The sequence below is a fragment of the Mustelus asterias genome, unplaced genomic scaffold (assembly GCF_964213995.1).
Source record: "Mustelus asterias unplaced genomic scaffold, sMusAst1.hap1.1 HAP1_SCAFFOLD_42, whole genome shotgun sequence".
Classification (NCBI taxonomy): domain Eukaryota; kingdom Metazoa; phylum Chordata; class Chondrichthyes; order Carcharhiniformes; family Triakidae; genus Mustelus; species Mustelus asterias.
The window spans coordinates 85,269-373,626 of NW_027590119.1; the positions used below are offsets into that span (position 1 = coordinate 85,269).

The 288,358-nt window shown below is 46.0% G+C and overlaps 12 protein-coding genes, 3 non-coding genes and 1 pseudogene across 18 annotated transcripts; 10 read left to right on the top strand and 6 right to left on the bottom strand.

Annotated features, from left to right (window-relative positions):
* Positions 1–9,705: 9,705 nt before the first annotated feature.
* Positions 9,706–153,486, bottom strand: LOC144482758 (uncharacterized). Its single transcript, XM_078201596.1, has 3 exons — positions 153,407–153,486; positions 13,632–13,735; positions 9,706–11,233 (listed from the first exon to the last, which is right to left on the bottom strand). The coding sequence occupies exon 3, from the start codon at positions 10,881–10,883 to the stop codon at positions 10,377–10,379; it is 507 nt and encodes a 168-aa protein (XP_078057722.1). The 5' UTR covers positions 10,884–11,233; positions 13,632–13,735; positions 153,407–153,486; the 3' UTR covers positions 9,706–10,376.
* Positions 21,283–36,613, top strand: LOC144482750 (uncharacterized). Its single transcript, XM_078201587.1, has 2 exons — positions 21,283–21,643; positions 34,320–36,613. Exon 2 carries the CDS (start codon positions 34,665–34,667, stop codon positions 36,189–36,191), a length of 1,527 nt encoding a protein of 508 aa, XP_078057713.1. The 5' UTR covers positions 21,283–21,643; positions 34,320–34,664; the 3' UTR covers positions 36,192–36,613.
* On the top strand, positions 33,539–33,611 carry trnar-acg (transfer RNA arginine (anticodon ACG)). The gene has a single exon. It is a non-coding gene; the product is annotated as a tRNA-Arg (tRNA).
* Positions 33,791–96,419, top strand: LOC144482693 (uncharacterized; annotated as a pseudogene). The gene is made up of 2 exons (XR_013495951.1): positions 33,791–33,814; positions 95,240–96,419. The product of XR_013495951.1 is annotated as an uncharacterized LOC144482693 (transcript).
* LOC144482752 (uncharacterized) lies at positions 48,877–50,071 on the top strand. Its single transcript, XM_078201590.1, has one exon. It carries the CDS (start codon positions 48,977–48,979, stop codon positions 50,069–50,071), a length of 1,095 nt encoding a protein of 364 aa, XP_078057716.1. The 5' UTR covers positions 48,877–48,976.
* On the bottom strand, positions 58,534–64,423 carry LOC144482815 (uncharacterized). The gene is made up of 4 exons (XM_078201688.1): positions 64,347–64,423; positions 61,299–62,136; positions 59,564–59,655; positions 58,534–58,597 (listed from the first exon to the last, which is right to left on the bottom strand). Exons 1-4 carry the CDS (start codon positions 64,421–64,423, stop codon positions 58,534–58,536), a joined length of 1,071 nt encoding a protein of 356 aa, XP_078057814.1.
* On the top strand, positions 79,623–80,962 carry LOC144482754 (uncharacterized). The gene has a single exon (XM_078201593.1). The coding sequence runs from the start codon at positions 79,626–79,628 to the stop codon at positions 80,520–80,522; it is 897 nt and encodes a 298-aa protein (XP_078057719.1). The 5' UTR covers positions 79,623–79,625; the 3' UTR covers positions 80,523–80,962.
* Positions 114,616–149,365, top strand: LOC144482704 (uncharacterized). Its single transcript, XM_078201545.1, has 7 exons — positions 114,616–115,211; positions 115,380–115,642; positions 116,467–116,470; positions 126,247–126,830; positions 129,573–129,607; positions 129,705–129,769; positions 147,069–149,365. Exons 1-7 carry the CDS (start codon positions 114,804–114,806, stop codon positions 149,124–149,126), a joined length of 3,417 nt encoding a protein of 1,138 aa, XP_078057671.1. The 5' UTR covers positions 114,616–114,803; the 3' UTR covers positions 149,127–149,365.
* On the bottom strand, positions 119,856–121,032 carry LOC144482694 (uncharacterized; the record flags this gene model as incomplete). Its single annotated transcript, XM_078201535.1, has 1 exon — positions 119,856–121,032. A coding segment is annotated over one exon (1,110 nt), but the record flags the coding sequence as incomplete, so codon positions are not given.
* On the bottom strand, positions 143,022–145,576 carry LOC144482756 (uncharacterized). Its single transcript, XM_078201594.1, has 2 exons — positions 145,094–145,576; positions 143,022–144,657 (listed from the first exon to the last, which is right to left on the bottom strand). The coding sequence occupies exon 2, from the start codon at positions 143,974–143,976 to the stop codon at positions 143,083–143,085; it is 894 nt and encodes a 297-aa protein (XP_078057720.1). The 5' UTR covers positions 143,977–144,657; positions 145,094–145,576; the 3' UTR covers positions 143,022–143,082.
* Positions 153,487–159,274: 5,788 nt separating the features above from the next.
* On the bottom strand, positions 159,275–194,011 carry LOC144482705 (uncharacterized). Its single transcript, XM_078201547.1, has 6 exons — positions 193,940–194,011; positions 192,388–192,562; positions 184,130–184,383; positions 174,634–175,325; positions 159,369–159,983; positions 159,275–159,281 (listed from the first exon to the last, which is right to left on the bottom strand). Exons 1-6 carry the CDS (start codon positions 194,009–194,011, stop codon positions 159,275–159,277), a joined length of 1,815 nt encoding a protein of 604 aa, XP_078057673.1.
* On the top strand, positions 161,679–161,751 carry trnar-acg (transfer RNA arginine (anticodon ACG)). Its single transcript has one exon. It is a non-coding gene; the product is annotated as a tRNA-Arg (tRNA).
* LOC144482695 (uncharacterized) lies at positions 162,817–165,911 on the top strand. The gene is made up of 2 exons (XM_078201536.1): positions 162,817–164,104; positions 165,871–165,911. Exons 1-2 carry the CDS (start codon positions 162,817–162,819, stop codon positions 165,909–165,911), a joined length of 1,329 nt encoding a protein of 442 aa, XP_078057662.1.
* Positions 190,659–190,731, top strand: trnav-aac (transfer RNA valine (anticodon AAC)). The gene has a single exon. It is a non-coding gene; the product is annotated as a tRNA-Val (tRNA).
* Positions 193,136–229,887, top strand: LOC144482753 (uncharacterized). 3 transcript variants are annotated; one of them, XM_078201591.1, is made up of 4 exons: positions 193,136–193,321; positions 193,962–194,073; positions 194,255–194,409; positions 206,172–208,270. In XM_078201591.1, exon 4 carries the CDS (start codon positions 206,494–206,496, stop codon positions 207,442–207,444), a length of 951 nt encoding a protein of 316 aa, XP_078057717.1. In that variant the 5' UTR covers positions 193,136–193,321; positions 193,962–194,073; positions 194,255–194,409; positions 206,172–206,493; the 3' UTR covers positions 207,445–208,270. The 3 variants fall into 3 exon arrangements, 2 of the variants coding, with proteins under 2 accessions (XP_078057717.1, XP_078057718.1); XM_078201592.1 differs by lacking the exon at positions 206,172–208,270 and adding an exon at positions 199,499–200,914; XR_013495953.1 differs by lacking the exons at positions 194,255–194,409; positions 206,172–208,270 and adding an exon at positions 229,798–229,887 and having other exon boundaries at positions 193,142–193,321.
* LOC144482706 (uncharacterized) lies at positions 225,857–226,531 on the bottom strand. The gene has a single exon (XM_078201548.1). It carries the CDS (start codon positions 226,529–226,531, stop codon positions 225,857–225,859), a length of 675 nt encoding a protein of 224 aa, XP_078057674.1.
* Positions 229,888–288,358: the final 58,471 nt, after the last annotated feature.

A 288,358-nucleotide genomic window follows, 5' to 3' on the forward strand; every position in this document is an offset into this window, starting at 1 on the left:
CAGACCACAATCCCACCCAGGCCCTATCCCCATAACCCCATGCATTTACCTTAGCTGGTCCCCCTAACACTAAGGGGCAATTTATCATGGCCAATCCACCTAACCTGCACATCTTTGGACTGTGGGAGGAAACCAGAGCACCCGGAGGAAACACATGCAGACACGATGAGAATGTGCAAACTCCACACACAAGTGACCCAAGCCGGGAATCGAGCCCAGGCTGGAAGTTAAGAGATATTTAGTCAGCATTTCTGTTTGAAAGCCCCCCAAATGCTCATCCAATTTCCTTTGTAATTGTTTATTGTCTCCACTTCCTCCACCCTCGTAGGCAGCGAGTTCCAGGTCATTACCATTCGCTGCATCAAAATATTCTTCCTCACATCCCCCCCTGCATCTCTGAACCAAAATCTGCACCCCCCTCATCCTTGTCCCATCAGCTAATGGGAACAGCTTTTCTTTGTCCACCTTATCTAAACCTGTCAGAAACTTGTCCACCTCTATCAAATCTCCCCTCAACCTCCTTTGCTCCAAGGGGAACAACCCCAGCCTGACATTGACAATAAAGAACAAACTAACAGAATATGTTAGTACCTGAAACCAAATGAGAATGTTTAATTTCTGTTTTAAAGATATTGTGAATATATTGTCTTGGACAATAAAGAAATTTGAATAACTCACCTTGGGTGTGGTTGAATGGAATATATCAATCTGGTATCCACCGACAGTCCAGTGAATGTCTGGAATGTGTAGCGAGAAATCCCTCCCTAACAGCACTGTGGATGTACTTATACCTCAGGCATTATAACAGTTCAAGAAGGCAGTGTTGGGGTTGACCATGTCCGAGGCAGCTACATACAGCCACATATTCTGTTAGAATTGAAGGACAGCAGATTGAATGTGAGGCATTGTGGGACTGGACTATCTTGACCACATTCCTGTGACTGCTCAGTTTCTGCAATCACGGACTATTAAAGCTGCTTAGCAGGGCCTCGCCAGAGGACCTGGTGAGAATATTTACTCAGAATGAGTTAGAATTAAACTTATTCCAGGATCGGCTAGTGTTCAGCGGCTGAGATTCCCGAATCTGTAAAAAGTGGGTCTGACCAATCAACACACGGTGATAGGTAGTTGGTGAAGAAGCATTCTCAGGCATTATTTAAATTATTTTATCATAAATTTGTGACCCGATAATCGGTGAAGTGACGGTATACTCCAAGTAGCACTGGATTGAAAAGTGGACCTCTGAGCATAGCTTCTAATAGTTATAATCCTACCCGAGCATGGCCAGTGAAAAACCAGAGCTTACCTGCCATTTGGAAACTAAGAACAAGAAACGTATCGATACAATGAGAAGAGAATAGAGCCAACATTGAGTCTGGATTACACTTCAGAAGATCTCTTATGAAGGGTCATCCAGACTTGAAACATTGGCTCTATTCTCTCTCCACAGATGCTGTCAGACCTGTTGAGACTTTCCATCATTTTCTGTTTTTATTCAGATTCCAGTATCCGCAGTATTTTACTTTTATGATAAAATGATTCAGTCTGATTGGAATCCCCACGACCCTCTCGCAAAACAGAGGGAGTGGTGGCAGAAGGAGAAAAAGGATAAGGATGATAAAGTCTGGGTTCTGATTCCCGAGCCCATGTAGAATAAACAAAATGAGTGAATCAGTTTATAAAGAACAGAAGTTACCCATCCCTAACAAAAACTGATCAAATTAAAATAATTAGGTTGAGGAATATAATTAAAAAAAGATGCAGTTTAAAAAAGTTTGTTGTCACTGAACTGTATTGTTGTCATTTTGTTGTTACCACACTGTATTCACCTCAATGTTTGTGGAATCTGTGTAGCGAGCAGGAATTGTTTAAACTAAGAATTTCTTCTTTCATTTTGATCAGCGAGAGGACATTATATTCTGTGAAATCTGCCTCAAGAATAAGGCTGATTGTTCAGTCTGAGTGTGAAAGAAAGATACAGGGGGCGATCTTACCGGCTTGACTCGCCGCTCGATTAGACCGGTGAGCCAGGAGGATAGCGTGCGAGACTAAAGGATTGCTATCTTCCCGGCCCGTGTTTTGCCGGCTTCATTCCCAGAAAGTGAGTGAAGGTTATTTGCACAGAGTTGCCTACATTACAATGTGATTGGTGGGTTCAGCATGGCTGCTTCCCCCCCTCGCTGGCGAGACGTCACATCGGCGAGAATCACTACTGGTCTTCACCAGCGGGGACCAGGTGCTTGAGCCACACTGGGGGTGGGGGGGGGGGGGTGGGATCGGAGGCCATTGAAGCCACCATGGTGGTCAGGGGCAGTGCCCATGGGGCAGTGCCACATTCAGTACCCTCCTGGCACCCTGGCAGTGCCCAGTTGAGTACCATAAATGTACCATGGGCAGTGCCAAGGGGATGGGTGGGGGTGGGGCTTAGTGGAGGGGTATTTATAATGACTGGGGGCTTATGCAAGGAGGGTGGACGCCAAGGGGGGAGCTTTGTATGGGGGGGGAGGGTGATCGGGGGGGACGGCGGGGGGTGAATCTCTGCCAAGGAGGGTGGATGTGCACGGGGGGGCGTTCAGGAATTGGCCACGGAGGGGGCATCATGGTGATTGAATAAGCAGTGACCCTGAATTGAGTTACAATTAATGAATCAGTCGTTATAGTAAAAGACTGAGTTTTTATTTGCTTTTAAAATGTAAAATCTTAATTGTTGTGTATGTAACGAATGTGCAATGAAGATACATTTTAAAAGTTTATTTATTTGTGTCACAAGTAGGCTCACATTAACACTGCAATGAAGTGACTGTGAAAATCCCCTAGTCACCACACTCTGGCGCCTGTTCGGGTTACTCTGAGGGAGAATGTAGCATGGCCAATGCACTGAACCAGCCCGTCTTTCAGACTGGGGAAGGAAACAGGAGCAGCTGGAGGAAACCCAGGCAGACACGGGGAGAACATGCAGACACCACATGGACAGTGACCCAAGCCGAGAATCGATCCCTGGCGCTGTGAGGCAGCAATGCTAACCACTGTGCCGCAGCTGGCGTAGTGTACTGGCGAGAGAGATCTTCAAGCTCTGATTAGCCTCAACATTTGAAACTGTGTGAATAAGGGTATTGTATAGAATCAGATAAAGGGACAGCATGAACCAGTTCTCTTGTATTCCTGTCTAAGATAATAAGAGAAAGTGGTGTCAGTAATTGCGGATCCAATTCAATTAATCTGGAGACCAAATTGACCAATTGTCATGTTACAACAGGCCCAACTCTGACGTGTGGTAATCATAGAAACCCGACAGTGCAGAAGGAGGCCATTCGGCCCATCGAGTCTGCACCGACCACAATCCCACCCCACATATTTTACCCACTAATCCCTCTAACCTACGCATCCCAGGACTCTAAGGGGCAATTTTTAACCTGGCCAATCAACCTAACCCGCACATCTTTGGACTGTGGGAGGAAACCGGAGCACCCGGAGGAAACCCACGCAGACATGAGGAGAATGTGCAAACTCCACACAGACAGTGACCCGAGCCGGGAATCGAACCCGGGACCCTGGAGCTGTGAAGCAGCAGTGCTAACCACTGTGCTACCGTGCCACCAGTAATGGTCACTTTGGTGATAAAAGTAGAGGTTCTGAAGGTCTTCCTTGTGAACCAAATTCTGAAGCCTCCCAAGGCTGAATTCCAAGGAAATTACTGTCAAAGAAGGAGCCAGACTCCCAAAGCTGAATTACACAAGAATTCCTGTCAAAGAAGGAGCCAGAGAGGGTTACTCTTCTACAGACTGATCACCCGCATGAAGCTGTAAAAGTCAATGTCTTAAAGTTTATTTATTAGTCACAAGTCGGCTTACATTCACGCTGCAATGAAGCTACTGTGAAATTCCCCTAGTTGCCACACTCTGGCGCCTGTTCAGGTACACTGAATGAGAATTTAGCATGGCCAATCCACCTAACCTTCACATCATTGGGCTGTGGGAGGAAACCGGAGGACGGGGAGGAAACCCATGCAGACATGGGGAGAATGTGCAGACTCCGCACAGACAGTGACCCAAGCCGGGAATTGAACCCGGGTCCCTGGCGCTGTGAGGCAGCAGTAACCACTGTACCACCGTATTCAGTAAACCTTTTTCATTCAATAAACTTCTTTTTAAATTTACTATCCAGAGAATTCTGCCTTTACCACAAAGAGGGCAGGGAACAGGCTACATATGAATTAAAGATAAACCATTTGGGTCCAGAACATTGTGAACATCCTTTTACTCTGGTTGTCTTTGATCCTCAAGTCATTTTCTGTTTGTTTTAACCATGTTCTGTTTCATTAATAAACTTTTATCAGTAAAAATATTTGATTTTGCTGGACTTTTCCTGATGAGATTGATGCACTTTAGGGAAAGTGGGTGAGAGGGGTTGGCAGGCTCTTTAACAGAAAGTGAGTCCCTCTAAGGTAATTGGCAAAGGAGCCAGAGGGGGAGATGGGATTTTATTTTTTGACACAGCGAGTTGTTCGGATCTGCTTGAAAGATTCAATAGTATATTCCCAAAGGGTAAAGACTTGAAAGGGAAGAATTTGCAGGGCTGTGGGGAAAGAACAGAGCAGTTGGATGAATCAGAGAGTTCTTGCAAAGAGATAGCAGGGACATGACGGGCTGAATGGACTCCTCCTGCAGCCCGTCAATCTCAGCCTCCTGCTTTTGTGCAGGTTAAAAGGAACAGATTTCAGTGCAGCCTCTTCCCTGTATCTGTATTTAAAGAGACGGGTCTCTCTTTAGTTCTGAATGACTGATATAACAATTGGTTGGAGGCCCATTTCCCACTCAGTCCTCCAGCAGCTTCCTGTCTCTCTATTAGTGCGATCCCCATGGCAGTGTCCTGACTGGGGCGCAGGCCCCATTATTCTCAGCTAAATTCAGCCCTCAGCTCCGTCGCCTGGCTGTCATTAACACGAGCAATAGAGAGACAGAAAGGTGCCCCAGGCTCAAATGGGAAGTCGAAACGTGTGGCTTTAAATGAACTGTTCGGTAAACAAATTAAAGAATCACATGACAAAACTTCAAGTTTTCTGATGTTTACTCCAACAAACTGGAGGCAACAATGACTAAACACTTTTTTATAGGGAACATCGCCCTTAAACTGTACAATTAAACTTTGCCCTTTTACTCTTAACACCATTAAATATCCAACTCAATGGATATATTTTACTCTGCCTTGGAATGTTGACATACTTTCTCCAAAAACCAGCCCAAAGTTATTCTTTACTCCTCCTTTTCCAGTCTGGCAACCTTTAATCCCAGAACTGTCCTTCACAGAGACGGTTCTCCTGGACATTTTCCCACTAACACAAGCAAGGCGAATCTTCCAGTCTTGTTTCACAATTCTCAGGAATTTGTGACCAACATTCGACATCGGAGCAGAAGTCGGCCATTTGGCCCTTTGAGTCGGCTCCACCGTTTATTTAGATCATGGCTGATCTGTTTGTGTTGCGTTCTCGTGTTATACCCGATACTTTTGATGTCCTTATCCAACAAGAATTAGTATAAAGGCAAAATTCTGCCCTTCAGCCCTCCAAGTCTGCACCGACCATGCTGCCCAACTTAACTAAAACCTCCTACCCTTCCGGGGACCATATATATTCCCATCCTATTCATGTATTTGTCAAGACGCTCCTTAAAAGTCACTACTGTATCCGCTTCCATTACCTCCCCTGCCAACGAGTTCCAAACACCCGCTATTCTGTAAAAAATCTGCCTCGAACATCTCCTTTAAACCTTCCACCCTGGGAAAAAGCTTCTGACTATCCACTCCGTCCATGCCTCTCAATCTTGTAGACTTCTATCAGGTCCCCCCTCAACCTCTGTCACTCCAGTGAGAACAAACCAAGCTTCTCCAACCTCTCCTCATAGCTAATGCGCTCCATACCAGACAACATCCTGGTAAAACTTTTCTGCACCGTCTCCAAAGCCTCCACATCCTTCTGGTAGTGTGGCGACCAGCATTGAACACTATATTCTAAGTGCGGCCTAACTAAGCTTCTATAAAGCTGCAACCTGACTTGCCAATTTTTAAACTCAATACCCCGGCCGATGAAGGCAAGCATGCCATGGAAAAAATTATAAGGGATAGGATTTATAGTTATTTGGAGAGTAATGAATTGATAGGTGATAGTCAGCATGGTTTTGTGGCAGGTAGGTCGTGCCTTACTAACCTTATTGAGTTTTTTGAGAAAGTGACCAAGGAGGTGGATGGGGGCAAGGCAGTGGACGTGGTATATATGGATTTTAGTAAGGCGTTTGATAAGGTTCACCATGGTAGGCTTCTGCAGAAAATGCAGATGTATGGGATTGGGGGTGATCTAGGAAATTGGATCAGGAATTGGCTAGCGGATAGGAAACAGAGGGTGGTGGTTGATAGTAAATATTCATCATGGAGTGCGGTTACAAGTGGTGTACCTCAGGGATCTGTTTTGGGGCCACTGCTGTTTGTAATATTTATTAATGATCTGGATGAGGGTATAGTTGGGTGGATTAGCAAATTTGCTGATGACACCAAAGTCGGTGGTGTGGTAGACAGTGAGGAAGGGTGTCGTAGTTTGCAGGAAGACTTAGACAGGTTGCAAAGTTGGGCCGAGAGGTGGCGGATGGAGTTTAATGCGGAGAAGTGTGAGGTAATTCACTTTGGTAGGAATAACAGATGTGTTGAGTATAGGGCTAACGGGAGGACTTTGAATAGTGTGGAGGAGCAGAGGGATCTAGGTGTATGTGTGCATAGATCCCTGAAAGTTGGGAATCAAGTAGATAAGGTTGTTAAGAAGGCATATGGTGTCTTGGCGTTTATTGGTAGGGGGATTGAATTTAGGAGTCGTAGCGTTATGTTGCAACTGTACACAACTCTGGTGCGGCCGCACTTGGAGTACTGTGTGCAGTTCTGGTCCCCACATTACAGGAAGGATGTGGAGGCTTTGGAGAGGGTGCAGAGGAGGTTTACCAGGATGTTGCCTGGTATGGAGGGGAGATCCTATGAGGAGAGGCTGAGGGATTTGGGATTGTTTTCGCTGGAAAGGCGGCGGCTAAGAGGGGATCTTATTGAAACATATAAGATGATTAGAGGTTTAGATAGGGTGGATAGTGATAGCCTTTTTCCTCTGATGGAGAAATCCAGCACGAGGGGGCATGGCTTTAAATTGAGGGGGGGTAGTTATAGAACCGATGTCAGGGGTAGGTTCTTTACCCAGAGGGTGGTGAGGGATTGGAATGCCCTGCCAGCATCAGTAGTAAATGCGCCTAGTTTGGGGGCGTTTAAGAGATCCGTAGATAGGTTCATGGACGAAAAGAAATTGGTTTAGGTTGGAGGGTCACAGTTTTTTTTTTTTAACTGGTCGGTGCAACATCGTGGGCCGAAGGGCCTGTTCTGCGCTGTAATGTTCTATGTTCTATGTTCTATGTTCTATATGCCTTCTTGACTACCTTCTCCACCTGCATTGCCACTTTCAGTGACCTGTGTACCTGTACACCCAGATCCCTTTGCCTATCAATACCCTTAAGGGTTCTGTCATTTACTGTATATTTCCTGTCTGTATTAGACCTTCCAAAATGCATTACCTCACATTTGTCCGGAATAATAAAGGATAACATTCCATTTGTCAGAACTTTGATTTATTTGAACTAAGATTTATGAGGTTCTCTTGTTTACAAAAACCTCCCTAATCGTAAATCACACCAGGTTCCAGTGACTTAACCATATGGCAAGAAAGAACACTTTAAATGGTGAATTCAGAAAGTTTATTAATCATTAAAAATGTAACAAGTCAGAAAGATAAAAAACAGAGTGTTGATTAACAGTTAATAGAGAAAGTTTAACTTTAACAATTGAACAGACTTCTCTCCATCCCTCTCAGACCAGGACATGAAGTGATGGCTCCAAAAACATGGATAACTTGTAAAACCAACAGCTCTCAACACCTCTCTGTAAACATATCTCCCTCCACCTCTCTCTACCAAATTGCCTTCTCAAGACCACTTTTTTATACTTAAAACATGTAAAAAGCCCATCTTAGCCAATTCCCATAAATCTTCAATTATGAACTAAAATAGACACGAGTTTTCAAGTGATTTAAAAACAAATGAACTGTCTGCTGAAAGGGTTAACTTTTCTACAGAACCTAAAGGGATGGGGAGTGAGCAGCAAAAACTTGGCACACAATTACATCACTTTACACAAGATTAAAACAAAACAAATGGTTTTAAACTTCATCTATTAATTTTTTTGTTATATTCCTCAACCTATTTAATTTGATCAGTTTTTGTTAGGGATGGGAATTTCTGTTCTTTATAAACTGATTCACTCATTTTGTTCATTCGACATGGGCTCGGAGAATCAGAACCCAGACTTTATCATCCTGATCCTTTTTCTCCCTTTGCCACCACTCCCTCTGTTTTGCGGTAGAGTTGTGGGGATTCCAATCAGACCGAATCATTTTATCAAAAAAGTAAAATACTGCGGATGCTGGAATCTGAAACAAAAACAGAAAATGCTGGAAAATCTCAGCAGGTCTGACAGTATCTGTGGAGAGAGAATAGAGCCAATGTTTCGAGTCTGGATGACCCTTTATAAGAGCTCTTATGAAGTGTCATCCAGACTCGAAAGATTGGCTCTATTCTCTAATCATTTTAATCGATAAGTTTCTTGTTCTTAGTTTCCAAATGGCAGGTAAGAGACCTGTCCGGTCCCCACTCTGATTTTTCACTGGCCATGCTTGGGTAGGATTATAACCATTAGAATCTACTCTCAGAGATCTGCTTTTCAGTCCAGTGCTACTTGGAGTATACCGTCACTTCACCAACTATCAGGTCACAAGTCCCTCACAGTTCTTATCACAAATTTATGATAAAATAATTTAAACATGCCTGAGAACACTTCTTAACTTCTTAGTCAGCGACCTACCCCCGTTTGTTGATTAGTCAGACCCCTTTTTTACAGATTCCAGGTTCCTCAGCCGCTGAACACCAGCCGGTCCTGCAATAATCTCATAGAATCTCGACAGTGCAGAAGGAGGCCATTCGGCCCATCAAGTCTGCACCAACCACAATCCCACCGACACTGTCCTCATAACCCCATTCATTTACGCTAGCTAGTCCCCCTGACACAAAGGGGCAATTTAGCATGGCCAATCCACCTAACCCACACATCTTTGTACTGTGCGAGGAAACCGGAGCACCCGGAGGAAACCTACACAGACACTGGAGAATGTGCAAACTCTACACAGACAGTGATCCAAGCTGGGAATCAAACCCGGGTCCCTGGCGCTTTGAGGCAGCAGTGCTAACCACTGTACCACCGTGCCGCCCCAGTTTAATTCGAGCTCATTCTGAGTAAATATTCTCACCAGGTCCTCTGTCAGGGCCCTGCTGAGCAGCTTTAATGGTCCGTGATTGCAGAAACTGAGCAGTCACAGGAATGTGGTCAAGATAGTCCAGTCCCACAATGCCTCACATTCAATCTGCAGTCCTTCAATTATAACAGAATATGTGGCTGTCTGTAGCTGCCTCGGCCACGATCAGCGCCAACACTGCCTTCCTGAACTGCTACAATGCCTGAGGTGTAGGTACACCCACAGTGCTGTTAGGGAGGGATTTCCAGCTACACATTCCAGACTTTCACTAACTGTTGGTGGGTTCCAGATTGATATATTCCATTCAACACACCCAAGGTGAGTTTTTCCAATTCCTTTATTGTCCAGGACAATATATTTACAATATCTTTAAAACAGAAATTAAACATTCCCATTTGATTTCAGGTATTAACATATTCTGTTAGTTTGTTCTTTATTGTCGCTGTCAGGCTGGGGTTGTTCCCCTTGGAGCAAAGGAGGTTGAGGGGAGATTTGATAGAGGTGGACAAGATTCTGACAGGTTTAGATAAGATGGACAAAGAAAAGCTGTTCCCATTCGCTGATGGGACAAGGATGAGGAGGTCACAGATTTAAGGTTTTGGGTCAGAGATGCAGGGGGGATGTGAGGAAGAATATTTTGATGCAGCGAATGGTAATGACCTGGAACTCGCTGCCTACGAGGGTGGAGGAAGTGGAGACAATAAACAATTACAAAGGAAATGGGATGGGCGTTTGAGGGGGTTTCAAACAAATATAGTGACTCTTAACTTCCTCACACCCTGTCACTCTGTGATCCGTGTGAAATTTAAAACCGGGTATTCGCAACAGGACTCAAAGAGCATCAGCTCACTGGAGGCAGTTGTGAGACCGGCCAGTCCAGCAGAAAGAAACCCCCCGACCCTCCCCATTGACCAACTGTGAGAATGAACAAAATGCAGTCCTGGATGTAATTGAGAGCAGAAACAATAACAGCAGAATCCAACCCCTGGAATCACTCGTGAACTCGCTGGTGTCTCAACAGGTGGGATGTCCGAGTGAATCCCTCCCCACACTCAGAGCAGGTGAATGGCTTCTCCCCAGTGTGAACTCGCTGGTGTCTCCGCAGGGCAGATGACTGAGTGAATCTCTCCCCACACTGAGAACAGGTGAACGGCCTCTCTCCAGTGTGAACTCGCTGGTGTGTCTGCAGGTGGGATGTCCGAGTGAATCCCTCCCCACATTGAGAGCAGGTGAATGGCCTCTCCCCAGTGTGAACTCGCTGGTGTGTCTGCAGGTGGGATGACCGAGTGAATCCCTTCTCACACTGAGAGCAGGTGAACGGTCTCTCCCCAGTGTGAACTCGCTGGTGTTTGCGCAGGCTGGATAAATGAGTGAATCCCTCCCCACACTGAGAACACGTGAATGGTCTCTCCCCAGTGTGGCTGCGCCGATGAGCTTCCAGCTCTGATGGGACTCTGTATCTCTTCCCACAGTCCGCACATTTCCATGGTTTCTCCATGGTGCAGGTGTCCTTGCCTCTGTCTTGGGTGGACAATCAGTTGAAGCCTCATCCACACACAGAACAAGGGTACAGTCACTCCCTGCTGTGAATGGTGTGATATTTATTCAGGCTGTGTAACTGGTTAAAGCTCTTTAGTTCGTGCGCTGGAACACACTCACTCGAGTGTGGCAGTGTGTTGGTGCTTTTCCAGTCACACTGATGTTTGAAATCTTTTCAAATCAACAGACTGGACAATCATTTCTCCTTCTAGATTCAAAGTCCGATGATATTCAGCTCCCAAGGGATATGACTCTGTCAGATCTGATGTGACATTTGAGATTTCGGCCTGTGATTCCTCTTTCAATATCCTGTGAAATGAGTTTACACATATCATCAGTGTCAGTGCAGGATAGAAATTCAGAACAGGATTCTATTTAAAAATGAAAGTAGATGGGCACTTCAAGGAAATAAACTTTCAGGAGAATGGGGATATAGAGTGGGAATGGGACTGGAATGTTATACAGAGAGTCAGCATGGACTCGAGTTACCAAATGGATTCCTTCTGTGCTGTAATGACGTTATGGCTCGAAATGTATAACATCGCTGCAGCATTATATTACAATGCAAGAAATAATAATAAATGTATTTTATTACAGAAACATAAATAATATATCTAATCTGGGTACCATATAATAACACTAGACATATCTCTGTCCTATATTAATTTACTGTCCCCTTAAATATCAGCCATCTGCTGCCCTTTAATTGTGAACATTTGGAAAGAGACCATCCTTTTAGACAGAAAGAAGATTAACGTTTCAGGGTGGGCAGAATGAATTACAGCGAATAAAAATGTATCAGATTTTGTTGGTCAATATAAGCTCAGAAGTGGAAGGGAAATGATCTCCAGTGGAAGAGAAACAATTCCTGAACGTTGTAAGACTAAGCTGGTAAATCAGCAGTGAATAGAGTTGTGAAGTGGTAAAAACATCAAGACATAGCTTGCCAAAATAATAGTTAAAATACACCCATTATTAGAGGTAGAGGAAGGTAGACAATGTCAGAGAGCTGATCAGGGAGGGCAGAGGTGAAACAGAGAAATGGATGGCCGTTAAAATATTCATTCATGGATGTACAAGGCATGGTTAGCAAGTTTGCAGATGATACTAAATTAGGAGGTATCGCTGATAGCGAAGAAGGTTATCAAAAATTATAGGGGGATCTTGATCAGTTGATCGGTTAGGGAAGTGGGTCGATGATTGGCAAATGGATTTTAGTACAGATAATAGAGTACAGAGGCACAACCTCAGGCTAAAGGGACGATCCTTTAAAACAGAGATAAGGAGGAATTTCTTCGGCCAGAGAGTGGTGAATTTGTGGAACTTTTTGCCGCAGAAGGCTGTGGAGGCCAGGTCATTGAGTGTCTTTAAAACAGAGATATATAGGTTCTTGATTAATAAGAGGATCAGGGGTGATGGGAAAAAGGCAGAAGAATGGTGATGAGAAAAATATCAGCCATGATTGAATGGTGGAGCAGACTCGATGGGCCAAGTGGCCTAATTCTGCTCCTATGTCTTATGGTCTTGAGTGTGAGTGTTGCATTTTGGAAAGTCAAACCAGGGTAGGACTTATACAGTAAATGGTAAGGCCCTGGGGAGTGTTGAGGAACAGAGGAACCCAGGAGTACAGAGGGACCCAGGAGCACAAGTACATAGTTCGTTGAAAGTGATGTCACAGGTAGACAGAGTGGTGAAGAAGGCATTTAGCACACTGGCCTTCATCAGTCAGGGCACTGAGTATAGGAGTTGGGACATTCTGTTATAGCTGTATTATTCGTTGGTGAGGCTGCACTTGGAGTATTGTGTACAGTTTTTGTAACCCTGTTATAGGAAAGACATTGATAAACTGGAAAAAGTGCAAAGAAGATTTATGAGGATGTTGCTGGGACTAATGGGCCTGAGTGATCACGAGAGGTGGACAGGCTAGGGCTTTATTCCTTCGAATGTAGGAGAATGTGGGGTGACTATATTGAGGTGTATTAAATCATGGGGGGCATTGGTAGGATGAACCCACATAGTCTTTTTGCCAGGGTAGGGGAATTGAAAACTGGAGGGCATAGGTTTAAGATGAGAGGGGAAAGATTAAAAGAGACCTGAGGGGCAACTTCTTCATGCAGAGGGTGGTGTGTCCATGGAATGAGCTGCCAGAGAAAGTGGTTGAGGCAGGTTTAAACAGCAGGTTTAAACATTTAAAAAGCATTTGGATAAGTACATGAATTGGAAAGGATTAGAGGGATATGAGCCAAACATGGGCAATTGGGACTAGCTGGGAGGGCACCATGGTTGGCATGGATCAGTTGGGCCGAAGGGCCTGTTTCCGTGCTGTATTGCTCTATGACTCTATGTGTTGGCTGCATCAGCATCTATTGCCTACAACTCATTGCCCTTGAACTGAGTGGCTTGCATTGCTGGGGGAAGTGGTAATTTCCTTCTTTAAAAGGACATTATTAAATCGGATGGATTTTTACGACAATTGTCATCAATGGACTTCTAATTCTAGATTTGTACTGAATTCAAATTTCAACATCTGCCGTTGTGGGATTCGAACCCAGGGTTCACAGTGTGTTGCCTGGATCCCTGTGTTACTAATCCAATAACACTATCACTGCACCATTGCCTCCCCATCCATGGTAAAGGAGTCATAATAGCCCGAATCCATGGAATCAGAGCATGCTCTAAATTTGAATTAATGCTCACTAACACTCACCTCAAGACAATTTCACTGTTTTCAATTTTAAAATCTGCTGCAGCTGAAAAGATCTCAGAGAGATTGGTGTCCGGGAAAAATGTTGCAATCTTCAAATCGTGTCCCTGTAAATGAGGAAAGTTATCGGTGTAATTCAAGGTTAGAAATTCAAGACAGTCAAACATTTCTTTTGGTCTGAGTTTGCTGTGAGTAAATCCTCCCCTTCTAACCCCCTGTAAAAGGAGTTTCCAAAATCCATCAGCATCTGTCCAGAACAGAAATTCAAAACATTCTCTCCTCCTTTAACCTGGCACAGAATTACTTTAGCTGGGACAAAATTGCAGTGGAGGCAGTTCAGGGAAGGTCCAGTTGGTTGATTCCTGAAATGAGGAGTTTTATCTTTCAGGTTGAGCAGCTGGGGCCTGTACTCATTGGAGTTTAAAAGACTGAGAAGTTATTGAAACATCTGGGAATTTAAGGGCGGCATGGTGGTTAGTACTGCTGCCTCACAGTGCCAGGGTCCCAGGTTCAATTCCAGCCTTGGGTCACTGTCTGTGTGGAGTTTGCACATTTTCTGTCCATGTCTGTGTGGGTTTCGTCCAGGTGCTCCGGTTTCATCCCACAGTCCAAAGATGTGTGGGTCAAGTGGATTGGCCATGCTAAATTGACCCTAGTGTCAAATGCATGGGGTTGTGGGGATGGGGCCTGGGTGGGATTGTGATCGGTACAGACTCGATGGGCCGAATGGCCTGCTTCTGCACTGTAGGGATTCTATGATTCATATGATATAAGGTGCTTGACAAGGTAGATGCTGAGAGGATGTTTCCTCTGGTGTGGGAATCAAGTAAAAATAAAGGATCTCAAATTTAAGATGAAGAGAGATCTTTTCTCTCAGCGGGTTGTTGATCTTTGGAACTCTGTCTTCACCAGTGAGGATTGGAGGCAGGTCATTGAATATATTTAAAGGTGAGGTTTTGATCCACAAGAAAGTCAAGGGTATGGACGGGCTGGGGGTAGCAAAGTAGACATGATCTTATTGAATGATGCAGCAGGCTCGATGGGCCGAATGACTGGCTCCTGTTCTTGGATAGCTGCGCATGCGCCCTGCTACCTATTGTCCATCTGAAGATCGAGGTTCTGAACCAGCCCCTGAAACCACGCCCATTGTGACCCACAACCGACAGCAGCGCATGCGCTCTCCTTCCCCGCTGAAACAAGATGGCGGCCGATAACCGGGGCCTGTTCCCGGGATAAACGCCTGGGAGCTGTAAATCCGAGACCTGCAGGATCTTATTCGGGCCGTGCGGCCTAGAGCGGATGTTTGTAAAGCCATAGCTCACTCCCTCCCCCGACTCCCGGTTCCATTTCTCCCGCAGCCCCACCGACTCACTTGGGGATAAAAGCGTCTCCCGCACTCGCAGGACTCCGGGCAAAGTGACACTGCGCACGCGCGAGACATAGCACTGCGCCTGCGCAATAGGCTCCTGTGGAATGAAGAGGACACTTTCACACCCGCAAGGGCACCTGGGAATTAACGGCGTCATTGTCAAAGACGATAGTACGAAATTATCTTGTTCAATGAAGATCAATTAATTTTTTAAAATGCATTCCTCGGAATTTGTGCGCTGCCATTCTCTACTTCTAAAATTGATTTAAACCAGTGCTCTCCTGTGGGAATACCCCGAGTTTTAAAAACTTTTCCCACTGGTTTCCCTCTCTCTCTGCTCCCCTGAAGGTGCTCACACAGGTTGGGTAAATCCCACAGAGATTGGTTTCTTTCATTTTCTTTCTCCTGATGCTGAATGTTTTATGGAATGATACATCACAGATGGAAACCATTTGGCTCATCCTGCCCAGTCGGGCTGTCTTTAAGATCTATCCAATTAATCCCACAGCCCTGCTGGCAGAGTGAGAACAATATCTATATACTGTAGCAATATAGGAGATGAATGGAAAATGTTTTCCAGTTGCATACCTCTCAGACACACTCACCCCTGGAAAGATAAACTGGCCTGTGTACTAAGCAGATATTAAGGTTCCACTTAAAATTAAAACAGAAGGTGCTGGAAAAATGCAGCAGTCACCAGGGCCGAGTTATGGTCAAAATGATGGTGTTGAGCTGCCGTTAGAAAATAACCAGCAATCCAACAAGCCACTCAAAATATTGAATCAAACAAAATTGATCAAAGATTGAGCCAAAGTATTCTGTTTTCCAACATGGTGCTATGATTTTTTGTGATGGTTTTAATGTTCTCACAATTACCTGGTGTAGTCCGGGTTTATTTTATACTCATTCCAACCCATCGCTGTTCATGAGCACATTACCCCCACTCTGATTCCCCATCCCATCAGAGACAACTGAGTCACTGACTGGAAATTAGGGCTTTTAATGAGAGCTCTGACAACCGAGAATGCACCGTCAGCAGAATCAACCCGAGCGAACAAACCCCAGACAGTGAACATTATCCCCCCCAGACCCAAATATAAAACAGTGAACATTATCCCCCAGACCTGAATATAAAACAGTGAACATTATCTCCCAGACCCAAATATAAAACAGTGAACATTATCCCCCCCAGACCCGAATATAAAACAGTGAACATTATCCCCCAGACCCGAATATAAAACAGTGAACATTATCTCCCAGACCCGAATATAAAACAGTGAACATTATCCCCCAGACCCGAATATAAAACAGTGAACATTATCCCCCAGACCCGAATATAAAACAATGAACATTATCCCCCCCAGACCCGAATATAAAACAGTGAACATTATCCCCCAGACCCGAATATAAAACAGTGAACATTATCTCCCAGACCCGAATATAAAACAGCGAACATTATCCCCCAGACCCGAATATAAAACAGTGAACATTATCCCCCCCAGACCCGAATATAAAAGTGAACATTATCCCCCCCAGACCCGAATATAAAACAGTGAACATTAACCCCCCCAGACCCGAATATAAAGCAGTGAACATTATCTCCCAGACCCGAATATAAAACAGTGAACATTCTCCCCCCAGACCTGAATATAAAACAGTGAACATTATCCCCCAAACCGAATATAAAACAGTGAACATTATCCCCCAGACCCAAATATAAAACAATGAACATTACCCCCCCCCCCCCAAGACCCGAATATAAAACAGTGAACATTATCCCCCAGATCCGAATATAAAGCAGTGAACATTATCCCCCAGAACCAAATAAAGAACAGTGAACATTATCCACCCCCCCACTTGAATACAAAATTGTCCTGATGGATTCAGACAGCATTATCACAATATTCCAAATGTGTTTTTTCCAGGAATAGATTCAGCGGCTGCATCACTGGAGGCCAGAGATACTCTCCTCAAACTCGGCTCATGTGAGGAATCCCTCCAATGAGGCTCAGGAATGCTACAACCAGAGTCACGTGACCACCAAGTGTGTAACTGAACAAACTACCGCAACGTTGAAGATGTGTTTCAGTGTGAAATGATTTGCTTCACCTGTTGCTTCAGATTTGAGAGAGGGTAATTTGACCTTGACCCAGGCACTTTTCAGATCTGAAAGTGATGGCCTTTAGCACAATCACAAGGCTGCACAATACAGAGGGAACACTAATCTGTTTCGTTCTGCGACTATGTCGTGGTTACACGAGTGATACTTTCCACTAATTAGCTGCCAGCACCAAAAAGGCATTCAGCCTCCCACACAAATGAGCAAGGCTGGGTATGAATATCTTTGCCAGTGCAGTGCCGGGTACCAGGCTGTACATCCCAGTGAGTGGCTGATAAATCAAGGAACATGCTGTTTGATTCTGTCAGAATAGGTAGTGATTTTTTCAGTAGGAAACACTCACCAAACCAAAAATACAATGTTTACTGTGAATACAGATTGGGCAGCACTTGCTGAACAATCCTGAGTGTGTCAATAGCTACACTCATAATCAACTGAAGATAATCAGTCGAGTTCATAATACGGCTCAGTTGTAGTTGTGAAAAGCAACTTACATTTATACGCAGCGATCCTTTCCCTGCAAACAAAAGGAGAATTTTCAAGTCTTGCACCTTTTTTGAATTTCCCAGAAGCTTGAGAAACCTACAGTCTTCTATTGATTTCTCCATGGTGATGCTTCAAGTCAATGAGAGTCCACCAATTGTGATCATTTGAAATTTGGCATTCTTCTGTTTGTCCTGATGAGTGCATGATGAAGAGATTCAGCAACAGGTCTCTCTTTTCACCAATATTCAAGTTCAGTTCTAACAAGTATCTGTGCATTGTTTTATGTTCCTTGATAATTAAATGTGATCGGGGAAGTGTCACTGTGAATAATGTGCAAGTCAGTAAGAATTGTCAGCATTTTCTAATTGGAAATCTTAAGCAGTGGAACCTTTCAGACACTGAATTGTACAGTTTGCACCAAACATCAATTTAAGATTGCAGGAAAAGTTCATAAACTTATGAGAAACAAGTTCCTGTTGAGAGTTCCTGAATTTAAAAAAAATCCCAGATGGTGCTTTTAAAAAGGGACACAGCAGCCCTGAAAATCAGTGACATTTCAGAATATTAAACTTCAGCCAGTTGTAGGGATCGTTAATGTCAGCAGAAACAAACCAAATATTGTCAGACTATCAATCCTGGATGTGATTAACAGCTGCAGTAACTGCAAAATCCAACTCCTGGAGGCAATTGTGAACTTGCAGATGTGTCAGCAAGTGGGATGACCGAGTGTATCCCTTCCCACACACAGAGCAGGTGAATGGCCTCTCCCCAGTGTGGGTGAGCTCATGTAAATGCAGGCTGCCAGACTGAGTGAATCCCTTCCCACACATGGAGCAAGTGAATGGTCTCCCCCCAGTGTGAGTGCGTTGATGAGCAGTGAGGATTGATAACTGCCTGAAACTCTTTCCACAGTATGTGCAAATAAATGGCTTCTCCTCCGTGTGAATTCGCTGATGTGACAGGAGGCCGGATGAATTGGTGAATTCCCTCCCACACATGGAACAGGTGAACGGCCTTTCCCCAGTGTGAACTCGCCTGTGTGCACTGAGGTTGGATGAAGACCTGAACCTCTTTCCACAGGAAGTGCAGCTGAACGGTCTCTCCTCTGTGTGAACTCGCTGGTGTGACAGCAGGTTAGATGACAGAGTGAATCTCTTACCACACACAGAACAGGTGAATGGCTTCTCTCCTGTGTGAATTCGCTGGTGTGACCAAAGACCAGATGGCCCAGCAAAATCCTTCCCACACAAGGAGCAGGTGAACGATCTCTCCCCAGTGTGAACTCGCTGATGTGCACTGAGGTTGGATGAACATGAGAACCGCTTTCCACAGGTGGAGCAGCTGAATGGCCTCTCCTCAGTGTGAGTTCGCTGGTGTAACAGCAGGTGGGATGAGGTAGTGAATCCTTTCCCACACACAGAACAGATGAATGGCCACTCTCCAGTGTGACTGTGTCTATGGTTTTCCAGCAAGTATGGATAATTGAATCCTTTACCACAATCATCACATTTCCATGGTTTCTTCATTTTCCCAGCCCCAATGTGACTGTGTCGATGGGTTTCCAACCGGGATGGATAATTGAATCCTTTACCACAATCCTCACATTTCCACGGTTTGTCCACGGTGCTGTTGTCCTTCTGTCTCTCCAGGTTGGATGATTAGTTGAAGCCTCATCCACATACACACCATGTGTATGGTTTCTCCCCACTGTGAATGGTGTGATGTTTTTCAGGCTGTGTAACTGGTTAAAACTCTATCCACAGTCAGTTCACTGGAGCACTCTCACTTGGGTGTGTGTGTGTGTGTGTCTCAGTTCTTTATCTGTCACATTGAATTTTGAAATTTTCTTCCACTGACAAAACAGGGAATGATTTTTCCCTCCACTGTCAAAAGCAATCATATTCAGGTCATGATGAATCGAATGGCTCTGTCAGAACTTGACCTGAAATTTAGTTTGAGTTTCCTGTCTGTGAATCCTCCTCATCAAGTTTCCTGCAAAAAGAGTTTTAAAAAACTGCTTCAGAACTGACAATTTCAGTTTCCACGAAACATTTCTCCATCTCATTTATCTTGAGCTGTAATCCCCATCCCACACACTCTCTCTTGTCCCTGAGCTGAAATCAAACTCATTGCCTCATCTCCACTGAGCCCAGCTCCCTCTCCCTCCAGCTGGATTCAGTCCTCCAGACCATGTACAGATTGAGAGTACAATCAAGGAGTCAATTATTTTCCTTCCAAGTCAGGGGACGTGCAGCCCCACTGACTCTGTTGTTACCACAATGGGCACATGTGCTCTGCTCACCAATGAAACACCACGGTGACCATTAACATGGGCCTGTTCCGAGGAAAGGCTCCATTTTATTTGTGCCACAACAGCAGGGGAATTACCTCCTGCACAGGAACAAAGGTATCATCAGTCACAGAAAATAATTGCAGCTGGTGTCTCAAACCTCAATTTACCATTTGCTCCCCGGCATTCTCAATTCAATTTTGAAATGCAAACTGAATTCTGGCATTATGGGGTAAATTAAAACACATTTTAATGGTCATTTTCAGAATGACTATTCCCAAGAATTAATTCCCAAGTCAGTAAATTAAAATTCTCATCAGCAATGACGGCAGCACAGTGGTTAGCACTGCTGCCTCACAGCTCCAGGGACCTGGGTTCAATTCCCAACTTGGGTCACTGTCTGTGTGGAGTCTGCCCGTTCTTCCCATGTCGGCGTGCGTTTTCTCCTGATGCTCCGGTTTCCTCCCATCATCCAAAGATATGCCAGTTAGGTGCATTGGCCATGCTAAATTGCCCCTTAGTGTCCTGGGATGAGTAGGTTCGAGGGATTAGCAGGTTACATATGTGGGGTTATGGGAAGACGGCTTAGGTGGGATTGTTGTTGGTGCAGACTCGATGGGCCGAATAATCTCCTTCAGCACTGTAGGGATTCTATGAAATACTTTGGGAGAATTGCTATTTCAATGGGCATTTTCACATGCTATAAAATGATTTTTCAAAACAAATTAATACTTTAATGATTAATAAATAAAAAGTATTTCATAAAACAACCACCCAGTGTGGGGTTCAGGATTCTAACCCAGGGTTTCTGAGCTCCAGGAACCACTAACTGAACCAGCCGGGAATTGTCTCCACAAAACTTTCCCAACTCCCTCCCGGGAAAAAGCTGCAAACTCGGGAGCTGCAGCTTTTTACTGGGGGTGTTGGGGCCTCCAGCGGGTGTTTGTGAATCCTCCCCGCCCACCTCCCAGGGTTTCCTTCCTTCCCAGAGATCAGAGTCCTCATTGATTTGAGGTCAAAGTGTAACCTCTTATTTATTGTCCCCCTCCCCCATCCTCTGATGTGAACCATCCTCCAGTGGCTGAGCCAGGATGGGGCCGTTAACCTGGGCCTGTTCCCGGGAGGGAGGGAGAAGCCCCGCAGCTGCAAACCAGGGAGCTGACAATGATTCTGAAGGGTTTGCGGATCCACAAAGTGTTTCCAAATCCTCCCAGCCACCGCCTAACGCTGACTCCGCTTCTCCGGGACAAACAAGCGCCAAGGATAGCAATGACACTGCGCATGCTCCACATCACAATGCCCGGGCACTGATTGACGGCAACTCCGGACCAATAGAAAGAGGGGGCGGGGCTGGAGGACCGAGCCGGAGCGGCTGGTCCTCCAACCAATCGGAGTGAATGAGGGGCGGGACCTGAAGCATGCGCAGTGCGGGTAATGGCGACGGACGGTTTAGAAAATTGAACAACATCAACTATCTCCCTCTGTTCAGACCCGAGAATGAAGCCCAGCAGGACCCGAGAATGAAGCCCAGCAGGACCCGGGAATGAAGCCCAGCAGGACCCGAGAATGAAGCCCAGCCGGACCCGAGAATGAAGCCCAGCAGGACCCGAGAATGAAGCCCAGCAGGACCCGAGAATGAAGCCCAGCAGGACCCGAGAATGGAGCCCAGCAGGACCCGAGAATGAAGCCCAGCAGGACCCGAGGACCCATCAGCCCACAGCTCCAACAGTTTGCTGAGGACCACTTCCCTGGTAATTGTGCTTTTTCAGAGTTCATCCCACACTTCTGTTTTCTGATTTCCAGCTGTTTCTGAGTTTTAACTGTATCCTCTATTGTGAAGACCGAGGCAAAATACTTGTTCAATTCATCTCCCAGCTCCTTATTTTTCATCATCAATTCCTGGACTCACTTTCTATTAGACAGTTAAGAAATGAGGTCGAGCAAGTGACTGAAGTGGCAGTCAGGGAGCACTATTGGGAGCACCAATAGTTTCAAAATAGTTCTGGAAAAAGATAGGACAGGTCCACCGGTCAAGGCCCTAAACTGGAGCAGGGCCACTTTTGTGGGCATTCGGCAGGATCTAGCAGATGTCGATTAGGTGAGTTTGTTTGAAGGGAAAGGAATGACTGGCAAATGGGAGGTTTTAAAAGTGTGATATCAAGAGTCCAGGGGCAGTATATTCCTGTTAAGATGAAGGGAAAGAATGGTAAATTTAGGGTTCTCTGGCAGACAAGGGACATTGAGGCTCTGGTCAGGTAAAAGAAGGAAGCATACATTGGGTTTAGGCAATCGGGGACAATTGAATCACTCTGACTATAAAAAAGTGTAAGAAAATACTGAAGAGGGAAATCAGGAGGACAAAAAAGGTTATAATATGGATCTGGCAGGTAAGATTAAAGAAAATTCCAAGAGGTTCTATCGCTATATTAAGAGTAAAAGGGTGGCTAGAGAGAGAATAGATCCCCTTAAAAATCAGTATGGCCATCTGTGTGTGGAGCCACAGGAGATGGGTGAGATTTTTAATGAATACTTCTCCTCTGTGTTTACTGCGGAGAGCACCATGGGTGCGAAAGAAATAAGGGAAACAAGTGGTGATGTCTTGGGCATACGCATGTTACTTGGGAGGAGGTATCTGCAGCCTTATAAAAGCAAATTACTGCGGATGCTGGAATCTGAAACCAAGAGAGAAAATGCTGGAAAATCTCAGCCGGTCTGGTAGCATCTGTAAGGAGAGAAAAGAGCTGATGTTTCTTGTCTCGATGACCCTTTGTCAAAGCTCTGAAACATCAGTTCTTTTCTCTCCATACAGATGCTGCCAGACCTGCTGAGAATGGGGAGAGAGTGTGTGGGATGGAGATTTCCAGCTTTTGGGGAATGAGAGAGGAAAGAATGTTCCGTAGAAATTGTCTGTTCTGAATTTCTATCCTGTACTGACACTGCTGACTTTTGGAAACTTATTTTCCAAGATATTGAAAGAGGAATCACAGGCCGAAATCTCAAACGTCACGTCTCGATCTGACAGAGTGATATTCCTTGGGACCTCAATATCATCGGACTTTGAATCCAGAAGGAGAAATGATTGTCCAGTCTGTCGATTTGAAAAGATTTGAAATGTCAGTGTGAGTGAAAAAGAAGGGATTCACTCGAATGAAAGTGTTCCAATGCACTGACTAAACAGCTTTAACCAGTTATACAGCCTGAATAAATATCACACCATTCACAGCGGGTGGAGACTGTAATCTTGTTCTGTGTGTGGACGAAGTTTCAACTAATTGTCCACCCAAGAGAGAGGCAAGGACACCTGCACCATGGAGAAACCATGGAAATGTGTGGACTGTGGGAAAAGATACAGAGCCCCATCTCTGCTGGCAGCTCATCGGCGCAGCCACACTGGGGAGAGGCCATTCACCTGCTCTCAGTGTGAGAAGGGATTCACTTCTTTATCCAGCCTGCAGACACACGAGCGAGTTCACACTGGGGAGAGGCCATTCACCTGCTCTCAATGTGGGAAGGGATTCACACAGTCATCCCACCTGCAGACACACCAGCGAGTTCACACTGGGGAGAGATCATTCACCTGCTCTCAGTATGGGAAGGGATTCACTCAGTTATCCAGCCTGCAGACACGCCAGCGAGTTCACACTGGGGAGAGGCCATTCACCTGCTCTCAGTGTGGGAAGGGATTCACTTGTTCATCTAACCTGCGGACACACCAGCGAGTTCACACTGGGGAGAAACCATTCACCTGCTCTCAGTGTGGGAAGGGATTCACTCAGTTATCCGCCCTGCGGAGACACCAGCAAGTTCACACTGGGGAGAGACCATTCACCTGCTCTCAGTGTGAGAAGGGATTCACTCAGTTATCCAGCCTGCAGAGACACCAGCGAGTTCACACTGGGGAGAGGCCGTTCACCTGCTCTCAGTGTGGGAAGGGATTCATTCAGTTATCCAGCCTGCAGACACACCAGCGAGTTCACACTGGGGAGAGACCATTCACCTGCTCTCAGTGTGAGAAGGGTTTCAGAGTTTCATCCCAGCTGCTGAGACACCAACAAGTTCACGAGTGATTCCAGGGGTTGGATTCTGCTGTTATTGTTTCTGCTCTCAGTTACATCCAGGACTGCATTTTGTTCATTCTCACAGTTGGTCAATGGGAAGGGTCAGAGGGTTTCTTTGTGCTGGACTGGCCGGTCTCAGCCTCCAGTGGGCTGATGCTCTTTGAGTCTTTTTGTGAATACCTGGTTTCAAATGTCACAAGGATCACAGAGTGACAGGGTGTTAGGAAGTTTCGAGATATTTAGTCAGAAGAAAACAGAGGTTGGCAGTGCAAAGGTACATTTCTGAATGGAGGGCTGTGACAAGTGACATTCCTCAGGGATCAGTGCTGGGACTTTTGCTGTTTGTGATATATATAAATGATTTGGAGGAAAATGTAACTGGTTTGATTGGTAAGTTTGTGGACGACACAAAGGTTGGTGGAATTGCGGATAGCGATGGGGACCGGCAGAGGATACAGCAGGATATAGATCAGTTGGAGACTTGGGTGGAGAGATGGCAGATGAAGTTTAATCCGGAAAAATGTGAGGTAATGCATTTTGGAAGGTCTAATACAAAGAACAATACAGCCCAGGAACAAGCCCTTCGGCCCTCCAAGCCTGCGCCACTCATGTGCCCAACTAGACCAACTAATACAGATGGGAAATATACAGTAAATGGCAGAACCCTTCGGAGTATTCCTAGGCAGAAGGATCTGGGTGTACAGGTACACAGGTCATTGAAAGTGGCAATGCAGGTGGAGAAGATAATCAAGAAGGCATACGGCATGCTTGCCTTCATTGGCTGGGGCATTGAGTTTAAAAATTGGCAAGTCATGTTGCAGCTTTATAGAATCTTAGTTAGACCGCACTTGGAATCTAGTGTTCAATTCTGGTCACCACACTACCAGAAGGATGTGGAGGCTTTGGAGAGGGTACGGAAAATATTAATCAGGATGTTGCCTGGTGTGGAGGGCATTAGCTATGAGGAGAGGTTGGAGAAACTTGGTTTGTTCTCACTGGAACGACGGAGGTTAAGGGGCGACCTGATAGAAGTCTACAATATTATGAGGGGCATGGACAGAGTGGATAATCAGAAGCTTTTTCCCAGGGTGGAAGAGTCAATTACGAGGGTCATAGGTTTAAGGTGCGAGGGGCGAGGTTTAAAGGAGATGTACAAGGCACGTTTTTTACACGGAGAGTGGTGGGTGCCTGGAACTCGTTGCCGGGGAAGGTAGTGGAAGCAGATACGATAGTGACTTTTAAGATGTGTCTTGACAAATATATGAATAGCATAGGAATAGAGGGATATGGTCCCCGGAAAGGTAGGGGGTTTTAGTTCAGACAGGCAGCATGGGTGCCACAGGCTTGGAGGGCCAAAGAGCTTGTTTCTGTGCTGTAATTTTCTTTGTTCTTCATTCTGTTTGGAACATCCCAAATGCCCATCCAATTTCCTTTGTAATTGTTTATTGTCTCCACTTCCTCCACCCTCGTAGGCAGCGAGTTTCAGGTCATTACCATTCGCTGCATCAGAATATTCTTCCTCACATCTCCCCCCCACTCCCCCCCTCCCACTCCCCCCCTTGCATCTCTGACCCAAAACAAGCAATCTTTGTGTCATCCGCAAACTTACTAATCAGACCAGCTACATCTTCTTCCAAATCATTTATATATATCACAAACAGCAGAGATCCCAGTACAGAGCCCTGCGGAACACCACTAGTCACAGAGCTCCAATCAGAAAAAGACCCCTCCACTGCTACCCTCTGTCTTCTATGGCCAAGCCAGTTCTGTACCCATCTAGCTAGTTCCCGTGAGATTTAACCTTTTGCACCAGCCTGCCATGAGGGACCTTGTCAAATGCTTTACTAAAATCCACGTGGACGACATCCACGGCCCTTCCCTCGTCAGTCATTTTTGTCACCTCCTCAAAAAACTCAACCAAATTTGTGAGGCATGACCTCCCTCGCACAAAACCATGTTGTCTATCGCTAATGAGATTATTCAGTTCTAAATGTGTATAGATCCTATCTCTAAGAATCTTCTCCAACAATTTCCCTACCACGTCAAGCTCACTGGCCTATAATTACCAGAGTTATCCTTGCTACCCTTCTTAAATAACGGGACCACATTTGCTATTCTCCAATCCTCTGGGACCTCACCTGTGTCCAATGAAGAAACAAAGATTTCTGTTAGAGGCCCAGCAATTTCATCTCTTGTCTCTCTCAGTAACTGGAAGTCCCTTCCTAACAGCATTGTGGGTGTACGTACACCTCACGCATTGCAACAGTTCAAGAAGGCACCCTTGGGGGGGTTGGGTTGACCATGGCAGCTATATACAGCCACATATTCTGTTATAATTGAAGGACTGCAGATTGAATGTGAGGCATTGTGGGACTGGACTATCTTGACCATATTCCTGTGACTGCCCGGAAACACGTGTCTATTTTAGTTTATAATTGAGGATTTCTGGGAATAAGTTAAATGCGGAAATATTAAGCATCGCCTGGAGGAATTTGGAATAACTGAGAATTTTATCCCCAGATAAAGAACAAAGATTTTGCCGGTGTTTGGCTATAACGTGTTTGGGATTTTAAATCAACAAAGATGTTGCCTCTAAAATCAGTCCTTGTCGGTTGGCTTTAAAAAGGTTCAGTTATAATGAAGGATCTTGTATCTTATTTTAATCAAGGAGTTGTGAGCTTGTAGTGCTCTGTCGCTTTAAGAAGCTACAGCTGCGAGAGAGAATGCTGAAGATTCATTGTTTGAAATTTACGAGCTGTGAGAATCTGTGTGTTTTGTTTGTTTTCTGTGGATGTTTGTAGATATGTTTTATCATTGTTTTGGGCTACATTTGTTAAGGTTTATCTTTCTGGGGAATTAATCTCACCTTGAGTCTTTAATTAAAGGCATTTTTGGAAGTTTAAAAACAGAATCACAAGAACACTTCAGTAATTAATTTTGGTTATTGTTGTTGTAAAGCACATGCTAAGTTTCTCTGTTTGTGTGTGGATGATATTTGTGGGATGAATGCTTCAAGCTTTGAGGTTTTCTGTCTGTGATTTAAATCAAACAGATTTTTAAAAAAGGAAGTGTGATCAATAAAACTTTTTTTGTTCAGAAGTTATGAACCTGGAGCCATATTTACTGGCCAGAGACAGGATTCCAGGATATTTTACTAAACATGTGGGAATTTTAATCCGGATACAATTCACCCATGTGAGAATGAGAGTTTTAATTTGTAATGGTTATTTAAAATTTGACACATGTGAAATGATTCTGACCAATCCTGTGTTGGATTGATCTTGGGTTAAACTTCCTGTCAGGTCCAAAGATTTATTCCTGACGCAAGTAACACAAAGAAAAGGAAAATTCTGGAATTGGATACTGAAGAAAAGAGTTTAAAAAGAGAGAGCATTAAATAGAAATGATTCCCAGATCATGTGGTCATTCGATTAAAACAAAGGAAGAGTGCTGACGTCCATTTGAGAACTTTTAATCCACCCCATTTCTAACTAAGGGAGTCTATGTACAAAGAAAACCCAAGAAAGACCCCCCCCGAAGGGGGGGTCTGGAAAGCATCATGATGAGGGCACCTGTCCATGAGATGATCACAAAGCCCCATGATGCCCAGATACTAATTTTATTGAACCTATAATGTATGTAATCTATCACCATTCTGATTGGATTGTGTCCAGCTGGGATGGGCTGAGTAACTGGATAAGAATTGATGATATTCTTTGTTGGGTGGAGTTGCACATGGTCAGCCCCTGTGGCTTCTCCCCACTGGCCTAGCTCAATAAACTGTTTGTCGATTGAATCAGGCACAACACACTGGGTACATTACCACTTCATCCTTGGGAGTGGCCTGATAGGCCGTGGTCCAGACTAAATGTGGCCTTTGGGGGGCCTTTCATGAATCACATGTGTTTGGTCGTTGTAAATGTGCATTCAAAATGGTTGGAAGCACAGATCATGAGTAATATTCCAGCTCCTGTGACAACAGAGAAGCTCTGTCAAATTTTCACTTGCCCTGGGATACCAGATTGGCTTGTTTCAGATAACAACACTCTGTTTACAAGTGAGGTGTTTCAGGAATTCCTGTAAAGGAATGGTCTACGTCATGTGCGTACTGCACCATTTCATCTGGCTACAAATGGTCTTCATGATGTGGAGATGCTGGCGTTGGACTGGGGTAAACACAGTCAGAAGTTTAACAACAACAGGTTAAAGTCCAATAGGTTTATTTGTTAGCAAATGCATTTGTTAGCTCGTGGCATTTGCTAACAAATGAACCTGTTGGACTTTAACCTGGTGTTGTTAAACTTCTTACTGTACAAATGGTCTCGCAGAAAGAGCTGTTCAAAGTCTGAAGGAGGGATTGAAAAGAATGGCAGGTGATACTTTAGGAACAAGCTCTCAAGATTTTTGTTCCAGTTTCGCATCACACCACAATCCACAACCGGACTCTCCTGTGGAATTTTTTGGTCGAAGGTTGAAGTCTCATCTGGATCTGCTTCATCCAGATCTCAGAGCAAAAGTGAGCAGGAGACAAGAGAAGCAGAAGGAGGGACATGACTGCCACGCCAAAGAGAGGCAGTTCAAACCGGGTGATCAGGTTTACATCAGAAACTTTGGGAGTAACCAAAGGTGGTTACCAGGAATAATTTTAAACCAAAGTGGTCCAGTATCTTGGGTGGTGAGACTGTAAAACGGAAGAGTTGTTCGCAGACACCAAGACCATATTCGCTTGCGGTGTGACCCCGAGTCAGGAACAGTTTCAGAGTCAGCAACCATTACTGAGAACATGGCAGAGGGTCATGCTGCTGTGGATGTTCACCAGGAAATGGTTCCAGCTTTGCCAGTTGACTCTGCTGTGGGAGTGGAAGAGGAATGTTCATGTACAGATTCTCAAACTCCCTCTTCACCTCCCATTCCAGAAACACCATTACAAGATTTACCAGTGGTATTGTACAGGTCGCAATGAAACCACAAAGCTCCTGACAGACTTCCGTATTGTTAAAGACATTACTTTGTTGTATTTCTGTCCTGATGGGGGATTGAAATTTAAGGGGAGGAGAAGTGTTACAGAGTGTTCTTCACAACCTCTCTCCCTTCTGAGCACGTGCAGGCTTTGGGCGGGGTTTCAGTCTGCAAGTCCAGGCTGGTTCCAATGCTCCTGTTTCCTTTTGTTTGCCAATGATTTTTAAACGTTGTTATTTATTTATATAAAGAACATCCTGCTTTTAACAATGCATTTGACTACCTTATTTGTGACTGAAGTTCCCACAATTGTAAAGCAGGAGATTAGTTAAATGGACAGCCTGAATTGAGAGACAATTAAAGAATAAATGATTCATTAATACAGATGTTAGGCTGGAAATGTAAATTTGAACACAAAAGTTTATAACGTTTAGAATTATAAAGATATAAAGAATGGTTAAAATGCTGTGAGAATTATAAAATGTTCCCTTCTGAAGCCAACAGAATAGAAAAAACAGATAACAAGACTTGTTAGGATGGCCTGGTGGCACACTGGTTAGCTCTGCTGCCTCACAGCGCCAGGGACCTGGGTTTGATTCCCGGCTTGGGTGACTCTGTGGAGTTTGCACGTTGTTCCCGTGTCTGCCTGGTTTTCTTCCGGGAGCTCTGGTTTCCTCCCACAGTCCGAAAGATGTGCTGGTTAGGTGCATTGACCATGCTAAATTCTCCCTCAGTGTACCCGAACAGATGCCAGAGTGCGGTGACTGGGGGATTTTCCCAGGAACTTCATTTATTAGTGTCACAAGTCGGCTTACGTTAACACTGCATTGAAGTTACTCTGAAAACCAGCATGTCTTTCGGACTGTGGGAGGAAACCGGAGCACCCGAAGGAAACCCACGCAGACACGGGGAGAATGTGCATACTGTGACCCAAGCCGGGAGTCGAACCCAGGTCCCTGGCGCTGTGAGGCAGCAGTGCAAACCACTGTGCCCTACAGAGAGGTGTTGGGAGCTGTTGATTTTACAAGTTATCCATGTTTTCGGAGCCATCACTTCATGTCCTGGTCTGAAAAGGATAGAGAGAAATCTGTTCATAAGATTTTGGAGCAGAATTAGGCCATTCGGCCCATCGAATCATTCGATCATGGTTGATATGCTCCTCATCCCTAGTTCCTGCTTCTCCCCATAACATTTCATAAGTTCATACATTCAATTGTTAAAGCTGAGCTTTCTCCTTTTACTGTTAATCGATACTTTCCTTTTTTATCTTTCTGACTTGTTACATTTTTAATGGTTAATAAACTTCCTGAATTCACCATTTAAAGTATTCTTTCGAGCCACATGGTTAAGTCACTGGAACCTGGTGTGATTTACAGTTATGGAGTTATTGTAAACAAGAGAACCTCATAAGTCTTAGTTCAAATAAATCAACATTCTCACAAATGGAATGCTATCCTTTATTATGAGAGAAATTGAACACAGAAGTAGATATTCTGCTTCAGTTATACAGGGCGTTACTGAGACTGCATCTTGAACACCGGGTGCAGCTTTGTCTCCAATTAAACAAAGGATCGTAGAATCCCTACAGTACAGACAGAGGCCGTTCTGTCCATCGAGTCTGTACCAAACACCATCCCACCCAGGCCCTATTCCCATACCCCACACATTTACCCTGCTAATCCCCCCGACACAAGGGTCAATTTAGCATGGCCAATCCACCTAACCCGCACATCTTTGGACTGTGGGAGGAAACCGGAGCACCCGGATGAAACCCACGCAGACATGGGGAGAACGTGCAAACTCCACACAGACAGTGACCCAGGCTGGAATTGAACCTGGGTCCCTGGTGTTATGATGCAGCAGTGCTAACCACTGTGCTGCCGTGCTGCCCCATTTTATAAATACCATGGAAGCAGTTTAGAGGAGATTTACTAGATTGATTCCCAATCCAGTAGTGTGAAATGTTAACTCTGTTTCTCTCTCCAGAGATGCTGCCAGACCTGCTGTGTTTTTCCAGTCCTTTCTGTATTTATTTCAGATCTACCTGTAGTGGGGGGAAAAACACTATTTACTATCCAGGATAAAATAAATGTCCTTCATCAGCTTTTGTGGATCATTTCAGTGGCACTGTGCTCTCCCAGGCTCAAAGAGCATTAGCCCACTGGAAGCAAAGTCGTGCGATCGGCCAGTCCAGCAGAAAGAATCTCTCCTACCCTTCCACTTCACCAACTATAAGAATAAACATGGTTCAGTCCTGGATGTGATTAATGGCAGGAATAACAGCAGAATCCAACCTGTCATCACTTGTGAACTTGCTGGTGTGCCCGCAGGCTGGATGACTGAGTGAATCCCTTCCCACACACACAGCAAGTGAATGGTCTCTCCCCAGTGTGAACTCGCTGGTGTATCCGCAGGTGGGATGATGTTCTAAATCTCTTTGAGCAGTGAGAGCAGCTGAACGGTCTCTCCCCAGTGTGAGTGCGCTGGTGAAGCATCAGTTCCCGAGAGCTTTTGAAATCACGCCCACAGTCAGAGCATTTAAACGGTCTCTCATTGGTGTGAGTGAGATTGTGGTTCTGCAGGCTGGATGACTGAGTGAATCCCTTCCCACACACAGAGCAGGTGAACAGTCTCTCCCCAGTGTGAACTCGCTGGTGTATCCGCAGGTGGGATGATGCTCTAAATTTCTTTGCGCAGTGAGAGCAGCTGAATGGTCTCTCCCCAGTGTGAATGCGCTGGTGGATAATCAGTTCCCGAGAGCTTTTGAAACCACTCCCACAGTCAGAGCATTTAAAGGGTCTCTCCTGGCTGTGAGTGACTTTGTGTTTTGACAGGTTAGATAACTGCGTAAATCCTTTCCCACACACAGAGCAGGTGAATGGTCTCTCCCCAGTATGAACGCGCTGGTGAATTTCCAGTTTACAGGGGGCTCTGTATCTCTTCCCACAGTCCCCACATTTCCATGGTTTCTCCATGGTGCGGGTGTCCTTGTGACTCTCCAGGTTAAACAATCAGTTAAATCTCACACAGAACGTGGGTACAGTCTCTCCCCGCTGTGAATGCTGCGATGTATTTTCAGGCTGTGTAACTGGTTAAAGCTCTTTCCACACTCAGTTCACTGGAACACTCTCACTCAGGTGTATCTGTGCCTTGGTGCTTTTCCAGTCACATTGATATTAAAGGCCTGTTGGTGCAGACAGAACAGAGAAACATTTCTCCTTCCAGATTCAAAGGCCGATAATATTCAGGTCCGATGAATTGAGTGAGGGTGTCAGATGCTGATGTGACGTTTGTTTCAATCCTCTGTCTGTCAATCCTCACCTTCTCATATCCTGTAAACGAGTTTGGAAAATTCATCAATGTCAGTGCAGGATAGAAATTCAGAACAGACTATTCTAGTTTCTATGGAACATTCTTTCCTCTCTCATTCCCGAAAAGCTGTAAATCTCCATTCCACACACTCTCCCTCCATTCTCACTCTGCTGTATCTAATATTCACCCTCCCAATTCTCCTGAAGGTGCTGATTGAGGCTGATTGACAGATCCATGCTCACTGCTTCCTCTCCTGGACACAGGGAGCTGAAAATCTCCCTGCAGGCTGCCAGACAGATATTTGTCTAAATTACTGGGCTAACAATGTGTGGAACATACCGACTGGATTCACTTCCTTTCCCTTCAGTTGCTGCAAGTTCCCAATTTCCCCCAGAATGAGAAAAGAAATGGAAAGGGGAGGAAAAGAAAGTGTTTCACTCACAGATGTTGGCCTCTTTTAAGGCTTTGCATTGGCCAGGAATACGAACCCAGGCCTCCCGCGGGGCAGGCGAGAATTCTACCACTGAACCACCAATACTCAAGGGAGAGAAAACTGCTCAGTTCTTTCAACCAGTGCTTTCACATGCAAAGAAATGTTGATGATTTGCAGCAGCAAATTCAGTGCTGCTAACACACACACACAACAACACTGTTGGAGAGAGGAGGAAGATTGAATCTGTCCACTCCCCCATGCCCCGGGGCTGCGCATGTCCAAGGGAGAGAGGAAGCTGCGCATGTGCGGTGGAGTGCCCACCCCTGAGATGTTGACCAATGGGAACTCTGGAGGACCGGAAGGACTCTGGTCCTCCAGCCAATCAGAGCTCCCCCATATGGGCGGCACGGTAGCACAGTGGTTAGCATTGCTGCTTCACAGCTCCAGGGTCCTGGGTTCGATTCCCGGCTCGGGTTACTGTCTGTGTGGAGTTTGCACATTCTCCTCGTGTCTGCGTGGGTTTCCTCCGGGTGCTCCGGTTTCCTCCCACAGTCCAAAGATGTGCGGGTTAGGTTGATTGGCCAGGTTAAAAATTGCCCCTTAGAGTCCTGAGATGTGTAGGTTTGAGGGATTAGTGGGTAAAATGTGTGGGGGTAGGGCCTGGGTGGGATTGTGGTCGGTGCAGACTCGATGGGCCAAATGGCCTCCTTCTGCACTGTAGGGTTTCTATGATTCTATGATTGTCTGAATGCGGAAGTGGACAATGAGCTTGTTCAGCTGCTCATTCCTGCCCAGCAAAGCTGCTGCTGCTCTCTCTCTGAATGAAGATTGAGCTTCAGACAGACTCAAACTTCCTCCTGGCTCTCCAACATCTGTGAGAGTGTGGGCCAGTGGCGCAATGGATAACGCGTCTGACTACGGATCAGAAGATTCCAGGTTCAACTCCTGGCTGGCTCGATGTCAATTTGAAAAATAGTTTGTGAGCTCCTTTTGACCTAAAAGAGGCCAACATCTGTGAGTAAAACACTTGCTTTGCTCCGCTTTTGCGTTTCTTTTGCATTCTGGGGGAAATTGGGGACTTGTTGAATTTTTAACTTCCAGGTCACCACTCGCTGCCTAAACAGAAATCCTCCTCACATTCTTCATGTATCTGTAACCAGGTAATACAGTGCATTACACACATCATTTATGGCCAAATGTAAAACTTTAACGTGGCTGTCAGCTTGAAGATTAATCATGGATCATTTGCACTTCCACAACCCTCTGAGGCAGCGGCTTCCAGGTAATGACCTTTCTGCACCAAAATAAAATTCTTCCCCACATCCTTCCCTTTCTCCCAATCCAGTTATCCGGTCCCGCATATGGCACAGATTTTAATTTCTAGCGTGTAGGCCGGTCGTTACATGTAGATTTTCAGATCTCTGTGTCCAATATAGAAAGTGGTCAGCATGGATCTGTTAATCAGCCTGAATCAGCACCTTCAATAGACTTGGGAGGTTGTATACTCAGGAGAGCAGAGTGAGAATTGAGGGAGAGTGTGTGGGATGGAGATTGACAGCTTTTGGGGAATGAGAGAGGAAAGAATGTTCCATAGAAACTAGAATTGTCTGTTCTGAATTTCTATCCTGTACTGACAATGATGTCTGTTGTAAATTCCTTTCGTAGATATCAGGAGGTGAGGATTTATAGACAGAAATTTCAAACTAAACATCACATCAAGATTTGACAGAGCCATTCGATTTATTGGGACCTGAATATCATCGACCTTTGAATCTAGAAAAGCAATGTTTGTCTGATCTGTTTGCTTCAGGAGATTTTAAACATCAGTGTGACTGGAACACACCCGAGTGAGAATGCTCCAGTCCACTGATAGTGGAAAGAGCTTTAACCAGTTACACAGGCTGAAACAACATTGCACCGTTTACAGTGAAGAGAGATCGTACACGTGTTCTGTGTGGACAAGGATTCAACTGATCATCAAACCTGGAGAGTCACAAGGACACCCGCATCATGGAGAAACTGTGGAAATGTGACGATTGTGGACAAGGATTCATGTTGCCCTGTGATTTGGAAATCCATCAACGCAGTCACACTCGGGAGAGACCCTTCACTTGCTCAGTGTGTGGGAAGGGATACATTAAGTTCTCCCACCTGCAGAGTCACAATCTCACTCACACCAATGAGAGACCCTTTAAATGCTCTGACTGTGGGAGCGGATTCAAAAGCTCTGGAGAACTGGTGTCCCACCAGCGCATTCACAGTGAGGAGAGACCGTTCAGCTGCTCTCACTGCTCAATGAAATTTAAATGGTCGTCCACACTGCGGAGACATCAGCGAGTTCACACCGGGGAGAGACCTTTCAGCTGCTCCATGTGTGGGAAGGGATTCTCTCGGTCCTCCGAACTGCGGGCACACCAACGAATTCACACTGGGGAGAGACCATTCACCTGCAATGTGTGTGGGAAGGGATTCTTTCGGTCATCCGCCCTGCTGACGCACAAAGTCACTCACACCAATGAGAGACCCTTTAAATGCTCTGACTGTGAGAGTTGCTTCAAAAGTTCTCGGGATCTGATGTCCCACCAGCGCATTCACACTGAGGACAGACCGTTCAGCTGCTCTCACTGCACAAAGAGATTTAGATCATCATCAAACCTGCGGAACCACCAGCGAGTTCACTCCGGGGAGAGACCATTCACTTGCTCTGACTGTGGGAAGGGATTCACGCAGTTATCCGCCCTGCTGACACACCAGCGAGTTCACACCGGAGAGAGGCCATTCACCTGCTCTGTGTGTGGGAAGGGATTCACTAATTTACCCAACCTGCTGAGTCACAAAGTCACTCACACCAGTGAGAGGCCCTTTAAATGCTCGGACTGTGGGAGTGAATTCAAAATTTCTGGGGAACTGGTGTCCCACCAGCGCATTCACACTGAGGACAGACCGTTCAGCTGCTCTCTCTGCACAAAGAGGTTTAAGAGGTCATCCACACTGCAGAGACACCAGCGAGTTCACACCAGGGAGAGACCGTTCATCTGCTCTGTGTGTGGGAAGGGATTCAGTCAGTCATTCACCCTGCTGACACACCAGCGTCTTCACACCGAGGAGAGACCATTTACCTGCACCGAGTGTGGGAAGGGATTCACTCAGTCATCCACCCTGCTGACTCACCAGCAAGTTCACAGCGGGGAGAGACCATTCACCTGCACCGAGTGTGGGGACAGATTCACTCGGTTATCCACCCTGCAGAGACACAAAGTCACTCACTCCCAGGAAAGACCCTTTAAATGCTCTGACTGTGGGAGTGGCTTCAAAATTGCTCAGCATCTGATGGACCACCAGCGCATTCACACTGGGGAGAGACCGTTCAGCTGCTCTCACTGCACAAAGAGGTTTGGAAGGGCATGCACACTGAGGAGACACCAGCGAGTTCACACTGGGAGAGACCATTCACCTGCTCTGTGTGTGCGAAAGGATTCACTCGATACCCCAGCTGCTGATGCACAATGTCCCTCACACCCAGGAGAGACCCTTTAAATGCTCTGACTGTGGGAATGGTTTCAAAAGTTCTCAGGAACTGATGATCCACCAGTCCATTCACAGCTGCTGTGTGTGGGAAGAAATTCACCAGTTCATCCCTCCTGCTGAGACACCAGCGAGTTCACAAGTGATGACAGGGGTTGGATTCTGCTGTTATTGCTGCTGTTAATCACATCCAGGACTGAACCATGTTCATTCTGACAGTAGGTGAAGTGGAGGGTCGGAGGGTTTCTTTCTGCTGGACTGGCCGGTCTCACAATTCTGCTTCCAGTGGGTTGATGCTCTCTGAGCCTGGGAGAGCACATTTCCACTGAAATGACCCACACAAACCGACGAAGAACATTTATTTTATCCTGGAGAGTAAATAATGTTTTTCCTAACGCTACAGGTAGATCTGAAATAAATACATTTGTCTCTGTTCCATTGAGTCTACAGCACAGGGCCAGGCCAGTCGGCCCAATTGGTCTGTGTCAGTATTTATGCCCCACATGAGCCTCCACCCACCCCTCTTCATCTCCCCCCATCAGCATATCCTTCTATTCCTCTCTCCCTCATGTATGTATCTAGCTTCTCCTTCAATGTATTCATGATGTTCACCTCAACCACTTGCTGTGGTAGTGAGTTCCACATTCTCACCACTCGCTGGGTAAAGAGGTTTCTCACTGAACTCCCTGTTGGATTATTGAACCCCTTCATAACCTTAAAGACTTCCATCAGGTCACCCTTCAGTCTTCTCTTTTCTAGAGAAAAGCCGCCCCAGCCTTTCCTGAGGGTTAAATGCTCTCAGTTCTGGGATTATTCTTGTGAATCTTTGTTGCCGCTTCTCCAGTGCCTCTATTTCCTTTTTCTAAATGGAGATCACAAATGTTGACAGTGCTCCCAGTGTAGCCGAACCCTGATTCTAAACAAGTTGAACAGAACCTGTTCAATTCTATTCCTCGAGAATGGAACCCTGTAGATGGGCCCTACACTTTAGGAAAGATGTGAAGTCCTTAGAGAGGGTGCAGAGGAGATTTACGAGAATGACTCCAGGGATGAGGGACTTCAGTGAGTTCGAGAGACTGGAACAGCTGAAATTTCTCTCTTTAGATCAGACAGGCATTAGGATTGGGAATGGGGCCAATCAGCCCATTGAGTCCATGCTGGCTCTCTTTAGATCAAACTGTTGCCCTGTTCTCTCTCCGTGTCCCTGCGGATTTATTTCCCTGAAGTTCCCATCCAATTTCCTTTTGGAAACATTCCATTATCTCTGCTTCAGCCGCTCGTGGGAAGTGAGTCCCAGATATTTACCACTTCAAATGCAAACGAGGAGCAGAGAGCACAAAAGGAGGCGGTGTGACCCATTGTGCCCCTGCTGCCTCTTCAAACATTCTCAGCAACAAGGTCAAGGAGGCCATGTTAAATTCGAACATGTGACTGGAGCTTTATTTTTAAAATTAATGTTGGATTCACCTGCATGCTTGTGGAAGCTGCATAGCCAGCAGGAATTGTCTGAACTAAGAATTTCTTCTATGAATTTGATCAGTTGGAGGGCATTATATTCTGTCACATCTGGCTCAAGAATAAGGTTGGTTGCTCAGTTCGTGTAAGAAGGAAAGTTATTGGCTTGCAGCAAGTGTCTTTTCGAACCAGTATATCTTGTATTAACCTTATTCAGTTGTGGGACATGGGCGTCGCTGGCTGGCCAACATTTATTGCCCATCCCTAGATGCCCTTGTTCAGAGGGCAGTTGAGAGTCAACCACATTGTACGAACCAAATGTGTTCATTAAATATTACTTTATTTAGAACAAAGAAAGTTACAGCACAGGGACAGGCCCTTTGGCCCTCCAAGCCTGCACCGACCGCACTGCCGGATGAAATTAAAACCCCCTACCCTTCCAGGGACCATATGCCTCTATTCCCATCCTCTTCATGTATTTGTCAAGACGCCCCTTAAAAGTCACTACTGTATCCGCTTCCACTACCTCTCCCGGCAACGAGTCCCAGGCACCCACTACTCTCTGTAAAAAATCTGCCTCATACATCTCCTTTAAACGTTGCCCTTCGCACCTTAAACCTGTTCCCCCAAGTAATTGACTCTTCCACCCTGGGAAAAGGCTTCTGACTATCCACTCTGTCCATGTCCCTCATAATCTTGTAGACTTCTATCAGGTCGCCGCTCAACCTCCGTTGTTCCAGTGAGAACAAACAAAGTTTCTCCAACCTCTCCTCATAGCTAATGCCCTCCATACCAGGCAACATCCTGGTAAATCTTTTCTGTACCCTCTCCAAAGCCTCCACATCCTTCTGATAGTGTGGCGACCAGAATTGAACACTCAATTCCAAGTGTGGCCTAACTAAGCTTCTATAACGCTGCAACATGACTTGCCAATTATTAAACTCAATGCCCCGGCCGATGAAGGCAAGCATGCCGTATGCCTTCTTGACTCCTTCTCCACCTGCATTGCAACTTTCAGTGACCTGTGTACTTGTACACCCAGATCCCTTTGTCTATCAATACTCTTAAGCATTCTGCCATTTACTGTATATTTCCTATCTGTATTCGACCTTCCAAAATGCATTACCTCACATTTGTCCGGATTAAACTCCATCTGCCATTTCTCCACCCAAGTCTCCAACTGATCTATATCCTGCTGTATCCTCTGATGGTCCTCATCGCTATCCCCAAATCCACCAACCTTTGTGTCGTCTGCAAACTTACTAATCAAACCAGTTACATTTTCCTCCAAATCATTTATATGTATTACAAACAGCAAAGGTCCCAGCACTGATCCCTGAGGAATGCCACTTGTCACAGCCCTCCATTCAGAAACGCACCACCCTCTGTCTTCTTTGACCGAGTCAGTTTTGTATCCACCTTGCCAGCTCAACTCTGATCCCATGCGACTTCTTCTGCACCAGTCTACCATGAGGGACCTTGTCAAAGGCCTGACTGAAGTCCATGTAGACAACATCCACTGCCCTACCCTCATCAATCATCTTCGTCACTTCCCCAAAAACTCGACCAAGTTCGTGAGACACGACCTCCCCTTCACAAAACCATGTTGCCTTTCACGAATACATCCACTTATTTCCAAGTGGGAATAAATCCTGTCTCGAAGAATCCTCTCCAATAATTTCCCTATCACTGATGTAAGGCTCACCGGCCTGTAATTACCTGGATTATTCTTGCTACCCTTCTTAAACAAAGAAACAACATTGGCTATTCTCCACTCCTCTGGGACCTCCCCTGTCGCCAGTAAGGATAGAAAGATTTCTCTCAAGGCCCCAGCAATTTCCTCCCTTGCCTCTCTCAGTATTCTGGGGTATATCCCATCAGGCCCTGGGGACTTGTCTACCTTAATGTTTCTCAAGAACCCCAATACCTCCTCCTTTTTGATCTCAACATGACTCAAACTATCTACACATCCTTTCCCAGACTCATCATCCACCAAGTCCTTCTCTTTGGTGAATACTGACGCAAAGTACTCATTTATTACCTCACTCATTTCCTCTGGCTCCGCGCATAGATTCCCTCCCTTGTCCTTGAGTGGGCCAACCCTCACCCTGGCTACCCTCTTGCTCTTTATATATGTATAAAAAGCCTTGGGATTTTCCTTAATCCTGCTGGCCAATGCTTTTTCGTGACCCCTTTTAGCCCTCCTTACTCCTTGCTGAAGTTTCTTTCTACTTTCCTTGTATTCCACACTTGCTTTGTGTGTTCCCAGCCTCCTAGCTTTGACAAATGTTTCGTTTTTCTCTTTGACGAGGCTCACAATATCTCTCGTTATCCAAGGTTCCCAAAACTTGCCATACTTATCCTTCATCCTTACAGGAATGTGCCAGTCCTGAATCCCTATCAGCTTACACTTGAAAGCCTCCCACATGCCAGATGTTGATTTGCCCTCAAACATCTGCCCCATCTGGTAGCTATTTATTAGCTACCAGTCATTAACAGATGAGAAAGTCATGAGCCTTAATTGAGTTATAGTTAATCAATGAATAATGAATCAGTAGTTCTAATAAAAGATTGAGTTTTATTTGCTGTAAGAGTTTAATTGCTGTGTATGTAAAGAATGTGCAATGAGGATAAATGTACTGGCGAGAGAGAACTTCAAGCTCTGATTAGCCTCAACATTTGAAACTGTGTGAATAAGGGATTGTACAGAATCAGATAAAGGGATAGTATGAACCAGTTCTCTTGTATTCCTGTCTAAGATAATGAGAGAAGGTGGTGTCAGTAATTGAGGATCCAGTTAAATTAATCTTGTGATCAAATTGACCAATTGTCATGATTCAACAGGCCCAACTCTGAAGTGAGGTCATCGTCACTTTGTGGATAAAAGTAGAGGTTCTGAAGGTCTTCCTTGCGAGCCAAATACTGAAAACTCCCGAGGCTGAGTTCTAAGGAAATTACTGTCAGAGAAGGAGCCAGACTCCCGAGTTCCACAATAATTCCTGTGAAAGGAGCCAGAGAGGGTTACGCTTCTATGGACCAATCACCCACACAAAGTTGTAAAAGTCAATATCTTAAAGTTGTTCAGTAAAACTTTTTCATTCAATAAACTTCTTTTAAAATTTACTATCCAGAGAATTCTGCCTTTACCACAAAGAGGGCAGGGAACAGGCTACAGATGAATTAAAGAGAAACCATTTGTGTCCAGAACGTTGTGAACATCCTTTGACTCTGGTTGTCTTTGATGCTCAAGTCATTTTCTGTTTGTTTTTAACCAAGTTCTGTTTCATTAATAAACTTTCATCAGTAAAGGTGTTTGATTGTTCTGGGCTTTTCCTGATGAGATTGATGCACTTTCGGGAAAGTGGGTGAGAGGGGTTGGCAGGCTCTTTAACAGAAAGTGAGTCCCTCTAAGGTAATTGGCAAAGGGGCCAGAGGGGGAGATGAGATTTTATTTTATTTTTTGACACAGCGAGTTGTTCTGATCTGCCTGAAAACAGATTAAATAGAATCTTTCCAAAGGGTAAAGACTTGAAAGGGAAGAATTTGCAGGGCTGTGGGGACAGATCAGAGTGGTAGGATGAATCAGACAGTCCTTTCAAAGAGATAGCAGGGGCACGATGGGCTGAATGGACTCCTCCTGCATCCTGTCAATCTCAGCCTCCTGCTTTTGTGCAGGTTAAAAGGGACAGATTTCAGTGCAGCCTCTTCCCTGTATCTGTATTTAAAGAGACAGGTTTCTCTTTAGCTCTGAGTGACTGATATAACAATTGGTTGGAGGCCCATTTCCCAGTCAGTCCTCCAGCACCTTCCTGTCTCTCTATTAGTGCGACGCCCATGGCAGTTTCCCAACTGGGGCGCAGGCCCCGTTATTCTCAGCTAAATTCAGCCCTCAGCTCCGTCACCTGGCTGTCATTGACACGCGCAACAGAGAGACAGAAAGGTGTCCCAGGCTCAAATGGGAAATCAAAACTCGGGGCTTTAAATGAACTGTTAGGATCTCTGTAACGATCAACAATTTAAAAAAAAGAATTCTAAGCCCAGTGAGTAAATTAAAGAATCACACGACAAAACTTCAAGTTTCTGGCGTTTATTCCAACAAACTGGAAGCAACAATGATTAAACACTTTTTTATAGGGAACATTGCTCTTAAACTTAAAATTAAACTTTGCCCTTTTACTCTTAACACCATTAAATATCCCACTCAACCGTTATATTTTATTCTGCCTTGGAATGTTGACACTCTTTCTCCAAAAACCAGTCCAAAGTGATTCTTCACTCCCCAAGGGTTTATTTCCATTGTTTTCCTTTTCCAGTCGGGCAACCTTTAATCCCAGAACTGTCCTTCACAGTGATGGTTCTCCTGGACATTTTCCCACTAACACAAGCAAGGCGAATCTTCCAGCCTTGTTTCACAATCCTCAGGAATCTGTGACCAACATTCGACATCGGAGCAGATGTAGGTCATTTGGCCCTTTGAGTCTGCTCCCCCATTTATTTAGGTCATGGCTGATCTGTTTGTGTGGAGTTCCACATTCTCGTTCTACACCCGATATTTTTGATGCCCTTATCCAACAAGAATTGGGATAAAGGCAAAATTCTGCTGTTGTTGGAATGTGAAACAGAAACAGAAAATGCTGGACAATCTCAGCAAGTCTGACAGCATCTGCAGAGAGAGAATACAGACAACATTTTGAGTCAGGATGACCCTTTGTCAGAGCTGAAGACAAGGAAAATCGGACATAATTTATACTGTGAGGGTCAAGAATTGGGAAGCAATCTATTAAACCTCCTCTGAACCACTTTCAATGCATTTGTATCATTTCTTAAATAGGAGACAAAGCTGCACCCAGTATTCAAGATGCAGTCTCCGTAATGCCCTGTATAACTGAAGCATAGTAAGAAGTTAAATGGGATTATATTCATTGGAGTTTAGGAGGTTGAGGGGAGATCTGATAGAAACTTACAAAATAATGAACGGCTTAGATAGGATGGACGTAGGGAAGTTGTTTCCATTAGCAGGGGAGACTAGGACGCGGGGGCACAGCCTTAGAATAAAAGGGAGTCACTTTAGAACAGAGATGAGGAGAAATTTCTTCAGCCAGAGAGTGGTAGGTCTGTGGAATTCATTGCCACAGAGGGCTGTCGAGGCCGAGACGTTGAGCGTCTTCAAGACAGAAATTGATAAATTCTTGATTTCTCGAGGAATTAAGGGCTATGGGGAGAGAGCGGGTAAATGGAGTTGAAATCAACCATGATTGAATGGTGGAGTGGACTCGATGGGCCGAATGGCCTTACTTCCGCTCCTATGTCTTATGGTCTTAAACAACACAGGTTAAAGTCCAACAGGTTTATCTGGTAGCAAATAAACCTGTTGGACTTTAACCTGGTGTTGTTAAACTTCTTACTGTGTTTACCCCAGTCCAACGTCGGCATCTCCACATCATAACTAAAGCAGAACATCTTTACTCCTGTGTTCAATTTCTCTCATAATAAAGGATAACATTCCATTTGTAAGAACTTTGATTTATTTGAACTAAGATTTATGGGGGTTCTCTTGTTTACAATAACCTCCCTCATCATAAATCACACCAGGTTCCAGTGACTTAACCAAATGGCAAGAAAGAACACTTTAAATCGTGAATTCAGAAAGTTTATTAATCATTAAAAATGTAACAAGTCAGAAAGATAAAACAGAGTGTCGATTAACAGTTAATAGAGAAAGAATAGAAAAATGTTGAAAGCCCATCTTAGCCAATTCCCATAAATCTTCAATTATAAACTAAAATAGACACGAGTTTTCAGATGATTTGAAAAGAAATGAATTGTCTGCTGAAAGGGTTAACTTTTCTACAGAACCTAAAGGGATGGGGAGTGAGCAGAAAAAAATTGGCCCACAATAATACCACTTTACACAAGTAAAAAAATCAAAACAAACTAGATTGTAAACTTCAGCTCTTCATTTTTTTGTTATATTCCATTACCTAATTATTTTAATTTGATCAGTTTTTTTAGGGATGGATAACTTCTGTTCTTTATAAACTGCTTCACTCATTTTGTTGATTCTACATGGGCTTGGAGAATCAGAACCCAGACTTTATCATCATTATCCTTTTTCCCCTTTTGCCACCACTCCCTCTGTTTTGCAGGAAGGTCGTAGGGATTCCAATCAGAACTAATCATTTTATCATAAAAGTTAAATACTGCGGATGCTGGAATCTGAAACAAAAACAGAAAATGCTGGAAAATCTCAGCAGGTCTGACAGTATCTGAGGAGACAGAATAGAGTCAATGTTTAAAGTATGGATGACACTTCATAAGAGCGGTTATGAAGTGTCTTCCAGACTCGAAACGTTGGCTGTATTCTCTAATAATTTTATCGATACGTTTCTTGTTCTTAGTTTCCAATTAGCAGGTAAGAGACCTGTCCAGTCCTCACTCGAGCTCTGATTTTTTCACTGGCCATGCTTGAGTCAGTTTATAACCATTAGAATCTACTCAGAGGTCTGCTTTTCAGTCCAGTGCTATTTGGAGTATACCGTTACTTCACCGACTAACGGGTCACAAGTCCCTCAAAGTTCTTATCACAAATTTGGGATAAAATAATTTAAACAATGCCTGAGAACGCTTTTTAACTTCTTAACCAACTACCTACCAGTTTGTTGATTGGTCAGACCCCCTTTTTACAGATTCGGGTATCTCAGCCACTGAACACCAGCCGGTCCTGGAATAAGTTTAATTCTAACTCATTCTGAGTAAATATTCTCACCAGGTCCTCTGTTGGGCACTAAGCAGCTTTAATGGTCCGTGATTGCAGAAACTGAGCAGTCACAGGAATGTGGTCAAGATAGTCCAGTCCCATAATGCCTCACATTCAATCTGCAGTCCTTCAATTATAACAGAATATGTGGCTGTATGTAGCTGCCTCGGCCACAATCAGCGCCAACACTGCCTTCCTGAACTGCTACAATGCCTGAGGTGTAAGTAAGCCCACAGTGCTGTTAGGGAGGGATTTCCAGCTACATATTCCAGACATTCACTGGACTGTAGGTGGATACCAGATTGACATATTCCATTCAACCACTCCCAAGGTGAGTTATTCCAATTCCTTTATTGTCCAGGACAATATATTCACAATATCATTAAAACAGGAATTAAACATTCCCATTTGGTTTCAGGTTCTAACATATTCTGTTAGTTTGTTCTTTATTGTCAATGTCAGGCTGGGGTTGTTTCCCTTGGAGCAAAGGAGATTGAGGGGAGATTTGATAGAGGTGGACAAGATTCTGACAGGTTTAGATAAGGTGGACAAAGAAAAGCTGTTCCCATTAACTGATGGGACAAGGACAAGGGGGACACAGATTTAAAGTTTCAGGTCAGAGATGTAGGGAGGGATGTGAGGAAGAAAATGTTGATGCAGCGAATGGTAATGACCTGGAACTCGCTGCCTACAAGGGTGGAGGAAGTGGAGACAATAAACAATTACAAAGGGAATTGGATGGGCATTGGGGGAGTTTCAAACAGAAATGCTGACTAAATATCTCTGAACTTCCTCACACCCGGTCACTCTGTGATCCTTGTGAAATTTGAAACCAGGTATTCACAACAAGACTCAAAGAGCATCAGCCCACTGGAGGGAAAGTTGTGAGACCGGCCAGTCCAGCAGAAAGAAACCCTCTGACCCTCCCCATTGACCAACTGTGAGAATGAACAAAATGCAGTCCTGGATGTAATTGAGAGCAGAAACAATAACAGCAGAATCCAACCCCTGTGAACTTGTTGGTGCCTCAGCAGCTGTGATGAAATTCTGAACACTTTTTATACACTGAGCAGGTGGACAGTTTCTCCCCAGTGTAACTTCACTGATGTCTCAACAGGTGGGATAACTGAGTGAATTCCGTCCCACACTGAGAGCAGGTGAATGGTCTCTCTCCATGTGAATTCGCTGGTGTCTCTGCAGGTTGGATAACTGACTGAAACCCTTCCCACACTGAGAGCAAGTAAATGGCCTCTCCTCAGTGTGAACTCGCTGGTGTCTCTGCAGGTGGGATGACTGAGTGAATCTCTTCCCACACTGAGAGCAAGTAAATGGCCTCTCCTCAGTGTGAACTCGCTGGTGTCTCCGCAGGTGGGGTGACTGAGTGAATCTCTTCCCACACTGAGAGCAGGTGAACGGCCTCTCTCTAGTGTGAATGTGCTGGTGTTTCTGCTGGGTGGATAACTGACTGAAACTCTTCCCACACTGAGAGCAGGTAAATGGTCTCTCCCCAGTGTGAACTCGCTGGTGTCTCCGCAGGACGGATGACCGAGTGAATGTCTTCCCACACTGAGAGCAGGTGAATGGCCTCTCCCCGGTGTGAACGTGTTGGTGTGTCCGCAGGTCGGATGACCGAGTGAATCCCTTCCCACACTGAGAGCAGGTGAATGGCCTCTCCCCGGTGTGAATGTGCTGATGTGTCCACTGGTCGGATGACCGAGTGAATCTCTTCCCACAACGAGAGCAGATGAATGGCCTCTCCCCGGTGTGAACTCGCTGGTGTGTCTGCAGGTTGGAAAACTGACTGAACCCCTTCCCACACCGAGAGCAGATAAACAGCCTCTCCCCAGTGTGAATTCGCTGGTGTCTCTGCAAAGTGGATAACACAGTGAATCCCTTTCCACACTGAGAGCAGGTGAACGGTCTCTCTCCGGTGTGAACTCGCTTGTGTGACTGCAGCCTGCGAATCCCTCCCCACACTGAAAGCAGATGAATGGCCTCTCCCCAGTGTGGCTGCGCCGATGAGCATCCAGCAGAGAGGGATATCTGTATCTCTTCCCACAGTCTGCACATTTCCATGGTTTCTCCATGGTGCAGGTGTCCTTGCCTCTCCCTTGGGTGGCCAATCAGTTGAAGCCTTGTCCACACACAGAACACGGGTACAGTCTCTCCCTGCTGTGAATGGTGTGATATTTATTCAGGCTGTGTAACTGGTTAAAGCTCTTTAGTCAGTGCACTGGAACACTCTCACTGGGGTGTGGCAGTGTGTTGCTGCTTTTCCACTCACTGATGGCCGAAGTCTTTTCAAATCTTTTCTTATGTTCTTATGTTCTTAAATCGAAGTGGAAGCTTTAATCTGAAGCTCAGTGGCCAACTTCCGCATTGAGACGTCACAATGGAGCGCTGCCGGAATCAGCCAATAGGAATTAATCGGCTCCGCAGTGACGTGTCGGGGTTCCATGGCGCAGGCCCGGCTCGCGGACCCGGGAGCCCCGCCCCCACCCATTGTTCCCCTCCCCCTGCACCTCCTCCAGCCACGGTTTCCAGGCAACCGGCTGGCGGCTCCGGCCAGAGCGAGAAGCCACTCGGTGATCTCCCCCTCCCCCCGTCTCTCTACGGCGGCTGCTGCTCCAAAAAGAGATCGAGAGCGACCGCTGGCGGCAGCCGCACTGCGCCTGCTCCGGACAGCTCGGCTCAGCAGCGCTCTCTGCGCCTGCTCCGGACAGCTCGGCTCAGCAGCGCTCTCTGCGCCTGCTCCGGACAGCTCGGCTCAGCAGCGCTCTCTGCGCCTGCTCCGGACAGCTCGGCTCAGCAGTGCTCTCTGCGCCTGCGCGCTGGGCTGCCATCTGAGGGAGTGGGGGAGGGAACTTTGCAAAATCTCTTCCCATCAAATTCTTCAAAGTCCCGCAGTTTGATTTGAAACAGAACAGCTTCTGTTTGTAGCTTCACCACAGACTCAAACTTCACCACAGACTCAAACTTCACACACAGACTCAAACTTCACCACAGACTCAAACTTCACACACAGACTCAAACTTCACACACAGACTCCAACTTCACCACAGACTCAAACTTCACCACAGACTCAAACTTCACCACAGACTCAAACTTCACCACAGACTCAAACTTCACACACAGACTCAAACTTCACACACAGACTCCAACTTCACCACAGACTCAAACTTCACCACAGACTCAAACTTCACCACAGACTCAAACTTCACACACAGACTCCAACTTCACACACAGACTCAAACTTCACCACAGACTCAAACTTCACACACAGACTCAAACTTCACCACAGACTCCAACCTCATCCTCTGGACAACATCTGTGAGGAAAACACTTTCTTTCTCCCCCTGGGAAATACAGAGACAGAGAAATTCTCTGGACCTGGAATTAGAGACAAATATGGTGAGGGGGAAATGTTTGTGATTTTGTGGAACCTGTTTTATTGTCTGAGATATTTAAAGACAAATTTATCCTGTCTATTTAAATACTGTTTGTCTGTTAATGCATGATTCATTGATGTTGATTTTAATTTGATTATTGCAAGATTTATTAGAAGGTGAAATCTTTCCCTTTGTTTATTCCATTGGGTTTGTCTGGGAATTTGTTAATTTTAAGGTTATTGTACTCATAAGGATCATAACAACATTGATACATCTAGAGTTATTATAAGAACATAAGAACTAGGAGCAGGAGTAGGCCATCTGGCCCCTTGAGCCTGCTCCGCCATTCAATAAGATCATGGCTGATTTTTTTGTGGACTCAGCTCCACTTACCTGCCCGCTCCCCATAACCCTTATTCCTTTACTGTTCAAAAATGTATCTATCCTTGCCTTAAACACATTCAATGAGGTAGCCTCAACTGCTTCACTGGGCAGGGACTTACACAGATTCACAACCTTTGTGTGAAGAAGTTCCTCCTCAACTCAGTTGAGTTATAGAAGATCAGCCCTCATTCTTCGAAACTTTGAGAGAATAGAGGCCCAGTCTCGTCCGAGGAAACTTCCACCCTTCCAGGGATTTGTCGAATGAACCCTTGCTCCACTCCCTCTATTGCAAGTGTATCCTTCCTTTAGTAAGGAGACAAAAGCTCCACACAATACTCCAGGTAATGCAGCAAGAGTGTGGGACAGTTATTTACAGCTTTCGGGGAACAAGATAGAAAATAATGCTTCATAGAAATTAACAACTGCCAATTGTAGATTCTATCCTTAACTGACGGTGATGAAATTTGTAAACCTCTTTTACAGGATCTTCAAAGGGGGAGGATTTGCAGACACAAAATTCAAATCAAGCATCAAGTGAAGAATTGACAGAGTCACTCAATTATCAGGCTCTGAATATCATTCGCCTTTGAATCTCGAAGGAGAAATGTCTTTCCGTTCTGTTTGCTTCAGAAAGTTTTAAACATCAGTGTGACTGGAAAAGCAGCAAGACACAAACATCTGGGTGAGAGTGTTCCAGTGACAGTTACATAGTTTGAAAGACCATCACCATTTACACCAGGAAGAGATTGTACAGACGCTTTGTGTGGCCACCTCAGCTGAACAACAAACCTGGAGACAAGGACACCCACACCATGGAGAAACCGTGGAAATGTGGGGATTGTGGGAAGGGATTCAAATCCCCGTCTCAGCTGGAAATTCATCGACGCAGTCACACTGGGGAGAGGCCGTTCACCTGCTGTGATTGTGGTAAGGGATTCACTCATTCATCCCACCTGCTGAGACACCAGCGGGTTCACACCAAGGAGAGGCCGTTCACCTGCTCCGAGTGTGGGAAGACCTTCACTACTTCATCTGATCTGCTGACACACCAGCGAATTCACACTGGGGAAAGGCCATTCACTTGCTCTGAGTGTGAGATGGGATTCAGTCGGTTATCTCACTTGCAGGTACACCAGCGAGTTCACACCGGGGAGAGGCCGTTCACCTGCTCTGATTGTGGAAAGGGATTCTCTCACTCCTCCAACCTGCGGATACACCAACGCGTTCACACTGGGGAGAGACCGTTCACCTGTACTGAGTGTGGGAAGGCATTCATTGACTCATCAAGCCTGCGGATACACCAACGAGTTCACACCAAAGAGAGGCTGTTTACCTGCTCCGAGTGTGGAAAGGGATTCAGTCGGTCATCCTTCCTGAAGGCACACCAGCGGATTCACACTGGGGAAAGGCCATTCACCTGCTCTGAGTGTGAGATGGGATTCAGTCGGTTATCTCACTTGCAGGCACACCAGCGAGTTCACACCGGGGAGAGGCCGTTCACCTGCTCTGATTGTGGAAAGGGATTCTCTCACTCCTCCAACCTGCGGATACACCAACGTGTTCACACTGGGGAGAGACCGTTCACCTGTACTGAGTGTGGGAAGGCATTCATTGACTCATCAAGCCTGCGGATACACCAACGAGTTCACACCAAAGAGAGGCCGTTTACCTGCTCCGAGTGTGGAAAGGGATTCAGTCGGTCATCCTTCCTGAAGGCACACCAGCGGATTCACACTGGGGAGTGGCCACCCACCTGCTCCGAGTGTGGGAAAGCATTCATTGATTCATCCAGCCTGCAGATACACCAGCGTCTTCACACTGCGGAGAGGACATTCACCTGCTCTGAGTGTGGGAAGAGATTCAGTCGGTCAATCTACCTGCGCAACCACCAGCGAGTTCACAAGTGAACACAGGGATTGGATTCTGCTGTTATTGTTGCTGTTAATCACACCCAGGACTGAACCATGTTCATTCTGACAGTTGGTGAATTGGGAGGATCAGAAGATCCTGGATCAGAAGGTCCAGCTCTGCTGGATTGGTCTTTCTCACAACTTTGCTTCCAGTGGGCTGGGAGAGCACATTTCCACAAATGAACCACACAAGCTGATGAAGGACATTTATTTGATCCTGGATAGTAAATCCTACTTCTCCTTCAAGTAGATCTAAAATAAATACGTTTGTCTCTGTTCCATTGAGTCTACAGCACAGGGCCAGGCCAGTCGGCTCAATTGGTCTATGTCAGTATTTATGCTCCACATGAGCCTCCACCCACCCCTCTTCATCTCCCCCCATCAGCATATCCTTCTATTCCTCTCTCCCTCATGTATGTATCTAGCTTCCCCTTCAATGTATTCATGCTGTTCACCTCAACCACTCGCTGTGGTAGTGAGTTCCACATTCTCACCACTCGCTGGTAAAGGTGTTTCTCATTAAATCCGTACTGGATTATTGAACCCCTTCATAATCTTGAAGACTTCCGTCAGTCTTCAGTTTTCCAGAGAAAAGTAACACCGGCGTTTTCAGAGGGTTAAATGCTCTCAGTTCCGGGATTATTCTCATGGGGTAAACCGGTCAGTCCCATTGCCCGGTTCTATCCCTTTATCCTTTCAGTTCTATTTCCCGCAAGTGTCCGTCCATTTTCCTTGTTAAATCGTTCATTGTCTCTGCTTCCACCACCCTCACAGGCAGTGAGTTCCAGCTCATTCCCACTCATTGCATAAAACAGCCCTTTCTCACATCCCCCTGGATCTCTCGCATCCTTATCCTTGCACCATCAGCTAATGGGAACAGCTTTATCATAGAATCATAGAAACCCTACAGTGCAGAAAGAGGCCATTTGGTCCATCGAGTCTGCACCGACCACAATCCCACCCAGGCCGTACCCCCATATCCCTACATATTTACCTGCTAATCTTCTAACCTACACATCTCAGGACACTAAGGGACAATTTTAGCATCTTTGGACTGTGGGAGGAAACTGGAGCACCCGGAGGAAACCCATGCAGACACGAGGAGAATGTGCAAACTCCACACAGACAGTCACCCAAGCCGGGAATCGAACCCAGGTCCCTGGAGCTGTGAAGCAGCAGTGCTAACCACTGTGCCATCGTGCCGCCCCACCTTCTCACATTACCTTACTCACATCACTTTACCTTCTCACATTATTTAATCCTATTTTAATTTTTTACACCTCGAGCAAATCTCCCCTCCATCTCCTTTTCTCGAAAGAGAACAACCCCAGCTTCTTCAGCCTAGCCTTGTGGATAAAATTCCTCATTCCTGGAACCATCCCGGTAAATCTCCTCTGCACTCTCTCAAGGACCCTCACGTCCTTCCAAATGTGTGGTGACCAGAACTGGGCTCAGTGTTCTGTTGTGGCCTCACCCAGAGCTTTAGAAACTATCAGCATAACCTCCCTGCTTTTGTTCTCAATTCCTCAGTTTCTGAAGCCCGAGATCACATAGTCTCCAGATGGGAATGGTCAACATTTTTGCTTGAACATAAAATGCATTTTAACAACAGTTTGGCTGAAGAAGATTTTGTCCAATGAAGGAAAGAGTTGTTGACACAAAAAGAAGCCATTTTGACCTTGCTCTCTCCAAAAGAGAATCCAGAATGTGAGATTCTGGGAAATGAAATTAAAAATGAAGCTGCAGCTACAACTGAGCAAGAAGAAGACATTTCAATGTGGAATTGACTGGAATATTCTCTCTGGATTTAAACAATGATGGAACTGCAAACATGGAAGAAAATCAAGTTCAAAACATGCACTCTGAACAGACTGTTTTCAAAATAGAACTTGAAAATTCACAGATGAACAGCAATGAGGACTCTCCTCTTGCAGGAGGAACTTTGCACTATAATTATTGGAAGAAGAAAATTTTCAGAAAACACTGCAAGCAGTAATATTTTCCATCTTCAGTGGACTGAGATTCCTGGACATGGAACCCAGCAGTGTGCAGTTACCAAGCTGGACTTGTGAATGTGAAGTGGACAATGGAGGGATTATTATGTCTATTGCAGGTTATAGGGTAATTAAACATTAGAATTTGGAACAGGAGTTGGCCATTTGGCTCTTTGAGCCTGCTTCACCATTTGATAAGATCACAACTATTTAAATATACAGCATGTTGTCGAAAGCAAAATACTGCGGATGCTGGAATCTGAAACAAAAACACAAAATGCTGGAAAATCTCAGCAGGTCTGACAGCATCTATCGGGAGAGAGAAGAGCCAATCTTTCGAGTCTACATTGTAATCTTTCAAATGGGATAATACGAGGATGATACATTTTCATTTCTTCATGGGGAAGGTGTTGCAAAGATCTAATTTCATAATTCCTAGGTTTTAGAAGTATGAATTAGTTCAACAATTGCTCTTTTAAAAATTTAAGGTAAATGGAAAACCCGCACTGAGAATCTGACAGAAACACCCGAAGGGGATTCACATTCACAAGACGTGGCCAATGTTGGTTTAAGATGTCAAAACTCGAAGGGTAAGAAGTGTAAAAGGGCAGCTGGGCTCTTTTAGCCGGAGACCTGGAGACTTTGGGTCTGACAATTATTGCCCTGTCTTTGTTACAGATTGGAATTCTTCATGCAGACCTCAGGAAAAAAAGGTTTAGCTTTGAAGCTAAATATCTAACAGACGTCCCAACAGATGTGTTAGCACGGGGATAAGTGAGCCCTGCTTGGAATTCTGGGTGTTTCTCACAGAAAGCAAGCAGTCTGCAGTTAGCTTGGAGGCCGTCAGCTATGGGACCAGGAGCTGTGAACCAGCTGTGGGACCAGAAGCCACTGGGTCATTAGGAACCAGGGGTGCTGCCAATGTTTAAATCACTCAGTAAAGAAGGCAGTGAAACCCACGGTTGGACTGAGGAGTCCACAGTTTTGAGGTCTCAAAGGAAAGTTGGAGAATTGTTTAGCCAAAAGCTAATGGAAAGAGCCTCCATAAAATCTTGGAGCCTGGAGAATAGCTGGAAAAGTGAGGAAAATTAAAGTGAATTCTGCAGAGCTTTGACATACCTTTGAGAGTCCCAGGAACAGAATTGAACTTTCAAGATATCATTAAGTATAAAGAAACTTTTGGGGTGAGGTTAAAAAACAGGTTTATACCATAAGTCTTTATTGACTACAGTATTCAGTTTGTAGTGCTGTATTCTTACATTTTATTTTGTTTTATACATACAGTAAAGTTTGTTTTTGTTTAAAAATGTTAAATCTTTTCATGTAATTCTTTTAGTTAATCACTGGGTGTTCACAATTTTCTTTAAACGTTAATTGTCCTGACCGGGATCACAAAACATTCACACAAACAATGTTTCAGAGCAAATCAAAGAAGAAAAAATGTGACTTTCCTCCTTTTGTACAAAGCATTACATATAAAGACACCCCTCTCCTCAGAACCACAATAAGTTGTTAATATTCTCTTCATGAAATAATCTGATAATTGAAAGACTTATGCTATGTTCATAGTGCTGGCTTTTAATATTTTGTTTTATAAATTTTGTTCTTGTGAACCCACTATCAGATCAGCCATGATCTTATTGAATGGCGGAGCAGGCTTGAGGGGCCAGATGGCCGACTCCTGCTCCTAGTTCTTATGTTTAAAAATGTGGAATCTTGTGGTGCAATTCTTTGTGAATCACTGGGTATTTGAGTTTCTCTTTAAACATTAACAATCCTGATTAGGATCATAACAATACACAGCAACATATTTCACAATGAATCAAAGAAACAAAATGTACAAAGTATTACATTATAAGACACCGCTGTTCTAGGATCCACAATAATTTCTGAGCTCGAGCACTTACTTTAGTGAAACAATCTGATAATATGAATAAAATTTATACTAATTGTCATCCCTTCTAAAGCAGGAGGGCGATCGCCCGGCACAGAGGATAATTTGGGATTTCTCCCATAGACCAATTGGCATGACCATCCAACCATCTGAAGTGAATTATTTACATGAATCGTACATGCAGTTATCAACTTGCAGTTTGGCTGATCAGCTAAGATTTTCTGCAGCATTTCATCGGTTACCGTGTGATTCCTTTCACAGAGTCCATCACTGAAAGGACTTTCAGCTGCCGTGTTCATGACCAGAATGTTCATGTTTTCACACACGTCTCCAAACTCATCATTAACAAATTCTCCTCCATTATCAGTCAGAAACTTAGCTGGTGCCCCAGGTCCAGTCCCTATCCACTTCTCAATGACTTGGTCTAGAATCATCCTTTTGTCCTTGTCATGTATTATTGAGAAAGGCTAAATTGGGTCACCCTGTCTATCATGTGTAGAATGAAAATATTTCTGTCTTTGTCTCATATCTTTAGATCCACGGAAATACCTTGTTAAAGTCATGTGCCAAGGGCAGCTTTACAATCGGATGTGACAGCATCCTTCAATACTTGTCACACATTCCACACTTTGCATTAGTCTGTTCTCTGAGCCTCAGATACTCTTCATCAACTCCCCTGCATCTTTTTGCGGGATTTTTAATCTTTAACAAGGATAAGAAAATTGTTTGCGTAGCTTTAAGACTGGTTGCGGTCTTTATCTCTGGGACGGAAGGGGAGCACACTGGTTAGCACTTTTGCCTCAGTGCCAGGGATCCGGGTTCGATTCCCGGCTTGGGTCACTGTCTCTGTGGAGTTTGCATGTTCTCCCCATGTCTGCGTGGGTTTCCTCCGGGTGCTCCAGTTTCCTCCCACGTTCTGATAGATGTGCTGGTTAGGTGCATTGACCCGAACAGGCGCCGGACTGTGACGACCAGAGGAATTTCACGGTAACTGTTTCCCTGTCATTCCTGCGATTCATTCACCTATTAGTGCTTTTCCAATCCTGTCTTTTTTGTGATATCCAGATCTGCTAAATATACTTACACCCTCATTCAAAACTTGACAAAGTCTGACTATGCTTCATAGGCACCCATCAGATCATCTTTCTTGTAAATCTCATCAATGAAACCGAGTAAAAGATCCAAACCTTGATCAGTGGATTTCCAGCTCAGAAAATGTTTTGCTGCCAATTTTCCTTTCGTTAGGAAGTGACAGTGCCAAGGCCAGACCTGGTTTTCTCATTGTTAGGGATGTAACCCATGTCCACATCGCCACTTCATTCTTCCACTGGTCGTATGGTTCAGGCTCCGAGAACATCGGCGGGTAATCAGACCCTGACAATTCCCACTGCCTTTCATCTCTCACAAAAGCTGCTGGGATTGTAAACTTCTGTCTGAAATATACTTTCCTCCAGTTTCCAAACTTCACCATTGGACAAACACTCTCTGTTACCATGTTATAATTCTGACAGCCTTATGGTGAAGGAAGAAACTGGAACCAATCTTTACTTGGAATACATTTAACTCCCAACTCTTTATACATACTTTCTTCATACACACTGATATAATTATTTGATCAAAGCCCTCCGTCTGTACATTCTTAAACTCAATTGATTCAATTAACACCCATAGTCAGGGCAGGAATCCGGGTTCAATTCCAGCCTCGGGTGACTGTGTGGAGTTTGCATGTTCTCCTCGTGTCTGTGTGGGTTTCCTCCAGGTGCTCCGATTTCCTCCCATCTTCTAAAGATGTGCGGGGTAGGTGGATTGGCCGTGGTAAATTGCCCCTTAGTGTCAGGGGGATTAGCAGGGTAAATGTGTAGGTTTACTGGAGTGGGGCCTGGTTGGGATTGTGGTCGGTGCAGACTCAATGGGCCGAGTCACCTCCTTCTGCACTGTAGGAATTCTGTGATTAAAAAGAAAAGGTCTCTAATCGGTGTGAACTTGTTGGTGTGTCAGCAAGTTGGATGACTGATGACGTTCCCTAAACTCAGAGCAGGGGAATGGCCTCTCCTCGATGTGGACTTGCTGGTGTCTCAGCAGGTTGGATGAATCAGTGAATCTCTTCTCAGAAACAAAACACATCAAAGGTCTTTCCCCAGTGCGACCACATTGGTGTTTTAGCAGACTGGATGACTCAATGAATCCTTCTCTTGGAGCAGGTGAATGGGTTCTTCCTGCTGTGAACTCGCTGGTGTGTCTGCAGGTTGGATGACTGAGTGAATCCCTTCCCACATACGGAGCAAGTGAATGGCCTCTCCCCAGTGTGAACCCGCTGGTGTGTCAGCAGATGCGGTGACCGAGTGAATCCCTTCCCACACTCAGCGCAGGTGAACAGCCTCTTCCTGGTGTGACTGCGTTGATGTGTCAGCAGACAGGATGACTCAGTGAACGCTTTCCCACACTCAGAGCAGATGAATGGTCTCTCTCCAGTGTGGATTCGCTGGTGTGTCAGCAAGTTGGATAACTGAGTGAATCCTTTCCCACACTCAGCACAGGTGAATGGTCTCTCCCTGGTGTGAACTCGCTGGTGTGTCCGCAGGGTAGATGAATCCTTGAATCCCTTCCCACACTCAGTGCAGGTGAATGGTCTCTCCACACTATGAACTCGCTTGTGTGTCTGCAGGTGCGATGACTGAGTGAATCTCTTCCCACACTCAAAGCAGATAAAAGGTCTTTTCCCAGTGTGGATGTGTCGGTGAATTTCCAGTTGAGATGGAGCTTTGAATCCTTTCCCACAGTCCCCAGATTTCCACGGTTTCTCCATGGTGCGGGTGTCCTTGTGTCTCTCCAGGTTTGATGATCAATTGAAGCCTTGTCCACACACACAAAGCGAGTATGGTTTCTCCTCACTCCGAATGGTGTGATATTTCTTTCAGGGTGTGTAATTGGTTAATGGTCTTTCCACAGTCAGTTCGCTGGTACACTCTCACTCATATGTGTGTCTCGATGCTTTTCCAGTCACATATTTAAACCTTTTGACGCAGACAGAACACCATTTCTTTATACACGCTTTTTTCATACACACTCATATAATGATCCAATCAATGCCCTCCATCTGTACATACTTCAACTCAATTCGAGACTGAGAGAGCGATGATATTCAGGTCCTTTTGAATCGAGTGAATGTGTCAGGTCTCGGTGTGACGTTTGGTTTCAGATTTCTATCGCAAATCTTCTCCTTCTCAAAACCTGTAAAAGGAATTTAGAAAAGTCAGCACTGTCAGTACAGCAGAGAAATTCAGAACACACGATTCTAGTTTCAGTTGAACATTCATTCCTATTTTGTTCACCAAAAGTTGTAAACCTCAATCTCACATATTCCCTCTGCTCTCACTCTGCTGTATCTAATATACACCCTCACAATTCTCCTGAAGGTGCTGATTGATGCTGAGTGGCCGACCCCTACTCACTGCTTCCTGACCTGGAGACCTGAAAACCTTGATGCAGACTGCCAGACTCAATACAAACACAACCCATAGGAACAGATTCTGGAGGAAAACATGTGTTGAATAAACACTGCTGTATTACTTGCTCAGAGCTTCATGACCATGTCAGTAAGAACTTCATTAAGGTGTTGAGTGTTCACAAACACAAACTCGCTGCTTATGAGAATGCTGGAATTAGAGATGATCCAAGATTTCAAGCTCAACTGGATGGACAACTGAAGGAAATAATCTTGCAGAGATACAAGGGTACAGCGGGAGAATGGGACTGGCTGGATTGCTCGACAGAGAGTCAGCACGGACTCGAATGAACATCTTCTGTGCTGTAATTAATCAATGTCTGGAAATGTATGTCACCACAGTGCTATATTACAAATTTGAAATAACAATAAATGAAATTTATCACAGAACCATAAATAATATATCTAATATGTACCTAACAACAAAACTAGACATAACACTGAGCTATATAAAATTACTGTCCCACAAAGAATCATAAATTTACACCAGATTACACCAAACATATCCAAAAATGCCAAACCTTACTATATTCCACTTAAATGTCAACTATCTCCTGAAGAAACCAGCCCTTTAATTGTGAACATTAGGAACGAGACCATCCTTTTAGCCAGACAAATCAATGTATCAAGCTGAGGGAGCAAAGGATGTCAATGTCTTTCAGAGAGAGCGAGAGACCTGGGCCAACCTTTCCAGAGTCTGCAGCCTCCCTGGATTCACTTCCTTACCCTTCAGTTGCTGCAAGTCCCCAATTTCCCCCAGAATGAGAAAAGAAATGGAAAGGGGGAGAAAAGAAAGTGTTTGACTCACAGATGTTGGCCTCTTTGGAGGGAGTTTGATTCCGTCTGAAGCTCAACCTGCATTGTCACAAAGACCGCGCTCTGATTGGCTGGAGGACCAGAGTCCTTCCGGTCTTCCAAGAATTTCCATTGGTCAACACCTCAAGCAGGGTTCAGAAACATTTCCGCACATGCGCAGATTCCCCTTTCCCTTGGACATGCGCAGATTCGAGCCCGGGCTACTGAGCGATTTCCCCAGCGCGAGGCATTGTGGGGCATCCGGCCGCCATTACTCCTCTGGAGCCCAGTCTCCAAACTCCTGGGACTGGGATGAAAGGTGGAGGCGGGAGTGACTGCACCCAGAAACAAAGCACATGTGGGTAGTCACTAGATTATATATTGATGCCCCATTAGCAAAGCAGTTCACCTTCAGGCATAAAGATTGAAATTTTGGGGTGAGACACTAGGGAGGGCAAGAGGTAGTCTGAAATTGAAACCGAGAGTTAGCACATAAAGTGGAGAAGAATTGATTTGATTTATTATTGTCACATGTATTGGGATACAATGAAAAGTATTGCTTCTTGCACACTATAAAGACAAAACATATCGTTCGTAGAGTACATGGGGAGAAGGAAAGGAGAAGGTGCAGAATGTAGTGCTACAGTCATAGCTAGGGTGTTGAGAAAGATTAATTTAATATATGTTAGGTCCATTCAAAAGTCTAATTGCAGCAGGGAATTGAAAAAGAAAGCAGGAGGAGAAAAGGATGAATTAGTGGAACAATCAATGGGGAGGAAGGTGGGTGTGAGAGGACAGAGATTTATAGTTTGAATGGGACAAACATGCCTAATGATAACCAGAATTTTCAGTTCTGATTTTGTATCCTGTACTTGATTACTTGATAACTTCAATCCTGCCATATACATTCATAATCTCTATCAGGTCAGCACTCAGCCTTGGCTTTTCCAGAGAATAGGGTGGCATGGTGGGACAGTGGCTAGCATTGCTGCCTCACAGCACCAGGAACCCCAGGCCTTGGGTGACGGTGGGATATGCACATTTGCCCCTTGTCTGTGTGGGTTTCCTCCAGGTCTCTAATTTCCTCCCACAGTCCAAAGATGTGTAGGTTAGTTGAATTGGTCATGGTGAATTGCCCCTTAGTGTCCAAAAATGTGTAGATTAGGGGTATTAGCAGGGTGAATACATGAAGCTATGGGGATAGGGCATGAGGTAGATGCATTGTCGGAGAGTCGGCGCAGACTCAATGGGCCTCCTTCTGCACTGTAGGGATTCTATGATTCTACGAAAACATTCCCAACCTGTTTAGTCTCTCCATTAACTTAAAAGCACTCTCAGTTCTGGTATCATTCTTGTGAATCTTTCTTGCATCATCTCGAGATTCTCTGTCAATCTTAAACGGGCAGACAATTAAAATTTAGATTCAGTTTAACTTGATTGCTTGAGCCTAATTACTCAGTTCCAGACTGACTCTGAAACACTTCAGTTCAAAAGAGAGTTTACCATCAGGCAAGACAGGACTCTGAAATGGCAAATAATAACAATGTTTATTTAAAAGAAAAAGATTTACCTGTGAAATACATGAGGAAGTTTTGCCACCTCAATTGGGGGATCACCCCAGGTAAAAGTGTGAATGTTCCTGAGGTTCCTGAACTAACAGTAACTTCCCAAAATCCTGCCCCAGGGGCACTCAGTATCTCCACGAATAGAGCTCAACTTGTAAACACAAGATGGTTCTTGAAACAGACCTTTAACTCTTTAAGCAGCATTACCTCATCTCCAATATATTCATAGAATCATAGAGTGCAGAAGAGGCCCTTCAGCCCATCGAGTCTGCACCAACACACGAGAAACACCTGAACTCCCATCTAATCACATCTACCAGCACTTGGCCCATAGCCAGCAATTTATATTCAGATCACTGATACTTAGAGATGCTTTCACTGTGAAGTCATCAATTAATCCAGTCTTGTTGTATAATACCAGTGCGAGTGAAGCCTGCTTTCAAACGTACTCTTCCCAGAAACTATCCCCAAAACATTCTATGAACTCATCTACATGACCTTCGTCCAGCTGACTTTCCCAGTTTATAAATAGATTAAAATCCCTCTTGATTATTGCCGTAGCTTTACCACAAACTGCCATTACCTTTTCCTTTGTACTCTGTCCTACCGTGTCGTTACAATTAGAAAGCCTGTCCATCACTCACTCCCACAAGTGAATTTTGCCTTTACCATTTCCTCATCTCAAACCAAACCACTCCAAACATCCTGGTTTCCTGAACTTAGGTCATCCCTCCCTAATGTGCTAATACTGCCAATAATCAACAGAGACATCCTTCCACCGTTTCCCAGACTCCTGTCCCTCCTGAATGTCACATACACATGTTTAGCTCACCACTGACTTCTCAGGGGCAATTACCGGTGGTCAATAAATGCTGGGTGAGCCAGTGACACCTACATCCCATGAATGAATAGGAACAAATTCAGGCCCCACTCTATGTCTCTCTAATGGCGATCAACTCATAATTCTTTCCTTATATTTGTGCTGCTGTCAGTTCATCAGTTGTGTTTCAAAAGCTACGTGTGTTTAGATGCAGAGCCTTTAGTTTTGTCCCTTTAATATTTTTGTAGCGTCTAACCACATCTACTGATGTAATCTATAATTTGCTCTTTCATTATCTTCCTGTCACAGTCTGTTTATCATTTCCCAAATTCTTACCTTTCTCTCATTCCTTACTCTTTCGTTTGCCACATCTTCCAAAACGTATCAGAAAAGACCCAACAATGGAACAGTCGGTAACAGGACATCAATCAGTCTCCTCTTACCCTCGAGAAATCAAGGACGCAAACATGTGTGATTGACACAAAGTTGATTTAATCTATACCCAGAATCTTAAACTCCAGTGTAGTTACAAGGATTATTAACTTCAACTTCAACCGAAACAACCTCTAACTGTCAGAATGAGCATGGTTCAGTCTTGTGATTAACAGCAGCAATAACAGCAGAAACCAACTCCTGTAATCATTTGTGAACTCGCTGGTGTTTCTGCAGGGTGTTCGCACGGGTGAATCCTTTCCCACACACTGAGCAGATGAATAACGTCTCCCTGGTGTGACTGTGCTGGTGTTTCAGCCGGAGGGAATGCTGAGTGAATCGCTTCCCACACACACAGCAGATAAACGGTCTCTCTCCAGTGTGAACTCGCTGGTGAATCAGCAGATCCATTTTGCCTTTGAAGCTCTTCTCACAGTCTGAACATTTAAAAGGTCTCGTGTCAGAGTGAACACGTTGGTGTGAAGTGAGTTGGGCAGACTGGGTGAATCCCTTCCCACACTCGGAGCAGGTGAATGGTCTCACACCAGTGTGAATGTGCTTGTGTCTCAGCAAGGTGGATGACTGAGTGAATCCCTTCCCACACACAGAGCAGGTGAATGGTCTCTCCCCAGTGTGAACTCGCTGGTGATCCAACATTTTGCATAACTGAGCGAATGCCGTCCCGCACTCAGGACAGGTGAATGGTTTCTCTCCAGTGTGAACTCGCCGGTGTGTCAGAAGGTGGGATAACTGAGTGAATCTCTTCCCACACTCAGTGCACATGAATGGTTTCTCTCCAGTGTGAATTCGCCGGTGTGCCTGCAGGCTGGATAACTGAGTGAATCCCTTCCCGCACTCAGCACAGGCGAACCATCTCTCCCCAGTGTGAACTCGATGGTGTGCCAAAAGATTGTATTTGGTTTTAAAACTCTTCTCACAGTCAGAACATTTAAAAGGTCTCATGTCAGTGTGAACAAGTTGGTGTGCAGTGAGGTGGGTTAGTCGAGTGAATCCCTTCCCACATTCAGAACAAGTGAACGGCCTCTCCCCAGTGTGACTGCGTTGATGAGTTTCCAGTTCAGAAGGGTAACTGAATCCCTTTCCACAGTCCCCACATTTCAACTGTTTCTCCATGATGCAGGTGTCCTTGTGTCTCTCCAGGTTGGATAATCAGTTGAAGCCTCGTCCACACACAGAACACGTGTATGGTTTCTCCTCGCTGTGAATGATGTGATGTTTTTTCAGGCTGTGTAAATGGTTAAAACTCTTTCCACAGTCAGTTCACTGGAACACTCTCACTCGGGTGTGTGTGTGTGTCTGGTACTTTTCCAGTCACACTGATGTTTGAAATCTTTTCCAACGAACAGAACAAACATCTCTCCTTCCACATTCAAATTCAAGTCCTGATGAATTAAGTGACTGTAAAATCAGCAGATAATTTCCTGTCTGCAAATCCTTTCCTTCTAATCCCCAGTAAAATATCTAGTCACCCGTGATCTAACTAGTGTCTCAGATTTCACAGTAACTCCATTGCAATGTTAATGTAAGCCTTACTTGTGACTAATAGATAAACTTTAAACATGAGATGACTGAGTACACCCTTTCCCATGTACAGGGCACGTGAATGGTCTCTCACCAATGAGAACTCACTGGTTAATGAATGAATCTCTTCCCACACATTGGGCAAGTGAATGGCTTCACTCCAGCATGAGTGCGCTGGTGTTCCTGCAGAATATTGTTGCTTTCAAAGCTATTCTCAGAGTTATAAAATTTAAAGATCTCACATCGGTGTGACGACGCTAGTGTCTACAGATTGGATAAATGAGAAAATCCCATCCCACACATGGTGCAGGTGAACAGTCTTTCCCCAGTGTGAGTGCGTCGATGAATTTCCACACAATGGGTAATTGAATTCTTTCCCACAGTCCCTGCACTGGAACACTCTGTGTGTGTGTGTGTGTGTGTGTGTGTGGCGGGGGCAGCTTGGTGCTTTTCCAGTTACACTGATGTTTGATTTTTTCCCCCACAGACAGAACACACAAACATTTCTCCTTCCACATTCAGAAGCCGATGGTATTCAGATCCTGATGAATTGAGTCATTGTCAGATCTTGAAGTGAAGCTTGATTTGAGTTTCCTGTCTGTCAATTCTCTACTTGTAACTCTGTAAATCCAGTTCATACAGGTCAGTCCAGGACACAAATTCAGAACAGATAATTCTAGTTCGCGGGGAATACTTATTTCTCTCTTATTTCCCAAAGCTGCAAATTCCAATTCCACGCACTTTCCCTCAACTCATCACAATGGCTTCACAATTACCAATACTGAGACTCGTATTGAATTCCAGATTATTAACTGAATTTAAATTCCACCAGCTATCCTGGTATGTTTTTAACCATTATCCCTGGAACATTATTCTGGTCCTCGGGATTACTGGTGTAGTGCACCCCAATGGAGAATAGGAATGACCCAGAGCTGAATGGTTCCACTCAAGGGTCCGTAATATCCAGGTTCTGATTGATCAAGTGACTCTCTCAGATCTTGATGTCTTGTTAGATTTCGGTTTTCTGAGTGTAAATCCTCCCCTTTGAACTCCCTGTCAAAGGAGGTTCCAAAATCCATCAGTGTGAGTGCAGGCTAGAAATCCCCCCCCCCCCCCCCCCCATTCTCTCCTCCTGCTCCAGGGTCAGTAAAGTGAGTGAAAGATGATTCTCATTCACAAACCCATTGCTGCATTTCCTTCCTGAAGCCACATTTGTCCACTGGGGCCTGGCCCCGGGAGAAAGCGCTGCAGCTGCCGTTGTGTTGGGTGTTGAGGCGGTGCCGCTAGTTCCTTATTGGGGGTGTTGAAGCCTCCACTGGGTGTGTGGAGCCTCCCCTCCCACCCACTGCCCCTAACGCTGCCTCCGCTTATCCGCCTCCTCCCCGCCTGACGATCAGACAAACAAGCGCCTGTCCCTGGACATGAGCCGCACTGCGCATGCCCAACGTCACAATGCCCGGGGACTGATTGACGGCAGCTCTGGGCCAATAGGAAAAGGGGGCGGGCCTGGAGGACCGAGCAGGAGCGGCTGGTCCTCCAACCAATCGGAGTGAATGAGGGGGTGGGATCTTAAGCATGCGCAGTAGCGCAGTAGCGCAGTAATGGCGACAGACAGACAGTTTTTATTCGAATCCACAAACGGTACCAGGAAAATTGCGGAACGCGGGGACGGTGGATCTGGCGGGTGGGTGAAGTGTGTTTGTAAACATGTTGTTCAGGCCCAACTTCCAAAAAAGGACTTTCTGTTTCGCGCCGAGCGGGGCCGCAAAGTCCAGTGTTCGGCTCAGGTTAACGACCGCCATCTTTATTGGGGGCTCATGCGTTCCGCCATCTTTGTAAGGGGCAAAGGTGTCAATGAGTGGGAGGAGCTTGTTCCCCATTGTTCAGAATGGAGACAACTTGTCCATCAACCCTCTGCCCCGGGTAATCTGACCCTGTTTTACACAGAGCCAGATGTTTAATTGATCAGGCAAAGTGGCAACATAACAAGGAAAGGAAGCAAATTCTGCTCTCCGGATCCCACTAACTATTTTAAATTTTAATGCTTATCCATTAGTCACAAGCAAGGCTTATATTAACACTGCAATGAAGTTACTGTGAAATTCCCCTAGTCGCCACACTCTGACACCTGTTCAGGTCAATGCACCCTAACCAGCACGTCTTTCAGAATGTGGGAGGAAACTGGAGCACCCAGGGGAAACCTACGGAGATGCGGGGAGAACAAAGAACAAAGAACAGTACAGCACAGGAAACAGGCCCTTCGGCCCTCCAAGCCTGCGCCGCTCCTTGGTCCAACTAGACCAATCGTTTGTGTCCCTCCATTCCCAGGCTGCTCATGTGACTATCCAGGTAAGTCTTAAACGATGTCAGCGTGCCTGCCTCCACCACCCTACTTGGCAGCGCATTCCAGGCCCCCACCACCCTCTGTGTAAAAAACGTCCCTCTGATATCTGAGTTATACTTCGCCCCTCTCACCTTGAGCCTGTGACCCCTCGTGATCGTCACCTCCGACCTGGGAAAAAGCTTCCCACTGTTCACCCTATCTATACCCTTCATAATTTTGTACACCTCGTGTAATCTCCACATAGACAATGACCCAAGCCAGGAATTGAACCCGGGTCCCTGGCACTGTGCTACCGTGCTATTCAGAGGTCTTGCCCCGTATGCCCAAAGATCTGTGGTTCATTTCAGTCTCATGAAGACCCGTGGCAGAAACTCTCAACGCTGAGTAGACATCATCCTCAAATCGAGGAACAGATAACAGCAACTGGCAATGCGCAACATGGCATGATTTTGATTTAATTGGATTTATTATTGTCACATGTACTGGGATACAGTGGAAACTATTTTTTCTTGTGCTATATGAGCAAAACATACCGTTCATAGAGTACATAGGGAGAAGGAAAGAAGAAGGTGCAGAATGTAGTGTTACAGTTGTAGCAACGGTGTAGAGAAAGATCAACTTAATATCCCATTCAATATCTGATGGCAGCAGGGAAAAAGCTGTTCTTGAGTCAGTTGGTACATGATCTGACTTTTTGTATCTTTTTCCTGACAGAAGAAGATGGAAGAGAGTATGTCCAGGTACGTGGGGGCCTTGATTATGCTGGCTGCTTTTCTGAGGCAGTGGGAAATGTAGATGGAGTCAGTAGAACAAAATCTGACAGAGTCACTATATTCATCAAAACCTAAATGAACGTATGTCTGTGGAAAAGATTCAAACGTGTGTGTGACTGGAAATTGGGAAAAGCAATGTCATGGAGGGATTTGAAAAGAAAGATGAGAATTTTGAACTGAGTTGCTGCTCAAACAGGAGCCTGTGTAAGTCAGTGAGTCATTGAGATATTGCAGAGATTTGGATAAACTCAAATTTATCACAGGTTGAATGGAGGCTGGTCAGGATGTGAAAAATTGTCAAGTCTAGAGGTTATAAATGAATGAACGAGAGTTTCAGGACATGTATTTGGACCAAGTCGAGTGATGGGAATTAGATTTAAGGTGGCACAGTGGTTAGCGCTGTTGCCTCACAGCTCTAGGGACCTGGGTTCAGTTCCCGACTTGGGTGACTGTCTGTGTGGAATTTGCAAGTTCTCCCTGTGTCTGCATGGGTTTCCCCCGGGTGCTCCGGTTTCCTCCCACAGTCCAGAGGTGTGGATTAGGTTGATTTTCCATGCTAAATTGCCCTTTAGTGTCCTGGGGTGCGTAGGTTAGAGGGATCAGTGGGGTAAATATGTGGGGTTACGGGGATGGGCTGAGGTGGGATTGTTGTCAGTGCAGACTTGATGGGTGGAATGGCCTCCTTCGGCACTGTAGGGTTTCTATGAGATAGAAACTCATTCTTGGAGGTGGCAGAGATAAATGGTCAGAAACTCAGCTGGCAGCTCTGAAGAAGAGTTATAGGGACTCAGAACATTAACTCTGTTTCTTTCTCCACAGATGCTGCCAGACCTGCTGAGTTTATGCAGCATTTTCTGTTTTTATTTCAGTTTTTGCTTTTATTTCAGTGAAATAATTTTCGATCGTTGCAAACAGTCTGGTTCAGCCTCAGACTGTTGTCAGGGAGAGGGATGGAGTCAGTGGGTATGGAGTAGAGTTTGTAGTCGGGTCTTAATCTTCTCACTATTTAAATAGAGGAATTTTTTGTTAATCCAGTGCTGGATGTCAGACAAGGGCGGCACGGTAACACAGTGGTTTGCACTGCTGCTTCACAGCTCCAGGGACCTGGGTTCGATTCCCGGCTCGGGTCACTGTCTGTGTGGAGTTTGCACATTCTCCTTGTGTCTCCGTGGGTTTCCTCCGGGTGCTCCGGTTTCCTCCCACAGTCCAAAGATGTGTGGGTTAGGTTGATTGGCCATGCTAAAATTGCCCCTTAGTGTCCTGGGATGCGTAGATTCGAGGGATTAGCAGGTAAATATGTAGGGATATGGGGGCAGGGCCTGGGTGGGATTGTGGTCGGTGCAGACTCGATGGGCTGAATGGCCTCTTTCTGCACTGTAGGGATTCTGTGATTTCTGTGAAGTCAGGATGGTGTGTGACCTGAATGGGAACTTGGAGTTGCTGCTGTTCACATACACTTGCTACCCTGACTCTTTGAGGTGCCAGAGGCTGAGATTGGGGAAATTCTCTCAAGGTTCTGGTAGAGTTTTAGATATATACAATCCATCACCTTCACTCATTCTGCTCCCAGTTCTCTGTCTCTCTTCTCGAGAGATCCAGACTATGTGAAAGGTTCACTTCCCTGAAGGATATTAGTGAATCAGTTGGTTTTTTATAACAATTTAGCAGCTTTCATGGTCACATTTTCCTCGTGCCGGCCCCACAAATTACCAGATTCATTCAACTCAATTTCACAATCTGCCTTTGTGTTTTTGTGGGTTCTCTCTCACTCCCTTTTTTCTGTTTTGAATCAATTTCACAGAGTATTGGAAAGGTTCACAGGCAGGAAAGTCAAACCAATTACCACATCACAATCTGCCAGAGTCACTCGATTCATCAGGACTTGAATATCATCGGCCTTTGAAAATGGAAGCAAAAAGCACCGTTCACGCCAGGGAGAAGCCATGGGAATGTGGGGAATGTGGGAAGGGATTCAGATCCCCGTCTGAGCTGGAAACTCATCGGCGCAGACACACCGGGGAGAGACCATTCATCTGCTCCAATTGTGGGAAGCGATTCATTCAATTAATTTGCCTTCAGAGACACCAGCGACTTCACACCGGGGAGAGGCCGTTCACCTGTTGTGTGTGTGGGAAAGGATTCACTCTCTCATCCCACCTGCTGAAACACCGGCAGGTTCACACTGACAAGAGAGAGTTTAAATGCTCCGACTGTGAGAAGAGCTTTAAAAACCCACACGCACTGAGGGAGCACCAGCGCATTCACACTGGGTACACACCGTTCAGCTGCTCACTGTGTGGGAAGAGGTTCAGGACATCTCCCCACCTTCAGACACACCAACGAGTTCACACTGACAAGAGACTTTCAAATGTCCAGAGTGTGAGAAGTATTTCAAAGGTTCTGGGAATCTGCAGTACCATCAACGTGTTCACACTGAGGAGAGACCGTTCAAGTGCTCTCACTGCAGTACTGGGTTCAGGCGATCATCTCACCTCACTGCACACCAGCGCACTCACACTGGGGAGAAGCCGTTCATCTGCTCCAAGTGTGGGAAGGGATTCAGTCAGTCCTCCAACCTGCTGACGCATCAACAAATTCACACTGAGGTGAGGCCATTCATCTGTTCTAAGTGTGGAAAGGGATTCGTACGATCATCCCATCTGCTGACTCACCAGCGCATTCACACTGGGGAGAGGCCGTTCACCTGCTCCGAGTGCGGGAAGAGATTTACCGAATCATCTGCGCTGCTGACACACCAGCGAGTTCACACTGGGGAGAAACCCTTCACTTGCTCCATGTGTAGGAAGAGATTTAATCGATCATCCAACTTGGTGAAACACCAGAGAGTTCACTATTGACGGCTCTGCTCTGATTCTGCTGTTGTTAATCAGATTCAGGACTGAACCTTGTTCATCACGACACTGGGGAAGTGTTGATGATGTTGCTGCTAACTACAGTAACTGGGCTGGAGCTGATAGAACTTGCATTCATATAGCACCTTTCACAACCTCAGGACATCTCTGTGTACAGTCAGCCTCCACAAACAGCAATGTGGCAATGAGCAGTGATCTGTTTGCAGTGAGATTGGGAGAGGGGTAATACTGGTCTCACCAGGGTGAGCTCCCTGCCCTCCTTCCAAATAGAAGCCATGTGATCTTTCATCTCCGCCTGACAGAGCAGATGGGGCCCTTGGTTTAACATCCTCATATTAGTGAAGTGAAGAGCCTTAATTCTGAGACAATTGAAGAATAAGCAATTAAACAATAGTTGTACTTGTCAGACTGGTAATATAACCTGTAACACAAAGGCTGTAATTGTTTATTATTATAAACAATATGATTTTAAGTACACTGGTCATAAATCATGAGAACTGTCAAATTATGTTTTCCAGTCAATCTAGAAAGATAAGGTAGAGCTCACAAAACATTTATGGCTTTGACAAGTTACGTTAAGTTGGGGAATGAATGGGACCTGACTCAAGTTGTCTCATTTATTGTACTCAGACATCAGGAGATGCCAGTAGGTGTCAGGGGCCAATCAGACAGTGAAGTTACTCAAATATAGTTCAACACTGAGGCTAATTTGAGCAAATGAGAGTTGAGGGGGTAAAAATAAAGGTTTTGAGTGGCCATTCTGTTAACATGTTATCCACCTTGTCTGATTATCATTTTACGTCTTTGGCCTGATCAACCGAGGAAAGTTTTGAGAAGTCTGTTTCATTGTGAAGGATAAGCTTTCTCCTTTCTGCCAATTACTGTTCATTCGAACTTTGTTTTTTATCTTTCTAACTTTTTAACCTTTTAATGGTTAATAAATCTTCTGATTTTACCAATTAAAATGTTCATTCTGGCGAGATAGATAAATCTTAATTGAAAATTGGAGATTTATTGCAAACAACCTCTACCCGATAAATCAACTTCAAAGTGCAAATGCTCCCCTGGATTTGGTGTCTCGGTGTAAGTGGTCCCTGGATTTTGTGTTTCTGTGTAAATGGTCCTTGGACTTGGTGTCTCAGTACAAGTGGGCCCCGCACTGCTTTCAGTCCAACTGTCTATATTCCATCTTTCATTGATTCAATGTAATGGAAACTGGGAGTTGGAACCTGTCAGCATTTGAAAGATATTCACAAATAATTGGAGGATTTCTTACATTTTGGGATCTTTCTCTGTTCTGTCCTCTCGAGGTGTTAGATAACAGACTTCACCCTGTGAATATCCAGCTGGAGTATTGGGCCCAATGTGTTTCCTTGTTTATATTGTTGACTCTAAATATTGAATCTTGTGGTTTCAGACGTCAGATAATCAAACTCCCAACAACAGATTGTCTTTTACTGACTTTATTAACAGCACTGCAATAATAGACAGAATATAGTTACTTGTTCTGGAGAACAGAGATAATATCATAGATTCAGAGCTCTCTATCCTGAGCAAGCCATTCAGTTGTGACAAATTGCTACAGAAAAGTCAATGAAAAAACTACACAGATCAGCCCACATTGACCGAGGTTCCAGAAATGACAACAGCACACTGTTCCCAAGACAATCCTGCAAAGATTTCCTGGCTAACAGCTGGGGGCTTGTGCCAAATTTAGCAGAGATTTTCTGTAAGACCTGGATTCACCTCAACTTAAATATAAGACTTAACGTCAATTACAATTGTTGGACTCAGTTGGGAGAGCTGATTTAAAAGGGACTTTCATTTTTAACTAGCTACAGGACCAAACTTAGTACAAATATTGTTCCAAGCTTTACAGAATTTACTAAGTTAATCACATAAGTACAAAATGCAAAACTTAACAAAGGCAGTGGAAGCAGTCAGTTCACTTTGTAACTCTGGCTCACAACTTCCAGCCGACTGAGGTGCTGTCTCTTGTCCTGTTGATTGTTGTCTACCTTCTTCCTGCTCAGCTTCTCTGAGCTGTGAACTGGGCAGCTGAAAGCTGATGGTTATTAACCCTTTCTAGACACAGCCCCTGTGCACGATCAATGGTGTTCCTGAACTCTGGTTCACCATGATCAGTCCCTGATTGATGTCGGTGGTGTGTAATCAGTTTCTGATTGGTTTCTTAATGGTGATGGTCATCTACTGACCATTTCCTGCAATCTCCCGACTGGCCCTCTAATGTATCAGTTACTTTCGGAGTCTGCCCCACGTTATAACCTTTCCTGTCATTTCATTAAATTTTATGGCTTTGTACTGAGATAATGGGGGGCGTGAAGATATCTTCTTTGTCACTTATTTGAAATAAGTAAATTTATGGTGTCAAATCCCAATGGTTAACATTTGGACCAAAATGTCTAATTGATGTGTAGAAATCCTGTAGAGTTCTCATTGGGGCAGGTGATTATCAGTATATTTTGGTTAAAGAAAGTGCTTGCTGGTTTTTGTAGTGGTTGCCAGAGCTCGGAACACAGTTAATTAAAAGGACACAAAGTAACACACAGCCTTAAACTAATACAGAAATTACAAAGTTACTTCAGATCTGAAATCCAAAGAAAGTGGGCATCAAATCAGTGTGTAAAAGGTGAGATAGCAGGAAACACATATAAATACAGTATGATACATTCAATTGATAAATGTTCAAAACTAATGAGTCAGAATTACTACTGCGCTATGAAAATTAAACTGAAACCTTTAATTTTTCAAACCAATGATGGTTATATAGTGTGAAGGAAAGTGATTGCTTCTTTTAAGATATTACAAGTTAAAAGGATACATTAATTTACGACAGTGCTGAAGGTTTGAAACTTCACAGCTGGTTTCTTCACACAATATGGCCTCTAACTCAAGTATAACCGTTAATTAATGGCTGAGGAGTTAACAGTTCCAGACCTCAGCTCATCCAGAGTTGATGGGATCCACAGGACTCTGTAATTAAAGTATAAAAGTGAAGCTTTACACCGGCCTCGGGTCATGTGATGTATTTCACTTGTCAAATAAGGATGCAGTTACTGACAAAGCCAGTTACATGATACTAATATATTACAATTAAGCAGAATTTCACATCAGGTTAATTGATTAATAAGCTTCAATTACTTGATCATTACACATAACTAAGCTACAAACTATTAAACATGACTATTCCTACAGTCAAACAGTCCAGTCAAGCAACAGGCTGAGTCATACTTTGAATCATATCTTACTGCCAATGTCTCACAGGAACAAGGAGCAGGATTCGGCTATTTGATCCCTTGAGTCTGCTCCACCATTTAATCAGATCGGGGCTGATCTGATAGTAACCTTAAATCTGCATCCTGCCTACCCCCAATAATCTATCACCCACTTGCTTGCCAAGAATCCACCTACATCTGCCTTAAAAATATTCAAAGACTCTGCTTCCACCGCCTTTTCAGAAGAGGTTCACGACCCTCTGAAAGAAAATATTTCACCTCATCTCTGTTTTAAATGTGCGAATCCTTATTTTTAAACAGGGACCCCGAGCTCTAGATTCTCACAGAAGAGGAAACATCCTTTCCACATCAACCTGTCAAGACCCTTCAGGATCTTCCATGTTTCGATCAAATTTATCTTGCTCTTCTAAACTCCAGCAGACACAAACCTAGCCTGTCCAAGCTTTACCCATAATCCAAACATTTCTGGCATTAGTCTGGTCAATCGACTGCTTCCAATGTATTTACATCCTTGCTTAAACAAGATGACCAATACTGTACACCGTACTCCAGATGTGGTCTCACTGGTGCTCTGGGTAACTGAAGCATAACCTCCATATTTATGTAATCAATTCCCCTCACAAATGATAGTTTTCCTAATTACTTGCTTTACCTGCTTACTCGCTTTTTGTGATTCATGCAAAGAACAAAGAACAGCACAGGAACAGGCCCTTCGGCCAACGCTGATCACATTGTCCTATCGAGACCAACCGCTTATATCCCTCTATTCCCCGTCTGTTCATGTGTTTATCAAGATAAATCTTAAATGTCGCTAAGGTATCTGCCTCAACCGCCTCACTTGGCAGTGCATTCCAGGCCCCACCACCCTCTGTGTAAAAAACCTTCCCCCGCACATCTCCACTGAACCTTTCTCCCTTGTCTTGAAATCTGTCCCCTTGTAATTGTCATTTCTGCCCTGGGAAAAAGCTCCCAACTGTTCACCCTGTCCACACCCCTCATAATTTTATAAATGTCTATCAGGTCGCGCCTCAGCCTCTGTCTTTCCAGGGAGAACAATCCCAGTTTATTCAATCTCTAGAACACTCAGATCCCTCTGCATCTCAGAGCTTGACAATCTCTCACCATTTAGATAATCTGCTTCCCTTTTATTCTTCCTGCCAGAATATCCTGTCCTACCAGCAGTTCAGACCTGAGTAGAGGGAGCAGCACAGAGGTGGACAGTGCAAGTGAGTCATCCTGGGAGTCCTCAACTTGAAATTCTTTTTTATTCATTCGTGGGAAATGGGCATTGCTGGATGGCCAGCATTTATGGCCCAGTCCTTGTTGCCCTTGAACTGAGTGACTTGCGGGGCCATTTCAAAGGGAGTCACATGTAGGCCAGACCGGGTAAGGACAGCAGATTTCCTTCCCTGAAGGGCATTAGTGAACCAGATGGTTTTTTTTTACGATAATCAACAATAGTTTTATGGTCATCAGTAAATTCTTAATTCCAGATTATTTTTATTGAATTCAAATTCCACCAACTGATGTGGCAGGATTCGAAACCCGGTCCCCAAATCATTAGCTGAGTTTCTGGATTAATAGTTCAGCAATAATACCACCAGTCATCACCTCCCCTAGATCAACATGGAGTGTAGGAGAACAAGTCAGGAGCAGCACTGGGCACCCTAAAACTGAGATTCCAATCTGGTGACTCTATAACACGGGACTATAAGCATGCTAAACAGCCGAAGCAGCATGTTCCAGGCAGGGCCAAGCGATTCCACAAACAACGGATCAGATCAGAGCTGCAGTCCCCCCACATCCAGTCATGAATGGTGGGGGACAATTAAACAAATCACAGAGAGAGAAAGCTCCACAAACATCACCATCCTGAATGACTGGGGAAAGAAGTGGATCAGTGCAAACAACTGTGATTTGTGTTTGGTGATCGCGGATGTGTTACTGATGCCTTCCATAGATTCCAAGGCCAGGAAAGACACTCTGGAAGGTGTGGGGAGCTGGGACTTGTCCATGAGAGTAACTGAAGGTGTGAAAACTGAAATAATCTAGAACTTGAAAGGAGAAAAGGCCACAAAAATGCAGCAATTAGTAACAAGACATTGATTAATCTTTTCTTATCCTGGAGAAATGAAGGTCCCAGCTTTGTGTCTTAAACAATACTGGTTCATTTGACATTTAACCGGAGTAGTAAACTCCAGCCCAGTTATAGCAATCTCAAACATCAGCGAAAACACATCCCAACTGTAGAATGACCACTGTTCAGTCCTGGATGTGATTAACAGCAGCAATAACAGCAGAATCCAACCCCTGCAGACACTTGTCAACTTTCTGGTGGGTAAGATGGTGGGTTGACTGAGTGAATCCCATCTCACACTCAGAGAAGGTGAACAGTCTCTCTCCATTGTGAGTGTGTTGGTGTTTCAGCAGGTGGGATGAGTGAGAAAATCCCGTCCCGCACTCAGAGCAAGTGAACGGTTTCTCCCCGGTGTGAATGTGCTGGTGTGTTCGCAGGTTGGATGAGCGAGTGAATCCCTTTCCACAGTCAGAGCGGGTGAACGGTTTCTCCCCAGTGTGAACTTGTTGGTGCCTCAGCAGAATACTTGAGGTCTTAAAGCTCTTCTCACATTCAGAACATTTGAAAGGTTTCTTATCTGAGTGAACAAGTTGGTGTGATCTGAGGCTGGTTAAATAAATGAATCCTTTTCCACACAAGGAGCAGGTGAATGACCTCTCCCCAGTGTGAACTCGCTGATGTTTCTGGAGGCTGGATAACAGAGTGAATCCCTTCCCACACACTGTACATCTGAATGGCCTCTCCTCATTGTGAACTCGCTGGTGTATCAGCAGATCACTTGTGGTTTTATAACTCTTCTCACATTCGGAACATTTGAAAGGTCTGTTAAATTGATAAATTCTTGATTTCTCGAGGAATTAAGGGCTATGGGGAGAGAGCGGGTAAATGGAGTTGAAATCAACCATGATTGAATGGTGGAGTGGACTCGATGGGCCGAATGGCCTTACTTCCGCTCCTATGTCTTATGGTCTTATCAGTGTGAACCAGTCGGTGTGTAGCGAGGTGGGATGATCGTGTGAATCCCTTCCCACACACAAAGCAGATGAATGGCCTCTCCCCAGTGTGAGTGCGTTCGTGTTCAATGAGGTTCTGTGATTGTTTAAACAGCTTCCCACAGTGAGAGCAACTGAACTGTCTTACAATGTGAACAATCTGGTGCTTGACCAGCTCCTCAGAGCTTTTAGAGTTGTTATCGCTGTCAGAGTGGTTAAAAAGTCTCTCTTCAATGTGAACTTGCTGGTGGGTCAGCAGGTGGGATGACTGAATGAATCCCTTCCCGCACACGGAGCAAGTGAATGGTCTCTCCCCAGTGTGACAGCGGCGATGTATTTCCAGCAGCGATGGGTAACTGAATCCCTTCCCACAGTCCCCACATTTCCATGGTTTCTCCATGGTGCGGGTGCCCTTGTGTCCCTCTCGGTTAAACAATCTGTTCAAGCCTTGTCCACACAAAGAACTTGTGTATTATTCCTCAGTAAGGGAATCAAGGGTCATGGGGATAAGGCAGGAAAGTGGAGTTCAGGATTATATCAGATCAGTGAATAGTGGAGCAGACTCAATGGGCCCAATGGCCGAATTCTGCTCCAAGATCTTCTCATCCTTTGGCTCTCTGCTGTGAATAGTGAGATTTTTAAAAAAAATCAGGCTGTGTAACTGGTTAAAGCTCTTTCCACAGTCAGTTTACTGGAACACTCTCACTCGGGTGTGTGTGTAAGTCTTGGTGCTTTTCCAGTCACACTGATGTTTGAAATCTTTCCTCACCACCAGAACAGAAAAACATTTCTCTTTCCACATTTAAAGGTCAATGATATTCAGGTTCTGATGAATTGAGTGACTCTGTCAGCTCTTGATGTGATGTTTGGTTTCAGTTTCCCATCAGCAATGCATCGCCCTCGTGGACCTTGTGAAAGACATTGACAGAGTCAGTATCGCTGTCAGCACAGAATAGAAAGTCAGAACAGACAATTCTAGTTATGGAATATTCTTTTATCTTTTGTTTCTCCAATCTTGGGGTCAAATCAAACTTCCATCTCAACTAAACCAGAATTCTGTTTCCAGTGTCTATGAGACACTCTGTACCCTGAGTTGTGGGAGGTATCGAGTGTTCCAGTCGACACTGCACGGTTCTTCTCCAGGACCACAAGAGCATGGACAAGACCATGGAAAAGAGGCCAACAGCCTAGTTACCCCATGCTGATCTACAAATCACTGTTTTAATCAGTCCCAAGAGCAGGTCCAGGAAAAGATCCTCTGACCTCCCAAGCCTCCTCCACATGGGCAGCCAATGATTAGGAGCGTGGGGCAGAATAGAAGTGAAACTAAAAGTGGAGAAGCAGCTCCTTCAGGGACTGCAACCTCTCACACTGAATATGTACATGGTTCATGGACTCCTGCAAACACCAGCTGCAGGCTGGGAGCAGGTGAAACTGTTTAGACACCTGTTGCCCAGTTTGCTGGGAGGCACGGTGACACAGTGGTTGGACCAGGCTTCAGTTCCCGGATTGGGTCACTGTCTGTGTGGAGTTTGCACATTATCCCTGTGTCTGTGTGGGTTTCCTTCAGGTGCTCAGGTTTCCTCCCACAGTCCGAAAGATGTGCTGGTTAGGTGCACTGGCCATGCTAAATTCTCTCTCAGTGGACCCGAACAGGCGCCGGAGTGTGGCGACTAGGGGATTTTCACAGTAACTTCATTGTCGTGTCAATGTAAACCTACTTCTGACACGAATACATAATTTGAATTCTGATGTACTAGAAACTAGGACCCAGTGGGAACTGTAAAATCTAAGCCCCGCCCTCACTGTTGCGTCACGAAGACCCCTGGCGCATGCGCCTCTCGTTGATCCAAGATGGCGGCCGTTAACCTGGACTTGGGCCTCGGGCGGAAAAAGATCCGGAGCTGCAAACACGGAAGCGCAGAGTCTCAATCGTGGTTTGAGGCACCCACCAGGTGTTTAGAAACTCTTCTTTTCCAGAACCGGCTCCATCGCTCCCTCAGAGTTTCCGTTTCCTTCCTCGTGGCAAAGAGACAAAAAGACTCACCCCATCGCCATGACTGACGGTGCGCATGCTTCAATACTGGTGATACTGCGCCTGCGCAGTGCCTTCCTCTGGTGTAAATAGGGGACATTCACCACCGCGGCGAATGCTGGGTAAACCCTCCGTCATTGAAAGTCGTTATTGTTGACTGGTGATCTTTTTGCTGTGATGTGGAGAGTGGGAGGAGGGTTGAAAAAGCTGTGCACAGATCCTTCGTTCATCAGAAAGAACAGAAGTGGGAACTGGTGGATAATTTTGATTTATTATTGTCACATGTTATGGTTTACAGTGAAAATTATTATTTCTTGCGCACTGTACAGACAAAGCATTCCATTCATAGAGCAGGTAGGAGAGAAGGAAAGAAAAGGGTGCAGAATGTAGTGTTACAGTCATATCCAGGGTGTAGCAAAAGATCAACTTAATATAAGGCAGCTCCATTCAAAGGTCTGATGGCAGCAGGGATTAAACAGTTTTTGAGTCAGTTGGTACCTGATCTCAGACTTTTGTATCATTTTTCCCAATGGAAGAAGGTGGAAGAGAGTGTGTCCGGAGTGTGTGGGGTTCTTTTTTGATTTGATTTATTATTGTCACATGTATTAGTGCACAGTGAAAAGCATTATTCCTTGTGCACTATACAGACAAAGCATACTGTACATAGGGAAGGAAAGGAGAGAGTGCAGAATGTAGTATTACAGTCACAGTTAGGCTGTAGAGAAAGATCAAATTAATGAGAAGTAGGTCTATTCAAAAGTCTGATGGCAACAGGGAAGAAGGTGTTCTTGAATCGGTTGGTACATGATCTCAGACTTTTGTACCTTTTTCTTGTCGGAAGAAGATTGAAGAGAGTATGTCCGGGGTGTGTGACATTCTCGATTATGTTGGCTGCTTTTCCGAGGCAGTGGGAAGTGTAGATGGAGTCACTGGATGGGAGGCTAGTTTGCGTAATGGACTGGGCAAATGCCCCAAAGTTTTCCACAAACAGCAGCAAAATCCAACCACTTCAGTCAAATATAAACTCAGAAGCTGGTGTGACTGAGTGAAGTATTTATTTGAGTAACTGTCAGGATTGTTTTCTGATGGATATTCCAAGTCATTTTTTAAATTGTTCAATTGATTCTAGTCATTGGCTGGACTAACATTTATTGCCCATTCTTAATTGCCCTTGAAAAGCTGGTGGTGAGCTGCCTACTTGAATCGCTGCAGTCTATGTGGCATAGGTACATCCATAGTGCTGTTAGGGAGGGAATTCCAGGATTTTGATCCAATGACCTTGAAGGAACAGTGACATATTTCCAAGTCAAGATGCTGAGTGGTTTGGAGGGGGACTTCCAGGTGGTGGTTTTCCCATCTGTCCACTGTCCTTGTCCTCCTAGATTGTAGCGGTCATTGGTTTTGTTTCTTTGTTTTCCTTTCATCTGTGGAATTTGCTACCCCAAAGTGCGGTGGATGCTGGGCAGTGAGTAATTTAAGGAGGAGTTGGACAGATTTTTAATTGGTTATGGGTTGAAAGGTTATGGGGAGAAGGCAGGAAAATGGGAATGAGAAGCATATCAGCCATGATTGAATGGCGGAGCGGACCCGAGGGGCCGAATGGCCTAATTCTGCTCCTATATCTTATGAACTTGCAGGTTTCATACAGATTTGCAAAAGATCAAAAAAGGCCCAGGTATTTGTCCTGAATTACTATCACAGACAGCGATACGTTACCAATCACCAATTGTCCTTTGTGATGGTGATAGTTGGCCTTCTTCTTGAACCTCTGCCGTCCATATAGTAAAGGTGCTCCCACAATGCAACAGTATTAGAATTTTAACCCAGTCACATTGAAGGGACAGTGATATTTGTCCAAGTCAGGAAGTTGTGTGGTTTTCCCATGTCCCAGCTGCTCTGGTACTTCCAGGTGGGGAAGATTGTGGGTTTAGGAGATTCTGCCAAAATCCTGGTTGAGTTGCTGATGTATAAAGTCTCTCTCCGTCATCCTCCTCCCGACCTCTCCCTCTTCACGCATAAAGGCTGGATTCTTGTTGTAGGCTCTGAAGAGGTGGAGGGTTCCTTTCCCTCAGTGCATTGGTGAACAGTTTGAGTCTTTGTCACAATCCAGCAGCTTTCATATCCACTATGTCCTAGTCCCAATTCCACAGTTTACCAGATTAGTTCAGCTGAATTTCGTATTTTGTGTTTTAATGGCTTGTCTCTCATGTTTCCCTCTTTCTGTTTTCACTTCATTTTTCAAGGGATTAGAAGGTGAGGAATTACAGACAATTGTAAATCAAGGATCACATCAAGACCTGACAGAGTGTCTCGATTCATCAGGATCTGAACATCATCGGCCTTTCAACATGGAAGAAAGAAGCACCATTCACAGAGGGGAGAAACCATACACGTGTTCTGTGTGTGGACAAGACTTCAACCAGTCATCTGGCCTGTCGAGACACAAGCGCAGTCACACCAGGGAGAGACCGTATAAATGTGGAGACTGTGGGAAAGGATTCAATTATCCAGTTGACCTGGAAAATCACCAACGCACTCACACTGGAGAGAGACCTTTTAGCTGCCCTGTGTGTGGGAAGGGATTCACTCAGACAGCTGGCCTGTTGACACACCAGTGCATTCACAGCAGGGAGAGGCAGTTCACCTGCTCTGAATGTGGAAAAGGATTTACTCAGTCATCGGCCCTGCTGATACAGCGACACATTCACACAGAGGAGAGGCCTTTCACCTGCTCCGTGTGAGTGAAGGGATTCACAGATTTCTCTGCCCTGCAGAGACACCAGCGAGTTCACACCGACAAGAGTTTAAATGCCCTGAGTGTGGAAAGAATTTTAAAACTCGATGCACACTGCGGGAGCACCAGTACATTCACACCGGTTCCACAGCGTTCAGCTGTTCCCACTGCCAGAAAGGGTTCAGGACATCATTCCATCTTGTGGCACATGAGCGCATTCCCGCTGGAGAGAGGCCATTCACCTGCTCTGAATGTGGGAAGGGATTTAACCGATCATCCAACCTGCAGAAACACCAACGAGTTCGCAGTGAAGAGAGACCGTTTAAATGTGCAGACTGCGGGAAGAGCTATAAAAGTTCTGAGGAACTACGTCACCATCAATGTGTTCACGTTGATGAGAGACCATTCACGTGTTCTCACTGCGGGACTGGCTTCAGGCGATCAGGCGACCTCACTGTACACCAGCGAACTCACACTGGGGCGAGGCCGTTCACCTGCACTGTGTGCGGGAAGGGATTCACTTGTTTATCCTCTCTCACTTCACACCAACTTGTTCACACAAATGAGAGACCGTTCAGATGTTCTGACTGTGAGAAGAGCTTTAAAAGCAGAAAACTTCTGCTCGCACACCAGCGAAATCACTCTGAGGAGAGATCGTTCACTTGCACTGAGTGTGGGAAAGGATTCACCCGGTCATCCATTCTGCTGAGGCACCAACAAGTTCACAGTGAGGAGAAGCCATTCACTTGTTCAATGTGTGGAAAGAGATTCACCCAGTCATACAACCTGGTGAGACACCAGCGAGTTCACCAGTGATCACAGGGGTGTGATTCTGCTGTCATTGCTGCTGTTAATTACATCCCAACTAAATAATGTTTATACTGATAGTTGGAGTTTATCTGATGTAAATCAGCCCTGTTAGACTTGTAGAATACCCCACAGCATCTCCCATTCATGTGTCAATAAATCTTCACACCTGCAGACCTTGTTTTAAATTTAAATCACTCAGAAACTGTATTGAACTAAAGATGAACAATAAACAGGTCACAGTCCAATCCACCCCTGTGTGAATGTGCCGATGTATCAGCAGGCCAATGACTAAAGTCTGTTTTGTAACTTCAGGATAAGGATTTGAAAGCTCTGAATGTTGGTCCTCTCATATGTAGGCTGGAGCTATTTGATAGGCAGGATGTTAATAGCTGTAAACTTGTCAGATGTCGAAAGAATTACTATTGGAGTAAACTCACCCATTTATAACCTCAGACTCTGGTCCCTATTGTAATGAACAAGTAACACAGTGGAACAGCGGGATAAATATGTGGGGCTACGGGGATAGGGCCTGGGTAAGATGCTCTGTTGCAGACTCGATGGGCCCTGTACCCTTGTGCATTCACCCTGCTAACCCCCCTAACCTACACATCTTTGGACGCTAACGGATAATTTAACATGGCCAATCCACCTAACCTGCACATCTTTGGAATGTAGGAGGAAACGGAAGCACCCAGAGGAAACTCAGACACAGGGAGAACATACACAGAAACCCACTGCTGTCAGGCAGCAGTGCTAACCACTGTTCCACCGTGCAGCCCTTCATCTGCTGCTGAATCCCACATCCACACATTACCACCAGACTTGACAATTTCAACACATTCCTGACTGGTCTCCCACATTCTGTAATTTTGAGATAATCCAAAATGTCCTCATGTCTTGCAGACGCTTCCTCCATCTTCACAACCCCCTCTTCTAATTCTGGGCCTCTGTGCAGCCCCTTTGCAATTCCTGCAGCATTGCTGGCCATGCGGACTAATAGAATCATAGAATCCTACAGTGCAGAAAGAGGCTATTCGGCCCATCGAGTCTGCACCAACCACAATCCCACCCTGGCCCTATCCACATATCCCTACATATTTACCCACTCACCCCTCTAACCTATGCATCCCGGGACACTAAGGGGCAATTTAGAATGGCCAATCAACCTCGCCTGCACATCTTTGGACTGTGGGAGGGAATTGGAGCACCCGGAGGAAACCCACGCAGACACGAGGAGAATGTGCAAACTCCACACAGACAGCGACCCGAGCCGGGATTTGAACCCAGGTACCTGGAGCTGTGAAGCAGCAGTGCTAACCACTGTGCTACCGTGCCGCCCCATAACTAATGTATGGTTCAATTCCCATTCCAGCTGAGGTCGGTGTCGGAGCTGTCTCCTCACCCTGCCCCAAGAGTGGGTGGTAACGGCAGCCTGCTACTGACACAAACTGCCAGGAAAACAGCTCTGGATGACACATCAGCAGACATTTGGGGTTCCAAATGCTTGAAAACTGTTAACCTGTGTGAAATTGAGGTGTATTACAGACTAATTTAAATATAGGATGAGTGTCATTGCTTATTTAGTCACTGCTATAAACAGTGGAATTTTCACTTTGTAAACCTCAGCTTGAAGGAATAAAGTGAATAAATTGGGATATTAACTTTTACCATTATCCATCTGAAGCCAATGGTCTCCTTTTTCCCTGTCCTGATGTGACACTGAATCTTCTTAGGTTTGCAGAAGAAACTTAACCTTCGAGCACTGGGTGGTACAGTGGCACAGTGGTTAGCTCTGCTGCCTCACAGCGCCAGGGATTTGGATTTGATTCCCGGCTTGGGTCACTGTGTGGAGTTTGCACATTTTCCCCGTGTCTGCGTGGGTTTCCTCCGGGTGCTCCGGTTTCCTCCCACAGTCTGAAAGATGTGCTGGTTAGGGTGCATTGGCCAAGCTGAATTCTCCCTCAGTGTAACCCGAACAGGTGCCGGAGTGTGGCGACTGGGGGATTTTCACAGTGACTTCATTGCAGTGTTAATGTAAACCTACTTGTGACTCATAAATAAACTTTACTGTTGGCCTCAGTACCCGAGACCTGGCAGGATGGCAAGAATGGCCCGGGGCTCCAGTGTGGTGTACTGGAGGGGCTGGAGTGGGCAAGTGGTGGCACTGGGAGGAGCAGCAACTGGGAGGCCTACAGCGACCCCTGGTGGACAGGAGTGGACACAGTAAGAAGTCTCACAACACCAGGTTAAAGTCCAACAGGTTTATTTGGTAGCAAATACCATAAGCTTTCGGAGCAGAGCTCCTTCATCAGATGGAGTAGATATCTGTTCTCAAACAGTGCACAGACACAGAAATCAAATTACAGAATACTGATTAGAACGCAATTCTAATGTCACATTATCATTATTGTGTTACATTATTATGTCACATTATCAGTAACCCCCACAGCTTGCCTCCTGGACTTGCAGAATTCCACAAGCTGTTCTGTCTGGAGACAATACACATCTCTTTAACCTGTGTTGAATGCTCCCTCCACCCACATTGTCTGTACATTTAAGACCTGGCTGGCTGTAGAGATTTGCATTCTAATCAGTATTCTGTAATTTGATTTCTGTGTCTGTGCCCTGTTTGAGAACAGAGACCACTCCATCTGACGAAGGAGCATTGCTCCGAAAGCTTATGGTATTTGCTACCAAATAAACCTGTTGGACTTTAACCTGGTGTTGTGAGACGTCTTACTGTGTTCACCCCAGTCCAACGCTGGCATCTCCACATCAGGACAGGAGTGGAAACAGCAGCAGCACAGTCTGCGCAAAAGCTTCCCCAGTTCAGCTGATCAGAGAGACTGGGAACCTCTTCAACTGTAAACTTCAGGTTCTCACATTCACCCCCATTCATCCCTCTCTCCCTCCATCCACCTCACTCTCCCTCCCTTCTCCATCCCTCCCTCTCATCATCCATCCCTTCCTCCCACCTCCCATCCCTCCCTACTATAAGAACCATTCACTGAGCACAGCAGTTTCACCCTCATTCCCACAGTCTGTATTCCAGCCTTTATCACATCCACTCTGCTCCCAGATACTTTACACCATTAGATATTACAATTCAAACTTTATAATCTCTACAATTTACTATTTGTTCAAGGAGATGAGGACAGCATGGTGGCACAGTGGTTAGCACTACTGCCTCACAGCGCCAGGGACCTGAGTTCAATTCCTGGCTTGGGTCACTGTCTGTGCAGAGTCTGCACATTCTCCCTGTGTCTGCATGGGTTTCCTCCGGGTGCTCCGGTTTCCTCCCACAGTCCAAAGATGTGCTGCTTAGGTTGGCTGGCCATGCAAAATTGACCCTAGTGTCAGGAGGATTAGCAGGTTAAATATGTGGAGTTACGGGGGTAGCGCCTGGGTGGGATTGTGGTTGGTGCAGACTCGATGGGCTGAATGGCCTTCTTCTGCACTGTAAGATTCTACGATTCTATGAGATCACAAAATTAAAGTTAAAAGTTAAATTTATTTATTAGTCGCATTAAGACTTCCATTAACACTGCAATTAAGTTACTGTGAAATTCCCCTAGTCACCACAGACCGGCACCTGTTCAGGTCAATGCACCTAAACAGCGCATCTTTCAGACTGTGGGAGGAAACCGGAGCACCCGGAGGGAACCCACACAGGCACGGGGAGAACGTGCAGACTCCACACAGACAGTGACCCAAGCCGAGAATTGAACCCGGGTCCATGGCGCTATGAGGCAACCGTGCAGACAGACAGTCAAGAAATCATCAATTCCACTCCCACCCGGAGCTATGGGGATGTATTTATACATTATCTCATTTCACAATAAAACACACACACTGAGTTTCAGATTGGCTTCTGTTATTATTTTGGTGCCCAGCTAGTGGATTAGACTGAGACTGACATCAACTGTGTGCGTGTGTGGGTGGGCGTGTTCACATAAACAGATAGAAACTAGAAGCAGGGGTAGGCCATGTGTCCCTTTGAGCCTGCCCCACCATCCACCTTGACCATGGCCGATCATCGAATTCAATATCCTGATCCCTTCCTTCCTCCCATATCCCTTTAGCCCCATATATGCGTGTCTGCGAATGTATGTGTGCATCTGTGAGTTTGTCTGCATCTAGAATAATGGGCGATTGACTTACCTGATGAGGGAGCAGCACCCTGAAAGCTCATGATACCAAATAAACCTGTTGGATTTTAACCCGGTGTTGTGAGACTTCTAACTAAAATCATAGAATCCAACAGTGCAGAAGGAGGCCATTCGGCCCATTGAGTCTGCACTGACCACAATCCTATCCAGGCCCTACCCCTTAACGCAATGCATTTACCCTAGCTAGTCCCCCTGACACTAAGGGGCAATTTAGCATAGCCAATCCACATAATCCGCCCATCTTTGGACTGTGGGAGGAAACTGGAGCATCCAGAGGGAACCCACACAGACACGGGGAGAACATGTAAACTTCACACAGACAGTGACCCGAAGCTTGAATCGAACCCTGGTCCTTGGCGCTGTGAGGCAACGGTGCTAACCACTATGCCACAGAACAGTAATCCAGGGGACCGGGATTAATTGTTGGATTACACAGTGATATGTTACAGAGTCTTAAAATCTGAAATAAAACAGTCAATGCCACAAATAGTCAACAGGCCCAGCAGCTTCTATGAAGGCAGAAACAGAGTGAAACATACAGCTAAACATCCATATGAATGAGGAGCAGCAGTGGACCATTGGGCCCCTCTGCTGCAGCATTTGACAAGATCCCGACTGATCTGATTGTGGCCAGAACTCCAGTTTTCTGTCCCCCGCCACCCACCAACCACCCCGCTCCCCCCCCCCCCCCCCCCCCACCCCCAGACCCTCTGACTCTCTTGTCAATCAGGAAGCCATTTATTCAGCCTTAACAATATTCAATGACTCTGTCTCCACTGCTCTCGAGGGAAGAGAATTCCACAGACCAAAGACCCTCTGAGAGAGAGAGAGAAAAATCTCGTTCTCTCTGTCCCTAATGTTTCAAGTCCAATGCGCTCTCCAGAGCCACACAGAGAAAATCAGGATAAAAGCAAATTACTGTGAATGCTGGAATCTGAAACCAAGAGAGAAAATGCTGGAAAATCTCAGCAGGTCTGGCAGCATCTGTCAGGAGAGAAAAGTGCTGACGTTTCGAGTCCAGATGACCCTTTGTCAAATACTGACCTCTGAAGAATTGAGAGAGGGAGGAGACTAAATGAAAGATCTGTAAACTGACAAATGTTTCACGGCCCAAGACCAAAGCGAGTGGAACTGGGACAAGTAAAGACACAAAACATGTTCTGGATGAGGTGTGAATAGCCGGTTAGCAATAGTCTGAACGCAAAGTAAACAAGAGGGAAATGAGGTGAAAAAAGCAGCAACGAAACACAACACAATGGGGGCAGAGATTGTGGTGTAAAATTGTTGAGCTCAGTTTTGTTCTGAAGGCTGTAAAGTGTCTCTTTCAGTTGCGAGAAATAATAATATATTTCCCAGTTCCGATGACAGGTCACATTCAGTCTGTTTCTCTCTCCACAGAGGCTGCCTGACTTGTTGAGTATTTCCAGCCAAAAGAGAAAACGCTGGCGTGGGGAGGGGCTGGGGGGGGGTGCGGGTTACGTTCACAATTTTGTGTTTGTGTCTGGTGCGAAGAATACTTTGGATTAAACGGAGAAGTTTTTTAAACTGAGGAGAGTAACTGCATTTGGGCGCTGACTTTAAACAACATTAACAAGCCCGGGCTGCTGGAGAAACATTTAGGGATTTGTGAGCAGTCAGTTCCGGCTGGTTTGAAGTGAAATCCTGTCGGTGCTGCGGCAAATCTGAACTCAAACCAGACAAACTGGAACCGCTGGGTTAGAGATTCCGGGTGTTGGGATGTGGAGGCTGGGGGAGGGGGAGATGGCGCTAAAACTCTGAGCTGACTTCAGACAGGGTGAGCGGGGTAAAGGGGAGGAATGACAGAGTTAATGTGGGAGTCAGGGACAATAGCAGAAGGTGGGAAGCTCTGGAAAGGAGCACGGAGGGTAAAGGCCATGAAAGAATGCTTTTAAATGAAGATAAAAGCAAAATACTGCAGATGCTGGAATCTGAAACAGAAACAGAAAATACTGGAAAATCTCAGCAGGTCTGACAGCATCTGTGGAGAGAGAATAGAGTTAATGCTTCCAGTCTGGATGATCACAGATGCTGTCAGACCTGCTGAGGTTTTCCAGCACTTTCTGCTTTTGATTAACTGAAGGTTCAGCAGGGAAAGAAGCAGCGAACTGAACACACTGGACCCAGGGGGAGGGGGTGACCCAGGATAAGCTCAGTGAGGCTCTGCAATGTCCATCAACACATCCACATTCAGACCTTAGAGCGCCAAGGGGGAGGGGAAGGAGAAACTATTTGGGACACAGCAGGAGGTCACCCCTCCCCCCACTCTGTGGTTCCACATCCCTCCCACCCCTGGGCAGGGTTGGCTCAAGGTGCAGGAAGCTGCAAGCTGAGAGGCTGAGCTGTGAACTGGGCCGGGTTGGGGGTTTGAGTGACAGTCCTGGGGCTATTTCAGGACAGGAACTGCCACAGATTCCCTCTTTTTCCTGGGACGTTTCACTGGAGCTGTGTTGGTGAGTGTTTGTAATCTCTGTCTCACTGTCTCGGTAATGGGGGTGGGTTGTAGATTGCTGTGAGTGTTAGACTAAATAACCTCTCCTCATGCTGCCAGTTCCAGTCTGCAGACTCCATTTCTCAGTCCAGTTTGCTGCTCTGTCTGTCTGTACTTTGCTGCAGTGCTCCACATTCTGAGCAACATCCAGCCCATTGTTATCACCCGAAATTTGCGGCAAACTACCATCACTGTGGCACAGTGGTTAGCACTGCTGCCTCACTGAGTCTGGGTTCGATTCCAGCGGTGGGTGACTGTCTGTGTGGAGTTTGCACAGTAAGAAGTCTCAGAACACCAGGTTAAAGTGCGATAAGTTTATTTGGAATCAAAGCAAATTACTGCGGATACTGGAATTTGAAACTATGTTCTGTGGAACATCGTTTCCTCACTTGTTCCTGTAAAGCAGTAAATCCTCATCCTGAACACTTTCCCTCCTCCCTGTCCTGCCACCAACTCCCACATTGACCAACCAGCTCATATTTCAATGGATTGTCCCGTGTTTGAGTCCAGTGTGCCAGGCTGCATGGCGTATGGGCGCTGTTTCACCCATAAGATGGATGTGTGCAGCACCCTCTTCCAACTGTTCTGGCTGCCAACCAGCCCCTGTCCACCCACACAGTTCCAGCAGCACCGCACACAATACTGCTCACCTGCTCCGACAGACTCATGAAGGATGTCCTTTCATTTTCTCGGAGAGTTGGTCAGCCTGGCAAACCCAGTGTGAAATATCTTCACAAATCTTTTCTCCCACTCTCTATTCTGGCTGGGTTCAGTTCTCTTTTGTACAGAGTGAAAATAAAATCAATTATTTTCTCTCCTGGTCACTGCAGGGAGCTGCAACTTCTTATTGGGGGTGTTGGGGCCTCCAGCGGGTGTTTGTGAATCCTCCCCGCCCACCTCCCAGGGTTTCCTTCCTTCCCAGAGATCAGAGTCCTCATTGATTTGAGGCCAAAGTGTAACCTCTTATTTATTGTCCCCCTCCCCCATCCTCTGATGTGAACCATCCTCCAGTGGCTGAGCCAGGATGGGGCCGTTAACCTGGGCCTGTTCCCGGGAGGGAGGGAGGGAGAAGCCCCGCAGCTGCAAACCAGGGAGCTGACAATGATTCTGAAGGGTTTGCGGATCCACAAAGTGTTTCCAAATCCTCCCAACCACCGCCTAACGCTGACTCCGCTTCTCCGGGACAAACAAGCGCCAAGGCCAGCAATGACACTGCGCATGCTCCACATCACAATGCCCCGGGACTGATTGACGGCAGCTCCGAGCGGGACCGGCTGGTCCTCCAACCAATCGGAGTGAATGAGAGGCGGGGCCGGGCTGCGACTGAAGCATGCGCAGTGCGCGTAATGGCAACGGACAGACGGTTTTAACTTGGAAACGAGATCAATGCGAGGGAGAGGGCGGCGTGCGGGGAATGATAAATGTGGCGGGTGGGTGGAGAGGCTTTGTAAACATGTTGTTCAAACCCAAACCCCGGAAATGAACTTCCGGGTCCCCCCCCCTTTGTACCAAATGGAGCGGCAGCTTGTAGTGTTAGACCCGGGCTGACTGCCGCCATTGAGGCTGCATGTGGGAGGCCGGCAGGGATTGTGATTGGAGAGTGAAGCCCTGATGTCACAATGGAATGGGTGAGTGTGACGTCACAATGGAATGGGTGAGGGTGTGACGTCACAATGGAATGGGTGGGAGTGTGAGGTCACAATGGAATGGGTGAGAGTGTGACGTCACAATGGAATGGGTGAGGGTTCCAGATGAGCTGAGACTGGGCTGGAGTCGGGCGATGGCACTGACATGTGGCCCGGTGGCACAGTGGTTAGTGCAGCTGCCTAACAGGGCCAGGGACCCGGGTTCAATTCCAGCTTCGGGTCGCTGTCTGTGCAGAGTTTCTACATTCTCCCCGTGTCTGTGTGGGTTTCCTCCGGGTGTTCCGGTTTCCTTCCACAGTCCAAAGATGTGCCGGTTAGACAGATTGGCCATGATAAATTGTCACTTGGTATCAGGGGGATTAACAGGTAAATATGTGGATAGGGCCTGGATGGGATTGTTGTTGGTGCAGGCTCGATGGGCTGAATGGCCTCCTTCTACACTGTATTTTATTATTCATTATTGTTAATTAATTACCATTAATGCTTCTATGAATGAAGATGGTCTTGATGATGATGTGGACATGTGGCTGGAAGCTCATCTTGGGATGAACTATTCCACCCTGGTTGTGAACAGACTGGTTCAGCCTCAAGACAGTTGCCAGGAGGAGAAATAAAGTTGTTGGCGAGGGAGTGGAGTTTCTAGTGGGGTCTGAACACAATGGGTTCAGTTTTCCCAGTATTTATATGAAATAAATTTCTGTTCTTTCAGTACTGGATGTCAGACAAGTCAGGATGGTGTGTGGGTTGGAGAGAAACTTGGACCTGATGGTGTTCACAGGGTTTGGAAATTCTGTCAAAGTTCCTGTTGAGTTGTAGATGTATAAAATCTCTCTCTTCACCTCCGGACTCTCCTACTTCTCTCTGTTTCGACTCAGAGTGTGGAGATGCCGGCGTTGGACTGGGATAAGCACAGTAAGAAGTCTCACAACACCAGGTTAAAATCCAACAGGTTTATTTAGTTGCATAAGCCACAGGCTTTCGGAGCGCTGCCCCTTCATCAGGTGAGTGGGAGTTCTGTTCACAAACAGGGCATATAAAGACACAAACTCAATTTACAAGATAATGGTTGGAATGCGAGTCTTGATAGGTAATCAAGTCTTAAAGGAACAGACAATGTGAGTGGAGAGAGGGTTAAGCACAGGTTAAAGAGATGTGTATTGTCTCCAGCCAGGACAGTTAGTGAGATTTTGCAAGCCCAGGCAAGTTGTGGGGGTTACAGATAGTGTGACATAAACCCAAGATCCCGGTTGAGGCCGTCTTCATGTGTGATTGACAGATCCATGCTCACTGCTTCTTGCCGTGGATGCAGAGAGCTGAAAATTTCCATGCAGGCGGCCAGACAGATAAATGTCTACATTACTGGAGTAAAAATGTGTGGAATATACAGACCGAATTCACTCTATTTCCTTCACTTGCTGCAAGTCCCCAACTTCCCCCAGAATGAGAAAAGAAATGGAAAGGGGGAAACATTGACTTCCTCCCAGATGTTGCCCAGAGGAGGAAGTTTCAATCTGAAGCTCATTGGACAACTTCCGCATTGTGACATCACGATAAAGCCCTGCCTGAATCAGCCAATAGGAATCAGTCTGCTCCGCGATGACGTCACCGGGTTCTAATCTCAGTCCCGGACGCGCGGACCCAGGAGCCGTGCCCCCACCCATTGTTCCCCTCCCCCTACACCTCCTTGTGCCAAGGTTTCCAGGCAACCGGCTGACGGCTCCGGCCAGAGCGAGAAGCCGCTCGGTGATCTCCCCCTGCTCCCGGCCCGTGACTGCACATGTGCGGGGGAGAGGAGAAGCTGCGCATGTGCAGGGGAGAACCCACCCTCTGATCTTCATGCTGAGGTGTTGACCAATGGGAAGAGTTGGAGGACCGGAAGGACTCTGGTCTTCCAGCCAATCAGAGCGCGGGCTTTGTGTGAATGATGATTGATTTTCAGACAGACTCAAACTTCCTCCTGTGTCCAACATCTGAGAGTAAAACACTTTCTTTTCTCCCCCTTTCCATTTCTTTTCTCATTCTGGGGGAAATTGGGGACTTGCAGCAACTGAAGGGAAAGGAAGTGAGTCCAGGGAGCGGCAGACTCTGGAAAGGTTGGCCCAGGTCTCTCTCTCTCTTAAACCAGAAAATGATCCATTTCTGCCCACTGTTTGCTGTGAGCCAATCTTCTATCCACGCCAATATGTTCCCCCCGCAGCATGAATTTTATTTGCTGCAATAACCTTTGATGTGGCACCTCATCAAATGTCTTCTGGAAATCTAAGTACAGCGCATGCACCAGTTTCCCTTTATCCAATTCCCAATGGGGAATTTTAGAAAATTGAACAACACACCAACTATCTCACTCTGTTAAGACCCGAGAATGAAGCCCAGCAGAACCCGAGGACTCAGCAGCCCACAGCTCCAACAGTTTGCTGAGGACCACTTCCCTGGGAATTGTGCTTTTTCAGAGTTCATCCCACACTTCTGTTTTCTGATTTCCAGCTGTCTCTGAGTTTTAACTGTATCCTCTATTGTGAACACCGAGGCAAAATACTTGTTCAATTCATCTCCCAGCTCCTTATTTTTCATTATCAATTCCTGGACTCACTTTCTGTTAGACAGTTAAGAAATGAGGTGGAGCAAGTGACTGAAGTGTCAGTCAGGGAGCACTATTGGGAGCACCAATAGTTTCAAAATAGTTCTGGAAAAAGATAGGACAGGTCCACAGGGCCACTTTTGTGGGCATTAGGCAGGATCTAGCAGATGTCGATTACGTGAGTTTGTTTGAAGGGAAAGGAATGACTGGCAAATGGAAGGTTTTAAAAGTGTGATATCAAGAGTCCAGGGGCAGTATATTCCTGTTAAGATGCAGGGAAAGAATGGTAAATTTAGGGATCTCTGGCAGACAAGGGACATTGAGGCTCTGGTCAGGTAAAAGAAGGAAGCATACATTGGGTTTAGGCAATCGGGGACAAGTGAATCACTCTGACTATAAAAAGTGTAAGAAAATACTGAAGAGGGAAATCAGGAGGACAAAAAGAGGGTCTGATATGGATCTGGCAGGTAAGATTAAAGAAAATTCCAAGAGGTTCTATAGCTATATTAAGAGTAAAAGGGTGGCTAGAGAGAGAATAGATCCCCTTAAAAATCAGTCTGGCCATCTGTGTGTGGAGCCACAGGAGATGGGTGAGATTTTTAATGAATACTTCTCCTCTGTGTTTACTGCGGAGAGCACCATGGGTGCTAAAGAAATAAGGGAAACAAGTGGTGATGTCTTGGGCACACGCATGTTACTTGGGAGGTGGTATCTGCAGCCTTATAAAAGCAAATTACTGCGGATGCTGGAATCTGAAACCAAGAGAGAAAATGCTGGAAAATCTCAGCAGGTCTGGCAGCATCTGTAAGGAGAGAAAAGAGCTGATGTTTCTTGTCTCGATGACCCTTTGTCAAAGCTCTGAAACATCAGTTCTTTTCTCTCCATACAGATGCTGCCAGACCTGCTGAGAATGGGGAGAGAGTGTGTGGGATGGAGATTTCCAGCTTTTGGGGAATGAGAGAGGAAAGAATGTTCCATAGAAATTGTCTGTTCTGAATTTCTATCCTGTACTGACACTGATGACTTTTGTAAACTCATTTTACAGGATATTGAAAGAGGAATCACAGGCCGAAATCTCAAACGTCACGTCTAGACGTGACAGAGTCATATTCCTTGGGACTTCAATATCATCGGACTTTGAATCCAGAAGGAGAAATGATTGTCCAGTCTGTCAATTTGAAAAGATTTGAAATGTCAGTGTGAGTGAAAAAGCATCAACACACTGCCACACTCGAGTGAGAGTGTTCCAATGCACTGACTAAAGAGCTTTAACCAGTTACACAGTCTGAATAAATATCACAACATTCACAGCGGGTAGAGACTGTAATCTTGTTCTGTGTGTGGACGAAGTTTCAACTAATTGTCCACCCAAGAGAGAGGCAAGGACACCTGCACCATGGCGAAACCATGGAAATGTGGGGACTGTGGGAAGGGATACAGAGCCCCATGTCTGCTGGAAGCTCATCGGCGCAGCCACACTGGGGAGAAGGTGTTCATCTGCTCTCGGTGTGAGAAGGGATTTAATCAGTTCTCCAGCTTACGGATTCACCAACGAGTTCACACTGGGGAGAGACCGTTCACCTGCTCTCAATGTGGGAAGGGATTCACTCAGTCATCCCACCTGCAGTCACACCAGCGAGTTCACACTGGAGAGAGGCCATACACCTGCTCTCAGTGTGGGAAGGGTTTCAGCGTTTCATCCCGGCTGCTAAGACACCAGCAAGTTCACAAGTGATTCCAGGGGTTGGATTCTGCTGTTATTGTTTCTGCTCTCAGTTGCATCCAGGATTGCATTTTGTTCATTCTCACAGTTGGTCAATGGGAAGGGTCAGAGGGTTTCTTTGTGCTGGACTGGCCGGTCTCAGCCTCCAGTGGGCTGATGCTCTTTGAGTCTTTTTGCGAATACCTGGTTTCAAATGTGACAAGGATCACAGAGTGACAGGGTGTGAGGAAGTTTAGAGATATTTAGAGGAAAACAGAGGTTGGCATTGCAAAGGTACATTTCTGAATGGAGGGCTGTGACAAGTGACATTCCTCAGGGATCAGTGCTGGGACTTTTGCTGTTTGTAACATATATATAAATGATTTGGAGGAAAATGTAACTGGTTTGATTGGTAAGTTTGTGGACGACACAAAGATTGGTGGAATTGTGGATAGCGATGGGGACCGGCAGAGGATACAGCAGGATATAGATCAGTTGGAGACTTGGGCGGAGAGATGGCAGATGGAGTTTAATTCAGACAAATGTGAGGTAATGCATTTTGGAAGGTCTAATACAGATGGGAAATATACAGTTATCGGCAGAACCCTTAAGAGTATTCATAGGCAGAGGGATCTGGGTGTACAGGTACACAGGTCCATTGAAAGTGGCAATGAAGATGGAGAAGATAATCAAGAAGGCATACGGCATGCTTGCCTTCATCGGCCGGGGCATTGAGTTTAAAAATTGGCAAGTCAGGTTGCAGCTTTATGGAACCTTAGTTAGGCCGCACTTGGAATCTCGTGTTCAATTCCGGTCACCACACTACCAGAAGGATGTGGAGGCTTTGGAGAGGGTACGGAAAATATTTATCAGGATGTTGCCTGGTGTGGAGGGCATTAGCTATGAGGAGAGGTTGGAGAAACTTGGTTTGTTCTCACTGGAGTGACGGAGGTTGAAGGGGGGTGACCTGATAGAAGTCTACAAGATTATGAGGGGCATGGACAGAGTGGATAATCAGAAGCTTTTTCCCAGGGTGGAAAAGTCAATTATGAGGGGCATAGGTTTAAGGTGCGAGGGGCAAGGTTTAAAGGAGATGTACAAGGCAGGTTTTTTTACACAGAGGGTGGTGGGTGCCTGGAACTCGTTGCCGGGGAAGGTAGTGGAAGCAGATACGATAGTGACTTTTAAGATGTGTCTTGACAAATATATGAATAGCATAGGAATAGAGGGATATGGTCCCCGGAAAGGTCGGGGTTTTAGTTCAGAAGGGCAGCATGGTTGCTACAGGCTTGGAGGGCCAAAGGGCTTGTTTCTGTGCTGTAATTCTCTTTGTTCTTCGTTCTGTTTGGAACATCCCAAATGCCCATCCAATTTCCTTTTTTAATTGTTTATTGTCTCCACTTCCTCCACCCTCATAGGCAGCGAGTTTCAGGTCATTACCATTCGCTGCATCAGAATATTCTTCCTCACATCTATCCCCCCCCCCCCACCCCCTCCCAACCCCACTCCTCCCCTTGCATCTCTGACCCAAAACAAGAAATCTGTGACCCCCCTCGTCCTTGTCCCATCAGCTAATGGGAACAGCTTTTCTTTGTCCACTTTATCTAAACCTGTCAGAATCTTGTCCACCTCTATCAAATCTTCCCTCAACTTCCTTTGCTCCAAGGAAAACAACCCCAGCCTGACATCGACAATAAAGAACAAACTAACAGAATATGTTCCCCCTTTCCATTTCTTTTCTCATTCTGGTGGAAATTGGGGACTTGCAGCAACTGAAGGGAAAGGAAGTGAATCCAGTCTGTATATTCCACACATTTTTAGTCCAGTCATATGGACATTTATCTGTCTGGCAGCCTGCATTGAGATTTTCAGCTGTGTGTGTCCAGGACAGGAAGCAGTGAGCATGGATCTGTCAATCAGCCTCAATCAGCACCTTCAGGAGAATTGGGAGGGTGAATATTAGATACAGCAGAGGGAGAATGGAGGGAGAGTGTGTGGGATGGAGATTTACAGCTTTTGGGGAATCAGAGAGGAAAGAATGTTCCATAGAAACTAGAATTGTCTGTTCTGAATTTCTATCCTGTATTGAAATGATGAATTTTGTTAACTCCTTTTACAGGATATCAGAAGGTGAGGATTTTACAGACAGAAATCTCGAATCAAACATCACGTCAACATCTGACAAACTCACTCAATTCATCGGGACCTGAATGCTATCGGCCTTTGAACCCAGAAGGAGAAATGTTTCTCTGTTCTGCCTGCTTTAGCAGTCTTTAAACATCAGTGTGACTGGAACAGGACTGACACACACACACACACACACAATCAACTGAGATTTTCCCGTGGATTGACTGTGGAAAGAGCTTCCCAGTTACACAGCCGTCAACAATATTGCACCATCACAGCAGGGCACTATAATCTTGTTCTGTGTGAGACTTCAACTGATGGTCAAACCTGGAGCAACACAAGGATACCTGCACCATGGAGAAACCGTGGAAATGTGGGGACTGTGGGAAGGGTTGTAAAACCCCCTCTGAGCTGCAAACCCATCGACGTATTCACACTGGAGAGAAGCCGCACACCTGTTCTGTGTGTGGGAAGGGATTCACTCGGTTATATCATCTGCAGCGACATCGGCTGGTTCACACTGGAGAAAGAGCGTTCATCTGCTTTGAGTGTGGGAACGGATTCGCTCATTTACCCGATCTGCAGAGACACCAGCGCGTTCACACTGGAGAGACCATTCATCTGCTTGGTGTGTGGGAAAGGATTTATGCAGTTATCCAATCTGTCAAAACACAAAGTCACTCACAGCAATGAGAAACCCTTTAAATGCTCTGACTGTGGAAGTGGTGATCCACCAGCACATTCACACTGGGGAGAGACCGTTCAGCTGCTCTCACTGCACAAAGAGATTTAGAACGTTATCTCATCTGCGGGAGCACCAGCGAGTTCACACCAGGGAGAGACCGTTCACCTGCTCTGTGTGTGGGAAGGCATTCACTCATTCATCCAGCCTGCTGAGTCACAATCTCACTCACACCCAGGAGAGACCCTTTAAATGCTCTGACTGTGGAAGTAGTTTCAAACGTTCTGGGGATCTGATGATCCACCAGCGCATTCACACTGAGGAGAGACCGTTCAGCTGCTCTCACTGCACAAAGAGATTTAGAACGTCATCCAGCCTGCGGGAGCACCAGCGAGTTCACACTGGGGAGAGACCATTCACCTGCTGTGTGTGTGGGAAGGGATTCACTCAGTCATCCAGCCTGCGGACACACCAGCGAGTTCACAAGTGATGACAGGAGTTGGATTCTGCTGTTATTGCTGCTGTTGATCACATCCAGGACTGAACCATGTTCATTCTGACAGTTGGTGAAGTGGGAGGGTCGGAGGGTTTCTTTCTGCTGGACTGGCCGGTCTCACAACTTTGCTTCCAGTGGGCTGATGCTCTTTGAGCCTGGGAGAGCACATTTCCACTGAAATGATCCACAAAAGCTGATGAAGGACATTTATTTATCCTGGATAGTAAATAGTGTTTTTCCTACCACTACAGGTAGATCTGAAATAAATACAGAAAGAACTGGAAAAACGCAGCAGCTCTGGCAGCATCTGTGGAGAGAGAAACAGAGTTAACATTTCACACTACTGGATGGGAGTCAATCTAGTAAACCTCCTCTGAACTGCTTCCATAGTATTTATAAAATGGGGCAGCACGGTGGCACAGTGGTTAGCACTGTTGCCTCACAGCGCCCGGGACCCAGGTTCAATTCCTGGGTCCCTCGTCCGATTCACTGTCTGTGTGGAGTTTGGACATTCTCCCCGTGTCTGTGTGGGTTTCCTGCGGGGGCTCCAATTTCCTCCCACAGTCCAAAGATGTGCGGGTTAGGTTGATTGGCTATGCTATTTTGACCCTTGTGTCAGGGGGGTTAGCAGTGTAAATGTGTGGGGTTATGGGAATAGGGCCTGGGTGGGATGGTGTTTGGTACAGACTCAGTGGACAGAACGGCCTCTGTCTGTACTGCAGGGATCCTACGATCCTTTGTTTAATTGGAGACAAAACTGCACCCAGTGTTCAAGATGCAGTTTCAGCAACGCCCTGTATAACTGAAGCATAATATCTACTTCTCTGTTCAATTTCTCTCAGAATAAAGGACAGCATTCCATTTGTGAGAACTTTGATTTATTTGAACTAAGATTTATGGGGTTCTCTTGTTTACAATAACTCCATAACTGTAAATCACACCAGGTTCCAGTGACTTAACCATGTGGCTAGAAAGAATACTTTAAACGGTGATTCAGTAAGTTTATTAACCATTAAAAATGTAACAAGTCAAAGATAAAAAAGGACAGTATCGATTAACAGTAAAGGGAGAAAGTTTAGCTTTAACAATTGAACATCTGAACTTATGAAAGGTTATGGGGAGAAGGCAAGAACATGGGGATGAGGAGCATATCAGCCTTGATCGAATGACGGAGCAGACTCGATGGGCCGAATGGCCTAATTCTGCTCCTATATCTTATGAACAGACTTCTCTCTATCCTTCTCAGACCAGGACATGAAGTGATGGCTCCGAAAACATGGATAACTTGTAAAATCAACAGCTCCCAACACCTCTCTGTAGGGCACAGTGGTTTGCACTGCTGCCTCACAGCGCCAGGGACCTGGGTTCGACTCCCGACTTGAATCACAGTATGCACATTCTCCCCGTGTCTGCGTGGGTTCCCTCCGGGTGCTCCGGTTTCCTCCCACAGCCCGAAAGACATGCTGGTTAGGTGCATTGGCCATGCTAAATTCTCCCTCCGTGTACCCGAACAGGCACCTTCGTGTGGTGACTCGGGGATTTTCACAGTAACTTCATTGCAATGTTAACGTAAGCCGACTTGTGACACGAATAAATGAAGTTCCTGGGAAAATCCCCGAGTCACCGCACTCTGGCATCTGTTCGGGTAACACTGACGGAGAATTTAGCATGGTCAATGCACCTAACCAGCACATCTTTTGGACTGTGGGAGGAAACCAGAGCACCCGGAAGAAAACCAGGCAGACACGGGAACAACGTGCAAAGTCCACAGAGTCACCCAAGCCGGGAATCAAACCCAGGTCCCTGGCGCTGAGGCAGCAGAGCTAACCAGTGTGCCACCGGGCCACCCTTTTGTGTTCAAATTTACATTCTCGCCTTTCTAACATCTGTATTAATGAATCGTTTATTCTTTAATTGTCTCTCAATTCAGGCTGTCCATTTAACTAATCTCCTGCTTTACAATTTGGGAACTTCAGTCCACAAATGAGGTAGTCAAATGTATTGTTAAAAGCAGAATGTTATTTATATAAATAAATAACAAAGTTTAAAAATCATTGGCAAACAAAAGGGAACAGGAGCATTGGAACCAGCCTGGACTTGCAGACTGAAACCCCGCCCAAAGCCCGCACGTGCTCAGAAGGGAGAAAGGTTGAGAAGAACACTCTGTAACACTTCTCCTCCCCTTAAATTTCAATCCCCCATCAGGACAGAAATACAACAAAGTAATGTCTTTAACAATCCGGAAGTCTGTCAGGAGCTTTGTGTTTGCATTGCGACCTGTACAATACCACTGGTAAATCTTGTAATGGTGTTTCTGGAATGGGAGGTGAAGAGGTAGTTTGAGAATCTGTACATGAACATTCCTCTTCCACTCCCACAGCAGAGTCAACTGGCAAAGCTGGAACCACTTCCTGGTGAACATCCACAGCAGCATGACCCTCTGCCATGTTCTCAGTAATGGTTGCTGACTCTGAAACTGTTCCTGACTCGGGGTCACACCGCAAGCGAATATGATCTTGGTGTCTGCGAACAACTCTTCCGTTTTACAGTCTCACCACCCAAGATACTGGACCACTTTGGTTTAAAATTATTCCCGGTAACCACCTTTGGTTACTCCCAAAGTTTCTGATGTAAACCTGATCACCCGGTTTGAACTGCCTCTCTATGGCGCGATAGTCGTGTCCCTCCTTCTGCTTCTCTTGTTTCCTGCTCACTTTTGCTCTGAGATCTGGGTGAAGCAGATCCAGATGAGACCATAAGACATAGGAGCGGAAGTAAGGCCATTCGGCCCATCGAGTCCACTCCACCATTCAATCATGGTTGATTTCAACTCCATTTACCCGCTCTCTCCCCATAGCCCTTAATTCCTCGAGAAATCAAGAATTTATCAATTTCTGTCTTGAAGACGCTCAACGTCTCGGCCTCCACAGCCCTCTGTGGCAATGAATTCCACAGACCCACCACTCTCTGGCTGAAGAAATTTCTCCTCATCTCTGTTCTAAAGTGACTCCCTTTTATTCTAAGGCTGTGCCCCCGCGTCCTAGTCTCCCCTGTTAATGGAAACAACTTCCCTACGTCCATCCTATCTAAGCCGTTCATTATCTTGTAAGTTTCTATCAGATCTCCCCTCAACCTCCTAAACTCCAATGAATATAATCCCATGATCCTCAGACGTTCATCGTATGTCAGGCCTCCCATTCCTGGGATCATCCGTGTGAATCTCCGCTGGACCCGCTCCAGTGCCAGTATGTCCTTCCTGAGGTGTGGGGCCCAAAATTGCTCACAGTACTCCAAATGGGGCCTAACCAGTGCTTTATAAAGCCTCAGAAGTACATCCCTGCTTTTGTATTCCAAGCCTCTTGAGATAAATGACAACATTACATTTGCTTTCTTAATTACGGACTCAACCTGCAAGTTTACCTTTAGAGAATCCTGGACGAGGACTCCCAAGTCCCTTTGCACTTTAGCATTATGAATTTTGTCACCGTTTCGAAAATAGTCCATGCCTATTCTTTTTTCCAAAGTGTACGACCTTGCACTTGCCCACGTTGAATTTCATCAGCCACTTCTTGGACCACTCTCCTAAACTGTCTAAATCTTTCTGCAGCCTCCCCACCTCCTCAATACTACCTGCCCCTCCACCTATCTTTGTATCATCGGCAAACTTCTACCTAGAAATTCCACAGGAGAGAGTCCGGTTGTGGATTGTGGTGTGATGCGAAACTGGAACAAAAATCTTGAGAGCTTGTTCTTTAAGTATCGCCTGCCATTCTCTTCAATCCCTCCTTCAGAGTTTGAACAGCTTTTTCTGTGAGACCATTTGTACAGGAAGAAGTTTAACAACACCAGGTTAAAGTCCAACAGGTTTATTTGTTAGCAAATGCCACGAGCTAACAAATGCATTTGCGAACAAATAAACCTGTTGGACTTTAACCTGATGTTGTTAAACTTCTTACTGTGTTTACGCCAGTCCAACGCCGGCATCTCCACATCATGAAGATCATTTGTAGCCAGATGAAACAATGAAATAGAAATAGAAACCCTACAGTACAGAAAGAGGCCATTCGGCCCATCGAGTCTGCACCGACCACAATCCCACCCAGGGCCTACTCCCATATCCCTACATATTTACCCAACTAATCCCTCTAACCTACGCATCTCAGGACACTAAGGGCAATTTTTAGCATGGCCAATCAACCTAACCCGCACATCTTTGGACTGTGGGAGGAAACCGGAACACCCGGAGGAAACCCACGCAGACATGAGGAGAATGTGCAAACTCCACACAGATAGTGACCCAAGCCAGGAAGCGAACCCAGGTCCCTGGAGCTGTGAAGCAGCAGTGCTAACCACTGTGCTACCGTGCAGTACGCACATGGCATAGACCATTCCTTTACAGGAATTCCTGAAACACCTCACTTGTTAACAGAGTGTCGTTATCTGAAACAAGCCAATCTGGTAACCCAGGGCTTGTGAAAATTTGACAGAGCTTCTCTATTGTCTCAGGAGCTGGAATATTACTCATGATCTGTGCTTCCAACCATTTTGAATGCACATTTACAACGACCAAACACATGTGCTTCATGAAAGGCTCCCCAAAGGCCACATTTAGTCTGGACCACGGCCTATCAGGCCACTCCCAAGGATGAAGTGGTAATGTACCCAGTGTGTTGTGCCTGATTCAATCGACAAACAGCTTATTGAGTTAGGCCAGCGGGGAGAAGCCACAGGGGCTGACCATGTGCAACTCCACCCAACAAAGAATATCATCAATTCTTATCCAGTTACTCAGCCCATCCCGGCTGGACACAATCCAATCAGAATGGTGATAGATTACATACATTATAGGTTCAATAAAATTAGTATCTGGGCATTATGGGGCTTTGTGATCATCTCATGGACAGGTGCCCTCATCATGATGCTTTCCAGACCCCCCTTGGGGGGGTCTTTCTTGGGCTTTCTTTGTACATAGACTCTCTTAGTTAGAAATGGGGCGGATTAAAAGTTCTCAAATGGACGTCAGCACTCTTCCTTTGTTTTAATCTAATGACCACATGGTCTGGGAACATTTCTATTTAATACTCGCTCTTTTTAAACTCTTTTCTTCAGTATCCAATTCCAGAATTTTCCTTTTCTTTGTGTTACTTGCATTAGGAATAAATCTTTGGACCTGACAGGAAGTTTAACCCAAGATCAATCCAACACAGGATTGGTCAGAATCATTTCACACGTGTCAAATTTTAAATAACCATTACAAATTAAAACTCTCATTCTCACATGGGTGAATTGTATCCGGATTAAAATTCCCACATCTTTAGTAAAATATCCTGGAATCCTGTCTCTGGCCAGTAAATATGGCTCCAAGTTCATAACTTCTGAGCAAAAAAAGTTTTATTGATCACACTTCCTTTTTTAAAAATCTGTTCGATTTAAATCACAGACAGAAAACCTCAAAGTTTGAAGCGTTCAACCCACAAATATCATCCACACACAAACAGAGAAACATAGCATGTGCTTTACAACAACAATAACCAAAATTAATTACTTAAGCGTTCTTGTGATCCTGTTTTTAAACTTCCAAAAATGCCTTTAATTAAAGACTCAAGGTAAGGTTAATTCTCCAGAAAGATAAAACTTAACAAATGTAGCCCAAAACAATGATAAAACACATCTACAAACATCCACATAAAACAAACAAAACACACAGATTCTCACAGCTCGTAAATTTCAGTCAATGAATCCTCAGCATTCTCTCTCGCAGCTATAGCTTCTTAAAGCGACAGAGCACTACAAGCTCACAACTCCTTGATTAAAATAAGATCCAAGATCCTTCATTATAACTTCACCTTTTTTAAGCCAACCTACAAGGACTGATTTTAGAGGCAACATCTTGTCTTTGGTGATTTAAAATCCCAAACACGTTACACCCAAACACCAGCAAAATCTTTGTTTTTTATCTGGGGATAAAACTCTCAGTTATTCCAAATTCCTCCAGGCTATGCTTAATATTTCCGCATTTAACTTATTCCCAGAAATCCTCCATTATAAACTAAAATAGACACATGAATTTCCGGGCAGTCACAGGAATATGGTCAAGATAGTCCAGTCCCACAATGCCTCACATTCAATCTGCAGTCCTTCAATTATAACAGAATATGTGGCTGTATATAGCTGCCATGGCCATGGTCAACCCAACCCCAAGGGTGCCTTCTTGAACTGCTGCAATGCCTAAGGTGTACGTACACCCACAGTGCTGTTAGGGAGGGACTTCCAGTTACTGAGAGAGACAAGAGATGAAATTGCTGGGCCTCTAACAGAAATCTTTGTTTCTTCATTGGACACAGGTGAGGTCCCAGAGGATTGGAGAATAGCAAATGTGGTCCCGTTATTTAAGAAGGGTAGCAAGGATAACCCTGGTAATTATAGGCCAGTGAGCTTGACGTCCGTGGTAGGGAAATTGTTGGAGAAGATTCTTAGAGATAGGATCTGTACACATTTAGAACTGAATAATCTCATTAGCGATAGACAACATCGTTTTGTGCGAGGGAGGTCATGCCTCACAAATTTGGTTGAGTTTTTTGAGGAGGTGACAAAAATGACTGACGAGGGAAGGGCCGTGGATGTCGTCCACGTGGATTTTAGTAAAGCATTTGACAAGGTCCCTCATGGCAGGCTGGTGCAAAAGGTTAAATCTCACGGGAACTAGCGAGATGGGTACAGAACTGGCTTGGCCATAGAAGACAGAGGGTAGCAGTGGAGGGGTCTTTTTCTGATTGGAGCTCTGTGACTAGTGGTGTTCCGCAGGGCTCTGTACTGGGATCTCTGCTGTTTGTGATATATATAAATGATTTGGAAGAATATGTAGCTGGTCTGATTAGTAAGTTTGCGGATGACACAAAGATTGCTTGTTTTGGGTCAGAGATGCAAGGGGGGGAGTGGGAGGTGGGATGGAGTGGGAGTGGGGGGGAGATGTGAGGAAGAATATTCTGATGCAGCGAATGGTAATGACCTGAAACTCGCTGTCTATGAGGGTGGAGGAAGTGGAGACAATAAACAATTAAAAAGGAAATTGGATGGGCATTTGGGATGTTCCAAACAAAATGAAGAACAAAGAAAATTACAGCACAGAAACAAGCTCTTTGGCCCTCCAAGCCTGTGGCAACCATTCTGCCCGTCTGAACTAAAACCCCCTCCCTTTCCGGGGACCATATCCCTCTATTCCTATACTATTCATATATTTGTCAAGACACATCTTAAAAGTCACTATTGTATCTGCTTCCACTTCCTTCCCCGGCAACGAGTTCCAGGCACTCACCACTCTCCGTGTAAAAAACGTGCCTTGTACATCTCCTTTAAACCTCGCCCCTCGCACCTTAAACCTATGACCCTCGTAATTGACTCTTCCACCCTGGGAAAAAGCCTCTGATTATCCACTCTGTCCATGCCCCTCATAATCTTGTAGACTTCTATCAGGTCGCCCCCCTCAATCTCCGTCGTTCCACTGAGAACAAACCAAGTTTCTCCAACCTCTCCTCATAGCTAATGCCCTCCACACCAGGCAACATCCTGATTAATATTTTCCGTACCCTCTCCAAAGCCTCCACATCCTTCTGGTAGTGTGGTGACCAGAATTGAACACTAGATTCCAAGTGCGGTCTAACTAAGATTCTATAAAGCTGCAACATGACTTGCCAATTTTTAAACTCAATGCCCCACCCAATGAAGGCGAGCGTGCCGTATGCCTTCTTGATTATCTTCTCCACCTGCATTGCCACTTTCAATGACCTGTGTACCTGTACACCCAGATCCTTCTGCCTATGAATACTCCGAAGGGTTCTGCGATTTACTGTATATTTCCCATCTGTATTAGTTGGTCTAGTTGGGCACATGAGTGGCGCAGGCTTGGAGGGCCGAAGGGCTTGTTCCTGGGCTGTATTGTTCTTTGTATTAGACCTTCCAAAATGCATTACCTCACATTTTTCCGGATTAAACTTCATCTGCCATCTCTCTGCCCAAGTCTCCAACTGATCTATATCCTGCTGTATCCTCTGCCGGTCCCCATCGCTATCCGCAATTCCACCAACCTTTGTGTCGTCCACAAACTTACCAATCAAACCAGTTACATTTTCCTCCAAATCATTTATATATATCACAAACAGCAAAAGTCCCAGCACTGATCCCTGAGGAATGTCACTTGTCACAGCCCTCCATTCAGAAATGTACCTTTGCACTGCCAACCTCTGTTTTCTTCTGACTAAATATCTCTGAACGTCCTAACACCCTGTCACTCTGTGATCCTTGTGACATTTGAAACCAGGTATTCGCAAAAAGACTCAAAGAGCATCAGCCCACTGGAGGCTGAGACCGGCCAGTCCAGCACAAAGAAACCCTCTGACCCTTCCCATTGACCAACTGTGAGAATGAACAAAATGCAGTCCTGGATGTAATTGAGAGCAGAAACAATAACAGCAGAATCCAATCCCTGGAATCACTCGTGAACTTGTTGGTGTCTCAGCAGCTGGGATGAAACTCTGAAACCCTTCCCACACTGAGAGCAGGTGAATGGCCTCTCCCCAGTGTGAACTCGCTGGTGTGTCTGCAGGCTGGATAACTGAATGAATCCCTTCCCACACTGAGAGCAGGTGAACGGCCTCTCCCCAGTGTGAACTCGCTGGTGTCTCTGCAGGTCGGATAACTGAGTGAATCCCTTCCCACACTGAGAGCAGGTGAATGGTTTCTCCCCAGTGTGAACTTGCTGGTGTCTCCGCAGGTTAGATGAACAAGTGAATCCCTTCCCACACTGAGAGCAGGTGAATGGCCTCTCCCCAGTGTGAACTCGCTGGCGTGTCTGCAGGCTGGATAACTGAGTGAATCCCTTCCCATACTGAGAGCAGGTGAATGGTCTCTCCCCAGTGTGAACTCGCTGGTGTGTCTGCAGGTGGGATGACTGCGTGAATCCCTTCCCACATTGAGAGCAGGTGAATGGCCTCTCCCCACTGTGAACTCGCTCGTGTGTCTGCAAGCTGGATAAAGAAGTGAATCCCTTCTCACACTGAGAGCAGGTGAATAGTCTCTCCCCAGTGTGGCTGCGCCGATGAGCTGCCAGCAGAGATGGGGCTCTGTATCCCTTCCCACAGTCCGCACATTTCCATGGTTTCTCCATGGTGCAGGTGTCCTTACCTCTCTCTTGGGTGGACAATTAGTTGAAGCTTCGTCCACACACAGAACAAGATTACAGTCTCTCCCCGCTGTGAATGGTGTGATATTTACTCAGACTGTGTAACTGGTTAAAGCTCTTTAGTCAGTGCATTGGAACACACTCACTCGAGTGTGGCAGAGTGTTGATGCTTTTTCACTCACACTGACATTTCAAATCTTTTCAAATCGACAGACTGGACAATCATTTCTCCTTCTGGATTCAAAGTCCGATGATATTGAGGTCCCAAGGAATATGATTCTGTCACGTCTAGACGTGACGTTTGAGATTTCAGCCTGTGATTCCTCTTTCAATATCCTGGAAAATAAGTTTCCAAAAGTCATCAGTGTCAGTACAGGATAGAAATTCAAAACAGACAATTTCTGTGAAACATTCTTTCCTCTCTCATTCCCCAAAAGCTGTAAATCTCCATCCCACACACTCTCTCCCCATTCTCAGCAGGTTTGGCAGCATCTGTATGGAGAGAAAAGAACTGATGTTTCAGAGCTTTGACAAAGGGTCTCTAGACAAGAAACATCAGCTCTTTTCTCTCCTTACAGATGCTGCCAGACCTGCTGAGATTTTCCAGCATTTTCTCTCTTGGTTTCAGATTCCAGCATCCGCAGTAATTTGCTTTTATAAGGCTGCAGATACCACCTCCCAAGTAACATGCGTGTGCCCAAGACATCACCACTTGTTTCCCTTATTTCCTTAGCACCCATGGTGCTCTCCGCAGTAAACACAGAGAAGTATTCATTACAAATCTTATCCATCTCCTGTGGCTCCACACACAGATGGCCACACTGATTTTTAAGGGGATCTATTCTCTCTCTGGCCACCCTTTTACTCTTAATATAGTGATAGAACCTCTTGGAATTTTCTTTAATCTTACCTGCCAGATCCATATCATACCCTCTTTTTGTCCTTCTCATTTCCCTCTTCAGTATTTTCTTACACTTTTTCTAGTCAGAGTGATTCACTTGTCCCCGATTGCCTAAACCCAATGTATGCTTCCTTCTTTTACCTGACCAGAGCCTCAATGTCCCTTGTCTGCCAGAGATCCCTAAATTTACCATTCTTTCCCTGCATCTTAACAGGAATATACTGCCCCTGGACTCTTGATATCACACTTTTAAAACCTCCCATTTGCCAGTCATTCCTTTCCCTTCAAACAAACTCACGTAATCGACATCTGCTAGATCCTGCCTAATGCCCACAAAAGTGGCCCTGCTCCAGTTTAGGCCCTTGACCTGTGGACCTGTCCTATTTTTTTCCAGAACTATTTTGAAACTATTGGTGCTCCCAATAGTGCTCCCTGACTGACACTTCAGTCACTTGCTCCACCTCATTTCTTAACTGTCTAATAGAAAGTGAGTCCAGGAATTGATGATGAAAAATAAGGAGCTGGGAGATGAATTGAACAAGTATTTTGCCTCGGTGTTCACAATAGAGGATACAGTTAAAACTCAGAAACAGCTGGAAATCAGAAAACAGAAGTGTGGGATGAACTCTGAAAAAGGACAATTCCCAGGGAAGTGGTCCTCAGCAAACTGTTGGAGCTGTGGGCTGATGAGTCCTCGGGTCCTGCTGGGCTTCATTCTCGGGTCTTGACAGAATGAGATAGCTGATGTGTTGTTCAATTTTCTATAATTCCTCATCGGGAATTGGATAAAGGGAAACCGGTGGATGCGTTGTACTTAGATTTCCAGAAGACATTTGATGAGGTGCCACATCAAAGGTTATTGCAGCAAATAAAATTCATGCTGCGGGGGGAACATATTGGCGTGGATAGAAGATTGGCTCACAGCAAACAGTGGGCAGAAATGGATCATTTTCTGGTTGAAGAGAGAGAGAAACCTGGGCCAACCTTTCCAGAGTCTGCAGCCTCCCTGGATTCACTTCCTTTGCCTTCAGTTGCTGCAAGTCCCCAATTTCCCCCAGAATGAGAAAAGAAATGGAAAGGGGGAGAAAAGAAAGTGTTTTACTCACAGATGTTGGAGAGGGGAGGAAGTTTGAGTCTGTCTGAAAATCAATCATCATTCACACAAAGCCCGCGCTCTGATTGGCTGGAAGACCAGAGTCCTCCCAGTCCTTCAACTCTTCCCATTGGTCAACACCTCAGCATGAAGATCAGAGGGTGGGTTCTCCCCCGCACATGTGCAGCTTCCCCTCTCCCCCGCACATTTGCAGTCCCAGGCCGGAGGCGATGGGGGGGGGGGGGGGCGGGGTGCGATCACCGAGCGGCTTCTCGCTCTGGCCGGAGCCGGCAGCCAGTTGTCTGGAAACCGTGGCTGGAAGAGGTGTAGGGGGAGGGGAACAATGGGTGGGGGGCGGGGCTCCTGGGTCCGCGCGCCGGGCCTGCGCAATGGAACCCGGAGACGTCACCCGGAGCAGAGAGATTTCTATTGGCTGATTCAGGCAGGGCTCTATCGTGACGTCACAATGCAGAAGTTGTCCAATGAGCTTCAGAGTGAAACTTCCTCCTCTGGGCAACATCTGGGGGGAAATCAATGTTTCCCCCTTTCCATTTCTTTCCTCATTCTGGGGGAAATTGGGGACTTGCAGCAACTGAAGGGAATGAAGTGAATTCGGTCTGTATATTCCACACATTTTTACTCCAGTAATGTAGACATTTATCTGTCTGGCAGCCTGCATGGAAATTTCCAGCTCTCTCTGTGTCCAGGACAGGAAGCAGTGAGCATGGATCTGTCAATCAGCCTCAATCAGCACCTTCAGGAGAACTGGGATGGTGAATATTAGATACAGCAGAGTGAGAATGGAGGGAGAGTGTGTGGGATGGAGATTTACAGCTTTGAGGAATGAGAGAGAAAAGAATGTTCCATAGAAATTAGAATTGTCTGTTCTGAATTTCTATCCTGTACTGACACTGATGACTTTTGTAAATTCCTTTTGCAGGATATCAGAAAATTTAAAGACGAATATGAAACCAAACTTCACATCAAAATCTAACATAGTCACTCAGTTCATTGGGACCTGAATATCATCGACCTTTGAATCTAGAATGGAAATGTTTCTCTGCTCTGTCTGCTTCAGGAGATTTTAAACATCAGTGTGACTGGAAAAGCACCGAGACACACGCACACACACTGAAACGTGCACACACCTGAGTGACTGTGGAAAGAACTTTAACCAGTTAAACAGCCTGAAAATACATTGCAGCAGAGAGACCGCACCCATGTTATGTTGTAACTGAACTGATTGTCAAGCCTGGAGAGTCGCAAGGACACCTGCACCATGGAGAAATTGTGTAAATGTGGGGACTGTGGGAAAGGATTCAGGTTCCCATCTGCACTGGAAACTCATCGGCGCAGTCACACTGGAGAGAGACCATTCACCTGCTGTGTGTGTGGGAAGGGATTCACTCAGTCATCCCATTTACAAACACACCAGGGAGTTCACACTGGGGAGAGACCGTTCACCTGCTCTGTGTGTGGGAAAGGATTCTCTTGGTGAAACAATCTGCTGACCCACCAGCGCATTCACACCGGGGAGAGGCCGTTCACCTGCTCTGTGTGTGGGAAAGAGTTCACTCGGTTGAACAATCTGTTGACACACCAATGGGTTCACACAGAGAGAGACCGTACACCTGCTCTGTGTGTGGGAAGGGATTCACTCAGTTGCCCAACCTGTTGAGCCACAAGGTCACTCACACCCAGGAGAGATCCTTTAAATGCTCTGACTGTGGGAGTGGCTTCAAAAGCTCTCGGGAACTGATGGTCCACCAACCCATTCACACTGACGAGAGACCGTTTAGCTGCTCTCACTGCTCAAAGAGGTTTAGGAGGTCATCCACATGGCGGAGACACCAGCGGGTTCACACCGGGGAGAGACGGTTCACCTGCTCTGTGTGTGGGAAGGGATTCAATCGGTCATCCAACCTGCAGAGACACCAACAAGTTCACAAGTGATTGCAGGGGTTGGATTCTTTCTCTCTCAATCTTTCTCTCTTTCTCTTCCCCCCCCCTGCTCTTTCCCACCCCCCCGCCCCCACTCTTCCCCCCCCTGCTCTTCCCCCCCCCCCCGCCCCCCTGCTCTTTCCCCCCACCTGCAGGGTGGATGAATCTCTGACTCCCTTCCCACACTGTGAGCAGGTGACTAGCCTCTCCTCAGTGTGAATTCGCTGGTGTCTCAGCAGATTCGATGAATGATTGGTTCCCTTCCCACAAGTGGAGCATATGAACGGTCTCTCCCCGGTGTGACTGCGTCGATGAGATTCCACCCCAGATGGGGCTCTGAACCCCTTCCCACAGTCTCCACATTTCCATGGTTTCTCCATGGTGTCGGAGTCCTTGTGTCTCTCCACAATCAGTGCACTGGAACACTCTGATACGGGTGTGAGAATCTCAGTGCTTTTCCAGTCAAAACCTCTCCTTCCAATATCCACTGAAAGCAGTTTACAAAAATCATCATTGTCAGCACATGATAGAAATTCAAAACAGACAATTGTAGTTTCGATGGAACATTCTTTAAATCTCCACCCACGCCCCTCACACATACACTCTCTCTCTCATTCCATTTAGCATTCTGCAGCATGGTGACACAGTGGTTAGCACTGCTGCCTCACAGTGCCAGGGACCCGGGTTCGATTTCCGGCTTGGGTCACTGTCTGTGTGGAGTTTGCACGTTCTCCCCGTGTCTGCATGAGTTTCCTCCCTCATTCTGAAAGACGTGCTGGTTCGGTGCATCGACCCGAACAGGTGCCGGAGTGTGACAACTAGGGGAATTTCACACTAACTTCATTGCAGTGTTAATATAAGCCTTACTTGTGACTATTAAATAAACCTTAAACTTTAATATACACTACCCAATTCTCCTGAAGGTGCTAATTAATGCTGATCGACACTCACCATTTCATGTTCCTGACAGATCGTAAGAAATAGTTAGAAATTCAGCCCACCAAGCTGTTCAATTGAATTCTTTTTATTCATTTATGGGACATGGGTTGCTGGCTGGCCAGCATTTATTACCCATCCCTCGTTGCCATTGGAGGGCAGTTGAGAGTCAACCACATTGTTGTGGCTTTGGAGTCACATGTTGGCCAGGCCAAGTGTGAGGTATTGCACTTTGGAAGGACAAACCAAGGTAGAACATACAAGGTAAATGGTCGGCACTGAAGAGTGCAGTAGAACAGAGGGATCTGGGAATACAGATACATAATTTCCTAAAAGTGGCGTCACAGGTAGATAGGGTCATAAAGAGTGCTTTTGGTACATTGGCCTTTATAAATCAAAGTATCGAGTATGAGAGTTGGAGTGTTATGGTGAGGTTGTATAAGACATTGGTGAGGCCGAATTTAGAGTATTGTGTGCAGTTTTGGTCACCTAATTACAGGAAGGATATTAATAAAGTTGAAAGAGTGCAGAGAAGGTTTACAAGGATGTTGCCGGGACTTGAGAAACTGAGTTACAGAGAAAAGTTGAATAGGTTAGGACTTTATTCCCTGGAGCGTAGAAGAATGAGAGGAGATTTGATAGAGGTGTATAAGATTTTGATGGGTATAGATAGAGTGAATGCAAGCAGGCTTTTTCCAGTGAGGCCAGGGGAGAAAAAAACCAGAGGGCATGGGTTAAGGGCGAAAGGAGAAAAGTTTAAAGGGAATATTAGGGGGGGGCTTCTTCACGCAGAGAGTGATGGGAGTCTGGAATGAGCTGCCGGATAAAGTGGTGAATGCTTTTAACATTTAAGAAAAACTTGGACGGGTTCATGGATGAGAGGGGTGTGGAGGGATATGGTCCAAGTGCAGGTCAGTGGGACGAGGCAAAAAAATGGTTCAGCACAGCCAAGAAGGGCCAAAAGGCCTGTTTCGGTGCTTTAATGTTCTATGGTTCTATGGTCTGAAAACATGTACCAAACGACTCAAGAACAACTTCTTCCGACTGTCATGTTTGAATGGTCCTATCATATATTAAGCTGATCCTTCTCTTCACCCTACCTGTACCCGCACCCTATCCTTTCCTTCTCCCCATGTACTCCATGAAAGGTATGCTTTGTCCTAACTGTATGCTAACTGTCCTGGCTGGAGACAATACACATCTCTTTAACCTGTGCTTAACCCTTTCTCCACTCACATTATCTGTACCTTTAAAGACTTGATTACCTGTAAAGACTCGCATTCCAACCATTATTTTGTAAATTGAGTTTGTGTCTTTATATGCCCTGTTTGTGAACAGAACTCCCACTTACGTGATGAAGGAGCAGTGCTCCAAAACCTAGTGGCTTGTGCTACCAAATAAACCTGTTGGACTTTAACCTGGTGTTGTGAGACTTCTTACTGTGTTTACCCCAGTCCAACACCGGCATCTCCACATTTTGGAAATATATCGCCGTTCCTTCGCAGTCGCTGGGTCAAAATGCTGGAATTTCCTCCCTACCAGCAGGGTGGATGTACCTGCACAACATGGACTGCAGGGGGTTCAGGTCCCATACATCACAAAGGTAGACACTCCTGCGCCCCCTACAAACATGGCGATCGCACCTGCACCCTGCTGCACATTGCCCCTCACAAAGATGCCGGCCGCACATGCGCACTGATAGACATTGCCACCGACAGATTGACGGCCGTCAGCCCAGGCCCAACACGACAAGTTGCGCCTCCAATTTGGTACCAACAGGGCGCCCGGAAAGTTTGAGTTTGGGTTTGAGTTTGAACAACATGTTTACGAAGCCTCTCCACCCACCCGCCACATTCACCTCTCTCTACGCGCCGCCCTTTACCTTGAACTGATCTCGGATTCGAGTTAAAACCGTCCGTCAGCCGCCATTAACCGCCCTGCGCATGCTTCAGACCCCTCCCCCTATTCACGCTGGTTGGAGGACCAACCGCTCCCGCTCGGTCCTCCAGCGCCGCCCCCTTTTTCTATTGGTCCGGAGCTGCCGTCAATCAGTCCTCGGGCATTGTGACGTTGAGCATGCGCAGTGCGGCTCATGTCCAGGGACAGGTCCTTGTTTGTCTGATCTTTAGGCGGGAAGGAGGCGGATAAGCGGAGGCAGCGTTAGGAGCAGTGGGTGGGAGGGGAGGCTCCACACACCCAGTGGAGGCTTCAACACCCCCAATAAGGAACTAGCGGCACCGCCTCAACACCCAACACAACGGCAGCTGCAGCGCTTTCTCCCGGGGCCAGGCCCCAGTGGACAAATGTGGCTTCAGGAAGGAAATGCAGCAATGGGTTTGATTTATTATTGTCACATGTATTGGGATACAGTGAAAAGTATTGTTTCTTGCGCGGTATACAAAGCATACTGTTCATAGAGTACATAGGGGAGTAGGAAAGGAGAGAGTGCAGAATATAGTGTTACAGTTACAGAAAGGGTGAAGAGAAAGATCAGCTTAATATGAGGTAGGTTCATTCAAAAGGAGGAAGCTTTGGAGAGGGTACAGAAAAGATTTACCAGGATGTTGCCTGGTATGGAGGGCATTAGCTATGAAGAGAGGTTGGAGAAACTTGGTTTGTTCTCACTGGAACAACGGAGGTTGAGGGGCGACCTGATAGAAGTCTACAAGATTATGAGGGGCATGGACAGAGTGGATCGTCAGAAGCTTTTTCCCAGGGTTGAAGAGTCAATTACTCGGGGCACAAGTTTAAGGTGTGAGGGGCAAGGTTTAAAGGAGATGTACGAGGCAAGTTTTTTATACAGAGAGTAGTGGGTGCCTGGAACTCGCTGCCAGGGAAGGTAGTGGAAGCAGATATGACAGTGACTTTTAAGAGGCATCTTGACAAATACACGAATAGGATGGGAATGGAGGGATATGGTTCCCGGAAGGGTAGGGGGTTTTAGTTCAGTCAGGCAGCATGGTCGGTGCAGGCTTGAAAGGTCGAAGGGCCTGTTCCTGTGCTGTAATTTTCTTTGTTCTTTGTTTGTAAAAGTCTGACAGCAGCAGGGAAGAAGCTGTTCTTGAGTCGGTTGGTTTGTGACCTCAGACTTTGTATCTTTTTCCCGACAGAAGAAGATAGAAAAGAGAATGTCCAGGATAAGTGGGGTCCTTGATTATGCTGGCTGCTTTTCTGAGGCAATAGGAAATGTAGACAGTGTCAATGGATAAGAGGCTGATTTGCGTGATGGACTGGGCTACATTCACACCCCTTGTCGTGTCCCTGTAAAAATTGGTGAGAGTCATAGTTGACATGTCGAATTTCCTTAGCCTCCTGAGAAAGTAGCGGCGTTGGTGGGCTTTCTTAACTAAAGCAGCAGTATAGAGGGACCAGGACAGGTTGTTGTGATCTGAGCACCTAGAAACTTGAGCTCTCAACCATTTCCACTTTGTCACCGTTGATGTAGACAGGGCATGTCTTCCACTACATTGCCTGAAATTTTGTATATATTCCAGTGATAGTTGGAAGAAGTCCATGCTGACTCTCTGTACATCAATCCACTCAGTCCCATTTCCCCTCCATAACTCTGTTCCTTTTTTAATTCCTTCACACCTATCTGATTTATTTTTCAAACCATTGATCATTTCTGATTCCATCATGCACAGAAGCAGTGAGGTCAGGTCGTGACCACTCGTGAATAAAATTGTTCCTCACATCTCCTTTCTAGTAATGTGGACATTGGCTAGCAGCCTGTATGAAGATTTTCAGGTCTCTTTGTACTGGACAGGAGCATGGGTCTGTCAATCAGCCTGAATCAGCACCTTCAGGAGAATTGGGAGGGTGTGTATTAGGTACAGCAGTATGACAATGGGGGGGGAGAGTGTGTGGGATGGAGATTCACAACTTTCGGGAATGAGAGAGCAAAGAATATTCCATGGAAACTAGAATTGTCTGTTTTGAATTTCAGTCCTATACTTACACTGATAACTTCTATAAACAGGATATTAGAAGGAGAGAATTTACAGACTGAAATCTCGCACCAAACGTCACAACAAGATGTTACAAAGTCACATTGTGGATTCATCAGGACCTGAATATAATTGCTGTTTGAATGTATGAGAAGAAATGTTTGTTCTGTCTGTGGGAAAAGATTTCAAACATCAGTGTGACTGGACAAGAATGGAGACCCCACACACCTGAGTGAGAGTGTTCCAGTGAACTGACTGTGGAAAGAGCTTCAACCAGTAACACAGCCTGAAAAACATCACCCCATTCACAGCGAGGAGAAACTGTACATGTGTTCTGTACTTGGATGTGGAATCAACTCATTATCAAAAGGACACTGGCACCATGGAGAGACCATGGAAGTGTGGGGACTGTGGGAAGGGATTCCAGTGCCCATCTGCACTGGACACACATCGACGAGTTCATACTGGGGAGAGGCCGTTCACCTGCTCCGTGTGTGGGAAGGGATTCAGTATATCAACCACCCTGCTGAGACACCAGCGAGTTCACTCTGGGGAGAGGCCGTTCACCTGCTCTGTGTGTGAGAAAGGATTCACTCAGTTATCCAGCCTGCTGACACACCAGCGAGTTCACACCGGGGAGAGGCCTTTCGCCTGCTCAGACTGTGGTAAAGGATTCAGTGATCGTTCCACCCTGTGGAGGCACCGGCGAGTTCACTCTGGAGAGAGGCCGTTCACCTGCTGTGTGTGTGGGAAGGGATTCAGCCATTCATCCACCCTGCAGACACACCGCGTCACCCACACGAATGAGAGACTGTTTAAATGCTCAGACTGTGGGCGCAGCTTCAAAAGCTCTCAGACCCTGATGGGCCACCAGCGCATTCACACTGAGGACAGACCGTTCAGCTGCTCTTACTGCGTGAAGAGATTTAGAACATCATCCCAACTGCTAATACACCAGCGAGTTCACACTGGGGAGACACCCTTCACCTGCTCTGTGTGCGGGAAGGGTTTCAGTCATTCATCCACCCTGTTGGCACACCAGCGAGTTCACACTGGGGAGAGGCCATTCACTTGCTCTGACTGTGGGAAGGGATTCACTCAGATCTCCAATCTGCTCACACACCAGCGAGTTCACACTGGGGAGAGGCCGTTCAGCTGCTCTGAGTGTGGGAATAGATTTAAACGGTCGTCTCACCTGCTAAGACACCAGCGAATTCACAAGTGATGACAGGGGTTGGATTCTGCTGTTCTTGCTGCTGTTAATCACATCCAGGACTGAACCATGTTCATTCTGACAGTTGGTGAAGTGGGAGGGTTGGAGGGTTTCTTTCTGCTGGACTGACCAACCTCACGGCTTTGCTGCAAGTGGGTCGATGCTGTTTGAATTTGAGAGTGCACATTTTACTGAGATGATCCACAAACACGAGGTTGATCTAAAATAAACACATTTGTCTCTGTTCCATTGAGTCTACAGCACAGGGCCAGGCCAGTCGGCTCAATTGGTCTGTGTCAGTATTTATGCTCCACATGAGCCTCCACCCACCCCTCTTCATCTCCCCCCATCAGCATATCCTTCTATTCCTCTCTCCCTCATGTACGTATCTAGCTTCCCCTTCAATGTATTCATGCTGTTCACCTCAACCACTCACTGGTCACGAGTTCCACATTCGCGTCATCTTCCTCATCTCTGGAACCATTCTGGTAAATCTCCTCTCGACTCTCTCAAGGACCCTCACATCCTTCCTAAAGTGTGGTGACCAGAACTGGGCTCAGTATTCTGTTGTGGCCTCACCAGAGCTTTAGAAACTATCAGAATAACTTCCCTGCTTTTGTTCTCAATTCCCCGATTTCTGAAACCCAAGATCCAAAATGCTCCAAACAAGAATATCAGACCTTTTTGCTTAACATAAAAAGCATTTTAACAACATTCTTAAAATGGCGAAATAAGATTTTGTCCAATGAAGGAACGAGTTGTTGGCACAGAAAGAAGCCATTTTGAACTTGCTCTCTCCAAAAGAGAATCCAGAATGTTTGATTCTGGGAAGTGGAGTTAAAAATGAAGCTGCAGCTACAACAGAGCAAGAAGAAGACATTTCAATGTGGAATTAACTGGAATTTTCTCTCTGGATTTAAACAATGGAGAAACTACAAATATGGAAGAAAATAAATTTCAAAAGGTGAACTCTGAACAGACTGTTTTCAGAATTGGAAATCCACAACTGAACAGCAATGAGGACTGTCCTCTTGCAGAAGAAACTATAATTAGTAAAAATTACTATAATTATTGTAAGAAGAAAACCGTCAGAAAAGACTGCAAGCAGTAATTTCCATCTTCAGTGGACTGAGATTCCTGGACATGGAACCCAGCAGTGTGCTGTTACCAAGCTGGACTTGTGACTGTGAAGTGGACAATGGGGGGATTATTATGTCTGTTGCAGGTTATAAGATAGATCAACATAGGAAAACAGTGGATTTAGGAACAGGAGGAGGCCATTTGGCCCTTCGAGCCTGCTCCACCATTCAATAAGATCATGGCTGTTGTTAAGATATACAGTATGTTTTACATTGTAATATTCTAATTGGGATATTATAGTGATACATTTTCATGTCTCCCAGGGAATATGTTGTGAAGATCTAGTTTAATAATTCATGTGTTTTAGAAATATTAATTTCAGATTTTTTTTTAAAATGAAACAACTGGAAAACCTGGATTGAGAATCTGATAAAAACACCCTGAGGGAATTTGCAGTCACAAGGTGTGGCCCATGTTGGTTTGAGAAGTCAAAGCTAGAAGGGTAAGAACAAGTGTAACACGGCAGCTGGGCTCTTTTAGCTGGAGACATTGGGTCTGACAATTTTTTTCCTGTCTTTGTTAGAGAGGGGAATTCTTCACGCAGACCTCAAGAAAAAAGGTTTGGTTCTGAAACTCAAAGTTAATTAATTTAAACATCTTTTGGACATCCCTACTGGTCTGTTACCATGGGGATAAGTGATTCAGGGTGGTCTTGGTTGGAATTCTGGGTGTTTTTCACAGAAAGCAGGCAGTCTGCAGTTAGCTTGGGAGCTGTGGGACCAGGAGCTGTGAACCAGCTGTGGGAGCGGGAGCTGTTAACCAGCTGTGGGACCAGGAGCTGTGAACCAGCTGTGGGAGCGGGAGCTGTGAGCCAGCTGTGGGAGCGGGAGATGTGAACCAGCTGTGGGACCGGGAGCTGTGAACCAGCTGTGGGAGCGGGAGCTGTGAACCAGCTGTGGGAGCGGGAGCTGTGAACCAGCTGTGGGAGCGGGAGCTGTGAACCAGCTGTGGGAGCGGGAGCTGTGAACCAGCTGTGGGAGCGGGAGCTGTGAACCAGCTGTGGGAGCGGGAGCTGTGAACCAGCTGTGGGAGCGGGAGCTGTGAACCAGCTGTGGGAGCGGGAGCTGTGAACCAGCTGTGGGACCGGGAGCTGTGAACCAGCTGTGGGACCGGGAGCTGCGAACCAGCTGTGGGACCGGGAGCTGCGAACCAGCTGTGGGACCGGGAGCTGCGAACCAGCTGTGGGACCAGGAGCTGTGAACCAGCTGTGGGACCGGGAGCCGAGGAGGTCATTAGGAATCATGGGTGTTCCCAATGTTTAAATCCCCCAGCAACAAGGCAGTGAAGCCCATGCTTGGATCGAGGAGTCCATGTTTTGAGTCAATTTTGAAATCACAAAGAAAAGTTGGAGAGTTGTTTAGCCGAAAGCTAATAGAAGGATCCTCATGAAATCTTGGAGCCTGGAGAATCGCTGGAATACTGAGGAGAATTAAAGTAAATTCTGGGAGCTTTGACATACCTTTGGGATTTGTCCCAGGAACAGAAGTGAATGCACATTCAAGATATTAAGTATAAGGGCACTCTTGTCAAGGAGTAAGGGTTTAAAAAGTACAAAAAAGGAAAAATGCTGCAAAACCTCAGCAGGTCTGGCAGCATCTGTAGAGAGTGAAAACGGAGTTCATGTTTTGAGTCAGAACTGAGTTTACAGAATAAATCTTTACAAAATATAATTCATCGAGCTGGTTTTTAATATTCTGTTTATATTCAGTGAAGTTTGATTTTGTTTAAAAACCTGGAATCTTGTGATGGGTGTTTGGATTTCTCACTGAACGTTAATGTTCTCGACCCGAATTATAACAACACACAATATTTCAAAACTATTTGAAAAATATAACCATGATGGTCTTTATTTTGTACATTATAAGACACCCCTCATCAAAGATCTACAATTTCTTAGCTCGAGCACTAGTGAAACAATAAATAAATAAAAATTGTACTAATTGTCATCCTTTCTGAATCAGGAGGACTATCCCCAGCACAGAGGGTCATTTGGAATTTTTCGCACAGACCAATTAACAGGGATTATACTCTCCAACCATCTCTGAAGTTAATTCTTTACATGAATCGTCCAGGCCAGTGCAGTTATCAACTTGCAGTTTGGCTGATCAGCTGAGATTTTCTGCAGCATTTCATCGATCACCGAGTGATTCCTTTCACAGAGTCCATCACTGAAAGGACTTTCAGCTGCCGTGTTCCTGACCAGAATGTTGATGTGTTCACACACGTCTCCAAACTCATCATTCAGAAACTGAGCTGGTGCCACAGCTCCAGCCCCAAGGGCCAAGGGAAGGTTCACTGTTGGGATGTGATGGCATCCTCCAATAATTTTTATACATTGTACACTTTGCACTGGTCTCTTGTATGAGTCTCAGATACTCTTCATCAACTGCTCCTGCATCTTGAAGCAGGACTTTTAATCTTTGGCAAGTAGTGTGAACAAATTGTCTGTGTAGTTTTAATATAATTTGCATCTTTCCCTCCTGATTTTTATCAAAGCTATCATTATTCCTTCTCAAACATTCAGATTGGAAACGTCAGGTATTTTTAAGCATTCTCTGTTACCACGTTCATAGAAATCATAGAAACCCTACAGTGCAGAAGGAGGCCATTCGGCCCATCGAGTCTGCACCGACTACAATCCCACCCAGGCCCTACCCCCACATATTTACCCACTAATCTACGCATCCCAGGATTCTAAGGGGCAATTTTTAACCTGGCCAATCAACCTAACCTGCACATCTTTGGATGTGGGAGGAAACCGGAGCACCCGGAGGAAACCCACGCAGTCACGAGGAGAATGTGCAAACTCCACACAGACAGTGACCCGAGCTGGGAATCGAACCCGGGACCTTGGAGCTGTGAAGCAGCAGTGCTAACCACTGTGCTACCGTGCCGCCCTGACCGCCTTATGGTGGAGGAGGAAACTGGTTACAATCTTTACTTGGTATAGATTTATTCACAGAGTGAAACATTACAGGTATATAACTCCTAATACCATTCCATGCTCTGTCAGTAAGTGTCTATATGTGCTCATGTAAACATCTCATCAATGTCCACTGCTTGTATATATTTAACCCCAAATTATACAATTAACACCCACAGTCAGAGTATTTAAAAGGTCTCTAATCGGTGTGACTGCCATAATGTCTCAGCAGGTTGGATGACTCAGTGAATCCTTTCCCACACTCAGAGCAGGTGAACAGCCTCTCTCCTCCGTGTGAACTTGCTTGTGTTTCCGCAGGCTGGAAGGATCAGCAAATCCCTTCCCACATTCAGAGCAGGTGAAAGGCTTCTCCCCAGTGTGAACTCGACGGTGTGCGCGCAGACTGGACGACTCAGTGAATCCCTTCCCACACACACAGCAGATGAATGGCCTCTCCCCGGTGTGAACTCGCCGGTGTTTCCAGAGGCTGGAGGAATCAGTGAATCCCTTCCCACACTCAGTGCAACTGAACGGTCTTTCTCCAGAGTGAATTCGCTGGTATGTCAGCAGACTAGTGGACCGAGTAAATCCCTTCCCACACACGGAGCAGGTGAATGACCTCTCCCCAGTGTGAACTGCCTGGTGGTTCTGCAGGGTAGATGATGCACTGAATCCCTTCCCACAAACAGTGCAGGTGAACGGCCTCTCCCCGGTGTGGACTCGTTGATGCATCAGCAGGTGGGATGACCGAGTGAATCCTTTCCCACAGATTGAGCAGGTGAATGGTCTCTCCCCAGTGTGAACTCGCTCGTGCTTCCGCAGGCTGGATGAATCACTGAATCTCTTCCCACACACAGAGCAGGAGAAAGGCCTCTCCCCGGTGTGAATTTGCTTGTGCTTCCGCAGGCTGGATAAATCGCTGAATCTCTTCTCACACACAGAGCAGGAGAATGGCCTCTCCCCAGTGTGAACCCGCTTGTGTGTCAGAAAGTTGGATGAATGAGTGAATCCCTTCCCACACTCGGAGCAGGTGAATGGCCTCTCTCCAGTGTGAATCCGCCAATGAATCTCTAGCACTGATAAGGATTTGAATCCCTTCCCACAGTCAGAACAGGAGAATGGCCTTTCCTCAGTGTGAACCCGTTTGTGTTTCAATAAGTTGGATGAATTACTGAATCCCCTCCCACATTTGAAACAGATGAATGGTTTCTCCCCTGTGTGACTGCGTTGATGAATCTCCAGCTCTGATGGGTATCTGAATTTCTTCCCACAGTCCCCACATTTCCACAGTTTCTCCATGACGCAGGTGTCCTTGTGTCTCTCCAGGTTCGATGATCAGTTGAAGCCTCGTTCACACACACGCAACACGTGTACTGTTTCTCCTCACTATGAATGGTGTGATATTCTTTCAGGCTGTGTAACTGGTTAAAGCTCTTTCCAGAGTCAGTTCACTGAAGCACTCACTCGGCTGTGTGTGTGTGTGTCTCGGTGCTTTTCCAGTTACGCCATTGCTTAATATCTTTTGGGATTTATGTCTGCAAATCGCCTCCTAATATTCTGTAAAAGAAGTTCATGAAAGTTGTCACTTGGTGCAGAATAGAAATTCAAAACCAAAAATTCTAGTTTCTATGGAATCTTCTTTCCTCTATAATTCCTCAAAAATCCACCCAGACACATTGGCTGAAATTTTACTGGCACGTCTGCCTCGGAATTGGGGCAGGTGAGATTTGCAGAATGGCATTCTCCGACGGGATCCTACGAGCCTCGGGTTGGCGTGCTGGTAAAATTCCAGCAATTCTCGCCATTTTCATTCTGTCCCAAATATCAGCCAAACAATGTGGATGTGGAAGTGTTGGAAAGGGTGCAGAGGAGATTTACCAGGATGTTGCCTGGTATGGTGGGAAAATCGTATGAGGAAAGGCTGAGGGGCTTGAGGTTGATTTCGTTAGAGAGAAGAAGGTTAAGAGGTGACTTAATAGAGGCATACAAGATGATCAGAGGATTAGATAGGGTGGATAGTGAGAGCCTTTTTCCTCGGATGGTGTTGGCTAGCACGAGGGGACATAGCTTTAAATTGAGGGGTGAGAGATATAGAACCATAGAAAATTACAGCTCAGAAACAGGCCTTTTGGCCCTTCTTGTCTGTGCCGAACCATTTTATGCCGAGTCCCACTGACCTGCACTTGGACCATATCCCTCCACACCCCTCTCATCCATGAACCCGTCCAAGTTTTTCTTAAATGTTAAAAGTGACCCCGCATTTACCACTTTATCCGGCAGCTCATTCCACACTCCCACCACTCTCTGCTTGAAGAAGCCCCCCCTAATATTCCCTTTAAACTTTTCTCCTTTCACCCTTAACCCATGCCCTCTGATAGGACAGATGTTAGAGGTAGGTTCTTTACTCAGAGAGTAGTAAGGGCGTGGAATGCCCTGCCTGCAGCAGTGGTGGACTCATCAACATTGAGAGCGTTCAAGTGGTTTTTGGATAAACATATGGATGATATTGGAATAGTGTAGATTAGAGGGGCTTTAGATTGGTACCGCTGGTCGGCGCAACATCGAGGGCCGAAGGGCCTGTACTGCGCTGTAATGTTCTATGTTCTAATTATAAGAACTTAAGAACTAGGAGCAGGAGTAGGCCACTGAACCTCTCGAGCTGCTCTGCCATTCAATAAGATCATGGCTGATCTTTTCATGGACTTAGCTCCACTTACCCACCCGCTCACCATAACCCTTAATTCATTTACTGTTTTTAAAAAATGATAGTGAAGGAATGATTCATTCTAATCGACAGCTTCAAATATACGTGAAAATCTTAACACGCAGTCTGCTGAAATATATATTATATCTCATGTGAATAAATATAACTGGGTTAAAGTCCAACAGCTTTGTTTGGTATCATGAACTTTCGGAGCACTGCTTCTTCATCAGGTGAGACACATGATGAAGGAGCAGCGCTCCGAAAACTGGTGATTCCAAATGAACCTGTTGGATTTTAATCTGGTGTGGTGAGACTTCTTACTGTGCACACCCCAGTCCAACACCAGCATCTCCACATCATGTATATAACTGGATGAAAAATGTGTGCTCTACCATACTCTATTTTTTAATTAGCAATACAGCAGCAGGGGACATTATTTAGAAAGTGAGTGGTCATAATCTGCCTCTCTGCCTAAGACGATCGTGGAAGCAGTGGTAACTTATTTCAAAATGAAACAGGTGGGTATTTGAAGCAAATAAACTTCCACAAGTACAGTTATTTAGGGAGGAATGGAGCTGACTAGATTGCTCGATGAAGCATTGAGAAGGACTGGAATTGCTGAATCTTTTCGCAAGGGCCCTAAAGATATCAGTACTATATTAAAATGTAGAAATAACAGTAAACATTTTTACAGAACCAGAAATAATATGTCTAATATGTACCACAACAACACCAGATATATCTGTGTGCTATATTAATTTACTGTCCCCTTAAATGTCAGCCATCCACTGGGGAAACCACCCCTTTAATTGTGAACATTAGGAAAGAGAACATCCCAGGAGCCAGACAAATAAATGTGTCAAGCTGAAAGAGCAAAGGATGTCAATGTCTTTAAGACGGAGAGAGACCTGGGCCAACCTTTCCAGAGTCTGCAGCCTCCCTGGATTCACTTCCTTTCCCTTCAGTTGCTGCAAGTCCCCAATTTCCCCCAGAATGAGAAAAGAAATGGAAAGTGTTTTACTCACAGATGTTGGCCAGGGGAGAAATTTGTAATGTGTGAAGCTCAATCTTCAGAAAGAGGGAAGCAGCCGCTTGACCAGCTCCACGTTCAGACAATCAGGATGACCCGCGCAGCCATTGGCACAAAACCCGCCACTGATTGGCTGGATGATCAGATTTCTTCCGGTCCTCCAGCTCTTCCCATTGGTCAATGAAGACAATAGGCAGCGAAACCCGAGCCCACGTGGGGCCGGAGACACTTTGACCTCCGAACGCGTGGAGCTGTTGTCCAATCCGCAATGTTGTCTTTTTCCTCCAATGGGAGACTGAGCGTTGGGAAAGTCTACGCTAGAATCAGCCAATAGGAATCAGTCTGCTCTGCCATGACGTCGTGGGGTTCCAGTGCGCAGGCCCAGGCGCGCGGACACGCCCCCTCCCATTGTTCCACCTCCCATTGTTTCCCCTCCCCCTGTGCCTCCTCGAGCCAAGGTTTCCAGGCAACCGGCTCCGGCCAGAGGGAGAAGCCGCTCGGTGATCTCCCCCTCCCCCCTCTCTCTCTCCGGCGGCTGCTGCTTCAAAAAGAGATCGAGAGCGACCGCTGGCGGCAGCCGCACTGCGCCTGCTCCGGACAGCTCGGCTCAGCAGCGCTCTCTGCGCCTGCTCCGGACAGCTCGGCTCAGCAGCGCTCTCTGCGCCTGCGCGCTGGGCTGCCAGCTGAGGGAGTGGGGGAGGGGACTTTGCAAAATCTCTTCCCATCATTTTCTTCCAAGTCCCGCAGTTTGATTTGAAACAGAACAGCTTCTGTTTGTAGCTTCACCACAGACTCAAACTTCACACACAGACTCAAACTTCACCACAGACTCAAACTTCACCACAGACTCCAACTTCACCACAGACTCAAACTTCACACACAGACTCAAACTTCACACACAGACTCAAACTTCACCACAGACTCCAACTTCACCACAGACTCAAACTTCATCCTCTGGACAACATCTGTGAGGAAAACACTTTCTTTCCCCCCCTGGGAAATACAGAGACAGAGAAATTCTCTGGAACTGGAATTAGAGACAAATATACTGAGGGGGAAATGTTTGTGATTTTGTGAAACCTGTTTTATTGTCTGAGATATTTAAAGACAAATTTACCCTGTCTATTCAAATACTGTTTGTCTGTTAATGCATGATTCATTGATGTTGATTTTAATTTGATTATTGCAAGATTTATTAGAAGGTGAAATCTTTCTCTTTGCTTTATTCCATTGGGTTTGTCTGGGAATGTTAATTTTAAGGTTATTGTACTCATAAGGATCGTAACAACATTGATACATCTGGAGTTATTATAAGAACATAAGAACTAGGAGCAGGAGTGGGCCATCTGGCCCCTCGAGCCTGCTCCGCCATTCAATAAGATCGTGGCTGATTTTTTTTGTGGACTTAGCTCCACTTACCCGCCCGCTCCCCATAACCCTTAATTCCTTGACCATTCAAAAATTTATCTATCCTTGCCTTAAAAGCATTCAATGAGGTAGCCTCAACTGCTTCACTGGGCAGGGAATTACACAGATTCACAACCCTTTGTGTGAAGAAGTTCCTCCTCAACTCAGTTGAGTGATAGAAGATCAGCCCTTATTCTTCGAAACTTTGAGAGAATAGAGGCCCAGTCTCCTCCTAGGAAACTCCCATCCTTCCAGGGATTTGTCGAATGAACCCTTGCTCCACTCCCTCTATTGCAAGTGTACTCGTTGGAATTTAGAAGGCTGAGGGGGGATCTTATAGAGACCTATAAGATAATGAAGGGGCTGGATAGGGTAGAGGTGGAGAGATTCTTTCCACTTAGAAAGGAAGCTAGAACTAGAGGGCACAGCCTCAAAATAAAGGGGGGGTCAGTTCAGGACAGAGTTGAGGAGGAACTTCTTCTCTCAAAGGGTGGTGAATCTCTGGAATTCTCTGCCCGCTGAAGTGGTGGAGGCTACCTCGTTGACTATGTTTAAATCACGGATAGATGGATTCCTGATCGGTAAGGGAATTAGGGGTTATGGGGATCAGGTGGGTAAGTGGAACTGATCCACTTCAGATCAGCCATGATCTTATTGAATGGTGGGGCAGGCTCGAGGGGCTAGATGGCCTACTCCTGCTCCTATTTCTTATGTTCTTATGTATCCTTCCTTTAGTAAGGAGACAAAAGCTCCACACAATACTCCAGGTAATGCAGCAAGAGTGTGGGACAGTTATTTACAGCTTTCGGGGAACAAGATAGAAAATAATGCTTCATGGAAATTAACGACTGCCAATTGTAGATTCTATCCTTAACTGACGGTGATGAAATTTGTAAACCTCTTTTACAGGATCTTCAAAGGGGGAGGATTTGCAGACACAAAATTCAAATCAAGCATCAAGTGAAGAATTGACAGAGTCACTCAATTATCAGGCTCTGAATATCATTAGCCTTTGAATCTAGAAGGAGAAATGTCTTCTGTTCTGTTTGCTTCAGAAAGTTTTAAACATCAGTGTCAACTGGAAAAGCAGCAAGACACAAACATCTGGTAAGACTGTTCCAGTGACAGTTACATAGCTTGAAAGACCATCACCATTTACACCAGGAAGAGATTGTACAGACGCTTTGTGTGGCCACCTCGGCTGAACAACAAACCTGGAGACAGGGACACCCGCACCATGGAGAAACCGTGGAAATGTGGGGATTGTGGGAAGGGATTCAAATCCCCGTCTCAGCTGGAAATTCATCGACGCAGTCACACTGGGGAGAGACCGTTCACCTGCTGTTATTGTGGTAAGGGATTCACTCATTCATCCCACCTGCTGAGACACCAGTGGGTTCACACCAAGGAGAGGCCGTTCACCTGCTCCGAGTGTGGGAAGACCTTCACTACTTCATCTGATCTGCTGACACACCAGCGAATTCACACTGGGGAAAGGCCATTCACCTGCTCTGAGTGTGAGATGGGATTCAGTCGGTTATCTCACTTGCAGGCACACCAGCGAGTTCACACCGGGGAGAGGCCGTTCACCTGCTCTGATTGTGGAAAGGGATTCTCTCACTCCTCCAACCTGCGGATACACCAACGCGTTCACACTGGGGAGAGACCGTTCACCTGTACTGAGTGTGGGAAGGCATTCATTGACTCATCAAGCCTGCGGATACACCAACGAGTTCACACCAAAGAGAGGCCATTTACCTGCTCCGAGTGTGGAAAGGGATTCAGTCGGTCATCCTTCCTGAAGGCACACCAGCGGATTCACACTGGGGAGTGGCCACCCACCTGCTCTGAGTGTGGGAAAGCATTCATTGATTCATCCAGCCTGCAGATACACCAACGTCTTCACACTGCGGAGAGGACATTCACCTGCTCTGAGTGTGGGAAGAGATTCAGTCGGTCAATCTACCTGCGCAACCACCAGCGAGTTCACAAGTGATGGCAGGGATTGGATTCTGCTGTTATTGCTGCTGTTAATCACATCCAGGACTGAACCATGTTCATTCTGACAGTTGGTGAAGTGGGAGGGTTCGAAGGTTTCTCTCTGCTGGATTGGTCTTTCTCACAACTTTGCTTCCAGTGGGCTGGGAGAGCACATTTCCACAAATGATCCACACAAGCTGATGAAGGACATTTATTTTATCCTGGAGAGTAAATCCTATTTCTCCTATCACTTCAAGTAGATCTAAATTAAATACATTTGTCTCTGTTCCATTGAGTCTACAGCACAGGGCCAGGCCAGTCGGCCCAATTGGTCTGTGTCAGTATTTATGCTCCACATGAGCCTCCACCCACCCCTCTTCATCTCCCCCCATCAGCATATCCTTCTATTCCTCTCTCCCTCATGTATGTATCTAGCTTCCCCTTCAATGTATTCATGCTGTTCACCTCAACCACTCGCTGTGGTGGTGAGTTCCACATTCTCACCACTCGCTGTGATAGTGAGTTCCACATTCTCACCACTCGCTGGGTAAAGGTGTTATTTATTAAATCCGTACTGGATTATTGAACCCCTTCATAATCTTGAAGACTTCCATCAGTCTTCAGTTTTCCAGAGAAAAGTAACACCGGTGTTTTCAGAGGGTTAAATACTCTCAGTTCTGGAATTATTCTCCTGGGGTAAACCGGTCAGTCCCATTGCCCCGTTCTATCCCTTTATCCTTTCAGTTCTATTTCCTGCAAGTGTCGGTCCATTTTCCTTGTTAAATCGTTCATTGTCTCTGCTTCCACCACCTTCACAGGCAGTGAGTTCCAGCTCATTCCCACTCATTGAATAAAACATCCCTTTCTCACATCCCCCTGCATCCCTCGCTAAGAATATATAAATCTGTGCAGCCTTATCCTTGCACCATCAGCTAATGGGAACAGCTTTATCATAGAATCCCTCCAGTGCAGAAAGAGGCCATTCGGCCCATCGAGTCTGCAACGACCACAATCCCACCTCGGCCCTACCCCCTTATCCCTACATATTTACCTGCTAATCTTCTAACCTACACAACTCAGGACACTAAGGGGCAATTTTAGCATGGCCAATCAACCTAACCCGCACATCTTTGGACTGTGGGAGGAAACCGGAGCACCCGGAGGAAACCCACGCAGACACGAGGAGAATGTGTCAACTCCACACAGACAGTGACCCGAGCCGGGAATCAAACCCAGGTCCCTGGAGCTGTGAAGCAGCGGTGCTAACCACGATGCTACCGTGCCGCCCCACCTTCTCACATTACATTACTCACATCACTTTACCTTCTCACATTATTTAATCCTATTTGAATTTTGTACACCTTGAGCAAATCTCCCCTCCATCTCCTTTTCTCCAAGGAGAACAACCCCAGCTTCTCCAGCCTAGCCTTGTGGATAAAATTCCTCATTCCTGGAACCATCCCAGTAAATCTCCTCTGCACCCTCTCAAGGACCCTCACGTCCTTCCAATAGTGTGGTGACCAGAACTGGGCTCAGTGTTCTGTTGTGGCCTCACCAGAGCTTTAGAAACTATCAGCATAACCTCCCTGCTTTTGTTCTCAATTCCTCCGTTTCTGAAGCCCGAGATCACATAATCTCCAAATGGGAATGGTCAACATTTTTGCTTGAACATAAAATGCATTTTAACAACAGTTTGGCTGAAGAAGATTTTGTCCAATGAAGGAAAGAGTTGTTGACACAAAAAGAAGCCATTTTGAACTTGCTCTCTCCAAAAGAGAATCCAGAATGTGAGATTCTGGGAAATGAAATTAAAAATGAAGCTGCAGCTACAACAGAGCAAGAAGAAGACATTTCAATGTGGAATTAACTGGAATATTCTCTCTGGATTTAAACAATGGAGAAACTGCAAACATGGAAGAAAATAAATTTCAAAATGTGAACTCTGAACAGACTGTTTTCAAAACTGAAGTTGAAAATTCACAGATGAACAGCAATGAAGACTCTCTTTTGCAGGAGGAACTTTGCACGATAATTATTATAAGAAGAAAACTTTCAGAAAACACTGCAAGCAGTAATTTCCATCTTCAGTGGACTGAGATTCCTGGACATGGAACCCAGCAGTGTGCTGTTACCAAGCTGGACTTGTGAATGTAAAGTGGACAATGGGGGGATTATTATGTCTGTTGCAGGTTATAAGGTAATTAAACATTAGACTTTGGAACAGGAGTTGGCCATTTGGCTCTTTGAGCCTGCTTCACCATTTGATAAGATCACAACTATTTAAATATACAGCATGTTGTACATTGTTAAAAGCAAAATACTGTGGGTGCTGGAATCTGAAACAAAAACACGAAATGCTGGAAAATCTCAGCAGGTCTGACAGCTTCTGTGGGGAGAGAAGAGAGCCAAAGTTTTGAGTCTACGTTGTAATGTTTCAAATGGGATAATACGAGGATGATACATTTTCATTTCTTCATGGGGAAGGTGTTGCAAAGATCTAATTTCATAATTCCTATGTTTTAGAAGTATGAGTTCGTTCTACAATTGCTTTTTTAAAAATTTAAGGTAAATAGAAAACCTGCACTGAGAATCTGACAGAAACACCCGAAGGGGATTCACATTCACAAGGCGTGGCCCATGCTGGTTTAAGATGTCAAAACTTGAAGGTAAGAAGTGTAAAAGGGCAGCTGGGCTCTTTTAGCTGGAGACCTGGAGACTTTGGGTCTGACAATTATTGCTCTGTCTTTGTTACAGATCGGAATTCTTCATGCAGACCTCAGGAAAAAAAGGTTTAGGTTTGAAGCTAAATATCTAACAGACATTCCAACAGATGTGTTAGCACGGGGATAAGTGAGCCCTGGTTGGAATTCTGGGTGTTTCTCACAGAAAGCAAGCAGTCTGCAATTAGCTTGGAGGCCGTCAGCTATGGGACCAGGAGCTGTGAACCAGCTGTAGGACCAGAAGCCACTGGGTCATTAGGAACCAGGGGTGCTGCCAATGTTTAAATCCCTCAGTAAAGAAGGCAGTGAAGCCCACGGTTGGACGGAGGAGTCCACAGTTTTGAGGCCTCAAAGGAAAGTTGGAGAATTGTTTAACCAAAAGCTAATGGAAAGACCCTCCTTAAAATCTTGGAGCCTGGAGAATAGCTGGAAAAGTGAGGAAAATTAAAGTGAATTCTGCAGAGCTCTGACATACCTTTGAGAGTCCCAGGAACAGAATTGAACTTTCAAGATATCATTAAGTATAAAGAAACTTTTGGGATGAGTTTAAAAAACAGGTTTGTACCATAAGTCTTTATTGACTACAGTATTCAGTTTGTAGTGCTGTATTCTTAAATTTTATTTTGTTTTATATATACAGTAAAGTTTGTTTTTGTTTTAAAATGTTAAATCTTTTCATGTAATTCTTTTAGTTAATCACTGTGTGTTCACAATTTTCTTTGAACGTTAATTGTCCTGACTGGGATCACAAAACATTCACACAAACAAAGAAGAAAAAATGTGACTTTCCTCCTTTTGTACAAAGCATTACATATAAAGCCACCCCTCTCCTCAGAACCACAATAAGTTGTTAATATTCTCTTCATGAAATAATCTGATAATTGAAAGACTTATGCTATGTTCATAGAGCTGGCTTTTAATATTTTGTTTTATAAATTTTGTTCTTGTTTAAAAATGTGGAATCTTGTGGTGCAATTCTTTGTGAATCACTGGGTATTTGAGTTTCTCTTTAAACATTAACAATCCTGATTAGGATCAGAACAATACACAGCAACATATTTCAAAATGAATCAAAGAAAAAAAATGTCCAAAGTATTACATTATAAGACACTGCTGTTCTCGGATCCACAATAATTTCTTTACTTTAGTGAAACAATCTGATAATATGAATAAAATTTATACTAATTGCCGTCCCTTCTGAAGCAGGAGGGCGATCGCCTGGCACAGAGGGTAATTTGGGATTTCTCTCTTAGACCAATTGGCAGGGATTACACCCTCCAACCATCTGAAGTGAATTCTTTACATGTTTGCGTAGCTTTAAGACTGGTTGCTGTGTTTACCTCTGGGACGGAAGGGTAGCACACTGGTTAGCACTGTTGCCTCACAGCGCCAGGGACCCGGGTTCGATTACTGGCTTGGGTCACTGTCTCTGTGGAGTTTGCATGTTCTCCCCATGTCTGCGTGGGTTTCCTCCGGGTGCTCCGGTTTGTGCGCCGGACTGTGGCCACCAGGGGAATTTCACGGTAACTGTTTCCCCGTCATTCCTGAGATTCATTCACCGATTAGTGCTTTTCCAGTCCTGTCTTTTTTGTGATATCCAGATCTGCTAAATATACTTACACCCTGATTCAAAACTTGACAAAGTCTGACTATGCTTCATAGGCACCCATCAGATCATCTTTCTTGTAAATCTCATCAATGAAACCGAGTAAAAGATCCAAGCCTTGATCAGTGGATTTCCAGCTCAGAAAATGTTTTGCTGCCAATTTTCCTTTCGTTAGGAAGTGACAGTGCCAAGGCCAGACCTTGTTTTCTCATTGTTAGGGATGTAACCCGTGTCCACATCTCCACTTCATTCTTCCACTGGTCGTATGGTTCAGGCTCCGAGAACATCGGCGGGTAATCAGACCCTGACAATTCCCACTGGCTTTCATCTCTCACAAAAGCTGCTGGGACTGTAAACTTCTGTCTGAAATATACTTTCCTCCAGTTTCCAAACTTCACCATTGGACAAACACTCTCTGTGACCATGTTATAATCCTGACAGCCTTGTGGTGAAGGAAGAAACTGGAACCAATCTTTACTTGGAATAGATTTAACTCCCAACTCTTTATACATACTTTCTTCAAACACACTCATATAATTATTTGATCAAAGCCCTCCATCTGTACATTCTTAAACTCAATTGATTCAATTAACACCCATACTCAGGGCAGGAATCCGGGTTCAATTCCAGCCTCGGGTGACTGTGTGGAGTTTGCATGTTCTCCCCATGTCTGCGTGGGTTTTCTCCGGGTGCTCCGGTTTCCTCCCACCTTCTAAAGATGTGCGGGTTAGGTTGATTGTCCATGCTAAATTGCCCCGTAGCGTCAGGGGGATTAGCAGGGTAAATGTGTAGGTTTACTGGAGTGGGGCCTGGTTGGGATTGTGGTCGGTGCAGACTCAATGGGCTGAGTGACCTCCTTCTGCACTGTAGGAATTCTGTGATTAAAAAGAAAAGGTCTCTAATCGGTGTGAACTTGTTGGTGTGTCAGCAAGTTGGATGACTGATGACCTTCCCTAAACTCAGAGCAGGGGAATGGCCTCTCCTCAATGTGGACTTGCTGGTGTCTCAGCAGGTTGGATGAATCAGTGAATCTCTTCTCATGCACAAAACACATCAAAGGTCTTTCCCCAGTGCGACCACATTGGTGTTTTAGCAGACTGGATGACTCAATGAATCCTTCTCTTGGAGCAGGTGAATGGGTTCTTCCTGCTGTGAACTCGCTGGTGTGTCAGCAGGTTGGATGACTGAGTGAATCTCTTCCCACATATGGAGCAAGTGAATGGCCTCTCCCCAGTGTGAACTCGCTGGTGTGTCAGCAGATGAGGTGACCGTGTGAATCCCTTCCCACACTCAGCGCAGGTGAACAGCCTCTTCCTGGTGTGGCTGCGTTGATGTGTCAGCAGACAGGATGACTCAGTGAATGCTTTCCCACACTCAGAGCAGATGAATGGTCTCTCTCCAGTGTGGATTCGCTGGTGTGTCAGCAAGTTGGATAACTGAGTGAATCCTTTCCCACACTCAGCACAGGTGAACGGTCTCTCCCTGGTGTGAACTCGCTGGTGTGTCCGCAGGGTAGATGAATCCTTGAATCCCTTCCCACACTCAGTGCAGGTGAATGGCCTCTCCCCACTATGAACTCGCTTGTGTGTCTGCAGGTGTGATGACTGAGTGAATCTCTTCCCACACTCAAAGCAGGTAAAAGGTCTTTTCCCAGTGTGGGTGTGTCGGTGAATTTCCAGTTGAGATGGAGCTTTGAATCCCTTCTCACAATCTCCACATTTCCATGGTTTCTCCATGGTGCGGGTGTCCTTGTGTCTCTCCAGGTTTGATGATCAATTGAAGCCTTGTCCACACACACAAAGCAAGTATGGTTTCTCCTCGCTGTGAATGGTGTGATATTTATTTCAGGGTGTGTAATTGGTTAATGGTCTTTCCACAGTCAGTTCGCTGGTACACTCTCATTCATATGTGTGTCTCGATGCTTTTCCAGTCACATATTTAAACCTTTTGACGCAGACAGAACACCATTTCTTTATACACGCTTTTTTCATACACACTCATATAATGATCCAATCAACGCCCTCCATCTGTACATACTTCAACTCAATTCGAGACTGAAAGAGCGATGATATTCAGGTCCTTTTGAATCGAGTGAATGTGTCAGGTCTCAGTGTGACGTTTGGTTTCAGATTTCTATCGCAAATCTTCTCCTTCTCAAAACCTGTAAAAGGAATTTAGAAAAGTCAGCACTGTCAGTACAGCAGAGAAATTCAGAACACACGATTCTAGTTTCAGTTGAACATTCATTCCTATTTTGTTCACCAAAAGTTGTAAACCTCAATCTCACATATTCCCTCTGCTCTCACTCTGCTGTATCTAATATACACCCTCACAATTCTCCTGAAGGTGCTGATTGATGCTGAGTGGCCGACCCCTACTCACTGCTTCCTGACCTGGAGACCTGAAAACCTTGATGCAGACGGCTAGACTCAATACAAACCCAACCCATAGGTACAGATTCTGGAGGAAAACATGTGTTGAATAAACACTGCTGTATTACTTGCTCAGAGCTTCATGACCATGTCAGTAAGAACTTCATTAAGGTACTGAGTGTTCACAAACACAAACTCGCTGCTTATGAGAATGCTGGAATTAGAGATGATCCAAGACTTCAAACTCAACTGGATGGACAACTGAAGGAAATAATCTTGCAGAGATACAAGGGTACAGCGGGAGAATGGGACTGGCTGGATTGCTCTCCAGAGAGTCAGCACGGACTCAAATGAACATTTTCTGTGCTGTAATGGATCAATGACTGGAAAGGTATGTCACCACAGTGCTATATTACAAATTTGAAATAACAATAAATGAAATTTATCACAGAACCATAAATAATATATCTAATATGTACCTAACAACAAAACTAGACATAACACTGACCTATATAAAATTACTGTCCCACAAAGAATCATAAATTTACACCAGATTACACCAAACATATCCAAACATGCCAAACCTTACTATATTCCACTTAAATGTCAACTATCTCCTGAAGAAACCAGCCCTTTAATTGTGAACATTAGGAACGAGACCATCCTTTTAGCCAGACAAATAAATGTGTCAAGTTGAAGGAGCAAAGGATGTCAATGTCTTTCAGAGAGAGAGACCTGGGCCAACCTTCCCAGAGTCTGCACCTTCCCTGGATTCACTTCCTTTCCCTTCAGTTGCTGCAAGTCCCCAATTTCCCCCAGAATGAGAAAAGAAATGGAAAGGGGGAGAAAAGAAAGTGTTTTACTCACAGATGTTGGCCTCTTTGGAGGAAGTTTGAGTCCGTCTGAAGCTCAACCTGCATTGTCACAAAGACCGCGCTCTGATTGGCTGGAGGACCAGAGTCCTTCCGGTCTTCCAAGAATTTCCATTGGTCAACACCTCAGCAGGGTTCAGAAACATTTCCGCACATGCGCAGATTCCCCTTTCCCTTGGACATGCGCAGATTCGAGCCCGGACTATTGAGCGATTTCTCCAACGCGAGGCATTGTGGGGGATGCGGCCGCCATTACTCCTCTGGAGCCCAGTCTCCAAACTCCTGGGACTGGGATGAAAGGTGGAGGTGGGAGTGACTGCACCCAGAAACAAAGCACATGTGGGTAGTCACTAGATTATATATTGATGCCCCATTAGCAAAACAGTTCACCTTCAGGCATAAAGATTGAAATTTTGGGGTGAGACACTAGGGAGGGCAAGAGGTAGTCTGAAATTGGGGTGAGATACTAAGGAGGGCAAGAGGTAGTCTGAAATTGAAACCGAGAGTTAGCACATAAAGTGGAGAAGAATTGATTTGATTTATTATTGTCACATGTGTGTGTGTGTTGGGGGGGGGGGGGTGGGGAGGGGGGGGTGAGGCTATTGTCATATCACAAGCCTACCATCCATACAACTTTCAGTTATAATATCACGTGTGTTTGTGGCGCTCGGGCTTCAATTTGGGGCCGTCAATTGGCAAATGTTTTTTTTATTGCACGCTGGGATTTTCCTGTTGAGTTGATTCAGGGTTTACATATACCAAGATACAAATGCTGCTCAGATATCTGAATTGGAGTTCTTTAGATACTGACTTCGTTACTGTTGATATGCATTTGGGAAAAGGATGCGGAATCTGCGGAAATCATTGCTCGAGTTCTCTGTTCAAATCCTGGGGACGACGAAGTCGAGAGAACGCCAAGTCTTTGGAGTAAATTATTAATCAGAATAGCGCCAGGGATTAACAGGCTAATTTAGTTTATTTATTCTATAAGCAAGAAGATACAAAAGCGATTTAATTGATTTGTCCAGAATGTTCCCCTCTTCAGGGAGTAAAACGTCGTGTTATAGATACATTGTAAGTCACCGCTTCTCCTTCTGTCTGAACTGCTGAGGACATCGGCTGAGTGACAGAATCTCCATGACCCAGATATGGAAAAAGGTTCTCTTTGTCTGGCGAAGGTGGACTCATAGCAAAAAAGATTCTCCACCCCAGGTGCAAACTAAACTTTGAGTAAAGGGCACAAAGCCAATCGTGGTAGAATTCACGATCGGAAATTGTTGAACACAAACTTGAGTCCCGAAGGCTCACAGGTAGTCGAAAGTTGCACTTTGTAGTTCCATGTCACCCCCATCAGAGGGCAGTGAGATACCGTGTTGGGATCGGTACCGGGGCGAATTCCAGACTCACAACCACGGCCAAGAACAATATTGAGAGAATGCAACTAAAAGAGCAAAATTCCAAACAGAAATATTATATTAGCATCGATAGCAAACTTATATTGCTTCAGGAGATATATTATTATGGTTGCCAGAGTTGTGAATCTTTAGAAACTCTCTGGGAACCGTAATCAGAGGAGATTGAATGATGAACTGTCTGACTGAGCAGAGCCAGTCAAGGCATCTTTCCCTTCTTTATGACGCTATAACATTGACTCTGATGTCAGCAGTGAAAGTAACTGATTGGAGGTATTGGAAGTATTCTCGTTACAGCACAAGAGGAATTCAAACCTAATATCAGCTTCGGACAGCTCGGGGGGGGCGGGGGGGGGGGGGGGGGAGCAGCTGGGGGGGGGCGGGGGGGGAGCAGCCGGGGGGGGGTGGGTGGCGGGGGGGGGGGAGCAGCCGGGGGGGGGGGCAGCTGGGGGGGGGGGGAACAGCTGGCGGGGGGGACAGCGGGGGGGAGGGGGGGGACAGCGGGGGGGGGGGACAGCGGGGGGGGGGACAGCGGGGGGGGACAGCGGGGGGGGGGACAGCGGGGGGGGAACAACGGGGGGGGAACAACGGGGGGGGACAACGGGGGGGGACAACGGGGGGGGACAACGGGGGGGACAACGGGGGGGGACAACGGGGGGGGGAACAACGGGGGGGGGGAACAACGGGGGGGGAGATTGAGAGAGAGAGAAAAAGATTGAGACAGAGAGAGAAAGACGGAGAGAAAAATTGAGAGAGAGAGAAAGACGGAGAGAGAGAAAGACAGAGAGAGAGAGAAAGTCTCCTCCATCCTCACCTCCAACAACAAAGTGTGAGGAGCTGATGGAGTTTCTTTGTCACAAAGATTGAGACAATCTGTTCAGTTGCCTCTGCTGCTTCCTTCCCTTCCACTCGCCCACTGGGCCAGACTGTCTGTAAGGCTCCTCTGTGTCCAAGCTCTGAACTCACATCTTTCTCCAGTCTCTCTCCTATGTCCCATCAAACTTTCTGATTGTTCATCTTGTCCATGAGACCTGCTTCCAACTGCCTTTACCCTTTTCCCACTAAAGCACCAATAACCCAACTTCTCCATGTTATCTGATATTGTTAATGGATCTGTCTCTTCTGGGACTGTCCCCCTCACCTCTAATTCACCCTCATCATCCATCCTAAGAAAAAAACCCTTGACCCCACTATCGTCACAAACTACCGTCCCAACTCCAACTTCCCTTCAATCTCCAAAGTCCTTGGAACTTTTGTGTCCCCGAAGGATCTTTCCTTGGCCCCTCCTATTTCCCATCGACATTTTGCCACTGGGTGACATCACCCATTGGTTTGGAAGAAGATTGTAAAGTTTATCTTTTTGAGAGCGGAGTTTGGAAACACTCGTGTCACAATTTCAGGGGAAATTTGAGGCAAAATCCACTTAGGATCGATTGAGTTGCATCTGCCACTTAGTTTCAGAGTGGGGGTTGTCTGATCACAGTCAACCTGTGGGTTTAAGGGGACTGTGTGTTTACTGAGAACATTATAGCATAAGAAATTTTGTAATCTGTGTTATCCTTGAAAGCTGTGTACATTTATGAAGGTAAGTGTTAGTGAAGGAGTATTTTATTATAATCAAATGCTTCCTGTTTAATAAATATTTTGTTGTTAAAAGCTAATTGGCAGTCAAAGAACAAACAAAGAACAAAGAACAATACAGCACAGGAACAGGCCCTTCGGCCCTCCAAGCCCGCGCCGCTCCCCGGTCCAAACTAGACCATTCTTTTGTATCCCTCCATTCCCACTCCGTTCATATGGCTGTCTAGATAAGTCTTAAACGTTCCCAGTGTGTCCGCCTCCACCACCTTGCCTGGCAGTGCATTCCAGGCCCCCACCACCCTCTGTGTAAAATATGTCCTTCTGATATCTGTGTTAAACCTCCCCCCCTTCACCTTGAACCTATGACCCCTCGTGAACGTCACCACCGACCTGGGGAAAAGCTTCCCACCGTTCACCCTATCTATGCCTTTCATAATTTTATACACCTCTATTAAGTCTCCCCTCATCCTCCGTCTTTCCAGGGAGAACAACCCCAGTTTACCCAATCTCTCCTCATAACTAAGCCCCCCTCCATACCAGGCAACATCCTGGTAAACCTCCTCTGAACTCTCTCCAAAGCCTCCACGTCCTTCTGGTCGTGTGGCGACCAGAACTGGACGCAGTATTCCAAATGCGGCCGAACCAACGTTCTATACATCTGCAACATCAGACCCCAACTTTTATACTCTATGCCCCGTCCTATAAAGGCAAGCATGCCATATGCCTTCTTCACCACCTTCTCCACCTGTGACGTCACCTTCAAGGATCTGTGGACTTGCACACCCAGGTCCCTCTGCATATCTACACCCTTTATGGTTCTGCCATTTATCGTATCGCTCCTCCCTACATTATTTCTACCAAAATGCATCACTTCGCATTCATCAGGATTGAACTCCATCTGCCATTTCTTTGCCCAAATTTCCAGCCTATCTATATCCTTCTGTAGCTTCTGACAATGCTCCTCACTATCTGCAAGTCCTGCCAATTTTGTGTCATCCGCAAACTTACTGATCACCCCAGTTACACCTTCTTCCAGATCATTTATATAAATCACAAACAGCAGAGGTCCCAACACAGAGCCCTGCGGAACACCACTAGTCACAGGCATCCAGCCGGAAAAAGACCCTTCCACTACCACCCTCTGTCTTCTGTGACCAAGCCAGTTCTCCACCCATCTAGCCACCTCCCCCTTTATCCCATGAGATCCAACCTTTTTCACCAGCCTACCATGAGGGACTTTTTCAAACGCTTTACTAAAGTCCATATAGACGACATCCACGGCCCTTCCCTCGTCAACCATTCTGGTCACTTCTTCAAAAAACTCCACCAGGTTAGTGAGGCATGACCTCCCTCTCACAAAACCATGCTGACTATCGTTAATGAGTTTATTCCTTTCTAAATGCGCATACATCCTATCTCTAAGAATCTTCTCCAACAACTTCCCTACCACGGACTTCAAGCTCACCGGCCTATAATTACCCGGGTTATCCTTCCTACCCTTCTTAAATAACGGGACCACATTAGCTATCCTCCAATCCTCTGGGACCTCACCTGCGTCCAGTGACGAGACAAAGATTTGCGTCAGAGGCCCAGCGATTTCATCTCTCGTCTCCCTGAGCATCCTTGGATAGATTCCATCAGGCCCTGGGGATTTGTCAGTCTTTATATTCTCTAACAAACCTAACACTTCCTCCTTTGTAATGGAAATTTTCTCCAACGGTTCAACACTCCCCTCCGAGACACTCCCAGTCAACACATCCCTCTCCTTTGTGAATACCGACGCATTCACTTAAGATCTCCCCTACTTCTTCGGGCTCCAAGCATAATTCCCCACTTTTGTCCCTGAGAGGTCCGATTTTTTCCGTGACAACCCTTTTGTTCCTAACGTATGAATAAAATGCCTTGGGGTTCTCCTTAATCCTGTCTGCCAAGAACTTTTCGTGACCCTTTTGCTCTTCTAATTCCCCGTTTGAGTTCTTTCCTACTTTCTTTGTACTCCTCCAGAGCTCCCTCCGTTTTTAGCTGCCTGGACAGAACATACGCCTCTCTTTTCTTTTTGACCAGTCCCTCAATTTCCCTGGTTATCCACGGTTCTCGAATCCTATTCGAGTCCTGAGTCTTGTGACTCAGTTCCTCTTTTATGTTAATGTAAAAGTTACAGTCTTTTGAACCAGGGTTCCATCCTGGGATCTTCCCGTCCAGTTATATCAACTGGGATTGTAACACTCACCATATTGACTTGGAAATATATCGCTGTTCCTTCGCTGTCACTGGGTCAAAATCCTGAAACTCCCTCCCTAACAGCACTGTGGGCGTCCCTACACCACAGGGGATGTTGTGATTCTAGAAGGCAGCTCAACACCACCTTCTCAAGGCCATTTAGGGATGGGCAATAAATGCCGGCCGAGCCAGTGACGCCCACGTTTTATTATTCAGGACAGACTGTGGGCTTTGACCTCTGTAAACGAATAAAAAATAAGGTAATACCTGTTTTTAGTCCATTGAATTGGTTTTCAATGACAGCATTGCCTTCTGACTTGTCCTTATGTCCTGGGCCTATTACACGGTTATACTTGAAGGAATAGAACCAGCCTGACTCCGTTGTGTTATCTCTGACACTGTTTCAATCCCCAAGCTGCTGCAGACATCTTTATTACTTCAAACAAACACATCTTTCTAATTTTGCAGACATTGCTAATTCCAGCAGGACTGTGACTTGACTACATTGACCAGCATGCTTTGCACATTGAACCCACAATGCAGTTCAGTGCAGTTCTTCAGACATCCTCGGTCTGGGTTCTTCTACCACTCTCGATGTTCCATGTTACCACCATGAGAGACTCCCCACGCAGGGTTACACCACAACCCATCTACACTGATTAATATAAGATAAATAAACAGTTCCAAACTAATTGCACATTAAAAAAGGTAGATAATATGTTGGTTTCCAATAGAGCCATTGTTTTAAAAGCAGGTTAAGTTATGCTGAGGCTTTATCAAGCACTATTTAAATCACAATAGGAATACTGTGTTCATATCCAGTCAACACACTTTAAGAAGGATGGGATGGTCCTTAAGAAGGTGCGGAGGAGATTTAACAGAATGGTTCCAGCAAAGAGAGATTTTAGCTCCAAGGTCAGGTTCGGGAACCTGCAGTTGTTCTCCTTGGAACGAAACAGGCTGAGGGGAGATCTGATAGAGGGGATCATTATGACAGGTTTAGATCAAGTGGATAAGGAAATTGGTCAGGTTCTACAGCGACCTCTGGAGGCAAGGCTGTTGGTAAACGTAACCTTTTATTGTACATTCTTCTAACAATGTACAGTTCAAGGCTCAGCATGAGGCTCCACATAGAACCATCTCTCAGCATACACTTATCATCTAATCTTACATCACTGTGTACAATATTCACAAATTTAATATTAACCTTTTACACAAGTCTTAGTCAACTTTCCGAACATTTCTTTCTTTGACTCCGTGTCAGTTGTCTGATTTGTCAGTTAATGTTTCTGAGATTCACCTTGGGACACTCTCCTACATTAACGGTCTGATGGAAATGAAAGTTATTTTTAAATCACGTTGTAACAGACTGGGGAAGTCAGGATTAAAACAATATCTGGGTAATTGGAGTTAGGTCACAGATCAGTCCTGAGTTCAGTGAGAACAGGCTCAGAGTCGTCTGATCAATCATCACTGTGTAGAATATTTACAAATTTAACATGAACCCTTTACACTGCACCAAGTCTTTAGTCAGCCCTCCTGACATTCCCTTCTTTGACTCAGTGTCAGTTGTCTGATTTGTCAGTTGATGTTTCTGAGATTCACTTTGGGACACTCCTACATTAACGGTCTGATGGAAATGAAAGTTATTTTTAAATCACATTGTAACAGACTGGGGAAGTCAGGATTAAAACAATATCTGGGTAAATGGAGTTAGTTCTCAGATCAGCCCTGACCTCAGTGAATGACACAACAGGCTCGAGGGGGATAAATGACCTCCTCCTGTTCCTGGTAAACTTGGACTCAGACACCAGCTGATGAATGGAAAGTGATGGGAGACCTGGGGAGAAGAGACTTCATCAGAAACCAGCACTGGAGCAGAGTTAGAGAGTGGGAGAAGCCTGGGGAGAAACTACACAGGAACTGGAGCAGGTTGTTCAGCCCTTCGAGTCCGCTCTGTCATTCAGTTAGACTCTGGCTGATCAGATTATCAAGATTTATTTGATTCTATTCTGTAGATTAAGCTGCAGCTCAGTTTTATGGGAAATTAACATCAGCAGAAACAAACTCCAACTATCACAATGTGAACATGTGAATTAGGAGCAGGAGAAGGCCACTCGGCCCCTCGAGCCTGCTCCACTATTCAATAGGATCCCGGCTGATCCGATTGTAGCTTCAACTCCACTTTCCTTCTTACCCCTCATACCCTTTGACTCTCTTGTCAATCAAGAATCTATTAAATTCAGACTTCAGAATATTCAGTGAGCCAGCTCCACCACCCTCTGTGGAAGAGAATTCCACACTGTAACAACCCTCTGAGAGAAAAGGTTTCTCCTCATCCCAGTCTTAAATGGGAGACCCCTTATTTTTAAACTGTGCCTCTAGTTCTCCTCTCTCTACAATCAACATCCACTCTGTCAAGTCCCCTCTGAATTTTATATGTTTCAATCAGATCCTCTCTCATTCTTCTAAACCCCAATAGATACAGGCCGAACATGTCCAACTTTTCATCATATGATAACTCCCTCACCCCAGGAATCAGTCAAGTAAACCTTCTCCAAGCTACTTCTCACACAAGTCCTCTCTTACGTAAAGAGACCAAAACTATACACCATGCTCTTGATGTGGTCTCACCAATACCCTGAACAAATGTAGCAAAACATCCCCACAATAAACAACAATTCATTTACCTTTCGAATCATTTGCTGTGTCCACACACTAACTTTTCCTGATTACAGTACCAGGACACCCAGATCCCTCTGTACCTCAAAGTTCTGCAATCTCTCTCTGTTTAAATAATCAGCTGCTTTTCCATCCTTCCTGCCAAAGTGGACAAGTTCACATTATTCAAAAATCTTGTTCCAGCTGCCAACTTTTTACCCACTCACTGACCCTATCTATATTGCTTTGCAGGCTTGTTATGGTCATTCACATCTCACTTTTCTTCCTAACTTTGTGTCATCAATAAATTTTGACCCTGTCAGTCATCCACATCATGAAAATAGTTTGTCAATAGTTGAGGGCCCAGCACTGATCCCTGTGGCACTCCACAGGCTACACTTTGCCATCCCAAAAATGACTAATTTCTCCCTCCTCTCTGTTTCCGATTAGCTGATCAATCCTCTATCCATGCTCATATAAAGAATCAACGTGGATGGGATGCTAATATGCCTTATACTACGAATTCTTATTTAGTGTGGTAAACATTGATGTGGCACCTTGTCAAATGCCTTCTGGAAATCTAAATACACCACATCCACAGGTTCCACTTTATCCACATTGCTTGTCACTTCCTCAAAGAATGCCAATACATCAATTAACATGATTTCCCTTGCACAAAACCATGTTGTTTTGCACGGAGATTATCTGTGTCCCACCCCAGCTCCTTAATAACAGAATGAACATGATTCAATCCTGCATGGGATTATTTATTTATTACTTAAATAATAGATAGATAGATAAATAAATAAATGAACATGATTCAGTCCTGCATGGGGTGAGCAGCAACAGCAGAATCCAACCCCTGCAGTGACTTGTGAACTTGCTGGTGTCTCAGCAGATTGGCTGACCGAGCAAATCTCTTCCCACATACGGAGCAGGTGAACGATCTCTCTCCTGTGTGAACCTGCTGGTGTCTCAGCAGGTGGGATGACTGAGTGAACCTTTTCCCACACATGGAGCAGGTGAATGATCTCTCTCCAGTGTGAATTTGCTGGTGTCTCAGCAGGTCCTTAGAGCTTTTAAAGCTTTTCTCACACTCAGAACATTTAAAAGGTCTCTGATCGGTGTGGACCAGTTGATGTGCAATGAGCTGGGGTGGCTGAGTGAATCGTTTCCCACATGTGGAGCAAGTGAAGGGTTTCTCCCCAGTGTGAATTCGCTCGTGTATCAGGAGGTGGGGTGAATCAGTGAATCCCTTCCCACACACACAGCAAATGAATGGCTTCTCCCCGGTGTGAACTCGCTGGTGTCTCAGACGGCGGGATGAATGGGTGAATCCCATCCCACACACCGAGCAGGTGAACGGTTTCTCCCCAGTGTGAACTCGCTGGTGTGTCACCAAATCCTGTTTACTTTTAAAGCTCTTCTCACAGGCAGAACACTGAAATGGTCTCTTATCAGAGTGAACTCGCTGGTGTGTTTGCAGCTGGGATAAACGTCCGAATCTCCTCTCACACACGGAGCAGGTGAATGGCTTCTCCCCAGTGTGAGTGCGCTGATGGACTTGTAAATCATTTTTACTTTTAAATCTCTTCTCACAGTCAGAACATTGAAATGGTCTCCGATCAGTGTGAACAAGTTGGTGTGTCAGAAGGTGGGATGACTGAGTGAATCCCTTCCCACACACTGAGCAGGTGAACGGTCTCACCGCCATGTGAGTGCGCTGGTGTCTCAGGAGGTCCTTTGTGCTTTTAAAGCTTTTCTCACAATCAGAACACTGAAACAGTCTCTGATCGGAGTGAACCTGCCGGTGAATCAGGAGGCTTGATAAAGCATGACATCCCCTCCCACATTCGAGGCAGGCGAATGGCCTCTCACCAGTGTGAACACGCCGGTGTGTATAGAGGCTGGATGAGTAAGCAAATCCTTTCCCACACTCAGAGCAGGTGAACGGCCTCTCTCCAGTGTGAATGCGACGATGAATATCCAATTCGGACGGGTAATTGAATCTCCTCCCACAGTCCCCACATTTCAATGGTTTCTCTGTGGAGCGGGTATCCTCGTGTGACTCCAGGTTGGATGATGAGTTGAAGCCTCGTGCACACAGAATATGTGTCGGGTCACTACTCACTGAGAATGATGTGATTGTTTTTCAGACTTGTTAAACCACTTTCCACATTCAGCACATTGGAAACTCTCAGGTGTGTGTGTGTGTGTCGGTGCTTTTTCAGTCACACTGATGTTTGAAATCTTTGCCCGCAGACAGAATGAACATTTCTCCTTCTGGAGACAAAGGCTGACGATATTCAGTTTCTGATGAATCAAATCACTGAAACAGATCTTGATGTGAAGTTTGGTTTGAGTTTCACATCTGTAAATTCTCCTTCATAATACCCTGCAAAAACAGTTTACAAATACCATCACTGTCAGTGCAGGATAGAAATTCTGAACAGACAATTCATAGTTTCTCTGGAACATATTTTCCTCTCTTGTTCCCCCAAATCTATAAATCCCCGTCCCACACACTCTCCCTCCTCCCCTGGGCTGAAATCCAAACCCATCTCAACATCTCCACCATTTCTTCCCTCCACTCCCAGTTTTCTTCCTCCCTCTCCTCTGTCTGGGTTCAGTTCTTGATGTGGAAATCTCACTAACTGTCCTGGCTGGAGACAGTACACATCTCTTTAACCTGTGCTTAACCCTCTCTCCACTCACATTGTCTGTACCTTTAAGACTTGATTGCCTGTAAAGACTCACATTCCAACCATTATCTTGTAAATTGAGTTTGTGTCAATATATATGCCCCGTTTATGAACACAAGTCCGACTCACCTGATGAAGGAGCAGTGATCCGAAAGCGAGTGGCTTTTGCTACCAAATAAACCTGTTGGTCTTTAACCTGGCGTTGTGAGACTTCTTACTGGGTTCAGTTCTCCAGCTGCTGTCTGCAGACTGACAATAAAACCAATGGCTCTTATTGGGGGTGTTGGGGCCTCCAGCGGGTGTTTGTGAATCCTCCCCGCCCACCTCCCAGGGTTTCCTTCCTTCCCAGAGATCAGAGTCCTCATTGATTTGAGGCCAAAGTGTAACCTCTTATTTATTGTCCCCCTCCCCCATCCTCTGATGTGAACCATCCTCCAGTGGCTGAGCCAGGATGGGGCCGTTAACCTGGGCCTGTTCCCGGGAGGGAGGGAGGGAGAAGCCCCGCAGCTGCAAACCAGGGAGCTGACAATGATTCTGAAGGGTTTGCGGATCCACAAAGTGTTTCCAAATCCTCCCAGCCACCGCCTAACGCTGACTCCGCTTCTCCGGGACAAACAAGCGCCAAGGACAGCAATGACACTGCGCATGCTCCACATCACAATGCCCGGGGACTGATTGACGGCAGCTCCGGACCAATAGGAAGAGGGGGCGGGACTGGCCGACCGAGCGGGAGCGGCTGGTCCTCCAACCAATCAGAGTGAATGAGGGGCGGGGCTGGAGGACCGAGCGGGAGCGGCTGGTCCTCCAACCAATCAGAGTGAATGAAGGCGGGACCTGAAGCATGCGCAGTGCGGGTAATGGCGTCGGAAGGACGGTTTTGACTCGGAAGCGAGATCAATACGAGGTAGAGGGGGCGTGCGGGGAATGATAAATGTGGCGGGTGGGTGGAGAGGCTTTGTAAACATGTTGTTCAAACCCAGACCCCGGAAATGAACTTCCGGGTCCCCCCCCTTTGTACCAAATGGAGCGGCAGCTTGTAGTGTTAGACCCGGGCTGACTGCCGCCATTGAGGCTGCATGTGGGAGGCCGGCAGGGATTGTGATCGGAGAGGGAAGCCCTGACGTCACAATGGAATGGGTGAGGGTGTGACATCACAATGGAATGGGTGAGGGTGTGACGTCACAATGGAATGGGTGAGGGTGTGACGTCACAATGGAATGGGTGAGGGTGTGACGTCACAATGGAATGGGTGAGGGTGTGACGTCACAATGGAATGTGATCGGAGAGCGAAGTTTCACTCTGAAGCTCATTGGACAACTTCCGCATTGTGATGCCACGATAGAGCCCTGCCTGAATCAGCCAATAGGAATCACTGTGCTCCGTGGTGATGTCTCCGGGTTCCAATGCGCAGGCCCGGGCGCGCGGACCCGGGAGCCCCGCCCCCACCCATTGTTCCCCCTCCCCCTACACCACATCGAGCCAAGGTTTCCAGGCAAGCGGCTGGCGGCTCCAGCCAGAGCGAGAAGCCGCTCGGTGATCTCCCCCTACCCCCCCCCGGCCGGGGACTGCAAAATGTGGGAGGGAGAGGGGAAGCTGTGCATATGCGGGGGAGAGCCCACCCTCTGAATGAGAGAGGAAAGAATGTTCCATAGAAATTGTCTGTTCTGAATTTCTATCCTGCACTGACACTGATGACTTTTGGAAACTCATTTTACAGGATATTGAAAGAGGAATCACAGGCCGAAATCTCAAATGTCACGTCTCGATCTGACAGAGTCATATTCCTTGGGACCTCAATATCATCGGACTTTGAATCCAGAAGGAGAAATGATTGTCCAGTCTGTCGATTTGAAAAGATTTGAAATGTCAGTGTGAGTGAAAAAGCATCAACACACTGCCACACTTGAGTGAGTGTGTTCCAAAGAGCTTTAACCAGTTCCACAGTCTGAATAAATATCACACCATTCACAGCGGGTGGAGACTGTAATCTTGTTCTGTGTGTGGACGAAGTTTCAACTAATTGTCCACTCAAGAGTGAGGTAAGGACACCTCCACCATGGCGAAACCATAGAAATGTGCGGACTGTGGGAAGGGATACGGAACCCCATCAGAGCTGGAAGCTCATCGGCGCAGCCACACTGGGGAGAGGCCGTTCATCTGCTCTCAATGTGGGAAGGGATTCAGTCAGTTATCCAACCTGCAGAGACACCAGCGAGTTCACACTGGGGAGAGGCCGTTCACCTGCTCTCAGTGTGGGGAGGGATTCACTCAGTCATCCCACCTGCAGAGACACCAGCGAGTTCACACTGGGGAAAGGCCCTTCACCTGCTCTCAGTGTGGGAAGGGATTCACTCGGATATCCAGCCTGCAGAGACACCAGCGAGTTCACACTGGAGAGAGGCCGTTCACTTGCTCTCAGTGTGAGAAGGAATTCACTTATTTATCCACCCTGCAGTCACACCAGCGAGTTCACACTGGGGAGAGGCCGTTCACCTGCTCTCAGTGTGGGGAGGGATTCACTCGGTCATCCCACCTGCAGTCACACCAGCGAGTTCACACTGGAGAGAGGCCGTTCACCTGTTCTCAATGTGGGGAGGGATTCACTCAGTCATCCCACCTGCAGAGACACCAGCGAGTTCACACTGGAGAGAGGCCGTTCACTTGCTCTCAGTGTGAGAAGGAATTCAATAATTTATCCAGCCTGCAGATACACCAGCGAGTTCACACTGGGGAGAGGCCGTTCACCTGTTCTCAGTGTGGGGATGGATTCACTCAGTCATCCCACCTGCAGAGACACCAGCGAGTTCACACTGGAGAGAGGCCATTTACCTGCTCTCAGTGTGGTAAGAGGTTCACTCAGTTATCCAGCCTGCAGAGACACCAGCGAGCTCACACTGGGGAGAGGCCATTCACCTGCTCTCAGTGTGGGAAGGGATTCATTCAGTTATCCGAGCTGCGGACACACCAGCGAGTTCATACAGGGGAGAGGCCATTCACTTGCTCTCAGTGTGGGGAGGGATTCACTCGGTCATCCAGCCTGCTGACACACCAGCGAATTCACACTGGGGAGAGGCCGTTCACCTGCTCACAGTGTGGGAAGGGATTCAATCAGTTATCCAACCTGCAGGCACACCAGCGAGTTCACACTGGGGAGAGGCCGTTCACCTGCTCTCAGTGTGGGAAGGGATTCACTCGGTCATCCGACCTGCGGGCACACCAGCGAGTTCACACTGGGGAGAAGCCCCCATTCACCTGCTCTCAGTGTGGGAAGGGATTCACTCGGTCATCCCACCTGCAGAGACATCAGCGAGTTCACACTGGGGAGAGACCGTTCACCTGCTCTCAATGTGAGAAGGGATTCACTCTGTCATCCCACTTGCAGACACATCAGCGAGTTCACACTGGAGAGAGACCATTCACCTGCTCTCAGTGTGCGAAGGGATTCATTCAGTTATCCAGCCTGCAGAGACACCAGCGAGTTCACACTGGAGAGAGGCCATTCACCTGCTCTCAGTGTGGGAAGGGATTCACTCAGTTATCCAGCCTGCAGACACACCAGCGAGTTCACACTGGGGAAAGGCCGTTCACCTGCTCTCAGTGTGGGAAGGGATTCACTCGGTCATCCGACCTGCGGACACACCAGCGAGTTCACACTGGAGAGAGGCCGTTCACCTGCCCTCAGTGTGGGAAGGGATTCACTCGGTTATCCAGCCTGCAGACACACCAGCGAGTTCACACTGGGGAGAGACCATTCACCTGCTCTCAGTGTGGGAAGGGATTCACTCGGTCATCCGACCTGCGGACACACCAGCGGGTTCATACAGGGGAGAAACCATTCACCTGCTCTCAGTGTGGGCAGGGATTCACTCAGTCATCCAGCCTGCGGGCGCACCAGCGAGTCCACACAGGGGAGAGGCCGTTCACCTGCTCTCAGTGTGGGAAGGGATTCACTCAGCTATCCAACCTGCAAACACACCAGCGAGTGCACACGGGGGAGAGGCCGTTCACCTGCTCTCAGTGCGGGCAAGAATTCACTCAGTTATCCAACCTGCAGACGCACGAGCGAGTTCACACTGGGGAGAGGCCGTTCACCTGCTCTGTGTGTGGGAAGGGTTTCAGCGTTTCATCCCGGCTGCTGAGGCACCAGCAAGTTCACGAGTGATTCCAGAGGTTGGATTCTGCTGTTATTGTTCCTGCTCTCAATTACATCCAGGATTGCATTTTGTTCATTCTCACAGTTGGTCAATGGGGAGGGTCAGAGGGTTTCTTTGTGCTGGACTGGCTGGTCTCAGCCTCCAGTGGGCTGATGCTCTTTGAGTCTTTTTGCAAATACCTGGTTTCAAATGTCACAAGGATCACAGAGTGACAGGGTGTTAGGAAGTTTAGAGATGTTTAGTCAGAAGAAAATAGAGGTTGGCAGTGCAAAGGTACATTTCTGAATGGAGGGCTGTGACAAGTGACATTCCTCAGGGATCAGTGCTGGGACTTTTGCTGTTTGTAATATATATATAAATGATTTGGAGGAAAATGTAACTGGTTTGATTGGTAAGTTTGTGGACAACACAAAGGTTGGTGGAATTGCGGATAGCGATGGGGACTGGCAGAGGATACAGCAGGATATAGATCAGTTGGAGACTTGGGCGGAGAGTTGGCAGATGAAGTTTAATCCGGACAAATGTGAGGTAATGCATTTTGGAAGGTCTAATACAGATGGGAAATATACAGTAAATGGCAGAACCCTTAAGAGTATTCATAGGCCGAGGGATCTGGGTGTACAGGTACACAGGTCATTGAAAGTGGCAATGCAGGTGGAGAAGATAATCAAGAAGGCATACGGCATGCTTGCCTTCATTGGCTGGGGCATTGAGTTTAAAAATTGGCAAGTCATGTTGCAGCTTTATAGAACCTTAGTTCGACCGCACTTGGAATCTAGTGTTCAATTCTGGTCACCACACTACCAGAAGAATGTGGAGGCTTTGGAGAGGGTACGGAAAATATTTATCAGGATGTTGCCTGGTGTGGAGGGCATTAGCTATGAGGAGAGTTTGGAGAAACTTGGTCTGTTCTCACTGGAACGACGGAGGTTGAGGGGAGACCTGATAGAAGTCTCCAAGATTATGAGGGGCATGGACAGAGTGGATAGTCAGAAGCTTTTTCCCAGGGTGGAAGAGTCAATTACTAGGGGCATAGGTTTCAGGTGCGAGGGGCAAGGTTTAAAGGAGATGTACAAGGCAGGTTTTTTACACAGAGGGTGGTGGGTGCCTGGAACTTGTTGCCGGGGGAGGTAGTGGAAGCAGATACGATAGTGACTTTTAAGATGTGTCTTGACAAATATATGAATAGCATAGGAATAGAGGGATATGGTCCCCGGAAGGGTAGGGGTTTTAGTTCAGACAGGCAGCATGGTTGCTACAGGCTTGGAGGGCCAAAGGGCTTGTTTCTGTGCTGTAATTTTCTTTGTTCTTCGTTCTGTTTGGAACACCCCAAATACCCATCCAATTTCCTTTTTAATTGTTTATTGTCTCCACTTCCTCCACCCTCATAGACAGCGAGTTTCAGGTCATTACCATTCGCTGCATCAGAATATTCTTCCTCACATCTCCCCCCTCAATTCCCCCCCCACCCCACTGCCCCCCCCAGCCCCCCACTCCCCCTCCCTTGCATCTCTAACCCAAAACAAGAAATCTGTGTCCCCCCTCGTCCTTGTCCCATCAGCTAATGGGAACAGCTTTTCTTTGTCCACCTTATCTAAACCTGTCAGAATCTTGTCCACCTCTATCAAATCTCCCCTCAACCTCCTTTGCTCCAAGGAAAACAACCCCAGCCTGACATTGACAATAAAGAACAAACTAACAGAATATGTTAATACCTGAAATCAAATGGGAATGTTTAATTTCTGTTTTAAAGATATTGTGAATGTATTGTCCTGGACAATAAAGGAATTGGAATAACTCACCTTGGGTGTGGTTGAATGGAATATATCAATCTGATATCCACCAACAGTCCAGTGAAAGTCTGGAATGTGTAGCTGGAAGTCCCTTCCTAACAGCACTGTGGATGTACGTGCACCTCAGGCATTGCAGCAGTTCATGAAGGCACCCTTGGGGTTGGGGTTGACCATGGCCAAGGCAGCTACATACAGCCACATATTCTGTTATAATTGAAGGACTGCAGATTGAATGTGAGGCATTGTGGGACTGGACTATCTTGACCACATTCCTGTGACTGCCCGGAAACTCATGTGTCTATTTTAAAGCACAAAGAACAATACAGCACAGGAACAGGCCCTTCGGCCCTCCAAGCCTGCACCGATCATGTGTTCCTAACGAGACCATCCGTTTGTATCCCTCTATTCCCAGTCTGTTCATGTGGTTATCTAGATAAGTCTTAAATGATCCTAGCGTGTCAGCCTCAACCACCTTGCTTGGTAGTGCATTCCAGGCCCCCACCACCCTCTGTGTAAAATACGTCCCCCGCATATCTGTATTGAACCTTGTCCCCCTTATCTTGAACTTGTGACCCCTTGTGTTTGTTCTTTCTGACCTGGGAAAAAGCTTCCAACTGTTCACCCTATCTATGCCCTTCATAATTTTATAAACTTCTATTAGGTCGCCCCTCAACCTCTGTTTTTCCAGGGAGAACAACCCTAGTTTACTCAATCTCTCCTCATAGCGAATACCCTCCATACCAGGCAACATCCTGGTAAACCTTTTCTGCACTCTCTCCAAAGCCTCCACGTCCTTCTGGTAGTGTGGTGACCAGAACTGGACGCAGTATTCCAAATGTGGCCGAACCAACGTTCTATATAACTGCAACATCATATGCCAACTTTTATACTCTATGCCCCTTCCAATAAAAGCAAGCATGCCATATGCCTTCTTCACCACCCTTTCCACCTGTGTTGCCACCTTTAAGGTTCTGTGGACTTGCACATCCAGATCCTTCTGCGTGTCTATACTCCTGATGGTTCTGCCATTTATTGTATAGCTCCCCCCCCTGCATTAGATCTACCAAAATGCATCACTTCGCATTTATCTGGATTAAATTCCATCTGCCATTTCTCCGCCCAATTTTCCAGCCTATCTATATCCTGCTGTATTCTCTGACAATGTTCATCACTATCCGCAACTCCAGCAATCTTTGTGTCATCCGCAAACTTACTAGTCAGACCAGCTACATCTTCTTCCAAATCATTTATATATATCACAAACAGCAGAGGTCCCAGTACAGAGCCCTGCGGAACACCACTAGTCACAGACCTCCAATCAGAAAAAGACCCCTCCGCTGCTACCCTCTGTCTTCTATGGCCAAGTTAGAAGTTTAACAACACCAGGTTAAAGTCCAACAGGTTTATTTGGGAGCAAAAAGCCACACAAGCTTTCGGAGCTCTTAGCCCCTTCTTCAGGTGAGTGGGAATTCTGTTCACAAACAGAGCTTATAAAGACACAGACTCAATTTACTTGAATAATGGTTGGAATGCGAATACTTACAACTAATCAAGTCTTTAAGAAACGAAACAATGTGAGTGGAGAGAGCATCAAGACAGGCTAAAAAGATGTGTATTGTCTCCAGACAAGACAGCCAGTGAAACTCTGCAGGTCCACGCAACTGTGGGAGTTACAAATAGTGTGACATGAACCCAATATCCCGGTTGAGGCCGTCCTCGTGTGTGCGGAACTTGGCTATCAGTTTCTGCTCAGCGACTCTGCGCTGTTGTGTGTCGCGAAGGCCGCCTTGGAGAACGCTTACCCGAATATCAGAGGCCGAATGCCCGTGACCGCTGAAGTGCTCCCCAACAGGAAGAGAACAGTCTTGCCTGGTGATTGTCGAGCGGTGTTCATTCATCCGTTGTCGCAGCATCTGCATAGTTTCCCCAATGTACCATGCCTCGGGACATCCTTTCTTGCAGCGTATCAGGTAGACAACGTCTACAACCTGATGCAAGAAAGGATGTCCCGAGGCATGGTACATTGGGGAAACTATGCAGACGCTGCGACAACGGATGAATGAACACCGCTCGACAGTCACCAGGCAAGACTGTTCTCTTCCTGTTGGGGAGCACTTCAGCGGTCACGGGCATTCGGCCTCTGATATTCGGGTAAGCGTTCTCCAAGGCGGCCTTCGCGACACACGACAGCGCAGAGTCGCTGAGCAGAAACTGATAGCCAAGTTCCGCACACACGCGGACGGCCTCAACCGGGATATTGGGTTCATGTCACACTATTTGTAACTCCCACAGTTGCGTGGACCTGCAGAGTTTCACTGGCTGTCTTGTCTGGAGACAATACACATCTTTTTAGCCTGTCTTGATGCTCTCTCCACTCACATTGTTTCGTTTCTTAAAGACTTGATTAGTTGTAAGTATTCGCATTCCAACCATTATTCATGTAAATTGAGTCTGTGTCTTTATATGCTCTGTTTGTGAACAGAATTCCCACTCACCTGAAGAAGGGGCTAAGAGCTCCGAAAGCTTGTGTGGCTTTTGCTCCCAAATAAACCTGTTGGACTTTAACCTGGTGTTGTTAAACTTCTTACTGTGTTTACCCCAGTCCAACGCCGGCATCTCCACATCATGACTTCTATGGCCAAACCAGTTCTGTACCCATCTAGCTAGCTCACCTTTGATCCTGTGAGATTTAACCTTTTGCACCAGCCTGCCATGAGGGACCTTGTCAAATGCTTTACTAAAATCAATGTAGACGACATCCACGGCCCTTCCCTCGTCAGTCATTTTTGTCACCTCCTCAAAAAACTCAACCAAATTTGTGAGGCATGACCTCCCTCGCACAAAACCATGTTGTCTATCGCTAATGAGATTATTCAGTTCTAAATGTGTACAGATCCTATCTCTAAGAATCTTCGCCAACAATTTCCCTACCACGGACGTCAAGCTCACTGGCCTATAATTACCCGGGTTATCCTTGCTACCCTTCTTAAATAACGGGACCACATTTGCTATTCTCCAATCCTCTGGGACCTCACCTGTGTCCAATGAAGAAACAAAGATTTTTGTGAGAGGCCCAGCAATTTCACCTCTTGTCTCTCTCAGTAACTGGAAGTCCCTTCCTAACAGCACTGTGGGTGTACGTACACCTCAAACATTGCAGCAGTTCAAGAAGGCACCCTTGGGGTTCACCATGGCCAAGGCAGCTATATACAGCAACATATTCTGTTATAATTGAATGACTGCAGATTGAATGTGAGGCATTGTGGGACTGGACTATCTTGACCACATTCCTGTGACTGCCCGGAAACTCATGTGTCTATTTTAGTTTATAATTGAGGATTTCTGGGAATAAGTTAAATGCGGAAATATTAAGCATAGCCAGGAGGAATTTGGAATAACTGAGAATTTTATCCCCAGATAAAGAACAAAGATTTTGCCGGTGTTTGGGTGTAACGTGTTTGGGATTTTAAATCAACAAAGATGTTATAGAACATAGAACAGTACAGCACAGAACAGACCCAATAATGGAATATATCAATCTGATATCCACCTACAGTCTAGTGAAAGTCTGGAATATGTAGCTGGAAGTCCCTTCCTCACAGCATTGTGGGTGTACGTATACCTCAGGTATTGCAGCAGTTCAAGAAGGCACCCTTGGGGTTGGGGTTGACCATGGCCAAGGCAGCTACATACAGCCACATATTCTGTTATAATTGAAGGACTGCAGATTGAATGTGAGGCATTGTGGGACTGGACTATCTTGACCATATTCCTGTGACTGCCCAAAAACTCATGTGTCTATTTTAGATTAAAATTGAGGATTTCTGGGAATAAATTAAATGCGGAAATATTAACCATAGCCTGGAGGAATTTGGAATAACTGAGAATTTTATCCCCAGATAAAGAACAAAGATTTTGTCGGTGTTTGGGTGTAACGTGTTTGGGATTTTAAATCAACAAAGATGTTGCCTCTAAAATCAGTCCTTGTAAGTTGGCTTAAAAAAGGTTAAGTTATAATAAAGGATTTTGCATCTTATTTTAATCAAGGAGTTGTGAGCTTGTAGTGCTCTGTCGCTTTAAGGAGCTATAGCTGTGAGAGAGAATGCTGAGGATTCATTGTTTGAAATTTACGATCTGTGAGAATGTGTGTGTTTTGTTTGTTTTATGTGGATGTTTGTAGATGTGTTTTATCATTGTTTTGGACTACATTTGTTAAGGTTTATCTTTCTGGTGGATTAACCTGATCTTCAATCTTTAATTAAAGGCATTTTTGGAAGTTTAAAAACAGGATCACAAGAGCGCTTAAGTAATTAATTTTGGTTATTGTTGTTGTAAAGCACATGTTAAGTTTCTCTGTTTGTGTGTGGATGATATTTGTGGGTTGAACGCTTCAAGCTTTGAGGTTTTCTGTCTGTGATTTAAATCAAACAGATTTTTAAAAAAGGAAGTGTGATCAATGAAACTTTTTTTGTTCAGAAGTTATGAACCTGGAGCCATATTTACTGGCCAGAGACAGGATTCCAGGATATTTTACAAAACATGTGGGAATTTTAATCCGGATACAATTCACCCATGTGAGAATGAGAGTTTTAATTTGTAATGGTTATTTAAAATTTGACACATGTGAAATGATTCTGACCAATCCTGTGTTGGATTGATCTTGGGTTAAACTTCCTGTCAGGTCCAAAAATTTATTCCTGACGCAAGTAACACAAAGAAAAGGAAAATTCTGGAATTGGATACTAAAGAAAAGAGTTTAAAAAGAGAGAGTATTAAATAGAAATGTTCCCAGACCATGTGGTGATTAGATTAAAACAAAGGAAGAGTGCTGACGTCCATTTGAGAACTTTTAATCCACCCCATTTCTATCTAAGGGAGTCTATGTACAAAGAAAGCCCAAGAAAGACCCCCCCAAGGGGGGGTCTGGAAAGCATCATGATGGGGGCATCTGTCCATGAGATGATCACAAAGCCCCATAATGCCCAGATACTAATTTTATTGAACCTATAATGTATGTAATCTATCACCATTCTGATTGGATTGTGTCCAGCCGGGATGGGCTGAGTAACTGGATAAGAATTGATGATATTCTGTGTTGGGTGGAGTTGCACATGGTCAGCCCCTGTGGCTTCTCCCCGCTGGCATAACTCAATAAACTGTTTGTCGATTGAATCAGGCACAACACACTGGGTACATTACCACTTCATCCTTGGGAGTGGCCTGATAGGCTGTGGTCCAGACTAAATGTGGCCTCTGGGGGGCCTTTCATGAATCACATGTGTTTGGTCGTTGTAAATGTGCATTCAAAATGGTTGGAAGCACAGATCAAGAGTAATATTCCAGCTCCTGTGACAATAGAGAAGCTCTGTCAAATTTTCACAAGCCCTGGGTTACCAGATTGGCTTGTTTCAGATAACGACACTCTGTTTACAAGTGAGGTGTTTCAGGAATTCCTGTGTACTGTGAGGTGTTTCAGGAATTCCTGCGTACTGCACCGTTTCATCTGGCTACAAATGGTCTCACAGAAAGAGCTGTTCAAACTCTGAAGGAGGGATTGAAAAGAATGGCAGGCGATACTTTAAGAACAAAGCTCTCAAGATTTTTGTTCCAGTTTCGCATCACACCACAATCCACAACCGGACTCTCTCCTGTGGAATTTTTAGGTAGAAGGTTGAAGTCTCATCTGGACCTGCTTCACCCAGATCTCAGAGCAAAAGTGAGCAGGAGACAAGAGAAGCAGAAGGAGGGACACGACTACCGCGCCAAAGAGAGGCAGTTCAAACCGGGTGATCAGGTTTACATCAGAAACTTTGGGAGTAATCAAATTTTAAACCAAAGTGGTCCAGTATCTTGGGTGGTGAGACTGTAAAACGGAAGAGTTGTTCGCAGACACCAAGACCATATTCGCTTGCGGTGTGACCCCGAGTCAGGAACAGTTTCAGAGTCAGCAACCATTACTGAGACCGTGGCAGAGGGTCATGCTGCTGTGGAAGTTCACCAGGAAATGGTTCCAGCTTTGCCAGTTGACTCTGCTGTGGGAGTGGAAGAGGAATGTTCATGTACAGATTCTCAAACTACCTCTTCACCTCCCATTCCAGAAACACCATTACAAGATTTACCAGTGGTATTGTACAGGTCGCAATGCAACCGCAAAGCTCCTGACAGACTTCCGTATTGTTAAAGACATTACTTTGTTGTATTTCTGTCCTGATGGGGGATTGAAATTTAAGGGGAGGAGAAGTGTTACAGAGTGTTCTTCACAACCTCTCTCCCTTCTGAGCACGTGCGGGCTTTGGGTGGGGTTTCAGTCTGCAAGTCCAGGCTGGTTCCAATGCTCCTGTTTCCTTTTGTTTGCCAATGATTTTTAAACTTTGTTATTTATTTATATAAAGAACATTCTGCTTTTAACAATGCATTCGACTACCTTATTTGTGGACTGAAGTTCCCACAATTGTAAAGCAGGAGATTAGTTAAATGGACAGCCTGAATTGAGAGACAATTAAAGAATAAATGATTCATTAATACAGTTGTTAGGACGGAAATGTAAATTTGAACACAAAAGTTTTTAACTTTTAGAATTATAAACATAAGAATGGTTAAAATGCTGCGGGAATTATAAGATATTGCCTTCTGATACCAACAGAATAGAAAAAACATGACAAGACTTGTTAGGGTGGCCCGGTGGCACACTGGATAGCACTGCTGCCTCACAGCGCCAGAGACCTGGGTTTGATTCCCGGCTTGGGTGACTCTGTGGACTTTGCACGTTGTTCCTGTGTCTGCCTGGTTTTCTTCCGGGTGCTCTGGTTTCCTCCCACAGTCCGAAAGATGTGCTGGTTAGGTGCATTGACCATGCTAAATTCTCCCTCAGTGTACCCGAACAGATGCCAGAGTGCGGTGACTGGGGGATTTTCCCAGGAACTTCATTTATTAGTGTCACAAGTCGGCTTACATTAACACTGCATTGAAGTTACTCTGAAAACCAGCATGTCTTTCGGACTGTGGGAGGAAACCGGAGCACCCGAAGGAAACCCACGCAGACACGGGGAGAATGTGCATACTGTGACCCAAGCCGGGAGTCGAACCCAGGTCCCTGGCGCTGTGAGGCAGCAGTGCAAACCACTGTGCCCTACAGAGAGGTGTTGGGAGCTGTTGATTTTACAAGTTATCCATGTTTTCGGAGCCATCACTTCATGTCCTGGTCTGAAAAGGATAGAGAGAAATCTGTTCATAAGATCTTGGAGCAGAATTAGGCCATTCGGCCCATCGAATCATTCGATCATGGCTGATATGCTCCTCATCCCTAGTTCCTGCTTCTCCCCATAACATTTCATAAGTTCATACATTCAATTGTTAAAGCTGAGCTTTCTCCTTTTACTGTTAATCGATACTTTCCTTTTTTATCTTTCTGACTTGTTACATTTTTAATGGTTAATAAACTTCCTGAATTCACCATTTAAAGTATTCTTTCGAGCCACATGGTTAAGTCACTGGAACCTGGTGTGATTTACAGTCATGGAGTTATTGTAAACAAGAGAACCTCATAAGTCTTAGTTCAAATAAATCACCATTCTCACAAATGGAATGCTATCCTTTATTATGAGAGAAATTGAACATTGAAGTAAAGATGTTCTGCTTCAGTTATACAGGGCGTTGCTGAGACTGCATCTTGAACACCGGGTGCAGCTTTGTCTCCAATTAAACAAAGGATCGTAGGATCCCTGCAGTACAGACAGAGGCCATTCTGCCCATCGAGTCTGTACCAAACAGCATCCCACCCAGGCCCTATTCCCATAACCCCACACATTTACCCTGCTAATCCCCCCCGACACAAGGGTCAATTTAGCATAGCCAATCAACCTAACCCACACATCTTTGGACTGTGGGAGGAAACCGGAGCACCCGGATGAAACCCACACAGACATGGGGAGAACGTGCAAACTCCACACAGACAGTGACCCAGGCTGGAATTGAACCTGGGTCCCTGGTGTTATGATGCAGCAGTGCTAACCACTGTGCTGCCGTGCTGCCCCATTTTATAAATACCATGGAAGCAGTTCAGAGGAGATTTACTAGATTGATTCCCAATCCAGTAGTGTGAAATGTTAACTCTGTTTCTCTCTCCACAGATGCTGCCAGACCTGCTGCGTTTTTCCAGTCCTTTCTGTATTTATTTCAGATCTACCTGTCGTGGGGGGAAAAACACTATTTACTATCCAGGATAAAATAAATGTCCTTCATCAGCTTTTGTGGATCATTTCAGTGGCAATGTGCTCTCCCAGGCTCAAAGAGCATTAGCCCACTGGAAGCAAAGTCGTGCGATCGGCCAGTCCAGCAGAAAGAATCTCTCCTACCCTTCCACTTCACCAACTATAAGAATAAACATGGTTCAGTCCTGGATGTGATTAATGGCAGGAATAACAGCAGAATCCAACCTGTCATCACTTGTGAACTTGCTGGTGTGCCCGCAGGCTGGATGACTGAGTGAATCCCTTCCCACACACACAGCAAGTGAATGGTCTCTCCCCGGTGTGAACTCGCTGGTGTATCCGCAGGTGGGATGATGTTCTAAATCTCTTTGAGCAGTGAGAGCAGCTGAACGGTCTCTCCCCAGTGTGAGTGCGCTGGTGAATCATCAGTTCCCGAGAGCTTTTGAAATCACGCCCACAGTCAGAGCATTTAAACGGTCTCTCATTGGTGTGAGTGAGATTGTGGTTCTGCAGGCTGGATGACTGAGTGAATCCCTTCCCACACACAGAGCAGGTGAACGGTCTCTCCCCAGTGTGAACTCGCTGGTGTATCCGCAGGTGGGATGATGCTCTAAATTTCTTTGCGCAGTGAGAGCAGCTGAACGGTCTCTCCCCAGTGTGAATGCGCTGGTGGATAATCAGTTCCCGAGAGCTTTTGAAACCACTCCCACAGTCAGAGCATTTAAAGGGTCTCTCCTGGCTGTGAGTGACTTTGTGTTTTGACAGGTTAGATAACTGCGTAAATCCTTTCCCACACACAGAGCAGATGAATGGCCTCTCCCCGGTGTGACTGCGTCGATGAATTTCCAGTTTACAGGGGGCTCTGTATCTCTTCCCACAGTCCCCACATTTCCACGGTTTCTCCATGGTGCGGGTGTCCTTGTGACTCTCCAGGTTAAACAATCAGTTAAATCTCACACAGAACACGGGTACAGTCTCTCCCCGCTGTGAATGCTGCGATGTACTTTCAGGCTGTGTAACTGGTTAAAGCTCTTTCCACACTCAGTGCAGTGGAACACTCTCACTCGGGTGTATCTGTGCCTTGGTGCTTTTCCAGTCACATTGATATTAAAGGCCTGTTGACGCAGACAGAACAGGGAAACATTTCTCCTTCCAGATTCAAAGGCCGATAATATTCAGGTCCGATGAATTGAGTGAGGGTGTCAGATGCTGATGTGACGTTTGTTTCAATCCTCTGTCTGTCAATCCTCACCTTCTCATATCCTGTAAACGAGTTTGGAAAATTCATCAATGTCAGCACAGGATAGAAATTCAGAACAGACTATTCTAGTTTCTATGGAACATTCTTTCCTCTCTCATTCCCGAAAAGCTGTAAATCTCCATTCCACACACTCTCCCTCCATTCTCACTCTGCTGTATCTAATATTCACCCTCCCAATTCTCCTGAAGGTGCTGATTGAGGCTGATTGACAGATCCATGCTCACTGCTTCCTCTCCTGGACACAGGGAGCTGAAAATCTCCCTGCAGGCTGCCAGACAGATATTTGTCTAAATTACTGGGCTAACAATGTGTGGAACATACCGACTGGATTCACTTCCTTTCCCTTCAGTTGCTGCAAGTTCCCAATTTCCCCCAGAATGAGAAAAGAAATGGAAAGGGGAGGAAAAGAAAGTGTTTCACTCACAGATGTTGGCCTCTTTTAAGGCTTTGCATTGGCCAGGAATACGAACCCAGGCCTCCCGCGGGGCAGGTGAGAATTCTACCACTGAACCACCAATACTCAAGGGAGAGAAAACTGCTCAGTTCTTTCAACCAGTGCTTTCACATGCAAAGAAATGTTGATGATTTGCAGCAGCAAATTCAGTGCTGCTACACACACACAACACTGTTGGAGACAGGAGGAAGATTGAATCTGCCCACTCCCCCATGCCCCGGGGCTGCGCATGTCCAAGGGAGAGAGGAAGCTGCGCATGTGCGGTGGAGTGCCCACCCCTGAGATGTTGACCAATGGGAACTCTGGAGGACCGGAAGGACTCTGGTCCTCCAGCCAATCAGAGCTCCCCCGTATGGGCGGCACGGTAGCACAGTGGTTAGCACTGCTGCTTCACAGCTCCAGGGTCCTGGGTTCGATTCCCGGCTCGGGTCACTGTCTGTGTGGAGTTTGCACATTCTCCTTGTGTCTGCGTGGGTTTCCTCCGGGTGCTCCGGTTTCCTCCCACAGTCCAAAGATGTGCGGGTTAGGTTGATTGGCCAGGTTAAAAATTGCCCCATAGAGTCCTGAGATGTGTAGGTTAGAGGGATTAGTGGGTAAAATGTGTGGGGGTAGGGCCTGGGTGGGATTGTGGTCGGTGCAGACTCGATGGGCCAAATGGCCTCCTTCTGCACTGTCGGGATTCTATGATTCTATGATTGTCTGAATGCGGAAGTGGACAATGAGCTTGTTCAGCTGCCCATTCCTGCCCAGCAAAGCTGCTGCTGCTTCTCTCTCTCTGAATGAAGATTGAGCTTCAGACACAGACTCAACCTTCCTCCTGTCTCTAATATCTGTGAGAGTGTGGGTCAGTGGCGCAATGGATAACGCGTCTGACTACGGATCAGAAGATTCCAGGTTCAACTCCTGGCTGGCTCGATGTCAATTTGAAAAATAGTTTGTGAGCTCCTTTTGACCTAAAAGAGGCCAACATCTGTGAGTAAAACACTTTCTTTGCTCCGCTTTTGCGTTTCTTTTGCATTCTGGGGGAAATTGGGGACTTGTTGAATTTTTAACTTCCAGGTCACCACTCGCTGCCTAAATAAAAATCCTCCTCACATTCTTCATGTATCTGTAACCAGGTAACACAGTGCATTACACACATCATCAGTCCGCTCATTGATGTCCAAATGTAACACTTTAACGTGGCTGTCAGCTTGAAGATTAATCATGGATCATTTGCACTTCCACAACCCTCTGAGGCAGCGGGTTCCAGGTAATGACCTTTCTGCACCAAAATAAAATTCTTCCCCACATCCTTCCCTTTCTCCCAATCCAGTTATCCGGTCCCGCATATGGCACAGATTTTAATTTCTAGCGTGTAGGCCGGTCGTTACACGTAGATTTTCAGATCTCTGTGTCCAATATAGAAAGTGGTCAGCATGGATCCGTTAATCAGCCTGAATCAGCACCTTCAATAGACTTGGGAGGTTGTATGCTCAGGAGAGCACAGTGAGAATTGAGGGAGAGTGTGTGGGATGGAGATTGACAGATTTTGGAGAATGAGAGAGGAAAGAATGTTCCATAGAAACTAGAATTGTCTGTTCTGAATTTCTATCCTGTACTGACAATGATGTCTGTTGTAAATTCCTTTCATAGATATCAGGAGGTGAGGATTTACAGACAGAAATTTCAAACTAAACATCACATCAAGATTTGACAGAGCCATTCGATTTATTGGGACCTGAATATCATCGACCTTTGAATCTAGAAAAGCAATGTTTGTCTGATCTGTTTGCTTAAGGAGATTTTAAACATCAGTGTGACTGGAACACACCCGAGTGAGAGTGTTCCAGTCCACTGATAGTGGAAAGAGCTTTAACCAGTTACACAGGCTGAAACAACATTGCACCGTTTACAGTGAAGAGAGACCGTACACGTGTTCTGTGTGGACAAGGATTCAACTGATCATCAAACCTGGAGAGCCACAAGGACACCCGCATCATGGAGAAACTGTGGAAATGTGACAATTGTGGACAAGGATTCATGTTGCCCTGTGATTTGGAAATTCATCAACGCAGTCACACTCGGGAGAGACCCTTCACTTGCTCAGTGTGTGGGAAGGGATACATTAAGTTCTCCCACCTGCTGAGTCACAATCTCACTCACACCAATGAGAGACCCTTTAAATGCTCTGACTGTGGGAGCGGATTCAAAAGCTCTGGAGAACTGGTGTCCCACCAGCGCATTCACAGTGAGGAGAGACTGTTCAGCTGCTCTCACTGCACAATGAAATTTAAATGGTCATCCACACTGCGGAGACATCAGCGAGTTCACACCGGGGAGAGACCGTTCAGCTGCTCCATGTGTGGGAAGGGATTCTCTCGGTCCTCCGAACTGCGGGCACACCAACGAATTCACACTGGGGAGAGACCATTCACCTGCAATGTGTGTGGGAAGGGATTCTTTCGGTCATCCGCCCTGCTGACGCACAAAGTCACTCACACCAATGAGAGACCCTTTAAATGCTCTGACTGTGAGAGTTGCTTCAAAAGTTCTCGGGATCTGATGTCCCACCAGCGCATTCACACTGAGGACAGACCGTTCAGCTGCTCTCACTGCACAAAGAGATTTAGATCATCATCAAACCTGCGGAACCACCAGCGAGTTCACTCCGGGGAGAGACCATTCACTTGCTCTGACTGTGGGAAGGGATTCACGCAGTTATCCGCCCTGCTGACACACCAGCGAGTTCACACCGGAGAGAGGCCATTCACCTGCTCTGTGTGTGGGAAGGGATTCACTAATTTACCCAACCTGCTGAGTCACAAAGTCACTCACACCAGTGAGAGGCCCTTTAAATGCTCGGACTGTGGGAGTGAATTCAAAATTTCTGGGGAACTGGTGTCCCACCAGCGCATTCACACTGAGGACAGACCGTTCAGCTGCTCTCTCTGCACAAAGAGGTTTAAGAGGTCATCCACACTGCAGAGACACCAGCGAGTTCACACCAGGGAGAGACCGTTCATCTGCTCTGTGTGTGGGAAGGGATTCAGTCAGTCATTCACCCTGCTGACACACCAGCGTCTTCACACCGAGGAGAGACCATTTACCTGCACCGAGTGTGGGAAGGGATTCACTCAGTCATCCACCCTGCTGACTCACCAGCAAGTTCACAGCGGGGAGAGACCATTCACCTGCACCGAGTGTGGGGACAGATTCACTCGGTTATCCACCCTGCAGAGACACAAAGTCACTCACTCCCAGGAAAGACCCTTTAAATGCTCTGACTGTGGGAGTGGCTTCAAAATTGCTCAGCATCTGATGGACCACCAGCGCATTCACACTGGGGAGAGACCGTTCAGCTGCTCTCACTGCACAAAGAGGTTTGGAAGGGCATGCACACTGAGGAGACACCAGCGGGTTCACACTGGGAGAGACCATTCACCTGCTCTGTGTGTGCGGAAGGATTCACTCGATACCCCAGCTGCTGATGCACAATGTCCCTCACACCCAGGAGAGACCCTTTAACTGCTCTGACTGTGGGAATGGTTTCAAAAGCTCTCAGGAACTGATGATCCACCAGTCCATTCACAGCTGCTGTGTGTGGGAAGAAATTCACCAGTTCATCCCTCCTGCTGAGACACCAACGAGTTCACAAGTGATGACAGGAGTTGGATTCTGCTGTTATTGCTGCTGTTAATCACATCCAGGACTGAACCATGTTCATTCTGACAGTTGGTGAAATGGAGGGTCGGAGGGTTTCTTTCTGCTGGACTGGCCGGTCTCACGACTTTGCTTCCAGTGGGTTGATGCTCTTTGAGCCTGGGAGAGCACATTTCCACTGAAATGACCCACACAAACTGACGAAGAACATTTATTTTATCCTGGAGAGTAAATAATGTTTTTCCTAACGCTGCAGGTAGATCTACAGTATGTACATTTGTCTCTGTTCCATTGAGTCTACAGCACAGGGCCGGGCCAGTCGGCTCAATTGGTCTGTGTCAGTATTTATGCTCCACATGAGCCTCCACCCACCCCTCTTCATCTCCCCCCATCAGCATATCCTTCTATTCCTCTCTCCCTCATGTATGTATCGAGCTTCCCCTTCAATGTATTCATGCTGTTCACCTCAACCACTCGCTGTGGTGGTGAGTTCCACATTCTCACCACTCGCTGGGTAAAGAGGTTTCTCACTGAAATCCCTATTGGATTATTGAACCCCTTCATAATCTTAAAGACTTCCATCAGGTCACCCTTCAGTCTTCTCTTTTCTAGAGAAAAGCAGCCCCAGCCTTTCCTGAGGGTTAAATGCTCTCAGTTCTGCGATTATTCTTGTGAATCTTTGTTGCCGCTTCTCCAGTGCCTCTATTTCCTTTTTCTAAATGGAGATCACAAATGTTGACAGTGCTCCCAGTGTAGCCGAACCCTGATTCTAAACAAGTTGAACAGAACCTGTTCAATTCTATTCCTCGAGAATGGAACCCTGTATATGGGCCCTACACTTTAGGAAAGATGTGAAGTCCTTAGAGAGGGTGCAGAGGAGATTTACGAGAATGACTCCAGGGATGAGGGACTTCAGTGAGTTCGAGAGACTGGAACAGCTGAAATTTCTCTCTTTAGATCAGACAGGCATTAGGATTGGGAATGGGGCCAATCAGCCCATTGAGTCCATGCTGGCTCTCTTTAGATCAAACTGTTGCCCTGTTCTCTCTCCGTGTCCCTGCGGATTTATTTCCCTGAAGTTCCCATCCAATTTCCTTTTGGAAACATTCCATTATCTCTGCTTCAGCCGCTCGTGGGAAGTAGTCCCAGATATTTACCACTTCAAATGCAAATGAGGAGCAGAGAGCACAAAAGGAGGCCGTGTGACCCATTGTGCCCCTGCTGCCTCTTCAAACATTCTCAGCAACAAGGTCAAGGAAGCCATGTTAAATTCTAACATGTGACTGGAGCTTTATTTTTAAAATTAATGTTGGATTCACCTACATGCTTGTGGAAGCTGAATAGCCAGCAGGAATTGTCTGAACTAAGAATTTCTTCTATGAATTTGATCAGTTGGAGGACATTATATTCTGTCACATCTGGCTCAAGAATAAGGTTGATTGCTCAGTTCGTGTAAGAAGGAAAGTTATTGGCTTGCAGCAAGTGTCTTTTCGAACCAGTATATCTTGTATTAACCTTATTCAGTTGTGGGACATGGGCGTCGCTGGCTGGCCAACATTTATTGCCCATCCCTAGATGCCCTTGTTCAGAGGGCAGTTGAGAGTCAACCACATTGTACGAACCAAATGTGTTCATTAAATATTACTTTATTTAGAACAAAGAAAGTTACAGCACAGGGACAGGCCCTTTGGCCCTCCAAGCCTGCACCGACCGCACTGCCGGATGAAATTAAAACCCCCTACCCTTCCAGGGACCATATGCCTCTATTCCCATCCTCTTCATGTATTTGTCAAGACGCCCCTTAAAAGTCACTACTGTATCCGCTTCCACTACCTCTCCCGGCAACGAGTCCCAGGCACCCACTACTCTCTGTAAAAAATCTGCCTCATACATCTCCTTTAAACGTTGCCCTTCGCACCTTAAACCTGTTCCCCCAAGTAATTGACTCTTCCACCCTGGGAAAAGGCTTCTGACTATCCACTCTGTCCATGTCCCTCATAATCTTGTAGACTTCTATCAGGTCGCCGCTCAACCTCCGTTGTTCCAGTGAGAACAAACAAAGTTTCTCCAACCTCTCCTCATAGCTAATGCCCTCCATACCAGGCAACATCCTGGTAAATCTTTTCTGTACCCTCTCCAAAGCCTCCACATCCTTCTGATAGTGTGGCGACCAGAATTGAACACTCGATTCCAAGTGTGGCCTAACTAAGCTTCTATAACGCTGCAACATGACTTGCCAATTATTAAACTCAATGCCCCGGCCGATGAAGGCAAGCATGCCGTATGCCTTCTTGACTCCTTCTCCACCTGCATTGCAACTTTCAGTGACCTGTGTACTTGTACACCCAGATCCCTTTGTCTATCAATACTCTTAAGCATTCTGCCATTTACTGTATATTTCCTATCTGTATTAGACCGTCCAAAATGCATTACCTCACATTTGTCCGGATTAAACTCCATCTGCCATTTCTCCACCCAAGTCTCCAACTGATCTATATCCTGCTGTATCCTCTGATGGTCCTCATCGCTATCCCCAAATCCACCAACCTTTGTGTCGTCTGCAAACTTACTAATCAAACCAGTTACATTTTCCTCCAAATCATTTATATGTATTATAAACAGCAAAGGTCCCAGCACTGATCCCTGAGGAATGCCACTTGTCACAGCCCTCCATTCAGAAACGCACCACCCTCTGTCTTCTTTGACCGAGTCAGTTTTGTATCCACCTTGCCAGCTCAACTCTGATCCCATGCGACTTCTTCTGCACCAGTCTACCATGAGGGACCTTGTCAAAGGCCTGACTGAAGTCCATGTAGACAACATCCACTGCCCTACCCTCATCAATCATCTTCGTCACTTCCCCAAAAACTCGACCAAGTTTGTGAGACACGACCTCCCCTTCACAAAACCATGTTGCCTTTCACGAATACATCCACTTATTTCCAAGTGGGAATAAATCCTGTCTCGAAGAATCCTCTCCAATAATTTCCCTATTACTGATGTATGGCTCACCGGCCTGTAATTACCTGGATTATTCTTGCTACCCTTCTTAAACAAAGAAACAACATTGGCTATTCTCCAATCCTCTGGGACCTCCCCTGTCGCCAGTAAGGATAGAAAGATTTCTCTCAAGACCCCAGCAATTTCTTCACTTGCCTCTCTCAGTATTCTGGGGTATATCCCATCAGGCCCTGGGGACTTGTCTACCTTAATGTTTCTCAAGAACCCCAATACCTCCTCCTTTTTGATCTCAACATGACTCAAACTATCTACACATCCTTTCCCAGACTCATCATCCACCAAGTCCTTCTCTTTGGTGAATACTGACGCAAAGTACTCATTTATTACCTCACTCATTTCCTCTGGCTCCGCGCATAGATTCCCTCCCTTGTCCTTGAGTGGGCCAACCCTCACCCTGGCTACCCTCTTGCTCTTTATATATGTATAAAAAGCCTTGGGATTTTCCTTAATCCTGCTGGCCAATGCTTTTTCGTGACCCCTTTTAGCCCTCCTTACTCCTTGCTGAAGTTTCTTTCTACTTTCCTTGTATTCCACACTTGCTTTGTGTGTTCCCAGCCTCCTAGCTTTGACAAATGTTTCGTTTTTCTCTTTGACGAGGCTCACAATATCTCTCGTTATCCAAGGTTCCCAAAACTTGCCATACTTATCCTTCATCCTTACAGGAATGTGCCAGTCCTGAATCCCTATCAGCTTACACTTGAAAGCCTCCCACATGCCAGATGTTGATTTGCCCTCAAACATCTGCCCCATCTGGTAGCTATTTATTAGCTACCAGTCATTAACAGATGAGAAAGTCATGAGCCTTAATTGAGTTATAGTTAATCAATGAATAATGAATCAGTAGTTCTAATAAAAGATTGAGTTTTATTTGCTGTAAAAGCTGAATTGCTGTGTATGTAAAGAATGTGCAATGAGGATAAATGTCCTGGCGAGAGAGACCTTCAAGCTCTGATTAGCCTCAACATTTGAAACTGTGTGAATAAGGGATTGTACAGAATCAGATAAAGGGATAGTATGAACCAGTTCTATTGTATTCCTGTCTAAGATAATGAGAGAAGGTGGTGTCAGTAATTGAGGATCCAGTTAAATTAATCTTGTGATCAAATTGGCCAATTGTCATGATACAACAGGCCCAACTCTGACGTGAGGTAATGGTCACTTTGTGGATAAAAGTAGAGGTTCTGAAGGTCTTCCTTGCGAGCCAAATACTGAAAACTCCCGAGGCTGAGTTCCAAGGAAATTACTGTCAGAGAAGGAGCCAGACTCCCGAGTTCCACAATAATTCCTGTGAAAGGAGCCAGAGAGGGTTACGCTTCTATGGACCAATCACCCACACAAAGTTGTAAAAGTCAATATCTTAAAGTTGTTCAGTAAAACTTTTTCATTCAATAAACTTCTTTTAAAATTTACTATCCAGAGAATTCTGCCTTTACCACAAAGAGGGCAGGGAACAGGCTACAGATGAATTAAAGAGAAACCATTTGGGTCTAGAACGTTGTGAACATCCTTTTACTCTGGTTGTCTTTGATCCTCAAGTCATTTTCTGTTTGTTTTTAACCAAGTTCTGTTTCATTAATAAACTTTCATCAGTAAAGGTGTTTGATTGTTCTGGACTTTTCCTGCTGAGATTGATGCACTTTCGGGAAAGTGGGTGAGAGGGGTTGGCAGGCTCTTTAACAGAAAGTGAGTCCCTCTAAGGTAATTGGCAAAGGGGCCAGAGGGGGAGATGAGATTTTATTTTATTTTTTGACACAGTGAGTTGTTCTGATCTGCCTGAAAGCAGATTCAATAGAATCTTTCCAAAGGGTAAAGACTTGAAAGGGAAGAATTTGCAGGGCTGTGGGGACAGATCAGAGTGGTAGGATGAATCAGACAGTCCTTTCAAAGAGATAGCAGGGGCACGATGGGCTGAATGGACTCCTCCTGCAGCCTGTCAATCTCAGCCTCCTGCTTTTGTGCAGGTTAGAAGGGACAGATTTCAGTGCAGCCTCTTCCCTGTATCTGTATTTAAAGAGACAGGTTTCTCTTTAGCTCTGAGAGACAGATATAACAATTGGTTGGAGGCCCATTTCCCAGTCAGTCCTCCAGCATCTTCCTGTCTCTCTATTAGTGCGACGCCCAGGGCAGTTTCCCAACTGGGGCGTAGGCCCCATTATTCTCAGCTAAATTCAGCCCTCAGCTCCGTCACCTGGCTGTCATTGACACTAGCAACAGAGAGACAGAAAGGTGTCCCAGGCTCAAATGGGAAATCAAAACTCGGGGCTTTAAATGAACTGTTAGGATCTCTGTAACGATCAACAATTTAAAAAAAAGAATTCTAAGCCCAGTGAGTAAATTAAAGAATCACACAACAAAACTTCAAGTTTCTGGCGTTTATTCCAACAAACTGGAAGCAACAATGACTAAACACTTTTTTATAGGGAACATTGCTCTTAAATGTTTGTAATATTTATTAATGATCTGGATGAGGGTATAGTTGGGTGGATTAGCAAATTTGCTGATGACACCAAAGTCGGTGGTGTGGTAGACAGTGAGGAAGGGTGTCGTAGTTTGCAGGAAGACTTAGACAGGTTGCAAAGTTGGGCCGAGAGGTGGCGGATGGAGTTTAATGCGGAGAAGTGTGAGGTAATTCACTTTGGTAGGAATAACAGATGTGTTGAGTATAGGGCTAACGGGAGGACTTTGAATAGTGTGGAGGAGCAGAGGGATCTAGGTGTATGTGTGCATAGATCCCTGAAAGTTGGGAATCAAGTAGATAAGGTTGTTAAGAAGGCATATGGTGTCTTGGCGTTTATTGGTAGGGGGATTGAATTTAGGAGTCGTAGCGTTATGTTGCAACTGTACACAACTCTGGTGCGGCCGCACTTGGAGTACTGTGTGCAGTTCTGGTCCCCACATTACAGGAAGGATGTGGAGGCTTTGGAGAGGGTGCAGAGGAGGTTTACCAGGATGTTGCCTGGTATGGAGGGGAGATCCTATGAGGAGAGGCTGAGGGATTTGGGATTGTTTTCGCTGGAAAGGCGGCGGCTAAGAGGGGATCTTATTGAAACATATAAGATGATTAGAGGTTTAGATAGGGTGGATAGTGATAGCCTTTTTCCTCTGATGGAGAAATCCAGCACGAGGGGGCATGGCTTTAAATTGAGGGGGGGTAGTTATAGAACCGATGTCAGGGGTAGGTTCTTTACCCAGAGGGTGGTGAGGGATTGGAATGCCCTGCCAGCATCAGTAGTAAATGCGCCTAGTTTGGGGGCGTTTAAGAGATCCGTAGATAGGTTCATGGACGAAAAGAAATTGGTTTAGGTTGGAGGGTCACAGTTTTTTTTTTTTAACTGGTCGGTGCAACATCGTGGGCCGAAGGGCCTGTTCTGCGCTGTAATGTTCTATGTTCTATGTTCTATGTTCTAAACTTAAAATTAAACTTTGCCCTTTTACTCTTAACACCATTAAATATCCCACTCAACCGTTATATTTTATTCTGCCTTGGAATGTTGACACTCTTTCTCCAAAAACCAGTCCAAAGTGATTCTTTACTCCTCAAGGGTTTATTTCCATTGTTTTCCTTTTCCAGTCTGGCAACCTTTAATCCCAGAACTGTCCTTCACAGTGATGGTTCTCCTGGACATTTTCCCACTAACACAAGCAAGGCGAATCTTCCAGCCTTGTTTCACAATCCTCAGGAATCTGTGACCAACATTCGACATCGGAGCAGATGTAGGTCATTTGGCCCTTTGAGTCTGCTCCACCATTTATTTAGGTCATGGCTGATCTGTTTGTGTGGAGTTCCACATTCTCGTTCTACACCCGATATTTTTGATGCCCTTATCCAACAAGAATTGGGATAAAGGCAAAATTCTGCTGTTGTTGGAATGTGAAACAGAAACAGAAAATGCTGGACAATCTCAGCAAGTCTGACAGCATCTGCAGAGAGAGAATAGAGACAACATTTTGAGTCAGGATGACCCTTTGTCAGAGCTGAAGACAAGGAAAATCGGACATAATTTATACTGTGAGGGTCAAGAATTGGGAAGCAATCTATTAAACCTCCTCTGAACCACTTTCAATGCATTTGTATCATTTCTTAAATAGGAGACAAAGCTGCACCCAGTATTCAAGATGCAGTCTCCGTAATGCCCTGTATAACTGAAGCATAGTAAGAAGTTAAATGGGATTATATTCATTGGAGTTTAGGAGGTTGAGGGGAGATCTGATAGAGACTTACAAGATAATGAACGGCTTAGATAGGATGGACGTAGGGAAGTTGTTTCCATTAGCAGGGGAGACTAGGACGCGGGGGCACAGCCTTAGAATAAAAGGGAGTCACTTTAGAACAGAGATGAGGAGAAATTTCTTCAGCCAGAGAGTGGTAGGTCTGTGGAATTCATTGCCACAGAGGGCTGTGGAGGCCGAGACGTTGAGCGTCTTCAAGACAGAAATGGATAAATTCTTGATTTCTCGAGGAATTAAGGGCTATGGGGAGAGAGCGGGTAAATGGAGTTGAAATCAACCATGATTGAATGGTGGAGTGGACTCGATGGGCCGAATGGCCTTACTTCCGCTCCTATGTCTTATGGTCTTATGGTCTTAAACAACACAGGTTAAAGTCCAACAGGTTTATCTGGTAGCAAATAAACCTGTTGGACTTTAACCTGGTGTTGTTAAACTTCTTACTGTGTTTACCCCAGTCCAACGTCGGCATCTCCATATCATAACTAAAGCAGAACATCTTTACTCCTGTGTTCAATTTCTCTCATAATAAAGGATAACATTCCATTTGTAAGAACTTTGATTTATTTGAACTAAGATTTATGGGGGTTCTCTTGTTTACAATAACCTCCCTCATCGTAAATCACACCAGGTTCCAGTGTCTTAACCATGTGGCAAGAAAGAATACTTTAAATCGTGAATTCAGAAAGTTTATTAATCATTAAAAATGTAACAAGTCAGAAAGATAAAACAGAGTGTTGATTAACAGTGAATAGAGAAAGAATAGAAAAATGTTGAAAGCCCATCTTAGCCAATTCCCATAAATCTTCAATTATAAACTAAAATAGACATGAGTTTTCAGATGATTTGAAAAGAAATGAATTGTCTGCTGAAAGGGTTAACTTTTCTTCAGAACCTAAAGGGATGGGGAGTGAGCAGAAAAAAATTGGCACACAATAATACCACTTTACACAAGTAAAAAAATCAAAACAAACTCGATTGTAAACTTCAGCTCTTCATTTTTTTGTTATATTCCATAACCTAATTATTTTAATTTGATCAGTTTTTTTAGGGATGGATAACTTCTGTTCTTCATAAACTGCTTCACTCATTTTGTTGATTCTACATGGGCTCGGAGAATCAGAACCCAGACTTTATCATCCTTATCCTTTTTCCCCTTTTGCCACCACTCCCTCTGTTTTGCAGGAAGGTCGTAGGGATTCCAATCAGAACTAATCATTTTATCATAAAAGTTAAATACTGCGGATGCTGGAATCTGAAACAAAAACAGAAAATGCTGGAAAATCTCAGCAGGTCTGACAGTATCTGAGGAGACAGAATAGAGCCAATGTTTAAAGTATGGATGACACTTCATAAGAGCGGTTATGAAGTGTCTTCCAGACTCGAAACGTTGGCTGTATTCTCTAATAATTTTATCGATACGTTTCTTGTTCTTAGTTTCCAATTAGCAGGTAAGAGACCTGTCCAGTCCTCACTCGAGCTCTGATTTTTTCACTGGCCATGCTTGGGTCAGTTTATAACCATTAGAATCTACTCTCAGAGGTCTGCTTTTCAGTCCAGTGCTATTTGGAGTATACCATTACTTCACTGACTAACGGGTCACAAGTCCCTCAAAGTTCTTATCACAAATTTGGGATAAAATAATTTAAACAATGCCTGAGAATGCTTTTTAACTTCTTAACCAACTATCTCCCACTGTTTGTTGATTGGTCAGACCTTCTCTTCACAGATTCGGGTATCTCAGCCACTGAACACCAGTCGGTCCTGGAATAAGTTTAATTCTAACTCATTCTGAGTAAATATTCTCACCAGGTCCTCTGTTGGGCACTAAGCAGCTTTAATGGTCCGTGATTGCAGAAACTGAGCAGTCACAGGAATGTGGTCAAGATAGTCCAGTCCCATAATGCCTCACATTCAATCTGCAGTCCTTCAATTATAACAGAATATGTGGCTGTATGTAGCTGCCTCGACCATGGTCAACCCCAACACTGCCTTCCTGAACTGTTACAATGCCTGAGGTGTACGTACTCCCACAGTGCTGTTAGGGAGGGATTACCAGCTACATATTCCAGACTTTCACTGGACTGTAGATGGATACCAGATTGACATATTCCATTCAACCACTCCCAAGGTGAGTTATTCCAATTCCTTTATTGTCCAGGACAATATATTCACAATATCATTAAAACAGGAATTAAACATTCCCATTTGGTTTCAGGTTCTAACATATTCTGTTAGTCAATGTCAGGCTGGGGTTGTTTCCCTTGGAGCAAAGGAGGTTGAGGGGAGATTTGATAGAGGTGGACAAGATTCTGACAGGTTTAGATAAGGTGGACAAAGAAAAGCTGTTCCCATTAGCTGAAGGGACAAGGACAAGGGGGACACAGATTTAAAGTTTCAGGTGAGAGATGTAGGGAGGGATGTGAGGAAGAAAATGTTGATGCAGCGAATGGTAATGACCTGGAACTCGCTGCCTATGAGGGTGGAGGAAGTGGAGACAATAAACAATTACAAAGGAAATTGGATGGGCATCTGGGGGAGTTTCAAACAGAAATGCTGACTAAATATCTCTGAACTTCCTAACATCCTGTCACTCTGTGATCCTTGTGAAATTTGAAACCAGGTATTCACAACAAGACTCAAAGAGCATCAGCCCACTGGAGGGAAAGTCATGAGACCGGCCAGTCCAGCAGAAAGAAACCCTCTGACCCTCCCCATTGACCAACTGTGAGAATGAACAAAATGCAGTCCTGGATGTAACTGAGAGCAGAAACAATAACAGCAGAATCCAACCCCTGTGCACTTGTTGGTGCCTCAGCAGCCGTGATGAAATTCTGAACACTTTTTATACACTGAGCAGGTGGACAGTTTCTCCCCAGTGTAACTTCACTGATGTGGTTGGATAACTGAGTGAATTCCTTCCCACACTCAGAGCAGGTGAATGGTCTCTCCCCAGTGTGAACTCGCTGGTGTCTCTGCAGGTGGGATGACTGAGTGAATCTCTTCCCGCACTGAGAGCAGGTGAACGGCCTCTCTCCAGTGTGAACTCGCTGGTGTTTCTGCTGGGTGGATAACTGACTGAAACCCTTCCCACACTGAGAGCAGGTAAATGGTCTCTCCCCAGTGTGAACTCGCTGGTGTCTCCGCAGGACGGATGACCGAGTGAATCCCTTCCCACACTGAGAGCAGGTGAATGGCCTCTCCCCAGTGTGAACTCGCTGGTGTGTCCGCAGGTCGGATGAACGAGTAAATCCCTTCCCACACTGAGAGCAGGTGAATGGCCTCTCCCCGGTGTGAATGTGCTGATGTGTCCGCAGGTCGGATGACCGAGTGAATCTCTTCCCACAACGAGAGCAGATGAATGGCCTCTCCCCAGTGTGAACTCGCTGGTGTATCTGCAGGTTGGAAAACTGACTGAACCCCTTCCCACACCGAGAGCAGATAAACAGCCTCTCCCCAGTGTGAATTCGCTGGTGTCTCTGCAAAGTGGATAACACAGTGAATCCCTTTCCACACTGAGAGCAGGTGAACGGCCTCTCTCCGGTGTGAACTCGCTTGTGTGACTGCAAGCTGGGCAACAGAGCAAATCCCTCCCCACACTGAGAGCAGATGAATGGCCGCTCCCCAGTGTGGCTGCGCCGATGAGCATCCAGCAGAGAGGGGGCTCTGTATCTCTTTCCACAGTCTGCACATTTCCATGGTTTCTCCATGGTGCAGGTGTCCTTGCCTCTCCCTTGGGTGGCCAATCAGTTGACGCCTTGTCCACACACAGAACGCGGGGACAGTCTCTCCCTGCTGTGAATGGTGATATTTATTCAGGCTGTGTAACTGGTGAAAGCTCTTTAGTCAGTGCTCTGGAACACTCTCACTCGGGTGTGGCAGGGTGTTGCTGCTTTTCCACTCACTGATGGCCGAAGTCTTTTCAAATCCAAGTGGAAGCTTTAATCTGAAGCTCAGTGGCCAACTTCCGCATTGAGACGTCACAATGGAGCGCTGCCTGAATCAGCCAATAGGAATTACTCGGCTCCGCAGTGACGTTGCGGGGTTCCATGGCGCAGGCCCGGCTCGCGGACCCGGGAGCCCCACCCATTGTTCCCCCTCCCCCTGCACCTCCTCCAGCCAAGGTTTCCAGGCAACCGGCTGGCGGCTCCGGCCAGAGCGAGAAGCCGCTCGGTGATCTCCCCCTCCCCCCTCTCTCTGCAGCGGCTGCTGCTCCAAAAAGAGATCGAGAGCGGACCGCTGGCGGCAGCCGCACTGCGCCTGCTCCGGACAGCTGGGCTCAGCAGCGCTCTCTGCGCCTGCTCCGGACAGCTGGGCTCAGCATCGCTCTCTGCGCCTGCTCCGGACAGCTCGGCTCAGCAGCGCTCTCTGCGCCTGCTCCGGACAGCTCGGCTCAGCAGCGCTCTCTGCGCCTGCTCCGGACAGCTCGGCTCAGCAGCGCTCTCTGCGCCTGCTCCGGACAGCTCGGCTCAGCAGCGCTCTCTGCGCCTGCTCCGGACAGCTCGGCTCAGCAGCGCTCTCTGCGCCTGCTCCGGACAGCTCGGCTCAGCAGCACTCTCTGCGCCTGCGTGCTGGGCTGCCAGCTGAGGGAGTGGGGGAGGGGACTTTGCAAAATCTCTTCCCATCATTTTCTTCCAAGTCCCGCAGTTTGGTTTGAAACAGAACAGCTTCTGTTTGTAGCTTCACCACAGACTCAAACTTCACACACAGACTCAAACTTCACACACAGACTCAAACTTCACACACAGACTCCAACTTCACACACAGACTCAAACTTCACACACAGACTCAAACTTCACCACAGACTCCAACTTCACCACAGACTCAAACTTCACACACAGACTCCAACTTCACACACAGACTCAAACTTCACACACAGACTCCAACTTCACACACAGACTCAAACTTCACCACAGACTCCAACTTCACCACAGACTCAAACTTCACACACAGACTCAAACTTCACACACAGACTCAAACTTCACACACAGACTCCAACTTCACCACAGACTCAAACTTCACACACAGACTCAAACTTCACACACAGACTCAAACTTCACCACAGACTCAAACTTCACCACAGACTCAAACTTCACCACAGACTCAAACTTCACCACAGACTCAAACTTCACCACAGACTCAAACTTCACCACACACTCAAACTTCACACACAGACTCAAACTTCACACACAGACTCAAACTTCACCACAGACTCAAACTTCACACACAGACTCAAACTTCATCCTCTGGACAACATCGGATTTCTCATTTGATGTTTTTAAGTTTCCTTTGTACTTTGATTTCTGTTCGGGCTGTTCCCCCTCCTTTTTGGGGAGCTGCCCCTTTTACTTTGTCCTGATTTAATCTGAGTTTGTTTACTTGGTTTGACCTAAAAAGAGGACAACATCTGTGAGGAAAACACTTTCTTTCCCCCCCTGGGAAATACAGAGACAGAGAAATTCTCTGGAACTGGAATTAGAGCTAAATATACTGAGGGGGGAAATGTTTGTGAATTTGTGGAACCTGTTTTTATTGTCTGAGCTTTTTAAAGTGTAATTTATCTTGTCTATTCAAATACTGTTTCTTAATGAATGATTCAGTGATGTTAATTTTAGATTAATTTTGAAAGTAAAAATGTTTAAAAATGAAACATTGTCTTTTAGTTTATTCTATTGTGATTTGTGGGAATTTGTTTATTATAAGGTGACCATGAGGATCGTAACAATATTGATATGTCTGGTTTTTGTATATGCTGCATATGATGTGGAGATGCCGGTGTTGGACTGGGGTGGGCACAGTAAGAAGTCTCACAACACCTGGTTAAAGTCCAACAGGTTTATTTGGAATCATGAGCTTTCAGAGCGCTGTTCCTTCTCACCTGATGTTGTGAGACTTCTTACTATATGGTGCATATTAGGTATGTTATTTATGGATTTGTATTACAGTTGATGTTGTTTAATTCCAGAATAGTATTGTAACTACTCTGTATATTTTCCAGTCAAAGAGTCATCAGAGCAGAAGATAAATCAATTCAGCAGCTTGAGTCCGTGCCAAGTCTCTGTCGGGGAATCCACTCAGTGCCATTTTTCCTCGATATCCCTGTTCCCCAGTACATTTAATTCCTTCAAGTGCCCGACCAATTTTATTTTGAAATCACTGGTCGTCTCCACTTCCACCACTCTCATTGTCAGTGAGTTCCAGAACATGATTGCTTGCTCCCTAAGTCAAGTTCTTCCGCACCCATCTGTATCTCTAATCATGTAATAGAGTGCTGAATATTGCATACATTTTTAGTCCACTAAATATGCAAATTTTTTATATTCTTAGACACAAGCCTGTGTGAAGATTTCAGGAATATGTGTCCTGTACATGAAACAGTCAGCACAGATCTGTCGATTAGGATGAATCAGCACCCTCAGGACAATGTCTATTTCAGGTCCAGCAAAAAGTGAGAATGGAGGGAGAGTGTTTGGGATGGAGATTTACAAATTTTCAAGAATGAGAGGAAAGAATGTTTCACAGAAACTAGAATTGTCTGTTCTGAGTTTTTATCCTGGACTGGCAGCAATGATTTTTGTGAATTTCTTTCACAGGCTATTAGAAGGGGAGAATTTACAGACACAAATCTCAACAAACATGACGTTAGGATCTGACAGAGTCACCCAATTATTCAGGATCTGAATACCATCGGCATTTGAAACTAGAGTAGGAAATGTTTGTCTGTCCCTTCAAACTGTTTAAACATCAGTGTGACTGGAAAATCACTGAGACACAGACACTCGAGTGAGAGTATTCCAGTGAACTGACTGTGGAAAGAGCTTTAACCAGTTACACAGCCTGGAAAAGATTGAAGGATTCACAGTGAGGAGAGAGACCATGTATGTGTTATCTGTGGGGTCAAACCTTCATCTGAACCTGGAGATGTACAAAGACACTCAGACCATGGAAATGTAGGGACTGTGGGAAGAGATTCAATTGTCCCTCGAAGCTGGAAACCCTTCGATGCAGCCACACTGTGGAATTACCGTTCACCTGCTCTGAGTTTGGAAGGGGATTTCGTGATTCATCCACCCTGAGGAATCACCAGCGACTTCACATCAGGGAGAGGCCATTCACCTGCTCTGAGTGTGGGAAGAAATTCAGCGATTCGTCTGCCCTGCTGACACACCAGCGGGTTCACAATGGGGAGAGACCATTCACCTGTTGTGTGTGTGGAAAGGGATTCACTCAGTCATCTACCCTGCAGAACCACCAGCGATTTCACACGGGTGAGGGACTGTTCCCCTGCTCAGAGCGTGGGGAGGGATTCACTCACTCATCCCTCCCGCTGACAAACCAACGCATTCACACTGGGCTGAGGCCATTCATCTGCTCCGAGTGTGGGAAGGGATTCACTCAATTATCTAGTCTGCTGAGACACAAACAAAGAACGAAGAACAAAGAACAGTACAACACAGGAAACAGGCCCTTCGGCCCTCCAAGCCTGTGCCGCTCCTTGGTCTAACTAGACCAATCGTTTGAATCCCTCCATTCCCAGGCTGCTCTTGTGACTATCCAGGTAAGTCTTAAACGATGTCAGCGTGCCTGCCTCCACCACCCTACTTGGCAGCGCATTCCAGGCCCCCACCACCCTCTGTGTAAAAAACATCCCTCTAATATCTGAGTTATACTTCGCCCCTCTCACCTTGAGCCCGTGACCCCTCGTGATCGTCACCTCCGACCTGGGAAAAAGCTTCCCACTGTTCACCCTATCTATCCCCTCCATAATCTTGTACACCTCTATTAGATCTCCCCTCATTCTCCGTCTTTCCAGGGAGAACAAGCCCAGTTTACCCAATCTCTCCTCATAGCTAAGACCCTCCATACCAGGCAACATCCTGGTAAACCTTCTCTGCACTCTCTCTAACGCCTCCACGTCCTTCTGGTAGTGCGGCGACCAGAACTGGACGCAGTACTCCAAATGTGGCCGAACCAGCGTTCTATACAGCTGCATCATCAGACTCCAGCTTTTATACTCTATACTCCGTCCTATAAAGGCAAGCATACCATATGCCTTCTTCACCACCTTCTCCACCTGTGTTGCCACCTTCAAGGATTTGTGGACTTGCACACTTAGGTCCCTCTGTGTTTCTATACTCCTGATGACTCTGCCATTTATTGTATAACTCCTCCCTACATTATTTCTTCCAAAATGCATCACTTCGCATTTATCCGGATTAAACTCCATCTGCCACCTCTCCGCCCAATTTTCCAGCCTATCTATATCTTGCTGTATTGCCCGACAATGCTCTTCGCTATCCGCAAGTCCAGCCATCTTCGTGTCATCCGCAAACTTGCTGATTACACCAGTTACACCTTCTTCCAAATCATTTATATATATCACAAATAGCAGAGGTCCCAGTACAGAGCCCTGCGGAACACCACTGGTCACAGACCTCCAGCCGGAAAAAGACCCTTCGACCACTACCCTCTGTCTCCTATGGCCAAGCCAGTTCTCCACCCATCTAGCCACTTCTCCTTGTATCCCATGAGCCTTAACCTTCTTAACCAACCTGCCATGTGGGACTTTGTCAAATGCCTTACTGAAATCCATATAGACGACATCCACGGCCCTTCCTTCATCAACCGTTTTTGTCACTTCCTCAAAAAACTCCACCAAATTTGTACGGCACGACCTCCCTCTTACAAAACCATGCTGTCTGTCACTAATGAGATTGTTCCATTCTAAATGCACATACATCCTGTCTCTAAGAATCCTCTCCAACAACTTCCCTACCACGGACGTCAAGCTCACCGGCCTATAATTTCCTGGGTTATCCCTGCTACCCTTCTTAAACAATGGGACCACATTCGCTATCCTCCAATCCTCAGGGACCTCACCCGTGTCCAAAGAAGCGACAAAGATTTCCGTCAGAGGCCCAGCAATTTCACCTCTCGTCTCCCTGAGCAGTCGAGGATAGATGCCATCAGGCCCTGGGGCTTTGTCAGTTTTAATGTTCCCTAAAAAACCTAACACTTCCTCTCTTGTAATGGAGATTTTCTCTAACGGGTCAACACCTCCCTCCGAGACACTCCCGGTTAACACGCCCCTCTCCTTCGTGAATACCGATGCAAAGTATTCATTTAGGATCTCCCCTATTCCCTTGGGTTCTAAGCATAATTCCCCTCCTTTGTCCCTGAGAGGTCCAATTTTCTCCCTGACAACTCTTTTGTTCCTAACGTATGAATAGAATGCCTTAGGATTCTCCTTAATCCTGCCTGCCAAGAACATCTTGTGACCTCTTTTTGCCCTTCTAACTCCCCGTTTGAGATCTTTCCTACTCTCTCTGTATTCCTCCAGAGCTCCATCTGTTTTCAATTGCCTGGACTTAACGTACGCCTCCCTTTTCATTTTAATCAGATCCTCAATTTCCCTGGTTATCCACGGCTCTCGAATCCTACCTTTCCTATCTTTCCTTTTTACAGGCACATGCCTATCCTGCAGCCTTATCAATAGTTCCTTAAAAGACTCCCACATGCCAGACGCGGACTTACCCTCGAACATCCTCTCCCAATCAACATCCACCAATTCCTGCCTAATCCGGCTATAGTCAGCCTTCCCCCAATTTAGCACCCTGCCCATAGGACAGCACTCATCCTTGTCCATGACTATCCTAAAGTTAACAGAGTTGTGGTCACTATTTGCCACATGTTCCCCTACCGAAACTTTGACGACCTGACCGGGCTCATTTCCCAGAACTAGGTCCAGTATAGCCCCCTCTCTAGTCGGGCTATCTACATACTGTTCCAAAGAACCTTCCAGTACGCATTTTACAAATTCCTCCCCATCCGGTCCCCCAGCTCTCAGCACTTTCCAGTCTGTGCCAGGGAAATTAAAGTCCCCCACTACAACAACCCTATGTTTTCTGCACCTATCCAGAATCTCCTGACATATCCTCTCCTCCACTTCCCGTGGGCTGTTGGGTGGTCTGTAGTACACCCCCAGCATAGTGATGCACCCTTCCTGTTTCTGAGTTCCACCCACAGCGACTCAGTACATGACCCCTCTAAGTTGTCTACCCTCTGCACCGCGGTAATATGCTCCTTAACTAATATCGCTACTCCCCCACCTTTTTTAGCCCCTCCTCTGTCTCGCCTAAAACACTTATACCCCAGAATATTCAGCTGCCAGTCCTGTCCTTCTTTTAACCAAGTTTCCGTCACCGCAACCACATCCAAATTCCGCACAAGCATTAAGGCCCTAAGTTCGTCTGTTTTACCCGTTACACTCCTCGCATTGAAGCAGATGCACTCCAGACCTCCAGGCCCAGTCAGGTCCTCCTCCTCCAGAGTGCTCGTCTTCTTAGCTAGCCTTGCCCTGGCCCCCAGCTCGACCCCAGCCTCAGTATTTACTGACCTCCTGTTTTGTTCCCCACCCCCCTGCCACACTAGTTTAAATCCTGCCGAAACACTCTAGCAAAACTCCCAGCCAGGATATTTGCTCCCTTCCAGTTAAGGTGTAACCCATCCTTTCTGTACAGTTGCCATCCTGACTTGAAGATTTCCCAGTTATCTATGAATTTAAAACCCTCCCTCTTGCACCAGTCCTTTAGCCACGCGTTCAACTGTAGAATCTCCCTGTTCCGAGCCTCACTTGCACTAGGCACCGGGAGCAGTCCAGATATTGCTACCCTGGAGGTCTTACTTTTTAGCCTAGCACCCAACTCCCTGAATTTCTCTCGTATGACCCCCCTGCTCTTCCTACCTACATCATTTCCCCCAATGTGTACAATCACATCCGTTTGACTACCTTCCTTTTTAAATATGCTTCCTACCCTCTCGGAGACATCCAGTACCCCGGCACCAGGGAGGCAGACTACCATCCTGGATTCTCGTTCAGTCCCACAGAAGCGCCTGTCCGTGCCTCTAACCATTGCGTCCCCCACAACTATCGCTCTCCTAAACCCCTTCTTTCCCTTCCGGACCCCTGAGCCTGTCTCCGTGGAGGCGATCTGGTCCTCGTGGCTTACCCCTGGAGGGTCATCCCCCTCCACAGAATCCAAAACAAGATACCTATTTTGGAGGGGGACAACCACAGGGGATCCCTCCACAGACTGCTCACTCCCTTCCCTTCTCCCATCTGTTGCCGATTCCTTTCTTTTATGGGAGACTGCCACTGGGGTACTTTCTGGCACATCACCCTTCTGACTATTACCCCTCCTAACTGTGACCCACGTGTCTTCCTTCCGAGACCCTGGTGTCACTACCTGACTATAACTTTTATCTATTACTCTCTCATTTTCCCTAACTAAACTGAGTTCATCGAGCCTCAGCTCCAGCTCCCTTACACGATCCTTCAGGAGATGCAGTTCCACACATGTGGCACAGATATGGACTTCCGGGAGGCAAGTAGTCTCCAGGAACTCCCACATCTCACACCGAATGCAGTATACTGGCCTCCCACTCATACCAGCCATGTCCTTTTTAGTTTTGTGGATAAAACAAAAAGGGGGTGTAACCGAAGAAAAACAAACAAACAACCTTCCTCGCTGAAGCCCTGTGAGCCAAAGCCCTTTTAGCTCTCACTCTGTCCCCTGCTCACTCCGCTGCCCGCTAACGACGCTGCCCGCTCAAAGGTGCGGCCTACTTTTAAACCCTCCAAAACCTTCCCAGGCTGCTGCTGGGCCTATTTCCTGTTTAGAAAAAAAACCTCCGATTTTTTTCACTAATTTAACTGAAAAAATAATTAAATAAATTAGTGCACACACAAGCTCCCTTACCCTCAGCCTGCTCCTGTGGAACAATGAGACAGTCATTCTGTCTCTCTCTCGGTTTAACTCTCTTTCCTTCGAACTCAATGTCGGTATATTTCTTTAGGTAGATCTTTCCCCGAATTAAGGTGAAAAATGAAGCAAATAATTTGACGCCTGTCGAATACACAAGTACTGAGTGCCCAGTGCAAGAGGATAATTAATAGATACCGTTTTAAGTACACCGGGAAAATGTAATCACCCAACTCAGAATTGAGATGCGGTTCGACTGGGAATACATTGATTTCAGTCAGTCAATATTATTAACCCAGCAACTTCAACATGTGACAACTCTGAGTCTGCCTTTGATATTTGATCACTTTTGAAAGGTGTGGTCTGTCACAGTTAACTGATCTGGAGCATTTAAAATACAGATTGATGACCTTGTTCTCCTGAGAGATCTGCGGGTTTGTGTGAATGGGATCGGGGAATGATTGGACTTGATCTGATAGTAATATGAGTAAAAATATCTCAAATTTACCAACAGTGACAATTATTGACCTCAGTGAGGGAAAACACTCAGGTGGGGCTGTATTGTCACGTTCACTATGGGTAACATTTCTCTGATTTTTGATCCCATGTGTTGTCCTGACAGTGAACCATTGATTATCGACCTGTGCCAGTTTTTGTATGAGGCCCGCGGGAGCCTCATTCACTGTGGGTCTGAGTGCACAGTAATACACGGCGTTGTCTGCCATCTTCAAATCTTTCATGGACAAGTGAAAAGTGCTTTGTTTAAGGTTGAGATTCTCATTGAAGTGTTCAAAGCCGGGAGCCGTATCGGTAAACCCATAACTAGCGGCTCTGAGCAGATACTGAGGAGCTCGGTGTGGATACTGGCGATACCAGAACAGGTAATGTTGTGTAGCTGAACTCGATGCAAAGTAACTGCAGGGTATTGCTGAATCTTCACCCTCTGCTGCTTCACAACTGGTTCTGACTGGGACACTGAGTCACCGTTACTCATCTCATGGCCCAAAAGTTAAAATTCTAAATTGGGGCAAGGCGAATTTTGATGGTATCAGGCAGGAACTTTCAAAAGTTAATTGGAGGAGTCTGTGGGAAGGCAAAGGGACGTCTGGTAAGTGGCAAGCTTTCAAAAGTGTGTTAATCAGGGTTCAGGGTAAGCACAGTCCTCTTAGAGTGAAGAGCAAGGCTGGTAGACGGAGGGAACCCTGGATGACTCTGGATATTGAGGCCCTGGTCAAGAAGAAGAAAGGGGCACATGACATGCATAGGCACTGGGATCAAGTGAATCCCTTGAAGAGTATAGGGGGTACAGGAGTAGAGTTAAGAGAGAAATCAGGAGGGCAAAAAAGGGACACGAGATTGTTTTGGCAGATAAGGCAAAGGAGAATCCAAAGAGCTTCTAAAAATACATAAAAGGCAAAGGAGTAACAAGGGAGAGAGTAGAGCTTTTTAAGGATCAACAAGAACATCTATGTGCCGATCCACAGGGATGGGTGAGATCCTAAATGAGTATTTCTCATCAGTATTTACTGTTGAGAAAAGCATGGATGTTAGTGAACTTGGGGAAATAAATAGTGATGTCTTGAGGAGTGTACATATTACAGAGAAAGAGATGCTGGAAGTCTTAAAGCGCATCAAGGTAGATAAATCCCCGGGACCTGATGAGGTATATCCCAGGAAATTGCGGGTCCCCTAGCCGAGATATTTGAATCATCGATCGTCACGGGGTGAGGTGCCTGAAGATTGGAGAGTGGCAAATGTTGTGCCTTTGTTTAAGAAGGGCTTCAGGGAAAAGCCTGGGAACTACAGGCCGGCGAGCCTCACATTTGTGGTGGGTAAGTTGTTGGAAGGCATTTAGAGACGCAAGGACTGATTAGGAACATTCAGCATGGCTTTGATACCGGAGATGAGGGGTTTGGATTATGAGGAGAGGCTGAGGAGATTGGGTTTGTACTCGTTGGAGTTTAGAAGGATGAGGGGGGATCTTATGGAGACTTATAAGATAATGCGGGTGCTGGATAGGGTGGAGGCGGAGAGATTCTTTCCACTTAGTAAGGAAGTTAAAACTAGAGGACACAGCCTCAAAATAAAGGGGGGTCGGTTTAAGACAGAGTTGAGGAGGAACTTCTTCTCCCAGAGGGTGGTGAATCTCTGGAATTCTCTGCCCACTGAGGTGGTGGAGGTTACCTCGCTGAATATGTTTAAAGCGCGGATGGATGGATTCCTGATTGGTAAGGGAATTAAGGGTTATGGGGATCAGGCGGGTAAGTGGTACTGATCCACGTCAGATCAGCCATGATCTTATTGAATGGCGGGGCAGGCTCGAGGGGCTAGATGGCCTACTCCTGCTCCTATTTCTTATGTTCTTATGTTCTTTGTGAGTGGAAAATCATGTCTCACAAATTTGATTGAGTTTTTTGAAGGGGTCACCAAGATGGGGGCAGTGCAGTTGATGTTGTCTACATGGACTTTAGCAAGGCCTTTGACAAGGTACCGCATGGTAGGTTGTTGCATAAGGTTAAATCTCACGGGATCCAGGGTGAGGTATCTAAATCGATACAAAAGTCGCTTCTTGACAGAAGCCAGAGTGTGGTTGTAGAGGGTTGTCTTTAAAACTGGAGGCCTGTGGCCAGCGGTATGCCTCAGGGATCAGTGCTGGGTCCACTGTTATTTGTCATGTATATTAATGATTTGGATGAGAATATAGGAGGCATGGTTCATAAGTTTGCAGATTACACCAAGATTGGTGGCATAGTGGACAGTGAAGAACGTTATCTCCGATTGCAACGGGATCTTGATCAATTGGACCAGTGAGCTGACGAATGGCAGATGGAGTTTAATTTAGACAAATGCGAGGTGATGCATTTTGGTAGATTGAACCAGGGCAGGATTTACTCAGTCAATGGTAGGGCGTTGGGGAGAGTTACAGAACAAAGAGATCTAGGGGTACAGGTTGATAGCTCCTTGAAAGTGGAGTCACAGGTGGACAGAGTGGTGAAAAAGGCATCGGCATGCTTGGTTTCATTGGTCAGAACATTGAATACAGGAGTTGGGACATCTTGTTGAAGTTGGACAAGACATTGGTGAGGCCACACTTGGAATACTGTGTACAGTTCTGGTCACCCTATTGTAGAAAGGATATTATTAAACTGGAAAAGTGCAGAAAAGATTTACTAGGATGCTACCGGGACTTGATTGTTTGAGTTATAAGGAGAGGCTGGATAGACTGGGACTTTTTTCTCTGGAGCGTAGGACCCTGAGGGTGATCTTATAGAGGTCTATAAAATAATGAGGGGCACAGATCAGCTAGATAGTCAATATCTTTTCCCAAAGATAGGGAAGTCTAAAACCAGAGGACATAGATTTAGGGTGAGAGGGGAGAGATACAAAAGTTCCAGAGGGGCAATTTTTTCACACAGAGGGTGGTGAGTATCTGGAACAAGCTCCCAGAGGCTCGAGTAGTGGCGGGTACAATTTTGTCTTTTAAAAAGCATTTAGACAGTTACATGGGTACGATGGGTATAGAGGGATATGGGCCAAATGCGGGCAATTGGGATTAGTTTAGGGGTTCAAACAAAAAGGGCGGCATGGACAAGTTGGGCCGAAGGGCCAGTTTCTATGCTGTAATCCTCTGTGACTCTGTGACTCTATGACTCTATCTCTGAAAATAAACAGCGGACACAAACCGGATTAGGAGTAACAACAACGGAATAATTGCCTCGAGATGGAAATGGGGAATTAATTTGGTGATTGCCGGATTTCACCCAAAGGTTCAAAATGACCGAGCTGTGATCAGGACAATAACCAGAGTCAGACAGAATTTCACCCCCATGGTTCCAGTTAGAGCTTCAGAAACAGAGACAGTGATCACTGACTGTACCAGAACTGTAATTGGAGAAGTTGAAACAGTCAGTGGAATGGTATGAGGTCGAACGTGACTCCCTGTCTCCGCCCATTTTTACATCTTCAAACAAGCGCTTTCTCGAGAAGGAATGGTGATCTTGCATAAGTGATCAGAGAGCGCCCTCCCCTGGCAGCACTGCCGCATATTGGAAACAGGTGCACACACGGCCACCTGCAAAGACTGACACATATTGAGATATTAGAATCATAGAATCCGTACGGTACAGAAGAATGCCATTCGGCCCAGCGGGTCTGTACCGGCCACAAGCGCACCCAGGCCCTATTCCCGTAACCCCATATATTTACCCCGCTAATCCCCCTGACACTAGGGTCAATTTAGCATGGCCAATCAAACTAACCTGCACATCTTTGGATCGTGGGAGGAAACCGGAGCACCTGAGGAAACCCAGCAGACACCGGGAATGCAAATACACACACAGCCATGTGCAAAGGCTAACACATGTAAGGATATATAACCATATAGATATATGTCTAGGCACCGATATCAATTCTAATGTCCCTCGCTATAAATACAGGATTATTCTGTAGATTTGTGACATATATTAGTCTCAGCTGTTAACCATGATCGTACATGAATAACGCCGCCTCCGTGTTCACTGGAAGCGATGTATACCACACAGAATCAACAAAAGCATAGACACAGGGACAAGGAAACACAGTGATCGATTCTCAAACCGATCGAATCAAACATAGACATACAGACAATCACTGAGGAAGATAAACAATCAGATTAACACAGCCATAGACACACTGAAGAGAAGTGCGCCCATTGACAATGCCAAAAACGTACTAGTTCCAGAGTAAACTTCCTGAACTGGAATTCCCTGGGGTCGTGTCAGTGCGGCAATATCCCGTTAGATATTCATCGCGATGAAACTGTCCATTTTAACAACAGGAACAGCCAGAAATGTATTTCTTATAAACGGTGATCATTAATTGATGACTATAAGCAATTGACAACTATTGGAGAATAAGCAACAATGGATGGATTTATTTTTTACAGTGAAACATATTTTGGATGTGTCCGTGTCATGTTTAAAGTTTTTTATTAGTGTCACAAGTGGGATTACATTCATATTGCAATGAAGTTACTGTGAAAATCGCCTAGTCGCCACACTCCGCCACCTATTCGGATACACTAAGGGAGAACTTTAGCATGGCGATGCACCGAACCAGTGCGTCTTTTGGACTGTGGGAGAAAACCAGAGCACACAGAGGAAACCCATGTACACACAGGAAGAACACGCAAACTGCACACAGACCCAAGCCAGGCATCGGACCCGGGTCCCTGGCGCTGTGAGGTAGCTCTGTGCCACTGTGCCGCCCCGTGTGAGGTCAGTGTAGGTAAGACTGATTCCCCACCCATTCTCAATGTTATCGGATCAAATGTTCGGGACACAGGAGGACAACACAAGGAGACTGCTTTGGGTGCAGGTGATTCATTCTCCTCTGTTCTATTCCACATTCTGTGGAAAGTTGTGAAGTTAATTAGTTATATTATATATAATTCAGAAATAATGAGGAGATGCTTCATCCGATTAAACTCGTTTTGTAAATTCAATATGAAATCAATTGCATAAATAAATATATGTTTACATTGAAAACTATGTCGGGAAGCTATATCCAATACTTCATGCCATTGGATCAAGGAAACGTTGTTACTTAAAGCAAACTGTATGGACACGGATTCCACAGAAACTCTTTCTTCAAATGGGGATTGACTTGAAAGGGAGAAATGACTTGAAAGGGAGAAAAATCAGCTTCATGGAATGAGAGGAGGAAACTGAAATGAGAACAAAGGACAGTGCAGCACAGGAACAGGCCCTTCGGTCCACCAAGCCCACACCGATACATCAGTTGGGTAGCTCGTAATCAAATAATTGGCATAGGCATTGTGGGTCAAAGGGCCTCTTATTGTTGCCTGCCATTGTCAACCATTTTCAATCATTCTTGGATCAATATGTCTACAGCATTCACAATGAGTGTTGCAACATTTCAAGAGAGTCCCATTGGGTGCTTGCAAGTGGTGATTGCATTCACCTCACACACGAAAGCTCCCCAGTTCAAAGCCATGCCGGAATGTTATTAGTATTTGTTCTTTAAGGATGAGGGAAGTTTACATGATTTAAATTTGTTGCTGAACATTATCCGAAACTCGATATTAAAGCCATGTTATCTTTGCTCTGACCTCGGCCTCAAAATCTTTCAGCAAAATCTGAAATCTTGTATTTTTATGACGCAATGAAAGGAAATAGAGGTCCCTTTTTGACACCGTGTTCATATCAGCAACTCGTTCAGTCCACAACAGAATTTAATGGCTTTATTAATGCAGACGAACAAAGTTAATCACCATCTGAAACATATCTAAAAGTATAAATGATGTGGAGATGCCGGCGTTGGACTGGGGTAAACACAGTAAGGAATCTAACAACACCAGGTTAAAGTCCAACAGGTTTATTTGGTAGCTAGTGGCGTTTGCTACCAAATAAACCTGTTGGACTTTAACCTGGTGTTGTTAGACTCCTAACAGTATAAAGACAGGCATACGTGAAACTGTAACTGAACTAGAGGAAATAGCGCACATTGCACAGAAGCATCTTTTTAACATCGTTGTTCAGAGTAAAGAATTAGGAAAAGCCACTCAGACAGATGAGGAAATCGAGAATCAGTGTGGATCTGCTGGGCTTCCTGCAGATGAACGAGATTTAGGCGCCAGAATGTTTCACTCACAGAGTAAAGAGGGATCAAGTATAACTAACAGATCATTCTTAAATCTCTTCCCTTTAAAGATATTTGATTTTGTTTAAAAGCTGACTGTCTCAAATAAGCACCATGGGATGTGTATTACCCAGTGACTCGATTCTTTTGTTGGTCAGTCATGCTTGCATTTCAATGTTGTATATTTCAGAGATATTCAATTCAGAATGAGGAGATATGTAATTAATAAAAAGATATTAATATTAAACATTGAACAGCTAACAAGTACTGGGTGGAGCTGGTTAAAATTATTCGAAGGAAGATGAGAATGATGCATTAATGATTGAGCAGAAATCATTGCTCCTTAGATATTTGCTGGACGACCACTTTTAAATGTTGAAGTTCAAGATAAGTTGAGAAATCAAGTTGAAAGAAATGTTTTTTGTCTTGTATTAATTGACATGGGCTCTCAGTGTAATCATTAGAACCTGCAGCAACACAGTGGAGGTGAACATTGTGGTCAGGCCAATTGGTGGCGCTATGCTGTCAGTTGTTTCTGTAGTGTAGTGGTTATCACGTTCGCCTAACACGCGAAAGGTCCCCGGTTCAAAACCGGGCAGAAACATTAATTTACTCATTTATTGTGAGGGTAGTTTTGCATGGTTTCAGTTTTTGCTGTACATATTCCGAATCTCGATGTTGCAGCCATATTATCTTTGCTCTAAACTCGGCCACAAATGCTCTCAGCAAAATCAGAAATGCTGTAGTTTGAGACGCAATGAGGAAATAAATGTGTGTATTTGGACACCGTGCGCATATCAGCAACTTGTTCAAACCACAACAGAACTTAATGGTTTTATAAATGCAGACTAACATAGTTAATCACCATCTGAAACATGTCAAATAGTATTTTGTGCTCATAAAGACAAGTGAAACTGTAAATGAACTGGAGGAAATGGCAGACATTGCCCTGAAGCATCTTTTTAAAATTGTTCTTCATAATAAAGAAATAGGAAAAAGCACTCAGGCAGATGAAGAAATCGAGACTCAGTGGAGATCTGCTGGACTTTCCTACAGATGAACGGGATTTAAGCACCAGAATATTTCACACGCAGAATAAAGAGGGATCAAGTATAAATAACAGATCATTCTTAAATCTCTTCCCTTTAAAGATATCTGATTTTGTTTAAATGCTGACTGTCTCAAATAAGCACCATGGGATGTGTATTACCCTGTGACTCAATTTATTTTATTCTCAGTCATGTTTGCAATTCAATGTTGCATATTCCCGAGATATTCAATTCAGAATGAAGACGTATGTATTAAATACATGTATTAATATTTAACATCGAATAACGAAACAAATATTGAGTAACCAGCCAACGATTCAAGTCTGGATGACCCTTCATCAGAGCTAAGAGCAAAGAAAAGCAGAAAAGATTTAAATTATGAGGGTGGAAGGGGGGTGCTGTAATTGGACAAAGGGAATGCAAATAAGGATAAAGATGGCTGAGAGAGATGCTAAAAATGTCCATTAAGCGATCAGAATAGCAGAGCAGAGGTAAAGGTGGTTAAGGCAGTTGCCCTGAAAGAGGAGTGGAGGAGTGGGGGGGGGGGGGGCGGGGGGGGGGGGCGGTGGTGGGGGGTGGGGGAGAGGCAAGAAGGAGAGCAGGAATGAAGAAATGGAAAAATGGAAATGAGAAAGAAGTATGATAAAAATGGGTAAATGAGATGAAAAGAAGAAACAGTATGAAATAAAATAAATGGAAAGGGGATAAAGGTGGCGGGGAGAGTTCATGCTCTGAAGTTGTTGAACTCAATGTTTATTCCAGAAGGCTGTAAAGTGTCCAATTGGAAGATGAGGTACTGTTCCTCCAGTTTGCGTTGGGGTTCACTCAAACATTGCAAAAGGCCAAGGACGGACATGTGGACAGGAGAGCAGGGTGCTGTGTTGAAGCGGCAAGAACTGGAAGTTCTGGGTCCTGCTTGCAGACGGACTGAAGGGTTCAGCAAAGCGATCACCCAGTTTGTGTTTGGTCTCTCCAATGTAGGAGAGTAGACTTCATGGGGAGGAGCGAATGCAATAGACTAGACTGAAGGAGATGCATGTGAATCGCTGCTTCACCTGAAAGGGGTGTTTAGGACCTGGGATGGTGAGCAGGGAGGAGGTAAAGGGGCAGGTGTTGCACCTTCTACCATTGCATGGGAAGATGCTGTGGGCATGGGATGGGATGTTGGGTGGGATGGAGGTGTGGACCAGGGTGTCCCAGAGAGAACCTACCTTGTGGAATGCTGATGGGTGTGAGGGGTGAGGTGAAGATGTGTTGAGGAATGGCTTCATGCTGGAGTTGGCAGCAATGGCGGAGGATGATACTTTGAACATGGAGGCTGGTCTGGTAAAAAGTGAGGACAAGGGGAGCCCTGTCCTCTTTCTGGGAGGGAGTCCGAGCAGTGGCCTGGAAGATGAGTTGGACACAGTCAAGAGCCCTGTCAACCACAGTGGGTGGACTTCACACAGTCACCCAAAGCAAGAATCGAACCCAAGTCCCAAGCACTGTAATGTAAGGCAGCAATGCTAACCACTGTTCCACCCGAAGGATCAGCCTGGTGGTAGCTTTACTCATGATATCCAGTTGCACTGGAGGTAGAATTGGAAGGAAATAAAAGTAAAATACTGCGGATGTTGGAATTGGGAAATTTAAACTGAAAATACTGGATAAACTCAGCAGACCTGGCGGCATCTGTGGAGAAACCTATTAACAATGGATTCTTATGATTTTGGTTGCTGAATGAGGAGACAAGGTCCTTTCGGTTTTATTGACGTTTTATGCGGCGTTACGGTTGAAGCGATAAAAGCAATATTTCAAATATCTCTGATATTAAGTGATGTCCATCTTTGTGTGGGGCAGACGTCCTACGTTTGGACGGAAGATGAAGAACCAATGTGCCCTTAACAAAGATGGCGCCGATGTGGGGGGCGGGGCAATGGGCGGTGTACGCAGAACGCTGAGGAGGTTGGGATCGCACATGCGCATTGCAGCGGGTGTGGTTTGTTGACGGAAGCGCGCGGGTTCTTCTCCAGATCGGAATCAGATTTGAAAGGGGGAACGGTTAACGGTGGCAGGCGTTGCCATGGCGGCAGGGGCGGGGCTCGCCAACAGCGCGCGCTGGCTCAAGTGGACCCTCGAGCGCAACCTGAGCGACAGCAGCAGCAGGTGCGGAGGCCGCGCGGGGAGCCGGGGGCTCGAGTAGGAGGCAAGCCGGGTCAGCCCGCCTCTCCCGCGAAGGCGACCTGGGGATGTGACACCAACTCAAAACTTCCCAACCCCGGGTTTTTCACGTCTCTTTTACCCCTCACCGAGCTCCTCAGCACAAAGCAGCCCCTCAAATCCTCCAGAAACCACTCAGACCCCACTTGGCATCTTTTCCCCAGGTCATGACCCTGAGATGCCATCTTGGTTTCAGCCCCTCCACCTGAACAGGTGCCAACTGCGGTGGTGGTTGGAGGAACGATTGCTCGTTTCCAGGGCCGGGTGCTGAACTGGATCTCTCTCAATGTCCCGCAATGTTTGTTTTCAAGATACAATTTGGTACATCTGGTGATTTGTCGCTTTGTCCCGAAATGGAGGGCAAGCGGATTGGCACCCTGATTATCAATTCACACTAAATCTACTTCTACATCCCTCCATTCCCCTGGCAGTTTGGTACACGCAATGGCAGTGTGTGTCTGAGGTTTGCCCAAGCTTTAGTTTGTGCTGGCACTATTGCCACCACGTTGGGGTCCGCAAAAGAGAGACTCCCTTTTTAAAGAAGGTCTTGAAAGAGTGACCAACTTGTGTTTTCTGTTTCTCATAGGAGCCGTGATCAACAGTGTGGCCAGAGAGACTCCATGTGCCCAGTCGCATATTCGGACAAACAGCTACCGGACATCTGCGTCCAAGAAACAGACCGGATCCTGGTCGAGAAAGTAAGTTAGATTTGAATGTGTCTGGTTTGTTCACGGTGGTGAAGTACCTTGGTGAACCACAGCACCCTGTGCGATAAAGGGTTAATCATCATCCTAACTTCCAGGCCTGGGTATAAGATCAGCATATGGCCTCCCGTAACCGGCCCCCTTTACTGATACCCTGCTCGCTTTCTGTTTTCAGTCCTGCTGGGACATCGCCTTGGGCCCATTGAAACAGCTGCCCAAGATGTCCCAACATCATGTACATGGCTGGCAACAACATCTCCATCCTCCCTATCATGATGGTGTGCATGATGGCCTGGAGACCTATACAGGCCTTGATGTCCATGTCTGCAAGTGAGTATTGTATTGAATCTACAGCTCAGAAACAGCTCTGAAGCGGCATCACTTGAGTGCAGCTTAGAATAGAGTTCTGGGAGTTGGGTAATTAAGGGAGTTAGGGAAGGAAGGGAAAGAGGTGCCCTTTTGCTTTCTAACTTTCTCAGCCTTTAGGAAGTGATCTTACTCTTCTACAGGAGAAGAAGCCAGATTTTTGGTGAGTATCTGCGAAGTAACTAAGATTTATTCTGTTCCTAAGGATCACAATAGTATAGCAACAGGTGGTAAAGTTAATAAAATACTTAAAAACAAAAATAAATTATCATTGGATAAAAGAAATAGTTTATTAGTACACATTCAAGCTGCAGCATTTGGGAGTTCCTGGGTGTCAGTTTGATCCAGGGCAAACAGGCATAGAGGTTTACAGCATGGAAACAGACCCTTCGGCCCAACTTGTCCATGCCATCCTTTTTTTAAAACCCCTGAGCTAGTCCCAATTGTCCGCATTTCGCCCATATCCCTCTCTACCCATTTTACCCATGTAACTGTCTAAATGCTTTTTAAAATACAAAACTGTACCCCCTCTACTACTACCTCTGGCAGCTTGTTCCAGACACTCACCACCCTCTGTGTGAAACAATTGCCCCTTTGGACATTTTTCTATCTTCCCGTCTCACCTTAAACCTATGCCCCCTAGTTTTAGACTCCCCGACCTTTGGGAAAAGATATTGACTATCTAGCTGATCTATGCCCCTCATTATTTTATAGGCCTCTATAACATCACCCTCAGCCTCCTCAGCCCAAGAGAAAAAAGTCCCAGTCTATCCAGCCTCTCCTTCTAACTCAAACCATCAAGTCCGGTAGCATCCTAGTAAATCTCTTCTGCACTCTTTCTAGTTTAATAATATCCTTTCTATAATAGGGTGACCAGAACTGTACATAGTATTCCAAGTGTGGCCTTACCAATGTCTTGTACAACTTCAACAAGATGTCCCAACTCCTGTATTCAATGTTCTGACCAATGAAACCAAGCATGCCGAATGCCTTCTTCACCACTCTGTCCACCTGTGACTCCACTTTCAAGGAGCTATGAACATGTACCCTTAGATCTCTCTGTTCTGTAACTCTCCCCAACACATACCATTAACTGAGTAAGTCATACATCGAACATAGAACAGGCCCTTCGGCCCACGATGTTGTGCTGAGCTTTATCTGAAACCAAGATCAAGCTATCCCACTCCCTATCATCCTGGTGTGCTCCATGTGCCAATCCAATAACCGCTTAAATGTTCCTAAAGTGTCTGACTCCACTATCACTGCAGGCAGTCCATTCCACACCCCAACCACTCTCTGCGTAAAGAACCTACCTCTGATATCCTTCCTATATCTCCCACCATGACCCCTATAGTTGTGCCCCCTTGTCATACCTCCATCCACCCGAGGAAATAGTCTTTGAACGTTCACTCTATCTATCCCCTTCATCATTTTATAAACCTCTATTAAGTCTCCCCCCAACCTCCTCCGGTCCAGAGAGAACAGCCCTAGCTCCCTCAACCTTTCCTCATAAGACGTACCCTCCAAACCAGGCAGCATCCTGGTAAATCTCCTTTGCACTCTTTCCAGCGCTTCCACATCCTTCTTATTGTGAGGTGACCAGAACTGCACACAATATTCCAAATGTGGTCTCACCAAGGTCCTGTACAGTTGCAGCATAACCCCACGGCTCTTAAACTCCAACCCCCTGTTAATAAAAGCTAACACACTATTGGCCTTCTTCACAGCTCTATCCATTTGAGTGGCAACCTTCAGAGATCTGTGGATATGGACCCCAAGATCTCTCTGTTCCTCCACAGTCTTCAGAACCCTACCTTTGACCATGTAATCCACACTTAAATTTGTCCTACCAAAATGAAAAACCTCACATTTATCAGGGTTAAACTCCATCTGCCATTTTTCAGCCCAGCTTTGCATCCTATCTATGTCTCTTTACAGTCTATAACAGCCCTCCACCTCATCCACTACTCCACCAATCTTGGTGTCATCAGCAAATTTACTGATCCACCCTTCAGCCCCCTCCTCTCGGTCATTAATAAAAATCACAAATAGCAGAGGACCAAGCACTGATCCCTGTGGCACTCCGCTAGCAACCTGCCTCCAATCCGAAAATTTTCCATTCACCACCACCCTCTGTCTTCGATCAGACAGCCAGTTACCTATCCAATCAGCCAACTTTCCCTCTATCCCAACCTCCTTACTTTCATCATAAGCTGACCATGGGGGACCTTATCAAACGCCTTACTAAAATCCATGTTTCTGACATCAACTGCCCTACCTTCGTCAACACACTTAGTTACCTCCTCAAAAAATTCAATCAAATTTGTGAGGCACGACTTGCCCTTCACGAATCCGTGCTGACTATCCCGGATTAATCCGCATCTTTCTAAATGGTCGTAAATCCCATCCCTAAGGACCTTTTCCATCAACTTACCAACCACCGAAGTAAGACTAACCGGCCTATCATTACCAGGGTCATTTCTATTCCCTTTCTTAAAGAGAGGTACAACACTCGCCACTCTCCAGTCCTCTGGCACCATCCCCGTGGACAGTGAGGACCCAAAGATCAAAGCCAAAGGCTCTGCAATCTCATCCCTTGCCTCCCAAAGAATCCTAGGATATATTTCATCAGGCCCAGGAGACTTATCGACCTTCAGTTTATTCAAAACTGCTAGTACATCCTCCCGCTGAACATCTACTTCCTCCAGCCTATTCGCCTGTAACACCTTCTCTTCCTCAAAAACATGACCCCTCTCCTTGGTGAACACTGAAGAAAAGTATTCATTCATCACCTCTCCTATCTCTACTGACTCCATACACAAGTTCCCACTACTGTCCTTGACCGGCCCTAACCTCACCCTGGTCATTTGTTTATTCCTCACATAAGAGTAAAAAGCCTTGGGGTTTTCCTTGATCCGACCCGCCAAGGACTTCTCTCCCCTCCTAGCTCTCCTAAGCCCCTTTTTCAGCTCATTCCTTGCTAACTTGTAACCCTCAATCGAGCCATCTGAACCTTGTTTCCTCATAAGCTTCCCACCTCTTTTGTGAACCATGGTTCCCTCACTCGGCCATTTCCTCCCTGCCTGACAGGGACATACCTATCAAGGACACACAGTATTTGTTCCTTGAAAAAATTCCACTTTTCATTAGTGCCTTTCCCTGACAGTTTCTGTTCCCATCTTATGCCCCCTAATTCTTGCCTAATCGCATCATAATTACCTCTTCCCCCAATTATAAACCTTGCCCTGCCGTACGGCCCTATCCTTCTCCATTGCAATAACAAAAGACATCGAATTGTGGTCACTATCTCCAAAGTGCTCTCCCACAACCAAATCTAACACTTGGCCCGGTTCATTTCCCAGTACCAAATCTACTGTGGCCCCACCTCTTGTCGGCCTATCCACATATTGTGTCAGGAAACCCTCCTGCACACACTGCACAAAAACTGCCCCATCCAAACTGTTCGACCTACAAAGGTACCAATCAATATTTGGAAAGTTAAAGTCCCCCATGACAACTACCCTGTGCCCCCACAGATATCCATAATCTGCTTAGCAATTCCTTCCTCCACCTGGTTTCAGCAGCAGGTGAGCTGAGGCCAGGACAAAGTGGGGCGATGTCACTGAGGTGGAAATAGGTAGTGTAGGTGGTGATGTGGCAAATAGAGTTAAATACAGATCAGTGTGAGGTGTTGCATCATGGGAAGTCAAACCAAGGTAGAACTTTCACAGTGAATGGTAGGACCTCAGGGAGTATCGTGGAACAGAGGGACCTTGGAGTCCAGGTGCACGGTTCTCTTAAGGTGGAGTCACGTGTAGATAGGGCAGTGAAGAAGGCTTTTGACATGCTGGCCTTTATCAGTCAGGGCATTGAGTATAGGAGTTGGGAAGTTATGTTGCAGTTGTACAGGACTTTGGTGAGGCTGCACCTGGAATATTGTGTTCAGTTTTGGTCACCTTGATTTGGAAAGATGTTATTCAACTGGAGAGAGTGCAGAAGAGATTTACAAGGATGTTGCCAGTACTCAAGTTATAGGGAGAGATTGGATGAGTTAGGACTTTTTTCTTTGGAGCGTAGGAGACTGAGGGGTGATCTTATAGAGATGTGTAAGATCATGAGAGGCATGGATAGGTTGAATGCACTCAGTCTTTTTCCCAGGGTTGGGGAATTAAGAATTAGAGGGCATAAGTTTAAGTTAAGAGGGGAAAGAATTAATGGGAACCTGAGGAGCAGCTTTTTTACACAGAGGGTGGTACGTATGTGGAATGAGCTGCCGGAGGGAGTGGTTGAGACAGGGACATTGTCAACATTTAAAAGGCATTTGGACAGATACATGGATAGGAAAGGTTCAGAGGGATATGGGCCAAATGGAGTTAGCTCACATGGGCATTTTTGGTGGGCATTGTCCAGTTTGGGCCGAAGGGCCTGTCTCCGTGCTGTAGATTCTATGAGGATATGTTTAGAAGCTCAGTTTGAAGTGAAACATGTCACTGAGGTTGTGAATACTCCGGTTCAGCCTCAGACAGTCGCAATGGGGACAGATGGAGTCAGTGGTTCGGAAGTGGAATTTGTTGCAGGGCTGAAGATGACAGCCTTCATCTTCCAATATTTAACAAAGGCAATTACTGCTCATCCAGTCCTGGATGTCAGACAAGGGAGGATGGTGTGTAAAATTGGAGGGAATTTGGAGATGATGGTGTTCACATACACCTCTTACCCTGATCCTTCTCGGTGGGCAGGTTAACGGTTTTAAGGTTCAAACCACTGGTTGAGTTGTAAGATACATAAAGTCCCTCCTTTGCCCCCATCTCTCTCTCCATCCATTGAGGCCTGAGCCTTGTGTAGTCCCAGACTGGATGGCAGATTCCCTTCCCTGAAAGGCATTAGTGAACCAGTTGAGGTTTTATGACAATCCAGCAGTTTCCATGGTAACTTTTTCCTGGTGCCGGCCCCACAAATGACCAGATTCATTCGGCTCAATTTCACAACCTGCCTTTGTGTTTTTGTGGGATCTCTCTCACTCCCTTTTCGCTGTTTTAAATCAATTTCACAGGGTTTTAGAAGGGGATGATTTGCAGTCAGGAAACTCAAACCAAACATCAAATCCAGATCTGACTGAGTCGCCCAACTTATCGTTACCTGAATACCACTGAACCTTGAGCATGGAAGGAAAAAGCACCATTCACAATGGGGCAAAACTGTACACGTGTTCTGTGTGTGGACAAGGATTCAGACAATCATCTGGCCTGTCAAGACACAAGTGCAGTCACACTGAGGAGAAACCGTGGAAATGTGGGGAAGGATTCAGAGACCTGTCTGAGCTGGAAATTCACCAATACAGTAACACTGGGGAGAGGCTGTTCACCTGCTCTGAGTGTGGGAGAGGATTCACTCAGTCATCCACCCTGCTGACACACCAGCGAGTTCACACTGGAGAGAGGCCATTTATCTGCTCCGAGTGTGGAAAGGGATTCACTCAATCATCTAACCTGCTGACACACCAGCGGGTTCACACTGGAGAGAGGCCATTCACCTGCTCTGAATGTGGGATGCGATTCACTCAGTCATTCAACCTGCTGAGACACCAGCGGATTCACAAGGGAGAGAGGCCATTCACCTGCTCCGAGTGTGGGAAGGGATTCACTCAGTCATCTACACTGCAGACACACCAGCGAGTTCACACAGAGGAAAGACCATTTAAATGTCCAGAATGTGGCAAGTGCTATAAAAGTTTAAAGGAAGTGATGTTCCATCAACGTGTTCACACTGAGGAGAGACCATTTAAATGCCCAGACTGCGAGAAGTGTTATAGAGGTTCCAGAGAACTAATGTTCCATCAACGTGTTCACACTGATGAGAGACCGTTCAGGTGCTCTCACTGCGGGACTGGGTTCAGGTGGTCATCTCAACTCACTGAACACCAGTGAATTCACACTGGGGAGCGGCCGTTCACTTGCACTGACTGTGGGAAGGGATTCACTCGGACATCACACCTCATGGCACATCAGCAAGTTCACACCGATGAGAGACCGTTTAAATGTCCAGACTGCGGGAAGTGCTGTAAAAGTTCCAGCAATCTAGTGTCCCATCAACGTGTTCACAGTGAGGAGAGACCTTTTAAATGTCCAGACTGCGGGAAATGCTATAAAAGCTGCAGTGATCTGATGTCTCATCAACGTGGTCACACTGATGAGAGACCGTTCAAGTGCACTCACTGCGGGACTGGGTTCAGGCGACCATCCCAACTCACTGTCCACCAGCGAATTCACACTGGGGAGAGGCCGTTCACCTGCTCCAAATGTGGAAAGGGATTCACTCAGAAATACAACCTGTTGAGCCATCAGCGAGTTGACAAGTGACTGCTGGAGTTTGATTCTGCTGTTTATCACAAATCACAAACATGTTGATTGTGGTCATTCGCCTCTGATGTAAATAAATTTGAGCCCACAAATAAATACGAATGTCCTGGATGAAAGTCAAATCAATCTGCTTTTATGTTAAACAAACAATCTGTTGAAACTTTTTATTATCTCTGACTCAAGTCCATTCCTTTCGAATGGCTCTCCCTCTCCCCTGTCTCCTCCATCCTGACCCCCAACAAAAAGTGTGATGAAGTCATGGAGCTTCTTTGTTACTAGGATTGAGCCAACCCATTCAGCTGTCCCTGCTGCTTCCCTCTCTTTCACCCTCCCACTGAGCCAAACTAATGTATCTAAAGCCTCTCCCTGTCTGAGCCTTGAACCTGCATCTTTCAACAGTTTCTTTCCTGTCTTGGCCCTGACTCTATTTTCATTAAATTACTGACCATCCAACTTCCCCATATTGGCTGATATTGTTAATGATTCTCTCCCTCTCTTCTGGTTTTGTTCCTCTCACTTTTAAATACACAAACATCACCCTTTATGAAAAAAACCCTTTGATCCCACTTTGCTTGCAAATTATGGCCCCATCTCCAGTCTCCCTTTCCTCTCCAAAGTCTTTGAACTTGGTGTCTCCCAAGGATATATACTTTTGGTCTCCTATTTGGGCAGCAAGGTGGCATGGTGGATCGCACTGCTGCCTCACAGATCCAGGCACCTGAGTTCAATTTCAGTCTCTGTGGAGTTTGCACATTCTTTCTGAGTTTGTGTGGATTTCCTCCGTGTGCTCCGGTTTCTTCCACACTCCAAAGATGTGCAGGCTAGGTGGAATGGCCATGCTAAATGTATGGGATTACGGGTATAGGGTGGGGAGAGGGACAGCAGATTTCCTTCCCCAGAGGACATTAGTGAGCAATCAGCAATTGGCCGTGCTAAAATTGCCCCTTAGTGTCCTGGGATGTGTAGATTAGAGGGATTAGTGGGTAAAATATGTAGGGATATAGGGCCTGGGTGGGATTGTGGTCGGTGCAGACTCGATGGGCCGAATGGCCTCTTTCTGTACTGTAGGGTTTCTATGGTTTCATGGTCAGAGCATTGCCCTGGGTCTCTGGATTACTGCGCTAGTGACAATATCACTATGCCACTGCCTCCTCAATGTACACACATAGGAAAAGGCCATTCACCTGCTCCGTGTGGGAAAGAATTTATGCATCCAATTTGAAGGGCTGTGATCACAATAACCTCAGACCTCCGGACTATTTTGTTTGTGGTGGATATTTAGTAAGGACACTACCTACAACTGTTGTGGAGAATCAAAGACACAGCTCCAGTCTGATAAAGACCTTGTTCATTTAACGACCTGATCACATAAACCCCAGTGTAATCTAACAGGTCTTTCACAGGTCTATTGGACACGACCTCTCACCTGACAAGTACATGGGATTCTTTCATATTGAAACATCCCAGATAAGTGATAACTATGAAGATTCAGAATATGAATGCCTTTTTGTAATTCCAACATTCATCCACTCTTGACCATAAGACATAGGAGCAGAATTAGGCCACTTGGCCCATCGAGTCTGCTCTGCCATTCAATCATGGCTGATATTTTCCTCATCCCCAGTCTCCTGCCTTTTCCCCATAACCCCTGATCCCCTTATTAATCAAGAACCTATCTATCTCTGTGGAAGCCACTCAATGACCTGGCCTCCACAGCCTTCTGTGGCGAAGAGTTCCAACAGATTCACCACTCTCTGGCTGAAGAAATTCCTCCTAATCTCTGTTTTAAAGGATCGTCCCTTTAGTCTGAGGTTGTGCCCTGGAGTATTCTGGTTAACACACTGGAATACTCCCTTGGCCCTTCAGGATAATGTCACTGCAGTATATGGGATCTGCAGAAACATTCAATTAAATTCTACCAGCCACCTGGTATGCTTAACTGTGGAAACCCTTTTCCATTGAGGTCTCAGATTACTACAGCAGATATGCATTGTTCTGACTCGACCAGCCGGGCTGTGGAATTAGTTGGATAGATCTTCCAGAGAGCCAGCAGAGACAAAATGGGCCAAATGGTTTCTATTTATGCTGTATCATTCTCTAAAAGGGTGAGTATTCAGTATCAGTGACAGAGAGAAGAACCAGTGACTGTGCGATTGAACCCAGCCAGAATCAGCACCATAAAGGGAGGAGTGAGGGGGAAACGGTATAAAAGCTTTGAAACCATTGCATGGTCCTGCAGCAGAACTTTGAGAACTAGAGCACAGCATATCATCAATTCTCAATATTTCAGTCATTTACCTTTATGCTGCAACTGTACAGGACCTTGGTGAGACCACATTTGGAATATTGTGTGCAGTTCTGGTCACCTCACTATAAGAAGGATGTGGAAGCGCTGGAAAGAGTGCAGAGGAGATTTACCAGGATGCTGCCTGGTTTGGAGGGTAGGTCTTATGAGGAAAGGTTGAGGGAGCTAGGGCTGTTCTCTCTGGAGCGGAGGAGGCTGAGGGGAGACTTAATAGAGGTTTATAAAATGATGAAGGGGATAGATAGAGTGAACGTTCAAAGACTATTTCCTCGGGTGGATGGAGCTATTACAAGGGGGCATAACTATAGGGTTCATGATGGGAGATATAGGAAGGATATCAGAGGTAGGTTCTTTACGCAGAGAGTGGTTGGGGTGTGGAATGGACTGCCTGCAGTAATAGTGGAGTCAGACACTTTAGGAACATTTAAGCGGTTATTGGATAGGCACATGGAGCACACCAGGATGATAGGGAGTGGGATAGCTTGATCTTGGTTTCAGATAAAGCTCGGCACAACATCGTGGGCCGAAGGGCCTGTTCTGTGCTGTACTGTTCTATGTTCTAAATGCTAACAATGCTATTTTGAATTAACTGTATGAAGTTTCAATGGCGTTTATTGCCCAGCATTCGCTGCGGGTGTGAAAGTGCCCTATTCACTCCACAGGAGCCCAGTACGCAGGCGCAGCGCTGTATCTGGAGCATGCGCAGTGTCACTTTGCTCGGAGCCCGCGAGTCCGGGAGACACTTGTTTCAAGGGGTGAGAATCGGTGGGACGGCGGGAGGAATGAAGCCGGGAGTCGGGGTGGGGAGGGAACAGAGGCTTCATAAACATCTGCTGTAGGCCGCAAGATCTGAATAAGAGCCTTCCGGTCCCGGCTTTGCAGCTCCGTGGATTTTATCCGGGATCAGGCGCGGTGCCGCGGCCGCCATCTTTGTTTAGCGGGGAGCAGAGCGCATGCGCGGCCAGTGGGCGGGGTTTCAGGATTTGGGTTACCAGGACAGACAATGTTTGAGTCATTGACTGACAGGCCAGGTTCATGGATGCTGCCTTTCACCTTCTCAATTTGGAGCGGCGGCTCGCCGTCTTTTATACACTTTGATCATACAGACATTAGCGGTTACTTCGTCATTAGCTTTGGGTGGTTACCTGTACTTAGCCAATTGGGCTCCCCTCGCAATAATTGACCTCCAATCACATTCCTTCAAAAACAACCGTTAACAGAAACCCACAACTTATTGTTTCAGTTCACCTTTATCTTAAGCTAAGCTGACCATCTGGACCTCGCGGTCTGGTTTTTTTTGTCTGTTCCGTATTTTTTATACAATAACAGGATGTAGCTCAAAGGTTAGTTCGTTATTTAGTCAGCAACAGAATGATCTTTGTTAACCACAGGATAAGTGCTGGGCACAGCCAGTCCCGTACGCATTCACTTTCAAAGGTCGCAGTCTTAGTTTCACTCCAACACTCATCTCATTTATCTAAAATCCAACGAGCATAGATGCACCCTGCCTAACCTTTCCTCAAAAAACAGACCCCTTCATGCCCAAAATCAGCGAGTGAACCTTGTCTGAATTGCTTCCAATGTAAGTATATTCCATCTTAAGTAATCTTATGCTCGAAAACAGGAGGGGAGAATGTTATGGATTTATATTCAGGTCTGACAAATGACTGTTGGGGGTGACACAGTGGTTAGCAGTTCTGTCTCAAAGCGCCAGAGACCCGGTTCAATTCCAGCCTCGGGTGATTGTCTGTATGGAGTTTGCACATTCTCCCTCTGTCTGTGTGGGTTTCCTCTGGGTGCTCTGGTTTCCTCCCACACTCCAAAGAGTGGGTTGATCGACCGTGCTAAAGTGTCCCTTTGTGTCCCAAGATGAGGGGGAAGGAAAGGATTAGTGATGTACGTACATCAGGTTACAGGGATAGGGCCTGAGTAAAGGTGCTCTGTTAGAAACTTGGTGCAGACTCGATGGGCTAAAAGGCCTCCTTCTGCACTGCAGAGATTCTGTGATTTTGGAATTTCCTTTTACAGATGGTTAGAAGAAGAGGATTTTGACAGCAATCTCAAACCCCCCAAAAAATGTGTATTTCTTAATTTCAAGCCACAATTGACACATGACTCTTGTAATCTCCTTTTGCAGGGAGTTAGAGTGGGCCAAGCCTGAGGCAGCTGTCGTATATATATTTATAGAGAGAGAATAGACTAACATTTTGAGTCTGGATGACCCTTTGTCAGAACAAGGGTCATCCAGACTTTAAATGTTGGCTCTACTCTCTCTCCACAGATGCTGTCAGACCTGCTGACATTTTCCAGCATTTTCTGTTTTTGTTTTTTCCAGCATTCGCAACATTTTGCCTTTATCTGTATTTATATATCCAAATGTGCTATGTTAACAAAATGGACAGTTACTAACCGAAATATAAAGCATCATGTGATTTAGCTGACTTGACCATATTCCTATAGTTATTCAGTCATTAAAGACACAGTCATGGAGCATTAAACTTGCCTCGCAGGGCCCCTTGTGTCAACACACAGGCAGCTGCTTTGTGAGACTGCGAGCAGCACAGACAAGTCAGAGATAAGAGTGTCCTGAGAAGAGAGATTCATTTTGAAGGCTCAGGGACGGTTGATAAGATGTAGGAATTCTAGATTCTAATGAACATTCTTTCTCTCTCAATCCCCAAAAGCTGTGAATCTCCATCCCACACACTCTCCCTCCATTCTCACTCTGCTGTATCTAATATTCACCCTCCCAATTCTCCTGAAGGTGCTGATTGAGGCTGATTGACAGATCCATGCTCACTGCTTCCTGTCCACCACACACAAATCATAAGAAACAGGAGCTGCAGTTGGCCATTCAGCCCATCGAACTGCCTCAACCATTCATTGAGAATTGGCTGATCTACCGCAGCATCATTTCCCACGCTATCCCCCAGATAGAGAGAGAATAGAGCCAATGTTTCGAGTCTGGAGAGAGGAAAGAATGTTCCATAGAAACTAGAATTATGTGTTCTGAATTTCTATCCTGCACTGATACTGATGATCTCTGTAAACTTGTTTTACAGGATACTGAAAGAGGAATCACAGGCCGAAATCTCAAACGTCACATCTCGATCTGACAGAGTCACATTCCTTGGGACCTGAATATCATCGGCCTTTGAATCAAGGAGAAATGGTTGTCCGGTCTGATGACTTGAAAAGATTTCAAACATCAGTGTGACTGGAAAAGAGCCAACACGCTGCCACACTGGAGTGAGTGTGTTCCAGTGCACTGAGCTTGAACCAGTTACACAGCCTGAATAAATATCACACCATTCACAGCAGGGGGAGACTGTTCTGTGTGTGGACGAGTCTTCAACTGAAGAGAGAGGCAAGGACACCTGCACCATGGAGAAACCATGGAAATGTGGGGACTGTGGGAAGAGATACAAATACCCATCTGAGCTGGAAGCTCATTGGCGCAGCCACACTGGGGAGAGACCATTTACTTGCTCTCAGTGTGGGAAGGGATTCAGTCAACCATCCCACCTGCAGACACACCAGCGAATTCACACTGGGGAGGGGCCCTTCACCTGCTGTCAGTGTGGGAAGGGATTCACTCAGTTATCCAGCCTGCAGAGACACCAGCGAGTTCATACTGGGGAGAGACCGTTCACCTGCTCTCAGTGTGAGAAGGGATTCACTCGGTTATCCAACCTGCAGAGACACCAGCGAGTTCACACTGGGGAGAGGCCATTCACCTGCCCTCAGTGTGGGAAGGGATTCACTGATTTATCCACCCTGCAGACACACCAGCGAGTTCACACTGGGGAGAGGCCGTTCACCTGCTGTCAGTGTGGGAAGGGATTCACTCGGTTATCCACCCTGCGGATACACCAGCGAGTTCACACTGGAGAGAGACCATTCACCTGCTCTCAGTGTGGGAAAGGATTCATTGATTTATCCACCCTGCGGAGACACCAGCGAGTTCACACTGGGGAGAGGCCGTTCACCTGCTGTCAGTGTGGGGAGGGATTCACTCGGTTATCCACCCTGCGGATACACCAGCGAGTTCACACTGGGGAGAGACCGTTCACCTGCTCTCAGTGTGGGAAAGGATTCATTGATTTATCCGTCCTGCGGAGACACCAGCGAGTTCACACTGGGGAGAGGCCATTCAACTGCTCTCAGTGTGGGAAGGGGTTCAGTCAATTATCTGACCTGCAGCGACACCAGCGCATTCACACTGGGGAGAGGCCATTCACCTGCTCCCAGTGTGGGAAGGGGTTCAGTCAGTTATCCAGCCTGCGGAGACACCAGCGCATTCACACTGGGGAGAGGTCATTCACCTGCTCTTAGTGTGGGAAGGGATTCACTCAGTTGTCCAGCCTGCAGAGACACCAGCGAGTTCACACTGGGGAGAGGCCATTCACCTGCTCTCAGTGTGGGAAGGGATTCAGAGATTCATCCCACCTGCTGAGACACCAACAAGTTCACGAGTGATTCCAGGGGTTGGATTCTGCTGTTATTGTTTCTGCTCTCAATTACATCCAGGACTGCATTTTGTTCATTCTCACAGTTGGTCAATGGGGAGGGTCGGGGGGTTTCTTTCTGCTGGACTGGCTGGTCACATGACTTTGCCTCCAGTGGGCTGATGCTCTTTGAGTCTTGTTGCGAATACCTGGTTTCAGATTTCACACGGATCACCGAGTGACCGGGTGTGAGGAAGTTCAGAGATATTTAGTCAGCATTTCTGTTTGAAACCTCCCAAATGCTCATCCAATTTCCTTTGTAATTGTTTATTGTCTCCACTTCCTCCACCCTCGTAGGCAGCGAGTTCCAGGTCATTACCATTCGCTGCATCAAAATATTCTTCCTCACATTCCCCCCTTCCACTCTGACCCGAAACCATAAATCTGTGACCCCCCTCGTCCTTGTCCCATCAGCTAATGGGAACAGCTTTTCTTTGTCCACCTTATCTAAACCTGTCAGAATCTTGTCCACCTCTATCAAATCTCCCCTCAACCTCCTTTGCTCCAAGGGGAACAACCTCAGCCTGACATTGACAATAAAGAACAAACTAACAGAATATGTTAATACCTGAAATCAAATGGGAATGTTTAATTTCTGTTTTAAAGATATTGTGAATATATTGTCCCGTACAATAAAGGGATTTGAATAACTCAGCTTGAGTGCAGTTGAATGAAATGTATCAATCTCGCATCCACCCACAGTCTAGAGGAAGTGTGGAATGTGTAGCTGGAAATCCCTCCCTAACAGCACTGTGGGTGTACTTACACCTCAGGCATTGTAGCAGTTCAGGAAGGCAGTGTTGGGGTTGACCACGGCCGAGGCAGCTACATACAGCCACATATTCTGTTATAATTGAAGGACTGCAGATTGAATGTGAGGCATTATGGGACTGGACTATCTTGACCACATTCCTGTTACTGCTCAGTTTCTGCAATCACGGACCATTAAAGCTGCATAGCAGGGCCCCAACAGAGGACCTGGTGAGAATATTTACTCAGAATGAGTTAGAATTAAACTTATTCCAGGACCGGCTGGTGTTCAGTGGCTGAGATTCCCGAATCTGTAAAAAGGGGGTCTGACCAATCAACAAACAGTGGTCGGTAGTTAGTTAAGAAGCGTTCTCATGTATTGTTTAAATTATTTTATCATAAATTTGTGATCAGAACTGTGAGGGACTTGTAACCCAATAGTTGTTGAATTGACGGTAAACTCCAAGTAGCACTGGACTGAAAAGGGGGTCTGACCAAGAAGTGAAGTGATCTCAGGCATTGTTTAAATTACATCATCATTGGCCAACTTCCCCTTTGTGATGTCACAGCGGAGCCATCTTTGAATCAGCCAATAGGAATCACTCTGCTCCGCGGTGACGTCTCCGGGTTCCAGTGCTCAGGCCCGGGCGCGCGGACCCGGGAGCCCCGCCCCCACCCATAGTTCCCCTCCCCCTACACCACATCGAGCCAAGGTTTCCAGGCAACCGGCTGACGGCTCCGGCCAGAGCGAGAAGCCGCTCAGTGATCTCCCCCGACCCCCGGCCCGGGACTGCGCAGGTCCAAGGGAGGGGGAAGCTGAGAATTGCAGGGCAGATCCCACCCCCTGACCTGAGGTGTTGACCAATGGGAAGAGTTGGAGGACTGGAAGGACACTGGTCCTCCAGCTGATCAGAGCACCGGCTTTGCGTGAATGAAGATTGAGCTTCAGACAGACTCAAACTTCCTCCTGTCTCCAACATCTGTGAGTAAAACACTTTATTTTCTCCCCCTTTCTATTTCTTTTCTCATTCTGGGGGAAATTGGGGACTTGCAGCAACTGAAGGCAATGGAAGTGAATCCAGGGAGGGTGCAGACTCTGGAAAGGTTGGCCCAGGGCTCTGTCTCTTAAAGACATTGACATCCTTTGCTCCCTCAGTTTGACACATTTATTTGTCTATCTAAAAGGATGGTCTCTTTCCTAATGTTCACAATTAAATGGCTGGTTTCCCCAGGGGATGGCTGACATTTAAGGGGACAGTAAATTAATATCGGACAGAGATATGTCCAATGTTGTTGTATCAGACAGGTTTATTCCTGGTCCTGCAATAAATACATTTATCATTCCAATCTTGTCATATTGTACTGTAGCTACATTATATATTTCCAGTTATAGAGTCATTACAGCACAGAAGGAGTCCATTGGACAACTCGAGTCCATACCGACTCTCACAGTAACTTCATAGATTGTTTGCACTTTTTTCATGATTTTCAAGTGACTTAATTGCAGTGTTAATGTAAGCCTCCTGTGACACTAATTAATAAACAATCAAAACTAAACTATAAACCGCCTTGGTGAACACTTACTCGAAGATCAGAGGCTGAATGCCCTTGATCTTCGGGTAAATGTTCTCCAAGGCGGCCTTCAAGACTCACGACCGTGCAGAATCGCTGAGCAGAAAGTTCCGCACACATGAGGACGGTCTCAACCACGATCTTGGGTTCACGTCACACTATCTGTAACCCCCACAACTTGCTGGGCTTGCAAAATCTCACTAACTGTCCTGGCTTGAGACAATTCAGTAAGAAGTTTAACAACACCAGGTTAAAGTCCAACAGGTTTATTTGGTCACAAAAGCCACACAAGCTTTCGGAGCTCTAAGCCCCTTCTTCAGGTGAGTGGGAATTCTGTTCACAAACAGGGCATATAAAGACACAGACTCAATTTACATGAATAATGGTTGGAATGTGAATACTTACAACTAATCAAGTCTTTAAGATACAAACAACGTGAGACAATTGAGACAACATTGAGACAATTCACACCTCTTTAACCTGTGCTTAACCCTCTCTCCACTCACATTGTACCTGGAAAGACTTGATTACCTGTTAAGACTCGCATTCCAACTATTATCTTATAATGGAGTTTGTGTCTATATATGCCCTGTTTGCGAACCAAATCCTGCACACAGCTGATGAAGGAGCAGTGCTCCGAAAGCTCCTGCTACTAATAAACCTGTTGGACTTTAACCTGGTGTTGTGAAACTTCTTTCTTAGACTGGGTGTCTACCCCAGTCCAACGCCGACATCTTCACATCCAGGACAGGAAGCAGTGAGTATGGATCGGTCAATCAGCCTGAATCAGCACCTTTCGAAGAATTGGTAGGGTGAATATTAGATACAGCAGAGTGAGAATGGAGGGAGAGTGTGTGGGATGGAGATTTACAGCTTTTGGGGAATGAGAGAGGAAAGAATGTTCCATAGAAACGAGAATTGTCTGTTCTGAATTTCTAGCCTGTACTAACACTGATGAATTTTATAAACTCCATTTGCAGGATAGATTTGCAGAAGGTGAGGATTTACAGGCAGAAATTTCAAATCAAACAACACATCAAGACCTGACAGAGTTATTCATTTGATCAGGACCTGAATATCATTGGCCTTTGAATCTAAAAGGAGAAATCTTTTTCTGTTCTGTCTGCTTCAGAATTATTTTTTTAACATAAATGTAACTGAAAAATCACTGAGACACAGATACACCCGAGTGAGTGTGTTCCAGTGTACTGTGTGGGAAGAGATTTAACCAGTTACACAGCCTGAAAATACATCGCAGCATTTACAGCGGGGAGAGACTGTACCCGTGTTCTGTGTGAGATTTAACTCATTATTTAACCTGGAGAGTCACAAGGACACCCGCACCAGGGGGAAACTGTGTAAATGTGGGGACTGTGGGAGGCGATTCAGGATCCCATCACGGCTGGAATCTCATCGACACATTCACACTGGGGAGCGGCCATTCACCTGCTCTGTGTGCGGGAAGGGATTCACTCAGTTATCCAGCCTGCAGAGTCACAATCTCACTCACACCAATGAGGGATCCTTTAAATGCTCTGACTGTAGGATTGGCTTCAAAACCTCTGGAGAACCAGTGTCCCACCAGGTGTCACACTGAGGAGAGACCGTTCAGCTGCTCTCACTGCACAAAGAGGTTTAAAAGCTCATCCAATCTGCAGAGACACCAACGAGTTCACACTGGGGAGAGACCATTCACCTGTTCTGACTGTGGGAAGGGATTCACTCAGTTCTCCCACCTGCTGAGTCATAATCTCACTCACACCAATGAGAGACCCTTTAAATGTTCTGACTGTGGGAGCAGATTCAAAAGCTCTGGAGAACTGGTGTCCCACCAGCCAGTTCACACTGGGGAGAGACCATTCACCTGCTCTGTGTGTGGAAAGGGATTCACTCAGTCATCCAGCCTGCTCAGACACAATCTCGCTCACACCAATCTGAGGCCTTTCAAATGCTCTGACTGTGGAAGTGGCTTCAAAAGCTCTGGAGAGCTGATGTCCCACCAGCGCATTCACACTGAGGAGAGACCGTTCAGCTGCTCTCACTGCTCAAAGAGATTTAGAATATCTTCAGCACTGCTGAAACACCAGTGAGTTCACAGTGGGGAGCTGCTCTCAGTGTGGGAAGGGATTCACTGAGTCATCCAACCCATGGGTACTTCAGTGAGTTCACACTGGGCAGAGGCTGGTCACCTGCTCTGACTGTGATTCACTCAGTCAGCAAACTTGGTGAAACACCAGTGAGTTCACAAGTGATTACAGTTCTGGGATTATTCTTGTGAATCTTTCTTGCCCCTTCTCCAGTGCCTCTATTTCCTTTTTCTAAATGGAGATCACAAATAGAACGTAGAACAGTACAGCACAGGAACAGACCCTTCAGCCCACGATGTTGCGTTAAACATGATGCCAAATTCAACTAATCCCTTCTGCCTGCTCTTGGTCCATATTCCTCTATTCCTTACAAATTCATGTGCTTATCTAAAAGCCCCTATTGTATCTGCCTCCACCACCACTCCTGGCAGTACAGGGAATCCCAGTAACTCTTTCCTCCCCAGCTGTTGCTAAACCTCAGACTCTGCCTGTCATTCTGCTAATTAACCCAGAACCCCTTCCACACCATTTGTTAGTGGGTTTCTCCGACAAGGTGGCAATTATACTCCGGAAACCAATGTCACAGTATAAAGGTAAAACTTTATTAAAAACCAGTGATCAATGGGAGAAATTATATTGATGATCTCAGATACAGAATACCCAGACCGTTCTAATGGAATCATAAGACCATAAGATATAGGAGCAGAATTAGGCCATTTGGCCCATCGAATCTGCTCTGCCATTCAATCATGGCTGATCTGATTCTTGTCCCCCTTCTTCTGTCTTCTCCCCGTAACCCTTGATCCAGCGATTAATCAAGAACCTGCGTATCTCTGTCTTAAAGACACTCAATGACCTGGTCTTCACAGCTCTCCTTCCAAAGATTCACCACTCTGGCTGAAGAAATTCCTCCTCATCTGTTTTAAAGGATCATCCCTTCACTCTGAGGTTGTGCCCTCGAGTTCTACACTCTCCCACTAGTGGAAACATCCGCTCCACGTCCACTCTCTCCAGGCCTCTCAGTATTCTGTAAGTTTCAATTAAATCCCCCCCCCTCATCCTTCCAAACTCCAATGAGTACAGACCCAGAGTCCTCAACCGTTCCTCATACGACAAGCTCTTCATTCCAGGGATCATTCTTGTGAACCTCCTCTGGATCCTTTCTAAGGCCAGCACATCCTTCCTTAGATAAGGGGCCCAAAACTGCTCACAATACTCCAAATGGAGTCTGACCAGAGCCTTAGACAGCCTCAGAAGTACATCCCTGCTCTTGTATTCTAGCCCTCTCGACATGAATGCTAACATTGCATTTGCCTTCCAAACTGTCAACTGAACCTGCATGTTAACCTTAAGAGAGTCCTGAACCAGAACTTGCAAGTCCCTTTGTGCTTCTGATTTCCTAAGTATTTCCCCAGACCACAATCCCATCAGGGCCTATCCCCATAATATCACTTATTTACCCTGCTCGTTCCGCTGACATGAAGGGACAATTTACTATGGCCAATCAACCTAACCTGCCAATCTTGGACTGAGGGAAGAAACTGGAGCACCTGGAGGAAACCCACACAGACATGGGGAAAATGTACAAACTCCACACAGACAGTCACCCAAGGCCAGAATTGAACCCGAGTCCTTGGCGCTGTGAGGCAGCAGTGCTAACCACTGTGACACCATGCCACCCTTTATTCTTCAGTGCAGTTCCACCGTGTACTGTCGGATGTCAGTTCCTTCACAATTTACAAACCACCTCTGCAATCTCACATTCCAATTCCTTCCTTAACCCTCTGTTGGAGTCTCACGCTCATAAGCCATCTTCACACATGTCCCTCCCTGTTAAACGTTGCCTCTCATTTTATTTTTAACCAGACAGTGTTCTTTTGTCATGCTTGTTGGCATCTCTTTTCCCTCTCCAACAAATCATTGTTTTACATTTGTGGAAGGTTTATCAGGTCTTTTAGGATTGTGCTATGTTTTTTACCAATCAGTTTCATCATCCTAGATTCCACTTTCTTACAAAGGAAGCACCATTAAATAATTCTGGAAGAATCTTCAGAAGAAAGTCAAAAGTCAGAGTCAAAGGGGTTCTTCATCTCAATGTCTTTGCTTATTTCCCCCTGTACAGTCCCAATGTCTCAGATGATGGCCAGATTATCAAATTCAGTTATCTCAAATAGTTCATAGACAAAGAAACAAATATCTCCAAGAGAAAACTGTCACCTCATTCATCTCATCTGGACTTCCCTTTCACTCAAATCTTCATAAACACCCAAATATATGGATTGCTTTAAACTACACTTTCAGGAGTTCTGGAGAATCTTTGGAGTCAAATAAATCATTAAGTATTCTCATAACATATTTTAACAGAAACCGAACATTTCTGTTTGATTCCAGGCATTATCAATTTTGTTCTTTCCCTTAAACACCAGGTAATTTCCATTTTAAATGCTTGAAATAGCAACCCATGTCAGATATTTATCAATTCTAATCTCAAAAGCAGGCTTGTTGGCTTTCTGAAAGGTAAAGTCTTTGATTCTTTGCTTTAATTCTCAAAACTGCGGCCTTCACTCGGATTGTTTGTGAGTGAAACCGTCATCACCTGTTTAAAAAAAAAATCCATCTGGCTCTGGCCAAGATCCCAGTGAGTTAATATGTCCAATCACAGGTTACATTGAAAAACAAAGGCTGTTTGGAGATTTATAAAAATCAACTGTCTGCTGAAAGGGTTAACTTCTCTGTGGAACCGAGAGAGGCGGGGAGTGGGCAGAGGAAACTTGGCAACTGCATCAACTTACATAATTTAAAAAACTTCTCTTGTGTTATTTTCTTCAATTTTGCTCAAATTTCATCTCTTTTGTCTGTCTTTTTTGTAAATGCCAATTTCCAATATTTGCTACTTAATCAAAGTTGAAAGAAATACTTTGTGAAATGTGTTGTTAACCAAATCTCAACAATTTTAACTCAGATGTTTTGGAAAGTTGGAACTGGTTTGCTGCCAAACTGCAGCCTTATCTTTGTGTTTTGGGAGCAAATTGGCCTTCACAATTCTAACCTTGAACAACTTAATTTCTTTCACATTTTAGTACAGTCTGAATTTATTTCAAACAGAAACACACGGCAGTTCAAATTAAATTAATTTTTATTCCCTTTCCAAACTAATTCTTCGAATCTATGATACTTGCAAAAAACACGCTGCTTTAAGAATTCCTTCAACTGGGCAAACCAACTTGGAGTAAGGGTTGTGGATCATGATGGTGCAGAAGTCATGGCTAACCTCATACACCGGTATTTCCTTATCACACAGGAGAGGCAGAGGAGAGGGGGGAGTGCTTTCAGTGGCCTTGGTTTTGGAGAAAACAACTACATCTGCTCGCTGGTGACTGATTTGTGTCTCAGGTTGTTTGATTTTAGCTAAACACAGGCAGTGGTCTGCTTCAGGGGAGGTGTCACTTTGTGGCTGAATTCACTTCCTCAATGTCCCCATGGCATTTTCTAACTCTTCACTTGATCTGATATTTTCTGACTGTAAATTGATATCTTGTTCCAGAGTTTGGCCGAACAGCAGTAGATTTTTCTGAGCTCCACTCACCCTATCATCTGCCCCCTGTTCCCAATGTAACTGATTGTCCAGGTCAGACGTGCTCTCCTGCCAGCAATCAGCTCCATTCTGCAGCTTATCCACCAGTTCCCTCAACTCTTTATATTTTGTACTCAGCTGTGAGGCAACAGGTTTCCAATGTAACTGGAAATTAATTTATTCTGGACGTTTTCAACTCGCTATTTCCTTTCTGAATCTCTTTAGAAAACCTATCAAGGACCCGCTCGTAATCTCCGTCACATTCTTCTACACCTCCCAGGGTATCTTTTGCTTCTGATGCCCTTGACTCCGTTGTCAAACTGTCAGTCACATTGTAGCAGATGCCAAAGCCATTGTTGTATTTGTTTTTTTGAGGTAGCAGTGCTAACCACTGTGCCACTGGATGGACTGCTGGCCCAGTGGAGAGAAACATAGAAACTAGAAGCAGGAGTAGGCCATTCGGCCCTTTGAGCCTGCTCCACCATTCATCTTGGTCATGGCTGATCATCGAATTCAATTTCCTGATTCCCACTTTCCTTCCATATCCCTTGATCCCTTTAGTCCCAAGAGCTATATTTCATATCTTCTTGAAATCAGACAATGTTTTGGCCTCAACTATAGGGTGGCATGGTGGCACAGTGGTCAGCGCAGCTGCCTCACAGCGCCAGGGACCCGGGCTTAATTCCAGCCTTGGGTGAGTGTCCATGTGGACTTTCCATGTTCTCCCCATGTTTGCGTGGGTTTCCTCGGGGTGCTCCAGTTTCCTCCAACAGACCAAAGATGTGCGGGTTAGGTGGATTTGCAATGCTAATTTCCCTCTTAGTGTCCCAAGATGTGCAGATTAGATGGGTTAGCCATGGTAACTGTGTAAGTTACAGGGATAGGATGGGGGAGAGGGCCTGGGTAAGGTGCTCTGTTAGAGACTCGGTGCAGACTTGATGGGCCGAATGGTCCCTTCTGCACTGGAGGGATTCTATGATTCAATGAACACAGGAATGGTCAGAATTATTTCACATGTCCCAAATTTTAAATAACCATTACAATTAAAACTATCTCATACTCACATGTGTGAGTTTGAATCCGGATTAAAATTCCCACAAGTTTAGCAAAGTATCCTGGAATCATGTCTCTGGCCAGTGAATGTGGCTCTAGGTTCACAACTTTTGTGAAAAAAAGCTTTATTAATTCCACGTCCTTTATTTAAATCTGTTTGATTTAAATCACAGACAGAAAACCTGAAAGCTTGAAGCATTCAACCCACAAATATCATCCACACACAAACAGAGAAACATAGCATGTGCTTTACAACAATAACTGAAATTAATTCCTTAAGCGTTCTTGTGGTTCTGTTTCTAAACTTCCAGAAATGCCTTTAATTAAAGACTCAAGATAAGGTTAATTCCCCAGAAAGATAAACCTTAACAAATGTAGCCCAAAACAATGATAAAACACATCTGCAAACATCCACATAAAACAAATGAAACACACAGATTCTCACAGCTCGTAAATTTCAAATGAATCCTCAGCATTCTCTCTCGCAGCTATAGCTTCTTAAAGTGACAGAGCACCACAAAAGTTTCACAATATACATTAATGATTTGGAGGAAGGAACTGAAGGCACTGTTGCTAAGTTTGCAGATGATACAAAGATATGTAGAGGGACAGTTAGTATTGAGGGAGCAGGGGGGCTGCAGAAGGACTTTGATGGGCTCGGAGAGTGGGCAAAGTGGCGGATGGAATACAATGTGGAAAAGTGTGAGATTATGCACTTGGGTAGGAGGAATGGAGGCGTAGACTATTTTCTAAATGGTGAAATGCTTTGGACATCAGAAGCACAAAGGGACTTGGGAGTCATTATTCAAGATTCTCTTAAGGCTGATGTGCAGGTTTAGTTGGCAGTTAGGAAGGCAAATGCAATGTTATCATTCATGTCAAGAGGGCGAGAATACAACAGCAGGGATGTACTCCTGAGACAGTATAAGGCTCTGGTCAGACACATTTGGAGTATTTGGAGCAGTTTTGGGCCGCACATCTAAGGAAGGATATTCTGGTCTTAGAAAGGGTCCGGAGAAGATTCACAAGAATGATCCCTGGAATGAAGAGCTCGTCGTATGAGGAACGGTTGAGGGCTCTGGGCCTGTACTCATTGGAGTTTAGAAGGATGTGGGGGTACCTTATTAAAACTTACAGGATACTGCGAGGCCTGGATAGAGTGGACGTGGAGAGGATGTTTCCACTGGTAGGAAAAACTAGAACCAGAGGGCACAACCTCAGGCTAAATGGATGATCCTTTAAAACAGAGATGAGGTGGAATTTCTTCAGCCAGAGAGTGGTGAATCTGTGGAACTCTTTGCCGCAGAAGGCTGTGGAGGCCAGGTCATTGAGTGTCTTTAAGACCGAGATAGATAGGTTCTTGATTAATAAGGGGATCATGGGTTATGGGAAAAAGGCAGGAGAATGGGGATGAGAAAAATATCAGCCATGATTGAATAGCGGAGAAGAATCGATGGGCCGAGTGGCTTAATTCTGCTCCTATGTCTTATGGTCTTATGGTCTAAGCTAACAAGTCCTTGATTAAAATAAGATACAAGATCCTTCATTCCTCTTCATTATAAGTTAATCTTTTTTAAGCTAACTTCCAAAGCCTGATTTATAGGCAACATCTCGTCTTTGTTGATTTAAAATCCTCAACACGTTACCACCTGCAAAATGTTTGTTCTTTATCTGGGGTTGAGATGACAACATGATAAAATCCTCACAGTTCTTCCAAATTCCTCCAGGCCATGCTTAAAATTTCCACGTTTCACTGGTTCCCATAAATCCTCAATCAAAAACTAAAATAGACACATGAGTTTCCAGGTGATTTAAAAACAAATGAACTGTCTGCTGAAAGGGTTAACTTTTCTACAGAACCTAAAGGGGTCGGGAGTGAGCAGAAAAAACTTGGCCCACAATTACATCACTTCACATATGATGGGGGTTTTTCTCAGAGGCTCAGTATTGAGCTGAACCCAGTTAATACAAAGATTTGCAAAAGACAGTATACTGGTTAAAGACATTATTTATTGACCAACACGCACTGGGAGAAAGGCAGCTGGGAGTCCAACTCCTTTCTAAAGTTACAATACATTGGCCGTGTAGTTATACTATTTTGAAAGTTCATTTCACCCACCCACTCTGTCATCCCAACTGGATGCTCCAATCATGTTCATGCACAATATTTACCTTGGCCAATAACATCCTATCTTCTGGCAGAATGGGAATTCATTGGTCTGTCGAATCTGACAGTTCATGCCCACTGTTACTTTGCAACTTTCACTTACGTCGGTCTATAGGGTTCAAAGGTTGCTTTCTAACTGACTCTCAGCAACTTCTATTACATAGGTTATAGGGTTCAAACGTTCCTTTCCACTGTCTGCTGAGCCATCCCTTATCAGTAAAAAATGAATAATTCTATTCATTCTAGTTTCTGGGAAGCGTTTACTTTTATAACTCATACTGAACTCATTGTTCCACAGGAGCAGGCTGAGGGTAAGGGAGCTTGTTTGTGCACTAATTTATTTATTTATTTTTCAGTTAAATTTGTGAAAAAAATCGGAGGTTTTTTTCAAAACAGGAAATAGGCCCAGCAGCAGCCTGGGAAGGTTTTGGAGGGTTTAAAAGTGCTTACCTTGGAGGTTTCAGCCTCATTGTTCCACAGGAGCAGGCTGAGGGTAAGGGAGCTTGTTTGTGCACTAATTTATTTATTTATTTTTCAGTTAAATTTGTGAAAAAAATCGGAGGTTTTTTTCAAAACAGGAAATAGGCCCAGCAGCAGCCTGGGAAGGTTTTGGAGGGTTTAAAAGTAGGCCGCACCTTTGAGCGGGCAGCGTCGTTAGCGGGCAGTGGAGTGAGCAGGGGACAGAGTGAGAGCTGAAGGGCTTTGGCTCAAAACGGGCTTTGGCGAGAACAGGCAGAGGCGAGAGGAGGTTATTTTTTCTTTTTCAGAAAGTTTGTTCCTGTATTTCCCCAGAGTAAAAAAAATATGCCAGGCAAGATGTTGGAATGCTCCTCTTGCAGGATGTGGGAGATCAGGGAGACCTCCGGTATCCCTGACGACAGCACCTGCAAAAGATGTAGTCAGCTGCAGCTGCTAGCAAAGCGTGTTAGGGAACTGGAGCAGGAGCTTGATGACCTCCATCTAATTCGAGAGAATGAGACGTATATAGACAATAGATATAGGGAGATAGTTACACCTAAACAGCAGAGCACAGGAAATTGGGTTACTGTAAGGAGAGGAAATGGCAGTGTGAAAGGACAGGCAGAGCAGGGTTCCCCTGTGGACATACCCCTCCACAACAGGTATACTGAATTGGATACTGTTGTGGCAGATGCTTTACCTGGGACAAGCTGCGACAGCCGGAACTCTGATACTGAGTCTGGTGCTACAGCGCAAAAGGGTGGGATGAAGAAGAGGAGAGCAGTAGTGATAGGGGACTCGATGGTCAGAGGTACAGACCGGAGGTTCTGTGGTCGGGACAGAGACTCCCGCATGGTTTGTTGCCTCCCAGGTGCCAAGGTCAGCGATGTCTCTGATCGCGTGCACAGCGTTCTAAAGAGGGAAGGTGATCAGCCAGATGTCCTGGTACATGTCAGTACCAATGACGTGGGAAGGAAGAGTGAGGAAGTCCTAAAGAGTGAGTACAAAGAGCTTGGAAGGAAGTTAAAAAGCAGGACCCCGAGGGTAGTAATCTCAGGATTGCTACCTGAGCCACATGCCAGTGAGGGCAGGAGTAGGATGCTTGGGTGGATAAACACGTGGCTGAGGAACTGGTGCAGGGGGCAGGGTTTCCAATTCTTGGATCATTGGGACCTCTTCTGGGGTAGGTGGGACCTGTACAAGAGAGACGGGTTACACCTAAACTACAAGGGGACCAATATACTTGCAGGGAGATTTGCTAGTGTTATTGGGGAGCGTTTAAACTAGATTTGCAGGGGGGTGGGAACCAGAGTGCCAGAGCAGATAGTGGAGCAGGGGTAAAAAGACAGGTTAGTTCAAGCAAAATCACAAATGGAAGGGTAGAGTGTGGTGGAAATAATTTTTTGAGGTGTGTCTATTTCAATGCCAGGAGTATTGTGGGGAAGGCAGATGAGCTGAAGGCGTGGATAGACACATGGAAATATGACATTATAGCCATTAGTGAAACTTGGCTACAGGAGGGGCAGGACTGGCAGCTCAATGTTCCAGGGTTCCAATGTTTCAGGCGGGATAGAGGCAGAGGGATAAAAGGTGGGGGGGGGGGGTGGCATTGTTGGTCAGGGGAAATGTTACAGCGGTACTCAGACAGGATAGATTAGGGAGCTTGTCTACAGAGGCCCTATGGGTGGAGCTGAGAAACAAGAAAGGTATGACCACATTAATGGGCTTGTATTATAGACCACCCAATAGTCAGCGAGAATTGGAGGAGCAAATCAGCGGAGAGATAGCTGACAACTGCAAGAAACACAAAGTTGTGATCGTAGGGGATTTTAATTTTCCACATATAGATTGGGACTCGCATACTGTTAAAGGTTTAGACGGGGTAGAGTTTGTAAAATGTGTTCAGGAGAATTTTCTACATCAGTATATAGAGGTGCCATCTAGAGAGGATGCGATATTGGATCTCCTATTGGGAAATGAGTTAGGGCAGGTGATGGATGTGAGTGTGAGGGAACACTTTGGATCCAGTGATCATAATGCCATTAGTTTCAACCTGATCGTGGCTAAGGATAGATCTGGTCCTCGGGTTGAAGTTCTGAACTGGAAAAAGGCCAAATTTGATGAAATGAGAAGGGATCTGGGAAGTGTGGATTGGCACAGGCTGTTCTCTGGTAAGGATGTAAATGGAAAGTGGGAGGCCTTCAAAGGAGAAATTTTGAGAGTGCAGAGTTTGTATGTTCCTGTCAGGATTAAAGGCAAAGTAAATCGGAATAAGGAACCTTGGTTCTCGAGGGAGATTGTAACACTGATTAAGAGGAAGAGAGAGTTGTATGAAATGTACAGGCAGCAAGGAACACATCAGATGCTCGAGGAGTCTAAAAAGTGCAAGAAGCTACTTAAGAGGGATATCAGGAGGGCTAAAAGAAGACATGAGGTTGCTTTGGCAGACAGAGTGAAGGAAAATCCAAAGAGCTTCTATAGGTATGTTAGGAGCAAAAGGATAGTGAGGGATTAAATTGGTCCTCTTGAAGACCAGAGTGGTACACTGTGTATGGAACCAAAAGAGATGGGGGAGATACTAAATGGTTTTTTTGCATCCGTATTTACTGAGGAAACGGGCATGGAGTCTACGGAAATAGGGCAAACTGGTAGGGAGGCCATGGAACCTTTACAGATTAAAGGGGAGGAGGTGCTCGCTGTCTTGAGGCAAATCAGAGTGGATAAATCCCCAGGACCGGACAGGGTATTCCCACGGACCTTGAGGGAAGCTAGTGTTGAACTTGCAGGGACCCTGGCAGACATATTTAAAATGTCAGTATTCACGGGGAAGGTGCCGGATGATTGGAGGGTGGCTCATGTTGTTCCGTTGTTTAAAAAAGGTTCCAAAAGAAATCCGGGAAATTATCGGCCAGTAAGTTTGACGTCGGTGGTGGGCAAGTTATTGGAAGGTGTGATAAGGGATAGGATCTACAAATATTTGGATAGACAGGGACCTATTAGGGAGAGTCAACATGGCTTTGTGCGTGGTAGGTCATGTTTGACCAATCTATTAGAGTTTTTCGAGGAGGTTACCAGGAAAGTGGATGAAGGGAAGGCGGTGGATGTTGTCTACCTGGATTTCAGCAAGGCCTTTGACAAGGTCCCTCATGGGAGGTTAGTTAGGAAGGTTCAGTCGCTAGGTATACATGGGGAGGTAGTAAATTGGATAAGACACTGGCTCAATGGAAGAAGCCAGAGAGTGGTTGTGGAGGATTGCTTCTCTGAGTGGAGGCCTGTGACTAGTGGTGTGCCGCAGGGATCGGTGTTGGGTCCATTGTTGTTTGTCATCTATATCAATGATCTGGATGATAATGTGGTAAATTGGATCAGCAAGTTTGCTGATGATACAAAGATTGGAGGTGTAGTGGACAGTGAGGAAGGTTTTCAAAGCTTGCAGAGGGATTTGGACCAACTAGAAAAATGGGCTGAAAAATGGCAAATGGAATTTAACGCAGACAAGTGTGAGATATTGCACTTTGGAAGGACAAACCAAAGAAGAACGTACTCGGTAAATGGTAGGACTCTGAAGAGTGCAGTTGAACAGAGGGATCTGGGAATACAGGTACAGAATTCCCTAAAAGTGACGTCACAGGTGGATAGGGTCGTAAAGAGTGCCTTTGGTACATTGGCCTTTATAAATCGGAGTATCGAGTATAAAAGTTGGAGTGTTATGGTAAGGTTATATAAGGCATTGGTGAGGCCGAATTTGGAGTATTGTGTACAGTTTTGGTCACCTAGTTACAGGAAGGATGTAAATAAGATTGAAAGAGTGCAGAGAAGGTTCACAAGGATGTTGCCGGGACTTGAGAAGCTGAGTTACAGAGAGAGATTGAATAGGTTGGGACTTTATTCCCTGGAGCGTAGAAGATTGAGGGGAGATTTGATAGAGGTGTATAAGATTTTGATGGGTATAGATAGAGTGAATTCAAGCAGGCTTTTTCCGCTGAGGCTAGGGGAGAAAAAAACCAGAGGGCATGGGCATGGGTTAAGGGTGAAAGGAGAAAAGTTTAAAGGGAATATTGGGGGGGGGGGGGCTTCTTCACGCAGAGAGTGGTGGGAGTGTGGAATGAGCTGCCGGATAAATGGTAAACTTTTAACATTTAAGAAAAACTTGGACGGATTCATGGATGAGAGGGGTGTGGAGGGATATGGTCCAAGTGCAGGTCAGTGGGACTAGGCATAAAATGGTTCGGCACAGACAAGAAGGACCAAAAGGCCTGTTTCTGAGCTGTAATTTTCTATGGTTCTATGGTTCTATGATACAAACTGTGCTCTGTGGCTTCACTGTTCTGACAGAATGTGGCCTGTCTCACTCAGCTTTTATCCCATTATGCTTTAGGGCAGTCTGCAGTTTGGCCAAGGTATACATTTTTGTACAAAAAGTACATATTTAAATCTGAAATACATATTTAAATTCTCTACCAGTGGTTATATGTGTCTCTATGCAGACAGTACCTTTGTATAATATAAATAAGGCACGTTGTAGTCCTTATTCTACGTTAGTCTAAGTCAGCCCACCCTGTTTCAATAGCCTTTATTAGTTTTTAATCTCAAGGTATTCTGAACTCTTCTAACAAAATAACTTTAAAAAACTTAAAGTTTATAATTAGCCTCAAGTAAGCTTACATTGACACTGCAATGAAGTTACTGTGAAAAATCCCCTCTCTAACAACAAAAGAAACTTGATTTTAAACTTCATCTATTAATGTTTTTGTTATATTCCTCAACCTATTTTAATTTGATCAGTTTTTGTGAGGGATGGGTAATTTCTATTCTTTATAAACTGGTTCACTCATTTTGTTAATTCTACATGGGCTCAGAGAATCAGAACACAGACTCTATCATCCATTTCCTTTTTCTCCTTTTGCCACCACTCTCTCTGTTTTGCGGGAGGGTCGTGGGGATTCCAATCAGACCAAATCATTGATTATAAAAGTAAAACAAAAACAGAAAGTGCTGGAAAATCCCAGCAGATCTGACAGCATCTGTAGGGGGAGAATAGAGCCAACGTTTCAAGTCTGGATTATCCTTCATGAGAGCTCCTATGAAGTGTCACCCAGACTCAAAATGTTGGCTCTATCATTTTATCGATAGGTTTCTTGTTCTTAGTTTCCAAAAGACAGGCAAGAAATTTGTCTGGTGCTCACTCGAGCTCTGATTTGTCACTGGCCATGCTTGGGTTGGACTATAAGCATTAGAATCCACTCTTAGAGGTCCACTTTTCAGTCCAGTGCTACTTGGTGTACTGTCACTTCACCGACTACCGGGTCACAAGACCTTCACAGTTCTTATCACAAATCTATGATAAAATAATTTAAGCAATGCCTGAGAACGCTTCTTAATCTACTTACCACCGTTTGTTGATTGATCAGACCCCCTTTTTACAGATTTGGATATCTCAGCCGCTGAATACCAGCTGGTTATTCATAGATTCATAGAATCCTACAGTGCAGAAGGAGGCCATTTGGCCCATCGAGTCTGCACCGATCACAATCACACCCAGGCCCAATCCCCGATGTATTTACCCTAGCTAGTCCCCCTGACACTAAGGGGCAATTTAGCTTGGCCAATCCACCTAACCTGCATATCTTTGGACTTTGGGAGGAAACCGGGGCACCTGGAGGAAACTGGGACACGGGGAATATGTGCAAACTCCACACAGACAGTGACCCAAGCCAGCCAGGAATCGAACCCGGGTCCTTGGCGCTGTGAGGCAGCAGTGCTAACCACTGTGCCACCGTGCCACCCCAGTTTAATTCTAAGTCAGTCTGAGTAAATAATCTCACCAGCTCCTCTGTTGGTGCCCTGCTAAGCAGCTTTAATGGTCCCTGATAGCAGAAACTGAGCAGTCACAGGAATGTGGTTAAGATGGTCCAGTCACATAATGCTTCACATTCAATCTGCTGTCCTTTAATTATAACAGGATATGTGGCTGTCTGTAGCTGCCTCGGCCATGGTCAACCCCAACACTGCCTTCTTGAACTGCTGCAATGCTTGAGATGTAAGTACACCCACAGTGCTGTTAGGGAGAGATTTCCAGCTACACATTCCTGACAAGATTCTGACAGGTTTAGATCAGGTGGACAAAGAAAAGCTGTTCCCATTAGCTGATGGGACAAGGATGAGGGGTCACAGATTTAAACTTTTGAGTCAGAGATGCAGGGGGGGATGTGAGGAAGAATATTTTGATGCTGTGAATGGTAATGACCTGGAACTTGCTGCCGACGAGGGTGGAGGAAGTGGAGACAATAAACAATTACAAAGGAAATTGGATGGACATTTGGGGGGTTTCAAACAGAAATGCTGACTAAATATCTCTGAACCTCCTAACATCCTGTCACTCTGTGATCCTTGTGAAATTTGAAACCAGGTATTCGCAACAAGTCGCAGCCCACTGGAGGCAAAGTCATGAGACCGACCAGTCCAGCAGAAAGAAACCCTCCGACCCTCCCCATTGACCAACTGTGAGAATGAACAAAATGCAGTCCTGGATGTAATTGAGAGCAGAAACAATGACAGCAGAATCTAACCCCTGGAATCACTCGTGAACTTGATGGTGTCTCAACAGTTGGGCTGAAACTCTGAATCCCTTCCCACACTGAGAGCAGGTGAATGATTTCTCCCCAGTGTGAACTCGCTGGTGTGTCTGCAGGCTGGATAACTGAGTGAATCCCTTCCCACATTGAGAGCAGGTGAATGGTCTCTCCCCAGTCTGAACTCGCTGGTGTCTCTGCAGGTGGGATAACCAAGTGAATCCCTCCCCATACTGAGAGCAGGTGAACGGCCTCTTCCCAGTGTGAACTCGCTGGTGTGACTGCAGGCTGGATGACTGAGTGAATCCCTTCCCACACTGAGAGCAGGTGAATGGCCTCTCCCCAGTGTGATCCCGCTTGTGTGCCCGCAGGTTGGATGAACAAGCGAATCCCTTCCCACACTGAGAGCAGCTGAAGGGCCTCTCCCCAGTGTGAACTCGCTGGTGCCTCCGCAGGGTGAATAAATGACTGAATCCCTCCCCACACTGAGAACACGTGAACGGTCTCTCCCCAGTGTGAACTTGCTGGTGTCTCTGCAGGCTGGATGACTGAGTGAATCCCTCCCCACACTGAGAGCAGATGAATGGTCTCTCCCCAGTGTGGCTGCGTCGATGAGCTTCCAGCTCTGATGGGTAACTGTATCTCTTCCCACAGTCCCCACATTTCCATGGTTTCTCCATGGTGCGGGTGTCCTTGCCGCTCTCTTGGGTGGACAATCAGTTGAAGCCTCGAACACACTCACAACACGAGTACAGTCTCTCCCTGCTGTGAATGATGTGATATTTATTCAGGCTGTGTAACTGGTTGAAACTCTTTAGTCCGTGCGCTGGAAGACTCTCACTCGAGTGTGGCAGTGTGTTGGTACTTTTCCAGTCATACTGATGTTTGAAATCTTTTCAAATCATTTCTGCTTCTGGATTCAAAGTCCGATGATATTCAGCTCTCAAGGAATATGACTCTGTCAGATCTAGACGTGACGTTTGAGATTTCGGCCTGTGATTCCTCTTTCAATATCCTGTAAAATGGGTTTACAAAAGTCATCACTGTCAGTACAGGATAGAAATTCAGAACAGACAATTCTCGTTCCTATGGAACATTCTTTCCTATTTCAGTCCCAAAAAGCTGTGAATCTCCATCCCACACACTCTCCCTCCATTCTCACTCTGCTGTATCTAATATTCACCCTCCCAATTCTCCTGAAGGTGCTGATTGAGGCTGATTGACAGATCCATGCTCACTGCTTCCTGTCCTGGACACAGAGACCATAACAAATAGGAGCTGCAGTCGGCCATTTGGCCCATCGAGCCTTTTAAATTATTCAATTAGATAATTCATTCATCTACCTCAGCATCATTCTCCCCACACTAAAGCCATATCCCTTGATATCTTCAATATCTAGAAACCAATCTCTCTCTTGAAAATAGTTGATGACTGAGGCTTCACTGTCCTCAGTGGTTGAGAATCCCAAAGCTTTACCACATCTTGAGTGAAGAAATCCCCTCACATCTTAGCTTTTGCTCCATCTTCTTGTCTGTTCCCCATAACTCTTGACACCCTTGTCAGTCAAAGATCTGTCTAACTGGAATATATTCAATGATCCTCAGCCTCCACTGGTCCCTGTGGAAGAGAAATCCTCTGAGAGAAGAGATGTCTGGACCTGCAGGGTCTATTCGGGCCGTGCGGCCGAGAGCGGGTGTTTGTGAAGCCACAGCTCCCTTCCTCCCCCGACTCCATTACTCCCGCAGCCCCACCGACTCACCCACTGAAAAAAGCGTCTCCCACATTCACAGGACTCCGAGCAAAGTGACACTGCGCATGCTCCAGATACAGCACTGCGCCTGCGCAATAGGCTCCTGTGGAATGACTGGGGCACGTTCACAACCGCAGGGGCACCTGGGAATTAAAGGCGTCATTGTCACAGACGATAATAGAAAATTATCTTGTGCAATTCAGATCAATTAATTTTTAAAAATGCATTCCTCGGAATTTGTGCGCTGCCATTCTCTATTTCTAAAATTGATTTAAACCAGTGCTCTCCTGTGGGAATAGCCCGAGTTTTTAAAACTTTTCCCATTGGTTTCCCTCTCTCTCTCTTCTGTCCTGAAGGTGCTCACACTGGTTGGGTAAATCCCACAGAGACTGGTTTCTTTCACTTTCTTTCTCCTGATGCTGAATATTCTGTTTTATGGAATGATACATCACAGATGGAAACCATTTGGCTAATCCTGCCCAGTCGGGCTGTCTTTAAGATCTATCCAGTTAATCCCACAGCCCTGCTGGCAGAGTGAGAACAATATCTATATACTGCAGCAATGCAGGAGGTGAATGGAAAATGTTTTCCAGTTGCATACCTCTCAGACACACTGTAGCCAAATCGGCCACCTGAAATGATGATTTGTAAAGCATTCTGGGACAATTGGACAAGAACTAAAACGACAGGCTGCAGCCTAAAAGACAGAGATAAACGGGCTGCAACCCAGACGAGTTAATACACAGGATATGGGTCATCTCGAGGACAATAGAGACTTTCTGGTCAAGCTGGGTCGTTTATCAGACATAGGGGTGCCGTAACGCCTTATTGGGAGGGAGGCGTGTTTTCTACATGCCCCCAGCACCTACAGACGTGGCCGTTGGGGATACACCCAGAGATTGGTGTGGCAGCACCCGATTGGACTTTATCGATCAGGGTGATCAAGTCCTGATCGATTGATTGGCAATGGCCAAAAGGGGCACGAAACCCAATGGGGTATAAAGGGTGCTGCGTAACCAAGAATCTCTCTCTCTCTCTGACTCCACGAACGAGCTACAACAGTGGTGACCATCGCCAGCAACGACCAGCACGAGGAGAGCCACCACACCCGAGAAGGAGGGAAGACCAGAGTCAGAGTACCAGACCAGACCAAAGGACCAGACTATGCAGAGGGCGACCGAGGCCAGCGCACAGATAAAGGCCAATATCTGCTTGGGTCCTTGCCAGTCACGCAAAGTTAAGTCAAGGTCTTGGATTGGATTTGAACTTTACTATTTTCTGTAAGATAACTTATTGTTGGTTGGGTGGGTGATTATTGATTGTGTGTTTTAAATAAATGTTGGTTGTACTAACAAGACGTCTACTCGCAGTTCTTTGTCCATCATATAAGGGTTGAAACAGGCTGTGCAGCAGGCACAACACACACTCACCCCTAGAAAGATAAATTGGCCTGTGTACGAAGCAGATATTAAGGTTACACTTAAAATTAAAACAGAAAGTGCTGGAAAAATGCAGCAGTCACCGGGGCCGAGTTTATGGTCAAAATGATGATGCTGAGCTGCCGTTAGAAAATAACCAGCAATCCAAAAAGCCACACAAAATATTGAATCAAACAAAATTGATCAAAGATTGAGCCAAAATATTCTGTTTTCCAACATGGTGCGATGATTTTTTTGAGATTGTTTTAATGTTCTCCCAATTACCTGGTGTAGTCTGGGTTTATTTTATACTCACTCCCACCCATCGCTGTCCATGAAGCACATTACCCCCACTCTGATTCTCCATCCCATCAGAGACAACTCAGTCACTGACTGGAAATTAGGGCTTTTAATGAGAGCTCTGACAACCGAGAATGCACCATAGGCAGAATCAACCCGAGCTAACAAACCCCAGACAGTGAACATTATCCCCCAGACCCGAATATAAAACAGTGAACATTATCCCCCCCAGACCCGAATATAAAACAGTGAACATTATCCCCCCCAGACCCGAATATAAAACAGTGAACATTATCCCCCAGACCCGAATATAAAACAATGAACATTATCCCCCAGACCCGAATATAAAACAGTGAACATTATCCCCCCCAGACCCGAATATAAAACAGTGAACATTATCCCCCCCACACTTGAATACAAAATTGTCCTGATGGATTCAGACAGCATTATCACAATATTCCAAATGTGTTTTTTCCAGGAATAGATTCAGCGGCTGCATCACTGGAGGCCAGAGATACTGTCCTCAAACTCGGCTCATGTGAGGAATCCCTCCAATGAGGCTCAGGAATGTTGCAACCAGAGTCACGTGGTCACCAAGTGTGTAACTGAACAAACTACCGCAACGTTGAAGATGTGTTTCAGTGTGAAATGATTTGCTTCACCTGTTGCTTCAGATTTGAGAGAAAATTTCCCTTTCTGGGGTAATTTGACCTTGACCCAGGCACTTTTCAGATCTGAAAATGATGGCCTTTACAATCACAAGGCTGCACAATACAGAGGGAACACTAATCTGTTTCATTCTGCGACCATGTCGTGGTTACACGAGTGATACTTTCCACTAATTAGCTGCCAGCACCAAAAAGGCATTCAGCCTCCCACACAAATGAGCAAGTGAGTGGCTGATAGAATAAAACAGCATGTTCCTTGATTTGTCAGAATAGGCAGTGGTTTTTTTTCAGCAGCCCACACTCACAAAACCAAAAATACAATGTTTACTGTGATTACAGATTGGGCAGCACTTGCTGAACAATCCTGAGTGTGCCAATAGCTACACTCATAATCAATTGAAGATGATCAATCGAGTTCATAATGCGGCTCAGTTATAGTCGCGAAAAGCAACTTACATTTATACGCAGCGATCCTTTCCCTGCAAACAAAAGGAGAATTTTCAAGCCTTGCACCTTTTTTGAATTTCCCAGAAGCTTGAGAAACCTACAGTCTTCTATTGATTTCTCCATGGTAATGTTTCAAGTCAATGAGAGTCCACCAATAGTGATCATTTGAAATTTGGCATTCTTCTGTTTGTCCTGATAAGTGCATGATGAAGAGATTCAGCAACACGTCTCTCCTTTCAGCAATATTCAAGTTCAGTTCTAACAAGTATCTGTGCATTGTTTTATGTTCCTTGATAATTAAATGTGATCGTGGAAGTGTCACTGTGAATAATGTGCAAGTCAGTAAGAATTGTCAGCATTTTCTAATTGGAAATATTAATCAGTGGAACCTTTCAGACACTGAATTGTACAGTTTGCACCAAACATCAATTTAAAATTGCAGGAAAAGTTCATAAAATGATTAGAAACAAGTTCCTGTTGAGAGTTGCTGAATTTTTAAAAAATCACAGATGGTGCTTTTAAAAGGGGACACAACAGCCCTGAAAATCAGTGACATCTCAGAATATTAAACTTCAGCCAGTTGTAGCGATTGTTAATGTCAGCAGAAACAAACCAAATATTGTCAGACTATCAATCCTGGATGTGATTAACAGCTGCAGTAATAGCAAAATCCAACTCCTGCAGGCAATTGTGAACTTACAGATGTGTCAGCAAGTGGGATGACCGAGTGTATCCCTTCCCACACACACAGCAGGTGAAAGGCCTCTCCCCAGTGTGGGTGAGCTCATGTAAATGCAGGCTGCCAGACTGAGTGAATCCCTTCCCACACATGGAACAAGTGAATGGTCGCTCCCCAGTGTGAGTCGGTTGATGTGCAGTGAGGATTGATAACTGCCTGAAACTCTTTCCACAGTATGAGCAAATAAATGGCTTCTCCTCAGTGTGAATTCGCTGATGTGACAGGAGGCCGGATGAATTGGTGAATTCCCTCCCACATGTGGAACAGGTGAACGGCCTTTCCCCAGCGTGAACTCGCTTGTGTGCACTGAGGTTGGATGAAGACCTGAACCTCTTTCCACAGGGAGTGCAGCTGAACGGTCTCTCCTCTGTGTGAATTCGCTGGTGTAACAGCAGGTGGGATGAGGTAGTGAATCCTTTCCAACACACAGAACAGATGAATGACTTCTCTCCAGTGTGACTGTGTCTATGGTTTTCCAGCAAGTATGGATAATTGAATCCTTTACCACAATCATCACATTTCCATGGTTTCTCCATTTTCCCAGCCCCAATGTGACCGTGTCGATGGGGTTTCCAACCGGGATGGATAATTGAATCCTTGACCACAATCCTCACATTTCCACGGTTTGTCCATGGTGCTGGTGTCATTCTGTCTCTCCAGGTTGGATGATTACTTGAAGCCTCATCCACATACAGACCATGTGTATGGTTTCTCTCCACTGTGAATGGTGTGGTGTTTTTCAGGCTGTGTAACTGGTTAAAGCTCTATCCACAGTCAGTTCACTGGAGCACTCTCACTTGGGTGTGTTTCAGTTCTTTTGCTGTCACTTTGAATTTTGAAATTTTCTTCCACTGACAAAACAGGGAACGATTTCTCCCGCCACTGTCAAAAGCAATCATATTTAGGTCATGATGGATCGAATGGCTCTGTCAGATCTTGACCTGAAGTTTAGCTTGAGTTTCCTGTCTGTGAATCCTCCTCCTCTGTTCACCAATGAAACACCACGGTGACCATTAACATGGGCCTGTTCAGAGGAGAGGCTCTATTTTATTTGTGCCAAGCACCAGGGGAATTACCTCCTGCACAGACACATGGGTATCATCAGTCACAGAAAATAATTGCAGCTGGTGTCTCAAACCTCATTTTACCATTTGCTCCCAGACAGTCACAATTCAATTTTGAAAAGCAAACTGAAATCTGCAATTATGGGGTAAATTAAAACACATTTTAATGGTCATTTTCAGAATGACTATTCCCGAGAATTAATTCCCAAGTCAGTAAATTAAAATTCTCATCAGCAATGTAGGCGGCACAGTGGTTAGCACTGCTGCCTCACAGCTCCAGGGACCTGGGTTCGATTCCCAACTTGGCTCACTGTCCGTGTGGAGTCTGCCCGTTCTCCCCATGTCGGCGTGGGTTTTCTTCAGATGCTCCAGCTTCCTCCCATCGTCCAAACATGTGCAGGTTAGTTGCATTGGCTATGCTAAATTGTCCCTTAGTATCCTGGGATGAGTAGGTCAGAGGGATTAGCAGGTTACATCTGTGGGGTTATGGGAATAGGGCCTAGGTGGGATTGTTGTCGGTGCAGACTCGACGGGCCGAATAACCTCCTTCAGCACTGTAGGGATTCTATGAAATACATTGGGAGAATTGCTATTTTAATGGGTATTTTCACAAAGTCTATAAAATGATTTTTCAAAACAAATTAATATTTTCTTCAACAGATGATTAATAAATAAAAAGTATTTAATAAAACAACCACTCACTGTGGGGTTCAGGATTCTAACTCGGGGTTTCTGAGCTCCAGGAACCACTAACTGAACCAGCCGGGAATTGTCTCCACAAAACTTCCCCAACTCCCTCCCGGGAAAAAGCTGCAAACTCGGGAGCTGCAGCTTTTTACTGGGGGTGTTGGGGCTTCCAGCGGGTGTTTGTGAATCCTCCCCGCCCACCTCCCAGGGTTTCCTTCCTTCCCAGAGATGAGAGTCCTCATTGATTTGAGGCCAAAGTGTAGCCTCTTATTTATTGTCCTCCTCCCCCATCCTCTGATGTGAACCATCCTCCAGTGGCTGAGCCAGGATGGGGCCGTTAACCTGGGCCTGTTCCCGGGAGGAAGGGAGGGAGAAGCCCCGCAGCTGCAAACCAGGGAGCTGACAATGATTCTGAAGGGTTTGCGGATCCACAAAGTGTTTCCAAATCCTCCCAGCCACCGCCTAACGCTGACTCCGCTTCTCTGTGCCTTACAAATTTGGTGGAGTTTTTTGAGGACGTGACAAAAACGGTTGATGAAGGAAGGGCCGTGAATGTCGTCTATATGGATTTCAGGAAGGCATTTGACAAAGTCCCACATGGCAGGTTGGTTAGGAAGGTTAAGGCTAATGGGATACAAGGAGAAGTGGCTAGATGGGTGGAGAACTGGCTTCGCCATAGGAGACAGAGGGCAGTGGTCGAAGGGTCTTTTTCCGGCTGGAGGTCTGTGACCAATGGTGTTCCGCGGGGCTCTATACTGGGACCTCTGCTATTTGTGATTTTTATAAATGATTTGGAAGAAGGTGTAACTGGTGTAATCAGCAAGTTTGCGGATGACACGAAGATGACTGGACTTGCGGATAGCGAAGAGCATTGTCGGGCAATACACCAGGATATCGATAGGCTGGAAAATTGGGCGGAGAGGTGGCAGATGGAGTTTAATCCGGATAAATGCGAAGTGATGCATTTTGGAAGAAATAATGAAGGGAGGAGTTATACAATAAATGGCAGAGTCATCAGGAGTATAGAAACACAGAGGGACCTAGGTGTGCAAGTCCACAAATCCTTGAAGGTGGCAACACAGGTGGAGAAGGTGGTGAAGAAGGCATATGGAATGCTTGCCTTTATAGGACGGGGTATAGAGTATAAAAGCTGGATTCTGATGATGCAGCTGTATAGAACGCTGGTTAGGCCTCATTTGGAGTACTGCGTCCAGTTCTGGTCGCCGCACTACCAGAAGGACGTGGAGGCGTTAGAGAGAGTGCAGAGAAGGTTTACCAGGATGTTGCCTGGTATGGAGGGTCTTAGCTGTGAGGAGAGATTGGGTAAACTGGGGTTGTTCTCTCTGGAAAGACGGAGAATGAGGGGAGATCTAATAGAGGTCTACAAGATTATGAAGGGGATAGATAGGGTGAACGGTGGGAAGCTTTTTCCCAGATCAGAAGTGACGTTCACGATGGGTCACGGGCTTAATGTGCGAGGGGCGAAGTATAACTCAGATATTAGAGGGATGTTTTTTTAAACAGAGGGTGGTGGCGGCCTGGAATGCGCTGCCAAGTAGGGTGGTGGAGGCAGGCACGCTGACATTGTTTAAGACTTACCTGGATAGTCACATGAGCAGCCTGGGAATGGAGGGATACAAACGATTGGTCTAGTTGGACCAAGGAGCGGCACAGGCTTGGAGGGCCGAATGGCCTGTTTCCTGTGCTGTACTGTTCTTTGTTCTTTGTTCCGGGACAAGCAAGCGCCAAGGCCAGCAATGACACTGCGCATGCTCCACATCACAATTCCCGGGCACTGATTGACGGCAGCTCCGGACCAATAGGAAGAGGGGGCGGTGCTGGAGGACCGAGCGGGTCCTCCAATCAAGGGGCGGGGCTGGACGACCGAGTGGGTGCGGCTGGTCCTCCAGCCAATCGGAGTGAATGAGGGGCAGGACCTGAAGGATGCGCAGTGCGGGTAATGGCGACGGACAGACGGACAGTTTTAAGTTGGAAGCGAGATCGATACGAGGTAGAGGGCGGCGTGCGGGGAATGATAAATGTGGCGGGTGGGTGGAAAGGCTTTGTAAACATGTTGTTCAAACCCAGTCCCCGGAAAAGATCTTCCCGGTCCCCCCCTTTGTACCAAATGGAGCGGCAGCTTGTAGTGTTAGACCCGGGCTGACTGCCGCCATTGAGGCTGCATGTGGGAGGCCGGCAGGGATTGTGATCGGAGAGTGAAGCCCTGACGTCACAATGGAATGGGTGAGAGTGTGACGTCACAATGGAATGGGTGAGGGTGTGACGTCACAATGGAATGGGTCGGAGTGATGTCACAAAGGAATGGGTGAGAGTGTGAGGTCACAATGGAATGGGTCAGAGTGTGAGGTCACAATGGAATCGGTGAGGGTGTGAGGTCACAATGGAATGGGTGAGTGTGTGACGTCACAGTGGAATGGGTGAGAGTTCCAAATTCGCCCGACTTCGGTCATTGCCAAGATTTTCGAGTCCATTATTAAAGCTGAGATCGCAGAGTGCTTGGAAGTGCAGGATAAAGTAGGACTGAGTCAGCACGGCTTTGTCAAGGGGAGGTCACGTCTGACAAATCTGTTCGAGTTCTTTGAGGAGGTTTTGATTTGATTTGATTTATTATTGTCACATGTATTAACATACAGTGATAGGTATTGTTTCTTGTGCGCCATACAGAGAAAACATGCCATTCATAGAGAAGTAAAGGAGAGAGTGCAGAATGTAGTGTTACAGTCATAGCGAGGGTGTAGACAAAGATCAACTGAATGCAAGGTAAGTCCATTCAAAAGACTGACAGCAGCAGAGAAGAAGCTGTTCTTGAGTCGGTTGGTCCGTGACCACAGACTTTTGTATCATTTTCCTGAGGGAAGAAGGTGGAAGAGAGAATGTCCAGGGTGCGTGGGGTCCTTAATTATGCTGGTTGCTTTGCCAAAGCAGCGGGAAGTGTAGACAGAGTCAATGGATGGGAGGCTGGTTCACATGATGGATTGGGCTACATTCAGAACCTTTTCTAGATCCTTGCGGTCTTGGGCAGAGCAGGAGCCATACCAAGCTGTGATACAACCAGAAAGAATGCTTTCTATGGTGCATCTGTAAAGGTTGGTGAGAGTCGTAGCTGACATGCCAAATTTCCTTAGTCTTCTGAGAAAGTAGAGGCGTTAGTGAGCTTTCGTAACTATAGTGTCAACATGGGGGGACCAGGACAGGTTGTTGGTGATCTGGACATCTAAAAACCTGAAGCTCTCGACACTTTCTACTTCATATCCATTGATGTAGACATGGGCATGTTCTTCTTTATGCTTCCTGAAGTCGATGACAATCGCCTTTGTTTTGTTGACATTGAGGGAGAGATTATTGTTGCCGCACCAGTTCACCAGATTCTCTATCTCATTCCTGTACTCTGTCTCATCAGTGTTTGAAATCCGACCCAGTACTGTGGTGTCGTCAGCAAACTTGAAAATCTAATTGGAGGGGAATTTGGCCGCACAGTCATAGGTGTATAAGAGTATAATAGGGGGCTGAGAACACAGCCTTGTGGGGCACCGGTGTTGAGGGTGATCGTGGAGGAGGTGTTGTTACCTATCCTTACTGATTGTGGTCTGTGAGTTAGGAAGTTCAGGATCCAGTTGCTGCGGGAGCTGCCGAGACCCAGGCCACGGAGTTTGGAGATGAGTTTCGTGGGAAGAAGAGTGTTGAAGGCTGAGCTGTAGTCAACAAATAGGAGTCTGACATCAGTGTCCTTGTTATCTAGGTGTTCCAGGGTTGAGTACAGGGCCAGGGAAATGGCGTCTGCTGTGGACCTGTTGCGGCAGTAGGCAAACTGTAGTGGATCCAGATAGTCTGGGAGGCTGGAATTGATTCGTACCATGAGTAACCTTTCAAAGCACTTCATAATGATGGATGTCAGATCCACCGGCCGATAGTCATTAAGGCACGCTGCTTGGTTTTTCTTAGGTACCGGGATGATGGTCGTCTTCTTGAAGCAGATAGGGACCTCAGATTGTTGTAAAGAGAGGTTGAAAATGTCTGTGAATACCTCTGCCAGCTAATCCGCACAGGATCTGAGTGCACGTCCGGGTATCCCATCCGGGCCAGTTGCTTTCTGTGGGTTGACCTTCAAGAAAGCTGTTCTGACATCTGCAATGGAGACCCCAGATACAGGTTCATCCAGGGCTTCCAGGGTGGAGAGCATGCTCTCGCTGACCTCTTGCTCAAAACGAATGCATTAAGCTCATCAGGGAGAGGAGCGTTGGAGCCAGCGATTTTACATGTCTTCATCTTGTAGCCTGTTATGTCTTGCAGACCTTGCCATAGTCAGCAGGGATTGGTGTGGTGAGCCTGGGACTCTAGCTTGGTCCGGTATTATCTTTTGGCATCTTTGATGGATCTCCTTAGATGGTATCTGGTAACAATGAAGTTAGACCTGATTTATTTAGATTTCCAGAAGGCCTTTGACAAGGTGCTGCATAGGAAACTGTTAAATAAGTTAAGTGCCCATGGTGTTCAGGGTAAAATCCTGGCATGGATAGAGGATTGGCTGGCAGAAGGCAGAGAGTGGGGATAAAGGGGTCTTTCTCAGGATGGCAGCCGGTGACCAGTGGTTTGCCTCAGGCGTCGGTGCTGGCGTCGGATGATGTCACTGAGGTGGAAATGGGCAGTCTTGATGATGATGTGGCTGGAAGCCCACCCTGGAGTGAAATATTTCAGTAAGAGTTTTAACAACACCAGGTTAAAGTCCAACAGGTTTATTTGGTAGCAAATACCATTAGCTTTCGGAGCACTGCTCCTTCGTCAGATGGAGTGGAAATGTGCTCTCAAACAGGGCAAAGAGACGCAAAATCAAGTTACAGAATACTGGTTAGAATGCGAATCCCTACAGCCAACCAGATCCTAAAGATATAGACAATGTGGTTGGAGGGAGCATTAAGCACAGGTTAAAGAGATGTGTATTGTCTCCAGACAGCATAGCCCGCAAGTGCAGGAGGCAAGCTGTGGGGTTAGTGATAATGTGACAGAAATCCAACATCCCGGTTTAGACCATCCTCATGTGTGCGGAACTTGGCTATCAGTTTCTGCTCAGCGACTCTGCGCTGTCGTGTGTTGTGAAGGCCGCCTTGGAGAACGCTTACCTGAAGATCAGAGGCTGAATGCCCGTGACTGCTGAAGTGCTCCCCCACAGGAAGAGAACAGTCTTGCCTGGTGATTGTCGAGTGGTGTTCATTCATCTGTTGTCGTAGTGTCTGCATGGTTTCCCCAATGTACCATGCCTCGGGACATCCTTTCCTGCAGCGTATCATGTAGACAACGTTGGCTGAGTTGCAAGAGTAGGTACCGTGGACCTGGTAGATGGTGTTCTAATATGAGATGATGGCATCCGTGTCAATGATCTGGCACGTCTTGCAGAGGTTGTTGTGGCAGGGTTGATTGGTGTCGTGGTCACTGTTCTCCTGAAGGCTGGGTAGTTTGCTGCGGACAATGGTCTGTTTGAGGTTGCGCTGTTGTTTGAAGGCAAGAAGTGGGGGTGTGGGGCTGGCCTTGGCGAGATGTTTGTCTTCATCAATGGCATGTTGAAGGCTCCGCAGGAGATGCCGTAGCTTCTCCACTCCGGGGAAGTACTGGACGATGAAGGGTACTCTGGCCACCGTGTCCCATGTTTGTCTTCTGAGGAGGTCGGTGCAGTTTTCCGCTGGGGCGCGTCAGAACTGTTGATCGATGAGTCGAGCGCCATGTCCTGTTCTTAGGAGGGGATCTTTCAGCGTCTGGAGGTGTCTGTTGCGATCCTCCTCATCCGAGCAGATCCTGTGTATACGGAGGGCTTGTCCGTAGGGGATGGCTTCTTTAACGTGTTTCAGGTGGAAGCTGGAGAAGTGGAGCATCGTGAGGTTATCCGTGGGCTTGCAGTACAGTGAGGTGCTGAGGTGACCGTCCTTAATGGAGATGCGTGTGTCCAAGAATGCAACCGATTCCGGAGAGTAGTCTATGGTGAGCCTGATGGTGGGATGGAACTTGTTGATGTCATCATATAGTTGTTTCGGTGATTGCTCACCATGACTCCAAAGGAAGAAAATGTCATCGATGTATCGAGTGTATAGCATCGGCTGAAGATCCTGTGCGGTGAAGAAGTCTTGTTCGAACGTGTGCATGAAGATGTTGGCATATTGAGGTGCGAATTTGGTTCCTATGGCTGTTCCGTGTGTCTGGATGAAGAACTGGTTGTTGAAGCTGAAGACATTGTGGTCCAGGATGAAGCGGATGAGTTGTAAAATCGCATCTGGAAACTGGCAGTTGACGGCGTTGAGTACTGAGGCAGTTGCAGCAATGTCATCATCGTGGGGATGCTGGTGTAGAGTGCCGAGACATTCATTGTGACGAGGAGTGCTCCTGGTTCAACTGCTCCATGTGTGCTGAGTTTCTGTCGGAAGTCCGTAGTGTCACGACAAACGCTGGGGGTTCTTTGTACAATGGGTTTCAAGATGTCCTCGACATAGCCGGAGAGGTTCTCGCACAGGGTCCCATTGCCCGATACGATGGGACGGCCGTGTGTATTTGCCTTGTGTATCTTTGGGAGGCAGTAGAGATCTCCAACGCGTGGAGTACGTGGGATGAGAGCACGGAGGGTGCTCTGAAGGTCCGGATCAAAGGTCTTGATCAGAGTGTTGAGTTGACAGGTGTGTTCTTTGTTCGGATCTGCAGGTACCTGTCTGTAGTGTTCCTCGTTGTTCCGTTGTCGGTACACTTCTTTGCAGTAATCCGTTCTGTTCAATATGACGATGGCCCCTCCTTTGTCTGCTGGTTTGGTGACAATGTTGCGTTTGGTCTTGAGAGCGTGGATGGCGTTACATTGTGCTTGGCTGATGTTCAGTGCTGTCTTGTGAGTGCGGCTGATGAATTTGGTGTTGACGCACCTCCTGATCGCTTGGGCATACATGTCAAGTCGAGGGCAGCGGCCTTCCGGAGGAGTCCAATTCGACTCTTTCCTCTTCGGTTGCACTGCGGATCTCTCTGTCGGCTGTTCCGGTTCATTGGCTGTCTCATTGTGTTCGCTGTTGGCCTCTTGGGGTTGATGGAAGAACTCCCGCAGCCTCATACGCCTGATGAATTCCTCTGTGTCCGCTGCGAGACTGATCGGGTCTATTTTGGTAGTGGGGCAAAAGTTGAGCCCACGGCTGAGAACTTCGATTTCATCTGGCTGAAGGGTGTAGTCCGACAAGTTGACAATGGACTTCCCTGCAGTGGTACTGTTTTCTGCAGTGGTACCGGGGGAGGCTTGGTTGCTGCTGGTGGTGATGCCGAGTTTCTCAAGTTTCCTGTTCTTGGTGTGCATGTAGATGGTGTAGTTCCTTTGTCTCGTCTGCTTGGCAGAGTTTCGCAGCTGTTCTGCATCCTGAGCGCAAGTTGAGAATATGGATTCGATCTTGGTTTCCAGGCTGCGGCGTTTGCTGTAGAGCTGGTGAATGAGGTGTTTGAGGAGTGTGAGAGAGGTGCGACGGCAAAGTCTCTCAGCGTAGTCTGTATTAAAGGTTGACCTGAGTGTGTTCGTGATCTGTAGTCCTTTCACTATCTTGTCTGCTTTCTTGCATCTTTGTAGAAACTTGATGTCTGTGTCGATATGCGCGATCTTCTTGGAGATCCTCTCCACTTGGAGCCGACAGTTTGCGGTGTCGATGGTAGTCATGATGTGGAGATGCTGGTGTTGGACTGGGGTGAACACAGTAAGAGTTTTAACAACACCAGGTTAAAGTCCAACAGGTTTATTTGGTAGCAAATACTGTAGGGATTCGCATTCTAATCAGTATTCTGTAACTTGATTTTGTGTCTCTGTGCCCTGTTTGACAGCAGATTTCCACTCCAACTGACGAAGGAGCAGCGCTCCGAAAGCTACTGGTATTTGCTACCAAATAAACCTGTTGGACTTTAACCTGGTGTTGTTAAAACTCTTACTGTGTTCACCCCAGTCCAACGCCGGCATCTCCACATCGTGAAATATTTCACCATGGTTGTGAACAGCCTGGTTCCGGCTTCGACAGGGAGTGGAGTTTGTGGTGGGGACTGAAGACAATGGCTTCAGACTTCCCAGTATTTATATGGAAAACATTTCTGTTCTCTTAGTCCTGGATGTCAGACAAGTCAGGATGGTGTGTGAGTTGGAGGGGAACTTGGAGCTGATGGTGCTAACCACTGTGCCACCGTGCTGCAGAATGCTAAATGGAATGAGAGAGAGAGTGTATGTGTGAGGGGCGTGGGTGGAGATTTAAAGAATGTTCCATAGAAACTACAATTGTCTGTTTTGAATTTCTATCATGTGCTGACAGTGATGATTTTTGTAAACTCCTTTCAGTGGATATCGGAAGGAGAGGTTTGGAAAATGGAAATCTCAAAAGAGTCACTTGATTCATAAGGACGTGAAAATCATCAGCCTTTTTAACATCAGTGTGAGTGGAAAAGCACTGAGATTCTCACACCCGTATCAGAGTGTTCCAGTGCACTGATTGTGGAAAGACACAAGGACTCCGACACCATGGAGAAACCATGGAAATGTGGAGACTGTGGGAAGGGATTCAGAGCCCCATCTGAGGTGGAATCTCATCGACGCAGTCACACCGGGGAGAGACCGTTCAGATGCTGCACTTGTGGGAAGGGATTCAATCATTCATCGAATCTGCTGAGACACCAGCGAATTCACACTGAGGAGAGGCTAGTCACCTGCTCACAGTGTGGGAAGGGATTCAGAGATTCATCCATCCTGCAGGGGGAGGGGGGGGGGGGAGGAAAGAGCAGGGGTGGGAAAGAGCAGGGGGGGAAAGAGAAACAAAGAGAGAGAGAGAGAAAGATTGAGAGAGAAAGAATCCAACCCCTGTAATCACTTGTGAACTTCTTGGTGTCTCTGCAGGTTGGATGACCGATTGAATCCTTTCCCACTCACACAGCAGGTGAACGGTCTCTCCCCGTTGCGAACTCGCTGGTGTCTCCGCCGTGTGGATGACCTCCCAAACCTTTTTGAGCAGTGAGTGCAGCTAAACGGTCTCTCGTCAGTGTGAATGGGTTGGTGGATCATCAGTTCCTGAGAGCTTTTGAAGCCACTTCCACAGTCAGACCATTTAAAGGGTCTGTCTTGGGTGTGAGTGACCTTGTGGCTCAACAAGTTGGGCAACTGAGTGAATCCCTTCCCACACACAGAGCAGGTGTACGGTCTCTCTCTGGTGTGAACCCGTTGGTGTGTCAGCAGATTGTTTAACCGAGTGAATTCTTTCCCACACACAGAGCAGGTGAACGGCCTCTCCCCAGTGTGAATTTCCTGGTGTACTCGCAGGCTGCATGACCTTCTAAACCTCTTTGTGCAGTGAGAGTAGCTGAACGGTCTCTCCTCAGTGTGAATGCGCTGGTGGGACACCAGATCTCCAGAACTTTCGAAACCACTCCTACAGTCAGAGCATTTAAAGGGTCTCTCATTAGTGTGAGAGACTTTGTGTGTCAGCAGGTTGGATAACTGAGTGAATCCCTTCCCACACACAGAGCAGGTGAATGGTCTCTCCCCAGTGTGAACTCCCTGGTGTGTATGTAAATGGGATAACTGAGTGAATCCCTTCCCACACACAGCAGGTGAATGGTTTCTCCCCAGTGTGACTGCGCCGATCAGTTTCCAGTGCAGATGGGAACCTGAATCCTTTCCCACAGTCCCCACATTTACACAATTTCTCCATGGTGCGGGTGTCCTTGTGACTCTCCAGGCTTGACAATCAGTTCAGTCACAACATAACATGGGTGCGTTCTCTCTGCTGCAATGTATTTTCAGGCTGTTTAACTGGTTAAAGTTCTTTCCACAGTCACTCAGGTGTGTGCATGTTTCAGTGTGTGTGTGTCTCAGTTCTTTTCCATTCACACTGATGTTTAAAATCTCCTGAAGCAGACAGAGCAGAGAAACATTTCAATTCTAGATTCAAAGGTCGATGATATTCAGGTCCCAATGAACTGAGTGACGATGTTAGATTTTGATGTGAAGTTTGGTTTGATATTCGTCTTTAAATTTTCACCTTCTGATATCCTGCAAAGGGAATTTACAAAAGTCATCACTGTCAGCACAGGATAGAAATTCAGAACAGACAGTTCTAGTTTCTATGGAACATTCTTTCCTCTCTCATTTCCCAAAAGCTGTAAATCTCCATCCCACACACTCTCCCTCCATTCTCACTCTGCTGTATCTAATATTCACCCTCCCAATTCTCCTGAAGGTGCTGATTGAGGCTGATTGACAGATCCATGCTCACTGCTTCCTGTCACACAGCTGGAAATCTCCATGCAGGCTGCCAGACAGATAAATGCCTACATTACTGGAGTATAAATGTGTGGAATATACAGACCGGATTCACTTCATTCCCTTCAGTTGCTGCAAGACCCCAATTTCCCCCAGAATGAGAAAAGAAATGGAAAGGGGGAAACATTGATTTCCTCCCAGATGTGTCCCAGAGGAGGAAGATTCACTCTGAAGCTCATTGACCAACTTCCACATTGTGACGTCACAATGGAGCCTGCCTGCATCAGCCAATATTAATCAGTCTCTTCCGCGATGACGCATTCTGGAAGTTCTGGAAGACTAGAGTGTGGCTCATGTTGTTCCGTTGTTTAAGAAGGGTTGCAAAGAGGAACCTGGTAATTACAGGCCTGTGAACCTGACAACAGTGGCGGGTAAGTTACTGGAGAGGATTCTGGCCAACCTTTGGATAATCAAGGTCCGGTTAGGAACCTCACGTCTCCCACAATTGTAAAGATAAACCTGCACTTTGATCCACGAATAGTGTCAGAGGTTTTTTTTTACCTACAACAATTGGGGGCCCATCTGGGATAATCCGTTTACAGTCCGGTTGGATGGCCACAACCCAGACACCGGAACAGATTACCGAACTTTAAATAGAATGGGTCAAACTGCAGTAGGTAATCATCTGTGAAAAGTGTGTGTGATGTTCAGTCGTGAGTGAAATAGAGACTGTCTGAGTGATCGCCGGAATTTGCAGGAAAAGCCTTCATGTGAAAGAGTTAGAAGGAAAAGCCTTCTGTGGAGAAGCTGGCTGAACAAATATATGGTATAAGCGGTGGTACGGAGGAATCTGATCACCCCTTGCAGGTATCACCGGATTCCGATAAGAGCGACCTTGGAGGGGGAGAGTGAGAAAGGAGAGTAGATCATTCCAGGTGGTGAGTATTACCTGATCAGTGTTGTGGCTGGACAAAGACAGTGGAGACCCCCTGGGTCCCTCCTAAACGAATATATGATTAAGTGGGACAAACTCATTAAACAGATGATAAAAGGGGGATGGGATTTAGACCACCCACTCGACCAACAACGAAAATGGTTGGAAAAGGAAAAGAACAACAGAACTAAGAAAATTTGAGTTCTCTTCGGTCACCAATTGGCTGGATTAATTGAACAGTTCCTCAGTCTTGGGTAAGAAATGGGCTGATGTCAAAGCAAAAAGAGAATTAGACAAGCGCAACCAACGTTTAGAGGACCCCCGCTGGGGATCCTTGCCTCCCTCTGGGCTGGCCGTACAATCCACGGCACCAGTGGGAGACCCTGATGAGGAAGAGGTTCATGATCTCGCTTCCATAACTCAGGGTGGGACATTGCAGAGTCCCACCCGATATGAACCCTTTACTCCAGAAGAAAGACAACAAGTTTTGGCATTCCTGGGAAGGCTCCATTTATATTTGCGGGATATGCACCAGTTGGTATGGGCCACTGGCCCACAGGATACGTGGAGACAAATGAGTGATGGAGTGGGGCCAGCCAATTGGTCCAGAATTACCAATGTTAAACAACAAAGGGGTGAAAGAGCCTCCGAATTTAGGGAGCGACTCTTTCGAGTAGACCAAGAAGGTTGGGGAATACCCGAAACTATCCGAACAGATAGAGCATTTTGCCAAGCATTTAAAGATGGGCTGTCGCCAGCTCACCAAAAAATCCTTAAAATGTGAGTTCTCAATACCCAGAATTATGATCAATTAGTGGATTGGGCATCTGGAATTAGAGATGGACCAGATGAGAAACCATACCTACAGATAGAACAGGAAAATGTTAGTGCAAACAGTGGAGGAGCTAAACCAAAGGGTGCGTGCCATAATTGTGGAAAACTGGATCACTGTGTCAGGCACTGTAGGGCTCCAAAGGGGGCGGTGAAGTCTGCGAAATGGCAGATAATGAAGTAATGAGGGGATCTGCAGTTCCTCTCATTGACGTGTACATATCAATGAAAAAATCATTAATAAAGAGGATGCAAAAGGATGCCTGTGATAAGTCTCAGACTTCAGAGTGGCAGGAAACGTGGGTAGATGAAGAAAAGAGAAATAAGACAAAGAGAGGAGTATTGTTAATACATCAGTTAGCTGGACTATTTGAGCAAGATAAAGAAAAGATTCGAGAGTTAGAATTCAGAATAAGAGAATTGGAGAAACGAAACCAAGTCTTAGAAGAAATACAATGGAGAGGGGAAACTGTTCCTCTACCTACTAATGAGTCCACCCAGGGACCAACCGCTCCTCCAGAGGAGTGGGAAGTGCTGGAATACAACTCAGCGCCAGTAACCCGGAGGGGAATTGGTGCGCAGCCAAAAGCAAAATTATAAACCCTTCACCCAGTGTAAAACAGAGATTCAGAGGGGAGATTCAGAGAGTATTAGGGAATGCTCCCACTAATTGGAGCAGAATTACCACAACAAAACAATTAAGAGGGGGAAGAATGCACACAGACGATGGATCAGTGTATGTGAGAATCAAAGGAAAGATAAAGTGGTATCTGGCTTGCCAACGTTGTTCCAAAATACCGATACGGATGAACAGGAGTGGTGGAATTGACCCAGTGTAGATAATCACCAGACATCTAAGGTAGCCGTCATTGCCCCGATGAATAAGACAGACACCAGCGCCAGTGCCGCTGCAAAGACAGAAGGGACTACTCAAGTCAGGCTAACTTGGTTAGTTTGAAGCGTGATGAGACTAAAAGGGAGAGTAAAGGGTTAAACACCAGCAGGCTATAAGTTTTTCTCTCTCTTTCTCGGAGAGAGAGAGATGTAATTGCGATCGAGAGCCTCATGTGGTGGAATAGGGTACAGCAGATCAAAGTGAATTGTTTGCTTTGAGTGCGAGTTTAATAAATTACGTTCCCCAGTAAATTTTACGACAGCGGCATCGGACAGAGATTTGAGGGATGTGGGAAAAGTAGCATTACATTACATCTGGAAAATTGTAAGGAAAGTTAATCAAAGGCACACAGTAGATTCGATCTTGTATCTGCCTGTGTTGGTTACAAAAGCAGAACTGTAGAAATAATTAACTATGGGGATTTTGAGCTTAAACTGGAGAGCCTGTAAGAAAGTGTAAATGTCTTAATTTAGTAGACATATTTAAAAGTGATAAAAGAAATGGAGTATTTGGATCAGGCTTTTGTTAAATTTGAAAATGTATTTTTGATGGAACTGACAATGAAAAGATAAATGGAAAAAATTATTCCTGCGTATTTGAAGTGATCATTAACCACTTGTTCATGTTCATCTGAGTGAATTTACTCCTCCGCCTCTCTGCTGAAAAAAGCAGAAAATTACTCCTTCATGTTATAAGAAACTGGAGGAGTAGTTCTGAACACAAAGCACACTTGGAATATTGGAAGGTTGAAGCTGTATTAAATGCCAGACGGACTAAAAGGGAGTGCCCGCCTATAATGCCAAATTGACCATTCAATATAATTAGAGATGAGGGAAATAATTCAGTGGAATAAAGGAGATAAGAAAATGCTGAGGAAGTGTTTGTTACAAACGGTCAGAGATTAAAGTGATAAGACTGCTTGAATTTACTCCTGTTTTGAGTTTAATTACGGGTTAAAAGACAGCCTGTAATTTTGTGAAAACAAATAAAAGCAGGAACAAATGAATAAGGTGAATATACTGTCTCTGAGTCAGTTTGAAGTGTATGAAATTAGTGAAATGAATCGTAGTTCTGATGATCCCAAGTTACTGCAGGAGATTAATCAGTTAGAAACCTCAGTTGTTAATACAGATAAAGATGTTGTCCTTGAGTATTTTCAATCTGCATTTGATGCCAACCATTGAACACCATGAATTATTGGAACTTGTGTTGCCAGTTAGTTACCGATATGAAATAACAATTGGGGGCTCCGGGGTTGAAATCTGTCTGTTTTGATTGATTTGGGATTAATGAACTCAAAGACAGTGAGTGGTGCGCAGATTTGTGTTTTATTTTCAGGTGTTGTATTCAAGTTTCAATAGGGAGTGTGGTTTGGATTAATGGCTCTTTCAGAGGCTCAGAAGTTTCTGCGGGTGGAGGAAGTCACACAAGTTACCTTACAGAAAGTGACGAAAGCAAAGCTCTTGGAAATGGCAAACACATTGCAGTTGACATTGCCTGACAGAGTACGGAAAGGAGAGATAATTGTGGCGATAGCACAGCATTTGGAAATGTCAGAAGTACAGTCAGAATCGTTGGAAATGGCGAGAATTCAGTTACAAATGGAACTGACTGAATATGATAAATAAATAAAACTCTGAATTACAGGCAAAAGGAACGGGAGGAACAGCAAGCAAAATAATTAAAACGATGTGAATTACGGGCAAAAGGAAAAAAAGGAGGCAAAGGAAAGGGAGAAGGAAAAATAGAGAGACTTTCAACATCGGAAACTGGCCTTCAAATGTAAACGTCGGGTACGATTGTCGGAGTAAAGGGCAAAGTACAGTCTGAGGGTAGTGATGAGGATAGTGAGAGAATGAGGGGCAGAAAATAAATCAGGAGATATATAAGGCATATGAAAATGGCAATGTTACAATAATCATGGGGGGACTTCAATATGCAGGTGGACTGGGAAAATCAGGTAGGTAGTGGATCACAAGAAATTGAATTTGTGCAATGTCCAAGAGATGTTTTTCTTGGAGCAGCTTGTGACAGAGCCGACTGCGGAACAGGCAATTCTGCATTTGGTGATGTGTAATGAGGCAGACTTGATTAGGGAACTTAAGGTGAAGGAACCCTGAGGGAGCAGTGACCACAATATGATATAATTTACCCTACAGTTTGAGAGGGAGAAGCTGGGGTCAGATGTAACAGTATTGGAATTACATAAAGGTCGCTTCAAGGATATGAGGGAGGAGCTGGACAGAGTTGATTGGAACTGGAGCCCAGCAGGGAAGACAGTGCAACAGCAATGGCAAGAGTTTTTGAGAGGCACAACAGAAATTCAGGAGGCACAACAGAAATTCATCCCAAGGAGGAAGAAACATGCCACAGGGAGGATGAGACATCCATGGCTGATGAGGGAAGTCAAGGGCAGTATAAACGCAAAAACAAAAGCATACAAAGTGGCAAGGATTAGTGAGAAGCCAGAGGATTGGAAAGCCTTTAAAAGCGAGCAGAGGACAACTAAAAAAGCAATAAGGGGGGTAGAAGATGAAATAAGAGTGTAAGCTGGCTTGTAATATAAAAGAAGATAGGAAGAGATTTTTTCAATATATAAAAAGCTAAGAGACAGGCACAAATAGCCATTGGACCACTGGAAAATGAGGCTGGAGAAGGAATAATAGGAATCAAAGAAATGGCAGAGGAACTGAATAGTTAATTTGAATCAGTCGTCACGGTTGAAGTCACCAGTGGGATGCCAGAGCTCCAGGAGAGTCGGGGGGCACAGCTGAATGTAGTGGCCATGACTAAGAAGGTTGTGTGGAAAATGAAATGTCAGAAGGTGGATAGATCACGTGGAGTGGATGGACTATACCCCAGGGTTCTAAAAGGGATAGTTGAGGAAATTGTGGAGGCATTGGTGGTGATCCTTCAGGAATCACTGGAGACAGGATCGGTACCAGAGGACTGGAAAGTAGCTAATGTAACACCGCTGTTTAAGAAGGGAGGGGGGAAGCAGACGGGAAATTACAGGCCGGTTAGCCTGACTTCGGTCATTGGCAAGATTTTAGAGTTCATTATTAAAGATGAGATCGCAGAAGTGCATGATTAAGTCGGACTGAGTCAGCACGGCTTTGTCAAGGGGAGCTCATGTCTGACAAATCTGTTAGAGTTCTTTGAGTAGGTGAGAAGGAAGTTAGATGGGGAGAACCAGTGGACCTGCTTTATTTCGATTTCCAGTAGGCCATTGATAAGGCGCAGCATAGTAGATTGTTAAATATGTTACGTGCCAATGGTGTTGAGGGCAAGATCCTGGCATGGATAGAGGATTGGTTGACTGGCAGAACGCAGAGAGTGGGGATGAAGAGATCTTTTTTTCGGAAGGCAGCCAGTGACCGAGTGGTGTGCCTCAGTGGTCGGTGCTGGGAACACAAACTTTCACAATATACATTAATGATTTGGAAAAAACAGAAATGAAAGCACTGTTGCTAAGTTTGCAGATGATACAAAGAAATGTAGAGGGACAGCAAGTATTGAGGAATTCGGGGGTGGGGGGGTGGCGGGGAGGAGGGCTGCAGAGATCTTGGACCTGTTAGAGAGTGGGTAAAGAGGGGGCAGATGGAAGGCAATAAGGAAAAGTGTGCGATTATGGACCTTGGAAGGAGAAATGGAGGCATAGACTATTTTCTAAATGGGGAAATACTTCGAAAATCCGATGCACAAAGGAATTTGGGATTCCTTGTTCAAGAATCTCTAAAGGTTAACCGGTCGGTTCAATCCGCAGTTATAAAGGCAAATGGAATGCTGGCAGTCATGTTGAGAGGCCCCATACCAGGTTCAGGCCCACACCAGGCTCGGGCCCGCACCAGGTTCAGACCCACTCAGGTTCAGACAGAGACGCAGTACAGATGCACATAAGGTTCGGATCAGACGAGGCTCAGAGTTACACAAGGTTCGGATTCAGACCATGTACAGACTCACCTCAGCTTCACAATCATAGAAACATTGAAATATGGTAAAAGCAGGAGCAGGCCATTCAGCCCTTCGAGTCTACTCCGCCATTCAGTTTGATCATAGCTGATCATCAACTTCAATATCCTGATCACCCCTTCCTCCCATATCCCGTGATCAATTTAGAACCAATAGCTAGATATCATTTCTTCCTTAAATCACTAAAGGTTTTGGCCTCAACTGCTTCCTGTGGTCGTGTAGTCCAAAGATTATCTGTGTGGAGAAATTTCTCCTCATCTCTGTTCTAAAGGTTTGATGATATCTTCAAACCATGAACCCTCGTCCTCAACTTCCTGAGCACCGCGAACGTTCTTTCTGAATCTTCCCTGTCTAAACCTGTTCCAATATTGTATGTTTCACCCCAATAAGGTCCAATGAATAAAGCCCTAACCGACTTAGTCTCTCTTCATATCAAAAATTGCCATCCCAGGAATCAGCCTGGTAAACATTCCCTGTACTCTCTCTATAGCAAGTACATCCTTCCACAGATAAGGACACCAAAACTGCGCACAATACTCGAAGTGTGGCCTCAATAATGCCCTGTACAATTTCAGTTACACATCTCTCTTCCTGTACCCAAATCTTCTCCCGATGAAGGCCAGCATACGATAGGCATTCTTTACTGCCTGTTGTACATGCGCGCTTACTTTCAGTTACTGATGCATGCGGACACCAAGGTCTCGCTGAGTATCCACCTCTCTCAATTTTCACCCATTCAAATAACAAACTGTCTTCCTATTATTGCTGCCAAAGTGGATAACCTCACATTTACCCACATTTTACTGCAACTGCTTTGCAAATGCCCACACATTGAGCCTGTTCAAATCACACTGAAGCATGTCTGCATGCGTCTCACAGCTCACCCTCACCCACCTTTTGTCATCTGCAAATTTGGAGATCATAAATTTAGTTCAATTTTCAGAATAATTAATATATAATGTGAACTGTTAGGGTCCGTGCACAGATTCCTGCAGCACCCCACTAGACACTGAAGTGCTAATCAGACAAAGGCCCATTTATTCCAACTCTTTGCTTCTTATCTGCTACCTAGCTTTCTACCCATCTCAAAACATTACCTGCAATCCCATGCGCTTTCACGTTACATGGTAGTCCGTTATGTGAGACCTTGTCGAAAGCCTTCCCAACGTCTCAATGAACCCATCTGCTCACATTACTTTCTGAACTGTAATGTCTGCGGGACACCTGCCCGCACTGGACCTGGTCGTAAGGCACCGGGTAGTAAGGGACACAAGACACAGCAACACCACTCCATCCACATCCCTGAACTCCCACACTTGCCCAACTCCCAGTGCTTCATCCTTTGCAGCTTGGAGCTGAGTGGGCAGATTTCACAGGCCTCAGTTCTGTAGTTTGTATTTGCGTATGTCCAACTATGAACCTGTTTGACGTCATTGCACCCCTCCCCCTCCGTTTTCTGAGTAACCGCCGTTGGTTGACCTCATTGGAAGACTTTTTTGGAGTTTCAATGCTGGGTCCGGTTCCTCCGGCTCAGCCTCGGAAGTGAGTGGGGTTCAGCAGACCGGAGCTCGCCTCTTCTGTCATGAGCGTTGTGGCCCGAGTTCCCTTTATCGGATGGCAATGTGGTGGAGAGGCTAAGCCTGCTGTGTCCATTTCAGACTCCGAGGTTCCCACTGGCGGAGGTGGAGAGCAGTAGCCGGAGTGCCTGGAATTCTTTCCAAAGTTGCCGGTGTGCAGGGAATTGATTTTTCCTGCATGCCTTGGGGTTTCATGGCTTCTACATGATTGAACCATTCCCATAGAATGGTATCTCCCAAGCGGACTTGAAAGGAAACTGGCCCTCTTCCGGACTCGAACGGGCCTCATAACCACGCGGATCCATTGTCATGATTCTTTACTAATAACCGGTCAACTGCCTTTAAGTGCCTCTCCCCACTGGTGGGATCAGCACTGGGTGTTTTGATACCTTTCCAACCTCCTGCCCTCGGGAAGATCAGACTCAACCTTGGGCAGAGTCATCTTCCCATGAGCATCTCTGCGGGGGCTATTCCAGTCATTGAAGGGAATGAGGTGGGGTGGGGGGGGGGGTGGTGTCATCCTGTAATTGAAGCTTAATCTGGATGGTTTGGTATCCAAGGAGGCTGTGGGCTGGTTTTCTGAAACTGCTTTTACAGTTTGGGCCGCACTTTCTGCCAGGCCGTTGGATGATGGGTAATATGGCATTGTCCGAACGTGTTCAATTCTGATCAACTTCATCTAATGCACAAATTCCTGGCTGATGAAGGGTCGTCCATTTTCAGAAACAAACACCTGCGGGATCCCGGGTGTCAAGAAAGGCGTGAAGTTTCTCCACTCTTGTCCTTGTGTTTGATTCATTCACCTTGTGTACGGCCATCCATTTTGAATCAGCATCTACCATTACCAGGAACATTGACCCCATGAGCAGACCGGCACTGCCCATGTGCAGCCACGTCTACGGATGCCCTGGCCATTCCTAAGTGTGTGAAGAGTAGTGTCTGGTGATAGTTCTGCCCTTGTTGATATTGCCAACACTGACCTACGGTCAAATATCTGTATCCATACATGGCCACCAGACGTGGCAACTTGGAGGATCTTCAGTTTGCAACTCCTGGGTGGCCATGGTAAAGTTCAGCCAGGATGGGATGGTGAACCTAACTCAGGATGACACTCTTGAACCCCACAGGAGTGTGCCATCTTCCACAGTCAGCTGCTCTCTACCACTCCAATATGGGTACAATTCAGGTTGTAATGGCATTTTGGATTCTCCCATCAGCACTAGCTGCTTCAATTCATTCAGGAATGGGTTATCTTACGTCGTAAGAAGTTTAACAACCCCAGGTTAAAGTCCAACAGGTTTATTTGGTAGCAAAAGCCACACAAGCTTTCGGAGCTCTAAGCCCCTTCTTCAGGTGAGTGGGAATTCTGTTCACAAACAGAGCATATAAAGACACAAACTTAATTTACTTGAATAATGGTTGGAATGCAAATACTTACAACTAATCAAGTCTTTAAGAAACAAAACAATGTGAGTGGAGAGAGCATCAAGACAGGCTAAAAAGATGTGTATTGTCTCCAGACAAGACAGCCAGTGAAAGTCTGCAGGTCCAGTCAACTGTGGGCGTTACAAATAGTGTGACATGAACCCAATATCCCGGTTGAGGCCGTCCTTGTGTGTGCGGAACGTGGCTATCAGTTTCTGCTCAGCGACTCTGCGCTGTCGTGTGTCGCGAAGGCCGCCTTGGAGAACGCTTACCCGAATATCAGAGGCCGAATGCCCGTGACCGCTGAAGTGCTCCCCAACAGGAAGAGAACAGTCTTGCCTGGTGATTGTCGAGCGGTGTTCATTCATCCGTTGTCGCAGCGTCTGCAGAGTTTCCCCAATGTACCATGCCTCGGGACATCCTTTCTTGCACCGTATCAGGTAGACAACGTTGGCCGAATTGCAAGAATATGTACCGTGTACCTGGTGGATGGTGTTCTCGCGTGAGATGATGGCATCTGTGTCGATGATCCGGCACATTTTGCAGAGGTTGCTGTGGCAGGGTTGTGTGGTGTCATGGTCACTGTTCTCCTGAAGGCTGGGTAGTTTGCTGCGGACAATGGTCTGTTTGAGGTTGTGCGGTTGTTTGAAGGCAAGAAGTGGGGGTGTGGGGATTGCCTTGGCGAGATGTTCGTCTTCATCAATGACATGTTGAAGGCTCCGGAGGAGATGCCGTAGCTTCTCCGCTCCGGGGAAGTACTGGACAACGAATGGTACTCTGTCCACTGTGTCCCGTGTTTGTCTTCTGAGGAGGTCGGTGCGATTTTTCGCTGTGGCGCGTTGGAACTGTTGATCAATGAGTCGAGCGCCATATCCTGTTCTTATGAGGGCATCTTTCAGCGTCTGGAGGTGTCTGTTGCGATCCTCCTCATCCGAGCAGATCCTGTGTATGCGGAGGGCTTTTCCGTAGGGGATGGCGTCTTTAACGTGTTTAGGGTGGAAGCTGGAGTCTTACGTCAACAGCCAATATTATCGGCAGCCACTGGGAGAGTTTTGGAAAAGTTCATGATTACCATCTCTTCCATTGGGGGTGCGACAAGTGTATGTTAATAGTCGCTGACTCAAGGCATCTGCCCTAACGACTCGGACTCCTAGAGCTTGCTCCAATCGATAATGGTATGCCGACAGTCATAAAAGCCACAGCTAGATTTGTGCCGATGTTGTGGGCTGCACCGCCATGCAGGTACTTCTAGAACTTCTTTGCCTAAACTATCACCATAGACGAGGTGTCACAGTGGTTAGCACTGCTGCCTCATGACGCCAGAGACCTGAGTTCAATTCCTGGCTTGGGTCACTGTGGGGAGTCTGCACATTCTCTCCGTATCTGCGTGGGTTTCTTCTGGTTGCTTTGTTTTCCTCCCACAGTCAGAAAGACGTGTGGATAGGTGCATTGGCCATGCTAAATTCTCCCTCAGTGTACCTGAACAGCACCAGTGTGTGGCGACTGGGCGATTTTCACAGTAACTTTTTTGCAGTGTTAATGTAAGCCTACATTTGACACTTTATAAATGTTAAACTTCCTCTGAGTATGAATTGTTGGATATCGCTGGGAATCCTCATCTAGCTGTTAGTGTAAGTGCGCGTGAATAATTTCATAATCGGAAACAAGAATCCTCCTGCCAGCTTTGAGTTTAGGTCCTCGATCCGAGGGATTGGCTATTTATCCAGCTGCGAGAAACAGTTTACCGTTTGTTTAAAATTTCCCAGTACAAAGTATTTTTATTCACTCTTGGGACTTGGGTGTCGCTGGCCGGCCAGCATTTATTGCCCATGCCCAGTTGCCTTTATTCAGAGGGCATTTAAGAGTCACAACCTGGAGTCACATTTAGTCCAGACCACGAAAGGACGACTGATTTCCTTTCCTGGGACATCAGGGAACCAGATGGGTTTTTCGGAAAATCGACAACGGTTTTATGGTCACCAGCAGATTCTGAATTCCAGATATATTTATTCAAATTCCACCATCTGCCGTGACGGGATTCGAACCCGGGAGCGCAGAACATTAGCTGAGTTTCTGTATTAATAGTCTAATGATAAAACCAGCAATCAATCACATCCACATCCTCAGTGTACACACCCTGAGCTCCGGTAACCTAGACACACATATTATATACGCCTGCAGGGCTCCCGGATTGGACAGCATTAACTGCGTAAATCAGGGAGCTCATATTCCAATAACTCCACCTGACGGTTATCGTTAAAGGAATTAAGTATGTCTCTCTCTCTGTCTCTTTCTGTCTTTCTGTGCATCACTCTCTCTCTCTATCTCTCTCTCTCTCTCTGTCTCTCTCTGCCAGTCTCTCTGTGTCTCTTACTGTCTCTCTGCATCTCCCTCACTTACCTTCTCTCTACACTCTTCCTCTGTGTCTCCTCCCCCTCTCAGTCTCGCTCTCCTTCTCCCTCTCCTTCTCTGTCCCCCTTTTCTTATGTCTCTGTCTTTCTTTCTCTCTACCTCGCTCTGTCTTTAGCTCTTGCTGTGTCCATTGTACTTATTCAGTCTCAATCTTTCAAATTCACTGACGCTCTCTGTCTCTGTATCTGTTACTCTCTGCCTCCCTTTCTGTGTTCCTTTCCCTCTTAGTCTCCCTCTCTCGTTATATCCTCCCATCTGTCTCCCCCTGCCTCTCTTTCTCATTCCCTGTTCATCTCCCTCCCCATTTCCCCCAGTCTCTATCCCTGTTTTTCTCGCTCTGTGAGAGTCCCTATCTGTCTCTGTCCTTTCTCTCTGTCTCTCTCTGTCTCTCTCTCGCTCTCTCTGTTTCTTTCCCTGTACCTGTTAGAAACTCTTCCAAACTCTGTTACGCTCCATGTATTTGTGACCTCCCTTTCTCTGTCAATCTCTGTCTCTCTATCACTCTCACTGTTGCTCTCACTGCCCTCTCTCTCTCTCTCTATCTGTCATTCTGTCTTTGTGAGGCTGTTTGTTATTTATAGTTTGAATGCCAAATAGGAAGAGTCAGGTGTCTTGTAGTTGTAGTTTCCTCTCAGGGTTTAATGAGTTGAAGAATTGCAGTCAGGGGATATTTCAGCAGATTTTTTAGCTGCTGCCTGAAGTGAGTCTGTGTCACAGCATAAATGGCAGTGTTTGTGCAGCAACTTGTGAGTTGCAGCATGAAGCCCAATTCCATCACAAAAACATCTAACCATACTGAACGGATGCCGAAATAAAACATTCGACTCCATACAAAGTAAACCATTAATGTCGACCATAAGAGGATGAAATTGGCTGAGATAACAAACAGCAAAATGATGGATTTCCTTCGACTCTCCATCTCTCGGTCGCTGGGATTCTCCCCACTGCTGTGAGCCCGGAGTCTCCTGCGGGCTCTGCTGCTCACTAAAATGTGTCTGACGGTGAAAACATTTAGCAGCAAAATCAGGACGAATGGGACAGTCGGGGTTAGAATGTGGTGGAGGAACTCGATTGTTGTCCAGACCGGAGAGAACAAAACACCCACTGTGAAACCACAAAACCAGGGGACATTCCCTCCCAAATATCTATTTGATAACATAAAATACCAGACAATGTTCTTTAAACAGCTCAGCACCGTCACTGTTCCCAGAACCACAGTTGCCGATTTCTCAGTGCAATATTTACTTTTCAACTTGGGGCAGCAAATGGCCACAAATCGATCAAAGGTGAAAGTGACGGTGAACCAGACAGAACAGTCAGTGGCTGCATAAAGCAGGACGGCATGGATGTTACACACGGGGAGCGACAGCAGGAAATCAAACTGTTCCCGATAAAGAATGGGAATGTGTCTCAATATCAGGTCGAGGATAACGACCAGCAGATCCCCCACTGACATGGCCACCAGGTAACGAGTGACACATTTGGACAGACCACAATTTCTGCTCGTCAGTGTCACAACTGTGATTATGTTCACTGTCAGGAAGGGAAATAAAGAATAGAATTAGACATGATCCAGGGGAAGAAGTTACCATTTAGACTGAGGATAGGTTAAAATTAAATAAAATGTGCACACACGCGCAAGAATTAAATGTCTTTTTAAAAAAAATACAGCACGTCATTTGCAGTGTGAGAGGAAAGTGGAGTACCTGGAGGAAACCCATACAGACACGGGGAGAAGGTCCAAACTCCACACAGACAGTGACTGGAATTGCCTGGAATTGAACCCACGTCCCTGATGCTGCGAGTTAGCAGTGCTAACCACTGTGTCGCCATGCTGCTCCATAGTAGCGACGCAATGGTAAACATTTGGGAGCGAGCTTTCCGGGGAGTCCACAACATTGACCCTCATTTAACTACAAGTAAATAGCCCCTCTACCTTGTGGGAGATTTGGAGGGTAAGAAGACTGAGGGAGTAAACCCTGATAGAAAATCCAAACTGGAGTCCTGTAGGTGGTTATCTGTTGTCTCTCAGACAGATTACTGACAACTCCTGCAGCAGAGCTGGTACCAAACAGTGCTGGTTTCACCCTTCCCTCTGGGCAATACTAACAGTTGTCAGAGGGCGATCCTGATGCCTCAACAGTTCCGACTCTATTATACTTACCCAGAACTGTACCCTGGAGAGGAGACCACAGCATTGTGGCCACCGGCAGCACAACACAGGAGGAAACAGTAATCTCACACTCGATTGGCACAGAACACAAGTGCCAGGGTTTGATTTGCACAGTGGGAGAAAGCTTCAGGGTTCTGGGAATAGCTACCGTCCATAGTGCCCAGTGCATTTGCTGCTGCCCCACTATGGCCAACTGGACCACTGAAGCTCAGTGAGTCCTCTCTCGGTTGGAGAGTTGCTAATGTATGCACCAGGGAAGAAAAACTCAAACCAAGGCCAGTAGCAAGGAAAAGCCAAGCAGCCTGCCTTAATGATTATCGTCCAGTGACTCTGATATCCAAAATTATGAAATGCATCGAAAGGATAGTCATGGCATGAATCAATTCCGGCCTCCCAGATTGCCCGGATCCAGGACAGTTGACCTACCTCCGCAACAGGTCCAGAGACACCATGTCCCTGGCCCTACAGTCAAACCGAGAACACATACTTCAGCTCAGCCTTTAACGCCATTATTCCTACGAAACTCATGTTCAATATCCATGGCCCGGGGTTCGACTGCGGCCACTGCATTTGGATCCTGAACTTCCTAGCCCACAGACAGCAATAAATAAGGACAGTCAACAACACTTGTGTATGGAGTCAGTAGAGATAGGCGAGGTGATGAATGAATACTTTTCTTCAGTGTTCACCAAGGGAGAGGGGCCACGTTTTTGAGGAAGTGAAGGTGTTACAGGCTAATAGGCTGGAGGAAATAGATGTTCGGAGGGAGGATGTCCTGGCAGTTTTGAATAAACTAAAGGTCGATAAGTCTCCGGGGCCTGATGATACATATTCCAGGATACTTTGGGAGGCAAGGGATGAGATTGCAGAGCCTTTGGCTCTGATCTTTGGGTCCTCGCTGTCCACGGGGATGGTGCCAGAGGTCTGGAGAATGGCAAATGTTGTTCCTCTGTTTAAGAAAGGGAATAGAAATGACCCTGGTAATTATAGACCGGTTAGTCTTACTTCGGTGGTTGGTAAATTGATGGAAAAGGTCCTTAGGGATGGGATTTACGACCATTTAGAAAGATGCGGATTAATCTGGGATAGTCAGCACGGATTCGTGAACGGCAAGTCGTGCCTCACAAATTTGATAGAATTTTTTGAGGAGGTAACTAAGTGTGTTGATGAAGGTAGGGCAGTTGATGTCATATACATGGATTTTAGTAAAGCGTTTGATAAGGTCCCCCATGGTCGGCTTATGATGAAAGTGAGGAGGTGTGGGATAGAGGGAAAGTTGGCCGATTGGAAAGGTAACTGATTGTCTGATCGAAGACAGAGGGTGGTGGTGGATGGAAAATTTTCTGATTGGAGGCAGTTTGCTAGCGGAGTGCCACAGGGATCAGTGCTTGGTCCTCTGCTCTTTGTGATTTTTAGTAATGACTTAGAGGAGGGGGCTGAAGGGTGGATCAGTAAATTTGCTGATGACACCAAGATTGGTGGAGTAGTGGATGAGGTAGAGGGCTGTTGTCGGCTGCAAAGAGGCATAGATAGGATGCAAAGCTGGGCTGAAAAATGGCAAATGGAGTTTAACCCTGATAAATGTGAGGTGATTCATTTTGGTAGGACTAATTTAAATGTGGATTACAGGGTCAAAGGTAGGGTTCTGAAGACTGTGGAGGAACAGAGAGATCTTGGGGTCCACATCCACAGATCTCTAAAGGTTGCCACTCAAGTGGATAGAGCTGAGAAGAAGGCCTATAGTGTGTTAGCTTTTATTAGCAGGGGGTTGGAGTTTAAGAGCCGTGGGGTTATGCTGCAACTGTACAGGACCTTGGTGAGACCACATTTGGAATATTGCGTGCAGTTCTGGTCACAACACTCTAAGAAGGATGTGGAAGCGCTGAAAAGTGTGCAGAGGAGATTTACCAGGATGCTGCCTGGTTTGGAGGGTAGGTCTTATGAGGAAAGGTTGAGGGAGCTAGGGCCGTTCTCTCTGGAGCGGAGGAGGCTGAGGGGAGACTTAATAGAGGTTTATAAAATGATGAAGGGGATAGATAGAGTGAACGTTCAAAGACTATTTCCTCGGGTGGATGGAGCTAATACAAGGGGGCATAACTATAGGGTTCATGGTGGGAGATATAGGAAGGATATCAGAGGTAGGTTCTTTACGCAGAGAGTAGTTGGGGTGTGGAATGGACTGCCTGCAGTGATAGTGGAGTCAGACACTTTAGGAACATTTAAGCGGTTATTGGATAGGCACATGGAGCACACCAGGATGATAGGGAGTGGGATAGCTTGATCTTGGTTTCAGATAAAGCTTGGCACAACATCGTTCTGTTCTGTGCTGTACTGTTCTATGTTCTATGTTAACACCTCCTCCACAATCATTATCTGCAGAGGTGCTCCACAAGGCTGTGTCCTCAGCCCCTTACTATATTACTTATGCGCCGATGACTGTGTGGCCAAATTCCCCTCCAATTCAATTTCCAAGATTATTGATGACACCACGTAGTGGGTCGGGACTCAAACAACAATGAGACCGAGAACAGGGAAGAGACAGAAAATCTGGCGAACTAATACGACCACAATAATATCTTCCTCCATGTCAACAAAGCCAAGGAGACAGTCATCGATTCCAGGAAGCAGAGTGGAGTACATGTCCCTGTCTACAGCAATGGGATGAAGTTGTAATATTCGACAGCTTCAGGTTTTTCGGGGTCCAAGTCACCAACAACCTGACCTGCTCCCTCCATGATGACCCTGTAGTTAAAAAGCCCTCCAACGACTCTATTTTCTCAGAGGTAAAAAGACATTTGGAATGTCAGCTATGATTCTCACCAGCTTTTACCATGCACCATAGCAAACATCCTTTCTGTTTGTATCACAGCTTGGTATTTCTCCTGCTCTGTCCAAGACTGCAAGAAAATTCAGAGCTTCGTGAATGAAGCCCAGTACATCACTCAGACCAACCTCCCACCAATTGACACTGTCTCAACTTCCTGCTGCCTTGGAAAAGCAGCCAGCCTAATTAAGTACCCCACGCACGACGGACACAAACTGTTCCACCTTGTTCCATCGGAAGAAAAAGATACCAAGTCTGAGGACATGTACCAACCGACTAATAGAATCATAGGAATACTACAGTGCAGAAGGAGACCATTCGACTCATCGAGTCTTCACTGACAACAATCCCAGCCAACCCCTCTCCCCGAGGTCCCGCATTCGCACCATGCTAATCCTCCTAACATATATATCCCGGGACACTAATGGGCAATTTAACACGGCCAATCAACCAAACCAGCACATCTTTGGACTGTGGTGGAAACCTGAGCATCTGGAGGAAACACACGCAGACACTGGGAGAATGTGGAAATTCCACACAGACAATGATCCAAGCCGGGAATCGATCTCAGGTCGCTGTGAGACAGGATTGCTAACCATTGTGCGACCATGCTGATGACTCAAGAACAGCTTCTTCTTGCTGCCAGCAGAGGTTTGAATGGACCTACATGGCATGAAGTTGATATTTTTCTGCACCCTAGCTATGACTGCAACATTACATTCTGCACTCTGTTCTTCTCTATGTACGGTATGCTTTGTCCGTATAGCACTCAGGAAACAATACTTTTCACTGTATACTAATACATGTGACAAAAATAAATCAAATCAAATCAAATCAGGCTTTCACATCTCAAACTGGAACATCAGCACGATGTGCCCTGGCCTTACCAATGACCTTATGCAGGTTGTTGATGTACACAGGATGGCTGTGATCGAAAATGGAGTTACAAGGCTCAATGTGGACATTGGGGAGATGCGACAAACTGGACTTGCTCAAAATGGATCCTTTCCAGAGATTCACGACACGTTCTTGTAACAGGAGGAATCCCAACAGGCAATATGGTTTCAAAGTTTAAAAAAAAGCTTCACTGGTGATGATCGAATCCCGGGGATTGAACCAGGGTCCCTGATGCTGTAAGGCAGCAGTGCTAACCACTGTGCCATACTGCCATCCTACAAGTTGCCCTGGAGACATCCAAGATCGTGCCCAGGACACCATTATCACCATATCCGTGGTCGGGAAATGATTGTAAAACAATCTGAGGGACAAAATTAATCTCCACTTCGAGAGGAAAGGATTTATGAACAATAGTCAGCATGGCTTTGTCAGGGGGAGATCATGTCTAACAATTTACTGGAATATACTGAGGAGGTGACTGGATGAGTAGATGAGGGAAGTGCAGCCTACGTAGTCTGCATGGACTTCAGAAAACTTTTTGACAAATTCCTCATGGGAGAAAGAACAAGAAAGTAATATTCGAGGGGATCCAGGGCAATTTGGTAATTCGAACATAGAACATTACAGCGCAGTACAGGCCCTTCGGCCCTCGATGTTGCGCCGACCTGTGAAACCAATCTGAAGCCCATCCAACCTACACTATTCCAATATCATTCATATTTTTATCCAATGACCATTTAAATGCCCTTAATGTTGTCGAGTCCACTACTTTTGCAGGCACGGCATTCCATGCCCTTACTACTCACTGAGTAAAGAACCTGCCTCTGACATCTGTCCAAATTTATCACCCCTCAATTTAAAGCTATGTCCCCTCGTGGTAGCCATCATCATCCGAGGAAAAAGGCTCTCACTGCCCACCACATCTAATCCTCTGATCATCTTGTATGCCTCTATTAAGTCACCTCTTAACCTTCTTCTCTCTAATGAAAACAGCCTCAAATCCCTCAGCCTTTCCTCATAACACCTTTCAAATACCAGGCGACATCCTGGTAAATCTTTTCTGCACCTATTCCAATTATTCAACATCCTTCCTCTAATGCGGCGACCAGAACTCTACGCAATACTTCAAGTGCGGCCACACCAGAGTTTTGTACAGCTGCAAAATGACCTCATGGCTCCGAAACTCAATCCCTCTACCAATAAAAGCTAACAGACCGTACGCCTTCTTAACAACTCTGTCAACCTGGGTGCCAACTTTCAGGGATCTATGCACATGGACACCGAGATCTCTCTGCTCATCCACACTACCAAGTATGTTCCATTAGCCCAGTACGCTGTATTCTTGTTACTCCTTCCAAAGTGAATCACCTCAGACTTTTCCGCATTAAACTCCATTTGCCACCTGTCAGCCCAGCTCTGCAGCTTATCTATGTCCCTCTGTAACCTGCAACATTCTTCTGCACTGTGCACAACTCCACCGACTTTAGTGTCATTTGCAAATTTACTAACCCTTCCTTCTACACCTTCATCCAGGTCAATTATAAAAATGACAAGGAGCAGTGGCTGCAAAACAGATCCTTGTGGTACACCACTCGTAACTGAACTCCAGGATGAACATTTCCCATCAACCACCACCCTCTGTCTTCTTACAGCTAGCCAATTTCTGATCCAAACCGCTAAATCACCCTCAATCCCATGCGTCCGTATTTTCTGCAATAGCTTACCGTGGGGAACCTTATCAAACGCTTTACTGAAATCCATACACACCACATCAACTGCTCTACCCTCACCCAGCTCTTTGGTCACCTTCTCAAGAACTCAATAATGGTTGTGAGGCACGACCTACCCTTCACAGAACCGTGCTGACTATCCCTAATCAAATAATTCCTTTCCAGTTGATTATAAATCCTATCTCTTATAATCCTTTCCAAAACTTTGCCCACAAAAGAAGTAGTGGACTCGACAACATTAAGGGCATGTGAATGGTCATTGGATAAGCGTATGGATGATTTTGGAATAGTGTAGGTTAGATGGGCATTAGATTGGTTTCACAGGTCGGCGCAACATCGAGGGCCGAAGGGCCTGTACTGCACTGTAATGTTGCATGTTCACGTACCAAACCTATGTGGTTGAAAATGTACAGTTGCAGCCAGCAGTGAGCTGCCTTGTCTGAGAAAGACATCTGTCAGCTCTCTGCTGATGCAGCCAGCTTCAACACAGCAGCTGCCCCCAGATATTCCAGGGGCTGCAGCTCTTCGTCAGGAGCCCCCGACCGGATATAGAACCAGCCCCACCACCTGGAACTATCAGCTACCTTCCTCCACACCAATTACATGCAGAGAGGCAGTGAGACGCCCTCCCTGCTCCACTGTCCATGCAGAGAGACAGCAAGAGCCCCTCCCTACCCCACTGTCCATGCAGAGAGACAACGAGACCCCCTCCCTACTCCACTGTGCATGCAGAGAGGCAGCGAGACCCACTCCCTACCCCACTGTCCATACACAGAGGCAGCGAGACCCCCTCCCTACCCCACTGTCCATGCAGAGAGGCAGCGAGACCCCCATCCCTATCCCGCTGTCCATGCAGAGAGGCATCAAGGCCACCTCCCTAGCCCACTGTGCATGCAGCGAGGCACCGAGGCCCCCTCCCTACCCCACTTTGCATGCAGAGAGGCAGCAAAGCCCCCTCCCTACCCCACTGATAATGCAGAGGGGCATGAAAGCCCCTCCCTACTCCACTGTCCATGCAGAGAGACAGCGAGGCCCCCCCTGCCTACCACACTGTGGATGCAGAGAGGAAGCGAGACCCCCTCCCTAACCCCACTGTGAATGCAGAGAGGCAGCAAGACCCCCTCCCTACCCCACTATGCATGCAGAAAGGCAGTGAGACCCCCTCCCTACCCCACTGTGCATGCAGAAGGGCAGAGTGGCCCCCTCCCTACCCCACTGCGCATGCAGAGAGGTAGCGAGGTCCACCTCCTTAACCCACTGTGCATGTAGAGAGGCATTGAGAACCCCTTCCCTACCCCACTGTGCATGCAGAGAGGCAGCGAGACCCCACTCCCTACCCCACTGTGCAAGTAGAGAGGCAGCGAGAACCCCATCACTATCCCACTGTCCATGCAGAGAGGCGGTGAGACCCCCCTCCTTAACCCACTGTGCATATAGAGAGGCAGCGAGGCCCGCTCAAAGCCCCACTGTGCATGCAGAGAGGCAGCAATGCCCACTCCCTACAGCACTGATCACGTGCAGAGTGGCTGTAGGGCCCACCAACCGCACGTGCAGTGTGGCAGCGGGGACCACCCCAACCCACAGACAACGTGCAGAGTGACAGCGGGACCTTGTCCCCCCAACCAGCACGTGAGAGTGGCGCAGGGACCAACTTACCTCACCAAGCGCGTGCAGGATGGAAGCAGGACCCCCTGTGCCCTCAACAGTCACGTCCAGATTGGTGCGCGGCCGCCCTCTCTATGCCACCGATCGCATACAGAGTGGCATGGTCCCCTCTCCCCCACCACCAATGACACGCAGATTGGCATTGGTCCACCCTCCCTACGGGATTGGCCCACCCACAAGGGCCAAGCTGCCTTCAGCCCCCCCCCCCCACCCCTTCAGGTCCCGCCCCTTCAGGACCCGCCCCTACACGCCACGGCCTGTCAGCCCCGCTACTTTCAGGCCCCCTTCTGTAGACCCCACCACCTCAAGCCACACCCATTGGTACTGCCCAGTGGATACTGCCCAAGGGGCACATACCTTTGCCCTCGATCTTGCCTGGTGTCCTCAATGGACTTCATTTCCACAGACGAGGTCCTCACAACTCGTCCTCATACCCTCATATCTCTTTGTTCTATAACTCTCCTCAACTCGCTACCATTAACTGTCTCGATTCGACCTACCAAATCCATCATATCACATTGATCCAAATTAAACTCCATCTGCCATTCATCAGCGCATTGGCCCAATAGACCAAGATCCCGTTTCAATTCCAGATGGCCTTCTTCACTATCCACTATGCCACCAAACCTGTTGTCATACTGGGAACGTTTATGACTTATCCAGATAGCCACATGAACAGAGGTTGAATGGAGGGATACAAAAGAATGGTCTAGTTTGGACCAGGGAGCGGCGCGGGCTTGGAGGGCCGAGGGGCCTGCTCCTGTGCTGTATTGCTCTTTGTTCTTTGTCATCTGCAAACTTCCTAACCATGGCTCCTAAATTTCCATCCAAATCATTCATATCAATGTCAAATTATAGTGGAACCAGCACTGATCGTTGAGGCACCCGGCTAGATACAAGCACCTGCTCTCTGCTGTCATCAAGCCAATTTGGTGTCCAATTCGCTACCTCACCCTGGATCCCGTGCGATTTAACGTTATGCAACAATGTACCACGCGGTACCTTTTCAAAGGCCTTGCTGAAGTCCCACGTCAGCTGCACTACTCTCTTCTACTTGGTTGGTTACTCCTTAAAATCGGTGGGAGCAGAGTCTTTGAATGATTTTAAGAAGGCAGTGTGAATATTATCAGGGGTTGGCAAGAATGTGTGATTGACTTTACAATCAAATCTTGAACATTTTGAATAGCAGAGCAGGCTTGAGGGGTTGAATGGCCTACTCCTGCTTGTAATATGTATGGGTGTACACAGTACAAGAGAGTCTCAACTTTGCAGGTGTCCTGATCACCAACAACCTGTCCTGGACCCTTCACGCCGACAGTATTATGAAGAAAGCCCACCAAAACCGCTACTTTCTCAGGAGGTTAAGGAAATTTGGCATGTCCGCTCCCACGCTCACCAACTTTCCCAGATGCAAAATAAAAAGCATCCTTTCTGGTTGTATCACAACTTGGTATGCCTCCTGCGCTGTCCAGGACCGCAAGTAACTGCAAACGTCCATTGCACAATCCGACGTCCCATCCATTGACCCTGTCTACAGTTTCTGCTGCCTTGGAAAAGCAGTAAGAAGTTTAACAACACCAGGTTAAAGTCCAACAGGTTTATTTGGTAGCAAAAGCCACACAAGCTTTCGGAGCTCCAAGCCCCTTCTTCAGGTGAGTGACTCATCTGAAGAAGGGGCTTGGAGCTCCGAAAGCTTGTGTGGCTTTTGCTACCAAATAAACCTGTTGGACTTTAACCTGGTGTTGTTAAACTTCTTAATGTGTTTGCCCCAGTCCAACGCCGGCATCTCCACATCATTTGGAAAAGCAGCCAGCATAATCAAGGACTCCAAGCACATCGGACATACTCTCTTCCACCTTCCTCCATCAGGAAAAAGATACGTATGTCTGGGGCCGTGCATCAACCAACCCAAGAACATCATGGTCCTACCATATATTACGTTGATCTTTCTCTACATCCTAGCTATGATTATAACACTATATTCTGCATTCCCCATATAAAAGCAAATTAATGTGGATTCTGAAATCTGAAACCAATCAGCTTTGACAAAGCATCATCTGAACTCGAAACGTCAGCTCTTTTCTCTGTGTACAGATACTTTTGCGTTCTGCAGCCCATCCATTCCTTCGCTATGAATGGCACGCTTTGTCTGTAAAGCACAAAAAAACAATACTTTCCACTGTGTGCTAATACATGTGACAATAATAAATCTGCTCAAAAAGAAGTTATGGGAAACAACAATAAAAGTCTACTTTGATCCCACATGGAATATTGTGTCCAATACTGAGCTCCACACTTTGGGAAGGATGGACAGACTTTGGCGAGGGTACAGAAGAGATCTACTCGAATTGTTCAGGGAGGACGGATTATACAGTGACCTGGTTAGACTAGAGAAGCTGGTTTTGTTCTCCATAGAGCAGAGAAGAATATTGGGAGAGTTGATCGACGTGTTCAACTTTATGAAGGGTTAAATGAATTATCTAATGATATGGGTTTTTTTCCCGTCCCGCCCATCACGGGTATCGTAGCGGACGGGAGACTGACCATGAAAAGGTCCGTTGACCTCAGGCGGGATTTTCCAGTCCTGGGGTAGGCCGGAGAAGCCCAAGCATAATGTTTCCGCTGTCATTTCTACTTAAGTGGTACATTGGGTTGTTTGTGTTTACTCTGGGGTTTGTTTTATGATCCTGCATTGTTCAGAGAAAATAACTGTTTTTGGACAGTTTATTTCCAGTGTGTTTGAGGTTTAATTTGGAAGAGTTGTAAGCCTGCAGTTTAGTTTTTAGTTTTAACAGGGGCATCAAGCAAGAAAGAAGCTGAAGTCTCTGTCTCCCTGTTCTATAAGGAAAGTTTGTTGGTTATCTCAATAAAAAGTCTCACAACACCAGTTAAAGTCCAACTGGTTTATCTGGAATCACGAGCGTCCTCAGAGCTACTCTTTCATCAGGTGACTGATGAAGGAGCAGCGCTCCAAAAGCTCGTGATTCCAAATGAACCTGTTGGACTTTAACCTGGTGTTGTGAGATATTTAACGGTGCTCACCCCAGTCCATCGCCGGGTTCTCCACATAATGGTTATCTCAAGGCAACGTTTCACCTTCCAGAAGGAAAGTGCATGTCTCGAAACATTCAAGTGAGATTTTAATCTATGCTGTGTGAAGCCTGTGAAAAGGGTTTTGACTGTGAAAGGTTTTGGTTTATTGGATCATATTTAATATTCAACTAAGGGTTAATTCATCATTATGGTTGTTTTCCTTCTGTTGTTTTTGTTTGTAATTGATGAAAGGTGTTGCGAATTTTCTGTCTATACATGTTAACTATATTCTTAAGAAACTTAGTTTGATAAAAGCTCTGTGGTCGGTTGGTGAATCATACCTGAAGTGAAACTTATCCTGTTCATCCTAGCCAAACCCAAGATGCAAAAAGTCTCCAAAAAGTGCGTTGAAGTTTTTAACTTGAACCATGACAAAAGGACATGAGGGAACTGGATGGGGTTTAACAACAATCTACAATGGTTTCACGTTCAGCATTACTGACAATAACTTTAAATAGTATTTTCTGCCAAGTGAATTTAAATTAACACAGCTCCTGTAATGGGGTTTGAACCTGTGCACCAGGGCATGAGCCCGGGCTTAAGGGTCCTCCTGGGTGAAGAATTATGATCTTCGCACTGTACATATCCCCACTTGTCATTAATGATTGAGGCATTGTTGTCCTGTGAGAGTTGACCATTAAGAAGCCTAATCTTCCCATGGAAACATAGAACATAAGAACCGGAGGAGGCCTTTTGGCCCTTCGAGCCTGTTCTGCCATTCATAAGGAAAAAGTAGAAGAAGAGTACAGCAAAGGAACAGGCCCTTCGGCATCCCAATCCTGCGCAAATCATGATGCCTAAACAAAAACTGTATGCACTTCGGAAGTTCGCTTCCTTTCTTTCCCATTCTATTCATGTATTCGCCCAGGTGCCACTTAAATGTCGCTATCGGCACAGTGGTATACAGGCGGGAGGGAGTTGCCCTGGGAGTCCATAACATCGACTCCAGACTCCATGAAATCTAATGGTTTCAGGTTAAACATGGCAAGGAAGCCACCTACTGGTTACCACGTACCATCCTCCTTCGGCTGATGAATCAGTATTCCTCCATGTTGAACAACACTTGGAGGAAGCACTGAGGTGGCAAGGGTGCAAAATGTACTCTGGATGGGGGATTTCAATGTCCACCACCAAGAGTGGCTTGGTAGCAGCACGACTGATCGAGCTGGTTGGGTCCTAAAGGATATAACTGCTGGACTGGGTCTGCAGCAGGTGGCGAAGGAACCAGCAAGAGGAAATAACCTACTCGACCTGATCCTTCACAATCTGCCGGCTACAGATGCATCTGTCTACGACTATATCGGTAAGAGTGACCACCGCACAGTCCATTTGGAGACGAATTCCCATGTTCACATTGAGAATAACCTCCATTGTGTTGTGTAGCACTATCACCGTGCTAACTGGGACAGACTTCGAACCGATCTAGCAACTCAAGACAGGGCATCCATGAGGAACTGTGAGCCATCAACAGCAGCGGAATTGTACTCCAGCACAATCTGCAACAGCATGGCCCGGCATATCCCCCAGTCAACCATTACCATCAAGCCAGGAGATCAACCCAGATTTAATGGAGAGCGTTGGAGGACATGCCAGGAGCAGCACCAGATCTACCTAAAAATGAGGTGTCAATCTGGCGAAGTTACAAAACAGGACGACTTGCATGCAAAACGGCAAAAACAGCAAGTGATAGACAGAGCGAAGCGATCGCACAACCAACGGATCAGATCTAAGCTCTGCAGTTCTTCCACATCCAGTCATGAATGGTGGTGGACAATTAGACAACTCACTGGAGGAGGAGGCTCCACAAATAGTACCATCCTAAGTGATGGAAGAGCCCAGCACATCAGTGCAAAAGGTGAGGCTGAATTATTCACAACAATCTTCAGCCAAAAGTACTGAGGAGATGATCCATCTCGGCCTCCTCCAGTGGTCCCCAGCATCTCAGATGCCAGTCTCCAACCAATTCGATTCACTCCACGTGATATCAAGAAACGGTTGGAGGCACTGGATACTGCAAAGGCAATGGGCCCTGATAACATTCCGGCAATAGAACTGAATTGTGCTTCAGAACGTGCCACTCCCCTAGCCAAGCTCTTCCAGTACAGTTACAACACTGGCATCTGCCTAGCAATGTGGAAAATTGCCCAGGTATGTCCTGTGCACAAAAAGCAGGACAAATCCAACCCAGCCAATTTTCGCCCAATCAGTCGATTGGGTCGATCAGTAAAGTGATGGAAGAGATCATCAGCAGTGCTATCAAGCAGCACCTGCTCAGCAATAACCCACTCAGTGATGCCCAGTTTGGGTTTCGCCAGGGTCATTCAGCTCCTGACCTCATTACAGCTTTGGTCCCAACATGGACAAAAGAGCTGAATTCCAGAGGTGAGGTGAGAGTGACAACCCTTGACATAAAGGCCCCATTTGACCGAGCCTGGCATCAAGGAGCCCTCACAAAACTGGAATCAATGGCAATCCGGGGGCAAACACTCTGCCGGTTGGAGTCATACCTGGTACTCAGGAAGATGGTTGTGGTTGTGGAGGGACATCTCTGCAGGAGTCCCTCACGATAGTGTCCTAGGCCCAACAATCTTCAGCTGCTTCATGAATGACCTTCCCTCCCTCATAAGGTCAGAAGTAAGGATGTTGGTTGATGATTGCACAACGTTCAGCACTATTCACAACTCTTCAGAAACAGAAGCAATCCATGTTCAAATGCAACAAGATCTGGGCAATATCCAGGCTTAGGCTTGGGCTGACAAGTGCCCAGTAACATTCGCACCACACAAATGCCAGGCAATGACCATCACCAATAAGAGACACTCTGCCACCGCCCCTTGACATTCAACGGTGTAACCATCACTGAATCCCTCACTGTCAACACCCTTGGGGTTACCATTGACCAGAAACTCAGCTGGACTCACCACACATACACAGTGGTTACAAGAGCATGTCAGAGGCTAGGAATACTGCGGCGAGTAACTCACATCCTGACTCCCCAAAGCCTACCCACCATCTTCAAGACACAAGTCAGGAGAGCGATGAATACTCCCCAAATGCCTGGATGGGTGCAGATCCAACAACACTCTGGAAGCTCAACACTATCCAGAGTAAAGCAGCCCGCTTGTTTGGCACCACATTTACAAACGACCACTCCCTCCACCACCGATGCTCGGTGGCAGCAGTGTGTACTATCTACAAGATGCACTGCAGAAATTCACTAAAGGTCCTTAGACAGCACCTTCCAAACCCACGACAACTTCCATATAGAAGGACAAGGGCATCAGATAAATGGGAACACCACCATTTGCAAGTTCCCCTCCCAGCCACTCACCATCCTGACTTGGAAATATACTGCTGTTCCTTCACAGTCGGTGGGTCAAAATCCTGGAATTCCCATCGAACGACATTGTGGGTCAACCCACAGAACTTGGACTGCAGCGATTCAAGAAGGCAGCTCACCACCACCTTCTCAAGGGCAACTAGAGATGGGAAATACATGCTGGCCAGCCCATTTCCCACAAATGAATTAAAAAAAAATATCAACTCAACTTGCAAATGAAACTATTCAGGTCTTCCACCATTTTCTGTTCTCCATTTCTACTACTGCAGCGTTATTTTCCAGCGATCCAATGTCCAGTCTTGCCTCTCGCTCACCATTTATATATCTAAAGAAAGTTTTACGAACTTATTTTATATGTATACCCTCATAATTTGTCTTCTCTCTCCTTATTTCTTTTTTAGTTGTCCTCTGTTGTTTTTTGAAAGGATTCCCACTCCGCTGGCTTCCCACTAATCTTTGCTACAGTTTATGCTTTTTCTTTTGCTTTTTATGCTATCCCTGACTTCCCTTGTCAGCCATGGTTGCTTCTTCTTGGCATAAACTTTTGCTGTGTCTCTCGAATTATGCCCAGAAATTTTTGCCATTGGTGTTCCACCATTGTATCTGCTCGGCTCCTCTCCCAATCAATTCTGGACAGCTCAGGGAACAAATCAAAGAACAGAGAAAAGTACAGCAAAGGAACAGGCTCCTCAGCCCTCGGCGCCTGCGCCGATCATGATGCCTGCATAAAATAAAATGATGAACTTACAGAGCCCCTAGCCTTCCATTCACACCCTATTCATGTATTCGTCTAAATGCCCCCGAGATGCCGCCATCATACCTGCTCCGATCACCTGCCTGGGCAGTGCGTTCCAGATATTCACCACCTTCTGTGTAAAAAAGACTTACCTCACACATCTCCTCTAAACTTTTCCCCATGCAACTTAAACCTGTGTCCCCTGGGAGGTGACATTTATTTCCCCGGAAGGAGGGTCTGACTATCCACCCTGTTGGTGTCATTCATGATCTTGTAAACTTCGATCAGGACACCTCTCAACAAACCGAGGTCATCCAATCTCTCCTCACACCTAGTCTCCTCCAGATGAGGCAACATCCTCGTAATACTCTTCTGTCCCTCTCCACAGCATCCACATACTTCTGATTGTGTGGCGACCAGAATTGTACGCAAATGAGGCCTAACTAAGAGGTTCTGTACAGCTGCAGCATGACCTGCCAATTTTTATACTTAATGCCCCGACCGATGAAGACACGCATGCTGCATGCCTTCTTGACGAGCTTATTCACCTGCGTTGCCACGTTTAGTGATCAGTGGAGATGTGCACCTAGATCTCTCTGCCTGTCAATACTGCTAAGGGTTCTACCATTTACTGTATAATTCCTTCATGCATTGGACCTTCCAAAATGCATGATCTCACATTTGTCCGGATTAAACTCTGTGTCATTTCACCGCAGATCTAATCTTCCTGCATCCTGTGACAATCCTCCTCACTATCCGCAACTCCAATAATTTTGTGGACTTCTTGCGAAGTTAATAATCAGACCAGCTACATTTCCCTCCAAGTCATTTATATATGCTACAAAGAACAAAGGTCCCAGAAATGATTGCTGTTAAAAACCACCAGTAAGAAGTCTCACAACACCAGGTTAAAGTCCAAAAGGTTTATTTGGTAGCAAAAGCCACTAGCTTTCGAAGCGCTGCTCCTTCATTGGGATTTCAGTTCACAAACAGGGCATATAAAGACTCAATTTACAAAATAATGGTTGGAATGCGAGTCTTCACAGATAATCAAATCTTAAAGGTACAGAGAATGGGAGTGGAGGGAGGGTTCAGCACAGGTTAAAGAAATGTGTATTGTCTCCACCGTGACAGTTAGTGAGATTTTGCAAGCCCAGGCTGACACGTGAGCATCGGGAGGGTAACGTGTCATGAACCCAAGATCCCGGTTTAAGCCGTCCTCATGTATGTGGAACTTGGCTATCAGTCTCTGCTCAGCGATTTTGCGTTGTCGTGTGTCGTGAAGGCCGCCTTGGAGAACGCTTACCCAAAGATCAGAGGCCGAATGCCCGTGACCGCTGAAGTGTTCCCCAACAGGAATAGAACACTCTTGCCTAGTGATTGTCCAGCGGTGTTCATTCATCCGTTGTCGCAGCGTCTGCATGGTCTCCCCAATATACCATGCCTCGGGACATCCTTTCCTGCAGCGTATCAGGTAGACAACGTTGGCCGAGTTGCAAGGGTATGTACCGTGTACCTGGTGGATGGTGTTCTCACGTGAGGTGATGGCATCCGTGTCGATGATCCGGCACGTCGTGCAGAGGTTGCTGTGGCAGGGTTGTCTGATGTCGTGTTCACTTTTCTCCTGAAGGCTGGGTTGTTTGCTGCGGACAATGATCTGTTTGAGGCTGTGCGGTTGTTTGAAGGCAAGAAGTGGGGGTGTGGGGATGGCCTTGGCGAGATGTTCGTCTTCATCAGTGACATATTGGAGGCAAGAGAAGTGATTGCAGAGCCTCTGGCTCTGATCTTCAGGTCGTCGTTGGCCTCTGGTATAGTACCAGAAGATTGGAGGTTAGCGAATGTTGTCCCATTGTTTAAGAAGGGGAACAGAGACTTCCCCGGGAATTATAGACCGGTGAGTCTCACTTCTGTTGTCGGCAAGATGTTGGAAAAAATTATAAGGGATAGGATTTATAGTTATTTGGAGAGTAATGAATTGATAGGTGATAGTCAGCATGGTTTTGTGGCAGGTAGGTCGTGCCTTACTAACCTTATTGAGTTTTTTGAGAAAGTGACCAAGGAGGTGGATGGGGGCAAGGCAGTGGACGTGGTATATATGGATTTTAGTAAGGCGTTTGATAAGGTTCACCATGGTAGGCTTCTGCAGAAAATGCAGATGTATGGGATTGGGGGTGATCTAGGAAATTGGATCAGGAATTGGCTAGCGGATAGGAAACAGAGGGTGGTGGTTGATAGTAAATATTCATCATGGAGTGCGGTTACAAGTGGTGTACCTCAGGGATCTGTTTTGGGGCCACTGCTGTTTGTAATATTTATTAATGATCTGGATGAGGGTATAGTTGGGTGGATTAGCAAATTTGCTGATGACACCAAAGTCGGTGGTGTGGTAGACAGTGAGGAAGGGTGTCGTAGTTTGCAGGAAGACTTAGACAGGTTGCAAAGTTGGGCCGAGAGGTGGCGGATGGAGTTTAATGCGGAGAAGTGTGAGGTAATTCACTTTGGTAGGAATAACAGATGTGTTGAGTATAGGGCTAACGGGAGGACTTTGAGTAGTGTGGAGGAGCAGAGGGATCTAGGTGTATGTGTGCATAGATCCCTGAAGGTTGGGAATCAAGTAGATAGGGTTGTTAAGAAGGCATATGGTGTCTTGGCGTTTATTGGTAGGGGGAATTGAATTTAGGAGTCGTGGCGTTATGTTGCAACTGTACACAACTCTGGTGCGGCCGCACTTGGAGTACTGTGTGCAGTTCTGGTCCCCACATTACAGGAAGGATGTGGAGGCTTTGGAGAGGGTGCAGAGGAGGTTTACCAGGATGTTGCCTGGTATGGAGGGGAGATCCTATGAGGAGAGGCTGAGGGATTTGGGATTGTTTTCGCTGGAAAGGCGGCGGCTAAGAGGGGATCTTATTGAAACATATAAGATGATTAGAGGTTTAGATAGGGTGGATAGTGATAGCCTTTTTCCTCTGATGGAGAAATCCAGCACGAGGGGGCATGGCTTTAAATTGAGGGGGGGTAGTTATAGAACCGATGTCAGGGGTAGGTTCTTTACCCAGAGGGTGGTGAGGGATTGGAATGCCCTGCCAGCATCAGTAGTAAATGCGCCTAGTTTGGGGGCGTTTAAGAGATCCGTAGATAGGTTCATGGACGAAAAGAAATTGGTTTAGGTTGGAGGGTCACAGTTTTTTTTTTTTATTTTAACTGGTCGGTGCAACATCGTGGGCCGAAGGGCCTGTTCTGCGCTGTAATGTTCTATGTTCTATGTTCTATATTGAAGGCTCCGGAGAAGATGTCATAACTTCTCCGCTCCGGGGAAATACTGAACGACAAAGGGTACTCTGTCCGCCGTGTCCCGTGTTTGTCTTCTGAGGAGGGCGGTGCGGTGTTTTGATGTCGCGCGTCAGAACTGTTGATCGATGAGTCGAACGCCATATCCAGTTCTTTTGAGGGCATCTTTCAGCGTCTGCAGGTGTCTGTTGCAATTCTCCTCATCTGAGCCGATCCTGTGTATACGGAGGGCTTGTCCATAGGGGATGGCTTCTTGAACTTACTTAGGGTGGAAGCTGGAGAAGTGGAGCATAGTGAGGTTATCCGTGGGCTTGCGGTATAGTGAAGTGCTGAGGTGACCGTCCTTGATGGAGATGCGTGTGTCCAAGAATGCAACCGATTCCGGAGAGTAGTCCATGGTGAGTCTGATGGTGGGATGGAACTTGTTGATGTCATCAAATAGTTCTTTCAGTGATTGTTCACCATGAGTCCAAAGGAAGAAAATGTCATTGAAGTATCTAGTGTATGGCATCGCTTGAAGGCCCTGCGCAGTGAAGAGGTCTTGTTCGAACATGTGCAGGAAGATGTTGGCATATTAAGGTGCGAAGTTGGTCCTCATGGGTGTTCCGTGTGTCTGGATGAAGAACTGGTTGTTGAAGGTGAAGACGTTGTGGTCCAGGACTAAGGCAATTGGGACGTCCCGTCGCATTGGACAATGGGACCCTGTGCGAGAACCTCTCCGGCTACGTCGAGGGCATCCTGAAACCCCTTGTTTAATGAGCCCCCAGCTTTTGTCGCGACACTACGGACTTCCTACAGAAACTCAGCACACATGGAGCAGTTGAACCAGGAGCACTCCTGGTCACAATGGATGTCTCGGCCCTCTACACCAGAATCCCCCATGACGTTGGCATTGCTGCAACTGCCTCATCACTCAACGCCGACAAGTGCCAGTCTCCAGATGCAATTTTACAACTCATCCGCTTCATCCTGTATCACAATGTCTTCACCTTCAACAACCAGTTCTTCATCTAGACTCACGGAACAGCGATGGGGACCAAATTCACACCTTAATATGCCAGCATCTTCATGCACAGGTTCGAGCAAGACCTCTTCACCGCACAGGAACTTCAACTGATGCTATACAAAATATACGTCGATGGCATTTTCGTCCTTTGGACTCATGGTGAACAATCACTGAAAGAACTGTATGATGACATCAACAAGTTCCATCCCACGCATCTCCATCAAGGACGGTCACCTCAGCACTTCACTGCACCGCATGCCCACGGATAACGTCATGATGCTCCACTTCTCCAGCTTCCACCCTAAATACGTTAAAGAAGCCTTTCCCTTCTGACAAGCCCTCCGTATACACAGGATCTGCTCAGATAAGGAGGATCGCAACAGACACCTCCAGACGCTGAAAGATGCCCTCATGAGAACAGGATATGGCACTCGCCTCTGTAACCCTCACGATGCTCACGACTTGACTGGGTTTGCAAAATCTCACGAACTGTCCCGGCTGGAGACAATACACATCTCTTTAATCTGTGCTTAATCCTCTCTCCACTCCCATTGTCTGTACCTTTAAGACTTGATTACCTGTGAAGACTCGCATTCCAAACATTATTTTGTAAATTGAGTTTGTGTCTTCATATGCCCTGTTTGTGAACTGAAATTCCACTCACCTGATGAAGGAGCAGCGCTTCGACAGCTAGTGTCTTTTGCTCCCAAGTAAACCTGTTGGACTTGAACTTGGTGTTGTGAGACTCCTGACCATGTTTACCCCAGTTCAACGCCAGCATCTCCATATCATGAACACCTCTAGTCACAGCCTTCCATTCAGAAAAAAACTCCCCTCTCCTGCTACCCTCTATCTTCTGTGCCCAAGCCAGTTCTGAATCCATCTTAGAGTCAGAGAGTCATAGAGGTTTACAGCATGGAAACAGGCACTTCGGCCAACTTGCCCATGCTGCCCTAATTTTTTAAAGCCCCTAAACTGATCCCAATTGCCCGCATTTGGCCCCTATCCCTCTATACCCATCATACCCATGTAACCAAGTAACGCTTTTTAAAAGATAAAATTGTAACCGCCTCTACTACTACCTCTGGCACCTTGTTCCAGACACTCACCACCTCTGTGTGACAAAATTGCCCCTCTGGGCACTTTTGTATCTCTCTCCTCTCACCTTAAACTTATGCCCTCTAGTTTTAGACTCCCCTACCTGTGGGAAAAAGATATTGACTGTCTAGCTGATCAGTGCCCCTCATTATTTTAGAGAATTCTATAAGGTCACCCCTCAGCCTCCTACGCTCCAGAGAAAAAAGTACCAGTCTATTCAGCCTCTCCTTATAACTCAATCCATCAAATCCCGGTAGCATTCTAGTAAATCTTTTCTGCACTCTTTACAGTTTAATAATATCCTTTCTATAATAGGGTCAACAGAATTGCACACACTATTCCAAGTGTGGCCTTACCAATGTTTTGTGCAACTTTAACAAGACGCCCCAACTTCTGTATTCAATGTTCTGACCGATGAAACCAAGCATGCCGAATGCCTCCTTCACCACTCTGTCCACCTGTGACTCCACGTCCAAGGAGCTATGAACATGTACCCCAAGGTCTATTTTTTCTGTAACTCTCCCCAACGCCCTACCATTAACTGAGTAAGTCCTGCCCTGGTACAATCGACCAAAATCCAGTACCTCGCATTAGTCTAAATTAAATTCCATCTGTCATTCGTCAGCCCACTGGCCCAATTGATCAAGATCCCACTGCAACTGGAGATAACCTTCCTCACTGTCCACCATGCCACCAATCTTGGTGTCATCAGCAAACTTACTATCCATGACCCCTATATTCTCATCCCAATCATTAATATAAATGACAAATAACAGTGGGCCCAGCACTGATCCCTGAGACACACCGCTGCTCACAGGCCTCCAGTTTCAAAAACAACTCTCTTCAAAAAATCCTCTGGCTTCTGTCAAGAAGTGGAGATGCCGGCGTTGGACTGGGGTAAACACTCTAAGAGTTTTAATAAGACCAGGTTAAAGTCCAACAGGTTTATTTGGTAGCAAATACCATTAGCCTTCGGAGCGTTGCCCCTTCGTCAGATGGAGTGGATATCTGCTCGCAAACAAGGCACACAGAGACAGAAAATCAAGTTACAGAAAACTGATTCTAATGCGAATCCTTACAACCAACCAAGTCTCAAAGATACAGACAATGTGAGTGGAGGGAGCATTTGGCACAGGTTAAAGAAATGTGTATTGTCGTCAGACAGCACAGCCAGTGAGATTCTGCAAGTCCAGGAGGCAAGCTGTGGGGGTTACCGAAAGTGTGACATGTGTACACATGAGGACGGCCTCAACCGGGATATTGGATTCATGTCACACTTTCGGTAACCTCTACAAACGAGATGGTCTACACCTGGACCAGAGGGGTAGTAATATCCTGGGGGGGGGGGGCGGTTAAGGGGGGGGGGGGGGGTGGGATTTGCTAATGCTCTTCGGGATGGTTTAAACTAATTCAGCACGGGGATGCGAACCCGAATTGTAGTTCCAGTTTACAGGAGGTTGAGAGTAGTGAGGTCATGAATAAGGTTTCAAGGTCGCAGGAGTGTAACGGCAGACAGGAAGGTGGTTTGAAGTGTGTCTACTTCAATGCCAGGAGCATCTGGAACAAGATGGGTCAACGTGCAGCGTGGGTTGGTACCTGGGACTTCGATCTTGTGGCCATTTCGGAGACATGGATAGAGCAGGGACAGGAATGGTTGTTGCAGGTTCCGGGGTTTAGATGTTTCAGTAAGATCAGGGAAGGTGGTAAAAAAAGGTGGAGGTGTGGCATTGTTAGTCAAGGGCAGTATTACGGTGGTAGAAAGGATGTTTGATGAGGACTCGTCTACTGAGGTCGTTTGGGCTGAGGTCAGAAACAGGAAAGGAGAGGTCACCCTGCTGGGGGTTTTCTATAGGTCTCCGAAAAGTTCCAGATATGTAGAGGAAAGGATTGCAAAGATGATTCTGGATAGGAGCGAAAGTAACAGGATCGTTGTTATGGGGGACTTTAACTTTACAAATATTAACTAGAAACGCTATAGTTCGATTACTTTAGAGGGGTCAGTTTTTGTCCAGTGTGTGCAGGAGGGTTTCCTGACACAGTATGTTGATATGGCAACAAGAGTCCACATTGGATTTGGTACTGGGTAATGAACGAGACCAGGTGTTAGATTTGGAGGTAGTTGAACACTTTGGTGATAGTGACCACAATTCGGTTATGTTTACTTTAGCGATGGAAAAGGATAGGTATATACCACAGGGCAAGAGTTATAGCTGGGGAAATGGAAATTATGATTCGATTCGGCGAGATTTAAGATGCATAGGATGGAGAAGGAAACTGCAGGGGATGGGCACAATTGAAATGTGGAGCTTGTTCAAGGAACAGCGACTGCGTTTCCTTGATAAGTATGTACCTGTCAGGCAAGGAGGTAGTGGTCGAGCGAGGAAAGTGTGGTTTACGAAAGAAGTTGAATCTCTTGTGAAGAGGAAGAAGGAGACTTATGTAAAGATGAGACGTGCAGGCTCAGTTCGGGAGCTTGAGAGTTACAAGTTAGCCAGGAAGGACCTAAAGAGAGAGCTAAGAAGAGCCAGGAGGGGACATGAGAAGTCATTGGCAGGTCGGATCAATGAAAACCTTGAAGATTTCTATAGGTATGTCAGGAATAAAAGAATGACTAGGGTAAGATTAGGGCCAGTCAAGGACAGTAGTGGGAAGTTGTGCATGGAGTTCGAAGAGATGGGAGAGACGCTAAATGACTATTTTGCGTCAGTATTCACAAAGAAAAAAGACAATGTTGTCGAGGAGTATACTGAGATACAGGCTACTGGACTAGACGGGATTGAGGTCCAGTGGGAGGAGATGTTAGCAATTCTGGAAAGTGTGAAAATAAATATGTCCCCTGGGCCGGATGGGATTTATCGTAGGATTCTCTGGGAGGCTAGGGAGGGGTTTGCAGAGACCTTTGCTTTGAACTTTATGTCGTCATTGTCTACAGGAAGAGTGCCAGAAGACTGGAGGATAGCAAATACTGTCCCCTTGTTCAAGAAGGGGTGTAGAGACAACCCTGGTAATTATAGACCAGTGAGCCTTACTTCTGTTCTGGGCAAAGTTTTGGAAAGGATTATAAAAGATAGGATTTATAATCGCCTAGAAAGGAATAATTTGATTAAGGATAGTAAACACGGTTTTGTGAAGGGCAGGTCGTGCCTCACAAACATTATTGGTTCTTTGAGAAGGTGACCAAAGAGGTGGAAGAGGGTAAAGCAGTTGATGGGGTGTATATGGATTTCAGTGAAGCCTTTGATAAGGTTCCCCACGGTAATCTATTGCAGAAAACACGGACGCATGGGATTGAGGGTGATCTAGTGGTTTGGATCAGAAATTGGCTAGCTGTAAGAAGACACAGGGCGGTGGTTGATGGGAAATGTTCATCCTGGAGTTCAGTTACTAGTGGTGTACCGCAAGCATCTGTTTTGGGGCCACTGTTGTTTGTCATTTTGAGAAATGACCTGGATGAGGGTGTAGGAGGATGGGTTAGTAAATTTGCGGATGACACTAACGTCGGTGGAGTTGTGGACAGTGCGGTAGGATGTTGCAGGTTACAGAGGGACATAGATAAGCTGCAGAGCTGGGCTGAGAGGTGGCAAATGGAGTTTATGCAGAAAAGTGTGAGGTGATGAACTTTGGGAGGTGTAACAGGAATACAGAGTACTGGGCTAATGGTAAGATACTTCTTAGTGTGGATGAGCAGAGAGATCTCGGTGTCCATGTGCATAGATCTCTGAACGTTGGCACCCAGGTTGATTGGGTTGTTTAGAAGGCGTACGGTGTGTTAGCTTTTATTGTGAGAGGGATTGAGTTTCGGAGCCAGGAGGTCATGTTGCAGCTGTACAAAACTCTGGTGCGGCCGCACTTGGGGTATTGCGTACAGTTCTGGTTGCCGCATTATAGGAAGGATGTGGAAGCATTGGAAAGGGTGCAGAGGAGATTTACCAGGATGTTGCCTGGTATGGTTGGAAGGTCTTATGAGGAACAGCTGAGGGACTTGAGGCTGTTTTCGTTAGAGAGAAGAAGGTAAAGAGGTGACTTAATAGAGGCATACAAGATGATCAGAGGATTAGGTACGGTGGACAGTAAGAGCCTTTTTCCTCGAATGGTGATAGCTAGCACGAGGGGCCATTGCTTTAAATTGAGGGGTGATAGATATAGGACAGATGTCCGACAACATTAAGGGCATTTAAATAGTCATTGGATAAACATATGGATGATATTGGAATAGTGTAGGTTAGATGGGCTTTAGATTGGTTTCACAGGTCTTCGCAACATCGAGGGCCGAAGGGCCTGACCTGTGCTGTAATGTTCTATGTTGATGCGCTTTAAGACTTCCAGCACCTCCTTCTCTGTGATATGTACACACCTCAAGACATCAATATTTATTTCGCCAAGTTCCCTAACATCCATAATTTTCTCAACAGTAAATACTGATGGGAAATATTAATTTAGGATCTCACCCATCTCTTGTGGATCCGCACATCGTTTACCTTGTTGATCCTTAAAGAGGCGCTACTCTCTCCCTTGTTACGCTTTTGCCATTTATGTATTTGTCGACGTTCTTTGGATTCTCCTTTGCCTTATCTGTCAAAGCAATTTCATGTCCCCTTTTTGCCCTCCTGATTTCTCTCTTAACTCTACTCCTACACCCGCTATACTCTTCAAGAGATTCATTTGACCCCAGCTGACTATGCAAATCATGTGCCTCTTTCTTCTTCTTGACCAGGGCCTCAATATCCCGAGTCATTCAGGGTTGCCGCCTTCTGCCAGCCTTGTCCTTCACTCTAAGAGGAATGTGTTTACCCTGAACCCTGGTTAACACACTTTTGAAAGCATGCCACTTACCAGATGTCCCTTTTCCTTCCCACAGACTCCCCCAATTAACTTTTGAAAGTTCCTGCCTGAAACCATCAAAATTGGCCTTGCCCCAATTTAGAATTTTAACTTTTGGGACAGACCTATCATTCTCCATAGCGATCTTAAAACTAATAGAATTATGGCCACTGGTCCCAAAGTGATCCCTCACTCACACTTCTGTCACCTGCCCTTCCTTATTTCCCAAGAGGAGATCAAGTTCTGCCCCCTCTCTAGTCGGGCCATCCACATACTGAATGAGAAATTCCTCCTGAGTATACTCAACAAATTTCTCTCCATCCAACCCTCTAATACTATGGCTGTCCCAGTCAATATTGGGAAAATTAAAATCTCCGACTGTTACCACCCTATTTTCCTTGGAGCTATCTGTAATCTTTTTACATATATACTCCTCAATTTCCCGCTGACTATTTGGGGGCCTATAGTACAACCCTATCAAAGTGATTTCCCCCTTCTTATTTCTCAGTTCTACCCATATAGACTCAGTGGCCGAACCCTCGGATATATCCCCTCCAGTACGGCCGTGAAGCTTTCCCTAATCAAAAGTGCAACTCCCCCTCCTCTCTTACCTCCTATTCTATCTTTCCTATAGCATCTGTACCCTGGAACATTAAGCTGCCAGTCCTGTCCCTCCCTTAGCCATGTTTCAGTAATTGCTATAATATCCCAGTCCCACATACCCATCAATGCCCTGAGTTCATCTGCCTTGCCCATCAGGCCTCTTGCATTGAAATAAATGCAGTTTAATCTGGACTTCCCTTGCTCCCTGTCTTGCTTCTGTCTGTTCTGGATTACTGACACTGTCTTTACTAATTATTGTGCTCTCTTTAACTTCCATGCTGTCCTCAAATTTCTCTTCTGTCTCCCTACTGCTTTGGATCCCACCCCCCTGCCAAACTAGTTTAAACCCTCCCATGTGGCTCCAGCAAATCTCCGCGCCAGGATTTCAATCCCCCTCCGGTTCACATTTAATCCATCCCTCTTGAAAAGATCAGCCCTTCCCCAGAAAAGTTCCCAATGATCTTGCCAGCTCCCATCTGATCCCGGGTTACTTCAACTTTCATACCATCAGGCACCTTGTCAACGCTTTTACTGAAGTCCATGTATATAACATCCACTGCCTTTCGCTTGTCTCCCATCTTTGTCACTTTCTCGAAAAACTCGATCAAGTTAATGCTGCACGACCTCCCCTTCACAAAACCATGCTGTCTATCACTAATACGTCCTTTTCTTTCCCAAATGCGAGTTAATTCTGCCCCTATCAATGTTTTCCAATGTCTTCCGTACAACTGACGTAAGGCTCACCGGCCTATAATTTCCTGGATTATCCCTGCTGCCCTTCCTAACCAATGGAACAAAATTGGCTATCTTCCTGTCCTCTGGATCTTCACCTGTAGCCAATGAGGATATAGAGATTTCTGTCAAGGCCCCTCCTCCTCCATGCCTCCTCCCTGCCTCTGTAATGGCCTTTACTCCACCATTACATCTGATTGCAGCTGCTCCCTCTCAAACTGCAGGGTAAATTCTATGATACAATGGACACTGTCTCCTTAGGGTTTCTTCATCCTAAGCTCCCAGCTCAATTCTGCCTCATTTCACATCACCAAATCCAGAATTTCCTGTTTCCTAGCGAGTTCCACCACATACTGTTCCAAAAACCCACCTTGCAGACATTCCACAAATTCATTTTTTTGGGATCCACTACCGACCTGATTTTCCCAGTCCACCTGCATATTGAAGTTCCCCATGATGACTGTAAACTCGCCTTTCTTAGATGCCTTTTTATCTCCTGGTGTATTTGGTCCCCCACATCCTGACTACTGCTCGGAGGCCTGTACATTACTCCCAATCAGGGTCTTTTTACTTTAAAGCTCTCCAACTCTAGCCACAACGATTCTGTGGCCAGACTTTTACTGTCCTGCCTGCCGTGGCAATCGGAGCGGGCGATGGGCAGTCTGCTGACCTCCGGCAGGATTTTACGGCTTTGGAGCAAGCAAGGCCGTAACGTCCTGCCCTGTATCGCCTGACCCTATACCCTTCCTTGCTATCAACCTCATTTATTTTCTCACAAACAAAGCAACGCCGCCCCCTCTACCCACCTGCCTGTCTTTTCAATAGGATGTGTATCTCTGGAAATTTAATTCCCAGACATGGCCCTCTTGCAGCCACGTCTCTGTGACGCCCACAACATTATGCCCGCAAATTTCAATCTGCGCCAGGAGCTCATTGACATTATTTTGTAAACTGCGTGCATTCAAATACAACACCCTCAGTCCGACTTTAACCACCTCCTTCTCAATGTCCTCCCATTATCTGCTATGCAGTCTATGGGTCCTTACAATATCCTGGCGTTATACTGAACACATACCTGTTTGGGGGACGGGGGCGGGGAGGGGGGGGGGGGCAGCTGGTTTGGTTGTCTCTGGTGAAATGCCAACAAACAGAGGCATCTGGGAAATTCGATAGTCTGAAATCATCAGGTGGACAACGTCATGGAGGGATGGGATCATGCGAGTGTGAAAATGAGGGCTTTACCAGATCACCTGGTGACAGAAGGTACTGAGTACAAGGATGATATCAAATGGAACTTGGTGAAAGTTGGGATGTGGGCACGGATTATGAGATGAGCTTTTACTCTGCAGCTTTGTAACTCGGAGGCTGGTCAGCAGAAAACTGGAATAGTTGAGTCAGAAATTGTGACAGCTGGAGTGAGGCAAAGGATGATTCTGGTGGTGACAGTCGACATGATTCATAATGTGGTGGATAGCACAGGAACAGGCCCTTGCGCCCTCCAAGCCCATGACAATCATGATTTACCTGGTTTACCAGGCTGATTCCGGGGATGGCGGGACTGATGCATGAGGAGAGATTGATTAGGTTAGGATTATTTTCGCTGGAGTTCAGAGATTTCATAGAGACTTATTAAATTATAACAGGACTGGACAGGGTAGTTGCAAGGAGGATATTCCCGATGGTGGGAGAACCCAGAACCAGGTGTCATAGTCTGAGGATTCAGGGTAGAACATTTAGGACAAAGATGAAGAGACATTTCTTCACCCAAAGAGTGGTGAGCCTGTGGAATTCATTGCTGCAGGAAATAGTTGATGCCAAAAAATTGAAAGTATTCAAGAGGTAGCTGGATATAGCAATTGGGGCGAATGGGATCAAAGGTTATGGAGAGAAAGCAGGATTAGGCTATTAAGTTGGACGATCAGTCTCGATCGTAATGAATGGCAGAGCAGGCTCGAAGCGCTGATTGGCCTCCTGCAGCTCTTATCTTCTATATTCCTATGTTTCTATAATGCCATAATCAAACGAAAAAAAGATACTGCCCTTTCTCTGACCGTATCGCTCTATTCCATCACATCCTCTGGCAGTACGGTCCAGGCACCCAACAAACTCTGCATGGAAAACCTCCCCCGCACATCTCCCTTAAACTTACTCCCTCTCACCTTGAACCTGTGCCACCTCGTAATTGACACTTCCACCCTGGGAAAAAAGCCTCTGACTATGAACCCTGTTTTTTCCATTGATAAATTTGTAGACATCTATTAAGTCTCCCCTCAGCCACTGTCTTTCCAGTGAAAACAATTCGAGTTTATCCAGCCTTCCTCATAAACAACACCCTCGAGACCACGCAACATATTGTTAAATTAATTCGTTGGACATGGGCGTTGCTGGGTGGCCAGCATTTTAAATTGCCCATTCACATTTGCCCCTGAGAAGGTGGTTGTGAGCCAGCTTCTTGATTCGCTGCATTCCATGTGCTGTGGGTTGATCCACAATGCCATTAGGGAGGGATTTTCAGAATTTTAACACAGCAACTGCGCCGGAACCAATGATATATTTCCAAACCGTTGAGTGGCTTGGAGGGGAGTTTGCAAGTTGTAGTGTCCCCATGTACCTGCTGCCCTTGTCCTTTTCGGCGGAAGTGGTCTTGGGTTTGGAAGGTGCTGTCTGAGGATCTTGGGTGAATTGCCGCAGTGCATCTGGTGATAGTACACGTTGCTGCTACTGAGCATCTGTGATGCAGGGAGTGAATGTTTGTGGATGTGGTGCCAATCAAGGGGACCGCTTTGTCCTGGATGGTGTCAAGCTTCGAGAATTTTGTTGGAGCTGTACCCATCCAGGCAAGAAGGGAGTATTCCATCACACTCCTGATTTGTGCCTTGCAGATGGTGGACAGGATTTGTGGAGTCAGGAGGTGACATACTCACCGCAGTATCCCTCGCCCCTGACCTGCTCTTTTTGCCACTGTGTTTATGTGGTAAATGGTAGCATCCTGGTAAAACTTATTTGCACAGCCTCCAAAGCTTACTCTTCCTTCAGGTAGTGTGGTGAACAACATTGCAAACAATACCCGAAATTTGGCCGAACCAATGTTTTATATGGCTGCATGGGATATGGGGTGAGTAATCAGCTCAAGGTCAAAGGGTTAATGGAGGGTGTAATCAGTGTGGACCAGCTTCAGGTAAAGGAATGGAATAAATAGATAGGAACAGATTAAGTGTGGAACTGAAATCAATGGACTCCATGTTCCCAAAACTGAAATAAGATGGAGAGTAATACAATGAAACATAGATGACAAATCGAATAAGTGGACACAGAGACTTACCAGGGACACCAACAATAGCCAGGATTGGATAGTAAACCCCTTGAATAACCCAGAGCACAAAACGGATGCGATCTGTTAACGGTAACCAACTAAACCAATCTCGAGAAAGATTGGACAGACCTTCAGCAAAATGCCTGTCCAGTGTTTGAACATTCCAATCCATTGTTCCCAGATTCTGATCCATTGTTGGAACATTCCGGTTCATTGTACTCAGATTCTGATCCACTGTTGGAAGATTCCAATCCATTGCTCCCAAATTCTGATCTCTCCTCTCCCTACCTCTCTCTCCACAGCCGCTGATCTCTGTTAGTGTCTGAGGTTCGCTCCCGTTGACTCAATGGGACAACAGATTGAAAGGAGTCCCTGATTAATAGAAGAGGGAAATCCCTCCAGGCACACTAATCGGATCCATGGAGACTCACATCAATTACAGTCACTAAACAAACAGCTTCAATTAACCCTGTTCAATCCAATACTTTTCATATCACAATGGAATAGGACATTTACCCAGCCTGGATGATGGTGGAGGGTCACTGAGAGCAGGACAAGTGGAAATAGTGGAGACACTGGCAATAAACATTCCATCTTCTCAATACTTCCAAAATTAATTTTATGGGATGTGGGTATCGCTGGCTAGTCCCAGCATTTATTGAACACCGCGAGCTGCCCTTAAGAAGGTGGTGGTGAGCTCCCTTTTTGAACCACTGCAGCCTAACCCATGCAGGTGCAACCAAAGCACTGTTCGGGAGGGCATTCCAGGATTTGGACCCAGTGACAGGAGCAGCTGATATATTTCTGAGTCAGGATGGTGTGTGATTTATAGTAGTGTGGCCGCTTTTAGGAAGAATTTCCTATGCACCATGTGGTTTGGCCTGAACCTGTGGAGAGTTGAGGTGGGTCGATGAGCCACTCGAGTGCGAGGGCGCAGATTCCGAGCCGGGAGGGTGGCGGGGGGATTGGCAGCTGAACCCGGGAAAGTGCAGTGTGCAGTTGCAGAGTTATGCTCTCTGACCATGTTATAAATACAGTTTAGGAGGAAAGCAGAGCACCCGGAGTAAACCCACACGGACACGGCGAGATTGAGTAAACTCCACACAGACAGTGACCTGAGGCTGGAATTGACCGCGGGTCTCTGGTGTTGTGAGGCAGCATGGCTAACCACCCTGCCACCGTACTGCCCCAAATGTGTAGGTTAGGTGAGTTGGCCATGCTAAATTACCCCTTAGTGTCCAAGTACGTGCAGGTTAGCGAGATTGGCCATGCTAAATTGCCCCTGAGTGTCGGGAATTAACAGGGTGAATATGTGGGGTTACAGGAATGGGGCCTGGGTGGAATTGTTGCCAGTGCAGGCACGATGGGCCGAGTGGCCACCTTCTGCACTGTCGGGTTTCTATGATTCTCAAGAACACAATATGAATGAGAAATTGAATTGTGTTTGTAATGGCTTCACACAAATAATTCACAAAGCCAGGATTATATGCAGCAGTTGTATTAAAAGCTGTGAATTTTAAATTGTATCTCTGAAACCCTGTCAACGCAATTTATTCTCCATCACAGAACAAGGTGATTATTCTCGTGGTAAGTTATTTATTCATATTGTTCATTCTATTTCCTGCACTAAAAAGAACAATCTGATAGGTTAAAGTAAATGTGCACTCTGGATAATTAAATAAAAATCCCTTTGATTTGTGGTGATGGTTTTCATGGCCATAACGTCTCGGTGTGGTAAACAGTGGAGCATTGCCACTTGGTAAAGTATCTGACAGCACTTACTTTCTTGATTGGGTCGACTTTCCTGA

What these genes read in the sequence shown, in the direction of transcription:
- LOC144482758 (XM_078201596.1), bottom strand. Translation starts at nt 10,883, where the DNA reads ATGGAGAAACCATGGAAATGTGCGGACTGTGGGAAGAGATACAGAGTC.
- LOC144482750 (XM_078201587.1), top strand. Translation starts at nt 34,665, where the DNA reads ATGGAGAAACTGTGGAAATGTGACGATTGTGGACAAGGATTCATGTTG.
- LOC144482752 (XM_078201590.1), top strand. Translation starts at nt 48,977, where the DNA reads ATGGAGAAACCGTGGAAATGTGGGGATTGTGGGAAGGGATTCAAATCC.
- LOC144482815 (XM_078201688.1), bottom strand. Translation starts at nt 64,423, where the DNA reads ATGGCGGTCGTTAACCTGAGCCGAACACTGGACTTTGCGGCCCCGCTC. An exon ending in CCCTGCAGAAACACCAGCGA is followed by an intron (nt 59,656 to 61,298) that starts GTTCACAAATGA and finishes TGCCCGTTTAAG; the next exon opens with ATTGACAGAGAATCTCGAGA. An exon ending in TTAATGGAGAGACTAAACAG is followed by an intron (nt 58,598 to 59,563) that starts GTTGGGAATGTT and finishes TTCTGGGTGCAG; the next exon opens with TCACTCCCGCCTCCACCTTT.
- LOC144482754 (XM_078201593.1), top strand. Translation starts at nt 79,626, where the DNA reads ATGTGGAAAAGGATTTACTCAGTCATCGGCCCTGCTGATACAGCGACA.
- LOC144482704 (XM_078201545.1), top strand. Translation starts at nt 114,804, where the DNA reads ATGGAGAGACCATGGAAGTGTGGGGACTGTGGGAAGGGATTCCAGTGC. An exon ending in CCACCCTGCAGACACACCGC is followed by an intron (nt 115,212 to 115,379) that starts GTCACCCACACG and finishes CTAATACACCAG; the next exon opens with CGAGTTCACACTGGGGAGAC. An exon ending in GCAGACCTCAGGAAAAAAAG is followed by an intron (nt 129,608 to 129,704) that starts GTTTAGGTTTGA and finishes TGTTTCTCACAG; the next exon opens with AAAGCAAGCAGTCTGCAATT.
- LOC144482756 (XM_078201594.1), bottom strand. Translation starts at nt 143,976, where the DNA reads ATGGCGGTGAGACCGTTCACCTGCTCAGTGTGTGGGAAGGGATTCACT.
- LOC144482695 (XM_078201536.1), top strand. Translation starts at nt 162,817, where the DNA reads ATGGAGAAACTGTGGAAATGTGACAATTGTGGACAAGGATTCATGTTG. An exon ending in ACCCTTTAAATGCTCTGACT is followed by an intron (nt 164,105 to 165,870) that starts GTGGGAGTGGCT and finishes GAATTTGATCAG; the next exon opens with TTGGAGGACATTATATTCTG.
- LOC144482705 (XM_078201547.1), bottom strand. Translation starts at nt 194,011, where the DNA reads ATGCGACTGGGCACATGGAGTCTCTCTGGCCACACTGTTGATCACGGC. An exon ending in ATGAGAAACAGAAAACACAA is followed by an intron (nt 192,563 to 193,939) that starts GTTGGTCACTCT and finishes CTCATCTTCCAG; the next exon opens with GCCACTGCTCGGACTCCCTC. An exon ending in TCATACAAAAACTGGCACAG is followed by an intron (nt 175,326 to 184,129) that starts GTCGATAATCAA and finishes ATCTGCTCTCAG; the next exon opens with TGTGGGGAGGGATTTGCTCT.
- LOC144482753 (XM_078201591.1), top strand. Translation starts at nt 206,494, where the DNA reads ATGGAGAAACCATGGAAATGTGGGGACTGTGGGAAGAGATACAAATAC.
- LOC144482706 (XM_078201548.1), bottom strand. Translation starts at nt 226,531, where the DNA reads ATGGAGAAACCATGGAAATGTGGGGACTGTGGGAAGAGATACAGTTAC.